Below are 283,335 nucleotides of genomic sequence, written 5' to 3'. Positions count from 1 at the left end.
GGGGGCAGCTTTCCTGCAGTGAGGCTCTGGCAGCCCCTGCCACATCCCTCCACCAGGTGGTGGTGGAAGGAAGTGGCAGAGTCTCTAACAGCTCAAAAAGTAGGTTTTTTTGGTATTTTTCACAGTTAAAAAATAAGTTTTCAGCTAAAGCAGGTTTTTTTCCCTCAATGAGTTTCATGTGGTACTCTCAGACCACGTGGGATGGAAGCATTTCAAAATGAAAGCTATGAAAAAAATGGGTTGGATGAAGTGTTTTCCATTTTGTATTGGATTCCCATCCTCCCCTTCTCTTCCTCAGGTAACTGGGAAACTGCAGGAGTGACTTTCCCAGGAAATTCCCTCTTTTTCCAAAGTTTTTCCTTTTTTCATCAGTTTTCTGGAGAAAAGACGGAGCAAAATCCCCAGACATTCAAACTTAAAATCTTTTCCAAAGTGACAGTCTTCTGAAACATTTCGATGGTGATACTGTGCTGCAAAGTGCAGGGCAGGGAGGAAGGAATTGTTCCTCTTTCTTGAACAAAGCCCCAGACTGTGTCATTTTTTTCTTATAAGACCAAATTTGGGTGGATTCTGAAGCATATGACCAGCAAGGGATGGGCGCTTCAGTCAGGGATGCTGTGTTTGGGACAGTTTTCCAAGGGTGGAGTGAAAGTGACCCCCGGGACTGCCCTGTCCCACCATCAGCCCTTCCAACCCATTGCTCCCTCTGTCTCTGTCTGAACTTCCTTCTAGGCTTGGTGATGGGAAGGTTTAATCACTCACCCTGGTTCTCCCAGGGAAGCAAAGATCAAGTGGAATACTGTGAATGCCACACACATGTGCATCCTCCCTGTCTGACCCTCTGCTTGGGCAAATGGACTTGGTTTGTGGTCTAGCTCCATGTCCTAGTCCTTGTGCCTTGTTCTGGGGACAGCTCCTAAGACTGTGTTATCATGCGAGCTGAGGTTACCCCATGCTGGGCACAGAAGTAGTTTCAGTCCTAGACTCATGGCCTCGAGACTGCAGCCTGGAGAGGTCTCAGAGCAGACCTGCAGCCATTTCTGGCTGCTGTCATGGTTGCCAATGGTCAGCTGTTGTCCCACTGGGATGGTATTTGGATCAGCTCCATTCTGGCCCAGCCAGAACCATCTTTTTCCCCCTAAAATGTTCCTTCACCACGTTTGCCTATGAGATTTCATAGCATCTGACAGGCCCCTATTTAACTAAGAGTTAATTGGGGCCACATGGTCCTCCTGGGATACAATGGCTGTGCACAGCAATTAACACCCTAATCCAAGCCCACAAGCCCCATCACACATATTAAAACTGGGATTTTCCACATGGGGTTGGTGGGGGTAGTGGACCCAGGGCTTGGACAGCACACTTTCAGCAAAGCTGCTTATATGCTAAGCTTTATTAAATGAGTCAGGCAAGCTGACAGGATTTGGGGGGCTGATTTACATGAAACCCATGCTGGCTTGTGCAGTGTGACCATGTTCGTTATGTGGCAGAGGTAAATGAAGGTCCAAGCAAATGAGCTCAGGTTAGAAGAGTTAAAGCAGGACTATCTCCAGAGACAGCTCAGCAGTGGGCCTGTACTCTCAGGTTCCCTTTTGCAACTGGCCATGTGATAGTCAAACCACATCACTGTTTCCTGCAGCTGGAGCCATATAGGGAGGGACTGTTGCACAACCAGGCTGAGATCAGGCTCCAAGTAAAACTTATGGATGGGAATAACCTAAAGCCAAATTTCTGCAAGTCCTATGCCCTGGGAAAGAGCTACCAGGCTCTAGGAGAAAAGCTACCAGTCTCTTCCTCCAGGAAGAGGCTTTGTTGGCTCCAAACCCAATGCATTGGCCATGGTATCTCAATCATTCTTCATGTCTATAGGAAACCAAGTAAAGGTCCAGCTGAGGGTGGTGGGGAAAGGCTTGTTCAATGTTGCTTGCAGCCTCTTCCCAGCTTGGGACTCTTCAGCAGAAGGATGGATATGAGCCCATGTGCTGAGCACTTTCCTCTGCTCTTACCTAAGTCACTAATCCTATGGCATAGTGAGGCTGTGGGGGAGGAAGGGGCTGCGAACCGATTACTCCTCCATAAGGCCTTGCGTCAGATACTACAATGATGGGCACGTGAAAAATGTAGATAGATAGATAGGCAGGCAGATTCTCTAGGTACCATTCGTGGACAGAAATGAGTTGTGTCCCTGGAAGATGATTCTGAGCTCAGTTTCTAACGCACCCAACATGTTGAATGACTCTTCTGATGGAATTCAGTAACGTCTGCTTGTCTCTTTGTTGCAGAAATCAGAGATGACGAAGACTTATGCCAAGCCCAAAGAGATGGCAGAGCTAGTGAGCAGCCAGGCCTGGATGGATGAAACACTGAGCTGCAAAGACGAGCTGAAGGAAGAGGACGGCAGGCAAGGTCCCTTTGGATTGATGGCTAGCTTGAATGAAGAACATGACAGCATTGAGGAAGAAGAGGAGGAAGAAGATGATGGAGACAAGCCGAAGAGAAGAGGACCAAAGAAGAAGAAAATGACCAAGGCAAGGCTGGAGCGGTTCAGGGCCCGTCGGGTGAAGGCCAATGCCCGTGAGCGAACTCGGATGCATGGTCTGAATGATGCTCTTGATAACCTGAGGAGGGTGATGCCCTGTTACTCCAAGACTCAGAAGCTATCCAAGATCGAGACACTGAGGCTTGCAAGGAACTACATCTGGGCTCTGTCTGAGGTACTTGAAACCGGGCAAACTCCTGAAGGGAAGAGCTTTGTGGAGATGCTCTGCAAAGGCTTGTCCCAACCGACCAGTAACCTAGTGGCTGGCTGTCTGCAGCTGGGACCACAGACCTTGTTCCTAGAGAAACATGAAGAGAAGTCCCCAGTGTGTGAGTCGGCCATATCCAGCCATTCCTTTAGTTACCAGACCCCAGGGCTCCCAAGCCCACCCTATGGGACTATGGAAACGCACCTGCTGCATTTAAAGCCCCCGACCTTCAAGAGTTTGGTGGATCCTTCTTTTGGAAGCCATCCCTCTGACTGCACCACTCCCCCCTATGAAGGTCCCCTGACACCACCCTTGAGCATCAGTGGTAACTTCTCCTTGAAGCAAGATGGGTCTCCAGACCTGGATAAATCCTACACCTTCATGGCCCACTATCCCTCCGTCAGCCTGTCTGGAACACATGGACATGCGTCTCACTTCCAAAACACAGTACCCCGCTATGAGATCCCCATAGACATGAGCTATGAGTCCTACCCACACCACGTGGCTGGGCCTCAGCTCAATGCCATATTTAATGAATAAGAAAGCAACATTAGACCCAAATTCTTGGCGTAAAAAGAGAAGTTGAGCCACACTGTGTAACTATTTCTAGACTAGACACAATTGGAGTGAGGCAATCACTGCTACAGGGCAGTGAGAGAGACTTCTGAGCATCTCTACAGGACATCACTGTGAAAGGTCCAGCCAACCCTTCTGTCCTCCCCAGCAGGTCTGTACTTGTGCTACCTTGCTGATTTTCAGAGCTATCCCAGGGAACTGTGTGAAGCCTTCCCCTTGGGTTCCTGATAGCTAAACACAGGTTGGATTGCTTACCTCTGCGCCTAAATAGAACTCTACAGCAGCCTTCTCCAGGCACCGTGGGAAATACTTGTCAGTGCAAAAAGCATTGCCCCCAGGATTCAGGGCTCTGAGGAGCTTGTTCCAGGTACACCCGGTCTGGGGACAGAGCAGTTGTTTCCTCAGCCCTTCTGTTACAGGATCTGGGGCTGAATCCTGATCAGACAGAGGTGTCCAGGTGCTGAGCTCTGCTAAGAGGAACAGCCACAGCTGAAAGCTGAGCCATTGCTTCCTGCTCCCTCCTGCCAGAGATGCTCATGAAAGTGGCTTCACCCTGCAGGAATTTCCATCTTTTCCTGACGTGAACCCATTTCAGTGGAATGCACTTGGGACAAATTGTCTGTTGCTAGTAAATTATTGCTTGTTTTGCTCCTTCCTTGGTGTGGTGGGGCATGAACACACCTTTGTCTTGCCTCAGGTGAGGATGAGCCCCTGCTGCCCCTCGGGATGACCAGCTTCCCTTCCACATGCTCTGATGAGGCCCTATGGAGAAGGCAGCTCTGATTTCCCAGGGCAGCCTACAGTCCAGCCATGGCTGAACAGAGTGTCAGATGTGGGAATGATGTGAACTACTTACAGAAGACCAGCACGGTTTTTCCTCCCTGAAGTGTCTCGCCCAATGAAGAACCTTAATTTCACTGCCTGCATATCAGCCAGGGATGACATGATCCAGCCAGGCTCCAAGGTTGAGTATAATAGTCCGTCTGCTGATCTCCTCCTGCACTGAGCCTGCTGGTCTCTGCTGTCCACCGTGTTCCTGAGCCTCAGACCTTGTTTATTACCTAAAACCAGCATAAGAATATCAGCACATGGATCTTAAACCTCTTTAACAGACTATTGATCTTTCAGAGCACAAATATCTTAGAGTTAATAGCTGAAAAAGGAGTGTTCAGCTAAACCCGCATTCCTGACTCGGGCCATGACTTCTTATGATTTGTAGTGTATTTATTATGATCTGTGTTCTGAAGACATCCTGCCAAAAGAAGTGTGTCTTAATTTCCTATCTTATTTATTATTTACTGAGGTCTAATTTATTTCTTGCCATTTTACATGAAATGTGGAATGTGCTAAATAACCTCTGCATTTTCCAATTGACTTTCAAGTGCTTAGTTGGAGTTAGCTTTGTGGAGACGTGGTTTTTACAGTGCTGTTGCTCCAGGATTATTTATTAGCCATTATTTATTTAATTTATTTTCTTCCTGCACTCATGGTCTATTTTCTGGTGATTAAACCCAGTATTCAACCAAGGAGTTACATATTTAATGTTTAACTACATATTTAACATTACCATTTCTCGTATTCTGGAAGCTCTTTGCCTGACTGTGCCCAGCAGTTCCTAGCGTGTCCCTCGTATTTCTAAATGAGCAATAACTTTTAAAGGCTATGCAACTATTTTTTTTTTCAAGAAAATCCAGGCAACTATTTTTGAAATCCTGCTGGCCGTATGAGCCTGGCTGGCCAAACCTCACTGTTTTACAGGGGTGTTTTGTATAGAGTTGGGAATTTGGAGATGAATTGCGCTCCGGAGATCCCTGTCCAGCCCCTGGATCCCAGGGCTTGGGGCTTGTTTCCTTTTGTACCGAGAGAAATGTTTATCCTTTTGTAAAGAAAGCAGAATTGGGTTTTTAGCTCAAATAAAGTTGTGATCATGTTTCCAGCAGCATCGCCCTGGGGCTGTTGAATGTTCTTCTCTTGTCTCCTTTTCTGTGGTCTGTAGTGCAGTGGTGGTGAGGGGTTGTCTGATGTCCCCTTACCACGATACGCTGTTCCCTGATGTAGACATCACTGTTCAAACACCTGAGCCATCTCCCAGTGCGATGTTGAGTCCTGGCCTCTGAGCAGACCTAGTGCCAGCTGCATCTGCAGTGAAGCATGGGGACAGAGGGTTGCACACTCACAGTCCTTCCCCTTCTCCCCCATGTGATGGGGAGTCCCTGATGTCCAACCCAGAGCTATGAGCTGGTGGAGCCTGAGCAGCAATTTTAGTCATGTGTTGCAGGACGATTAGAACTGTAGCTATGAGCCACTGTCTCTTGCCCTAGCCAGGGAGATCCTCTCAACTCCAGCCCATGCAGAGTCATCTCTCTTGTAGATACCTTAACTAAGCAGGCCAATCCCCCATCACTCCAAGGTATGTGGTGCCATGGAACAAACACTCTCAGGATGAGTGTGTGATGCTCTGGGCAAAGGTGGCTGAGCCTTCACAGGACCACACTGCTCACTCTACCTCTCAGCCCACTGCCAAGGCAGAAGAGTTCAGGTGAAAACACTGAGGAATTTGTTAAATGATTTCGAACCAACTGGGCAGAATGGGATGGGGCAACCTGAGGCCAAGCTGAGCTGCTCTTGGAGCCTGCATGAGTCTCTGGGGAGCTCGGGAGGTCCCACATCCCAAGTCTGACATCCTTCCTGGTGTTGGACAGGGTGGGTGCAACCTGGTCGGAGGAGCTGTGTGGAGAGGGCAGGTACCTGAGAACTGGGTGGTGCTGCGCTGAAAGAAGTTTCGGGAAGGTTTGTCCAGAGCTGGGCATACAAGGGCTTTGCTGGTCATTGGAGGAGATGCAGAGAAGCCAGAGGGATCCAGAGAACTTGGCATTTTGGTCTGAAACCCCCACAAGCTGCAGTCCATTTGGGATCCTTGACCTTGGGGCTGGGCTCCATGTGCAGCATCAGCCATGAGACCAGCACTGGCCGTGGGGGGTCACTGGGACGGTTATCTCCAGGAGCACAAGGAAGGTGGGTGTTGGTGGGCCTCATCTGCGGGACAAGGGTGGGCGTATTCAATATTTAGCCATTGCTGGCTCTGCCTGTTGGGCCTAGGCACATCAGTCACCTTGCACCAATGCTCATGGGGTGTACATGTGCACACACACAAACACACAGTCATGCACACACACGTACCCACATCGACATGCAAAGAAACATGTGTGGTCACACACATATGGAGCCCCAGAGTCATGCACACATACATATAGCCAAATATACACACACACGTATGTGTGTGCATGCACACACATGCACCTGCCCATGTACCTATACAGACATGCACTCACATATACATGCGTGCACACAAAAACATGTGCACGTGCACACTCATATGCACATGTGCAGACACATACACACGCACAGGTACCCATATACATATGCAAACACATGCACACACGCAGGGTCTTGCACGTACGCTTACACAGATTTGTGCACACACATGCACGCACAGAGCCTCCTCCACACACACAGAGTTCAGCTCTGTGCCGGTGGCCACAGAAAGGCAATGGGATGTATCCTGCTTCCTCTCCAAACAGCAACTCAGGGACGGTGCAGAGGACCCAGGCGTCCTGACTTCACCCCGTGTAAGCTGGCGTTCCTAGAACAGGGATGAGAGTGGGGGATGCATCGCCCTGCCTTTGCTCAGCGTGCCCTGCACACTGTTTTGCTGGACCCAGGAGTCTTTGTTTCCCAGCTGCGGTAGAACCTGGAACAGCTTCTTGCTGCTGTAGGGGCCTCTCCTCCCACCCCAGCCTGGCGCTCCTGTCATTCCCTTGCGTGAGGACCCGTGCTCCACGCGTCCTGCACAGCTCAGTGCATCTCCGTCTCCCCAGCCCCATGCGCAGCGGCGCCGGCTGCTGCACAGAGCCCGATGGGAGCTGCGGAATACCTAATCCCTGCAAGATGTGCACAGCGTGCTGCTTCTCCTGCCCCGCACGGGGCCAGAGGGTGGGCGGCAGGAGGGGGATCCTCTCTGGGGGGGGCCTGCAGCTGCAGCCTCTTTGCAAAGGGATGGGGGAGCCAGCCTCAGCCCTGAGCAGGGGCCAGGGCTGAGCCATGCAGGAGGCTCAGGCTAGGCACGGGGCTTGCTAGGAGGTCTCTTTGCTCTGTTGGTCAAGCAGCAGCCTTGGGCACAGCAGCCTTGGGCAGCTGCTACATCATGCGGTGGGCTGGGCTGCGGGTGCAGCTATTTTGGTATGGAGCAGCATCCACATGCTGGGCCTGGCTCTGCCCCGGTTCATCCATACTGTGGCATTGGGGTTATTGCATCCCACAGAGGTGAAGAAACCCTTGCCTTCATGAATGGTTGCACAGCACTGCTGTCCAATCCGTGAGCTAGTTGGGTTTAATGCACCACAGCTGGGTAAACTGAGGCACGGGCTTGACTGATGTGAACTGCGGCTCCCTTCACTGTGCAGGGCCAGGTAACAGCCATCGCAGCTGGGAGTCAGGCACCCTGTGGGACTCTCAGAGGGTGGGCAGAAGGTGCGAGCATGCTCGCCTGGCTTGGTGGAGTGGGGAGCAGGGGCAAGGGGAGGCTGTGCTGAGGCAAGGAGGGCAGGCTGAGCAGGGGCAGCCCGTGCTCGAGGCCCCAGCTCAGGCCTTGGCTCCCCTCAGCTCCCAGGTCGGGGGCTAGGTCCAGCCGCGGGGGCAGGAATGGGTCCAGCTGACGAATGGGTAAACACTGCACCCGCACATTTAACACTTACACACACACAGACTCATAAGTACCACACATGCAAACACACACAAAAGCATGTGACCGACACACTTCTAACGTAGCACATGTATGCACATACAGTGTGCACATACAGACGGCGCACACAGATTCATACACCCCAGCACGCTTACAACCCAGACACCCGTGCACCCAGCACTCATAACATATACCATACACACCTACAAAACACATACACACAGAAAGAGAGGCATACACGCAACATCTGCACACACACACATTCAAAACACACATCTCCCCCCAGCACTTGAACACATATGCACATACATAGGAAAAGACACTTGCACAAATATGCACATACGACATACATATGCACACAAAGCACACACAGACTCATAACCATCCTGTACATCCGCATCCACACAAATGCACACACACACACACAGAGATAACCTCGCAAGCCTCCCATGTGCCTTCACACTGGACACCGATGGACATGCACACGTGTATACACGCACAAATACTCGCATGCATGGAGAGCGACTTCTGCTCATTTCTCCCCCTGCAAAGATGCTCTGGGAACGGCGGGGTGAGAACAGCAGCCGGCTGGGCTGGGCGCGCCGCTGCCAACTCGGCCGAGAGCGACCCGCTGGTACGCAGAGTCCAGCTGTGTCCTGGCCCCCCCGGCCCCTCGAGCGCCCTTCGCTTGCTGGCCGGTGGCCAAGCCCTTCTCCGTGCCAGGTCCCCGAGGCGCGTGTGTGCCTGACAGCAGGGAAATCTCCCTTTCCGACAAACCCATGGCCCCAGCCTGTGCCAGGAGGGCAGGGAGCAGCGCAAGGCAGGGGCAAATGCTGCCCTGTGTGTTTGTCCCCCATCGGGCTGTGTGTGTGCGCGGGTGTGTGTGTGTGTGTCTGATGTCGAATGTGTCATCAGCGCATGTGTGTGCACGCACAGTGCATGTGAGCTCTCTGCTATCCCCCGATACGTGTGTTCATAGGGGCAGGGAAATACTCCTAGGGATGGAAGTGTGACTGGGTATGTTCCTAGACAACTGTGTGTTTCTGTGTGTGTGTCTTCCAGCAGGGTAAGCAGTCTATGAGAGGCTCCACATTCATAACTCCACAGGTTGGTGCTTGTGCTTGTTTAAAATCTAGGTATCTCTTCAAGGCCTAGTGGTCTGATTTTCTGCTCAGACCACTGTGCTGATGAGGACCTTAGAACTGGCTTGTTTGGTGCATGAGACACTCCCAAGCACTAGCTGGGAGCTAATCAGGCTATTCCCCCCTCCCAGCCTGGGGTCTGAGGTGGAGTCCATCTCCCCAAGAAGCTAGAACAGCACACGGTGCCCTTCCCCTCCACCCCACACCCTGGCTGGTCCCTGCAACCCCAGCCATCTACCTCCTCCCAGCTATGGGAATGGATGGGGGGAAGCTGAGAGAGGTCTCTGCCTCAGGGGGAGCATGGGGCAGGCAAGGGCTGGGTGCTGGAGCTGCCAGAAAGGATGCTTGGGACCTTAATGCCACCTTGCACCAGCCCCTGGCAGTGCTGGCTGGGTGGTCACTCTGGACTCCTTTCTAGGCAGGGAGAGAAGCAATGCTGGGAGGAGGGCTATTTCATGCCATGGAGATGGCCCAGTGAATCGTGCCTGAAAGTGCCTGGGTCACAGCACAGCTCTGCCAGGAGCGGAGACTGCTCTCAGGCACTGGTGTTTACCTGCCAGGAGCTGAGAGGCTGGGGAGCTGAATCACATCGTGGCCATCACCCATGATTTCTGAGATCGTGCACACAATGTGGTGTGGGGAAGGGGTTTTTCTAGGAGTTGAGCCGTGGGAGTCTAGTCAATCAGCTGCAGTTATGTAGCCTTAATGACTAATTAGCATTTAGGACAAAGGAGCCTTTGTTAAAAATCTTCTCCCCTCCCCACCTGATGTCACAGCTGTGATTGGAGGATGCTTCTTCTCCAGGAAGAAGGACCAGAGAGCCTGGAGCAGCTACTGGGAGCCTCTGAGCAGCATCTCCTCATGCTCCAGCACCTGTACCTAAAATTGACAGGTGAGCATTGGTTTGGGAAAGTGACTGAGCTCCTCTGCGTAGGGCAGTGAGACCACATGAGGAGAGCTTGTTTTGGCTGATGGCCAAACTGGTAACTCTGCGAGAGTTCATGGGATGGAAAGGATATCCTGAGGTGCCAGGTTGCTCCATCCCCATGGACTTCTAGAAACAGCCTAATTGGAGGCACCTGGAAAGGGAAATGTCTCTCAGAGCAGATGGTCTGTCTGTTTCATGTAGACAGAACTTAGTAGTGGGGGGCAAAACCAGATGAATTCAGCCTGGAGATGAGGCTCACCTTTTGGAATGGGAAGGATGATGGTCCTGGAAAACCTGATACAGGGACAGCACCAGTCACCTCTTGGACTTACTTTCTAAAGCTTTGCTTTATCTCCACCAGGGTTATTTCCATCAAGCTTTATCTACACCAGGAAGGTATCCAGATTGGTCCATGAAAAAGGTCAGCTTGGATGCCAGAACAGCCCTTCCTGCCCCTCTCAGACACCCCAGCAGCCAGGCCCATCCTTGGTGGAGCTGACTGAAAACCAGGGGGGTATTTTTATCTTTGGAGTGAAAACTTTCTGCCAAAGTAGCAAAAAAATCTGCAGTTGATCCTGAGCTCTGAAATAACTTTAGGGCCAGTTAAGTGTGGAACTGCGTTGCATCATACGAGACAGATTTTGAGGCGCAAGCTGCTAAAGGTGTACAAACTACAAAGGATATTTTCTGAATGTGCTGGAGGATGGAAGCCAGCTGGGGAGTGTGCAGTGTCAAGGATGGCCAAAATGAGAAGAAATCTAGTGCATTTAAGGGTGGTCAGCATGAAGGTATTTCGAAAGATCCTCTGACTGTTGTCTCTCCCTCCCCCACTGGATGGTCTCTAGCACCAGCACATGGATCACTCCATGACAGTTGGGGTCATTGAAAGAGACTCAGCCTCTCCCTGGAGAAGCCAGAGTTGGGAGCAATTCTTTGCTCCGAGGGTCCTGGCTCCAAATCGCCCTGGTTTCCATAGCAGGATGGGAGTGCCCAGAGCTGTATAATTGCTAAGCCTTTTTAAAACCCAGATTTAAAGGCTGTAATTCTGATATTGTTTGTAATCTGATAACACTGTGAGCCACTGAGCTCCTAATGTGCCCAGCTCGGGAAACCATGAGGATTTTCCCACTAAGCCGAAATATCAGACTGTTGATTCTTGAGTTAATCATCTTTTCCCCCTTGGGAAGATCAGATTTTGGCAACTAACTTTCTTGCTGATTAGTGTGGGCTGGTGGGAAAGGGGCTGCACATGGTCCCAGGAAGACAACACAGTTGCATCTTCCTCAGCCCCAGCAGAGCTGGGTCGTGCTGGCAGGCTGGGATGCAGCTCATCTGTGTTCAACAGGCATCAAGGTTAAATTGTGCTTGTGCAGAGCAGTGACCTCCAGTCACACGCTGTATTACATACCAACCCATGTTTTGCACGTGCTAATAGCAGGGCTGAGTTCACAGCACTCGGGGAGAGACTCTTCTTCTTTCCAAGACTCCAAGCTGTTGCTGCCCTGTTTGGAGATGGTCATGCAGGTGGGTAGCTTCTGTGCATAAGGTGTCCCCATCCCTGCAGAATCCAGTGTCCTCCAGTCTGTCCGCCCAGCATCCCACCAAGCCTCAGAGAGAAGTGTGTGCTGCTCCAGACACCCAAGACCTTGAAGCATGGGACCAGGCCATGTTGCAGCACGAGAGATTCCCTTGGATGCGCTGTGTGGAAACCTGGGTCAAGAGCCTGGCTAGCTGGAGATTGGGCCTGCTGCAGTCTTGCAGGAGACCCCCTAACCACTTGAGTCCTCCAACAAACACCCCTGAAGTCCAGGGCACCGAAAATCCCATGACAGAATAGGCAGAAGCACCCTGGAGGGACAGGAGTGCTCAAGGCAGATGCTCATCTATCTTCAGTGGGATGTTATAGATGGATGTAGGAGCATGTATGTCCCCTGCTCCCGTAAGCTGAGGAGCTACCTCGTTGGCCAGACACTTGCTGCATCTGTCCATCTCCCTCTGTCATCCTCCAGACTCTCCCACCTTCGCAAAGGCCCTGTAAGATGTAGCAAAATGTGAAGAAACATCCTTTCCTCAGCCTCTACCTCATATTGTCTACCGTGCAGTCCCCAGCCCGTGATCTGCTGGGGATTCACAGCTACTCAGGAGTAACTCGTCACATTCCCAGCCTCCCAGCACGCCTGTGGGAGCACTCAGAGCTGCAGGGACAGCCCTGAATCCTCAAGGACACAGCACTGTCCAGGCTTTGCCTTCCCAGCCCTGCAGCATGAGGGGATGATGTGCTCTGCCCTAAATCCCTGCCATCCCCTGAAGAGGTTGTCCCCTGGCCTCCCTCATAAAAGTCTCCAGATGAACTGGTCTGCAGGTATCCTATGAGGCTCTTTAGCTATTTGGATGAATAATAAGGCTGGAAAAAAACCCAATCTGTTGAGCAGGCTCATGTGATCATGATATATTGAGTTTATGGCAGAATAGCAGTCTCTCCCATTCTCCTGTTGCCACCTGCTGCTCAGCACTGTGCCTGGCCCTGTGCACAGGACTGTTTCATTCTGCCCCATTTGGAGACTGCCACATGACCCTCATCCCAAAGTGGATGTTCCTTAGACCACTTCTACGAGGTTTCTAAGGCCTTTCAGAGACATCAGGTGCACAGCGTGTGACAGCTCTAAGCAATGATGGGAGTATGTCCTGGAGACCTTTTATGGTGAAAAATAAATTCATTTCAGCAAAGCAAAAGGATAAAGGTTTGGATGAAGAGTTAGAAACATGTTAGAAGAAAGCACAGCACATGATGCTGTTTAATACTTACGTACTTCTTTAGTTGCAGAGTCCCAGCCAGCATGTCCCAGGATGTGGTGTCCCGTGAGCTTTCAAAGATTGCATCTTATCTGTCGAAATGAGGATCTGTCTGCCTAGTTTTGACTCCTTTGGCTCCTTGGTTGTGTCTCCAGGGAAAATGCAACCATTGGCTCCATCTCAGACCTGCTTGGGAGAGCTCACATGTTCCTCAGAAGATGGCTGGCTCTTCCACACATCACAACATTGTAAAAGATGCCATAACAGTTCAAATACCATATACCACACAAGGTGTGCCATGAGCAATCCAGAGACGCCACCTGAGTGATGATACATTTGGTATTTCAGGAGTTTCCATCCACTCTGTGATCCCGTTGTCACAGGTTGGGTCGGGCTGAACCCAGCTGGACCCCACCAGGGAGCCCTGGACATTCGTGGGACACCAAGGTGAAGCCAGAGTGTGAGAGGCCATGCAGTAGGGCTCTGACTGGTGCCAGGAGGTGACAGCAAATGTCTGAAGAAGCTGGCAGCCAGGAAGGGCTGTGGGACAGGCAGCACAGACCCCAGAGAGCTGGACTGGAGTAAAGGGTCCTGGAAAGGGCTTTTTGCTGAGCACCATCACAGCACAGGTGATTGGGCAGAGAGAGGGCCACAGGCCAGCGTAGTCCCCTTTTCTCATCTGTCGGTGGAGAAAAGTGGACCTAGCAGGGGAATGGGCTGCTGGGCACAAGTAGAAAGAAGGGGCAACAGGGATGGGAGCCTCCAGATAAAGGCTGACAGAGTGGTTTTCCATGTGTGGTTGCCTATCCCTCTGCCTTTGTAAGGTTCCCAGTACTGGGGAAGTGCCCTCTGGACAGGTTGAGAACACTGGGCTGTGCTGGTGTCCCTGTGCTGGGGTCCCTCTCCCCCACTGTGAGGGACTGAGGGGTGCCAGGGGAATCTGCAAGGTCCAGGCTCTGCCTAGCATAGTCTTGTCCCCAGACCACGCAGCTCTCACAGCCACTGTGTCCAGCTTGTGGGCCTGGAGGTGATGGGACTGGTTCACCTGGAGGTGATGGAGGGGTTTGGGAGCACAGCAGACCCTGGTGTGATCTTATCCCCCTTTGATTCAGGGCTTTAGATGCAGCCCTCAGCAACTCAGTGCATTCCCCTGGCCAGTCCTCAATCCTAGCGACAGTGCCAGGGACTCCCAGCAGTGGGAGCAGGGCTGTCACACTGCTCTGCTATGCACATCCCTGAGACCTACGTGGTGCTAGGTGACCTGAGGAAGAGCAAGATTCCCTTCCCATGTCCCTCCTGGCCCTGTAGAGATGTGGCTGAGCTCTCCATCCTGCTGTGACTTGGGGAGAAGTAAGGTCTCCTTCCCACATCTCTCCTGGCCCTGTGGAGATGTGGCTGAGCTCTCCATCCTGCTGGCTCTGCAGGAGCCTCTGCAGCCTCCTGCCAGTGTGGGGTGGGTAATTCGCGTAAATCCCAGCGCTGGCTCCACCAAGCCCCTAAGCTCTTTTCTGTGCTCCAGATCAACCACGGTTCAATCTGTTTGCAAAGCTGTACAGAGTGTTTACGCAGCGGAGCCTGGTCCAGGGGATTAGGGACGGTGCTCCCCCAGCATCTGCTCGGTCCAGCCACAGTCGCAGCCAGTACTGGAGCATCCCTCACCTCAGGGAGACAGCCTGGCTTACCTAGGCTTCCCTAGCTCTGGAGAGGGTGGGGAGCAACCTGCCATTGGGTCTTCTCATGTCAGAGCCCTCCTGGAGAGGCTTATGCAGGCTGCCCCACAGTAAGAGCAGCCCACTTAGTCCAGACCTATCCAGGGAGCAGAATATGCTGACTCCAAAGGCACTATGTATCCATCTTTCATCCAAAGGGATTTTGCTACTTCCAGAGGGTTCCACTCATGGCAGAGGACTTTGAGCTCCTACTCCAGTGCTGGCGTAGGGGCCATCCCAAGGCCTGCTCTACCGGGTGAGGATTGCAGTCTCTGGCCAGGCTGGTGTTAAGACAGCAAGTTGTGTCCTGCAAGAACAGAACAAATCACTGTCCTGCATGCACATGTTTTGGACCCCTTGAGCCATCTGCCCCAGCCAGGTAACAGGCTTGGTCCTCTGGCATGTATGGTAAGGTCTTTGCTTAAAGGCAAGCAGGCCCAGGTGATGCTCACAGCTCCCACCTCTGGCCCGGGGAGACTCTCATGGTCCACATGGCCCTGGAGTAGGTACAGCCATGCCGTGGGGGGGGGGGGGTCCCTCTGGGCACTGGCTGTGTCCTACCCGCTGAAGGGATTCTCGGAGCCCTGGCCAGCAGGCAGCTCTTGCCAATGATAGTGAAATGGAGCGAATGGAGATGCTGCATGGTGGTGCCCAGGCACAGTTCTCTTGCCCAGATACATCCCAGGGCAGCACCACGAGTCATGGGGCTGGGGGCTACATCTGCCCTGCTGCCTGGGTCTCCATTACCCTTACTGCTCTGCCTGGCTCCACGTGCCAGGCACATGGTGGGCTGTCAGGAATGCCCCAGCATGGCCTCATTAGACCACGCTCTGCATGCTGCACTATGCATGAGCCCCACACCATTCCCACTATCTTTGAGGGTGTCCTGGGATGTGCAATGTGAGTGGATGTTTCTGTGCTCTGGGCTTATGTCTCAGCACTCACAGAGTCACAGAATAGGTAGGATTGGAAGGGACATCTGGACATCATTGAGTCCAACCCTACTACTCAGGCAGGGTCACCTAGATCAGGCTGCCCAGGACCATGTCCTGTCAGGTTTTGAATATCTTCAAGAATGCAAATGCAACAGCAGCTCTAGGCAACCTGCTCCAGTGTTCAACTACCTGCTCAGTAAAAAAGTGTTTTCTTATGTTGAGATGAAATTTCCTGTGTGTCAGGAAACGTATTCTACTCAAGCTGGACACCCTCTCTAGGGAGAGGAAAGAGTTCAACTTTTTGCTCCGCAGATACACATACTGCTCTCCTTGGCCACTGGGTCAAAGTGGCCAGCACAATGCAAAGGATCTGGCTTCTTTTGCCCCAGTCAAGGGGCCCAGGTTGTCTGGCTTTGCAGAAGCAGCAGAGAGGGCGTGAAGTAGAGAAATGGCAGAAATCACTCCAGGTAAGACCACCCTGCCTGGCAGCAGGAGGAGACCATGGACTTGCAGTGCATATATTTGCATGGGCCCGAACAGGGCAGGCAATGAGGAGGTCTGAGCTCTCAGGGCTGAACATCCAACCACATCTGCAAAGCCCAGATGGCCTGCCTGGTGCTGGAGGAGCTGATCCTCCCATTTCTTTCCCAGTGCAGGAGAGCCTAGGGCTATCGTGAGGCTGGAGAAGAGCTGGGGGGCCAGGACTGTGAGTCCAAAAGACCTCAAAAGCCCCTGGAGGGCAAGGCTGAGCACTCCCAAGAGGACCCTTAGGAAATTTGGCTTCTGGAAGCTAGAGTCATTTGGGAGGTGGCAGGCATCACACACTTCCCTCTCTCTAAGGACCTGCTCCACACAGAAAATCCTGCTTATGCTACAGGATGGAACCAGTGGGCATGCCCAATTTGGGTCATACAGCCTCTGGGTGGGCACAGCAGGGTATGGGCCCCCTTAGCCATGGGCAGCCTGTGGGAACTGCTCCCTGCTTTAGGATGGGACGAGGGCTGAGCTTCCCCCGGGGTACGGTAGTAGTAGGGACTAGTAGTAATCACTCCACCCCCACCCCCACGTGTGTCACCCAGATAGGAGCTTGCAGCAGAGCATCTCTCTATTCCCAGCAGGATCCACACAGCCTGGCACAGTCGGTCAGAGACCCTTGGATCAGGACTTGTGTTAACACAGCCAGCCCAGGCAGGGAAACTGCAGGGAATCCCTAAAGCCAGCCTGGAGCTGACATCTGAGTAGCACCAGGCATTTCAGGCTGTTTCCTCCCCCTAGCCCCATTCCTGTCTGAGACGTCTGAGATGACAGCTGTCATGTACTGGACAGCACACATACAGTTTTTTTTTTTTTAATATAATACAAGTTCAGGAACCTCCCAGCTTAATCCGCACCAGATAAACTAACAGCGGAGAGATTTGGAGTTATTGACGAAGTCTTGCTGCTCGGATGAGATTAGAGCTCTGCTTAATCTTGTAGCAGGAGGGTTTGGGGACGGTTTAATCAGAATTTGTACAGGAATAATCCTGTCTTTAAACTCGTCCCTGGCCCAATCCCTCCAAAGTTGTAATCAGGCAGGAGCCTCTCAAATGAAGAGGCCTCGGGGGGTATTTCCAGCCTAAATGACTGTTTATTATCCGCAGGTGGAATCCCAGAGCCAGATGTCCTTAGCCCTTAGCACTATGCTGGGGAAAGGGTGCTCCCTGGCATGGTACGGCCCTCATCTCACCTGGTGTGACTTCTCTCTGGGCCACGCTGGCCAGGGGCACTGGGGACATGGCCATGGAGGACAGAGAGAGCTGGGAATGGTGAGCACCCCTCTCCTCCTGCCCACGCAGTGAGAAGGCTGTTTTGCTTTCCTTGTCTGCACTTGGTGTTGGCACTGGATTGGGGCCCTGAACATACACAGCAGTTTAAGAGTGGCAAAATCAAGGGTGAGCCTGGAGCACTGCATGCGTCTGCCTGGAGCAAAATTGAGGCCCATGAAATACCGTGCCAGCCATCTCCACAGCATATGGACTCTGAAAGCCCAGGGACAGCCCAGAGATTCAAACTCCCCTGCTGAGGAAGATGCTGGACACCCCATACGCACGCATCCAAGGCATTGCTAATTCCCTAGCCACCTGCCGGGGGGGGGAACTGAGGCACTGACCTGGCATTGCCTGGTGAGTCCATGGCATGCAGAGTCTTAGCAAGCACCAGCTTCACCAGTGAGAAGATGTGAAAGGCAGGCTAAAACAGGGCCAGCCCTTGGGGCCAACCCAAACCTCAGGAGTTAGCCTGCCTCCCCCAGACCTGATGCCCACAGTGCTCCAGACAGGGCACTGCAAAAGCAGTGGTCCATGGGGTACTCAAAGGAGATCTCCTGGACAAGCAGCTGTATGAACTGTTAGATGAATCTAACTCACAGACAAAAAATAAATCACCTAAATGAGGCAGCTGGAATGGCTCCAGGACCATCCTTGCACTAGGAGAGCTGTCTGTATGCTTTTCCTCTCCAAACCATGCGATTGATACCGTAACCAGCTCCTTTAACCTCTCTGTGCCTCAGTTTCCTACCTAGGAAAATGGGCAGAGGCTGAGCCCATGTGTGCAGGGAGTCAGAGCCTGCTCTCCGGGCGAGGTGAGCCATGCACAGCGCTCCGGGAACGCCAGACCCGTTGTGCGGCATCAGCAGGAGAGGTCGGGCACTGGGAGGGGATGTCGCTGCCTTTGTGCCGTGCGGGGCCTTTCAGGGAGCACAAAGACGGGACACGGTGGCACAGATGGACCCTTTCAGAGCGGCGCGGGCTCCTTTCTCCGTCTGCCGCCGGGCTCTGCCTTCCGTCACAATCCCCCTTAATTGAATCCACACTTTCATAGTTCATTACCTCCCTGATGGATTGGATTAGCCCGGGCTGCAGCCAGCCAGCCTCTGCGGGGAACAGTTGGCTGCTCCACATCCCCGCGGGGACGCTGTGAGCCGGGGCGCAGTGGCAGGAGCCCTCCTGGCGGGAAAGGTGTGGAGGGGGCAGCCCGGGAGCCCAGCGGGCTCCCGGCCTTATTCAAAGTTCATGTACAACAGACGCAACCTTGGCTTCGCTCTCAAACGGTCAGGCCCATCTGTGGCCTGACAGCGCAGGAATTCCTGCCAGCTTGCTGTGCCAGAGCCCCCAGTGTTCCCAGCCGGGATGGAGACAGTGCCTACGGCACTCTCCTTGCTGTACACGGGCTCCCTCATGCCCTGCCTGGCTCCCACTCCCTGTGCTACATGGCGTTTAACCCCCCCCCCCCCCGAGTGAAGGGCTGTGATCCTTTTGCCTCGGTGGCATTTACTTGTTTGTGGAACCAGCAGCCCTGTGGGGCTGGGAGGGATGCAGGAGGGAAGGGAGCAGGGAGAAGTACTGCCTGGCTCACTCCAGTCCTGTGCTGGGAGGGATGGAGGATGGCAGGGCGTGGTGTACACCCCAGATCTGCCCTCCGCTAATCCCCCTGCTCCACCTTGGCATAGGTGGCCTGGCATCATCCTGGCAAGCTCCTGCCCGTGCGGGAGGGAGTGGGGTGAGACGACCTGCCAGCCAGCTGCAGCAGAGATGAGTCCCCTGCCCTCAACACAGGATGTCCCCAGGGGATGGCTTCCCACCGCTAGTGCTCAAGGCCCCCAGATTGGGCCTACGCAGGAGCAGCAAGTGCTGTGTCTCACAGAAGGTGCCCAGCATCGTCTGGCGTGGTCCAGGGAGGGGAAACTGTCCAGGCAGCTCCTGATCGGGGGGCATCGGTGGACCAGGGCACAGGCTTGCATTTCAGCCCCGATGACTTTTGGCAGTATATGACAAGAGAGGGCTCTGGCAACATCGGCTTGCCCTGACCCAAATCCGGAGCAGGGCCCCAGCACTCGCCGATCCCCTCTGCACTGCTGCTGCAGTCACGCAGCAAGCACCCGGGTGTCCATATGGGCTAACGGCCATTCCCTTGGCGGCTCCCGGCACCGCTCGCTCATTAACCTTTGCTCCGAGCGTCTCTCCCCAGCCCAGCTGTCAGCGATGCTCCCGCGCCGCCGGCAGACCTGCTCCCTCCCCTGTCTGCGCAGCCCTGCTTGGCAGGCTCGAGGGGGCTCCGCTCTAGGGAAACGATGCTCAGCACTCCACCATCCCTTTTGTCCTCACCACGGCTCTATTTGCTCCCCAAAATGAATCTCCATGCCCATAACAGGAGGATTTACCATATCTGAGCCCTACACCCTCCACCTGGACCACCTAGGAGCCCTGGATAGACTGGGCGGGAAGAAGACACTACCCTAAGAGCAAGCTGCCCTTTGTGCATGCGGTCCAACTCAGTTTGCCCTGCTTGTGTGCTACTTTCTCAGTTACTTGTACACTGGGCAGGGACAGAGGTTTCTGAGCCATCTGAGATTCCCATATTCAGAACAGTGTCTCTCTTCCTGCACTCTCTTCCCCAGCAGCCAGAGAGTAGTCTTGATGTAAAGCTGAGTTGTGTGGGACATAGGGTAGAGCATGTGGGTTATTGTTAGGGAACATTTCTCACCACTTTAAGGTGCTTGGCCCTGGCAGAGTGGCTAAAGGAGCTGGATGGAGTACATGCCCTGTGTGCCAGGCAGGTCACCTCATTTACACCAGGGAAGTGGCTGCACAGTGATGGGTACTGCTTTTTACAGGAGCGTCTCAGAAATTCTTTTTCCAGAACTGTCACTGCCTGACAGTGAACTGAAGGAAAGGAGAAAGGGTGGCTGAGGTGGGAGAGCAGCCGAGGGCCAAGGTTGTATTTCCAGATGGCGAGACTGCACTGGAAGCCCCTGTGCCCAACCTAACAGCTCAGACATCTGATCTCTCCACTATGGATAAAAAAGTGCCCACGGCATAAATGGTTTAGCATATTCCCCTCTGCATCCTCATCCTCTTAGCAAAATGTATAGCTGGGCACTCCCGGCAGGCTCTCCTACCAGATGTGGCCAGAGTCCCATCGGGGTAGTTAGTGCCGTATCATTTACGGGAGGGGATTAGAGGGCCTCCACTTAGAGTTACAGTCCCCAAGGCCTCTAGGATTAGTATATAATGCAGCAGGCTTTGCCATACTGGGGCTCAGATGGAACTGTAGCCCTCTTCATCCTCGCTTTTCAAAAGCTCTAATGGCCAGGATTGCCGGCCAGGAGCTGGTAGTGGTACCCAGGGCTGCGGCTGCTGAGGGCCCTTCCTTATAATGCTGCGCTCTTCCCGGTGCCTGCCAGGATAAATCAGAGCTGAACCTCTGCAGAAAGCTCAGCTCAGCTATTTCCAAGTGTGAGAACAAAGTAAGATCTTTTCAGCATTAAAATATCCCTCTGTTACACTGCAAAGCCACTGTTCTTTGGAAAGGATAGGATGTATAGCAGTGAAGTCACTGCTGGGTGGAAGAAGTGTTTCCTAGGCTCCTTGGTATGTGCGTAGGTCTCTGCTTTTTGCACATCCCCATATGAGATGGCCTGAGCTAAGGACAGATCTACCTGCAGGCTCAAGCTCACCCACCTTGACGGCACTCGGCTGAGCACACATCTTACAGTTGCATCCCATACTTTCCAGAAGGCTGTTGCTGGAGACCTGGAGCCCTGGGCTGGGTCAAATGAGCTGGCACAAGCTGTCTCTGAAGGAGAAGCAGATATGGGGGAGAGGGGTCTGGGGCATCATTTGGGGCATACTTTGGCAATGAATGCATCCAAAGCCCATGGTGTGGATGGTCAGAGGCATTTGCCCATAGTTGCCCCATGCAGTTCACATAGCACCTGAAAAGACCCCAGCTCCTCCCGGGAACATGCTACTGCGTCATATGGCCTGGCAAATAGCTGCTCCTAGAGTGGCCCAGAGACACAGGAATAAAATGCAAGTCCAGTCTTGCTGGGATGGGGCAGCTGAGGTTAGAGAATGCCTTGTTTTTGCATCCACAAAGTGGGTAATCCGTAGGGGAGGCACATCCACTTGCACAAGCGCATGATCCATCAACAAGGTGTGGACAGGCAATATCTGATGCAATGACAGCCAGCTGCTGTGAAGCCAGCCTGGCAGACTCTGCAGATTTACCTCATCAGGGCTTGGAGAGGGTCAGTGTTTCACACCAGGAGGCTGCATGGTTTCTGACCTGTTCTTGGGTATCCCACAGCTGGCAATATTGCTTTGTCAGGCTAGCAGGCTGGGGTTTCCCCTGCAAAGACCATCCGGTGTGGTGGTCTAGTGCATCTCTGTGGTCTGAGAGACTTGCTAGCTTACACCATAAGGGCAAGAGAACAGGGAGACTGAGGCAGGACCATTTTACAGTTGGGCTTCAGATGGGCTTTGCAGTGCTGACATTGGCCATATGTGAGGTTCATGGACCACTGCTGTTCCTGCACTGGCAGGGGCAGGGAAGGGCCCCCATAATGTCCAGATTCTTATTTCTCACCCTGCTGGTTCCCTGTACCTGGAACAGCATGAGAAGCTGACATGTCTCAGAACAACCCTCTGCTGTAGCCTGTGGCTCAAAATCACTGCAGAGCTGTGCCTGGCATCTGGCTGTCCTTAAATCAGTGTGGCAGGAGCATCTCTGCTGCAGGCAGAATTGCTGGACAGGGTGAAAGTGATGCTGGCTGGAGGTTTTGCTCTCAGGTGGACCAGACAGGGGATAAGGTGAATGAAGCCCATGTTCAGAGTGATCCCCCTTCCCCGACAGAGGCTTCCAGGCTGTAGCTGCATCTTTTCAGCCAGCTCTCCTGGCCTGGAACTTGAGGCAGGACAGCATGGATTGCTGCAGCAGGGAGGGGGCACATCTGCCAGGACAGTTTTGGGGGAAGCAGAGGGGACAACCAGTTCCTCCCTCCTGCAAAAGCTTTGTGCAGAGAGCAGAGGGCAACGGTCACTCAACCGTCCCCACGAGCTCAACTGCAGCAAACACACACATACACAAACAATGAACCCTGCGGAGGGAGGGCCAGCGTCTCCCTCTGAAATTCCCTGACTCAGCTGTGCTCAGGTGGGGGACGCGGCCACGGAGCACCCCCGAGAGTGAATGGTGCCCCTGTCAGATGCAGAGCTGGGGGGGGGCTGGAGTCCCTGGGCTGGCAACAGATGGCTGGAGTCAGCTTGCTGACACCTGCCCCTCCTCTCCACCCCTCTCTTGCCCTTCTCTTTCTTCTCCACTCATTTTGTTTGATTTTCCAACACTTTTGGTAAAGCCAGAGGGCCCTGCAGTTGCTTTTCTCTTTGCAGAAGGGATTCTATCCTGGGAGCCAGCCATGAGGGCAGGAAGATGAGAAGGGCTATGCTGCCCCTGGTGAGGGCCAGGATGTCCTTGGGGTGGTGAGTGACGGTGAGGAGAGTGCTGAGGTGTTCCCTCTGGTAGCAGGCAGGGAGCCTGGGGTGTGAGGAGTGGGGTGCTCAGTGCGGGATGGCTACATGAAGGCACTGGGGGAGATGGGCTTGGATGAATAAACCAACAGGCCTGCCTTGTTCATGGCTGGGATGTGCTGGCCTCAAGGCTGCGGCAGGGCCAAGTTTGAGTGGGATGTGATAGTCCAAGAGCAGAACCCCGCACCAAGCCAAACCTGCTGGCACCAGGCTTTCCTCTGCTCCACCTGGTCTACTGAATATTACCTGAGATTGGAGGGAATGGTCCCTCCTGGCCTTTGCAGGCTGCTAGTTCACAACCTACAGCCTGAACTGATGCAGAAGAATAGCTGGGTGAAGGACCTGTAAGATCAGCAGAAATCTAGAAAGGGCCCTTGCAGTAGACTTCTAAGCCCTACTTGCTCCCCCGCTGCATGCAGCAACTGGGGAATTTCCTCCTGGAAGTGGATGAAGCGCAGAGAGTATTACCTGAACTTGCCCAAGCACTGGTCAGTCACCCAGCCACCACTGGTCAGTAAGCCACCACGATGCAGCAAACCAAGCCAGGGCTGGTGATGTTCTCCACTAGGTTTTTGTCTCTGTTCATCCCAGAAGTGGGTGCTGGAAAAGCAGTTGGGATTTCCCAGGGGTACTGGGCTGGTCATGCCTGTGGGGTTACTGCCTGACCAGCACCAGCCCTAGTGCCTGGGTGACCTGAACCACTTGTGATGCCTGTAGGCGCTGGGATCCTTCTATACAGAGAGGAAAGGTTGATCTTGCAATCAAGGAGCCTAACACCAAAGGTGGCAAGATGGGCAGGTGGACATGTGGGAAAAATGGGAGTGGCTGAGGGAGGCAGAACTAGGAGCAGGAGTAGGGTCTGGTGTTGATTACCCCTGGGGTGGGCTATGGGGCTCTGATGCCAGTCCTGGCTCTGGAGCAATTCTTGACTCTGGGTTGGTAATTCAAGGACTGAACCCTAAGATATAGCCTGGTACATGGGGCTGGATGTGTCCATGTCCCACCCAGCCTCATCCTGGGCACAGCCCTGGCTCCTAGAGGTTGGCCACAAGCCTGGGAGAAGGGCTTTTATCCCTTGCATAGTGCAGAGCCACGTGTTTGAGACCATGAGCCTCCTCCAGGCTCAGTGAGTAGAGGCTGTAGACAACAGGACTGGGAAAACTGTCTGCCCTCCATCTACCATGATGGAGTGCCTGGGCTTGGAGCCAGATCAGAGAAGACAGTCCGGGGTTTGCTGTGCACTCCCGTGCTGGGAGCAGCACTCCGCATCTGCACAGCCTGACCATCTCACCTCTGGCATGCACTGCTAACTGCCCACCACCCATTGTGCAGTGTTTCCCTCCCCTCCGCACAGGGCTATTTCTCCTTGCGATCCTGCAGTGAGTGGAAATCACTAGCTGCCTCTTGACAGCTCCTGGTGAGAAGCTTCAGGATGAAGCTGAGCAAGCTTAAGGGTGCCCCAGGGCATCGTCACCCCAAGGAGGGGTTGTGCTAGAGCCCTGCCAGATGCCAGATGCCTCCTGCAATCTGCCCCACCAAGTTGGGCCACTGTCAGAGCATCTACCACCTGGCACGAGCCACACTGGCCAGTGCTCTGAGCTGTCCCACAGGGCTGGTGGAGGCAGGATTTGATCCCACAGTTTAGCTTCCCTCAGTTCATGCAGTTAACCCCAGCACTATGTCAAGCTCCAGGGCAAAGGAGAGGGGCAGTGTCCTCTCTGCCAGGAAGGAGAACAGCCACAGGAGGCTGCCAGGCACTGAGGGGAGCCGACGAGCACCCTTCCAAGGTACCCCCTCTCCCCCAAACTGCTTCGTCCCAAATCTCCAAACGCATTTCTCTAAATCAAGCTCTGGCATGCCCCTTCCCCTCTTGGCGCTGTTTGGGGGTCACCTGTGACCCCTGGCAGATGGTGAGGGGACTCCCACCCCTTCCCCAGGAACTGTTGCAGCCAGCCATCTGTCAGGCAGCTCAAATCTCAGCGGCACTGCCTGGGAGCGCTGTGCAGCATCTCCACCCTGGGACCTAGGCTGCTGCCTCCGTGGCAAAGGGCGGGAGTACAGGCAGGCTAGGGGAGGGCAGGGGGCTGCCTGGAGCTGGTGGGTGTCCTGCCCACAGCCCGGTATCCAAATGCAGGACGGTAAGTGTGAGAGGGTCACTGCATGGGGCTGAGGATGATGGGATTCATGTGCTGCGGGGAGTCTCTTGGGTGAGGCGGCGCAGACAAGGGGCTCTTGTCATCTCCCAAGCGTATGGCATCATTTTCCAGGGGGATCTGATAGCCAGCCCCCAGCCTGGCTGTGCCCAGGCCGCTGGGCCAGCCTGGTGAGGGGCACTTAATACAGCTATGGTGCTTGCCAACCTGGCTCTGCCACTGCCTTTGGCCAAGCTGTCCTGAGGCAGAGATTGGGCAGTCCATGGACATATGGGAAATCTTTGTGTGTTCCCCCTGTGGCACTCTTCCCCTCCTGCACAGGAAGCAGTGGCAAGGAGCAGTATATCTGTAACCCGCTTACTCCCTCTCTGTCCTTCTTGCTCCCCACTGGTCTTGTGAATTTGTCCCCCAGAGTTTGGCAGCTGCTGGGTCTCCCTTGTTAAGAAAGCACCTGGAGCCTAGAGCAGCCCCAGCTTTGTGCACTTGGGATGGGGTCACTTGGGAGGGCCACGGGGCCCCCAGAGAGAGCACAGCTGGACTAGGATGGAGGATGCATCTACAGCAGCCCCCTAGGTTCCTTGCGACGGTCCCCAGGGAGAAGCTGCCTTTGGAACAGAGACTCAGGGTCTCAGCAGCTCTGCTGTCTCCCAGGTCCCTGAGTGGGGCCTTTTCTTGGGGCAGAGCCCATTAGTAGCTCAGGGCATGAGGGCTCAGAGCATGCAGGGAGCAGAGCTGAGCCCCCATCAGCATCCAGAGAAGCTGGGTGCAGGGGTGAAGGGGGGAAGGTGGAAGAGCAAGTTTCATGTGCCATCCTGGAGGGGTAAGCGGCACCTGTGGTGGCACTGACCTTGGTTGGCAGGAGCTGGCTTTGCCCTGCCTCCTTGTCCCTCCGGTGTCGCACACCAATGGGAACAGCAGACCCAGGGGAATGAGGGACTGGTCCCTGGAAGGGGGGGGGGGGGCTGTAAATGGGGCCGAGGCTCCTGCCTGCTGACATGCCACAGTCCTGGATGCTCTCAGCCATCCTCAGCCCCCTGCCGCCCCTGGCTCCCCTGGGACAGAGCAGCCTCATGCACGAGGCCTACACGAGGGATACTATGTATGTGTGCATCTGCACAGAAAGGGGGTATGAAGGACAATCTGTACAGTGATTCCTCTGCATGCATTTCCCCTTTCAGACGTCGTTTAGGGGCTCTGGAGGTGACTCACCCATGCGTGGGACTGCTATGGGATGTGGGAACCTGTGCCCTTAGCTGGAGGGACAGGGCCATGGTGTGCCGAGATGCGGGGTGGGGAGGTGCTTTAGCTGCTGGTGGAAAGGAACAGTCCCAGTCTGTGCACGCTTGTGTGCGTGTGTGCGTGTGTGTACATGCAAACACATGCAAGCTTAAGGGCAGTATGTGAACATGTATGCATGAGTGTGTGGGGGTGTGTCTGAGCATGCAAGCACATGGGATTGTGCACGTGTGTGTATGCGTACTCATGCATGTGTGTGTATTGTGCATAGGGGTGTGTGTGTGCATGCACACACATAGGTATTTACACATACATAGATTTGTGCATATTGGGGGTGGGGCATACATCCTGGGTAAGCTCCTTGCAGGACAGTCCCCAAACTCCACCTCCCTGCAACTTCCCAAAACCTGATGCAGACATGTCCAGCATGAGCAAGGCAGCCTCAGCAGCCCTTCTGTGGAGCTGGGCACCCAAGGGTGAGGTGGCCTCAAAGCTGGGAGTGGGCTGCTAGAGCATGGGGTGAGAGAGGAGCTCTGAGCAGTAATGCTGCAAGCACAGAGCTGGGCTGCCTGTCTATGGCTGCAGATTGGGGGGGTGCATCACTGCCCCCCTTGACAAGGGCTTGGGATGCTCATGGCCACCAAAAAAGGAAGGGTGTGGGGGGGGGTGCAAACGGCCGCCCAGACACAGCTCTCTAACATGCTGTGTTGGGGTATAGGTCGTGCCCATCCCTAGGGTACCACAGTCTATAATCTGTTCTGGGGCATGAAAGGAACGTGCTTCTTATTTGTAAGGCGTAGGGCAAACACCAATGGGATGCAAAATGAGTGAGACCAGCAGATTGGGAGGATGGGGTTTCCCCAGGCAATTTGCAGCTGGGAGGCTGAGATGGGGAGAGCATCCCTGGGGCTGCTGCAGCACAGAGACCAGGTGAGGTGCCCTCCCCATCGGGCCAGGCTGCCAGTGCTGCAATGAGCTGCAAGCACCACCTTGCGGCTGCGGGACCGGCTGCTTGCAGGCCAGGCAGTGGCTGTAGCCAGCACCACAGGTTGCAGCTCCCTGCCTCCCAGTCTCCCATCCCTGGGAGTGTTGATGGTCTCAGACCCCTGGGCAGGGCTCCGTGGGGGAATCAACGCTGCAGGCTGGCCAAGGAAATAAGGCACAAGCTTTGCTCTCTTCCCCAGGTACATCGACCCTGCCAGGGAGGTCTGTGGCTGGAGGCTGTGGAGAGAAGGCAGAGGGCATGTAGCACGTTGTGCTGCACCCCATGGGCTGGAAATGGGCCTAGAAATACCCAGGAGGTCCCAATACCTACTCTGAGCCAGTGGCTGGGCAGTGCTGGTGCCAGTACCTGTCCTGTCCGTGGCACAGAAGTGGTGGGGAAGGGGAGCCTTTTGCCTTGCAAAACTGGTAATGCATATGGCATCTCCACTGGGGCAGAGATGAGGCTGCATGATGAGCACTGACTCTAACACCAAGGAAAAGAATGCATCTCCTTCCAGAGTCAACATTTATTTAGCTTAGGAGTGCTACTTTCCATCAAAAGCTCCTCACTTTCCACTGCTCTTCTGCTGTGGCTGGGGAATGCAACACTAGATGGTAATGAGGGGTGCTGAGACCATTGCCTCTCTGCTTCTTCTGTGTCCACATTAGCCACTCTGGGCATGGCCACAGCTGTCTTGGCCAGCTCCCTCCAGTGCCTCACACACATACTGCACCGGTTCTGCAGCGTGGCCATCTGCCTTCCATGGCAGGACCAGTCCTTCCCAGGGCAGAGGGCCTATGGCAATGGGTACCCCATGCCCCAAAGTGGTGGTGTGCTGTGTGGCTGAAGCCATCCCCATTTCTCCCAGCCAGGGCGCAGGTAGCCTCAGGATGAGATCACGTAGGCAGTGGCGATGTACTTCTTGCCATTGCCGTAGGTGGACTTGGTCCAGGTGTAGGTCTGGATGCTCAGGCTGTGGCCGCCCAGGCTCAGGTGACATCTGTGGGGATGCAGCCTGCGCTATAGCCTGCTCCATCCCTGAGCCCCTCATCCAGCAATTGCATCCCCCTACTCCCTGCTTTGCTCTCAGTTTCCACAGGCCAGCACGGCTCCACCCCCTACCCTGCCCATATGTGATGCCTGTGCTGACCCGTTACTCTGCTTAGACCTGTGCCCTAAAGAGGCTTGGCAGAGCTGAGGGTGTCTTCAGGCACCAGAGGCTAACTTAGCTTGCTGTGACCAGGAGCTCAGCTCCTAACCCTGCGATCCTCCAGCCATGCTGTGGGAATCCCCTTTTCAGGCACCGGGGAGCAGAAGGGCATTGCTGCCCCTTTGGCCAGAGGACACAGAAGGATGGACCCAGACAGGTTTGGTACTTACGCCCTTCCAGGTCGAGCAATGAAGCACAATGTGTACAGGCCAAACTCGAACTCAGGGCTGCAGCCAATGAATGCAGAGCCCACCTCTTTGTAAAACCCATCCCAGTTGAACTGCATCCCCAGCACGTCAGGATAGGTGCTCCACTAGAGAGTAGAAGAAAGAAGGATCGGGGGATCAGGCTCCTTGGTTTGCTTGTCAGAGCAGCAAATTCAAGCAAAGCCCATCTGCATATGAAGTGGGGCATCCTCATACCCTCTCCAGGGATACCCCCCTCAGGGAGACAGGTCAGGAGCACCTTTCAGCTGGTCTGAAGGGCTTCCAGACAGAGCCAGGGCACCCGCAAAGCAAGCAAAGTGCTGGCATGAAAGCAGTGAGACCTCTGCCTCTGCAGATGTGGGCTCTGGAGAGTGGGGCTGTGACAGAGCTGGGATCCCCCAGATTAGCCGCAGCCATACAGTCAGTAAGGAGTAGTAACATTAGGGTACAGCATAGTTGTACAGTGGCTGTCAGGGTACATCCCCAAGCCCCAAAGTCAAATCTGCTCTCGCTTGTGTTTTGGAAGCCTCATTTGCCCACTGCAATCATTTTTTCTGTACCTTCCCATCCTCCTTCCATCTCCAGGTCCACATATGAAAGCGAAGAAGACACGGCAGGGTGACCATCTCTGACCCTACACATCTCAGGACATGTACTGTAGGGATTTCTGATTTGCCCCATTTGGGGTCCGGCTGATAGACCAGCATCAACTCCACCTGGACAAGCCAAGTTGGCTGATGGCTTGTGCAGCGCTGCTGGCTGTGTAGCTTAGTGGGAGCACTTACCGGCCCATCATAGCTGTGGCTGAAGTAGTCGATGAGACCCTGCTTTTCGAGAAGGTAGAAGCGAATCCAGTTGTGAAATCCAGTCACTTTCCCTTTTTTTACTTCCCCTGATTAGGAAATGAGACCATGGAGTGAGCCTGGGACTCTCCATCCCTACTTGTTGATGTGGAAGAGGCCCTGGATACCTCCCTTCATCCTTCCCAAACCAGGGTATGCTCAGATGGGTCTGCCACGTCCCCCCAGACCCAGACAGGCACCTCAGGCAGTGCTTGTGCTCTGATCAGCCACTGCTGATCAGCAGCTCTCTGGTTCAGCCAAGCACAGAGCAAGGCACCCAGTTGGGATCTGCCCATCCCCTTGCAGAGGCATCTCCACAGCATGGAGCTGCACTGCCGTTTCACAGAATCACAGAATTGCCAAGGTTGGAAGGGACCTCTGGAGACCATCTAGTCCAACCCCCCTGCTCAGGCAGGGTCATCTAGAGTGCGTTGCACAGGGTTGCATTCAGGCAATTGTTTGCTCCCTGTCCCATTAGGAGGCGCTCAGACTTGGGCTCTACCTGAGAAGACATGCTCAAAGCCACTGGAGTCCTGCTCGCCGTTGCCTCTGGAGTAGAGGCCGAACCACATCTCCTTCAAATCGGTGACAAATTCCTGCTCAGAGCTGTAGCGGTCTGGAGACAAAGCAGCGTGGAGAGTCATAAAGCAGGGAGAAGGGAGTTGGCTGCTGATGGGACCAAGCGTGGCAGTATGGAAGCTCTTGGGAAGGCAAAGCCAGAACCCCCCAGCCCTAACCCCAGCCCCCACCAGCCAGGTCCTCTCCCTCAGGAGCAATTCTGTGCTGCCCTATTCAATTTGCCACATATGTGGGCAGGCCCGGAGAGCCTGCTCCTGTACCCTTCCAGCCCGCCTCCTCCCAGATCATTTCCCACTCAGCTTCAGGGGCGCATTGCCTTTTGGGGACTGATGTGACTTCTCTGCAGAGTGCATCCCTGGGGCTGTGAAATAAGGAATATCCTAAATACAGCAGGGAGAGCAGTCCCCACCAGTGGATATTGGCCTGCTGCAGAGCCTGGGCAGAAAGTGGCTGCTCAGGGGTGCTGGTGACTAGCCAACCCCTTGTCCTACTCTGGTTGGCCCTATCCTACCAGCTTGCTCCACACTCACTTTTTTTGTGGAGGAAAGTGAAGAGCTTCTTCATGAGCTCAGTTTTCATCACCTCCTTGAGGAAGTTGTCCTGTTCCTTCAGCTCCTCTGCTGTGACGTCCTCCTCCCTGCCAGTTGCTCTCTGGTAATTGTCCAGCAGTTTAATGAAGCTAGCATAGGTGGGTTTGGAGAAGAGCTTCTCATTGACGTATTTGTAGAGCCTGGGAGAAAGTCACCCTGCAGTCAGTGGGGAGCAGAGGTTCCCCTTGGAAACCAACCCTGCGCCCTGACTGGCCAGATGGGTCTCTGCTGTCCTGGCTCCTTGCTCACAAACACCCTGTGAGGATGCCTGTAGCAATGCTAATGTTTGTCACACTCACGGCTCAGGAGAGTGGTCTTCCTGGTCACCTGTCTGGTCTGAGGAGACCCGATGCTGCGGGTTAATGGTGATGTCAGTCGGCTGAGCTTTGTTGTGATCTGCCTCGTAAAGCTGCTCTGAGATATGCAGGAGGTCCCCATCTGTGATGGCATCCTGACTTCTGGAGAAACCCTCTGCAGGGAGAGACAGTGGGCGGGGGTAAGCAGGCAGGAGCTCCCAGTGCCCTTGGGCTGAACGCTACCCACTAATAGAGAAATGAGGGTGGTGCTGCAAGCTCCAGCCACTCTGAAAAAATTCAGTGAGGCGCTAGCGAGGCAGAGTCCCAGGACATTGTGGAATCTGAGCACTCAGGGTGACATGCAGGAGGGTTAAGGGCGCAGGGAGTGGTGGCAGCTGGAGGCCAGAGGGCTGGGGGTCCCAGCTGCCACCACCCAGCCTCCCAGGAGAGGCTGGGCTGGGATGGAAGTTGGCCACGGCATCTTGCCCATGAGGGTCAGGATGGGAGTCTCTGGCCCAGGCCATTTGGACCCCATGCCCCTGTGCTCCCTGTGCAGCCCTGCTGGATTTCTGAGCCTTTCTGGAGGCAGACTGGCATTGACTGTGCTGAGTGAGTGTGCTGGGAGCCAAGAGCAGACCTGCAGGGATTACAGACTCCCTACCAGGCCTTGGGGGCTAGAGCTGACCATAGGGTTACAGCCATTGAACCCCTTCAGGAAAAGATGGGGTGACATAGGCAGGATCAGTCTCCATCTTCCACATGTGACATATGGGATTAGCTGCCTCTCGATTTCCCATGGTTTAGCTGCACAGTGACTAGTGGATGCAAGCGCCAGTTTATTTCTGCCTCTGGCTGAAGTACCTGGCTATGTGGCTGGATGCTGCGTTGCCACTGGGTCTGGTGAAATGAGATAATGCTACTAGCAACCAGGCAAGTCACGTTTGGGCTCTTGCTACGCCGTATGGCTTTGGCACACGGTGGCTTTGAGTGAATGGAAACAGTGATATCAGTGTGCTTATAGCCAGAAACAGATGTGTGATGTCCAGATGCTATCAAATCCAGGAGAGCTGTGGTTCACAGAGGAACGAGCAGCCCAGAGACAGGCAGGGTGAAATGTGGGTAGTTATTTATTGCCCTCAATCAGAAACATAGCTACTCACCACTGGTGTATGTGTGCTCTGCCTCTTCGGCCCATTCTCCACCTACATGGACCCAGAAGAGAGGAGAGGAAAGAAGTCACGGTGATAGAGACATGGGCTGGGGAGGGGGCTGGCCCAGGACTTTTGCTGAAAAGCAGCTACGCATGGAAGAGCCCGCTTGTGTCTCTGGGCTGTTCATTAGTGGGTGCAGGCTGCATTTACATATTCAGGTGTGTTTGTGCACCCACCCATGCACAACAGCACACGCAAAGGTGTGTTTGTGCACCCACCCATGCACAACAGCACATGCAAGCGTATCTGTGCACACGCTTATGCATGACAACCCAGGCAGATATGCATGTATGCACACATGCACTTATGCATAGCGGCGTGGGCAAGTGTGTGTTTGAACATACACCCACATGGCAGGACAGGCAGGTTTGCACTTGTAACTAGCCCCTTCATACCCCAAAGCTGGGTTCCGGCAGCCCCACAGTCCCCATCAGCAGTGACAGTCATAGGTATGGTTGAGCAGCGGATTTGCCAACAGATGCCCCTAGCAGACCCCCCACCTCTCCTAGAAATGCTCACCTGGGCTGCAGTATGTATAATAATCCTCACAGCAGTTGTGATATCTCTCACACTTGGCGTTGCAGTGGCACTCGTCCTCCTCATTGTATGGCTCCTCACAGCGTCCCTTGCAGGAGTCGGGGGCTGTGTACAGACCTTGGGGAGAGAGAAACAACACCATGGTTTGCAAGATGGACCAACAGTCCTGTCCCATCCAGCTGATGACCTGGGAGCTTCTCTTCCTCAGGTAGTCACTGCCCAAGCTGCCCCAGCAGGTCTGGGTCCTCCTGCCTCAGAGCATGAAGCAGGGAACAGCTGTGACCAAGGCCACGGTGAGGGTGTCTGGGACTGAGACAAGGTGCTCCAGCTCAGCCAGGCCTGGAGCCCCTGAAAGGGGGTGTACAGGAACTCATGTGGGATGGTCTTTCCTGGGTTTTTGGACTGCCTCCTGTGCCCAGCCAGCATCAGCACTGCGGTCCCCGTGTGTGGGGGTATCACATATAGTGCAAGTTCTCTCTAAAGGTCTGGTGGTCGGTGGAGACCGACAGCTGAGCTGGGATGCTTAGGGGTCATCTCCCCCTCTGGCCATGTAGCTGCAGGGAATGGGAGGAGAAGGCATCACTGCTGTTGATGTGACTGGTGGGATATCTAGTTTGTGTATTGGACTGGTTCCACATTTCCTGAACCATAGCACACTTTGGACGCTACAACAGCAGCAACGAACGCCTGGAGCTCGATCTCACCCCACTCAGTCCTGTTCTCATCCCGCTCAGTCCTGCCCACGCTGCTTGGGCAGTGACCAGGCACTATTCACTCTTTGATGCCTTCCTGGAAGAGACAAAAGGACCAAGCTCCTACCTTGGGGCTATTTGGGATACCTTGGCTCTGACTGAACTTTGTCAGCATTTAGGGGTGGCATTTTGGGGGTGAGCAGTTGACTCCTCACAGCCATCCTTGTGCCACACTTCCATGTGGGTCACTCATCTTCAGCCGCAGACATCCGCTGTGTCACAGACCTTCACAGGCCACTTCACACAAGGAAACACATTTTTTGCTCCCCCCCATTAACTGTTTTTTTTCTGATCCACCCTTTAATGCCTGGCTTAGCAGGAACAGGAGTCCCCCAGGGTCCAGCAGTCTCTGGGATGGAGGAGGAGTGCCACATTCCAGACACCTTTATTTGCAACCCAACTGGCAGTCTTTCTGCAATCTTGGGAAAACTGGGAAATCTTTCATGAGCTATTTATATGACACATGCGTCATACAGTATGTGATTTATTACACATGGGGATAAAGTTAAAAATAATCCAGCAACTCAAGCTGTGCTTTGAATAATACAAGTACCATGTCTCAGAAGGGTAATGGACATCTACTGTCAGGCAAAGAGAAGCTGTAGTGGGCCAAGCTGAGACTAGATGCTTGGTTTGTATTCAGAGACAGCCAGGAGAGGATGTGCTTAGGAAAGTATCTTTGCTTCCATGCTACCCATCAGTTAATTTAGGCTCCAGAGCAATTCCTGACAAAAGGAATGAGATAGGAGATATCCTGATACAGCAGCTGGGGAGAGCTGGGGTCAGAACTCCAAGTGTCGTGCTTCAGTGGTTTCTCTCTGTCCCTGTGTTGCCAGTTCTGTAATCTCATGCTTTACCTGAATTATTTGTGCTTTTTAGAGCTGCACAATCCTTGAGGTGGGAAGGAATGTCTAGGGTCACAGGTTCAACCTCCTGCTCCAAGGATGGAGAACCCACATACTTTCTGGGCCCTGTTCTAGTAATTGACCATCTCCTATCATCTCAGTGGTCTTTCCCCTGTTGCAGTTTGTGTCCATTGTCTCTTATCCTGCCACTGTGCATGTCCAAAAGTCTGGCTCCATTTTCTCTACACTTTTCCATTAGATACTTGTACGCAGCAATAAGGTCTCCCCTTTGCCTCCTCTCTTCCAAGCTGAACAAACCCAGCTCTCTCAGTCTCTCATACATCACACACCCCACCCCCTGGCCATCTTAGTGGTCTCTGCTGGACTCATTCCAATGTGTCCATGTTTTTCTTGTACTGGAGAGCCCCAAACTGGACACAGCACTCCAGATATGGTCTCACAAGTGCTCATTAGAGAAGAAGAACCCTCTCCCTTGGCCAGCTGGCTGCACTGCTGCTAATATAGCCCAGGATGTTGTTGGCCTAGCTGAAAAGGCACACTGCTGATTCCTCTTGCCTTGCTGTCAAAGGGTCATTAGCAGGGAGGGGCTGTTTGAGATGGTCCTGGAGGTAATATGCCACTGGTCCTACTTTATTCCCACTTTTGCTACTGCTTGTTCAGGGAGAAGTGGAAAGGGTTGCAGAGCAGATGGGCATCAAACGATTTGTGGGGTGCATGCTGTTCCTGGCTGCTCATGTTACCCAGGCACCCTGGCCTCACTAGAGTCCATGGAGCAGAACAGCGATGTCTGGGACTCTGATGGGGTTGGCAGCTGGGATCCCTGTCCCTAAGATCGTATCCCACTCGATCCCAAAACAGAAGTCAGAATAACTCAGTCTGAATCATGCATCTAGGCTCATTTTCCAGCAGCAGTCCCAGAGGGATTGTGCAAAGTGGGACCTGCCCACACTTAAGTCACTGCTGAGATTGCTGGTCCTAGGGCATGTGCTGCCAGAGCAAGTCCCAGCAAAGCACCGATACTGGGATGTGCAATGACTCAGCTTACACTGGGAGCCTTGCAGAGTCCTTGGAGGAGCAAGCTCAGCACTGACCCATTTCCTGCCTGGCCTCAACCGCAATAAGGCAAGGCTAAGCAGGGCATGGGGAACAACTGCGGGAGGGTGCTTGCTCTACCTTTGCACAGCCAGTGATTCAGACAAGCACCTAATTATGGCAAGGCAGCTACAGGGAGGTCACACACTTCTCTTTGCCACTTTTGATGGTCAAGTTAGAGACATTGCTAGAGCTTTTGGGTACTGCTGATGGGAAAGCTGGCAATGCTGCAGCTGAAGGATGGTGGTCAGAGCAAAAGGACACGACCAACGGTGCTCAGCACAGACAGCTGCACTGTGCGCACTGACTGCACTCACCTGTATGCAAATGCATGTGCATTTGCATATGCAAATTTGCATAGGCAAATACCTAATGCTGCTGCCTGGGAGTTACGTCACAGCCAGGCTGGTGAATGTGGATGATGGCAGCTAAGATCGTCCTCCTGCCCTGTCCTTTGACCAATCACTTATCCCCTGACCAGACCCTGGCATTCTGCCCCCTGTGCAGGCCTTTTCCCACCAGAAATGAGACCTCAGCGGGTACCGACAGCTTCTCCCAGCAGTCCCGGCTATGTGCTCTCTGTGTGGGGATGCTCTCTCTAAATAAGGTAGGGCAAGGCAAGACAAAATGCAATTTCAGCAACCAAATCCTCAGAATGGCCCCCAGTAAGATGTGACAGTCTGTATTTGGCTTATTCAGTGAGAATATATTTTTGACTACAAAAAGCTAGACAAATATTTATTTTTCATTTTTACCTCTTCAGCCAAATCCATCCCTCCTCGAACATAGTTTTTGGCTAAGAACAAACTCATTTTCATTTCCACCAAAAGTTTCGAATTAGAAAACATGGACCATATCCTCAATGGTTCCATTCACCAAGGTGTGGGGAAATTTCTGAGACATGACAGAGCCTTCCTGGAGGCTCTCAGATTTGCTTTACACATGGAAATGAGTTATGGTTTGTGTCAGAACAGCATCCACGAGTCTCAGGCCTGACTCAAGACCCCACTGCGCTGCGCACCACAGAAACACAGACCAAAGAAATCAAATCTGCCTCTAAGAGGGCCCACTTTAAGGACAAATTAACTTTCAACAAAAGAGCCATTGATGGTCTGAACTTCCCAAATATCTAGTTACAGATTCCTGACGTCTGCCAGATCCCTCTGAACCACATATAACCATGAGTCCAGGTTGTCTATGAGATGATCAGGCAAAATCTCCCACCACCAACCTGCCTAACTCAGGATAAGGGAAGTTGCTACATGGTGGAAGTGTTACAGCTCAGATAGGTCCATCACAGGACCTATCAGGCATAGGGTGATGTCTCTGATAGCTCTGGTCTGAAATGTGTCCTAGGGACAGGCCACAACCAGAGAAGCCGCCCAGCTTCCCAGCCACGCTCTCTTTTCTTTGAGTGTGCGCTGGCCCATTATCAACCCAGATGGCAGCTGGGACTGTAATGCTTTGCTGAGTAATTTTGTGGTTCCCAATCCACACTGGCCCAGAGAGGACGCAACAAAGCTGGAACAATAGCATTTTGCCTCCCCCCCTCCCCCAACCCCACAAACACCACGGGCTTAAGGAGGCTGTGAGCAGAGTTGCTTCCCAGCCTGGACATGGGTTGCTGCTGTAACTGGAGAAGTCTAGGCTCCAGGGGATCACAGGCAGAATCGAGTACATCGAGACCTATGGAGGTCCCTGCTCCAACACCCCCACTCAAAGTGGAGCCAATTAGATCAGGTAGCTTAGAGCTTCAGCCAGGTGAATTTTGACTATCTCCAAGGATGGAATTCCCTCCATCTCTCTGCCCTTGCCCCAGAGCTGTACCACTCTCATGGGGAAGATTTCTTTTTGCTTATGTCCAATTGGAATTTCCCTTGTTGCAAGTTTTGTCCATTGCCTCTTCTTTCACTGTGCGCTTCTGAGAAGAGCCTCTCTATCTTCTCTCTAACCCTCATTAGGGAGTGGGCAATGACATTAGATGCCCCCTTGGCTGTCTCTCCTCCAGGCTAAAAAAGTCAAGCGCCATTAGCTTCTCCTCATACCTCAGGGGCTCCAGCCCCCTGACCATCTTAGCTACTGCTGGACTTGCTGTGGTTTGACAATTTCTCGTTTGACTTGCTGTCCACCAGGTCCTCCTTCCCTGCCCAGCCAGTCAATCCTTGTTCCAGTGTACCCCAGTTATTCTTTCAAGCAAGAATAACTTCTGTACTTGCATTAAACAAGGCTAAAACATGGCAAATCCTCATGCCTTCAGGGCAATCCAATGGCTGGATAATAGCAGAAGCAGCTCCTCCTGTGCCCTGGCCTTGCAAAATTCCTCACCAATAACCGTGAGATGAGTCGTCTGCCTCTGAAATATCAGATACAACCTGCCGGCAAGGGCAGGATGATGATGAAACTCTCTTCTTTCAAATAGATCACAGTTCACATGTTATGCAAGAGCATGGCAGTGCTGAAGGCAGCTAGTCATGTGCAGACTCCTTTGTAAACCCAGAGCCAAAATCTGATGCCCCAAAACCACTCCTCGTTGCATTATCTGTGACACAGATGGGGCTATTCCTTATCATGTCTCCAGGCCTGTCTCCCCTCACAACAACCTTAACAGAGTCCTGAGCTCAAGTCTCCATCATGTCCATCCCTGATGCCCTAATGCCCCAGATACCCAGGCCTGTGCTTGTCCTTCTGCCCCATCTCATAAAGCTGGTGTTTCAAGTGAAGTTTGCACTTCACTTGAAAAAAAGTGCACTCAAAGTTTGCACTGAGCCATGCATTTCAACCCTATGTTCTCTCATCCAGTTAGACCATACTAAGAAAGCATACGGCACAGGAAGGCTTTATGCAGCACAAGGCAGTCAAGCAGAGCAGCGGATATGTCCAGACAACAATATGGCTGATGGAACGCCATTTGCTGAGGTCCTAAACTGACACGTTTCCAGCTTTGGTATTGTCTCTTAGTTTGTACATGGGAGCCCAGAGCACTTCCCAGTCTCAGGGGTTTCTTGCCTGCCTAATCTGAGACCTGGTTCCTGATGAACCCAGCTTTGCACCTCTCTCATGTTGGAAGCCCCAGTGCACTCCAATGTCTTAATCCTGGAGTTGTGCCAGCTGTCCAGACAGCCAGTGCCCAGTCCCAGGTGAACAACTGCAGCTGGGTTGGGCTCTGCATGGGTGAATGGGACTGGTTTCTTCATCTGGTGCTTGTGAAGAGCAAAACACCCAAGTTCACATTGCATTTCCATTGCCATCATCTGATTGGCACATGGCTGAGCTCTGCTGTTCCTCTCCCTCAAAAAGGGGGATTACGGATAAGGTATCAGACAAATATTTCCCATGGCCTTCCTCCAGCACAGGAAGAGCCCAGAGCATGGAGAAGCCAGAGGAAAGTGGGTTTGTATGATGAAAGCACATCGGGATGCGTCAGGCAGCAGCCACAGATGAAACCCAAGGGAGGTCTCAGCTTGTTGGAGAGAAGGATAAACCGCTCCCTTCACCAACTGAGCCCTCCATAGTGCAAGGAAGCCCTTCAACACGAGAAACACCCCTCACCCTTTCCTCTGTTATGCTCTGCTGGATCCAGCCTCACCAGTTGTCCCAGTGCCTCTGAGCTCCCAGCTTATGGCGGTGTCCTCAGCACTAGGTACTTTCAACCCATCGTTAGCCCCTTCCCCATCAGATGCACGAGTTGTTTTAGCCTCTTCCGAAGCAAAACTCTTTTACTCACTGCCAGATATGCAGCCCAAGGTTATTCCTGCTTCGATGAGAAGGATCCAGACCTTCATGGTCCCAGAGACAGCAAGCTGGATGTTTCAAAGAGTCCCAGAGAGCAAGCTGGGAATGCCGGTGCTCCCTGACACTCCCTGCTATATGTGGATCACCTCCAAGTGAGGAGGAAGGGGAGGGGAGTCTAACTATGGTGTCACCAAGGAATTCACAGACAGGCTGCACCCAAACCTTGCCAAAACTCATTATGTGTGTGTCTTAATTACAGGCTGGCCAGAGCGGGAGGAGGACTGGTAATTCCAGCACCTGGTATTGCTCCACTGCACACACCTTCCAATGTGCATGTCCCCGGGACAGAGGGGAACCCAGATGGTGACTGTGGAGCAAAAGGAAAGCTTGTCAGTGGGGGTCTATGCCTACTCAGAGCCCTTACAGATGAAGACCTGTGGTTAGTTCCCCAAGATGTGCCTAGTACTCCTAGGCAATTGGTGCTAAATAATCTCAACCTTTTGGCTCCTTCCTGTCCCCAGGTGAGTGGAAGACAACCGTCTCTCCTTCCTCAGCTGCTGTCTGTTGAGACTGTGCTACCTTTAGGATACTGACTGGCTTTGGCTGAAGCCTTCAAGTATTCTTACAGTGCAAGGAAAACCTGAGACACTGTGCTGCAAGCTACACTTCAGCACCAAGGCTGCTCAGCGAGTAGGAAAGCTTTGGCCTCTCCTAGTGATGTTCTTGTTCCTGAGGCAAGCCCAGAGCCAGTCCTTCTCCACCCAGCATGGTCCTGCCTTTCTCTGGGGTCCAATGCTCTCTCCATGGCCCTGGGTGGTGCTGAGCAGGAGGCCAACTTGTGTCTGACCTGGCCACCAGCCTCTTCCCACTCCCTGCCAGGAGAAGGGCAAACCCAAGCTCAAATCAGTGCACCCCAGTTACCACTATTCCCAATATTCCCAGGAGAAGAGGTCCTCTGGATGGTGGGTGTTCTGGTGTATCCAGCAGGAGAAATTGCTCACTGCATCATTACAGCCTGAGGTGTACAGAAGGGCCCTGGCTCCCAGTCCCAGAGTAAGCTATACATGCTGAACCGTACATCCAAAGGGACTGAGTAAGAGCCCTTATTTACACAGCATCCTGCCTCCAATGGTATCTTCTGTAGAGAATGCCAAGGAAGGTGCTGGGGCTTGTAGAGAGTGGATATGGACTGATCTGGCCCAGCAAAAGTTCTCTCTGCACCCCATTGCAACATCCAAGCTTAGCTCATGCCCTAGCCTGAGCCATTTTCAGTCTTTCTCAGCTTATTTTGGCAATATCTGCTCTCAGTATTAGCAGCAGTGGCAATGTCAGGGTGGTGAGACTGGCTGTGCTTTCTTATTACACTACAGCACATTCACTGTGGAAAATCTGACAAGGCTTTTTCGGCAATGGTCTTTATAATTCTTATAACTGTATTTGCTGTCCAGGCAAAGCTCTAGGTCTATTCACTTCCTGGCCACTGCGGCCTCTACAGACAGTGATTTCTACAGGTAGCTGTGCAGCACCTCCCAAAATCCCTTCCTTTTTGAGTTGTTCTGGAGATGCCCAACAGCACTGGTGACTTTGTTCCTACATGAGAGATCAGGGATGGGGACCTCCAGTCCCCCTCTCTAGGCCTGTCCTTGTTCACCTCTGCCATCCTGGAACATCTGCTAGACCATGGGCTGTCACTCTTCTCATGCTACCTCTGAACTTCAGCGTGTCCTCCCTGAGTCAGGGCCAGTCTAAAAAGCCAAAGAGCCAACCCTCCAGCTTTAAAGAGACATTGTAATCTTCCCTGAATTGTTCTCCCTCCCCTTCCTCTTTGTATCCTGATACTGTTGTGGTATTTCACCAGGATGCACAGAAACAGCGCAGTTCTCTTTGCTGGCGGTGCTGGGAAGCACCTGAGATGTGTTTTAGAACAGCCCTGGCCATAAAACAGCACAGGAGGTTTTTGCCCATCATCTCTCTGCTGCCCAGCCCAACTGCTCAAGGAATTGAACTCAAAATTGCATCAGGAAAATAATCTAGGCCTAAACCCACCTTCCTTCTGGAGTTTTATTTAAAAAATACTGTTTTCCTATTTTTGTTGAGGGAGCACCCCACCAAAGCAAGTGCTAGGGAACCGGGAGCTGGACAGACAGCTTGGAGGGGACAGGAATTTAACCACTTTTGCCACTGGAGGGTGGTGATGGGGAAGTTCAGCTCTGCCATACATGTCCTCCCTGGCTGTTCCCAGCCTCAGTCTCCCAAGGGCCCACAGGCTGCAATCCACTCGTCTGCCAGGGAGAATGATTTTATTGTCTACAAGACTCGCTCTTCCTCATCTTTCCAGTCAAATAATAAATGCATCAACGGTGTGTGATAGTGCTGAGCCTCAGGGTCTGTTTATTCCTACTGCTGCAGACAATTGCTGGTTTCTGACGCCTTTGCCTCTCCTCACATGGTAACGTGTTTTCTCTAGGACCCTCATCAAAAGCCTTGTCCAAATCCTGGCCAAGGATCCCACGCACAAATCCTAGCCGCATCCCTAGATCCTGGGGTAGCCTGGTGCCAGCTGGTCTGTGGAGGACCATGCTCCTCTCCGGTGGATGTTTTGGCCAGGTATTTACCTGAGGCAGTGCTGAGAAATCTCCCCAACTGGAGGCTTCAGATCATGTCTACAGCTCTGTAAATAGTGAGGGTGCCCCAGGCTCTGCTGGGCTTTCTGCTAGAGTGGCTGCAGACAGTTGGGCTCTTACAATCTTACAGCTGAGTGTTTCAGCCAGGTTCACATCCCAATCTCAGATCTGGTGGACCAAACTCCTTTTTGTGACCCCATGTAGGTCAGAGCTCTTCAGTTCGTCTAGGTTCAGCTCCAGTGAGACCTGAAGTACCAGTGCACTGGATCTGCCTCCAATCTGTTCACACAGCAGCTGATTTTCATGTCTTATTTTTACTAGCACCTCACTCCCTTCCTCTCCAAGTGTTTCAGAAGACCAGGAACCAGCAATTTCCTGCTCTACAGTGTGAAGTCATTTTATTGCAGCACATCCTCCTCTGATCTCCGCATCTTCATCAAGAGAAGCAGCTGGTCCAGGACAGGACCTCCCCACCCTACAGGATCATGGGACAAAGACAGATCACTTCCTGTCCATCTCCACCCTAAAAAGAGGTCTTCTCTCCACAGGTGATAACTGGCCTCCAGACACCACCCAAGGAAAGTGGAGGCAATTTCTAACTTTCATCTACGGAGCAGGTAGCAACCATCTATAGTTTGTCCTGCTAGCACAGCAGTATTGCAACAGCCTTAATCCCACAGGGTGCATTAGCTGGCAAAGGCTAAGTATAGTGAGGATAGTGGTAGTGAGGATCAGGTTTGGCTTACTTCTCACCCCGCTGTCATTTCCCACTCTCCACCCTGAGCTGGTGACCCCACTGACCTATCATCCCCGAAAGGTGCCTTGTTTGCTCCTTCACCTTTGTGTCACCCTGTGCTGAGACTGCTCTTTGAACCCATTGCCTCATCATCTGGCTCACACACCTTGCGTATGAGTGAGGCAGGATGAGCTCCCACTGTTGAGGGTCTCCTTTTGGCTATCTTTAATTTGGGATTAGCTTGCCACTATCCTAAAACGTGTAAGCATGAGTCTCTGCTCTGCTCCATTTAACTGAGGTTGTTCAGCATTTACAGAAACACAGAGAAGTGCGGCTGGGGAAAAAGAAAGCAGCCATTTCTGTCTGCAAGAAGCCACATAAAAGCTGTGTCAGTCCCAGCACTGCATACAAGTAAACTTCTTCCCAAATCCAGGCTGCGTCACAAGCCTTGTCAGAGCTGAGGAGCTCACATCAGTGGGGATGGACAGTGCTGCCTCCCAAGGACAGTGTTAAAGCCACTGCGTACCTGTTAAAGGTCTTGCTCTCAACATGTCTCTGAGATGCTTGGAAAGAGGAGGAGTTGCAGAGTTGCAGGGGATGGAGTGGGTCCTGCATCCTCTAGAGAGGGTGCTGGATGCCTGCTGTGGTTGGGTGCATAAGTACGAGCCCATCACTAGACATCACTCTCAGGCCTGCAGCTAAAGGCTGGCATGTGGTCCAGCAAGGAGTACGCTTAAACCCTTTTGGAGTCCCATTAGGTGTTTGATCTGTCCCTGAGGCACGGCAGCACATTCCCTGGCTGTGGCTTGGTCCGTGCCCACTGGTTCAAAGTACAAGAGATTCACTCAATCCTGCTGGGCACTCTGCGAAAAAACAAAGGGGCATTGTTCAGGCACCCCACAAGGACCCGGGGGTAGAAGTTCTTCCTGAGAGGCTCTGAGAAGGGCACATCCCTGAAGGTGTGGATGTGGGACCTATTGCTCCTGTTTGTAGAAAGTTACTTCCCTGGCCTCATAGTCTAGGAAGACGTTGATCACCCTAGGCTTAACTGAGAGTGTCAGCTCTGCTAGCAGGGAAGTAAAAACTGCATATTTGTCCCTGTTTCTCAGCCACACATTCCAGAAGTTGGTTCCTGGGGAGGGTGTGGATATTCCCTGCCTGCACATAGATTCCTTGCACGCCCCCATAGTCCAGCAAGCCTTGTTCCCCACCTCCGCCTCCCAGCAGTGCCATGAACCGCTGCCAACCCAGTGCTCCAGGTTCCTGGGAACATCTCGCCTCTTCTCTCCCGCTCTCACAGTCCGCAGGTCTGGGGACAAGAGCAGGTAGGCATTTGTCATGCCACGGTCCAGAGTCAGCCATTGGGGACAGGAAAAGGACAGTGGCACTGGCTGCTGGCTGTTACTGAACCTTGTTAACTCGTTCAGGGCACTCGCCCACGAGGGCTGTTGCAGAGAGGGTGGTGAGTCAGGGGCTGGTTCTCTGTCGCTCTTCCTGTCAGGCTGAGCCACAAAAAGGAGGAGGGAATTGCCCACAGCCACACACTGCGTCAGCAGCAAAAAGCCCCAGTTCCAAGGGTGGGACAAGTGGGGGATGTAGGATCAGAACCCGGGAGTCCGGGCAGCCAAGCTCCTCTCCCAGCAGGCCTCACAAGGATGCCTCGTTCCCATGTGTGCTTCTGTGTCCAACAGCAATATCATTAGCTCTCATACCTAGCACTATAGCCTAGTCCAGACCTGACTATGATTTTGATCTCAAGTCAGAAAGCCAGGTATCCAGCCTCTTGTTTTCACGTGGTCCCATGTTTTCCACGGACAAGGCTGCCTGATACAGAGCTTCAGCCCTGCCCCTTCCTGCCATCCTCCTGTCTGGATCCTTCTGGATTTGCTGCCCTTTCCCATAATATTTCTCCAGAGTTTCCCTCACCCTCGGGACCTCATAGGACTCCTAGAGCACCATGGGAATTGCTGGCAGGGCCTGAACCTTCAAGCTTGTGCTCCTAGGGAGAATGCAACACTTTTTTGGACTATGGAGGATATGGGCATGATCCTGTGCACGGACTGCTGTGTGCCATGCTGCCCATACGGCACCTTAACAAGGTGCTCTTTACAGCCCGAATGGGGAAAAACAGATGAGGGTCAACTTTTCCACTTGAGTGAAGACGAGAAATCTTCACTCAGTAAAGCCAGATGACTGGGCCAGCATCCTGTCTGCAGTTGAGGAAGGGAAAAGCCCCTAGACATATCCATCTATCCAGCCAGCCATTGAGCTGAGTGCCAGCACTTATAGCAGCCAGCAATCTATGGACTGAGGGTAATCTGCAGGCCTAGAAGCATGTGGAAAAAATGCAACTCTGATTTAACCCTTTCTTCCCCACCAATGAGTGCCTTCTGTTCAGGGCTTCTTTGCCCTTGAGGGAAAAGAGCCCCAGAAACGTGACTGGGAGCTCAAGGGAGGTCTGAGCTGCCTGATTAGGGTCTAGATCTCAGGGGAACCAGCACTGCCTCTCCATTTTGCTCCAGCCTCCCTAGGCATGCACACTTCTGAGACCATGTGTGGGGCTCAGCACTGCAGGGACGGAGTTAAAAACCTCACTGACGCAAGGCTTCAAAACTTGGCCCTGCTCTGTCCCGACTTTGTCCTGCTTTGTTTCTGGAGTGATGGCTACAGGATCTGGGTGTTTCCAAATTGGAATGGATAGAAGAGTGCAGTCAGTTTTCCTGCAGGCCCGGTGTTTGGGAAGAGGCTGCTGGAAGGCAGCCAGCAAGAGCTCCAGTTCGATGGTGAGATTTGAAAGTGGAAGTAACACTCTTGCAACACAAATTGGGCAGGGATAGGCCACCTCCCTTGTGCTCACCTACCCTTTCTCTCTACCCTAGGCAGGATCACAGCACCTAGCCCCAAACAGGTGCATTTTTAGTTGGAAGATATTGCTCCTAGGACTCTGTTCAGTCATCCTCCTGGACACTAGGCCAGCTCAGACACTGGAGCCTGACACTAAACCTGTGGGAGCACCCACTGCACTCTCCCATCCATTCCTATTCAGGAACACTCAAATCCTGTAGCCTAGGATGGGAAATAGGCTAGAGCTTGGGGAGCTTGGCAGTTGGTGCTGGAGGGGCAGGTTGCCTGTGCCTTCCTTGGCTCCAGCCTTCCCCAACCCCCCTGCAGCCCTGGGCCTAGCTCACCTGAAGTAGGTGAGATGCTAGCAGGTTATTGTTAATATTGTTAATATTTGATCAAGCAGAAACTACTTTTTTTCCCTTTAATCAGCACTTTACTAGGTTCTTGCCTCCTTCTCAGGGGCTGGTCCTTGCCCTGGGGAATGCAGTCCTTCCTGAGTGCTGGGTCAGCTCTTCAAGAGGCCAAGAATGGTCTGGGAACGGGAGGAGAGCTGCCAGGCACCAATATTTCTCTTGACATGCCTTAAAATACTGTTCTGGGGAGCACTGAGGACTCTCAGCATTTCTGGGAGCTGCAGTATTGGGTGCTGGGCCACAAAAGACAAATCTCAATGGTCCCCATCCCTCTGCCAGCTCCAGAGCAAAGGCCATAGACTGTGTCTGGGTTTGCAGCCCCTCAGCCCAGCTGTCCTTGCAGCATCTGTCACTGGAATGTGACTAAGCCTGACGGCTTTCTGTCACAACCAGGCTGGCTGGACAGGGCCTGGCGAGTGAATGGTGGCACATCCCCTCCCTGTGCCCAGCCAGTCATCAGCACAGCCAGCTCCTGAGGCTTTTCTCTCTCATGTACCCAATTGCCCAGCCCAAAAAGGCCTGGCCTTTTCTGTCCCAGCCTAGTCAGAAAATCTGCAGAGCAGGGTTCAGCTCCCCTTGTGCCTGTGAAGCCAGGGTTGCATGGCAAGGGCTGCACAGACTCCAGAGCCAGGGGCTGTAGGGTGCAGGATATGCGTGCAGGACAGTGAAGCCAGGCCACTCTGTGCCCATAAGGAGCTGGGTGCCCTCAGGAAGGGGAGAGCAAGAAGATCACAGACCACACAGAGCAGACCCTGGGGACCATATGTTTGGTCCCAGGACTGTGAAACCACCAGGTCCCACACAATGGCAAGAGAGGTTAGAAGTAGCTCAGTGTGTCCCCAGGACTCTGGACATGTGAGGAAGTGCTGAGCCTCATCAGTGGAGCAATGTTCAGCCTGCCTCACAGGAGCAGAGCTGGCACCCTTCTCAGGTGGGTGCCCTGATGGTGGGAGCAAAGAGCTCCAACTACAAGTGCCTCAGGATGGCAGCAGAGATTGAGGAGTGAGCAGGTATGGCAGCACCCAGATCTATCTGCCACTTGGAAATGTTCATGATCTCCTGGGACCACAGCTGACACACGTTGGCCATCATTCCCCAGGGTGTCCAGCGCATCCTGCAGTTACGTCTGGGGGGACATAAGAGGTGGGATCACATCTCCAGACACCGTGTCCAAGCTCCAAGTCAAACATGGGGCATCCCTGCCTGCAGAACATGAGAAGGGCACAACCCTGTAGACCTTAGAGATAGCACAGGGGAATTTTGTCATTGCCAATGTCACTTGGCCCCTGCAGGGCAGACTCAGCTGATCCCCTGGAGGAGGTGGGTGCATGACTTGTGAAGACCTGGGGAGGATGTGGCTCTGGTGATCATGTCCCTTTCTCCATTTGGCCCCCTGGGATGTCCCACATGGGCTGGCTAGTTGCACTGGGACCTAGTCAGGACCCTGCATGAGGCAGCTGAGCTGAGCACGGTGACTGCCTGGGGCTACGCAGTGTAGCTGGGCCACAGTTTGTTCTCAGGGAAGCTGGCACAGCCCCAATTGGCTCCTCAGCCCAGAGCCCAGAGCACTCCTCCTCAGAGTGGATGCAAACCTGGCTGGACCCCTCAGTGGGGACATGACACCTTTGCAATGAGGCAGAGCTGCTTGAGGGCTCTGGGGCACTAAAATCCCTTTGCAGTTGTAGGAGCTCCCACACCAGCATCTGGGATGAAGCAGAGCTATCCCAGTGCCTCTCCCTGGCCTGACCCAGGGCTCAAGGGACAGGGAAGCCAGCTCTGGTGGCTCGGTCCCAATTTCCGCTGAGGCGAGCCAGTCACTGCCCATTACTTGGTCCTCCCAGGACTTGCCACATGCAAGGCAAATGACCTCCTTTGAGGAGCACACGCTCTTCAGGCCTCCTGCAGAGCATCTCCCTGGGACCCTCACATGTCAGCCACTCCATGCACGCCACAGTGTTGGCCAGCTACTGGCTGGGCCGGAAGGCAGCTGGCAGGAGCCCTGTGCAGCACTGTGGGCAGAAGCACACCCTAGTGGCTGAGCTTCCACCCCATTCACTGTAGGTGAAATGTAGCAAAAGCTGTGCCCACAGTTGATGGTCACCACATCCCTCAGGATCTCCTGGCAGATGGAGCAGGTCACCTTGTCTTGGAGAGTCCCCACAGTGTCCTTCCCCCCAGCCATGGTTGCTCTCTGAGCCAGGCTGCTTGCTGCAGACATCTTCCCTCACTGGAGTACAGCTGTGGCAGGAGCTGAGATGGGTGATGGATGCTGAGCACCAGGGAGGAAGTGGGAGAGATTGGGGATGATGCAGAGCAGAGGGCTGTTTTGCTGCCATGTACCCACAGAAACATCCAGCGTGTCCTCAGGCTGATTGCTTCATTCTGAAGGTCATAGTAATGGGCATGACCAGGCTCAGCACTTTTCCAGTTTCTGCAGAAAGCAGGTCTGTCCCAGAGCTACAAACTGGAGGAACGGGTCCTTGCACCTCTCGCTATGCTCGCTGTGCTGGCTCTCCTTGCTGCAGAGCCTGTGCCAGAGAAGAGTCAAGCCAGAAAAATTGGCCTCCTCAGATCCTCCCCACACCAGTCTCTTGGGTCAGTGTTTGTTCAAGCACACTGCTTCGCACTGCACTGCTCTGCAAGTGCAGCTCTGCTTGGAGGTGCTGCTCTGCAGATCTCAAAAGGCCAAAAGCACAGACTTGAACTGGGGGAGACCGATCCCTGCTTTGCTCGAGGGGATGTTAACCTGCCTCCTGCATGCTGCAGAGGGTCTCCATCTCTATCATGAAAACTCTTCTGATTGTCATGAAATAATCAGTTCTCTTTGTGTGGAGGCATGAATTTGGGGCCTTCCACAGCACATCCTTAGGATAAAAGTGCGACATCGATTATAGCAGCAACAGTGATCCAGGCTCCTATACCTAGGAATAGCTGTGCAAGTGGGACAGTATGGCTAAAGGGACTATCCTGCCAGCTACCCCACAGCATGGAGGTTGGGCAGGATAGGGTCATGAGTAGGATAACCACGAAACTGAGATTTGCACAAGAACTGGGGCAAACCCAGGAGTCCCAGGCTGGAAGTGCTGCTGGGGCCAGTCCCAGAGCTCCCAGGTATCCGTTTCCCATCTCGTAGATGGCTGTACTGCTTGAAATACTATTTAGGTATGATGGGGATTTTTATTTTAAGCAACCCATTCATTTGATGTGTGAGCTCAAAAAGAGTAATTAACGCAGCAGCATTCTGGTCCCTTGTTCCCTAATCCTTTTTGAACTTCCTGCCATGACCCAAAGTCTTCCCGGGAGCCACTGGCCTTGCAGCATGGGGGAGGACACATCCTTATAGCCCAGCCACCATCTCCTTCCCTGATGGGGGCTGAGGGGTTGCTATGCTCCCCCATCCTTGTGCTCTGTAATGTCCTGCAGGCAGCGAGGATGGGTTGACAAGGCATGAGCATCCCAGCGTGGGATCTCGAGCGTGTTGGCTCAGCTAACACACTGGGGAGCGGGGGGCAGCTCCTTCCGCACACCACGGAGTGGGACCAAGGTGAACCCCAACACAGGGGCCAGGACCCAGCAGCGGTTTCAGCTGAGCTAGTTGGGTTGCGGAGCTCCCAAATGGATGCTGGCAAATGAGCACCTTGTCCCTTATACAGTCAGGCTTTGCTGTAATCATCAGGCAGTTAGCTCATTTAAAGCACACTCAGAACTGCGTAATACACTAAGGGGCCCTGGCCTCTCATCTGGAGCTGGGAATCACTGCAGTCCTGCAAACTGACACCTTCCCTGCTGCTCAGTTTGGTCTGCCTGGGTTTGGCATCATCCCGTTGCTCAGTAGCTAACTGGGAAGGACTGACTGAGGCAGGCCACTTTGGGGGCTCCCACCTTGTAGTGCCTGGGTGTTAGATTCAGCTGTAACATGGCTGGGGGTGTTTGAGCAAGGCTGGGTGGGTTTTGCCCTGCTGGCCTGGAGTCTGGGTGGCCCCATGCTGTGGCATAATACTCCAGGTAGGGCACAGACCTGTGGCCAGTTGATGCCCTGCCAGGGGCTGAAAGCATCTCCCAGGCCCCGATAGCTGCAAACACGGAAAGTGTTTAGGGGCAGCAATCTCCCCTGAAACTTGTAATTTCATTCAGGCCAGCTCTGAGCAACAGCATTTGGAAGGTCAGTGCTAAATCTGCTCTGTGCACATCCAGTGATGCTCTGGAGGGAGGGATTGGGGGGGGGGGTCCTTATCCCTTAGGGCTTTTGGTTCTGCCTCTGGGAGCTAAGGAAAGGTTACAGCCCTTTGAATACATATTCCCTGATCCCTTGCTTGTGGCTTGGGAATGGTCAGGCAAAGGCAGCCAAGCTTAGCCCCAAGCAGTGCAAAAGAGGTTTACGATCTCAGCACGGCTTAACTTGATTGGGAGCCAGCCCCGCCACACTCCTTCCTGCTAACATCAGGTCGCGTTATCCATAGAAACAACCAGTCCACACTGCCTCCTGCCTGCTGGATGTGGTGAGCTTCTGGCAGCGTTAGTGGTCCATCTTGGCCACCCCTGGCTACAAACTAGGACAAGCACAGGTCACAGGCTCCATCACGAGGCCATCATAGCTTTTCCTCTATGGATACTGTCCTAGCTCCATGCTCTGTGCCACTGTTGTGGGTGACTGTTTTTGCTCCTGTCCATGGGAGGAAACTGAAGCACAGAGAAGGTCGTGATTAACTCATGGCTCAGCAGCAGAGGCTGGTTCCTGCAGTGGAGACGTGCTCCCTGCCCACCCTTCCTCACTGCATTCAACACCACTGATTTGAGCCCTCATGAACCTGTGAGGGATCTAGATGCTCCCCTGTGGCTGCTGGGGCCATGCAGCCCCCAGGAGGCTGGGACAGGGGACAGAGGACACAGCCTGTATGTCCCAAGGGCCAAGCAGGACAGAGGAGGAGGAAGGGCGGGTCCTCTCTGGGGCAGCTCCCAGGAGCTGTGGAGTTAACACAGGGCAGGAGGGTGTGTGAGGTCCAGGAGGACAGCAGGACACATCCCTGGCTTTACACACCTGTGTGCACACCTGCTCCCTGCGCACTCTGGACACACACACAGCTCCATATTCCTGCTTGCTGTGCCCCATCCCCAGGGGTTGTGCAGGTGCTGAGCCCAGTGAACTCACCACGCTCTATGCCACATCCTCTCCTCCCCTCTAGCCTTTGCAACCAGCTCCAGAGCCTCTTAGGATCAGCTCCATTGCTGCTTGTTTCCACAAGCCCTCAGTGCTGGAGCATAAAAAATGGGCTGCAGTGCTGCCACCAACCCTTTCTACTGATGGGGAACGTGCCAGTACCAGGGGCTTTACTCAGTGTCTCCGTACTAGGGTGTCCAGCCACAGATCCCCTGGGTGGTCACAGCTCCTGAGTGCACAGCAGCACCAGCCAGGTCCTGATCTCATCCTGGGTGGCATCATCTGACGGAGCCAGACGTGCTATTCCCTGACCACAGGGAAGCTCTGGCTTAGGTCCCCCCATGAGGAAGGAGTGTCTTCCAGTTCCAGCTCCCCTGGGGCAGGCAGCACCATGGGGCAGCCAGGGCTCCTTCCTTCCCTGCCGTGTGGCTGGTGCCGTGGAGCGAATCCGCCCTGATGCACGGAGGAGAAAGGTGAGTGCAGCCTTGCATACAAAAATACCTCTATTGCTCACTGTGTGAGGGCCTCTGACCCTGCTGTCCACGGCCCTCGCCTGCCTGCAGCCCACACGGGCTCCTGCGCTGCCTCATGGCGCAGAGCTTGGTGCCTGCAGCCAGCAGTGTGGCCGAGCGCAGGCTGCTCTTGGCCAGCTCCAATGCAGGCCCGTGCCCTGCACTGCTGGGAGTGGAGCTGCAGGGCCGGCCTCGCTGCTGGCAGACTTGCTGCTGCATCCCTGCTCCGGGTCCCCTCTGGCCCTCCTTCCCTGTCAGGACTCCAGGTCTCGTGAGAGCCGCAGCAGCTCCTTCTGGCTGTCGATGGCTTTCAGGTGCTGCAGGTAGGCCCAGGTAGAGACAGGGCTCCGCACGCTCAGGGACTGCTCGGAGCCTGCAACAGAGAGCCGAAATCAAAGCTGGGCTAACACCTCTTGCTGGGCTTATGCCTCTCGTTGGGCTCACCAAGCCCTCTGCATCATCACTGGCCTAACTCACCGACCCCGCCTCCATCAGCTCTGGCTCAGCTCACAATCCCCTATCCATTGCTTCTGGCTTGACTCATCAGTCTGCCTCCACCCCTTCCAGTTTGGTTCACCAATCCCTTTCCATCATCTCTGGCTTGGCTTGCCAATCCCCCTCCATCACTTCTGGTTCAGCCTGCAGATCCCCCTCCACTGCCTTTGGCTCAGCTCACCGATCCCTCTCTGTCACCTCTAGCTTGGCTCATTGATCCTCCTCCAGTGCCTCCAACTCAGCTCATTTAACCCCCTCCATCACTTCTGGCACCTCAATGGGGCTGAAGGGGCAGGAGCAAGGAGGAACAGACTCACACCAAGGGACAAAGAGATGCACCCAGCTGCTGCCTACAGCTAGAGCCATATGGAATGGTTAGAGCACTCAGGCATGTTGGAAGTGCTGACTGATTCTCCCTTCAGCATGAAAGCATGCTGACTGGTGTCTCCATCCAGCAGTGTGCGGGCCACAGACTCATGTCGCTCCATATGGCAGGGGGAGGGAGCTCAGCCTCCATCCCTGGGTACCAAAAGCACCTAGCCCAGTTTCCTCCCACTGCAACGGGGCTGACGCCCTTGGAGTGTCCCCATGGGACTCCACCATGCAAGGGCGCATGTTCGTCCAAGCCAGCCTCCTCCAGCCATGGACAGCCCCAAGGAGAGGGAGTCTCCCATTGCAGGGGATCATTGCATTGGATCAGCAAGGTCAAGCCGTACATGTGGAGATCCTCATGGCCTTGGGGTCCTCCAGTCGGTGTGGGGAACGACTCCGCAGTGGGGAGACCGGAGCTAGGTGTGGAGAGAGAGCAGGAGCTTAGCTATGTCCCCAAAGCTGCCCTATTCCCCTGCCTCACTTGCTGCCCTCACCCGTGGGTGATGACAGCCCTGCCTGACCCCTTGGGCAAGCACTCACCATGCGTGTGGCCCCGGCAGCGCTGCAGGACACGTACAGTCTTAGCCATCATGTGCTGTGGGCAAGGTACAAAGGTCACTTCCTGCCACCTGGCACCATTTTGCTCCCAGGCTGGTAAAACATAGTCCCCTCCAGCTTTAGTAGTGGATGTGGCTGCCTCATGCCCTCTGTGAAGGACTGCAGCTGGAAAGCCAGTCCTGCGTGCTCCTGTACCATCCCCATTCCCTGACAAGCACAGGGCCAAGGGGGTCCGCTCCTGGGGGTCTGCACTAATGCCACATGGCTGCTCTTGATCTGCCTCCCAAGGGATGCTGTGCAGGGTGCACGTCTGAGAGATGGGATGACAGGCAGGTCCCCAGGTCCCCAAAGGGTGGAGGGGATGGGACCTGCCTTCCCAAAGGGGAGCAAAGCTGCCTGACTCACCATCTTCTCAAAGTTGATGAGATTCTCGGCCAACGTGCGGTTGCCCTCGTGGATGAATGTCATGTCTGCAGGGGAAATCTTGGGATCAGACTGAGCCCAGGGCTTAGCTTTCTGCCTGCACCCTGCTGTGGCCAGGATCAGGGCACAAGGCATGACCCCAACTTTTGCCATGCCTGAGCCATGGGCTCAGTCCTCCCTCAAGCAGAGCCCTGTGCAGGGAAGAGGCTGTGCTGCGCAATATGGCCCCGCGGGATGGAGACCAGTGCCATGGCTGTGGCTAGTCTTTGGGACCCATGGACGAAGAGCCTCCATCTGGGTCTGAGGTGCTTGAGCCTTTCCCATCAGCCCCAGTGCCAAAGGGACCTAGCCACTGGGGAGAGCTGGATGCAGGCAAAGGGTTCCCTGTCATTACATCCCAAACTTCCTGCCCTGCACCCCCAGCAGAAGATGTGCAGCCTCCCTCCCCCCAGCTCAGTGCTCACACATCTGGAGCTGAGCTACCTACCTTTGAGAAGAAGGGGTACGAAGGGGATGATGGGGGGGCTCAGCTTGGCGACGGCCAGCCGATAGACCCTGTGGTTCCATGAGGGATCCTGAGGATGGAGCAGGATTTCAGCACGGAGCAGGCAGAGACACAGCCCCGACTGCAGGCTGCCCATGGCCCTGCGTGCAAAACGGCTCCAGGGAGGGAGACACATAAGAGAGGAGACCTCCAGTGCCCTGAACCAGCATATCTCAGAGCTTGGGGGAAAAGGTGGGCACTGTCTCCCCGGTGTCCCTGTCCCAGTGACCCTGTGTGTTTTGGGAAGCAAAGGCTGGAGAGAGCCCCAGCAAGTGCAGGGAGACTGAGGTGACCCTGCACCTTTTTCTGCACACACAATCCCATCCTGCTCTGGTCCCTGGTCCTCCAAACCCTGGCCCAAAGCCTGCACAGGAGCATCCCCGCTCTGTCTTGGCATCTGTGTGGGAATGGTGCAGGGAGGGAAGGGGTCATGCTCACCAGCATCCGCTCCAGCGCTGCGTGCAGCTTCCGGATCTTGTGAGGCAGCTTCTGTGCAGAGAGAGGGTCATCCGACATCCCAGCCCCAGCACCCTGGCTCTCCCACCCTCAGAGCCGTGGCTCCCACAACATGCCCATGGGGGATGGCAGGATTTGGCCGAGGTTCAGCCTGGATACCACCAGCAAGAAGGCTGGGATCTCGATGTAATGCCCTCCAGATGTCCAGGGATCTCCTGGTTTTCATGCCCTGTAATGCCCATCTCTGGGAGTCAGGCTCTGCGACACCACTTGCTCTGGGCACTTGTTAGGAGCTGTAGATTTGGAGCCCATTTCTACCCTGATCCAGGGGATTTGGGCCCTGGGCCGAACCTAACCAGCTGTGTGATCTGAGCTTGTCTGTCTCCCTCCAAGGCACTGAGGAGGGAAATATACTCCTTGTCCTTAGCAGATCTCTCACCAGAAGCTTTTGGAGTGTGGGATCAGCTTTTGGGGTCATTGCCTTCACCTCTTGCCCAGGTTGGGGACACAGATCTGTCACTACAGGGCTTGGGCCAGTATGAGCCCAAAGAAGGGCTGCCATGGCTGGTTACCTCCCAGGTCTTGGCAAGGCGGCTCACAGCTGTGTTGCTCACACCAAACATCACGGCAAAGAAGGAATTCAGGTTCTTCTGCTCCTTGAGGCTGCAAGCAAGGACAGAGCCAGTCAGGGCACATGGGAAGCTACCAAATTGCCCTTGCAGGGCTGGGACGTGGGTGTCGAGGCACTCACTGTGCAGCCAGCTTGATGAACTTGCGGAGGAGCTGGGCTCGCCTGCCCACCTCGGGGCAGAGGCACAGCTCTGTGGCCACCCAGTACTGCAGCTCATTGAAGCGCCGCATGACTCGCTCCAGATTGGCTGTGGTCACGTCATGAAACTTCTGTGGCCTGATGATGTAGTGGATCATTTCCACCTGCAGAGCCCAACGCCATTGCTGAGGCTAGCCAGGGTGCCACACTGAGTGCAGAACGGGCATCCCGAGAGCCACCCCAGGGTGCAGGATGGAGGTGTTTTCCCCAGGACGTGCACTGCCCTTACCTGGTGGATGCTCTTGAAGAGGTTCCAGTCATAGTCCGTGAGATGGCTGGCCAGGTCCTTGGAGCTGATGAGGTCCAATGTTTCTGAGGAGCCGGTGCTGGGCCCCAGCTGCTCAGGATGGGGGGTCTGTGCATAAGAGAGAGGATACCCAACCCCTCCTGCTGTTAGCAACTGCAGCAGGGAAGATAAGGATGGCTCCTGCCCGGGGAAGAGGATGAGGGATGGATGAACACCCTTAGCCCCGAGCACTAAGGAGACAAGTCAGCCACAAACCCCACTCTGGGGAGCACTGGCACCTCGTGGCCAGCCCTGCCTGCAATGTCATCCTTCCCCTGTGCTGCTGCAGCTGGTGTAGGGCCCGTGGCGTGCCACCCCAGTGCTGCCCAGCCCTGAGCTCCCCCCATGGCAGGATGCCCTGTCAGCTCATCCCACACAGCCCCAGCGCTCACCAGGCTGCACAGCTCCTCCATGCTCACAGCAAAGAGCCTCTCATTGAGCCCCAGCGAGGTGAACACCCCCACAGCATCCATCTGCAGTCCCACTTTATCTGCAGGAGAGAGGATAGTTGGTGCTGGGATGCAGCTTGCTTCCAGGCAGTCAGATGGGACGGATGGGTGACCGGCTCCTGGCACAGCCAGTGCCAGCCCTGCCGGGACTGCAGGAAAACGGGGCAGATCCTGCTCAAGCACTGCCACATACTGCCACATACCGCCTTTATTTCCTGCAGGCAAAACCTGCAGGTGGAGAAAAACACGGCGGCAGCCCACAGTGCATTTGCAGCTCTGCTGTGAGAGGAGAGACCCTGAGGACATGGCAGCCCTGGGAGACGGGGCTCACCTCCGGCTGAATTAACCTTCACCAGGATGTGCTCATCCTCGTGGCCGAGCTTAGGGGTGAGGGACCGGAGGATGTCCCGCACCGAAGCGTTCACAGGCAGCACCGTGATGAGGCACGAGTGGTCTGGTCTGTAGATCTCATAGGGCACTGAGGAGGGAAAGGGCTTCAGTAGGAACCATGGGCGGTAGCCACCCCCGCTGTTGCAGCCATCAGAGAGGGGACTGTCTCCCTCCAGCGGTAACAGTCCCCTCAGGCACACACAAGTGTGCATGATCTGTACCTTTGTCCTGAGCCCTTAAGGCACAGCTGCTATTCAAAATTGCCTCCTCCTGGCCTGCAAACCAGTTCACAGAGCTCCGAGCCTGGGGTGAAGGTGGGAGAGAGAGGGTCAGCGCAGGGTGCTGTTTGGGGAGGAAGGCCCCTTTGACATCCCACTGGCCATCCCTCCTTTGCGGGGACTGTGGATGACCCAGTTCTCCAATTCCCCACCTTGGCATCCACCAGTTTGCAGGGCTGCTCCCTACCTTAGGCTGGGGAGAAATGCTGCCACCTCCATTCTCCAGCCTGCACAGAGAGAAGTAAATATAGCATTAGAGCCCAGAAGACCACACGTGGTGCTGGAGACAGAATCAGCTGTGTTACACTGGAGAAGAGCCTGCAGCCCCCAGGATATGGGGTGCCAACAGGACCCACCGAGCATCCCTGCACCACAGAGCACTGGCGAGTCTCGGTGGTGTTTTACACACCCGTGGCTGGGAAACCTTGGCGCGGGGCCCAAGGATGCCTGAGAACTGTTAGTGCCATGCCAGAGATGTCAGGTGATTGCACTGCAAGCTTGTTTTGCTTGCTAAAAGCTCAGCCCCAAAGAAAGTGCAATTCCCTATGGCCTCTCCAGAGGTGCAGGATCCACAGAGCACATGGACATCAGCAGTAGCACTAGGTACAGCCAGGCTCTGTTTCGGATGGGAATCCCTGTCCTTCTCCAGAGGACTCACGGTCTGGGCCGCCGGCGGTCCTGTGCTTGCTCCTGGATCAGCCCACCCAGGCGAGGATCCTGGCTTGCCAGGTCTGCGAGGCTCTGCAGAATGAAGGTGCCCGGCAGTCAGTACAGCATGACCGTGGCCTGATGCCTGTGGGATCCCGCCGCACAGCACGAGCAGGCTGGGGACCTCCCTCCCGGCCCCGCAGTACCTGCAGCAAGGCTGTGGTGGTGCGGTCACCCTGCAGCAGACGCCCATAGAGCAGCACCCACTGGCTCACCAGCCGCAGGATTTTCCGGCGCTTATGTAGGGAGTAGGTGGCCTTCTCCTGCTCCAAGCCCTCCAGCGGCTCCGTGCGGAAAGTGGGATGAGTCAAGGGGATCACCACTGGCAATGCGGGGCTGGGAGAGGTCAGGGCAGGGAGAGGACCCCCATATACCAAGAGGAGAGATGGGTGGGTGGTCCGTGCCTGAGGGTCCTTGGTATGTGGGGTTCCCCTGGCCAACCCCTAAGGTCCCACTGGGGTGACTGAGACCAAGCTGAGCTGTCCCAGGCAGGCAGGTTCATGCCGTGGGATGGAGCCCCAGGTCCCCCTTCAGTCGCAGAAGGATATTGGTGCAGCAAGGCTCTGCAGAGCTGTGAGGTCGGCATGAACACAGTGTATGTCAGCAGGAAATCCCCCAGCAGGGTATCTGGAAGAGACCAAACCAGTCCCTGTTTATGCTTCACGAAGCCTAGTGAGCCGTAGCAGGGCTGGGCACACTGCAAGGAGCGCAGCGGTCATGACCAGGCAGTTCAGCTGGCTGGGAATGGGTCACCCATCCCCTGTTTTGGGCTAGGATAGCTGTGGTCTTCCCTCCATGGGGACTCTGCTCATGGCCTTGGACACAGGCCACTATTTGCTCTTAAATGCTGAAGAAAGGGTTGGCAAGAATGAAAGCTTATTGGAATGAAAAAATTAAAGAGACACAAAAAGTTCAGCAGACTTCATTTGGAGAAGAGTTAGCTAAAAAAAACAGCCTCTGAGGAGTCGAATTCAGAAGCACTCATTTTTCACTCACTGGGGCCACCTCCTGGTCTCTATCTCACCCCATTTTGATCCTCTCTAAAAGACAGGGAGGTGAAGGGAAGCAATTCACAGGCTCCAGAGCAGCTTCCTTCTCCTGGCCTGAATGGATGATTTAATGGTGAGAGAAGTGGCTTTTTTGGCTGAACTCCCAGGAAGTTGATGACTTTGGGAACAAGCTAGAGACATGAGCAGATAAAGGAGCAGCAGAGGAGACCGGGGAGAGTTTAAAGCAAAACCAAAGGAGAGGCAAAATCTGCAGTTTTGCCACAGCCAACCAGGGCAGCACCAGCAGACAGAGGGTCACAGCCCCTTGCTAATTGGCTGCACCATCAGCCATCCCCACTGGGCAGCCCTGCTTTGCACCGGTCCTCAATCCAGTACCCTGCCCCAACCCATGTGGGTGGGTCTGAGCCTTGGCCCAGCTATATCTGGGACATCTTCCCCAGGGCAGGGGATGCAGATGCACACATACCCACAGGGTCGTAGAGTGTCGCATCGAGCCTCATGAACTCCAGCAGATGCTCGAGGATCTTCTCAGGTGTCCCAGCCATCACTGAATACCTGGTGGGCAGAGCACAGGACACATCAGGCAGCCCCATGGGAAGGACCCAGTGCCGCATTTGTGTGCAGGGCCACCACGAAGGGCTACTTGGCCAGGCATCCCTGTTCCCCCTCTGGGGACAGAGTCCTCCCAGCAGACTCCCCTAAGGGAAGCTGGACAGTGGCTGCAGTGCGAGCTTGGAGATGGGCTGTGGCCGGCATAGGGCAGGGGGACAGGCAGCATCGGCTGGGAGCCCTGCAGGCACCTGTCCCTCACCTAGGTAAGGAGGGACAGGGATAGGCTGCTGTTACCTACTGCTCCTTGCAGCAGCTGGCTGGCTGCTGCCACCCTGCAGGTTTTTCTGCAGGATGAGCACCACCTTCCCGTGCTCCTTCAGACGCATGGTGTTGGCCTCGACATCCTAGAGAGTGAAAGCAACCATGAGCGTGGGAGAGGGATGCCAGGCTCTGGGACCCCGAACCATCCTTATTATCCCCCAAACCATGGCACAGGGCTGCAGAGTGCATCACTCATGGCCCCCTGAACCCTGCACTGGACCTGGCTGGCACTGCCCAGGGACTGGTGTACCAAGCCCTGTGAGCAGGCACCCTGGGTTGTGGGCACCAGGTGATGCCAGTCCAGCTGGTTGCACCCCAAAAACTACATCAGGAAACAGAGATACAGGATAGAAGTTGCTCAGAGATGTGCCCTCCATGGGGCCCTGGAGCTGGGAGCACCATGGTCTCTACGCATCCCTTAGCCCTGGGAGAAGCATGACATGCCTTGGATCGAGCAACACTGACATGCCCGGTGTCCCACTAACCATGAGGGCCCCGTGCCTACCTTGAGGATGCGGTTGAAGTCCTGCTTGTCCACACGGAGGAAGTGGCAGTTGTCTTCCCGTAGAATGATGGTGGCTGCGCGGGGTGCGTCATTCACCAGTGCCAGCTGCCCAAAATCGTCCCCCTCGTGCAGGGTGGCCACCAAGCCCTGGGGAGGCAGGAGGATGAGGGATAGGGTGGGAGCCCTCACCCCCACTCTGCACCAGCAAAGCTGTGTGTCTAGAGAGGCCTGCTCCATTGGTACTTGGGAACAGCGAGGAGTGGATGGGCCTAGGGAGCTTCGGTGGCTGCTGTGCAAGGCAGGGAATCACGTACCTTGCCATGGGTGACCACATTCACCGAGCCCTTCCAGATGATGTACCACGACGTGCCTTTATCTCCTTGGCTGAACACTGCAGAGAAAACTGTGGTGTCCAGCAGTCGAACAGGTGGAGTCCCTGAGCATCCCACACAGGGCTACGAGGGGATCAGCCCTCTTCAGCCATCCCATCATGGCCAGCCCCAGCACCCAACCCAGACCAGGCAAATGGGGCAGGTGCTTTAGTCCCCTCCATCTCTGGTCCACGAAGGTCCAAGGATTGCTGCAGGACATCAGGAATGTCCACAGCTGGTGGCAATTCATCCTTAGAAGGGGACCCTTTCCTAAATGCCAGCCCAGCCCTGCACCCTCTTCTGGAGTGAGAGCCAGCCGAGGCTGTGCGATGCTCGCACGATACTCACGCACGGTGCCTGCCCTCTGGTGTGACTCAAACATCATCACGGACGCCAGCTCCCGCTTCACCTGCAGTGAGAAGTGCCCACCCTTTAGTGTCACCCCAGCCCGGAGCTCAGCAAGGAGGGGACATGTTTGGGTAGGGGTGATGGGGGCAGGAAGGGATCCCAGGGTGGTTGGAAAGGGCAGAAGGGGAGAGGAGGAAGATGCCCAGATGTCATGGGAGGTGATGGGACACAGCAGAGTCTGGGGAATAGAGCGGGAGGGGGACGCATGCTGGGGGGAAGCACAGCATGACCACACTCACCGAGTTGGAGAGATGGGCCACAGCCTTTATGTGTAGGAGCTCCTCAAATATGAGCTCTAGCTCATCCTCTGTGCGCTGGGTAGGCCTGGGGAGAAAGAGGAAGTAAGTGGCTGTCCGCGAGCCAGCTCTGCAGGGTACAGCATCCCAGGAAGTGGCTGTGCACCCTCTCCCTGCCATGTCCTGGGGCACAGCCCTGTGCAAATGTCCCTCTCTAGATGCAACCTGGTGGCAGGGCAGTCTCTTTCTCTCCCTGAGGCACCATCCAGAAGGTGCCTGGGCGTCTGAGACCAGAGGCACTAAACACTCTGCCTGGGTACCACTGGGCTACGGCTGGGCTCTGGGATCCTCTGGCCATCTGACAGCCTACAGGAGATGCTCGGGTTACCCTGCACCCCAACCCTGTGCAGAAAGCCTTCCCTTGAGCCCTGTCCACAGGAGCCTTTGGCATCTCCAGCCCCCTGGAGCTAAGTGGGGTTGAAATGGGGCCCTGTGTCCCTCCCCGGTCCCTGGGGAGAGCCCAGACACTCACGGCTTGCGCAGGGCCATGGTGAGCAGTGCGTCAGGGCCCAACTGGGCCAAGAAGGCCAGTGCCTCCAGCAGCTCCTCCGCATCCCGGAGCCCATTGCTGGGCTCGGGGCTCAGCTCCAGCTCGGCAAAGCGGTAAAACTGGGTGTCCTTGTCCTGGAAATGCCACTCCTGCTTCACTGCGGGGAGAATAATGTGTGAACTCGGCTGTGCCTGGTGCCATGTGCATGGCTGGCCAGTCACTGCTGGGCATGTGTGCACCCACAGGAGACGCCAGCAGCTTGCAGAGCCTGGGGCAACGCAGTGCATCTCCTTGCCTTGCTCTTGGCACCTCAACCCACATCGCCACCAGCCCCAGAGAGATCCCATCACCATGTGGGGCACCAGTGCTGCCCACGCTCACCGTGCGTGAGGACTCCTCCGTCTACCAGCACCTGGCACACGCCAATGGCTTGGCTCCGTGTCTGGATGGAGAGCCCCGCGCTCAGCAGCCAGTCCACCAGCTCCTTCCCAGAGCAGCACTGCCTAGAAGAGAGGACAGCATGAGAAGGGCACTGGCGAGCCCCTGCCTGGGATGGGCAAGGTAAATCCTGCCATCCTTGGATGACTCCTGGGGTCCAGAAGTGCTGGGCCCCTCGCCACAGCCTGGAGCAGCTGATGATGCCCCCCCAGCACTGCCTGGGTGCTGGCAGTCCCACCTGTGGTGCCGTAGGTGATGCTTGTGGTCACGGATGAGGCCGGGGCAGGTGATCATGAGGTGGCTGAAGAGGAGCTTCCCAGCTCGCCAGATCTTTTCCGAGGATGCCTGGAGGGGAACGAAGATACATGGTTCACAGAGGAAATGAGAGTCCCCTATGCACTCCCCCTTGTGATGAGGACATGGGGAGGGAGGTGTAGGCTGATTTTTCCAAGACATTGCAGGGTATGTCCCCTCAGGTGGGATTTGCAGCCCATGGCGGGGACTGTGCCACTGGGGATGGCAGCAGAGGGATGTGCTTTGTACCAAACATCCCTAAAACCTTGCCAAAGGTGTAATATACCTGCATGTACATACCAGCATGGCAGGATCTCCATCCTCGGCCCCAGGAACAGCCAAGCCCAAGGGACTGACCAGCCCAAAGCTAGACTGGTCCGAGCTCAGGACCTCATGGCATGGGGGTGCTCCAGCCCTGACCCCTTGCCATTACAGCCTTCAAGGTACATTTCTCTATCCCAGCGTCTTCCATACTCAGGTCCCAAACTCCTGCCTTTGTGGATTTTCCCTGCCAACACACCTGGGTCAGGCTGTGTCCATAATCCAAGGTGGATTCGCTGTCCAAAAGTGGGGTCTGGAAAAGCAAAAAGAAAGGGGCTGGTGGCTGTGAGGTCTCAGTCGTGCTCCCCCAGCCTCCTGCATGCTGCAGGAGGGCCCCTGCTTCCTCCAACACACTTAGCTCCCAGATACATGGCTTCTCATGAAGGACAGGGACTTGATAGGACATAGGCTGAGCTCTCAGATGAACCCCTGTGAGGATCACTCATATGGAGATACCTGAGCAGCTAGTGAGGAATTAGCAAAGGGATGTGGTCCTAGTGAAGTAGTTCTGGGGGCAAAACCGTGCCAGGACACCAGATCACTGTCTTGGCCACCCCAAGGGTGTGTCCAGCCCTTACCCACCCTAAAAGATGTTACGGGAAGAACAAGAAATAAGGTGCTTCTTGTAGCAGGTAATGACTTCCCTGGCCCTAACGGAGCCTGCGCTGATGGACGTGTCCTCTGCACATTGGCCTAAATGCTTTTTTGACTCCATTTATGCTTTTGGCCTCCGCAACATCTTCTAGCAATCAGTTTAATGCCAATAAAGTACCTCCTCATCTTGCTTTAATCTGCCCCTGACAACTGCTGTGAGTAGTTCTCCAGCTCAAGGCTTTCCAGGCCCCCAAGATCCTTTTCCCAGTTGCCCCTTGCAGATACCTCCTGGCCAACACCTCCTCCCATGACCTGTAACTTGTTACCCAGCTGCGTTTCATTCAGACAGATCCAGCTCACCAAAGGATGCTCTGCAAGGCTGTCCTGCCTCTTTGCTTGGCCTCCCCTCCCCATGCACGTTTCTCAGAATCATTTTATACTTGCCACGACATAGCATCGTCACCTACAAGGATTCCCCTGCTATATCTATTTCTGCTTGGCAGCAGTCCTGCTCTGGTAGTGACTTTTGGAGATGGGCTAGTGAGCAAGGCGTAATCCCTCTTTACCAAGAGCCTTCCTTGTTAGCCAGCATGGCATGGCTGCAAGCCTGAGTCTGTTATGTGTCTGCAAGCACCGTTGTCAGCCGTACTTGCAATCACATCACAGAAAGCAGTCAGGCTTGTCTGAGAAGTTTTTCCACATGGATAGGTGCAAATGGGTATCCCCATCCCCTACGGCTATGCAGATCAACATCCAGCCCTGGAGGAGCGTGTCCCTGTGTTACCAAATCCAATTCCTGCTTCCAGGTACAGACTGATCCCTTTTTTTCAGATGGACCAAGTACTGTCCCCAAACTGCTGCCTTATAGCAGGGAGGCTGTTTCAGCAGCCTGCATCTCAGGTTAAATAAGGCGCTTCTTGCATTCACAACCTGTTCAACCTGCTGCTTTTGTGCCACGCTGTTAGCTGGCCATCCCCTTCCCCAGGACATTGCTTTGTAACTTCATGCTCAGCTTACACCAGATGCTGCAATCATACAGGCAACAACTTGCTCAGAGGCAGGCTCCCAGCCCAGCCCTCGGCTCCACTTGTCTAACTGTTTCTATTAGCTCAGCTGGTCCAGGCAATGATGCCCATACCCAGGAGACCAAGCCAAAGTACAGCCCACGGAGGGTTTTTTTGTGTGGCATCTTTACACTGGAACTAGCTGGAGTTTCCGTTCTCTAGGGATGAGACCAGGGACTGGTGGGGGCTTGCATCTGCACCAGTACAGCAGCGTGACCAGTGATGGGCCCCTGCATGGCATGGCCCTGGCCCCACTGGGGATACACAGAGGAAGCAGAAGGTCCTCCATGACCCTGGCCACACGGGCTTATTGCACTCACTTTGCTCTTGCATGCAGGGTTTGCAGCAAAGTCCAGGTCAGGGTTCAGCTCAGCTGAGTCTTCCTGCCACCCACTGCATGATTGCTGAGCACAGGAGTGACAGTAGCAGAGGGAACACGAGCCCTGGGAACCCAGGAGTCCAGCTGAACTGCCCTCCTAGACGGCGATGTGCTTTCTCATGGTGCAAGCAAAGGGAGAGTCTCTGGACAGCAACCCAGCCCCGGCCCTCCTCACATCTTGCATTGTGCTGGAGGTCCCACAGAGGGAAAGCAGTGAGTGGACCATGCTCACACAACTGAGAAACAACTCCCAGCTCCTCAGGGCAATTACAGGGCTGCTCCAGCCCTTCTGCAAGCTGGCATGAAGCACTGCTGCAGACCCAAGCATGCAGCGGCACAGACCCGGCTTGTGGACGTGTTTCCCCATGTCAGGTACCCAGGACACTCTCCCTGTTGACAGCATTTCACTTGTTTCCTTTGGCTCCCACAGTACCACTTTATGATGTTTTGATTGCCACTGCAGAGAAACCATGGCAAGGGCAGAGGGCAGATGGCAGGCGAAGCGCACACTAAAAGTGGGAGCAGCACAAAACTCTGTGCTGAGTCCTTCTGGCAGCAGCCCCACAGGATGCTCCAGCAGCAGCCCCAGGGGACGACAGGCTGGCTGCCCTCTGAGGCTGCCACAACAAATATCTCTGGACTCAGCACATCCAAAAACACCTCTTCACAAACTGGCTCGGTTCCATCCAAAGGGTAGTTACGTTTTCCCTTCTGGGAAGCTGCTGCAGGACTTAGGATGGGCAGGATACTTCTCTAAGGGCCATGAAACTGCATCAGCAGCCAGTCCAGCCTCATCTGCTCTCCACCAGAACAGCCCTGGCTGTCCTCATCCCCTGATGCACGTACAAAAAGGAATCACTTCTAGGTCTTTTGAACTATTTTATAAGGGAAGATGAAATAGTGCTGAGGGCAGGCACTGATCCTGCAGGCTCCCGGATCCCATCTTTCCCTTCACAAGCACAGAAATGGTCTAACTTCTTATTTCCATACATCAGTTCAGACTCCTTGACCTTGGCCTGACAATTCACACCCTTCCATACTACTCCCAGTCCCTACCCATAAGCTCTTTCCATGCTCTGCTTTCCCTCTTGATGGAGTAATGCCATGGGACGTCTTGCGTCCCCCCTCCCCATGCCTTCGACAGGACTGTCGTCCTAAAACGAAGGCAGTCTTTACTCTGCCCCATCCTTGTTGAATGCAGATACCTCTAAAACATGCCATATGAAACCTCTGTTTGTTTATTTTTTCCTGTGTCAGCTTAACTTCTAGCCGCTCTCACTTTATACTTATTTTACCTTGCACGCTGCCAGCCATACTGGCATTAAGGAAATGTGCCCAATTTGCACGGGAGGGCACTCCCAAGATTAACTCTTTAGACACCACTAAAAACTGATTCACAGAGCAGGTAGTTGAGATATCCCGAAGCCAAAATAAATCTGGACCTAGTTCAAAACACCTCGGTTACCTTGCAGCATCCTAACATCATCACCGCATGCATACCAGAGACCTGAAAAAACAAAACCCCCCACAGTTATGTTTAATTTCAAAAGGGGAAGTCCATTAAAACGAGGAAGCTGTTAGATAAAAGAAGGAAGTTAAAAGAGTAAAATCCTTGCAAACAGGGATCAAAGACAACATATTTGAGACAAGGAGTAAACACTTGCCACTTGCAGAGAAGGACTTCAGAAAGACCTGCAGAGAGCTAGAGTAGCCCCAGGGTAAGGAGAGGTGTTCAGACCTGGAAAGCTTTCCTCCATCTTTGAAACCAGGTCCAAATAAGAAAGATGGAAAAGATCACAAACTTCAGCATGTTATGGGAAAGGCACAAGAAGGCCTTGAAGAGTTGGAGAAACAACTTGCAGGGGGCACCTAAGGACCAGACCTGCTGCCACGGCAGATGATGAGGGTCAAGACCACTCATGGAGGATGAGGTTAGCAAAAAGAGATGATGAATATTGTGCCTATGTTCGCTGTGGAGGAGCGTGGGAGGAGTGCATGCCCGAACCTCTTTTTGGAGGCAACATATTGGAAGATTGGTCGGTCTCAAATGAAAGTCCTGCTGGAAAAAGGTTATAGACTAAATCAAGAAAATAAGCAGTCACAAATCACTAAGGCCTGGTGGTCCTCAGCATCTAGAGGAACTTGCGAGTGAACTAGATGAATTACTAAGGATGAATTGTAACCTCTCACTTCCTTTGGTACCAAAGAGACAGAGGTAGCAAATATGAAGCTTTTTTTTCCCAAGAATTTCAGGAGAGATCCTGGAAACTACTGACCAGGAAGCCAGAACGTGTCACCAAACACGTGCTGGATACAGTCTGCTCAAATTTGCTAAATTCTCTGAGAAGCCAGGTGACCATGAGATACAGTGAAAGATCCTCGTGGAGTTGAGGTAGTGCTTAAAAGATAGACACAATAGTGTGAAAAACACTCAGCTTTGCCAGGGAAGGCAGGTCACTGGTGGGGTCTCACAGAGGGAGACCGGGAGAAGTGATGAACAGAGGGATGACAGCATGGGTGAGGATACTCCAGGGCAGAAGAGAGCAGGCCTGGCTGGAGAAATGCAGCGGCACCTCAGGGCACTGAACAGCGGGAAAACAGAGGAAGAGGTAAAATTCAACACAGAAAAATGTCAGTAAGGGTTATTAAAAGAAAATAAGCCCCAAATTCCCACACTGCTGGTGACAAGCTCTGAACTGATCTCTCAGGAAGATCGTGGCCATCTCTGAAAATACGAACTCACATCTCAATAGTTTTAAAAGATGCAAATAGCAGGGTGGGTGTTAGTAGGAATGGGACAGAAAATAAAATAGGAGACCTCACTTTGCCACTGTATAAATCCATGGTGCACCCTTTTCAACATGCAATTCAATCTTCCCTTAGAAAGCATTAAAGAGAAATGGAAAAGATATAAAGAAGGCAAAAAAAAAAGATAAAGTGCTCAGAAAGGCCTTTTCTTGGAGGATGTTTGAATATGACAGAGATCTGCAAGATATGGGATGGGGAAGGTGAATAAGAAGCAATTTTCCCCTGTCTCTTACAACACAAAAAAGATGACACCAAATTAAATGTGGAGGACATTTAAAACAGTCAACGGGAGGTACTCACAAAACACGGTGCATGGTTAAGCTGTGGTACTCCCTGCTGCAGGGCACTGCAGATGCTAAAAGTTTATATGGATTCAAAAAAGGGACTAGATAAATTAACGGGAGCTAAAAAATATCTATCAAAGTTTGCTACACGCAAAAGCACGAGTTCTAGCTCAGGAAGACGGAGCCACAAGTCACTGGTGGGGAGAGCAGAAGAGAATTTGGAAAAAATCTTGCTATTTATTTCCCATTCACGACTCTTCCCCAGGCAACCCCTCTGACCGCTGTCCAGCCAGACTACTGATCCGACGTGGTATAGCCATTCCCATGTCACAGCTACCTCCTTGCTTGTCTTCCCGTGACTCTGACTTCCTCTGCACATCCTTTCCGAGGTGTTTATTCATGCAGCTAAGCCTGGAGCTCATCCTTGAAAGCTCTTCCCTGTTGTTTAGGATGCAAATTCCAGGCAGCTTTTGTACCTTGCTGTATGAGAAACAGCAAGCCGTTCCCTCACGCATGGCCCTGAATTCCTCTGTCCAGCTCTTTCTCTAAATAGTCTCCTTGTTACTTAAAAACACAACCTTTGGGAATGGAAAACCCCAGTCATAGACCTATTTTTTTGTTCTGTTTAATTCAAACGGAATCAACACATGACGATTTGATCCAATGCTATTTTCTAAGACCAACTCTTCCTTAACGTCTTTGCCATTTACCAAAGCCAGTCCTAAAATAGCATCACCCTTTTTGGCTTGGGGAATCTCCTGGAGCAATCTGTCATTATGGCTGTCAGGAATAGCTGGGAATTGTCTTTATTAGCAGCACGCACACTCCAGTTCGAGGCTGCCACAGCAGGTCCCTGGCAGTGGGGCTGGACAAACTGGCTGCCGACTGCAAGGGCACTATGCAGAGCAGGTCTCACCCATGAGACAGCTCTGTTGGGAGTGTCAGCCCATCTCTCATGGGACAGGAAATTCTTTGCTGCCAGGCTGCGTTTTCTACCCCGTCACCCACATGAATTTGGCCCCATCACATGTCGAAGCTCACGATTGCCTAAAAAATATGGTATGAGCACGCAGTGGGACTGCTCAGCATCTCTCATGGAGGGCAAAGTCCCATAGGCTGTGAGCATGGCTCCTGGCCAAAAATGCTTCCAGCACTTGCTCCTCTCTAGTATCTCCTGTCCTCCATGACATCCTCAGCCGCTAGCGAAACCAAGCTTGGAGCAGGCTGAGCTCAGCTGGACTTTCTCAGAGCCTCGTTTCCCTGTGCCACAGATACCGATGACCCCTGTAGCCCAGGTCCCGACCCAAGGAGCCCTGCAAGATGCCTTCTACCTCCCCCACTACCCCTGTGGACTCCCTGGGGCCCAGTGAGGCACCCGTGGCACCCCCATCCTAATCCCATTCCCTATCCTATTTCCAAATTCTTCCCCTTTCAATAGACTCTGAATAAACTAAGCAACAACGGATATGTCATTAAAATGAGGAAAACCCAAGGGAGCATCCAAGCAGTGCATGTCCTGCCTTCAACCCATCTCTGGCCACTCTCTGGCCACTCCTGAGCGCTGAAGAACCCAGCCTCTGAACGGCACAGCTCAAACACCCCTCCCGGTCCTTGCCATACTGGCTCCCATCACCAGGAGAAGGGACCTGGATGGGGATCTCAGGGCTGTGTCTATCCCCTCACCTGCTCACAGATCCAAGCAGAGACCTCAGGGCATCCCCCAGCTCCCTGGATGCCTGCCAGTGGAGCTGCTGGGGCTGCGATTGCTATCCCTCTCCAGGGCCCTCTTGGGCCCTTAGCTCCTCCACTGCTGTGCTTTCCATGGGCTATCCCCCATCAGTAGTTGTTTTTTCTCCTTCTGTTTCTTTTTCTCTTGGGCTTTTCCCATCCTGGGATGGGGTGCCAGATGCAGTGATAAAAGGAAAAAAAAATGGCAGCTCCATCACTTGCTGCCCAAGACCCCAGGTGATTTCCCATCCCTGCACCATGGGGCCACCTCCTCCTCACCACCCTCTCACCCCACGGTGGCAGGAGTCAGCGGAAGGCACTGCTTGTGAGCCTGGCTGCAGACGCAGCCCTAACCCCAGCTTGCCACCATGCAAATCCAGATGAGCTTTGCTGATACCAGCTCCCATTCAAGCACTGACCGAGGGGAAAGTGAGATGTGTGAGGGATGAGGGCTCCCACATAGCCACAGCCCTGAATAAACAACCTTTCATCTGTGCTGCATGTGCTGAATAAATCACAGGCTACCGGAAGCTGAAGGCACCCGTCAGACCTGTTCTCTGCGCCGCGTGCTAAGACAGTTAACGCACTTTGAGCATTAACCCCGAGACATGATGAGGGCGATCTTTACTCAGGGTGCCCTCATCTGCATGTGGGGAAACTCAAGGGGAAGATTTTGTAGGCTCCCACATTTATTTCTGGCTGCTTTGTGATGACAGAGGCAATTACAAAGCCTGTCTCTATGGAAAGGTCTGCAGCACAGCGGCTGGGGACTCCAGGCTGGCGGTGGAGATGGTGGACACTAGCCGCACAGTGAGTGAGCATCTTCTGGTCCAGATCCTCCTCGGAGGCTGTCTGCCTGCTCTGCCCTTGTTGCTTTGTGCTCTGCTCACTCTGGGCAGGGTGAGAAGGTGCAAGCAAGCCCAGACCTGGCTGAACAGCAATGAGAGGGCAAGAGTAATTAGCCCCCCCCTAAGCCTCAATTAAGGAAGCCAAGGGCAAGAGTAATTAGCTGCAGAATCCTTCTTTGCAAATGAATTTAAGGGGGGGGGGGAATAACACCTACCAAGGAGCCGAGGGGAAACCAAACGGCCCTGGCACCTCCTAGTACAGGCAGGAGGGTGATGGAGGTGGACGCTCACTGATGGGTGCACGGACAGGTGAACTGCCCTGCACCACCTGCCTGGCCAATGGACCATCCCAAGCCGAGCAGACACCTACTCACACCCTGCCTGGCTCAGACTGCTCCCTGAGCCTGCACCTCATTTCCTAATTCTCACTTCTGCAAGACCTCAGTTACCTCCTCCAGCTCTTTCCCTACCCCAGGGCTTTTCCCTTCTCCTCTGGGCAGCCCAAAGGGCTCAAGCCAACGACCTGCACCAAGCAGTTTGCAAGATGCTTAAGAGAGATTGGGGAAGTGGGAGGAAAATAAGTGGCTCTGCAAATGCAGCAGGTCCCTGGAGACGTTCCCAGCCTGGCCACTCTATTGCTGTGGCTGGGACACCATGACTTACTCACTGTACAAACTTTCCTGAGCCTCGTGACTGCCCCATGGAACAGGAAACGCTCCGGCAATTGTAGAGCAAATGTTTGCAAATCCGAGCCAGGCTGTGGCCGGACTGCGGTGCTGCCTCCCGTGGGACTTGGGGGCCGATGTCACCACCTCTGTGCACAGGCACCAGCTGGTCCTCAGCACCGGACCCCAAACAGCCCCTTTCCCTTTGCTGTCACCTGGTAGATGAGGAGACACAGAGTGCCGAGGCCTTTCCTTGTGGCAGAGAGCCAGAATATCCCATGGTCCTGCTCAAAGCTAGGCTCACAAGGACAGCGGAGCAGACTGAGAAGCACTTTCCCTGCCAGGGACAACCACTCAAAGGGACTTTTCCTGAGTGGCTACAACCCTGCTGATGTTTTTTCTTTGCTGGCCCAGCAATGAAAAGTCTTATGAACGTCCTAAAAAGTGTTCCCAAAGCATGCTTGCTCCCTAGCCCTTTGCCTACCACCGGGGCTGCGCTGTTCCCGGGTCCCTCCTGGGCCTGACTCACAGGATGCCCACCCCACCCTCACTCCCTGCCTAATTGTCACAGCATCTCAGCCGCTGTCTTCAAACAGCTTCCTAAGGAGTTGCCTGTTTCCATCTTCCTGCTTACGGGACACAAGGGCGCTGAGATCCTGTCTGTCTCCAGAAATCCGGCAGCTGCGGGCGCCCGGCCAAGGCCGGGAGCGACCGTTCCGCGCTCGCGCGCCGCTTTGTTTGGGATCCCGGAGAAAACAACAGGAGCTATTTCAGGCTTTACGGCTCCAGAGAAAGTCCTCGCCCATCCGCAGCCTCAAATGGCATGGCAGCGAGCCAGGCTCCTGCTTTCCCGCCTCGGACCCTTGCTGGGGAGGGGGACTCCGGAGGACCTGCTCTGCCCCCTCCATCATTTCGCAGGCTCCGGGGCCAACCAGACGCGGCGAGAGCCTGCACGGATAGCACTTGCACTCAAGCGTTGCAGTAGTTCTTGGAGGGATGAAGCGCAGAGCTACTTCAGGACGCTGGTCTGTGACGTACCTGTGATGCCAGGGAATGGGGGCCTGAAGTTGAGTCTCATTGCTAAAAAGCAGGGCTGGGAGAGATCTGCTGGGCACGGGAGACAGGCAGAGGTCCCCAGGAGGTATAAGACAAAGCCACAGTCACGAGGAGGAGTTCCCAAGAGCCAAATGCTTGTAGAGTGTTGGGGGCAGGTGAAGAAAATGCTGCTCCTACACACGGCTAGCCAGGTCTCCCCGTACCTGTTCCCGGCCTGGAGGAACGGGCACGCTGGGAGCACCCTTGTACCTGCAAACGCCGGAGAAAATGTCGACTTGCTCTCTCACTCCCTGCAAAGATCAGACCCTCTCCCTTCAAATGATGCACAGACATACTCATGCACGTGGGAGCCGCCCAGGGAGGTGACATTCCTGCCATGCTGCACGTGCCACCACGCTGCGCGTGCCGCGCTGGGGGTGACTGGGCTGCCGAGCTGAGCAAGGGGCCGAGTGAGCGTTCCCACCTGTACGAGCTCTCGACAGCGTTTTGTCAGATGTATCCTGGCTGGGCATTTTAAAATAGTATCTCTACAGCCTGCTGCTTTCCTGAGCACCCTGTTTTTTTGCCACCCTGTGCACGTAGCTAAAAAAAGAAATGGAGTTCCTACAAATGCAAAAAAACAGGAAGAAGGGAAAAAGGAAAGAAAGCTTTCTTATTTGTAAAGTAACTTGTGCACCACTAAAAAAGGCTAAGAACGGGGGTTGTTGTCTCCTTAAAAATTTTACTTTTTTCATCAAAAACATTTGCCTCAGGTTTCCCCCTAGTTCTTGTCAAGCAGCATGGGATGGAGAAGGCCTGGAGCAAAGCAGCTCGGATAGATGTGTGCTTACACAGCTGGGACGACTGAATGTGCCTGTGGCTATGCACCACAGTCACCTCCCGGACCAAAGGGGACAGCAAGAGGCCAAGAGTGGGGACTGGATGTCTTTCGCACTCCTTGGGAGACCAGCAGCTCTTGGCAAGGGAACCGCACTGACCCTGGGCTGGAGGACGTGATGTTGAGCACTGTCCTGCTGCCAAGTGACAGGTTTTGCCTGTAGAAACAGTCTGACCTGACGGGGAAGGAACATTTTGAACCCTGCGTGCTGCAGAGGCAGAGACGCGGGTACGGTGTTTCCTGTTCACACGCTCGGGGCTTGTGTGTGCTCCTCAACCGCTGCCCAGACGCTGTGCACCGAAGCACAATAGCACAGGGCTCATTTCATGCCTCGCTGCGAGCTACGCCTGGAGAAGGGGTTAGGGCAGCCGGCTGCAGAAATGTTTTCACTGCATGCCTTGCCTTGCAGCAAGCAAACAAGAGGGGGGAGCAGGGTGCGGGTCACAGATCACAGCCCGGTGCCAGGCCACCTGGAAAGGCAGGCAAAGGCTGGACCTGCCCTGCAAAGGCTTGCTCAGGAAGTGGGTCTGGAGGCTGAAATACGCCCGCGGGGCCCCCGCTTGGGTCTCCCCATGCCTCCACCTCGCCGTGCCCCGTTAACCCCACAGCAGCATCCAGCCCTAGCACCGCTGCCAAGTGAAGACCCCCCAGCGCCCTGGGAAATGTTGCAGGGGGGCAGTGCCAGGGTGGGGAAAGTCACCGGCTAAGGCGAGGCTCCTTCCCCTCGAGCTCTGACCCTTGGGGCTCCCTGCGCCCAGCAGCCCCGGGGCAGCGCTCGTTGTGGCCCGTTGTGGCCGGGGGGCCCCGAAGCGGGGCTCGGCGCCGGCTGTCCCCCGCACATGCAGCCCACACTCACCCAGCGGATGCCCTGGATGAGGGGCAGGCTGCCCGCTTCACCCTCCAGCCGGATCTCGTAGCTGGAGCTCCGGAACAAGTGCATCTTCTTGAGCAGCACCGAGAGCCGGTTCCCGTCAACTCCGAGCCCGCCGGGAGGCGTCGGCGAGAGAGCGCCGGGGCTCGGCTCCAGCCCCGCTCTCCATGTGCCCTGCCGGCTCCGGGCCACCGGAGCACCCGGCCGCCGCCGCACCGCCTCCCCGGCCCCGGCCGCCGCCCCGGCCCCGCGCACCTTCATGCGGCGGCGGCGGCGGCAGCGCGGAGGGGCGAAGCCATCGCGGCCGCAGCGCGCTGCAGCCCCCGCGGCTCCGGCTGACCGCGGCGCTGCTCGGGGCGGGCCGGGCCGGGCTCGGCGCCGCCGCCGCCGCTGCTACCGCCGCCGCCGCCGCCGCCGCGCCGGGCTGGGCGCGCCCCGCCCCCGAGCGGGCTGGGACCGGGAGCGGGCGCCGAGCGGGGCGCCGAGGTGGTGCATCCCGCCCGCGGAGCCGCCTCCGGCACCCCGCGACCCCCAGCCGGCACCCTGCGCCCTCAGGGTGGGGGGTGGGGGGGGGGAGCATCCCGGGGACCTCCGTCTCCGGGAGTGCCCAGCTGGACCTCAACGCCGGGGAAGCCTCTGCCGTGCTGGGCCCGGCTCCCGAGTGCCCAGTCGGACCCCACGCCCTGGAGATCAGGGGGTGCTGGTGACCCCCTGTCCTGCCCGGCCCGGGAGCGCTCAGCCAGACCCTGCAGCCCTGGGATGCCTTGTCCTGTCGGGGATCCCCTGCCTTGCCTTTCCCCGGAGCAGGCAGCCCAGCCCTCGACCCTCGGGGATCCCCTGTCCTGCTGGGGACCACCTGCCCTGACTGTCCCGGGAACACCCAACCCAGACCACGACCCTCTGCACAGCCTGGCACAGCCCAGAAGTGCCCAACTGGAACCCCCGCACCCCAGGGATTGGGGTACCCTAGGGACTCCCTGGTATCCTTGTGGACCTCCCACCTCCACTGTCCTGGGAGCACCCAGCCCAGACCCCCACTCCTGGGAAGCCCAGCCAAGCCAGGGAGTGCCCAGCCAGACCCCTAGCTCTGGGGGATCAGGGTGTCTCAGGGTCCCCCTGCCCTGCCCGGGATACCCTGCCGTACCCAGTCCCCTATGTGCTCCTCTGGGACCCAAACCCCGGGGATCAGGTCACCCTGAGGACACCCTGCCCTGATCATCCCAGGAGTGCTTAGCCCAGACCCTGCACCCCAGGGACTGGGGTGTCCTGGCTACCCCCTGCCCCACTGGCAGGGGCATCGACTCCCTACCCTTTCTGTCCCAGGAGTGCACAGCCTGGACCCTGTTGCCTGAAGACCCCCGGCCTGATTCAGGGGTGCCCAGCCAGACCCTGTGCCCTGGGGATCAGGGTGTGCCAGGAGCCCCTGCCCTTCCGGGGACCTGCCGCTCTGCCCAGTCCTGGAGTGCCCAAGCAGCACCCTGCGTCCCGGGGACTCCTGGGGACCACCTGGCCTGTTTGGGTCCCTGCACATCCCACTGGGACCCTGAGCCCTGGGGTTGGGGGTGCCCCAGGATACTTTGCTCTTCTGGAGACCCCCGGTCCTTTTCAGGCCTGGGGCTTTTTGGGTAAAAAGAAAGGAGTTTCTGCCAAAATGAACTTTCACTTTTGAAAGAAACTCCATTTTTATATAAAAAATAACTGATTTTTAACTACGTATTTAAACACCACCCCACACTCCAGCCAGCAAAGTGATGGGAAATGTCAGCTACATGTGAGCAGTTTGGATATGTGTCCTTGACCCACTCCTGCTCATGCTTTGCTTTCTGTCAGTCACCCCAGGGACTTCAGGGGCCAGGCCAGGGTCCCCGAAGGGAAGCAGAGAACAGAGTGACCCAACTGCCCAGAGACACCCAGGACTGTCATTAGTTCTCCAGGTCACCCCACCACGGGGCCTTGGGAGATAGGATCAGTCCCAGGCTCCCTGCGTGGCCTTGGGCAAATGCTTGAGCAGCCTTGTAAGATGGGGACAGCAATCCTTCCTCCCACGGTCTGCTTCGCCTACAGGCACTGTGAGCTCTCGGAGACAGAAGAGGCATTTCACCGTCTGTACAGCATTAGACCTTGAGGCCTCAGTTGTTGCTGCAGCCACTGTGCTCTGCTGCAGCAGAGGATCATAACAAACACCCACATGCAATTACATCCTTTAAGAATCTCACCCTGAGATCTGTCACCGCTTACACCACGGCCGGAGTCCGCTCCTTTGTGCAGTTATTTTGTCCAAGATCTCCGAGTGAAAACTGCAGGGCTGCTGCATAACTATCCTCTTTGCAAAGCCCTCCCAGGAGTCTCGCTAAAGGGGACTTGCTGCTTCAAGGACTCCCAGATCGTTTCGCCAGTAACTCAGTACGGCAGGGAGCAGCCTGATCCGAGTGAGTCCCAGCTGGGCAGGGAGAGACGGAGCAATGCAGGGACTGGATGAGGCCTGCCAGACGGGCACTGCCTGGAAAACACTTCAATGGCTAAGTGGCATTTAAAATGTGAGGTGGAAGTGGGGCAGTTCCCCCATCTCTTAGTGCTGCTGGTTCAGTTTCCCAGCTGAGGCCCCACAAAGCAAATGTGGCTTGGATGGAGGCAGCAGGACTTGGGCCTGTAGAAAAGGCCACAAAAGTTCCTGCTTGCTAATTCTGTTTCTTCTACAGCAAAAGATGCATCTTCTGCACCTCCGTTGCTTTTAGAGCCTGGCATGTGTGCATTGCGGTCTGCACGCACAGACCGTGCCCTGGAGGTGCAAACCCTCTCTGACCCTCGCGCTGTACTAACCGTGTTACCAGCCACAGCAAATGCTCTGATCTCGTAGGAAACCATCCATGCTGAAACCTTTTTCCCACTCGGCCCTGGATCAAGACCTGAAAGAGAGGGCGAGTTTGTCCTGAGCTGGGGCAAACAGTCAAAGCAGAGGTGGGGATGCCTGAAGCGGAGACAATCGTCTTGCTAACAGGGATGGGAAGGAGGGGAACGATGCAGGATATGGTGAATATCTTTGCCAGAAGCCAGAAGTGGGACTGGAAGCCAGCACAACGCTTCAGCAGGGAATAGGAGAGAGCATCACGGTTTCAACGCTGGCTGAGGATACAGGCTTCGCTCCTGGCCCTGCTGCAGCCTCTCCAAGGACCTCAGCCACTGCCCATCTCTCTCTGGGCCTCAGGTCCCAGCGGTAAGAAGGGGTTTTGTAACCCATACTAGAGAAGACTCCTCGGGGGATGCTTGTGAAGCCTCGGGAAGGCAATCAAGAGGCACTTGAACGTCCTCTGATTTGAGAATGGGATTCTCAGCCTGCTTCAATGTAAATTAGCAGTGTTGCCTTTCAAATGGCTGTGGTACCCGCCCGGAGCTGTCAGAGCCAAGAGGGCAGTGGGTCATCCCCTGAACGGGGGAAGCACTGCTCTCATGAGACAAAAGCAAAACCTGGGGCTGCAGGCAGTGATGGCAGCACAGAGTCTTTCCCAAAACGCTGCTGGGAGGCCTGTGCCGGCACCCTGCTGGCCTAGCGGCTTGTCCCAGCTCCGTGCTTGGAGCTGTGGGTGCATCTCCCCTTTCCATCTGCGCATCTCTCGGGTCTGCGTGTCCCTCTCCGCTGTCTCCATGTGCATCTCCCCATCTGTCTGCGCAGCACCGAGGGCTGCGGGAGCCTCTGAAGCTGTCGTTATTCATGCATCCGTCTGCTCTGTGTGCCACTGGGGTGTGCAATAGGCGTGGACACTGTGCTAGATTAAACTGGCCTCACAGGGTGGCATTTTGCAGCCCCTCCCAGCCCCTGAGGCCCTGGCCCATTATAAAGGAAACCTCTCTGGTGATGACCTACTCTTTCTGCTTCAGCCTAAAGGGGGTTGTGGAAGGACAATTTGGCATGGGCAAACACAGCTTGGAGGGGGTTCCTGGGAACCTTCCTCTCGGTCTGCTGTGTGCCGCTCTCTAGCAAACACCATCCGCAGGCAGCCAGCAGTGACTCTGGCGAGTGGAGGCAGTAAAGGAGCTGTTCTGCTCTCAAGGAGCTGGTGCTGTGATTGAAATGTTCGCGTTCACAGGGCAGGAGGCCAGGACAGAGCAGTGCTGCTGCTCAGAGGGAGGATGCTGGCTTGGCTGCTGCAGGGAGGAACCCTTTGGAAAGTTCCCCGGTCTAATGGAAAGTGCTCTTGGCTGCAACGCACTTTGCACATCAAGGATGTGTTCACCTTTGACAGGCCCCTGGGTCTCTGCTGACATGTGTGAGAGATCCTTCCGTTGCTCAGACATGCTGCCATGCAAATTAGAGAAAATTAAGTGCAGGTAGCAAAGGAGGAAGAGGTCTGAGGAAAGCAGGCAGCTAGGCTAGGGCTTGGAGAAGTGTTTCCTCTTGAGAGCTCCACCCAAATGGCTGCGTGCGGATGCAACACGCCAAAGACGTGACACCTGCCTTGGCCCCACCAAGGACTGCAAGAGATCCCTCCTGCTCTTCCCGCATCTTGGCTGCAGCACTGAGCTTGTTCATGACTGATGCTTGCACCTTCCCGTCCTGGCTCAAGTCAGATCCAGCAATTAAGGATGCCTGGCCACCATCTCCAAGATAGCTTTCCCTATCCGCTTACCACCCTCTCCTCGCTTCCTCCCACCCTGCATTCCTGGGAACTGCTCCCAGGAACAGGCCCAAGAGCAGTGTAGTTTAGAAAACTTTCCAAGGTCGTAGCTGCTGCAGCTGTGCTGGCAGGGAAACGCTCAGGATAGAGCAGCTTCGCCTTGTTCTCCCATTCGGGGAAGCAGTCTGAAGTGTGAGGAACCAGGGCAGCAATCCTCAGTGCGGACCTTGCTGGATTCCAGCTTGGGAAATGCAAGGTGCTCTGCAGACGTTGCAAAATGTGCCCATAAACAGCCCTGCAGGAGCTGCGTGCTGCTGAGACCACCACTTTTGGTCCAAAGCCTTTGGGAAATCTGGCTGTTGGCACCCCACAAAGAGCTGGTGCTTAGTAAAAGGCATGCAACATCTCCATTCAGTAGCAGCTCCCCACCTGCCTTGCGGTGAAGGTTGTCCTGGGCCTCTGTGTGCAGGCAGCTCTGGAAAGGCTGAACTGGGTCCCTCCAGGCCAGTGTCCCGTCTTTGCTGGGCCACTAATAGGCACTTTAGAGAAGGGATGTGAAACCATCATACAGCAATACTCTTGCCGGACCCAGCAACGTGTGGCAGAGAGGTATTGCTGATGTCTTGCGGATGTCTCTTATCTGACGGCTGCAGAGACGTGATGGCTGAACCGGTCCGTAGAGAGCAGCAGCGGCCAGCATGTTATCCACCTTGTCCTCCGCCAGCCACGTAGACATCCAACCTTTTTACAACCTTCAGCAGCCCTGGATGCTTCTGCATCTATTAACTTTCCTTGCAGCTTTTCCAGTTGCAATTGAAGCTCAGGAATGCCTAAATACTGCGGCTGTGTAGCAATCGCTTGCCCTGCCGGCATGCAGGGGTCACCAGCTCAGGCCATAGGGACACATTTCTAACAGGCTGCACCAGCTGCCCAAGTCTAATTAGCTCATAGCAGAGAGCACTCCTGCACTGCCATAAAATGCAAACAGAACAGCTCTGCTTTATCTAACCCTTTATCACTGTATTTAACTTGCTCATTTTATCTGCACTTGAATAATAATTAATCTCCTGGAGCAGTCAGGCCTGGCCCCATGTTAATATATGCCTTTCGCGAGGAGCATTTTAGATTTCCTGGGACCTTGCTGGAGCTGGGTGACTTTGCAAAGCGAACGATTTCTGCTGTCAAGCTGTGTCCCAGATCTTTCCCAGTGAAACTGGTGGTGCTAGTGTTTATGCAAACGTCTGTTTTACCCCTCAAATCTTATCAATGCTAGACTCAAACCTTCAGTGACACAGGCTGGGAGTGATATACAGCCATTAACAAAATCCTGAAAGATTTGAGCTGCATATTTCAAGACTCAGGCAACTCAAATAGAGGGCTATACCTCCCGTGTCTTGGTAAAAAATAGGTTCCAATTTTTTATGTGTAGCTCTGGCCACAAATGACTTATTGTTGCTTTGTCACCTCCCTTCTCTCTGTGATTTACTGTCCTGTGGCTGTGCCCCCAGTGTGGGTATCACAGCCCTCGTGGGCAGTCAGGGTCCCCCTCTGCAACGCTGGAGCAAAGGGCTCGCTGCTGCCTGGCGTTTTCCCTTTGTTCGTCAGCACAAATCAGTAGTTTCAGGGCAGCTCTGAAATGCACCCTGCTGCCCCAGATCACCAAGGGACCGCAGGGGCAGCTAATCAGAGCCAAGTGTCCAGTAAGACATGCCTGTTCCCCAGGAGATGATAAATTCCCTGCGGCCTCAGAGCTGTGGCTAGCGCTCCTGGTCGGGATCTCTACAATAAACCCTATCAGCAAGAATGGGAAGGTTCCCGGCCGGTTCCCAGTGCCCGTAAATCAGAGCAGGGCCTTCGAGGCGACAGGCAGCGGCTACAGGGCTGGTGCTTCTTCCCCTGGGCTCACTGTGGCCCTGGTTACCCACCTCCTCGGTGCACCGCACAGGCTGGCTTCGTCTCGGTGGCGGAGACCGCAGCAGGGCCAGGGGCAGAGAGGTTGTATTTTGCGGTCGTTTCCCTGGTTGGAGTAACAAGCCCATAGGCATTCCCGGGGCTGGTGCCCAGGCATTGCCTAGAGCTTGAAACTTTAAATAACTGAACATAAATAAAGATGCTAGCAGAAATAGTCTATCCCCAGGCGATGCTGAGGGCTGGGAGGATGGGACGAGGCTGGGCAGAGCAACGGGCAGGAGATGAAATCCAAAGGTGCCACTATGGGGCTGGGGTGATGGTCTGCCGAGGGGAAGGGCTGAGGAGGTCAGTTCGTCCCCCTGTCCCCACCAAGCCCCCGGCCGTGCCCGCACCGTGGGTCTCCCGCTCCTGCCTCCTCCACGCATCGCCTTGGGGCATGTGGCAGCAGATGGTGACCGCTGGCTTGCTCCAGCTTTCTTGGCAAGAGGAGAGATGACATGTCCCCACAGGGCACAGCGCGCTGCATTGATCGGAGCCGCAGCCACCTGGCACTGTCTGCAGCAGGGTTTCTAGCATTGCCTTCTCCCTGATATCGAGCCTGACTTCGTCACTTTGGCACCGCTATCTGGGTGGCTCTTCTCATGTCACTCTTGGCTTGCCTGGGATCCATGACAACCTGTGTGTCCCTCCTGTGGGGCTCCAGTCCCCTCCAGGCTCCAGGGACCTGCCTAGCCCCACTGGAGATCTCAGGGTAATGCAGATGTGGCCTGGCAGGGCAAGCCCCATCCAGCTCATCCCAAGAGCCTCGCTAGACCTTTTCTGGGGTGTTTTCACAGCCCTTCCCCTGTGTTTCACCCTCCACCCTGAAAGATGTATGAGGCCAATTTAAAACTCCTCCAGGCTCCTCTTGGGCTCTTCCGTAAATCAAGTCAAGGATAAAATAGCATTCCAGGAACGCAGCAGGCTGGCCCCAGCTTTCTGTGGGAAAAGCAGCAAATGCACAGTGTCAGCACTGAATAAAGCTTGTGACATGTCAGGCTAATTCTCTTTATAGCTCCAGGGCTGGCCTTTCCCACAAAGAGGACTTGGTACCAGTGCTGGCTGGCAGGTCCTGGGGGACTCATCCTATTCGCAGATGGAGCTGTGCCAGCAAGGCTCCAGCGTGCTGCAGAGGAACGCGGTGGGTGGCTGTCTGGGCTCAGGTGTCCGCAGTACCAGAGCGACCAGTTGGAACGTTTTGAAGGACAAGCTCTGGGCAGCAAACGTGCAACAACTCAGGCACAAAGATGCACAAAGATGTGGCATTGCAACCTCTATGGGTAGCTGCCACGGGTTCAGTCTGACCAGTCTTCTCCAATGCCCTCTCAGTGGTGCAAGGATGAGGTTTCATTTCCCAAGGAGTCCTGTTTGAAAAGGAAGGCCATGGGTTTAGGCTAGATTTCCAGAGCCTGAATGCACCACACACCTCCTCCATCCTTGGCTTCCTTGTGCACCGTCTCTCCACTCAGCCAGCTTTCTCCTAAGACTATTTAACTGCAAGTGTTCTCATGAGACACTTGCAAGTCTGCGTCACTGCAATATTACTGGTGTGTAATCAGTTACTTTTCTCAAACTTTCAAAGCTCAACTCAGGCCGTTAAAGACTACCTTGTGCGTGTGTTTGCACTGTACAAATCCCCTCCTTGCACTATGCTCATGTGCTTTGAAGGGCTCGGAAACGGTCTCATTTCTGACTCACCCCTGAAACGGTGGGGACAGTTTGCTAGAGCTATCATTTCAGTTTCTTTGCAAACTTAGGGCATTTGGTTACCTTCACTTTGGGGGTGCCAGGATTTTTCTGCAGGCAGAACAGCAAACTAGAGACTGGCTTTAAAACTCAAATGGGCTTTTGGAAGAGCAGAAAGAAGCTGTGAGTGTTGAACTGTCTTTTTCACCTTCGAGGAAGCACCTAATGTAGCTGAGAAAAGCTGAATCACAGCATCAGAGACAGAAAGAAAGCTTAGGAAGATGAGGCAAAAACTATTAATAAATTACACCGCTGTGCTAAAGAGCAACCACAGATGCACGGCACAGCAAAATGCTGAAACCTGCTTCCCCTCCTTTGTCTATTACCTAAAGGAAGAGCTAATTAAATACTCGTATTTCAATTATAATGTCTTTTTTGGAAGCATTTCATGAAAATTATTGCTAGAGTCTTGTACATTTGCACATAAGAAATTGAACAAGAAAAGACTTAACTCTTTTTATTACCAATGAGTAGAGTGGCTGGCAGATGGTTATAGAAGAAATCTTTTATATTTACCATCTCTTTGGCTTACCAGGACAAGATAACAAATTGATGTTGAAAATATGATTGTGGGGAAAATAGCTCTAAATTACTGCACTATAAGCATGTGTTTTATACTTTAATGTAGCTACTTCATGTATTTCTTTTTCTTAAACTATATATATTTTCTTTTTATTGGCTCTGCCCTTGCTAATTTATATTTTCATTGCTTTCATTATTACTAGTGCCACAATGACATTATTATTCCCATGTAGTTTTGCAAGTGCCTTAGTGAAACACTTGGAATAAAATAATTTTCGGATTTAGTCTGCATGATTTGTAATTTAATAAGCAATTCTGGTTCTGTATTTTATCTCCTAACTGGTACAGAATTATCTTCTATTCTTGAGTTAACACAGCTATTCTATGCTGCTTTGTCGAAAAGAAAACAACTAGAGGTATCATTACCACAATTACCACATTAATTTTTTCAGTCATTTAGCCATAGCCATTTAGCCATAGCCATAGCCATTTTAGCCATTTTAGTCACTTCAGCCATAGTCCATGTTGTTCTGCTCAGCAGACACTATTGCAAGTTTGCAGAAGATTCAGCCTGTTGTGCGTGCAACCAAGCTGAAGCCAGAGTTTGGGGCAGAGGAGGCTGGAGGGGTACATGAAAAGCTGCAAGGGTCCTGCTGGTTCAGTCCCAAGTCTCCACATGAGCTGCATGGAAGCAGGTCTAAACCCGTTCTGTTGCAGGAATTGTCTTTGAGAAGAGTTCCTTGAAAAAAAAAAAATCTTTTCCTATATTTGGGAAGATCAGCAGACTTGTGGCTCTCAGTGCAGTAGTTTTCAGTAATATCATGGTATTCAGACAATGGCTGTCTCCCTTAAGAGCACTGGAATCGCAGATTGCAGGAACCAATGTGGCTCCGGTGTTTTCTGGGATCATCGAGTCGGTTATTAAGAACTTGAGCAGGAACTTCCCTTCCATGGCAGCAAGGAAGCGATGCTGCTGTTTTAGGAAGGAAGAGTTCAGTCTCCCAGGCAGTTGCGTTTGATACTCCTTCAGTAATTATTTGGTGAACGTGATGCACCTTGCTTCTGCTGTATTTCCATATCCAGAGAGTTTGCTTCTTCCACTTCTTCCTGAAACATCATTCCTAGATTTGTGTCTCTGAATAGATGTAAACACTTTCGGTCTGAATCCAGCAATGGTTTACTATAATCTGTTCAGAAAACGCTCAGTTTTTCCTCCCTTCACAGGTAAAACACAACACAAAGATCACTGGGTAGGCACTGCATATCTTTGCGAGCCATAGTACAAGGTGAGCAGCAGATAACTTGCACAACTAAGTATAGATGGTTCCCAGTTCTAAAAACAAAATGATTTGCCAACAAGCCACATCAGCCCTGTCTGTCGCAGCACTTTGATTTTGACTCTGTTCTTTCCACAAATTATTAGTATTGCTTCTCTTGTTTTATTCACCTTCACCTGGAGCAGTTCTGTGCTCTAGAAAGCGTGAAGATAGGATTGTAGGATTGCAGCAGAAATACTGAAAATAGATATACAAACTGTCCTAATCTGACATAGCAGCCAATTGGTCCCAATGAAAGGAAAGGAGATGTACCCAAGCCATTAAATAGCAGCTGGGTAAAGCATTGCACTAGGAGAGCAGCACTTATTCTGCCCTTTGCATGGTGTATTTAAGAAGCCAGCCTTCCCTAGTGGTCTTCTTCCCAAATTTTCAGTTCTGTACGGTGTTTTTTTTAGTTTACTGTGTGTTCATCACAGTTCTGTTTCATTACTCAGTATGATTTTAAATTATCCATCCAGAGAGGCAAAGCTAACCCCACATTAATCCCCCAGCCAGAAAACAAATCTGGATGAGAAGGACCCCAGGGCCGGAGCGGTCACTTGGCACACACGTGGGTGTAAGGCAGCAGCACAGCGAGTCGCGGTTTGCTTCTTAACACTTGTAGACTCCTCTTTGAAGCTTCCTTGTTAGGAGAGACACGCGAGGAGAACAAAGCCCGAGAGGTGATCCAACAGCTGGTGACATCAGGGGAAAGCTGCGGGGAGGGAAAGGAGCTGTGCGAGCTGCAGGGACAATGTTGGCACAGCAACAGATGGGTCTGGGCAAGCCCTGGATATGGTCAGCTCGGAAGTCAGAAAATGTTTCAGAAAATTGGAGAGGGGGGAAGTAGGAGCAAGAAGCCGAAGTAGTGCAGAGACAGGGCTGAGCAGCGTGGCAAATGATTGTTTGGGGTAGCTGAGGGCCTGGAAGTCCTATTTGGCACTTGGCTCCCAGCAGAGCTGGGACCGGGACAGATGAGCTCCTAGGTGTGTGTCTGCCCAGTCTGGATGGCAAAGGGGCATTTGCCAAACCACCTTCAGCCCTAACCCTGACCTGTCATGGTGTGGACATGAGCTCTCCCATGCCAGAGGCTCTCAGTGCAGGGAATGGTGCCAGGCACGTCTAATTTATGGAGGTGGACTAAGCTACAGAGGAAAACCAAACTCAGGGCCAATTTTCCACTCTGTAAAATCCATTGCTGTTTCACAACTTGGCCCAGCTGGGCTCACAGGAAACTTTGGTTGCGGCCGCTCGGAAATTCTCAGATTAAGAGGCTTTGCTTTACAAACTCTTGTAGAGCCATAGATGAGACATCGAGACACTAAAACATGGAGACACTGAGTCACTGAGACACCGAAACGCTGAAACATAGAGGCACTGAGACACAGTGTCTTGGAGATGTTGAGACGCTAAAGCACCAAGCCTTGGAGGCCAAGCACCATGCAAAGCCTAAAGCATGACATAACCACTGAATTACAGACCCCTAAAGGTTTCAGAGTGAAAATAGTCAGAGGGGAGGTGGCAGAGACTATGAGGAAATGGCAGGCAGCTGCTGGGGATTTTAAGGAAGGATTTATGAGAGGAGAAGAAAAATCAGTAGTTTTTCCCAAAGCAACATTTTAAGGAACCATTTTTAACCCCTCCTCCAACCAGGAAGGGCTGGGATCTCTTCATTTCCTTAACTTTTTCTTCTTCCGTGTTTTTTCTTTGAGTCTTCAGTTTTCATGAGGTCCACATTATTTTTTCCCAATTATTCACATATCTGAAATGCTTCTACAAAGGAGAAGAAAAAGTTTCCAATACCAATTCTCAAGATATGAGCAGGGTAAAATACCAGCCTGTTACCAGCGCTCCGAAGCCTGTATCTCCAAATATTTTCCTTATTTTGTTACCATATTTAGCCCCAGTCCAACTTTCCCACCTACTGCACGTGGAGTGGAGGGAGGAGGAGGAAGATGATCGCTCATTCAGTAAATCAGGCTATTTCCCAGCTGTTGCTGAGACTTCAGCCTTTCCAGGCAGGGGCAATAACCAGGTGAAATATTCTGGTCTGTGCAACCTAGCCACTAGGTGTTGGTAGCAATGAAATGGGACAAGGTCCAAATCTCTAGTGGCTGCCTGGAAGAAGAAGCACTGCTGAGTTCAGTCCCCAGCCAGGGATGTGGGAAATAAGATCCCGCACGGAGTTCCCCTCTTTTGTAGCTAGTACTGAGTTGTGTTTGGAGGAGGAAAGCCTGCTTTGGGGTGAAAGACAAAACGTCATTAGGTCGAGAAATGCAACCAGGATAAATCTCAACTGTTACATTTCTGCATTAGCACCCGAGGAAGTTCCTCCGCCTTTCTCTACTTGCTCATTTCCATCTCCCCCGCCTTCGCCTGCCAGAGGTTTCCACCCCTCGGAGCAGGGCCACACACAGTCCGTTCGGGGCTCGGAGCCCACAGGGGCGGGAACATCCCGAGCAGGCAGGGAGAAGGGGCCGGCAGGGTGGGCAGCCGCTGTCGTGGGCTCCTCCTAACGCAGAGCAGCCACTAACCGCTTGGAAATGATCTCCACAGACCACAGAGCAGCTTGAAGACATCCTTCCCCTGCCCACGGCTGCTCGTTCCAGCCCCTCCGTGGCGCGTGAACCAGCTATTTGTGTGGCTGGCTGTGGAGGAGCCAGAGCCTCCGGTGGGTGGCAGGGACAAGAGCTGGATTTAACTCAGCCTTGTTTATTTTCCAGACTGCTCACAAGGCAAAATTAACAGCTCCACCACAAACAGGGAAACAAAACACCTGGCTGCCCTTTCTCCAGGGCTATAGCTTCCCCACTTGTCTGCGTGACAACCTTTTGAAGACACAGGTCCAAACCAGTCCCTTGAGACCAGAGATCTTCTAACTATGTGACATGAATCATCCCCTGAAACATGACCTAGAGTAGTCCATGGGCAATACTAACCAGTAGGATAGCTGCTTAGACTTGGTCTCATTGTGTCTGCTCAGTGAATTTTTAATTAGGACATGCAAATTCCAGCAGCTTCTAATGATCTTAATCCTGGGACCAGCTCGAGGTTGCCATTTTTTCTGACATGTTGGCAACTGTCTGTCCTCTGCTTGGCTAAGGATACTCCAAACTCATCTCACTGATCAGAGTGAAGAGGACCCTTCTTCCCTACTTCTTCTCAAACCCTTTGGCTTCTCCACATCACCCCAGGTTCCTGCAGCAGGAATAAGCTGTTATCCAAAATGGCGCCGTCAGTCCACCTGCAACCCATGTAGTCCTCTGTACGAGTGCTCTGCTCAGAGCCACAGACAAGACAAAGCCCACAGCGATCACTCTGAGGGCAAGAGACCTACCATTGCAATGAGAAGCTAGGTTATCTTCTGTCCATGTCTGTGGACACCCAGCCTAGTCCTCCTGTGGACAGTATGGAGAGCCCAATTCCAGGCCACATGTGTGAAAATGGATGCAGTTGTGGACGAGGGTGACGAAGAGGCTCAGGAAGCCACAGCATGTCCATGCACACACAGCTTCTCATTACCTCCTGTAGATATAGATTTGTGGATGCTGCTTAGGCAGAATCTTGTTTGCTGAAGGGGTCTCAGTGGGTGGGATGCTAATCGTGGTGGCACTGACTTTCCATCTGAAGATCAATGAATTTTAGCATGTAACACCTTATCTACCTTTCGCTGGCCAAAAATAGAGTCAATGCAAGAAGGGAATCAAAAGATACTCCTGTAAAGGTACCGCAAACAAGGCAGTGTTTCCACTCATGAACGTGAGTCCGATGTGCTGGGGGTGATGTGTGTTACAGCGGGACAGTCTCCTTGTGCTTCTCTTTAGGCATCCTTGGCGCAGAGGCGCGTACTTATACCAGCTGCCAGGCCTGCCCTTATGGTTTTGGCAGGTAGATAGGGTGCAATCACTCCTTGGGTGCAATTCACCTGAGTTGGCTGGAGATATTTACCTCAGGATGAGGTAACTCATGCCCTGGAGTGCCTGTTTCTCTCCACTGCTGGCTGGCCCAGGCACGCACATCTAAACTGCAGCAGTCTAAAGGGAGGTGAAGTCAACCCATTCTGGATGCATATCACAAATAGCATCATCACTCTCATCCTGTTCCTAATGAAGTGACGCTGCATGCTGCCCTTCTCTTCCTTGCCAATTTTTGGGTGGTATCAGCTGCAACCCTACAGAGTTACATGTATCAGTTTGGCTCCTAAGTCATATCACTCATCAGAGCTGGTAGCTGCACCTTGGAGCTTAGCTCCTTGATAGACCTATTCTCTGTCTGTCTGCCTAATCTCTTTTGGGATCCAGTTATGTTTTTAGCTTAAGCAGTATGCTGTGGCAGTGAGCTCCACATTTTAATTAATTGACTCCTACTGGAGGTTGGATGTAGCTAGATAATATTTAGTCTGACTCCTATGGTCCTACAGGTTTCTTTTCTTCATTTTAAATCTGATCCTTAACATTTTCATTTGATGCAGGGCTCACCTCCTCTGTCCCAAGCGTGATGCAGTATTCTTCTGCCATGTTCCCTGATGGACGTCTCCTTTCACCCCTCAGGAGTCCCAGCTTATTTCAACTTTCTTTATAGAAGCCAGCTCATACCTCGGACAATCCTTTTTGTCCTTCTGTTGGATACGCTGTGTCAGGACTACACAGTGCTAAAGATACAGACACACCAAGGATTCATCTGGTGGTGGTGTAATGGTGTTCTCAGTTTTGTTCCCATTTCCTTTCTTAATAGTCCTAGCACCCCTTTCACCTTCCCGCCTGCTGCTGAACTCAGAGCGGATGTTGTCAGGTCACCATTTGCAGTGAGCAGTAAGAGTTTTTATGTGCGTATAGGGCGTTACGGCTATTTTCTGCATATGTATTTCTTTGCATTATCAACATCAAATTTCAGACGCCATCTCACTGCCCTGCCCCAGAATATCAAGCCATATCTCCGCAGCTCTCTTTGATCCCTTTTCGCCTGTCTGTGCTCGGTGCATAGCTCAGACACACCATCGCACACTTTGCTGCCTTGTTGGGGCACAGCAGAGCACCTGTCCCAGCCCAGGCCCCGGGGGTGGCCTGATCTCCTGCCGATCTGAATGCTGACTCTTGATTCTCCTCTTGTGAACAGTTATTAGTGCAGGAGAGACGTTTCCTTCTCACTTAACAAAGGTGAAGGAGTGCAACAAAACCTCTTTGGAAACCCATGTCTCTTATGTCCACAAGGCAACTTTATTTTTGTGATTACTAGATTCCTCCTAAGTTCTTCCTAACATCTCCAGTGTATTCCCGAGGCATTAATGTCCCCTTCCAAGAGCAGCGCTGATTCTTCCCTGTTTTTCACCCGAGTGGCTGTCCTATTGTTTTCTAGGGAAAGAGCCCAAGGATCTCCCAAGCCCATCACTCAGCTCAGAGACAGACCAACCCATTTGTAATTTCCAGATCCCTCCTAGAGCCTTCTAAAAACTGATGGCACATTAACAACTTCTGAGGTTGGTCTATGCTCCCTAGAACCAGTCATTCGGTCATTTCATATCTCCTTGAGCATTTTTGGATGAATGCTGCTTTGCCTGGTGGATAATTTCTTCTAACACCCATTCTACTGACAGCTCCATTTGGAGACAGCTCCTCCATGTTACACCCTGTCAAACTGCCTCCCATGTTGGACCCTCCATGAGTTCTTCTACAGAGCACATGGAAACACTCTACCTACTTTTTCTGCTGCGGCCTGATCTTCCCTAAGTCATCCAGGTAAATCTTGATCATCTTCTAAGTACAGATTTTCTTTTTTCTGATCTGCTTGAAAAGGTTTTATACCTGTAACAAATTGTTCCTCAAAACCTTTTCCTCTTTGTCCCAGCTGTTCAGCCATACTTTGCTAGACTTAGCACAGCGGGATGACACGATGGAAGCTGTGTGGCCGAATTTCTGCTAGATAATTTGCGCATAGTACATGGGGGAGCAGTCAGTCTGGGCAGAGAGGAACTAGACAGAGTTGATTTTACCTGTTTTGACACAGAATAGCTGAGTGGCATTTGTTGGCACTGCTTATTGCACATTCAGGTATGTGCATGTAGCATCTGAATTCCTGTGATTTCTGAAGGAGGTGTCAGGAAGGAGCTTTTTGCAGGTTTCAGGGCTCCTTGGAGGGGTTTTCTGCCACAGTACCACCCCGCCCCTCCCCGCACCAAAGGCAGCCAGGGCAAGCAGGTTTTTGCATTCATCAGTCCCAAGGGCATGTGATATTTTGTTAACGTCAGTGAGCCCTTTGAGGTCTGCGTTCCAAGCCCTGGATGCGTTAGGCTTAGTTGTAGCGTTGCCGAACCCAAGCAAACTGCAAGATTATCTGTGTTTTCACCAGTGACTGATGGATGTGTGTTCAGCACATGAAGCATGAGGTGTATGCAAACTAACATCTCTGCCTCCTCGCAGTCTCATCTGAGAAATTTAATATCTTTTCAGAGTCCTTTGGTGAGCTCCCCTGTGAGTGGAGTACTTAGCAGTTCACCTCTGTGATCCAGTTTTCCAGTTCCGCAGCCAAGAATTTGATAAGGTTTCATTTGTTGGTCAGACTGCATAAACATTTTCTCCCCTCTTAGATCCTGTGACCTGCTCTTGAAATGACAGAGCTGAAATCTTTAGCACAACTCTCACCAGCTCAAAACATCAACCTGTATGTACGTGCAATGACTGTCTGTACCGTCGCACACTCAGAAAATGAAGCACCCTCCACACGCTCTTTGGTGGCTCAAGACCACCACACAGTCTCAGGCTACAGCTCGTTCTATCCCTAACGCAGTCTAGAACAGCCATAGGAGAGAGCACTTATGAAATATCCACTGCTTAAGCCTTCCATGTTTGCTTTTCTATTGATTTTGGCAGCATCCAGGAAATAGGGCCTACCATATTTTGTTGTGAGTAATATGGAACATGATTTCAAATAGATTCCTGCCTGTGTGGAGCGGGGGCTGTCTTTTATGATGTCCTCCCAACCTTTTTCTTTCTGTTGATGTTTGAAAACACTTGAGTTTCTATTTGGACACGTGCTCAAATATTTCAAGAGGGAGGTTTGCACTCAAGAAGAGTATTCACCCGATCTGAAATGATCACAGGCTTGCTGCCAGGCCACGTGGCTTTCTGCTTTCGCATTGGTGGGGTGAGCTTGCCACTCAGCTGATTGGCAAGATCTGTCCGATCAGGGCTTAGTGGATTTTTCCATTTGTCTTCAAACATTTCAAGATAGGCTTCAACATCCACTTGGTGCTTTCAGACAGTAGATAGCGGAATTAAGTTGGGATTTTTCAGCTGTGTTGCATTGCTCAGATCTCAGAGCAGCGCTTTGAGGCAGGAATTTCTGAGAGCCTCTGACCAGGGGCTACCTCACTTTACCTCTCCTGCACTTGGAGGCTGTAGCGTTCTCAGCAGCAATTCTGATTTAGGAGATCCCTTCCTTGGTCTGCTCATGCCTACCACAATACACTGTTGTGCTGGTATAATTATGTGAAAACACCTGGTGAACTGAGAAGTGAATTCAAGTTAGAAAACACCTGCCCAAGAAAGAAAGTATGCCTCCAAAGACATCTCTTCTGGCCAGCAGAGACGACCTGTGCTCCTGCTCTGAGGGGGAATGGAGAGAAAGAAATTATGTAGCATTTACTATCCCCTCAACTGGCATTTCCTATCTCCTCCCCACTTTTTACAAAGGCTTAGAGAGTCAATCTAAACAGCAACTTCTTCATTCTGAAAAGGGCCATGAGAATCTGCAACTCGCCGTTGGCAGAGGGGGGACTGGCAAATTGCAGACCTGTTGAGGTGTTGCACAGAAGCCCAGCGAATCACGGCAGTGATGAATTTAGATGTGGAGTCTGCTCCTCTTCCTTAGAAATTGAGGCCTGAACTCAGTCAAATGTCCGACACAGCCAAATATTGTCAGGTTTTCCTTGGAAGACTTGACAGATCCAAGGTGCTCCACAGTGTGGATGCAGGCACAGCCCCGCACACCTCATGGCATAAGAGGTCACATAAATGAGAGCATCACGTAAATGAGAGCACCATGTAAATGAAAGCAGTCATTACAGATGGCAAATACTGCAGAGAGAGCAAATACTGACAACTATTTTGGAAACCCTACTCACATGGAAAAGCACGTGACATAGCCTTATTTCATGGCCTGAAATGGCATCTGGCTGATTAGGTGGTGAATTGGGATAGGGGAAAACTGGTTAGTGCTGACCTTGATGTGCCAGTTTTCTGATCCTTGAAGCTGATTGCATTGCATTGCCATAATGTCCTCTTCTCCCCTCATGTTATCCTACTCTCAGCTGTGTGTTTCTGTCTCCTGCCTCAGGCTGGCCCTGTCTCATCCCGTGGTGGAAGGTTCATGCCACTAAACTGGGGGAAAACTATTCACTGCCTTTTGCATGGTTACTTTTCTGCCAGTTTAGTGAGCTAAACCATCTCACTAGGGTTTCTAGCAGGGCTTCTGCTCAGCTAATGCCAGGCAGAAGGAGTATCCCAACAGGTCCCATGGTAAGAAGAGTTTAGCCACGAGGAGGGCATTGCATTCACCTTTCTTCTGGATGTGATCTAAAATTGTGGCCTCACTTAGCCACCAACATGAGATACCTCTGTCCTGCAATGGGATGACCTGGTGACTCTGCAGTCCAATGACAGCAAAGGCCACTCTGCCAGGAAGACAGGTAAGAGCTGGGATGAGCTATGGTTTGGATGGATGTGGTTATAAAACTGGTTGGACGGTTGGACTCAGAGGGTAATGGCTAATGACCTGTGCTCTACGTGGAGGCCAGTAACAACGGGTGTAGGCAGGGGTCCAGTCCTGTTTAACACCTTTATCAATGACCTGGAGGAGGAGAGGGAGCAGATAACACCAAACTGGGGGAGCAGTTGATACACGAGGACAGTTGATACACTGCCTGAGGGCAGGACTGCAACGCAGAGGCACCTAGAGAGGCTGGAAGAATGGGCGACAAGAAACTTTTTGAAATTCAAGAAGGACAAGTGCAAAGTCCTGTCCCTAGGAAGGAAGAACCCACTGCAAAGGTACGGCTGGGGAATGACTGGCTAGGGACCAGCTCTGCTGGAAAGTCCCTGGAAGTCCTGGTAGACACAAGCCGAACATAAGCTGGCAGTGTGCCCTGGCAATGAAGGTTAACAGCATCCTGGCCCGCAGAAGCGAGCGAAGCTGAGGGAAGTGATTTCCCCCCCTCCCCTCAGCACTCGTTTGGCCACGTCTAGATGCTGCATCCAGTTTTGGGCACACCAATGCAAGACAGACATCAATAAACTGGAGTAAATTCAGAGGAGGGCCACCAAGATGGTCAGGGGCTGGAGCACTTGCCTCGTGAGGAGAGTCAAGAGAATGGGGCTCATGCAGCTCGAAGAAGAGAAAGTTTTGGGGGGGACTGAACAGCAGCCTTCCAGTACCAGCAAGGAGGTTATGGAGAAGACGGAGCCAGGTTCTCCTCAGTGATGCATAGCAGGAGGATGAGAAGCAATGGGTATAAGCTGAAACAAGAGAGGTTCAGACTGGATATGTGGGAGAAACTCCATCCTTGAAGGTTTTTGAGACCTCGCTGGATAAAGGGAAGGGGAATTCTGGTTGCGCCTGCAAGTCAACAGTGTCTCTGCCCGAAAGCGAAGGAGGCTGCTGCCATCTAGAGCAGGGACACACTGGCCTGCGCACACACGCGGCAAGCTCCTGCAGCAGCAGCCAAACAGCACTTTCTCAGGCCTGGAAATATCATCTTAGCAGACAGACTAAACCCGGAAATTTAAGGGAGAAATGTTAAGCTTTGAACTAGAGCAAGTAATGGATTCCCAAGCTCTGGGCAGAGCATCTGACTATGCCGTCCTTGAGCAGCAGCTGAGGATCCACTTATGTAAGTGCAATTAATAATTGATTTGAAAAAGATGGAAAAAGTCTGTTCTTGTCTCCATCCACACTGCAAGCTTCCGCCCTCTCAGTTTAAGCACGGCCAAACTGATCTCCGAAAAAGCTAAAATCTGGGCTGGGATGGGGGGAGCCATACCACCAGCTGGGAATTGTTTCCAGCTCATTTGGGGGGATCTTGTGACACCACCCACATACCTAGTGCCTTTTTTCTCAGGCCCCCAGGCGGAGGTTTCCTCCCCGTCAGTTGTCCAAAAGGCTGAAAAAATTGTTTGTGCAGCTGAGTCGAGGGCGTGGAAACTTTCGAGGGAGATGGTGGCAAGTTGTTGTGGAGAGAGGAACTTCTTAAAGCAATAATAATAAGGTAAAATGATTATTGCATGTTGCAACACCCATCAAGCATCTGGCTAAGAGTGTAGTCTTCAGGGTTTCTGTCGGCAGGATGCGAAGCATCAGGAAAAGAGAGGCAAACGGACATCGTGGGGCAGGGGCACGCCGCTGATCCCAGCTCCCAGCCCACGCTCTGGCCCTCTGGCTGAGTGTCGTGGCACGAAGGACCCGACGGGACTGGTGCACGCTGGCATTCGCAGGCTGCCACGAGCAAAACGTGTTTGGGGCTGTCTTAAAACTTTGGATAATCTCCTGGGCGCTCTGCAGGCGTGGTTTCGCAGAGCTGGAAACAAGCATCGGCCAACTGAGAAAGGACTGAAACGGAAAAGCTTTGAGGGATCTTTGGGAACTGTTTAAGAGCTTTTACTAGATGTTCCCAAAGCCACAAGCCCACAACTGAAAAAGATGATGTTGGTTAAAAAGGGAAAACTGCCCAAAGAGAGGAAGTGAAAGCAGTTAAAACGAACGGGACATAGGGGGAAAGTAGTGACATGGGGAGATACAGAGGGACATGGGGACATAGGGGACAGGTGACATGGACAGGAGAGGAGGTGGGAACACAAGGAGAAATGGGGGGACACCGTGGGACACTGGGAACGCGAGGAGGCAGGTGGTGGCATGGGAGCCTGGCAATGAGTGGGGGGCACAAGGGGACAGGCGCTGACATGGGGAACACGGGCAGGTGGCAATGTGGGAGGACATAGCATGTGGGGACATGGACGTGGGACATCACATGGAGGCAGGTGGTGACATGGGGTACAAGGGGCACATGGGGACACAGCAGATGGTGACAAGGGCATGGGAAAGTGGCAGGGCACAGGGTCAAGTGGTGACATGGGGGATATGGGGACGCAGGGGGCAGGTGGCGACATGGGGGATATGAGGTGAGAGCTCTGCACTGTTGGGCTGGCCGTGGGTGACAGGGCACCTCTTAGGGTGGCAGTGGGGTGACAGGGTGCTGCTTGGATGGCAGTGGGATGACAGTGGTGACAGCTGGATGGTGACAGGCTGAGTGCTCAGCATTGCGGTGCGCTGAGGGGGATGGCAGTGTCCCCCCTAATGCAGGCAACCGAGCTGAGCCTGGCAGGTGCCACCAAAGCTGTCACCGTGTCCTCAGCATGTGACAGCTGCAGGAGCGAGCTCTCACCTCTCCCCCATGTCCCTCTGTGTCTCCCCATGTCACCCCATGTCCCTTGTGTCCTCCCCATGTTCTCATCTGTCCCCCCATGTCCCCACATTCCCTCCATCCACCCCATGTCACTACCTGCCCCCCATGTCCTACCCTGGTGTCCCCACATCACCACCTGCCCCCTTGTTTCCACAGGTCCTGCTATGTTCTCCCAAGTCCCCTCATGTTCCCACATCCTCTCATGTCCCCCCATGTGACCATTTGCCTCCCTGTGTCACCACATCCCCACGTCCCCCCATGTCTGACCATGTCCCCATGTCCCTTGTCCTTCCCCTGTCTCCACCTGCCCTGTGTCCTTCCCAGGTAACCACCTGCTCCCCATGTCCCTCCTTGTCTCAATTTCTCCATCTTCCCACCCTTGTCCCCACGTCCTCTCTTGTCCCCCTAGTGTCACCACCTGCCTGCTATGTCTCCCCGTGCCCCATGTCACCACCTGCCCCCGTGTTCCCATGTGTCCCCGTGTCCCAATGTCAGGACCTGTCCTCTGTGTCCCCCCATGTCTCCCATGTCACCACCTGCCCCCCCTTGGCCTCCACCCGCCGCACGTCCCCACGCTCCCCCTTGTCCCCCCAATCCCACCACCTGCCCTCTGTGTCCCTCCACCCCCCGAGCACCTCCCAGGTCTCCCGTGAGTCCCTCTGGTTCCCCCGCTATGCCCCTGAGCCCCCCCCCACCACGTCCGCGTCCCCCCGTGACCCCGCCCCGCGGCGCCGCTCGGTACCCCCCGGCCGCCAGGGGGGGCGCTGGCGCGGGGCGGGGCCGGCGGTGGGGGCGGGGCCAGCGGGGCGCTGGGGGCGGAGCGGGCGCGGCGGCGGCGGGGCGGGGCCGGCGGGGCGCGGGGGGCGGGGCCAGCGGGGCGCGGGGGGCGGGGCCAGCGGGGCGCTGGGGGCGGGGCCAGCGGGGCGCTGGGGGCGGAGCGGGCTCGGCGGCGGCGGGGCGGGGCCAGCGGGGCGCGGGGGGCGGGGCCAGCGGCGGCGGCGGCGACGCGGCCGGGGCGCTGCGCAGAGGCGGCGGCGGCGGCGCGCGCGCGCTAATGGCGGTGCGGCGGGCGCTGGCGCTGCGCCTGGCCTACGCGGCGGCCGGCGCCCTCATGGGCTTCTCGGCCTTCTTCACCTGGAGCCTGGCGCCCGCCTTGCGGCAGCCGGCCACGGCGGCCGCGGGGGGGCTCTCGGGTACGCACCGGGCGGGCGGGCGAGGCCGCCAGGGCCGCCGCGGCCTGAGGTGGCGCGGCAGCGGGATCTGCCGCCTCAGCGGGTCGCGGCGGGCGGAGGCCAGGGGTGGGGGGGGGGGCACCGGAGAGCGGGGCCGGGCTTCTCGCCGGCTCCGGGGACAACAGGCCCCGCAGTGGTTTGGGCCCGCGGTGCCAGGCCGCTGCCCCTGTGCACCCCCCCCCCCCCGCAGCCTCTCAGGAGCCGTCTGGAGTAGCTCCTACCGCAGCGGAAAGGAGCTGGCGCAGCAGTTGAGGTGTCGGGGAGGGTCCGTGGGGAAGGGGTCGGTGTCTGGCCGCCAACAGGTGGTGGGTTTTGCGCTTGGAGGACCTTGGCCCGCTTGGCGCGTCAGCCCTGCGGGCGCTTGTTCCTTGCAGCGGGTCTGTGGGACCAAAGCGGGGCAGGATTTTAGTCTACATAGCGAAGATGACACATCTGGGTTGGAGAAGTGGGTAGGAGAGAGAGGGAGGGGAATAAAGCTTGGTATGATGGGTAGAGTAGATAGCAAGAACTAGATGTCGATGGCAATGACTGAGGTTGTTCGGGCTGCCCCGTCTTGCAGGATCTAGACAGCCCGTGACAAGTGATGTTTTCCTGATCCTTCTGCTCAGGCTCTTCCTGGAAGTGTTTTTTGCGCTCTTGGCTTTGAATAAAAACGGGGAGGTTTTAACTTGCCGCTGGCGTTGGAATGTATCTGGAGCTTGAAACGCAAACCAGTGGTTTGCGGGGCCGCGCTAAGTCGCTGCGCACCACGTGCTGATATTCGTGGCTTAGCAGAAAGGAAGTCGTTCGGCGTGTTTTGTAAGCCCGCTGCCAGTGGGGACTGAATTGTTCTGGTGTTTTCCTCGGGCCTGAGAAAGTTTTGCAACAGCTTCTAGCAGACCTGGTGGGGTTTGCATGTGGGGTGGCTGAGGTCACTTTGCAAATGCCATTTCTCTGCAGGGAGTACTTTGTAAGTGAGGCGTGAAAAAGCTTAATGCCCAGATCTGTTTCTGGGGAAATAGCTTTAGTTGATAATGCTGTGTAATTCATAATGCTTTGAAGGGAAAACTGCTGAAAGTTTGAGACTTAAATTTCTTGTGGCCATCATGGTAAGCCTCACATTCTCGCCGGTCTGGTCACTGAAAGGAGGATATTTATTTATGTATTTTTTTTTTATTTCCAGTTGAGACTTTCTTTGACTTCGCTAGTAGAATTTTGGCCTGGCAGCCTGTGTTTACATGTGGTCTGTATTTTCAAAGGAAAAAAAACCTTCTGAAACTAACACCCACTGAAAGCATCTGAAGCAGATGCAGCTCCAAAGCAGGCATTTGAGCTACTTGTCAGACAGGCCAGAAGTCCTAAAATGCCTCTTAGCTTCCATTGATTTAGGTTAGCCTTGTGGATCTTAGTTCATACTTTGGTTGGACCGGAACATAGTTCATTTTTGATTTCTCAGCTCAGAAACTCTAGAAGTTTGACTGGCTGGATAAGAGTAACCACATGGAGAAAGAGGATAAAGTGAAATTAAACTTCAGAAAAAATCTAGCTTGGTGATTGTGCATGGGTGCCGCGTTTGCTGCACTGAACAGGCAATTGGAGCTCAGCTGTGATGTGCTGGTATTCAAAGAATACAGCTTAGCCAGCTGTCTTTCAGCTTCCTCTCCTCCTTTCTGCTCTTCTTCCCCAGAAAGCCTAAAAACCCAAAAAAACCCTAAAAAGTCCAAAAGCTTTAATTCCAGCTGGAATCAGAATTAAGCAGAGAGGTTCCAACATGCTTATTTTATTTTGCTGGGTGTTGTCTTCGTACTTTATTCTCTTTTCCACTTCTGGAGTGCTACAAGTAATCTTATTTTATGCTGCATGTGCAGGCTGTCTTTGTATTCACAAAGAAACTTCTGAAGTCCACGTTCTAGAAAGAGGTTGGTGAGAAAGCTGAGCGAGGAACCATCCTGTACTTCTTACTCTGAAGTTATTTATATTACAGTCTGCTGGGAAAAGAAGAAAGTTTGTGTGCTGGGTAATTACTTACCAGGTAATTCAAGTTAGTTAAGATATCAGGAAATCAAGGTAGACAAGAAACAAAATTAAAAAAAAAATAAAAGCAAGTTCATTTGTTAGGTTGGACTCTGTGTGTTTGTACATTCCCAAACATCAGTGAGATGTCTAGCCCAGACAGTTGCAGGTAGAGTTGAAGGAGGATCGCAAAGCCTGAGAAGATTAAGAAAAAATGAGAAAGGCTTTAAGTGTGATTCGAAGTTGTGACAAAGCTGATTTAAGAGGGTCCTGTCGCCTTCAATTCTTGACTGCTCTTTCCTGCCCTTCAGCTTCACTTCTCTATCCCATCAGTGTGTCAGGTGAAATACATTCCAGATTTCTGGGATGATGGTTTTCTTCTACGCCCCCATCCCTGAACTGATCATATGCAGAGCGCCCTCTCATAAATGCTGTTATCCCGCAACGGGTAAGAGTATGGGGAAGACCTGTCTTACTGCCAGATAAATGATAGTCAAGTTGGGCCCTCAGTTAATTTGTAACTTCTACAAATAAATGTTTGGCATGCTGCACATTGAAGCCTGCATAAGCATAGCTGAGTGGGTACTTGTTTAGTTGTAGACTGAAAGAAAATCTCCGTATTTTTTTCTGTGCATTGAAGCCAAGGCTACTTGCTGAAGTGGGGTTGTTCTAAGAAAACATTGCGGTGCGTAGAAGGCTTGCATTATGTTTAGATGCTGTGGCGGGTTAAGTTTCAGGTAATCAAGGTATTCACTCCGTTTGTTTTTTTTTTCTGGCTTACTTCATTCCTTTTTTAATTTTTTTTTTTTTTAAATCTGAACATGCTGGCTGGTACTTATTTGCACTGGGTGAGAATGACAGGAAAAGAAGTGGGCGAGTTTCTGAAATTTTCTAAAGTGTAGACGCTGCAAAGTTACTTGTCGATAAATCTGCTGCAACGTTCTGTATTTAGTACAGAATAGCCTATACAGAATGACAGCTTCTGACCTGATGCTTGTGACACAGCTGCAAGTACTGGCCCACAGCATATGCCCTGCTGCGGCTCGTGTCGTTATGAAAATAAAAAGCTGTGCGGGAGGTGTGCTTGCTGTGCGATATGGATTCACTGTCTTTTGCAAACACGTTTTTCAGCCTGACCGTGCCTTTTTTTATTCGGAAGCTCCAGAAAGTGATCTAAGCGCTTGCATAGTTCCAGGTCCAGCTGTTGTGCCTGGGAGCTCTAATACTGTGTGTGGGAGAAGGCTGTTTAGCTGGGGTATTTGGCAGCTTTGCAGCAATTCCTCATTAATGTGCCTCTGATTAAGCCAAGATTTTGCCTGCCAGCCTTCTTTACGAGTGTGTGTCTGTACATGTTTATCTAGTTTTAGCTATCTTTTCTGGTTTTCTCACCACCTCCTGTGTGTTTGTCGTTGTCGCTTGCCCGGATTTGTGAAATGGATGTCAGCCTACTGTAACTTTGGTTTATGGGCCTTCTAGTTTGTCAGGGACTTGCTTTAGGCTGTTTATCCAAATTGCGTCTTTCTCCTCCTCAGTTTTATCTCTCTAGCTTAACCTGTATAAGAAGTGCTTCTTATTGCTGTCTCATTAGAAACCTACCTCTTTCTTTTTGTAATCAGTTTATATGCACTTTGCTTAACTTTTAGATAACCGTTCCTGATATATTTTGCATAGAAACCTGTCTTCCGCTACTGTTTTCGTTAACTTTCACTTCCTTTGTTATATTCCTTATAATTTAAAGTAAAAACTTTAATAAAATAATGTAGAGTAAATGAATATCTAAAGTTTTTTTGTAGGGGAGAATAGTCAAACAGTGATGAGTCTGTAGCTAGAGCCTTCAATTACCTTTAGTTACTAAAATAGAAGCATGCAGTTTAAGCTGCTGAGCAACTACCTTTCCAGCCTTTCCAGCTGACATAATAATAAACCACACAGACACTATGCAGTAAAATCAACTCACTAATCCTCAAAATCTTAAATATGCCTCTGGGCATGCATACTTGAAAATTCTGAGCTAATGTTAAATAAGATACCAACCTCGTATATCATATCTTCATTTTAAGCAGAAACATCCCAATAGGGTACCTCTAATAACCTGAGGGACAGCAAGTTTAATAGACTAATCATGGGACCGAGAAAGTCATTCCTAACTTAATTCTGACCGTCTCAGAGGCTTGCCATTTCACGTTGAGCTAGTCACAGTGGCTTTTACAATTTACTACTTGATTGTATGTTTGACCTTCCCCCTCCACCCCCAGCCTTAAATTAAATTTTTTTTTTTGAAGTAGGCCATGAATCTCGAAGTAATTCTGATATTTTCATTCTGCCAGAGGCGATTTAAAGGAGGAGAAAGCAATTAAATGTTTTCAGGATATATCTAGCCCTTTCCTGAGTGGCTTTTAATGTTCTTGTGCATGTATCTTCTCTTTTTAAATTTAATAGAAAAAGTTCCCCCCTCCCACTCTCCAAAGAGACTTTATTGGCTGATTCCAAGCTGCTCAGATATTTCTGGCAAAATGTAGAGCATGTTCTTTGAGAATATAATTTGAACCTGATATTAAAACAGCTGCCAAGAAGATAAACATGACATGCACTTTTTAGAGACTTAAAACACTTTCTAAATGTCTGATAAGTGAAAATAGTAGAAGCTAGTGTCTAGTGTATGCTGTACACAGTGTAATTAGTGATTCCCTGGAGACTCTGATAGCTAATCTAATTTGACTGTATTAATTTATGCAAATTGACTTATTCCCTACCTGGAGCTGGAATGCCACATTAAAAAAGAGTTGTAGTTGCAAACTAAAGCATCTTTCAATGCTTGGATTTGCTTATAAAATACTACATATTGTTTGATTAAGATTTGGATCATGATTGCTTTATTCTATCATTTTAAGACATGGAGAAAATGAAGAGAAAGCACACTAAAAGAAAATGCAGAAAAGACTATCTCTGTGCACATAGTTTATGCTTAATTATAATTGCAGTTGTGAGGGGGAGACTGGATGCCTCATAAGCGTCATTGATATGCTGGAAAACATAATATTGGCTTCATTTTCAGTGGGAATGGTAGAGGCACGAAGTGTCTGAAATCTATAAGTCGTATTTTCTGCTACTAAAAATGGCTGATCTGATGGACTTAGTGCTGAACAACAAGTTGAAATGCCAGTTTTTCCTTCTTGCGCAGATGTAGTCCCGTCTGCTTTACTCTGAACCAAAGAGTACTGGAATAGTAAAGCGCTTGGTTGCATGTGCTCAGAAAGAAATTTTGCCAAGTGAAAACCAGTTTTCACTGGAATCCTCCAAAGACTCCTCTTGTTAGAGAACTGTTTTCCTAAAATACCTCGGTGTTGATCTCTAGCTATTTTGGCAGAAGAGCTGTTCAAAGAAAATCCATTTTTAACCCATTCCAAAAACAGCTGAAGCTGAGCTATCTTGGCTTGAACTCCCGAGGAAAACATTTCACCCTTTCTGGGAAACCTTTGGAATATCAACCAGACAAGGCAAAGTTTTCAAAACTTACACATGGCAAAATGACCTTAGGGTAGCAAAACTTAGGCTCCCTTCAGAATAGGTATTACTAATGCTCCAACTAGAATAATGTTGCATATAAAAGATTGCTTGGCTGTTTGAAACATGACATGAGGGTTTTATAAGTGTTCTGCAGAAGTTCTTCTAATTGGGTACCGTGGACTTCATATTTTCCAGGATTAAGCAAGCAGGTTTTGAGGACCAAAAAAAAAAAAAAACCTTCTATGTTGTCATCTTTATCTGTCATCATCAACTTGCATTTGAGTTTCAGAAGACTAGAATAGAAACGCTCATCGCAGAGCAGTTTCTATGTGTATGTGTTTGCTCATTTCTGACCTCTGTTGCACGTTTGTTTTTTTCCCTAGAATCTGTAGTACCCATTAGTGTTGGACACAGTGTAATTCTCTACTGTACAAACATGGTTTTACATGTTTGGCCTCTAGCTGCTGTGACCTCAGGGAAGGCAGCTGTGGTGGTGCTCTCTGTCAACAACATGACTTGTTTTGTCGGGACTGAAGAATCGGTCAGTGATGAGTGGGGTGTGAGAGAAGCTTTTATATTTGATGGTTTCATCTACACAAAAAATAAAAACAGATTTGCTTCATTTACTTTAAGCTAAAGTATGTGAGACTTTAGGTTGGGTAGCAAAATATTTAGAGATACTAACATTTTTCTACACCAGCTATTAAGTTGACAGTCTGAGGGCCATCCTGCTTTTGACCTTGACTTTAAGAATTTATTGACATACGTTCCATGTATACTGCAAGTTTTTATATTTTAAATATTAATTGAAGTCTTGACAAAATACCTGTTAACTAATGTTTATAAACCTGCTTCTGTTGCTTTTGTTTCAGATGTACTCTTGACTGTTCGTTAGCCAGTTTCCTTTTCCTGAAGCTTTGTGTACTTTGGATAGTTGATTTTTGATCTAGACCTAACTTTTCTGAGTCGGAAATCCCTCGATTGTGTTTTATTTAGTGGCTCTTGGTTTAAGGTAGTTCCAAACGCGTGGGGTAAATCTGCAAAGACAAACGTTCCCCTGCAAAGGGGGCGAAATTTTTGATGATATTTTAAGCAGGAGAGATGCAAGTGGATCTGACAGCCACCTTGGATTGCTACTCGAGGGCTACATCTAGAGGTTCTGATTTAGCTTCTGCATACAAACACAGGATGCAACTCCCACTGGAGAATATGGATGCAATTCTGGAGGAGGAGGGGATTTTTGGGAATAACTTGATGTGAAACAGACTGAATGTGGAAGGTCCTGCAGTTTATCTTCCCACACTCTTCAAACGTCTCCTCTTCAGGCTTTAAATGACATACCTTTTATTTCCCATTCCAGTAAAAACTATTCCTAAAAATATTTTTTGAAGTTGTATAGCTGAATGTGTTTGCTGTTGTTCTGTTATTGGAGCCAATATCTATGTGTAGCTGACAGTTTGGTATTAAAATTGTGCATGTTTTTGTTGCACTTGCTATCAGTGGGAGAACAAAACAGTTCTGCTACATCCTTGCTACAGAAAGATCACCTCTGTATGCGATGCTGGGGCCTTTTGTCATATGGCTTTTTGCTCTCAAGGCCTCCAAATGTGAGAGATTTCACATTGACTAAAAATACTCATATGCTCTTAGTTTCTGTACGTGATCATGAAAGTCTTCTCTGTAAACTGGTACAGCCAGTTTGCTCCACTCAACACTTATATTGGTAAATAAGAGTTGATTTTCTTTTCCCAAATCCAATTTGAGTTGAATTAAACCAGAATGAAATACTCCATTACAGCATTCATGGATGTTTTTCCTCTGGAGTTACTTTTTTTCCTGCTGAATGCGGTATGTAGATAAATATTTACTTTAAAGAAAGCTTTTTAGCAGAGATAAACATTTTCATGTATTTTAAGAAACATTTTCATGTATTTTAAGCATTTAAGCAAGAAAACTATATTTAGCAATAGGGTCTCCTTAAATGAGATGACCTGGAATTATTTTTTTTTTTTTTTTAGTTTTTCTTGTGTATTCAGGCTCTGATGAGTTTGATTTGCCTTGCCTTACTGTTATGCAGCTTCACCCCGTTTGGAGTGCCACTTCTATTTATGTGCATTTGTCATGATTTGGATGGTTGGTTTTATTTTCTTCTGTGATTGTTACCTAGTTCTGAGCAATGCTCATGGGGTTTGGGTGCCCAGAGGAAATGAGTGGGAGTTGCTTATAGTAATAAGAAAGCAGAGGAAAGAAGGGAAGATCTCTCTGAATCCTCACTGATGCTTAAGATTGCTCTCATACGTAACACGCTGTGAAGGTGGGACCTCTTGTACACAAAAATGGGATTATTCAGCAACTTGGATTTTGGAAAAGACAGTGCAAGAGATGACAGATTGGGCTGTTTTGCATTTGATCCCTGCTGCCAGCCTCTGCTGCGGTTCACTTGCAAACTTTTCCCTGGTAAATGTGTAGTAGCTGGTAAATAAATAGTAGATATCTGGGAAACTTCTTTACATTTTCAAATACATCAAACGCCCTGAAAATGCTCTGATGCCTGGAGGTTCCTGCTTTATGAAGTGTTCAGTCTTCCATTGTTATTCTGGTATGTCTTTGTAGTTTGTTTTTCAGTGATTGTACCTGAATTAATAAGCTCTCCCAAAGCAGCAGTGCTGGTAGCAAGGTGTAAATTTATCCAAGGTGCCCCAGGGTTCAGGACGATTAACACTGGCATCACACTAATGAGCCCCTGGTGGACTTGAGCTAATTTGGTGTTGCTTGGTGTCTCAACGCTACAGGCTGAGAAACACGGTGCAGAGAGACGTCTGAGCTGAGGACTCCTCGAGGAGGCAGCTCCAGCCAGGTGGAGCTTAGCGTATTGGGCCATGTGCTGTGGTAACACAGCTGAACTGCTTCCAGCCTGAGCAGCTTGAAAATAGATTAACTATTGTTGACCTGTACGGACTTGAGGTTGTACCCAGCTGGACCTGAAATTTTCTTTGTTTTGCACAGACTTGGCTTAAGAAACCTGCACCTCGGACGTACCCAGTCCCTAACAAGTTCCTGGGTGCTGGCCATAAGTGACTTTGTGTTGAGAAGACCTTAGCTGTAAATCAGATCTCTGGCACGGAGATATCTTTTAATTTGTGCTGTGGAAATCAATGGCAGTAGGTAGTATCCTTGGCAAAAGCAGACAAGGAGGTTTTGAGCTTGGAATGGCATTTTCATTTATAGCTTTGTAAGACTGAATAAGGGAGACTGTGTTACGTGATGCAGAGTGAAAATAAGGTAGAAGTGAGAAAGGCTGTTCCAGACCTGTTTGACGCTGTAACGAAAGCACAGTTTTCTTCATTAAGATTAAATTTTGCTTTATTATTGTTCTTGGATTCTGTACAGGTGTGATTAGCGTGACTCTGGGTCTCTGAGAGAAAAACAGTTAATTGGAGTTAATTTAGTTTAAAATCACGATCACGTGCTTACCTGAACTCTTTGTATTAGTGTTGTGTCTCTTGTTTTTTGTGTGGGTTATTCTTTTCTTCAGGACATAGCCTTAAGTCGAAGCACGCTTGTGAAAAATTCACTCCTTCCTTGGCCGCGGGCTCATGCGTGCTTATGTTGTTACAGTTGTGCTATACGCGAAGTCAACAAATGAATATCCTATACCGTTAAGATTTAAAATACTTTAATAATGTGTCGAATTGTCAGAGACTGGAACGCGACTGTGCTTTGGGAGTGTTTCCTCCTAGGGATGGTGCTGATTTTTTTCCTTCTCTCTTTTTAGAAGTGCCCGGGAAAGTGTCTTGAGGTCGGGCAGCAAGAGCAGAGGGAATGCCCTCTCCCTTCGGGTGAGAGCCAAAGCTAAGCCGCTGGCATTACTGGCAAAGTCTGGAGAGTACAGATTTTTTTTCTTTTTATTAAATGGGAGATCTGTGACATTGTTGTCTTGAGGCCTTTGAAATTTCAGAACAGCGGATTCCTTTGGAGACGGGAATATGGCAGACCTTGTTCCTGCAGGACATCTGAGCAGACATCCGGTGGTCAGAGCTCAGCGCTCGCTTTTCCGTATGAATGTGGAATATTGTCCCAGTGATCTAGGGCTTTAGGGTTTTGAGTACGCTCTCACAAGCTCAGGATGAACAAACTGGCTCATCGCCATTGAAAGGGCAAGTCCTGTTCCCACTTCTCCCTCTCCTACCTGTTCCTGACAGCTCAGTGAGCTGATTTAACTTGCTGGAATGGTTTTTCTGCCATTTTAACTGGAGAAAAAAAAAAAAGAGAGAGAGATGGGTTTGGTGGTGCTCTGTGAGCTAAGCAAGCTTGACAGAGGATCCCAGAGCACCATAAGTTGTGTGTTTAAGGGAAAGGGAATCATGAGGTTGGAACCGGAGGAGACCCCTTTCCCCCTGGTAACAAGCTGTGATGTTGGCTCAGCTGCATGTAAAAGGATACCCTGTGTTTAGCCCCTGTATGTCCAAACTCTCTCCTAATCCGTGTGTGGTAAAGGCGTCACGGAGGATTTTCTGCTTAGTCACGTTTGAAGCCGTTATTCTAGATAGGGAGATTAACCGGACGCAAAAAGTTTGCCAAATAGCTTCCTTAAAGTGCTGCGTCAGGCTTTAGGGTCAGGGGAAAAGTGCAGGGTCAGGGGTAGCAGAAGGGGAAGATCAGGTGACAGCTCATGTGCTGCATCTGTTCTTGCCATGGAGACCTTTCAAAGCATGAGCAGCAACTTGGATGCGGAAGCGTGAGCGACTTGACTCAGCGTTTCAAATAAAGTTGCGCCAGGTCATCTGCAAGCACGTGCCCAGCGCCTGTGGGGAAGCCGCTTGTTTGGTCAACTGTAAACCCAGAGTTCCCCATTTCTCGTTTTGTTTAAACGTGGCTTGAGCTTGCTAGAGTGCAGCGCTTGGAGTTGATGCGAATTTGAGAAACGCTTGTTTAGCAAGCTGAGCGCGAGGCTTTTCCCCCAAATCTCGTGTCAGGCTTTTTTAAAAAGCCTTGCCGACGCAATTAGTGCGCTGCATCTGCAGAGCTCAGAAGCATCCTCTGCCAGCCGGCTCAGTTTTGTGATCTCTAGTATGTGCGCGTAACGGTAGCTTGTATGGAATCAGTCGTGGAAAGTCGGTAGCTAATTTAATGAGATTCTCAGCATTAAAATCCTGAGTGCCTGGAGTCGGTTAGGTTAAAATAAATGCTTAGGTATTGCCCGCCCCACCTGATGAAGGGGAAGTAATGAACCAGTTCTGCCTGTCCGGTTAAATGTGGTGTTAAGTAAGTCTGAGCACCACCCATCCTGAATACAAGAACTGGTTGGAGAGTTTCACCCTTGTTGTTCTTTTTTAGTTCACCCTGAGTGCTTTTGCTTTTATGATGGCCTCTCCTTTTTTTTTTTTTTTTTCCTCCTCCTTTTTTTCTGGGTCGTTATGGAGGCTTCTTTTCACTTGCTTTGCCCCATCCTAAGACATTGAAGAGGCAAATGGCATTGCCAGGGTCCTTCTGTCTGGTCTGGTTCATTTGACGTGTACCTGTGGTGTATTTGTTGCTGCTGTTCTCCACGTGGCCTGTGAGTTCAGAAAGCCTGTTAGGAATGAGCTGGAAGTTGTCTGAGAATTGAAAAGCGAGTCCAGCATGTTTGTGCTGGATCTCTCTGCTATGCTTAGCTGTCAGTTTTGACGTAGTTGCTTTCCTTTGTGCTACAGTATGTTCTTTCAAGTCTTGGGAAGCTTTGTATGTATAATGACTGTATCTAGTAACAAAAGGGCTCTGGCAGGTCTTGTGGCAGTATTTAATATTACAATCTCTTTTGATAGCGGGCAAGGTTTTTGCTTCCTGTGATGCTGAGAAGTAGCCACATAGGGAGATCTGTGTTGTTGCTGGATACCTTATAAAGCAGCCTGGTATTCTAGCAGTGGTATCATTCCCTCCCCTGCTGCCCTTAAAATAAAACCTGGAAAGGAGGTGACAGGGAATGCGAAATACAAGCCAGTTAGTTGCACCATGAGAGGCTCAAATTTCAGAAGGGCCACAGAGGTCTTTGCCAAAATGAGTCAATGTTTTAAGTCTGTAAACTGGCTCTAACTTTAGGTCAAGTTAGTGACTTAAGTAGACTTAGTCATACTCTCCTGTGTTGCAACTTAAACAGAGAAATGGGAGAAATAACCAGCTCCAATTATAGTAAGCTATGTTGCTTGTAGTTGAGATTGTATAGTGGAGAAGGTCAGGCAACCCTGGTTATGGCAATTTACAGAAACTTTGGCAAACTTTCAGCATTTGAACTGACGTTTTTTATATTGAGTGTCTCATTTTTCTTTTAAAGCTTGCTGAAAAGGTAGCAATATTTAAGAGTAAGATTGGGGAAGCATGCATCGTTTTTCTTTCTGTGTCACAAACTGTTTGCAGCTGTTACTTGGATACTTTCCTGCCTCTTTTTTCCCCTTGTCTCCCCCCTTTTTAAAAAGGAATGGAAACGTGATTATGGATCAGTCACCAAAGTCCAGGGAAGAGCCTTTGGGTGTTCCTATTAAAGCCATAGTGAATGTGACTGTTCTGGACTAAATTTATCTCTATATTTTTTGCATACATCTTATACACTTAGTGAGCATGCTTTGCTGTAAACAGGAATTGTTTGTATAAATCATCTGGGAACTGAAATTCAGTACCTCTTTATTTTCAGAAATCCTGGCAAAAATGTCATGTTCCTTCAATAACGATGACTCGCTTAACCATAATGTTCTCTCCTTCCAGGTGCTTTCTTGCTCATGTGGAAAAAAATTGGGCCATGTGTTTAAAATTCTCTCAGTTGCAGTTTGGCTAGCAGAATATTTCCAGATAACCTAAAAAAGTGGAACTAGCTATCCAGTTTTCTGAAAGCTCAGATAATAACTAAGAGAACGGTAAAGCTTCATGGTAATGGGGTAAAAGCTGAGTTAAGCTTGTCCATCGAAGCTTTGAATTTTCTTTTACCTTTGTGCAATTGTAAATTGGTGCAACTGTGTTGTCTTGTCCTGTTGGACCTCCTAGACACTGCCCCCCCCACCCCAGGTTATTTCTCTTTCTTTAGTGTGTAGGATAAGTTTTCTCTGGAAATAAATGGGGATTGTGTAGTGAATGGTGCTGCTACAAGTACTTCTATTTTGCTTATTGGTCTCAGTTAGCTGAGAAAGTTAATAGCTTTGGTGTGAATGCTGGCAGGAAAAGAGCTGACTGAAGAAAGCCACCCTGGAAAACTGTCACCTCTGCCGCAAAGTTTTTCATGTACGATTTTTGGACAGCAATAAAAAGCCGAGTGGCTGATTCTGGATCCACTGGAAGTGTTTGGACAGGATTTGCATAAATGCGCTCGTTACGAAATTAACTGGTGATATCTTGAAGCTAAAAGAAATGCTGTGAAATGCTGAGTGCTAAACAAGCTCCTATATATTATCATTTAGGTGTCTAAAATAAGTGGTCATGTAGTAGGGCTCTTCATCTTCTTCATATGTAAAAAGGGCTGTCTACCTTTATGCAAAAGTGAAGTAATTTTTGGGGAGCGCTTGGCTTGCTATGTGTAGTGCCATGAAAGCTCTACGAAGACATAAATAAATGCTGCACTGAATATGAGTTAAATAAGGATTGGGCCTATTCAAAACAGGAAAACTAAAAAGATATGCAGGGGGTCTATTCAATGAATGAGATACTTTCTGTGACAATATGTAATTAAGGTTCTTATCTTAATGCTCGCCCAAAAGCGAGGGGTGTGGGGTGGTTATAGAGAGTGATGGTTGTGCAAGCAGTCTTTTATCTGGGTATTGCCGCCCTTTTTGAGAGGGCATGACTGAAGCATTAGTGTTCCTTGACGTTTTGATTGGGGTATAATGAGATGCATGTTTATTAGACACCTTTCTGTGTTGCAGTGTGATGCATGGTACTGATTCCCCTTGCTGTCTAATTGAGCAGGTGTTCTGGCGCTCTGGGCCCTAATCACGCATGTGATGTATGTGCAGGATTACTGGAGGACCTGGTTAAAAGGGCTGAGGTTCTTCCTCTTCATCGGGATCCTCTTCTCAGCTCTCTCTGTGGTGGGATTCTGCACATTCCTTGTTCTGGCCATCACCAAGCACCAGTGTAAGTATTTTGTTGCAGCGGGGGAGAAATTGCTAACAATGCTGGCGTTAGGGGGATTGTATTTGCTTTGATAGACCTAGTCTTACTGACAGGCAGTCCGCGTTTTCCAGCTTTATTTCCTCCTAGAACTGGAATTTACTTCTATGACAAATAAGGCGAGTGCTCATAAACATCATTTCCAGCTCTCATAAAGCAGGTGGGTGAGGATTTTGAAACCTAAACGCTAGTCAGCAGGGTGAAAATGCCTTTTAAACTTAGTCAGCCTATGAAGTTGTTCTGAGGTAAAATATTTAGCATTGTCAAAGGAGGGATCACATTGTTACTCGCAGTATTTGATTGGCATTAGACTGTCAATTTGTTTTCCTCCACAGAACTTGTCAGTCTCTGTTGCTTGCTGCATTTCAGCTTGTAGTCTCTAAAAGTCCTATTGTTGTTCCCATGGTGGTGGGCAAGCTCCATTTGGGTCAGCACCTATCACGTGTCCTTCACTTAGGCCTAATAGGTTGTATAGCTCATATTTCACTGCAATTTCTGGTGGTGCACATGGCAGTGAAGAGTGGCCAGAGGGGACAGATATGACCTGGCGGAGCAAAGGAGGACGAGAGCCATACAGAGAACAGCGCCAAACATGAGGTGAAGAAGACAGAAGTACTTTGGGTATATGCATGAAACTAAGTTCTGAGGATCTTTGCCTCAGTACGGCCTTTAAAAACAACAGTGTGTGAAGCAGAAACACTGTAGTTCAGTGAGACTGCTGGTCCCTGCTCTGAAATCTTTGGTCCACGCACTGGACACTGAAGTTCAGGTCTGCTTTTGAACAAGAACTGAGAGGCTGAGGTGGGTTCTTCCTGGATGACTGCATGAGGAATAATAGGGATTCTTAAATGTATCTGTTTCAATTTTTTTTTTTTTTTTCCTCCTAGCCCTGACTGATCCCAGAAGCTACTACCTGTCATGTGTCTGGAGTTTCATCTCCTTGAAATGGGCCTTCCTGCTCAGTTTGTACGCTTACCGGTACAGGAATGAGTTTGCAGACATCAGTATCCTTAGTGACTTCTAACGCTTGGACTTAACCCTGTCTGAAGGTGCTGAATGTTTGAACTGGCCCCCAAAGGCATGGTACACGCAAGAGATCTACAAGAGGCGAAGCAGGAACCCACCCAATGCAGCTTGGTTTGTCTCTCTGCAGTAGGGATTTTTCCTAATTGCTTTTATTCAAACATTTAAAGTTTGGCTAGTTATGTCAACCTAGTGTTTCTGTAACTTTCCTGGGAGTCTGTGTGTCTGGTGGTGAGTTGAAAGACTCCATCTGCATATGCACAGCAAGCTTAGATTCACTCTTGGCATTGCCTTGTTGTTAAAGCCCAGGGAAGCTTTCAGGTGGGGAGGAAATTCTATCCCCACCAGGAGCTGTAGGTTAATACCTTGTGGATGCAGCACCTGGACATTTTGTCCTAGTGAATGAATCACCAGCTTGCTCCAGGTGGGTGCCCCAGATGTGTGTAGCAAAGAACCCCGCTGTGTGAAAGTCAGTTCCTTTTGCACTGCTCTGTTGCTCACATAGAAAGGGAGAGAAGACTCTTTTGTGGTAGGAAGTCTCTAGGTACCTTCCAGCCAGTACCGTCTATCTTTTAGTATTTTCTTTTTACACATTGGGCTGAGAATAATATACAAGTTCACCTCTCTCCTGTGGTCCAGGCCATGCATTACTCTGAGCCCAAGGGGATGGGCCAGCAGCAGGAGGCATCAGTCATCTCAGGGCTCTGTCAGAGATGGAGAACACGGATGAACAAATGTGATGCTGGAGACAAACGTTAGCTGAGCCTATCAGGGTTGCATTGCACTAGCTGCTAATCCACGATCATTTAAAAACTTAATATCTAAGACAGTACTTAATATGATACTCTGTGTGAATCTGTGACTAATACAGTATTTAATGCTGAAATCTGTGGCAAGTAGTCAGGCATTTGGGTGGAAGATGTGCTGGGTAAGGGCTTGCTTATTTGATCCTCAGAAGAAACATGAACGTGATTCTTCCAAAGGAGTCTCGTCATGATAGTGCTGTGTTTCCTTTTCTTTGCTCAGCTTTCCTGTAGCAGTGAGTGGGATGAGACAGGAGAGGAGACATGGTACTTAAGAAAAGATATTCATAGCCAGCTTCCAGCAAGTCTTTGTACAAGAGTGTCACCAGCATAATGCAACCATACCTAAGTTGCTGGCCTCTCGCACAGTAAATTAAGAGGTGGCAGGTCTTGTGTTCATGGCTGCTGAGCTGGAACTAGCTGTGCTTTATTGGCGTGTCTCTCTCCTGATCTCAGTGAAGCCTTCTCTCTGCAATTCAGCAGTGCACAGGGCTGCTCTGGCAAACTTAAAATTTGAGTGGATCGAATGACCTCTTTAATTCTTGTGTTTTACTCCCTGCCAGCAACTACCCTGGAAAGCTTGAAACCTACAGGCATTTACATCTTTCCCTGTTAACTGAACATGCTTTCAGACCAGGACAGCTAAGGGTTTTGGGCTGTTGCTCTGGCAGAACTGAGGCCAGTGTGTTGTGCACTTGGGCGCAGTTATCCTGCCACTTCTCTAGGTGCTGCTGGAACCTTCCCTGAAGTGCCTTTTTGGCAAACCATGGCATAGGGCAGGTAACAGGACCTGCTCAGGGCTTTGTGACAAGAGAGGTGTGAGTGGGAGGTCCTATGTGCTGTGTTGTTGACCTAGCTTTCTCTCATACCATACAAAACTGCCATTCTGTTTTCTGTGCAGTTGTCTACTGGGGAGTATCTAGACAGTCCTTCCTGTTATCTTGTCCTAGCTGTGTGCTCTGCCCATCTTGCATTCCTAACTTAGCTGTGCTTAAATCTCTTTCCACACTGTCAAAGGCTGCATCCACACCTTCACTGATCTATGTTTTGGTTTGGTAGGTGAGCGAGTCAAGCACATAATAATTTAGCTGAGCTACTGAGGAGACATTGGAAGTATTTGACAACCTCTGAGAATCTTTCTGCTCCACAACACTATCAAGTGAATTAACTAGGTCAAGGAGTATCTTTTGGGTCAGTGCATGAACTGAGATCATAGCCAGCTTTTGCCAGGGGCAAGTTTCCGGAAACAACAGGGGACCGGCTCAAGTCACTAAACCCAGATAAAAGCCGTATACACGAAATGCGCTTACTTACAGGATTAATACTCAGGCTTTTAAATACTAATATCTCCCTTACCACTGACGTCAGCCTGCCAGCATGCCTGACAGGAGATGGAATAGCTGATCTTGCTTCTCTGCCCAAAGCCGTGGCACCCACTGTAGAGTTTGCAAGTGTTTTTAGCATAGGTAGTTTCACTAAGCCATCTCTTGTCTTATGTTTCCACCACATGACACTGTCCATGCATTTGCTGTCCAGGTGCAGGTGCCAGCTATAATCAGACTGTGCCACACTTGAGATGCAGAAATCCCAGCACTGCTCTCAGTCTGGTAGAGCTCTGCTCTTGCCATACGGCAAAATATTGTCCCTTTCTATCTCTAAATTAGAGTGCAGAGCCCTCCTCTCTGAACTCCACTGGCATCTGCTAGCAGCACATTAGGGACTCCTTTCTTGGGCATGTGTCTAAACCGTCATATCAGCTCACCCTGGAGTTTTTTTAAAAGTTTATTTTTTGTGACTTTAAATTTGCCTACAAACAACCCACTTAATCTAACCCCTGTTTTCTCTTCGACATGTTTTAGCTCTGGAATTTATACTTGCATCTCAGCTTTTTAAAAGATTGTGTATGTAAATATATAATATATTTTTACATTGTTTATGCTTTGTTTGCACGCTTTTGGTGTAAAATTTGGTCCTGTAGTGGGATGATGTAATTCACAGTGGGGTTCATTTGTGTGTATCCCAGTGTCTCATTGTACTAAACTACACTGTATAACTTGTATGTGACACCACAGTAAGAGCGGAAATACAGTTTCCTTTCTCACCAAACCAGTGTCTGCAGTGATTGTTCCTATAAAGTTGTTCAGCTCTCTCTCTCTCTCCCTCCCTGATGACAGCCTGAAGAAGCATTGCTCGTTGTGGGAGGGACCTGGGTGAATTGTGCAAGGCATTGTGCTTATTGGGGTGATGTATTTGATTTTGCTATTTTGTAGTGAAGCTGCCCAGCATGCTGCTGCACCTCAGATAACTCCTACACGTTGTGCATGACCTCAGCGGAGCAATCTTCCCTTGTTGCAGGTAGCAGCAAAGGAGCAGCAGGCTGGGAGGAGGTTCTTCTTGGTGGTGGTGGGATGGGAGACGTCTCAAAGCATTAGTGCTGTCTCCAGCTGTTCCCAGTGTTTAAGGAACATGGTCTAAATTTGCAAGAGAGGTGAAAATTTGTGCATCTGCAGCTGAGTTTCCCAGATCTCCAGCTAACTCTGGGAATACAGAAAGTTCCCTCTGTGCCTATGTTTCTGCTATTAGGCCTGTCAGGAATTGCCTGGGTTGGATACAGCAACTAGCCTTTGCCTGAACACCAGACGCATTCGCAAAGTTTGTCTCCCCTGTGTGGTCTCATCTGGTAAGTGTGCTCACAGCACGCTTAACCCCGCACCATCAAGGGCGAAGCAGCAGCTCGCCCCTGAATAGCCTTGTGGTTAGAGCACTGGTCTTGAATGGGAGGAAGTGCGTAGGGCAGGGTGCTCTGGAGGGGCAAAGGGAGAGCACCCCAAGCAGGGGCAGTGTGTAGTGCTGGTGGAGGTGGGCTGTGATGGCGAGGAACAGCAAGCCATGGGGTAACAGTGCTTCAAGGTTAGGATATCGCCCATTGTGCACCCTTGTAAAACCACGGGATTTATTGAATTAGAAACTCAAGGGAAGGGGCTGGAGAGGTGCAGAGCTGGCTGCAGCAGCAGCAGGAATGGTGTAAAACAGCTGGAAAAGGTGGGCATCTGAGGGCTTGTGTAGATTTAGACTGTTTCCTTGCTTTGCTGAACTGAAAGGGCCTTATGTGCCCTCACAAGATAAAGGGAAAGTGAGGAAAAGAACTGGGTATTAGATTACCCAGGAAAGCAAGGCAGAAAGCCAGTGATTTAGAGATAAAAGCAAGGGCTCTGCTGTGGACTATGCAGGGAACTATCCCATAAGCCCTAAACTGCTATTTCAACGGGCAGGAGGTGAGAGCAGGATACTGTCAATGTCTCTTGAGACTGTCCTATTGCTTTCTCCTCTGGAAAAAGGCCTGGGATTTCAGGACTGTGTGGACAGAGTAGGGTGGAACAGGATCCTCATGCCTGTTCATCCCTCAGGAAGAGGAGCTGAGATTTTGGAAAAGGAGGAGGTGGTGTGAGGAAGCGGAGCAGAGCAGGGGACGCACAAGGCGATGTGCTAAAATTTGGGGCCAGAAGTTATCCGTGGCAGAAAGGACTGCGGGAACCACTGCTCTACTCTTTAAACCAAACAAGCCCCCAAAATAGAAGTGGCTGCAAGTCTGTGAGGTGGACTGAAGCCAGTGGAGGTTCCTCCTGTACAAAACGCAAGCGCAGCCTGGGCTCTGCTCGCATCCCTGGAGTCTGCAGGATGGATATCACGCCAAGCGAGTAAGACCTCTCGAGCAGCTCTTTCCTTCCCAATTCTGCCGAGTTTGTTTTGTTGTAGGTGCTCTGACGAGTCCCCTGTGCCCCAATCCATGACTGGGTCTTCTGGGTCAGCATGGTTTGTGGTAGGGGGAGTCCGCAATGTGTTTATTCCTGATCATGTTTTCTGTAGCCCAGCCGGAGAGTGCAGAGGCTGGTGGGAGGCCATGGTAATTAGAACATTTGGAATAAATTTAGGAAGTGCTGGGACGGCATCTCCCCTTTGATGCTTTTCCTATAGGAGGAAAGAGTCCAAGGATCTGCAGCCCTGTGGTTAGGAGCACCAGCTGGTGTTGCTACACAGCGAGCTCCGATCTGGCTCTAGTTACAAATAAAATGAGTTTGCCGGGCTCAGCTGAATCCCCAGTGTACATCAGCAGTGCAGTGTGGTACAACTGGCAGTCTTCTCCAAAGGGACCCAGGAGCAGCTTTGCTGGGGATTTCTGGAGCAAGAAGTGAGAGGCCTCCTCAGGGAAAGGGAAGAGATCTGAAGCCCAGCTCTCCTGGCCATCGGCCTCAGCACCTCTGCCCCAGGGCAAGCAGCTTTTGGCAGCAGCGCTGGAGGGAGGGATGTGGGAAACTGGGCTGAGCCCAGCAGCTTGGCTGGGAGCAGGATGCCAGCACCCAGCCTCAGCCTTGGCCGTGGGTGCAGGCTGGGCAGTGGCCAGTGGAGGGCAGCAGTGGCCTAGCCATGGGGTACAGGCATGGATCAGCATGGTGGAGGAGTGTCCCTCGTGGGATCCCCCCAGCAGAAGGGCCCAGCATTGCCCGGGCACCCGCACTGTGGTGAGGTGCGTCCAGATGAGGCTCTTGGAGCCGCTGCAGCGGACAGGCAGGTGGACGAAGCACAACCCCTTTGGGGAGTGGTGTCTCCCATCCTGATGACAGTGCTGCCATCCCATCCAAGCCCCATGCATCCCTGTTTCTGTGCGGGCTGAAGCCTAGAGAAGTCCTTCTTTTACAGCTGCACCCCATCCCAGGGCAGTGGGAGCATCTGGCAGGCCAGTGTACTGTGGGATTTTGCTGGCCACGGAGCAGAAATAGCCTCCATTTGACTCCGGATTGTGGTCTCAGGGTATTTGCTTGCAGGGCGGTGGGTGCTGCACCCCAGGGCTGTGCTGAGCTGAGCTATCTGTGCTGGCAGGAGGGGATGAACTGTGGCTTGCAGTTACAGTGTGCCCTTTTGGAGCTCTCATTGCCTATCCCATAGCCCTGTCTGGGGACCATGGGGTCTTGCAAATATGTTGGCTCTGGGAGCTGCTCCTGCACTGGGAGGTCACTCTTGGCATCATTCCCAGCTCATTCATGCTGAAATCCCAGCTGTTTTTGTTCTGCTAAGGAGCCACCAAGTCTCTGCCATCGATAGACATGTGACGGGGCTGACAGCACTGTGGCACACACCCTGCAGCAGCACGTGAGCCCTTTCCACCCTTCCCAGAGCAAACATGGTGGGGATTCCTCCTTGTCCCCTGTGATCGGCCCATTGGCTGAGCTCTGAGCCCGAGCAGGCTCCAGCACTGTGCTCCGGGATGTCCCCTGTGTGGGGGACTGCATAGGGGCCTCTGGGGAGCTCAGCATGGCCTGTCACGAGGGACACGTGGCACACGCAGAGCTTCTTGCTGGCATTCCCGTTGCTTGATGCTCAGGAATGTAGGTACCTGGCTGAGTCTCGTGAATGCCACTCATGGACGCTAGCTGTATTGGGTGTCAATATCCTTTCTGGTCCTGGTGGCAGACTTCTTATGGGTTCACAGCCACAAAACTACCTCTTGAGCTGCCTGCAAGGGCCAAAGCAGAGCCTCCTATGAGGTATAAAGAGGAGGTGATCTCCCCTGATGCTTGGCTCAGAGTGGGGAATCTGAGTCCCCCTCCAAGCTATAGGGTGGTTTTTGCACCTCGGTGAACGTGAACGCCCTCCAAAGGAAGGGCCGAGCAGCCCTTGGCTGCCTAGGTCTGTAGGAGAAAAGCCTCCTCCTCTCCCAGAGAAAGGTTTCCAGTCCCTGCTCCAAACCAGGCAGGGTAGGATTTGAACCCAAATCATCGTCCCTCTGGCACTGGGATATGACAAGTGGACAGAGGGGTCCTCAGGGGATGCTGAGTTCATAGATAGTCTTGTGGTCCCATTTGGCTCTAAAGGGTCAGAACAACCCATCTTGGCAGATTGAGTCCAGCACACCAAGTCCACCCTCTTGCCGTGAGAGTCCTTTTTTACCTGAAAGCTCCCTGAAGTCTTGGAGGATCCCAGCTCCTTTCACAGGGTGGACCAGAGCCTTCATGCTCGCTGAAGGACAGCAGTAATAAAGGATGTGGAGGGAGATCTGCCTCCTTCCAGCAGTGAATGGTCAGCAAGGACCAGCTGTCCCACTTTTACCTGTTTCCAGGTGCATTAAGCAGGATGCTGGTTGCCTCTTGGCCCGTGTCAGTGTGAACCAACTGATGGCACCAGCAGCTCCAGTGAGGTGACCAATGGTGGTTCTGGAGCTGAATTTTGTCACTGCCCTGAGATGTTCCTGTTCCCTTTTGACTGCAGTCCCATCCCTTTGCACTCCTGTTATGGTTTGGAGAGATCATGGGAAGCCTGTGGTTCCCAGGGTTTACTCTAGTCCGATCTTAACTCCATGTAAGCCCCAGACTGAGTCCAGTTATGCGTCCAGCTGACCACTTTACCACATAATAGGATGATTTTCGTGGAATTGTCCAGTTTTCACATAACTGGAGGTGCAGCAGCATGCATATCATTTGGCACTTGGCTGCATAAGGAAGTCTTTAGAAGTTGGGCAGTGTGTGATGAATTTGGCATGCATACTATAGCTTGCAGAGGACTTTTGGTGTTGGAAGGAACATGCCATGAACCGCAGCCCTGCCAAGCTCTACTGCAGCTTTGTCACACTGTGAGTGCATGTCTCCAACAGCTTGCTAAGAGACACTATTGAGGGCTTGTCACCCTCACAGCCAGTTTGTAGATGGTCCATTGTTTGTCCGTGTCAGCTGCCCTGATCCCATCTTCCTGCCTGAGCAGCACTCAAAAATATTCAAAGCACCATTAACAAAAACAACAGATTTTTTGCATTTTAGCAATCTGCTTTCAAGATGTGGGGAGGCCGGAAGCGGCATTTCAAAGGGTTCGAGCTTTGCAGCCCTGCCAGACGTGGAGGCTGCCGCAGCTGAGCTGCGCTGGAGTGGCTGGAAGTGGGTCTTGAAAGGATGGGTTTGATTGGAGAAGGATGCCCAGTGCCTGCTGGGCAGAGTGAAGCTCACCTTGGTGTGATGGGTCCAAAAACCTTGACTGTGTTCCCTCTAGTGGGCTCCGGGGTTGTTCCTAGGGGTGTCCAACAGCTCTAAGGCATGGGGCAGAGCCTGGGACTCCATACAGCTGGGGAAAAGAGGCCTCCAGCCATCCTCAAGGTGGCCAAGGGAAGGCTGAAGCATGGCAGGGCAGCCAAGCATGGTGCTCGGAGACACCAATCATATGCAGGAGGGACGAAGCCTGCCCAAGGCCCCTGCCCAGGGAACAGGTCCTTGTTCCCTCAGGGATGTCCACCATCCACTGGTGACTGTGATACCACGGCCTGGAGGTGCCACCTCAGGTCATACACTGCTACTTGGCTGAACCTATGCCTGCCAGGGGTTCAGGGCCCACTGCTTGGCACTGCAGGTGCCTGAGAAACGGGATCTGCCTGCAGCAGGGAGTAGAGCAGTGTAAGTGTGAGTGACTCACCTCACAATGAGCATTTCCTGCCAGGAAAGGAGGACTCCTGGGCCTCAGCTATGTTATACGGCACTGCTCTGCAGAGCAGAGCCTGCTGTGCAGATCAGCCTGGACAGACGATTTCCTGCAAGCGCAGTCCCAAGCCTTGCAGCAGTAGGGCTGGCCCGCCCTGTGAGGAGAGTGCCGACTCAGCACATATTTGCTCTTTGTTTACTGGCTGTTGCTTATAAAAATCCCCCAAATACCATTTTAATAGCTGCGGCTCTTGCACGCAACATCCCAATCAGAGAGCTGGAGAGAGCTATAGGCCATCATGTGCTTGCTGGTGCTGGATGGGGCAGGCATGGGGTAGCGCTGAACTTGATAGGTAGGAATAGTGCCAGTTTGGGGGGTAGCGTTGGATGAGGCCAGTACAGCAGAGTGCTGGAGGTGGCAGGTATGGGAGATCTCTTCACATGGTGGGCATGGATAGTGCTGGATATGATGGTTACAGGGTAACATTGACTGTGGGAAGGTGGACTATCCCTGGACGCAGTAGTTTGGGGTGAAGCTGGATGTGGCAGGCAGAGATTGCCCTGAACATGGCAGATGAGGGTATTCCTGTATGTGGTAGATACAGAATAGCACTAGACATGGCAGCACTTGACATGGCTAGTGTGGGGTGAAGCATAAAATCAGGCTGGAAAGGATCTTTGGAGGTATTTATCTGGCCCTCTCCTCATAGCATAGCTAATGGCAAAGTCTGTCACTGTGTAGCCCTGCATCCAGCCCTATTCCTGCTCCTAAATCAGCATGTTCCTCACCTAGCCGTGGGAGCTGCCTTCCCAGCACATCCCAGCCAGCCCTTCTAGAGGTCAGGGAAGAGAGTGGGGAGCCTACAATTCCTGCAGCCTCTGGGCATTGACACAAGATCTCTGGGACCTTGTGCTCTCCCTGGGGTGGCGTAGGACCCCTAATGAGGCTCTGGCTCTGACTCTGGAAGAGGTGGAGAGGACAGGACAACCTGCCCAAGGCTTGCACAGCAAAGATGAGTCTCCGCAGAAGACCTCTTTCCTTGTTTGGTGGAGCAAGCAACCCCAGAGGTTTCACCTCATTCCTGAATCCCATGGTCCCATAACTCAAGTTGGATGGATGCTGGACTCACAGACATGGGCCCAGGCCATCTTCTCCTGATCATCTTCTTCTGCTGATTGCTGGTCATGACTCCATTGGCTGTTCCCCCCAAATGCTCACCCTCTGCATGGCTGCCCTGTGGATGTGGTCTGTACATTCCTTCCCTGGCTGTGTACAGGGTAAACATGCTGCAGCATGAAACATTTTGGTGAACTGAGCTACTGCAGCACAATAAGAAAGCTGGTGGCTTTGTGGAGCATTGAATCCTGCCAGGCCAATGCTCTTTCCAAGAGAATTTGTAGACCTGCCGATGCTTCTCACAAGCCAGCAGGCAGAGGTGGGTTTTGGTAAAAATTAGCAGTGGGATTAAAAGTCCCCCAGCTGAGCTGATTTAGTGTTGGGATAAGCTAGCTAACTGAAGCCCAGACGGAGCTGGGAGACAGCCATGATCTGAGGGGGGGTTTAAGCATCACACACAGAACTGGGAATAGTTATTTTTAGGACATCTTTCAGTTTGGAGAATAACCAAGTAAGTAAAATGGTTCAATATGGTTCCAATATTTAAAAAAAAAAAAAAAAAGAGGCTGAACATTGCTGGGTTTAAGTAGAATATCTAGGAAGAGCATCTGAGACAATATTTATGGAGAGCGACAATGTGCTGCCAAAAAGAGCCAAATCACAGGAAGGGCAGCTTTGCAAAGAGGTTATCGGACAGTCTCAGCACCTCTGTGAAGGAAGGCAGTACTTATTTACTTAATAGTTTGGCACTGGCTGACCCCATTGGAGGTCTCTCGTCCTCTCCTGGGACAGCCCGTTTTGCAGGTTTGGAGCTGAGCTGAGCTGGCAGCTCCCTTTTGGGGGCAGGCAGGAGGGTTGGGAGGGCTGTTGCTTATCTTCCTCCTAAATCAGGAATGAAAGAGTAAAGAAACGAGTGGGAAAAATTAAGAAAGGGCTAAAAAGCCAAGAATGAACTGGAATAATGATTGCAGAGTAAAACACAACTGAGGCAAACAAGAGGCAAACAATGAAACGGATGCCCTTCCCCTCCTCCTGTAAGTGTTTGGACCATGAGATCTTCCACCAGATCCTGTTTACTCTATGCCTGATGAAGCTGGAAACTTTTTGCTTTGCACTGAGCCAGTGCAGTACCAGGACATATCTCTGCTGGCCCACAGCTCGTTTTGACACAGATCAGTGATTTAAAGGCTTTGTGGGGGAGAGTTTATTCTGGGAATAATTACAATAAAAATCTTTCAACTTGGTACCTAGGTGGGCTCCAAAGATAAAAATATCCCTCAAAAAAAAGGACTCCTCCCCATCTTCATGGAGCCTGGAAAGCAGTCAGTCTGAGATGCCAAGACTTGAATGTGCAGAACATGCAGCATTGTGCCAGGATATGTCCCTTTTGTTCAGCTCCCTTTGGCATTTGCACTGCCAGGAGAATCCTGAACTGCTGCAGATAAAGAGAAAAAGGCTCATTCTGCTCTGTGGCAGCTGCAGAAGTCTTGGATGAAGCAACTTGTGGAGCATCTCTGCAATCAAAGTGTTCGAGCAAGCATGACGGGGCCAGCAGCTTGAAACATCTCTTCTGTTCCTCCAGTCTTGCCTCTGTCCATGGAAACTGTCCATCTCTTTCATCCATAGAAGTACATGTTCTTCCCATGCAAGGCTGGCCCCTCCCCCAATCAATCCATCCTGTGCCCTAAGAGAGGCAGCATCTCAAAGAAGAAAAAATCTGAGATCACCTAAGTAAAAACCAAAGCATAGGACCATACTGATGCACTCTCTCTGCTGTGGAGATGGGGCTTATGATTCCAGCCTTCCCTCACTGTCAAGAGCTTCCCATTGACTCGGAGAGTCCTGCCCAAAGAGCAGGTCAGTGTTTTGTGCGTAGCTCTGCTGAGCTCAGCGAAGAGAAGTGAAGGAGCAAGTGAGGAGGGTGCTAGGTTCAAATTGTTGTGCCAAGTTTGCTGAGTAAATAAAAATAAATGCCAAAATAAATGAGAGAGGACCCTGAAGGTGCTGGGAGTCTCATGGCACAGGACCAAGGAAAAGCTGTTTACATTGTGACTACTCTCCATGGAGTTCAGTGCAATTACAGCCCTGGTCAGGCTCACACATGCTGTCCACTGGATCCTGGGTCCTCACGTCTTGGTAAAGTTGGCTGGCAGAAGTAACTGGTTCATGTGTCGGAACATAGTGGGATTTCACAAAATGACTGTGATAGCCAGGTAAGAGAGAATGTGGTGTTAGGAGTGGCAGCAGGATTCTTCCAGAGGCTTAGAAAAGGCAAATATCTCTAAGATACCTCCGCCCCTCAGCATTTGTTAGACTGCATCTAGAATACTGCACCCAGTTTTGGAGCCCCCAACACAAGAAATATGATGATAAACAGGACCAAGTTCAGTAGAGGGCTGCCAAGATGGTCAGGGCCTGGAGCACATGCTCTATGAGCACAGGCCAAGGAATGGGGTTTGTTCAGCATGGAGAAGGGAAGGACTCAGGAAACAAATAGAAGTCTTCTGGTCCTATGAGAAGGTTATTGAGAAGATAGAGTCAGGCTCATGACAGTAGCGCAGGTGGGAGGATGGGAAACAATGGGCATAAGTTGAAAGAAAGAGTGATTCCAACGGGATATACGGGACAACTTTTTCCCCGTGAGGGCAGTCAAGCATTGTCACTGTGACTGTAGATTCATTCTCATGAAGAAAGTGGCTGCTCAAATTCTGAACACTTGAATCATGCTGCCATAGGAAAATTTGGGCTGGAAGTAATCTCTGCAGGTCTCTACTCCAAACTCTACTCAGAGCGGGGCTAACATCAAAGGTAGCTTGGCTTCTCAGGGCAGCTGGGAGAACTACCAATGTTTGGGATCTCTCATGATCTGCCCTGGGCAGTGTTTGGCCACATTCATTTTGTGCATCTTTTTGCGTTTACTGAAGTGTTGTTTATCCCAGATACAGGATCTGAATGCATTCCCTCTAACACCAACATATCACAGAACAGTCATATGTGAACAGAATATCTGTGAGTCTTTTTTTGTAAGGAGCCAAACTCTGTTTGGGAGACAGCTTTACTAAGAAGGGGGTTTGGAAAAAAAAAGAGATGTCCATATTGCAATCACCAGGAGTGGCAGTAAGACTTTGTAAAGAAGGGGTTTGTTTCTCCTAACGCTAAATTTGCATGGTTTTTTTTTTTGTTATTCTAATCCTCTAATCCATCTAGGTCTTTCAATGAGATATTCATATCCTATTCTCTGTTGCCAGTGCCTCTTCACTTTGCTTTATTAGCAAATTTCTGTTGCCTTCCTCCTGTTTTTTAGGAGAACGAAAAAACTAAATATGACTGATCCCAAAAATCCTTGAGGGACTTCAAGCTGGCAGTCCCTCTCCCAGTGCAGCCCATTGTCTCCTCTTTAGCCAGTTCCTTCCCCATTCCAACCCCTCCTTTTTTTTCAGTTTAACTAATAAGTTCCTATGGAGTAATTTATCAAGTGTGTTAATACAGTCCAGACAGAGATCTACCGCATGGCCTTTGTTCAGAAAATAATTTTTGATCAAAGACAATTATCAAGTTAGTCCAAGGTGAGTTCGTTCTGTGCCATTTTTATCCAATTATCTCTGTATCTTTGATAGTTTTTGCCTTCCAGATTTCTTCCAAGCCCTGCATACTGCTGAGGGCAGACTTACTTGCCTTTCTTGCCCCTCTAATAATAAAAGCTCCATATTTAGTGTCTCTGTTCAGTTGGTTTTATATTCCACCAACTCATGCTATTTATTACAAACTGTGGCTACTAAGCTGTGATTTTCGTGCTTGAGCATAGAAAACTTATGGAGGTTTGCCTTCAGCTCCAAGGTGCTCACTCCATAAACTCCTTTTCATTATCCACCCTTCCTGCATCCTCATTCTCCTTACTGAATGGAGGAGTATTTTGGGAGTATGTCTAAATTATCTTTAAACTCTGTCCCATCTGCACTGCAGAGATGCAATCTTTTGGTTCCCTTTTTATGTATATGGCTAAAGATCTTTCTACTTGAATTTCTAGCTCTAATTCAGCCTGACTTAGGACAGTTCTGACTTTGTCCCTATAGCTCGAGACCTCTAAGAAATATGTATTTTCTTTCATTCAAGTCTTTTTTATTCCTACTTGAAAACTGAACTCTTCAGTGAAGTTTTCCCTTTCTCCATTTCAAAAAAGCTGTTCCCCAGTGAAGCACTTACTTACATTTTAGCTTTTTATTTAATTTAACCCACATCAACCTCACGATCACGCAGTTCAAATTATGCTTTATCCTGATCTCCCTTGGAAGATAGTCCATTGGCTGTGTTCCCCCAGACCACAACGCTCTCCCTCACACTCATGTCCTTTGCCCCAGGCTTTGCTATCTGGCTCAGCCCAGAGGAGCCCAGCAGATGTAGGGGTGTATAAATCACTTTTCTACGTAATATAGCTGGGCTCTGTTCAATAACTTCAGTGAAGATTAGAAACAGAGGTTTAATCATCTGCCCCTAAAAGCAATTGGGACCCCAGTGGAGGGACTGGAGTTCCACTGGGATGCCCAAGACATCTTGGGACTCAGAGGAGGAAGGTGACTGCACATCACATCCTAGCACCCAGTGCCATCATCAGATAAAACTTGTCACTGCAACCTAGGAAGGGGCAAGGGCTCCCATTGGTAGCAGGTGGCAGGTAAAAGGATGTCATTGGTAGCAGGTGGCAGGTAAAAGGATGTCCTGGCACAGGTGCTGCCCTCTCATCTGAGCTGAGAGAGGAGTTGGATGACCTCAAAGGGGGCACTGCTTACACCAGAGGGCTGACAGCCCTCAGGGCATTTGGAGATATGTCCTGGGCAGCTCTTTGGGGCATCTCCCTTTTCATAGCTGCATCCCTTTGGGCCTGCCTGGGTTCCTTGCTCTGTCATAAGTGTATTTTAGTTTCATTGTAATGACCCCTAACATCATTAAAAACTGGGCTGGGCCCAGGGTGACTCCAGCTGCCCTAGCAGGGGCTCAGAAGCATTGTGCCCATCCCAGGTGAGTGGCAGGGCTCTTGGGAGCCACACGATCCCCCAGTTTTTAGGTTGCTCCTTTCCTGCAGCCATCCCAGCAGGGTTTAGGACATGGTCAGACTCATTTGCCAATGAGCCTCCAAAATGATCTTCAAAATTCCCATCTGGAGGAATCTATGCTTCTGTCTCTGGGGACCAGATCACTGACCTGGGCCTGGAAACCTAGACTTAAATTCCCTCTCAAAGATGCCCAGCCTGCCTGCTAGAGGTACAGGGAGAGGGCACAGGTCTTCTACTGCATCATCCCTCTGGGGCTGCCAGCCAGAGGAAGGAGATGGGACAGAAGAAGATAAGAAGATATGGTTTCATGCAAGACTTCCCCCTAAGTAGACACTCATTACAGGACAATCTCCATGCAGATTATGTGTGCTTTGTGCAGGAGTGGATGGCAGAGGGAACTGGGTTCAGACACAGAAAGAGGAGCTCTATTTTGGAAAGGGTGCCCTGGCCCATGTATGACATATGTATGTCATATATATGGGCACACGCTTGCTTCGTGCAAAGCTTTCTTGCTTCAGCCCAAAGGAGGATGGAAACTCCCTTCATCTCTCCAGCAGCCTATAGTTAGCCCACACACCAAGAATGGAGGAGACGAACGTTCATGTCTCTCAGATATTAATTAATGGATGAAGAACTGAGTGGGGAAAAAGGTAGCATTTGTATGTGCAAAAAGGAAGAAGAAGCATGTATACATGTGTCCAGACCTATACAGAAGGTGTATAGATGAGCATAAGCTCAGGAGGCTGGACCAGCGGTGGACAAATATCCCTCTGCAGTGGAGGTCAATCTATGTCAGGCTGTGCTGTAGGGCATGACAAGGCTCTGCAGTGGGGCAGAGCGTGCAGTCCCCCTTTGCAGACAGGACAGACTGGACAGGCATTTGCAGATGTAGTAGGGGTGCAGTCAACCTAGCCTGGGGACAGAGGGACGCACGAATTGACCTCTCAAAGTCCTCTCAGAGGCATTTTCCATGACTTGACCTTTATCCCAGCCAGAATTGCTCCATTTGAATTTGGAAGTGGTTTGGGAGTGAATGAAACTGGATTCATCAGTGCATGATCTCTGCACGTGTGTGCCTGCACGCACCCAAAGGTGAGGGTATGAATGTGGGGCCTGAAGGTAGGGGGCTGCCCAAGCTCTGAGGGGACTCCCTGCCCTCTGTTGCCTGCAGGTAGACCCTTTTTTTGCACCCCTCCCCCCCGGAAAAAAGCTCCTTTCTCAGAAATGGCAGTGGGCCACAGAAACCCTGGCCTGGTCACTGCATACTGGCAGTGGGTGTCACAGCACTGTGCTCCCTACATGCATCTCCAGGGCACCCTTTCTGACACCCTGTGATCCAGGCACCGTGGAGCACCTGGACATTTTAAACACCCACTTGTCATTCTTCCCTTTGACCCCCCCCCCCCCCACACACACACACTGGTTCCCCATCCACACTCATCTTGGCTTTTTGCCTCCATTCAAAACAAATGTAGTATTTACTCCACATCTCCCCTGAGTTTTGCTGTATTCTCTCAGGCTGCCATGCAGGTTAATATACACTCGTAGGTCCTTGCGATATTAATTTTCTATACAGCATGGGCCCCAGCTCAGCTCAGATTTGATGCCAGGTAACCCCTTCTCAACACATTTGTCAAGCTGTGGTCAGACATAAGCACAAGATGGGGAGGCGATTTGGGACAGGCATACCCGGGGGAGAGGGGAGAGCCCCAGAGCGTATGCTGCAGTGAGTGTGGGTATCAGTGAGTACCTGCCTCTGCAGTGTGCATGCACACATGGTTGTGGCAGAGCGGCTTGATCCCTTCCTGCTCTGTGCTGTGAAATGCATCCCTTTTTTTAATAAACTCCTTGAAGTCATCTCCAGATTTTGCAGCTCATGCCCTTGCCTTTCTCTCCTTTAAATCTTATTTGGAAGCTTTTAGCTGATACATTAGCCCAATAAAGCCCAACAATTGGAGAGAAACCCAATCCTACCCCCACCCTACCCCCCTTCTCCATCGAGATCAAACGGGTTTTAATCGGAATAGAATTTCCTTTGACAAAATGAGTAAAATCTGTCGCTCGCATCCGCCCAGCCAGCCGCTCCTCAGCCCTGGGCTGTATATCTGCACTTGGTGCAGGACTCAAAAATCTCCCCTTTGTGCAGGCCTGCACTCACTGTGCTGTACCTGGGTCTTCACCCCGGTCCTGTTGCCAGCCCCGGTTTGATAACCCATCCTTCCTTGTAGCTCTGGTCACCCCCAAAAGGCTGTGGGGTCTACCCCTGAAATGTGTTAGAAGTCCCCTGCAGGGATACAGAGGGTGTGAGCAAGAGCCTCAGCTGCTCGGGCATCCAGGCTGCCCCTCCTGCAGAGCCTGGCATCATCTCAGGGTGCTCTGGGCTACATCAGATGTTCTCGGGGATGGAGACGTGCTGAAGGGCCATGGACAATTCAGACATCTGCTATCGCTACAGCCTGATACCCCAGGGCTAGTTAGCAAAGTCCCTCTGCAAATGAAAGCTCCTGCCATGGCGCTCAGGAAATGGGCCTCAAACCCGACTCCAAAGCACCAGCAACTCATTCCAGCCGTGGAGGGGATAGTTTCCTTTCATCTTCAGCCAGGAGTTTAACCGGCCTTTCGTCTCTCCCCAGACAGGGCTTTGAAGCCTTGCAGGGCCCTCCCACATGTGCTGCTGGGGCTGGGAGTGGTGTCTGCTCTGGGACTGGGAGAGAGGAGAGGATGGAAAGCAGCATGGAAGAAAATTATTCTTTCCTCTGGGAGATGAACAGAGGTGCCCAAGTGGGTAGTGCAGGACCTTGGGGCAATGCTTGGAGAGGCTGCTGCAAATCTTCTTCATCCTGCACAGTCACAAAGAGCAGGCGACTCTGAAGGTTGGGTCTGCACCCAGAAAGAAAGTGTGGGCAGGAAGTGAGATATTGCCCCACGAAGACAGCCAGGGACTGGCTCACTGTGGGTCATACAACCTCAGTCCCTCTGAAACTACTACCTCCAAAGAAAGGCCTGAAGATGATCCCTCCACTGTGCAAAGTCAGGCCAGGGCAGAGCTACCATTCCAGTGCTGTAGGCACTTCAGTAGGTCTGGATGTTGGTAGGCTGGCCCAGGAAGCACCACGGAGCCCAGGGCAATGCCCAGGGCATTGCTTTGGTGAAGCCTTGAGGCACTAGAAGAACATCTACCAGCACAGCACAAAAGCCAACCACAGTGCTCAGGGATTATGATCCTGGCTCACTATTTAATCTCTCTGCCTCCACTGTGCTAATACGCCCTGGAGTCTCTGTTAAGGACACTGTGAGGTCAGGTGTTGGCAGGGAGGAGCATAGATTTTCCTCAAAGTGGTCCCTGAGGTCTCCCCTCAAAGGCACATGTCTTCTGGCTTCCTGCTACATTTGGATCCCAGCTGCTTCCCCAACTGCAAGTTCCACTGTCTTACATGACGCTGCAGCCATCAGAAAGCAGCCAGTCACCCTTTCTCAGCAACTGGAGGGCCACGTTCCTTTCCTGCAGCATATCACATCTCACTCCGACTCCCATTAGTCCAAACCTTCTAGTTCCCAGAAAGCCAGAATTCCATGCTGGAGCAGGAGAACTGGGAAGCTCAAATTACCATCACAATCTGATGCACTGGTAACACAACACCTCCATGGGCACTCTGGGATGGTGCAGCGAGATCTGCCCTGCACGGCAGAGAAAACTCCCTGCCTGGTAAGAATTGCTTTTTAATCCCAAACCAAGGCCAGCTTGACCCTAAATGTGAGAAGGACAGGTCCAAGTCTCTTTGGACTGTGGTACCATCCTGTAGCGTCTAGCATGCAGTATCCACACCAGGGCTTCAATGGTTCAGGAGAGCCAAAAATCAATAAATGTTGGGGGAAAATATTGTTCTTTCTTATCCTTGCAGGGGCTAGCAACTTGAAGCCGGGATGTAATGGTAGTTCTCATCAATATAGCGCTGCAAATGTGAAGGGCTCATTGTGTTGAAGTGTTTTGAATTTGTCATCTTCCCCAATGATTTATTCACTGCTGGATGAATAAGCAGAGCAGGCTGCTGAACACCTGGCTCTTTGTCTGGTTGCCCCAGGCCTGCCAAAAGGCCTTGGCAAGTCTGTGTCTTCTTCTCCACATCTGTGAAATGAGGCTAATAACACCAGCACTCTGGGAAGTCCTGTGAGATGCATAGAGGAAACCATGGAAAACTCCCACATCATTTGTAATAACTGATCACGTGATTTTTCACCAAGCAGGTATCAGGACATTTGACAAGTGGATGCTTCCCCTCCCTCTGCACCAGCAGCTGCCTGGATGCAGCCCATGGTGGTGAGCCAAAGCCAACGCACGACTGAAGTGGAGGATGTATGTGTGGCTTGCTGGGGTCTTTGGATTTGTTCATGTTCTTCATGGCCGTGTTGAAGCCACCCGTCCAGCTGTCCATATTTCATGATGCTGGAGATCCTGAAGGAGCTGGGCCTGACCCCAGCCAGGGCTGGGGTCCTTCCTGGACCTTTCAGTGCTTCGACATCCTCCAACCAGACAGACACGAGTCCACACTCCTGCACCCTACTGATGCTTCTCAGCACTGCCCTGGCCTTGCCAGCAGTGTGCCTTGCCTGGCTCATGGTGGTAGAGTAATGAGCACATGGCTCTCCTCAGAGCCAGTGTGCCTTGTCCCCATGCTGGTAGCTGGAGGGGCCTGGTATGTGACAGCATTTCTCCTATTGCAGCCTGAGCCATGTGTCTCCTGCCTGTGGCCCAGTTCCATGTTGCTAAATGAGCTCTAGTGACCATCTGCTTATGTGAGAGAGAAGTAGCGGTGACCATGTATCTGGCACTGCAGTGACTGGAGGTCTGGTGGTGGCTGTAGTGACTGCTGGCTGCTGTCAGCTTGCCCATTCCAGGGGATGTAGCCTCTACTGAGAGCAACATCTGCACCAGTCCCACAGCCCAGCCCGTGATGGGATTGGAGCCGCATGTAACACTAGGGATGGACATCTGTAAGATTCCTGGGGAGTGCTTTGTCCTTGGGGGTGCCCCTGTATTCTCTCTGATGCATCTGCCTGGGCAGATGGCCTCCATCTCAGTGCAGCTGTTGTGGGGTAACAGAGCATGGCACATCCATCTCTGGTAGGGTGCTAGTCGGCGGAGGCCAGCTCTTTGGGACAGGAAGCTCTGGTATTTTGGGGATTGCAGCCCTATGCTGTGGTTAGCAAATCTTCTCCTGATGGTTTTGAACTTCCGCAAAGTCTCTTCCCCAGGCAGGTTAAAAGAGTTTCTTCCTAGAGTCTTCAGGATGGAGACAAAGAGATGCTACCAGGGAAAGAGGTGATGGTGATGGAGGGTTGATATTAGTGTGTCTAGAGTCTGGGGACAAAAGAGGGTCCATCCTGTCCTGTCCCATCCCATTCAAGACTGTGCAGAGTGGGTGCTCACAACTGTACTGTAAATGGGCTGCTAAGTATGGGCCATCTGTGAGCAATGGAAAGCCACCAGGTCGTAAATGTGAGCTACTAATTTGCTCCAAGATGCTAGTGGTGTGCATGAATGAGGGCTCTCACGCAAAGCTGTGTGGAGAGGACCCAGCTGTGCATGGGCAGGAGCTGTATTGGGTTGGCTGAGATGCACAAGTGATCATAACCCAGGCAGTTTCAGTGCAACCAGTGGTTGTGTAGGGTTGATGTGGCTGCAGTGTCTGAAAATACTGTAAAGCCTTCAGTGGACAAAGTGTACCCCTCTGCTGGGTACTCACCAACAGAACAGCATAGACATGGCTGGTTTAACCAGCCTGACCTGGCTGCTCACGCAGCATTATTACAACACCATATCTTGACATTTCAAATCATTTTGTGAAGGGAAGGGAAGAGGCTGAAGACACACTGGCTTTTCTGACACCCCTTTTTCCTCTCTCTTGAATTGGCATGACTCCAGTTTGGCCCATGGCTCGAAGGGAAGAGATGCAGAAAACTGAGTCAGCTTCAAATACTTACAAAGTTGCTCATATAAAAATAACTTGGCATTCTTGGGGATGTACATCATCTGTATCATCCATCTGCCTGTCTGCTCTGTACTTTTGTGCCCTTATCCTGCTAGGAGGCTTTGTGTCATTCAGATAATATCGCAAGGAAAGTTGTTCTGAAATGTGTGGGATTGCTGGTGTCTTCCTTTTTGGCTTCCTTGAGTGGGTTTGGCCCAGCTCGGATTGTTCTCCAGAAGGAAGAAACACAGATCTCCCCCTTTTTTCACTCCTTCCCAGATCCTGAATGTGAATCTCCCACTCACTTGGGAGCTGCATTCTGATAGATTTGCTGTGAACAGGAAAACAAGAAACCAAGACCGTTTGGTCTCCACTGATTAGTAATAATAAGTGAAGTGTCTTCTATGTGGGGGATGGGCTCACTGACAGGGACACCCCTGGGGTAGCTCCAACTTCTATCCTTCTCGCACTTTATTGAATAAATTCTTCCAGAAATGGTTTCTCTCATAGATAAAACAAAATCTACCATAAATGTTTGCCCTGTTGCTAACAGCAGTTTTGAAATTCTCTTTCCCACAAATACTTGAAGTGATATTAAAGGATCACATGGCTTTCTGCACAGGGGCAGAGAGAGGGCAAGACGGCTCCGACTTACTGTATCCTCTCAAGTCCTGTGCAGGGAGAGGTAACTGAACACACAAAATATGTATTTGCCTCAACCAAATTCCTTTTAAATTAGGAGACCAGATTCAGTACAGTAGGGGAGAAAAGAGAGTCAGCTTAGCTGTTTTCTTACACTTTGTTGGGATTTCAGGATAATGCTCAGACTAACAGAGGGAAACCTACACGCACCTAGCTAGACGCAACGTGCATGGCCACTAACTAGAGGGAAAAGGTGCATAAAGCAGGATGGAGGAGTACAAAGCCGGGTAGGTATAGAGATGGAAGAGTTGTCCAGAAGTTGGATTCTGGAAGATCTGAGGCTGAAGCAGAAGGATGGTCCAAGGGTGATCCACGAAAGAAGAGATCCTAAGGGTCAGGAAAAGACAGAAGCGGCCTGGTACAGAGCCCAGGGGTGTCCATCTTAAATGAAAAAGGTAGTATGTAAAAAGAAGAGTCACTATTTCCTCTCGTGAGCTTCCACACTTTGGTATCTCTGCATTTGTGGGGTTCATATCTGCAAAAGGAGGCTTTGATCCCATCTCCTAGGAGGAAAGCAGGCCCGGAGCAGGAGGGTTATGCAGTATTTATGCATTCAGGTAGGACTAGGCCATGAAACTCCCTAAAAGCAGGAGAAGACCCTGTGTCTTCCCCTTCCAGCAGACCAGACTGGAAATGTTTGCCTTGCAGGGTGTCCCAGCTGGAAGTGACTCACCGCAGGAGTAGCTGAGCTGACGCACACAGTGATGGAAGCAGGTTTCCGACTAACCCAGCAACAGCTGTCAGGATCCTTGCTCCTCCTGACAGTGAGTCACTGACCCCTCACCCTTGGGTTCCTGGTTGAAGCCTGAGTCCAGCTGGATACTGGAGAGCACTGGGATGAAATGGAGAGCTCCTGTTCAAACCCTCGTTTGCAATGTGCTCACAGCATGTCTTGTTTCCTCCCCTTCACATAGGACATAGTATCAGACAGATCTGTGGTATCACAGCTCCCCATTAATCATCCAAACCTGCAAGACACAAGTCTCTGCATCTCCAGCTGGAGGGAGCCAGGAGAAAGATGTCATCAGCCACCACACGGTCCCTGTTGCTGTTGAAATGCGAGCAGTTGGTTCCTGCAGCGCAGGGCCAAGCATGTGGCAGTAGCAAGGCAGAGGGCAGACGTGTGTTTGCTCTGTGCTGGGGCAAGGCAGTTGCGCATCTGGAGCCAGTGCTGGGTCCAGCAGCTGGGCCTGCAGAGCAGGGGAGCTGCGATAAGCAGGCAAGCATGGACACCTCATAGAGTGCTTCTCTACCTGGCTTTTAAACCCAAGGCAAGAAATTAAAGGCAGGAATGAAAGACGCGGTGAAAGAGGCTTTCATACAGAGCTGAAACGTGGTAACTGTTTCCCTCCATCTAGCCACAGGGAGGGAGGTTTTGTTATCAGCCTGGCTAAAGCCAGATTTTCCAAGTTGGGGCATCTAAAACTTTATATTCAGTACAGACTGCCGTGTATGGTAGCAACCAGTGCCTGGGCCTGGGAAGAAAGGAGATTTGCTTGCTTCAGCAGACATTATCCTTGAATCATTTTCCATCCATGTCGCAGCTCATGGTCTCTGATACGTTCACTGGGGAAAAAAAACAGCACTTCCACCGATCAGAGCTGCCTGGCGTACACCTCGTTAGGCTGCTTACTCCAGGATCCAGCTGCCTTGAATATACAGCTCAGACGGCCGAGCCTCCATAAAATTCTGGTTTGCTCCAGAGGTGCAGGACAACAGCTACTGTAACCACAACTACCTGAAGGTGACGGAGCCAAACCCTCTTCAGTGATGTCAGATGACATCAAGGGACTTTCATGTTTCATGTCTGAACAGAAGAGCAGGTCCAAGAAATGTTTGCTGAAGGGATGAAGTGGTCAGGTTGCTCACCAAGGAGAGACAGGTTTGGTGCTCAGAAGAGTCCCTGTGGCGTTTTGCTGTGGCATAGGTCTCTTGCTCCCTTCTCCCAAAGTATTTCTTTGCCTGCAAAGACTATATTTGTCCTCTTTGTATCATAGTACAGTGGGAATGCATGTTTAATTATCTACCGATCACAGCATGCATGTCCCCAACTGGCCTGATCATCTGTGGTGCCCTCTCAGAGTGACTGCATGTCTGTAAAGCATTGCATGTGGTTTACAAAGCAGCTGGATCCTTTGGAGAAGAAAGCTGGAGAAAATAAGAAGAGCAAGGGCTTGTGATGAGCTTTTATCACTAGCAGGGAAGCACTTCTGCGCTTTGCCCTCAGCAGATCCTAGGGGCTGATCCACTTAGAGCTGCCTGGGACTGATGCAAATGCAAGGGCAGAGCAGGATCATAATAAAAGACAGGGCTTGATCTCCCAGATGAGGTTACACAACCATCTTCATTAGCGATGGTGACCAGAGAAGGGCTCAGATCCTCGGCTGTGCCTTGGCATGAGCCCGTGGCACACACCTTCCTCCCGAGCCTTGGCTCGTGCAGCAGCAGAGCGGGGCTGGAGGCTGCTTCAGTGGGAATTATTCAGCTCGTGTAGAAAGTGGAGAGGCTCTTGGCAGTGGGGCCCAGAACATGGCGTTTTGCTCCTTTGATGGCCAGATGGAAACAGATGGGGGGAAAAAAAAAAAAAACTTTCACATGTAAAATTCCAGGGAGGAAAAGTAACTGGAACAAGATGGATGTCAGTGCTCGCGCCCGCGCTAGGGATGGTGGCTGGCATCTGTGTGCGGCATGTGGGGTGTCCCAGTGCCTCTGGGGTGCATTGCTCAGCCCTGGTGCTGCACTGGGCCAAGTTCAGCTCGGCCATCCCACCCCATGGCTCTGCTCCTGGGGACAGGAAACAGGCAAAGCCACCTCTGGCTCCCTGCGAGGTAGAAAAGTGCCACGACTCATGCAGAATATCACCAGTGATGCGTGGACCCTCGCAGACCAGGCATGGGCCAGACCCCATCCCCGACACCCTTATTTGCTTCTGCCCCCCTCTTGGGGAGAGGTGGAGGAGGGGGCATTTGCAAGAACATCTTTTAGTTCTTAAAAAGTCCAGCAAGTTCCAAGAACATTATGTCACTTTGACAAGGAAATGAATTGTGAGGCCATCAATCAAAGCTGCAGGCTCGCAGATCAAAGAACCCCGGAGCGCTTGAGTTCCCTTTTACAGCCAGAGCCCCGCATGATCCCCCTCTTCCATATTCCCTGTGGTTGCCGGAGCAACAGCACGCTACAGTGGATGCTTCACATTTTTATTCGCACCACACATGTTTCCACTCTAACACTGCAATAACTAGAAAAACCTGTGAAACCAAAGCTGCTTCCCCAGCCTCCAGGGGCAGCGGCTATTCCTGGCTCCCTTTAATGTTCTCAATTTATTAGCGTTATCCTCCTTTTTTTCACACAGGATAAAATAGAGATTATTTTTGTCCTCTCTAACAAAGAAAAGGAGCTTGCAAAAAACACAGCATAAAGGCTCAGCCTCTGATTTTGTGCCCAGAATTATTTGCAGGCATAATCAGGTCCTCAGCCATCAAAGCGACGCTATCGACAGCATTGGGCTCACACATGGAGTGTGTTATACTTGCAGAGGCCCAACTCTTCATGGTGACGGGTAGTTCTGTAACCCCATTTTACCAGTGTGCAAGCTACATTTTACCAGTGTGCAAGCTAAAGGTGGGGTTGGGAGTGGCATTTTTCTCAACTTATGCAGCCCAAAAGAGCATTCACACAGGGACTGTGACACATGTCCCGTCCCCACCCCGTGCTGCCTACCAAGGGCAAGTCCATGCATCTGTGGAATCACTGAATGATGGCAGCTGGCAGAGACCTCTGGAGGGCCCTGGCCCAATCCCCCACTGAAAGCAGGGACAAATCTGAGCAGGTTGCTTGGAGCCTTGTCCAGTCAAGTTCTGACTGTGTCCAAGGATGGAGATTCACTTCCTCTCCAGGCCCCTGTTACTGTATTCAACATCCTTTGTGAAGTATTCTTTCCTTATTCCTAGTTGAAACGCTCCTTGCTGCAATTCACGTTTGCTGCCTCTCAACCTTTTGTTGTGCATCTCTGAGGTCTATCTTCTCTATACCTACACAAGAGGTAGTCAAAGACGGCTCTTAGATCCCTGATTAGCCATCTCCAACTGGCTGAACAACCCAGTTCTCTCAGCCTCTCCTCTTTGTAATTTTATATCAGGATGCAATGCTGATTTATGCCACATAGCACAAGAATCATGGGGTCAAAACTCCCCAGAACACAAGGATGCAAAAGTTTCCTGAAGCGTCTCCTCCACCTTCCCTACTCCTGTGGTTGTGCAACAACAGCTCCATACAGAGCTGTCCTTCAGTGCACATTAACCTGAAGAGTCCGTTCACCTTGTGAATGCTTGATCTCCTCCCATCACAGACCAGCTCCATCTCACTGTGTCTGACAAGGCAAGAGCAGGTCCTTGTGCTAGACTGTGATGAGGCCCTGTAGCTGGTGAGGTATATCCAAAAGATATAAATAAGTGTTTGTTGCAGTGCTCAGCTCTCTCCCAGGACAACAAGGGAAGCCTGGTCCCACCAGGGAGGAGCTGCGAACGCAGACTGGAGTAGGATCACAGCTGGGATCACTAGAGGTTTGGAGACCTGCTTATAGAGAAGAGACTGAAAGGATGTGTTTTGCAACCGAGCAGAAAATAGAAAGGGGATCATCCAGGACTGAATGCTGGTGATAAAGGCAGTGTTAGACTCAAAGACAGAAATAGACTCAGTCTGATCAAGATATCTTCCTGCTCACCAAGGGATGAGTTTCTGAGGGGACACTTCAGTCCCTTTCTAAAGAACAGTCATTCACACCTTGATCCTGTGCTCCTCCTTCCCAGAGCATGATTTCCCCTTGGGAACCGGGGGAAAGATGAGCTTTACTAGGCTGTTTCTCTCTGCACTGCTTCAAACTTCAGTTTAAACCCTACCTTGGTCCCTGACCCTTGTGTGTGAGATCAGCAAGATGTTATGTCCTGTCTGGGGGCCTTTCCTTGATGCTGCCCAAACAGTCTCGTCACTGCCTCTAAGCTGTTCCTCTCGCTGCTACAAGCTCCTGCTTAATTTCCATCCTAAACTTCTCCTTCCTTCGCTTCAGGCATCAGTCGTTGTCCATCCCTCTTTGGCGACTGGAAAGAGTTTCCCTCTTTAATTCCTACAGCCTCTCTGAAGTTATTTATATGCCACAGCCCTGTTTTTCTAGATGATAGACTCTCTGCTCTGTCAGACTCTGCATGTGTGCCTGACTTTGTAGTTTCTTTGCTTTCTTTTTTAATGTTTTCTTTATCTCCCAAGTGCTGAGTAATTGACCCTGGGCACCCTGGCTTCCTGTAACACTCGCCTTCCCTGCAGGAGTCCTGCAAACTAACTTCCAGCCTCAGATCAGCTGTGGTCACTCCGGGGGCATGGACACTTCCCACCTAAAACAGAGTAGCTGCTCAAGAAGAGGTATGTGTAAGTAGAGAGAGAGTGGAGGAGGGACTAGGCGGGGAGGTGGACAGAGGGAACATTTGTGGATTCATAACCTTCTTCCATCTGGTGGCTTCTTACTGAATCAAGCAATCTAGGCTTCCTTCTCCATATTTTGAAGGTCTGAATTTTTCACTGATCCATCAGAAAGAGCACTATAAAACCCCAGTTAGATAGAAAAGCAAAGTTATTTAAACCACTTTGGTGACTCGTGACCTTTTCATGAAACGTTTATATTGATATTCTTCCAAAACCACTCAGTGCAAGAACAAACTGCAGTGCTTAAAGGAAAAATCCTCTTTCCACAAAACATCCAAATCTAGGTGAAAAAGACTTTTTTCAAGCAGTTTGGTGTGTTTAGCTGATCCTTCCTCCATATCAAAACTCATTGTATTTATGCTTTTGCTCAAGGATATCAGCAACAACACTGAACTTCCTTCGTACATGATAATTTAACAGTTAAATTAGATTATTTTTAAAATGGAAAACAATAACACATTAATAAAAAAATAAAACCCAGGCACAAGCCAGTGCCTCAGCTGGTGTTAATTGGCATCTCTCCAAAACTCAGCAGAGCTGAGCCAGTTTTTTCAAGTGCGGGATCTGAGGACCCTGGATTCTGCCTAAATTCTGTCGTCCCTGGGGTATTTTTTTCTCGCCCTTTGTTTTCTCTTGCTTTCCCAGGACCCTGTGATCTATTGTATTTCTGCATTATGAACATCTGATATTAGTCACTGTCTTGCCAATGTTTGCATGTGAGTAATGCTTTGAGCAGTAACACTGCCAGCAGTATTTGTTTCGATAGGGAGAAAGGAGCAAAGTCACCAGAATTCATCTTACCAAGTATCACTAACAATTCATTTCTGATCATCTTTTTTTTCTTTAAGTAAAAATCACGGATTTTTCAAACTTTGGCTCTCTGCTAACTGCCATCCGTAGCTACTGCCATCCCTAAAAACTTGGCACAAGCGCAAGATGAGGCTGAGCCAAAGCTCTCTCAAATCCAAATTTGTCCCTCTGTCCACAGCTCAGGTCTCCCTGGGACAGGGGCTGAGGTGTCTTTCTGAGGCTGAAGTTCTGCTTGGGCTTGCATCCAGTGCGAAGGTCATTCTAGAGAAACAGAATCACAGAATCACAGAATCGTTTAGGTTGGAAGGGACCTCTGGAGATCATCTAGTCCAACCTCCCTGCTCAAGCAGGGTCACCTAGAGCATATTGCACAGGATCACATCCAGACGGGTTTTGAATATCTCCAGGGAAGGAGACTCCACTACCTCTCTGGGCAACCTCTTCCCATGCTCTGTCACCCTCACAGTAAAGAAGTTTTTTCTCAGGTTCAGATGGAACTTCCTGTGGTTCAGTTTCTGCCCATTGCCTCTTGTCCTGTTGCTGGGCACCATGGAGAAGAGACTGGCCTCATCCTCTTGACACTCCCCCTTCAGATACTTGTACACATTGATGAGATCCCCCCTCACTCTTCTCTTCTCCAGGCTGAACAGGCCCAGCTCTTGCAGTCTTTCTTCCTAGGAGAGGTGCTCCAGCCCTCTAATCATCTTGGTAGCCCTCCGCTGGACTCTCTCCAGGAGTGCCATGTCTCTCTTGTCCTGGGGAGCCCAGGACTGGACACAGTACTCCAGGTGAGGCCTCACCAGGGCTGAGGAGAGGGGCAGGATCACCTCCCTCGTCCTGCTGGCAACACTCTGCCTAATGCACCCCAGCAGACCATTGGCCTTCTTGGCCACAAGGGCACACTGCTGGCTCATGTTTAACATGTTGTCCACCAGCACTCCCAGGTCCTTCTCTGCAGAGCTACTTTCCAGCAGGTCAACCCCCAGCCTGTACTGGTGCATGGGATTATTCCTGCCTAGGTGCAGGACCTTGCACTTGCCTTTGTTGAACTTCAGGAGGTTCCTCTCCTCCCAGCTCTCCAACCTGTCCAGGTCCCTCGGAATGGCAGCACAGTCTTCTGGTGTGTCAGCCACTCCTCCCAGTTTAGTACCATCAGCAAACTTGCTGAGGGTGCACTCTGTCCCTTCCTCCAGGTCATTGATGAATATATTGAACAAGACTGGAGCCAGGACTGACCCCTGGGGGACACCACTAGCCACAGGCCTCCAACTAGACTCTGCGCCGTTCACCACAACCCTCTGAGCTTGGCCATCCAGCCAGTTCTCAATCCACCTCACTGTCCACTCATCTAGCCCACCTGTGGAAACCTGTGGAAAAATGTGAAAACGCACATATATTTCCTTAAAATAGAGAAAAAGCATGTGTATGGGGCCTGTGTGCAGGGTGAAAAACATCATGTGAACAGAGTCTGGGTGGGTGTAGTTTCAAGAGGAGGTGTGCATATTTGAAAGGGGTTCACTGCAAGCACCAGTAGACAAGGAGATGCGTGTATGGCCATTGAAGGTACAGATTCTTGGCTGGTCTATGAAGCATGTTTTGGAGAAATACCTTGTAGCTAAGATGCAGGCAACTGAGGTTTTCTTTCAGAAATGGCTGGAGTTTTCTTTAGAAAATTTGGACAAATAACTTGCCCTTATTCAGCTTCTCCACCTACCTGCAAAAAAAGAGAGTGCATTCTCCTACCCTTAAGGCCAGCTGAAAGCAAAGGCACCTCCCAGTCTGCAGCTTTTAAACAAATATGTCTAAAGTCAGGTAGGGTCATGCCATCTTGCTGGGGGCTCTTTGAAGCTTGGAGTATCTCACACAATGAACCAGTGTATCAGTGCTCCAAGCTGTGCTTGCAACAGACTGGTTGGACTGGGATTGGACTCAATCCAAGTGGGCCTGGAGGGCAGCTACACTAACTCTGCTTGCATGAGACTGGAGAAGGAAGGGAGATGTTCATGGAGGTACACTCTAGACAAGCCTGGAAGGAGGTTGTTATGCCGCTACATATCTTAGCCATTTATAGAACAGCTTCATGCCTCTGTGCTGCAAAAGCTATGACCTTCCTGACGAGCACTGCCTTCATTTGCAGGCTTCATTGCTGACCATGCACTGTTGAGTTTGCCTGCATCCTTGCCTGTCCAGCCTGGAGGACATTAGGACAGACCTTTCCCCAGGATGACTGACTGTACCCTACTACACAGTGTGCCAAGGCTGAGCAGGACATGCTGAGACTGCTCCTTCCAGGAGCTGGGGACAGTGAGTAGAAGGCAAGTAGCTGGTCTCTGCAGCATCACAATTACTAGAGAGCAGTGGTGATGCAGGAGTGAGGTCAGCAATGAGGAATGTGGGAGCCAGGCCAGGAGATGCTGTAGGTGGAAGGGTGAGGCCAGAACTGAGAGAAAATACCAACGCTTGGAAAGGCCTGGGGAGAAGAGTCCGCTAGGGCTGAGGAAGGAGGGAAGCCCATGTCAGGCCTTGAGTCCTGTAGCAGAGAGGCTGGTCTACACCGCAGCCAAGGGAGCAATGGAGGAGGGCAGAGTACAAAAGCTCAGCTGGGCTGTGTTGGTTTTGGCTGAAGTCTGACCAGTAAAAGGCAGGCATTAAAAGACAGATGAGGCCAGGAATGGCTGAGTGTGGAAATGGGGATATGGACATCTTTAAGAGAAGGCACTACGAGCATCTAGTGAGCGTTTGAAGAAGAGAAAGAGGCCAGCACCAGAGCTCTCAAGGCATCAGTAGTCAAGAGAGGAAGAAGAGACTGCCATAATGGCTTTTAGCTACTGGGACTTTCAGCAGAAAACCTATAGTAGATGAATCTCTGTGTGTGTATGTACACGTGTGCGCAGAGGTTCAAGAGAACACTACAAAACAACAGTATAGATTATTCAACATAGAGATGATACTGACAAACTGATATGTGTTGTAAAACAAACAAAAAAACAAAGGCCATTCCCTTTTAAAGGACTTTTTCCTATGCCCTCTTATTCCTGCTCAGCTGGATTTTCCACATTCCCATTACTGCAAGTTTGGAGGTAGCCGAGGCAATCCCATTAAAGCACTGTGCGGGTGCATGAATGCACAGGAACTCTGTAATACACTATATTTTTATGTTAGCAAAATAAACTGTGTTTGGAAACTTGTTATGTGTTATTAAAAAAAAAGCTAAATAAAAAATATCTGTCACAGAGATGGGCATACATCAACTCATCAAGTCCTGTTTTTTGATGTTATTTTGACCATGAATTACTAACACCTTTTTGGATGATATTGTTTCCTTAATACCCTTCTGTGTTTTGCTGCCATTGCATGACTTTAGAAGACAGAACCAAGCAAGATTTTAGCAAGGATTTTGAAGTTCTGCTGGGAGTGGACCCCGATATCCCCAAGGAGAGTTGTGCCTGGACTACAATGTCCCTCCAAAGAGACTCAAGGTTAGAGCTAATGAGAACCAAGAGCAGGGAGCAATGCCAGGTGAGTGTGAGGAGCACAGACAACTTGAACGTGGTCAGGAGGTGCTGGAGAAGAGATACTTTGCAGAGGCAGAGAGGGCTTAGGTAGGACGCAGGAAGGTTATAGCATGTTCCCAAAGGCATAGGAGCTTTGCAGCAGTGGATGGCTAGGTGGGGAAGAAGGATGGAGGGCAACCCATGGCAGGGAAGACGGTTGTATGCTGCAGGACAGCTGGAGAGGTCATGATGGCGCTGAGCAAGATATCTGTAGGCAATCAAAAGTTCCTGTCTCAGAAAGATGGATGGCATAGGAGCAACAAGTGTGTATAGTAGGAAGGCTGGATTTATGACCAAATCCCTGCAAAAACATGGGGCTGAACTCAGCAAGTCACAAATTCCCACACATTTTGCCTTGCTGTTGCCTCATGGGCCCTATAGATCTTGCTTCTCTCTCTCCATGGTGGCCTCAACTCAGTCCGTGACCTCACCAGGCTTCTCTGTGTTTGTGATCCCCCAGTGACTGCAGAAGTCAAGTTCTCTTCCTGACTGAGTGCTTTAACCATTAGGCTTAGTATTTTCATGGTGAATGTGAACAGAAACATCCACCACTGCTGTGCCCAGTGCTGGAAGGCCTCTCTGAACATAGCTCCCACAGCAGGTATTTCTGAGGCGTGAAGGACCTTGGCATTGCAACAAGAGGCAGCAGATCCCCCTGAAGCATTAACATTAGGGTATCAGTGAGTGTTGGCATGCCCCAGTGCTCCTGCGGGGCTGGGACATTCAGAATAGGCATTTGAAGAGCTGAGATTCCATACACAGGCTCCAGGGGGTCTTTCCTGTTTGGTGGAGCTGATTTGCAGCAGTTGTGAATCACTCCCTGAAACTCATAATCTAAATGTTGCCTAAACCTCAGTCTGGATTTCACTTTGGTTCCTCAGTCACTTTTCTAAGGTTATGACCTCCCACTCCCTTTGGTACAGGGTGGCACCAGAATATCATTGGCATTAGAGCCTTGGCCTTGCAGTGTTAATACTGTAACCCTTGCAAAAACTGCAGCAAAACTGTCAGATATCTGCAGTTGTTTGGGGAATTTACAATAAAGGAGCTGCACAAACCTTCCACATGTGCAAATACCTCTGCTGTGTAAAGGAAAGGGAACAGCCCTATTCATCAGAAGGGATCTGTGCTCACAGAGGAATCAGCCACATATCCTAGCCCTCCTGCAAAACCAGGGTAGAAATGTAGACAGAGGGAGAGTGATGGATGGATGACCGGATGGATGCATGGATGGATGCAAACTCAATTTCATTCTGAATCGTGCCATTTCTTAAGAACAGCATGGATGCCTATCACTGCCGCTTCTTCCTTTGAATGCAGAGAATGCTCTGTGTTGCTCATCGAAACATCCATTGCTCCATGTTTCCACTTGAATCTGTCACAAATAAAAGGCTTCTGTTCCAAACTGGACAAATGTATATTTCTGACTGGCTTTTGCAGGGTCAGTTGGGCTTAAAAAAATAAAAAAGTCTTCCCTGAACTCCATGGCTGGTGCTCACATTAGCATAGGCAATGTCCCCTGACATCCGGGCAGCAGGCAGGAGCATCTGTGCCGGAGGGCTTGGGGAAGTTGATGGAGGAGGGAGGGAGGAAATCTGGAACCCATAAGCTCCACTGATGTTTGCATTACCTTGCACTGCTGCATTGGTCTGTGCCTGGTCCGCCCCCTGCCCTCCTCGCCCTATCAGCAAAAGCCATTCCCCAAAGTTATTCGAACACCCTCCTCTCCATAGCCCAAAGAAAAAACCAACCGAGCTCCTTGGAGCTTGGGAGGGCTCCGCAAGGCTTGAGAAGTTTGGAAAGGCTGAACTGTGGACGATCCAGGCTGCATTCACAGAGCGGGCGCTGTCTGCTCTCCAGGCCACCTTGCAGATGTGCTGTGGCCTTTGTATCTCGTGAGACCCAAGAGCCCTTCTCCTGAAAGGTGGAAGAGGCTCCCGGGGTGCAGGTGATTGCTGCTGAGAAGATGAAAGAAGAAAGCATGTGCCCAGACTCCCCCGAAGGCAGCCTGGTCACCAGTGAGGAGGAAGGCGAGCGGCTGCACAAGAAATGCCTCCGCAAGCGTGGCCAGGTGGGCAAGCTGACGGAGGACTGCAGTGCCCCGTCTCCTCAGGGCAAGCGGAGCAAGCGCAGCCCTGTCCCGCAGTCCTTTGAGGACGTGCACACGCAGCGAGTGATCGCCAATGTGCGGGAGAGACAGCGGACCCAATCGCTCAATGATGCCTTCGCGGAGCTGCGGAAGATCATCCCGACGCTGCCTTCCGACAAGCTGAGCAAGATCCAAACTCTCAAGTTGGCTGCTCGCTACATAGACTTCTTGTACCAGGTCCTGCAGAGCGATGAGTTGGACCACAAGATCACCAGCTGCAACTACCTGGCCCATGAGAGGCTCAGCTACGCCTTCTCCGTCTGGAGGATGGAAGGGGCTTGGTCCATGTCAGCATCCCACTGAGCCAGGGTATGTATCGCCACCTCCCTGCTGACACCTCCGCCAAAGGCACTGTGTGCACGTCCCTCACTCCTGTATCCTCCACAAATCTCCCCAGCTGCACTGATAATTTCTCCAGGGGAAATACACAGCAGCCACCCCCTCCTCATGCTCCACGTGTAAACGATTTGATTTAACAAACCCCAGACGCTGCCAAGGCCAGTGTTCAGACGAGGTAGCCAATTCCCGAGCTAGTCCCACTGCCTTCATTACCAAACTGCTGCTGCAGTTGGTAGGAAGTTGCAGGGGGCTGAGCAGCAGAGCCCTAAAACAACTGATCTCATTTAGCAGGGTCTGGTCTGGGGCAGGCTAGTGAAAGGTTTAAAACTAGCATTTAAAGATCTGATTTATCCTTCTACGGTAACTCAGGAGGGTGTGTAAATCAGGATACACCTTCCTGAATGTGGTAGGATTACTGAGGTGTCAAAACCGCGCAAGTGAGAACAGACCTAGTCCTGCAGCAGTTGTCCGACTGCTGCTATGGCTCCCATCATGCAAAGAGCCTAGTCTTGCCCTCACTGCCCAGGTGAAACTCAGGAGCAATTCTCTGAAGTCTATGGTTTTCCCTGGAGTCTTTAGCCTACCATGCTTTCGCCTATTCCTCTCCTAAAGTGCTGCGGATAAGAGAGGAGCTGTAATCCCTTCAGATTCACAGATATCCTACACCGCCGTAAATACAGGGAATAAAATATTCAGCGAGGATGCTGGGACAGTGAATTTTGCCTGTGTATTTCACTGTACCCAGCTGCTTGATGTACTCAGCCCTGTCCAACAAATATCTGAGCGTCCTTTCAGTCACTGGAAAAGCTGCTGAAAGGAGAGAAGAATATTACTAATTTCAGTGTTTTAGAGATTGGTGCCTGGGAGCTGGGAAAAAGAGGTGCCCTGAGGAGAAAACAGAAGATGGTGAGAGCAGGAGCTGGGGAGAGTGAAAGCTAATTCCCTCTTCAGCTATATGCTAAAATTTTCTGGAGCTCATGCTGAGGAGCAGCAAGCTTCAGAGGACATTCCTAGGGTACAGCCTTCGGGAATGCTTCATGGGAGACCAGCCCAACTCCCGTGAGGTCTGCAGCCAGCCCGCACTACTGCACGATAAGTATAAGCCCCCCTCTGCCCCCCCAATGCCCTTCACAGCAGTGGATGTGGATAATCTGTCACCATATTAGCACACTTCCTGCTTTTAGCCCTGAGGCAGAAGGTTTAATAGCCCTGTTGAGATGCTGGATACCCTTGTTCTCCGCAGGCATCGCTTTCCCTTCCCAGACTCGGCGGCAGCCATTCTTCCAAGTCATGGCAGGTCCGCAGCTTGCCTTGGGCTCCATCAGCTTAATCCCCACTGCATCCCCCGGATCCCATGGGACAAGCCAGTGTCCCACTTCCTATTGCCCCCAAGACAGGATAAGGGCTGCTGGCTTTCCTTGGGCACTGAGTAGTTAATCCATGTTTTGTGTCAGCCCCGATACTGCAGCAGACTGGGATTAGAGACTGTCTGATCCTCTGGGGAAGCCAACTGCAAAAAGACTAGAGGGTCTCTGTTATTTTTCTTGAACCCACCACTAAGGGCTGCACTTGACTATCATAGAAACACAGAAGACACTTTTCCTTTTATTTTCTGCCAGCAACTGGGGCCGGTCTTGCCCAACCTCCTTATGTGCCTATTTCTCCTCTTGGCTGTTCTTACTGAAATCCAGATTCAGGGCAGGGAAATCGGCAGAGATGTACCTCAAAGCTGTGATTCAGCTCAGAGTTACAGCCATAACGGTAGGGGTGGTCCAGATGAGGTGTTTAAAATGACGCTACAGCCCTTTTTTGTTAAGTCAGCCAAACCTTGTAATACACTGTCTGCGCTACAGCCTGGTTCAACCTGTGTGCCTGTGCCAAGCAACGGTCTTTCTGCAGGGACAAGCAGTATATTTATAATACAAGGCAGTTTAAACTAAACTTCAGTGAGAAGTGCTCAGCAAGTCTCTAATTAAAGCCATGCTGAGCCCCAGCTGGAACAGGGAGCCGTGTCCTGTGCTTGGAGCCTGACTTAAGGCTGTTGGTCACTTACCCCATAGCAGGCACAGCCTGAGGAGGAAGACAGGCTCCCAGTGCCCTTGCCTTTACGATATCTCTGAGGGGAGCCATATTGCAAAAAGTCTGTTCTCTACCCTGGTTTCACATTTCCAAAGGACAGAGGGATAGAGAAAGGGAGAACGCTAGACTTTCTGCAACAAATAAATCACATCAAATTCCTGAAAAGTGGCAAAAGTGATGTCTGGCTCGTGTGGCAGTGGACGCATTTGCTGCCATTCTGTGAGCACCGCTAACCCTTTGGGCGTTGTCACTTAATAGCTTTGAATTATAGGCCAGATCTGCCAGATGTAGGTGCAGACTGGCAGGTAAAGACATTGATCAATGCCTAGTGGGATTTAATTTAAGGACGTGCCACATTTGAACTCCTGTTTTTCTGCAAACATCCCTAAGATGTCTTCTACGTGGTACAAAAACTCAGGCCTGCCACTTTTCAAAAACCCAATATAGCTATCAAGTATTTGGCTGCTAAAACGTGGTTGTTTAAAACCCCACTGTCTCCTAGATTTTCCCTTTTTATGCAGAAAAATCCTAGTAATTGAGTCTGTGCTGGAATTGCCCAGGCTGTACGAAAAAGACCGTCCTCTGCTAAAAGTGGGATCCCTACCCCTCAGCAGGGTGCCCACACACCAATTCAGGGGCTGCCTGGGGCAGTCAGCGTCCCTTTGAGACAGCCAGAAGGGAAGCGTGTTGTTATTTGTTTTCACCTATGTTTCACTTACAAAGTCAAACAATTGCCAGGGATGGTTAGGACTGTTAACTCCCCGAGCAGACCAAGCCCGTCTTGCCCCTGTGAGCCTCATCCACCCCACCATGTTTTTGCTGCGCCGCATGGCAGGATTGAACCAGCTTCCCCAGGCTGTGTCATTCACTGCTCTGGGCTGGTTGAGAGGGGGAGAACGGATACAGAGGGTGCCCCATGCTCTCTCTTGCTGAATTGTGAATTTGCAACCTCGTTACCTTGTTTTGGGGCATGTGACACGCTACATATGTGGTCCCTAGAGCCCCTTTGTAGGTCACTACTGAACAACAGCTGATGCCAAGAGGGTTGCTATGTGAGGCTCTGCCCCACTTCTGGATCGTGGGTTTGCACGTTATCCTGGGGAAGTCCATGCTGAAGGGTTGTGCACCAGTGTGAACGCACAGCTAGGGTCATTTTCATCTTGGGGATGCCAGCTGGGATTTTGGGACTGAAGACATCCTCTCCATCTCCCCCAAACCCTTGGCTGTTTCCACTGCCGGGCTGTGGGCTATCGGTGAACACATGTGGCGCTATTGGTTACACATGTGTGCTGATGTGCAGTCCTGAATTTGGCTGTTTACTTGTAGGCCTGTTTACTCTAGCTAGTCTGTGCTTGGTAGGAATTTTGTTCCCATGATTAACAGAGGAATTAGAGAACTTTAGTGATCTTCAAGACCTCTCTGCTAAATGAAAAGTCTCCTTGTAAAATCCCCTGCGTCCTGTAAGTGCAGTGCTTTCTGTGTGGTTATTATTGCTGGTTAATATTCATCCTTAGCGGTTCTGGAGCTTGCCTTTAGGCAATGCATCCTTTGGCTGAATAGATAATATCATCATCTGCTTTGTGCCAACCTGCAGCAGTATTCAGGTACCAATTAGCAAGTCCCAGCTGGGCAGGGAAATAATGGGAGGAGAATTTGCTAAGTAGAGAACAAAAAAAGGCAACTGCCGCATGGGAAGCAACGTTGAAGTTAGAAAGGCTACGTCTCTCTCTCCCGTAAGTGAATTAAGCCAGCACTTGCAATGGGAGTGTAATTTTATAATGTGAAGCAGCTAATGACTGCTGAGAGTGCAGGCATACTGGTCTCCATTGGAAGCTAGCCTATTAAATATCAAAGGCTGCTGGAAGAGCTGGATGTGGATATGCCCTTATTAACCAGGAGACATCATCCAGGGAGAGAGGGATTGAGCCCTCAGGCGAGAAAAATGATGTTTGAAGTCCACCAAGCTCACAGTTTTCAGTAGTCTTGAGCACATTAAAATGGTTTCTTTTCCTGCTGAAGGAGAAAATGAGGCTAGAATCTGAAACTGCTCGGGGGAAGATTGCTGGAGTTGTAAGGGGTGATGTTCTTTGCCCTTCATTTGTTTCCCTGGATTTATTGTCTTTCTCATGTTGCCCTCATGTGATTATCTTGAAAGACCTTGGATAAATCTTCCCTTTGGGGACAGTTGCTCTTGGTTGGAGTCTGCTTTGTTGAGTGGATGTTTCATTTTCTTTTATTTATAAATATGCCTCATTGCACACTGTCACATTACACAGCATCGGAGTATAAAAGGAGCTCCATATTCAGGTCTATTTAGGAAATGCATTTAAAACTACATCTGTTTTCAAAAGGTCTGCTGAGATCCCTCTTCATAGTAGCCAGAAAACACAGGCCTGTCCAGCTGGACCATCTCACCATACCGGATCAAGCCTTCAGAAACAGTGAGGAGTAGGTAAATTCACTAGCTGGCAATGAGGTGGGTCCCCACGGCCCACGTGCCACCCAGGACTGGGCTTGAGCAAGCTCAGATGCTGTGCTGCTCATTAGCAAGGTACAGCAGTAGCAGCTATTGTGCCAATGGGAAGGACCTCGCTTTCACTTTTGATTTTGCGTTCTGAGAAAGGAAGATAATTTGCCCCAGTCCTGGGAAATCTGTGCCTGGGTGACTTTTTTTCCATCCAGGCCAAGTGCTATATTAAGTAACAGCCATACTTCTTAATCCCAGCCTTGTCCTCTAGCTGGACAGGGAAATCAGGGAAGTTGTACATCACACAGACACAGTCCTCCCTACCAAGATGGGGTGTAACAGCACAGTGGGGAAAGTCTCTGCCATGCATTTGCTTTTCTGGTCACTATGGAAAAGTGGAGTTTTATTTGCCTACATTTTCTTAGGAATTTCTTTAGCCTGGCTGGATGATTGGGTTATTTTTGTATTATACAAACATCACTGGCATTAGAACTTGCCCCAGCCCTGTGGCCTGTGCCATCCTTTCCTTGGCCATGCTGTGCTGGGCAGACTGGGCACTGAGGGACCGTCCTTGGTCTATATTCTCTTATTTCTGAGTATGCAGTGATTCTCAATCGACTGCAGGTCAATCATTTTCCCTGAGGTGCTGAGGCTGTGTCTGAGATAGCAAATTAAATGCACATGGACTGCTCTCTGCCCCAAAGTCCAGCTGACACAGGTTGGCCCACATCCACACTGTTCAACCCTGTTTGCCTCCCAGATAAGGTGGCTGCAGCAGGTGGCCTATTACGAACAGCCTCTGGCTCATTCTGACCCCCAAAACAAGCAATTATATGGTCAAAACTATGGCAGGGAGCTGTCTGAGGCTGTAACAGTATGGATGACTGTGCAACAGTGCCTAGTCTGTGCCTTCGCCTTCTTTTATTTCCTACTCCAGATGTAGCCTGACTGCCTGCCAGGTTGCAATCAAGCCTAAAAGAAAAACCAAAGGTTGGGACAAGATGTTTGTTTACAGTGAAGCTGCCTCCTGTCATTTGAGTGATGAGAACTGTATTTTGGGGCCATAGGGCTGCTTTCTGATTTGTGTGGTATTTGCTCCAAATGCAGCTCCCTGGCTTTGCTCTGGAGTCCCCTGGGCTGGCAGAAACATTTCATTGCCAGTCCCACTGATGGCTCCAAAGCTGGAATTTGCTCCTCGATCTGGCAGGAAGCATAATGTGGTTTAAAACAAGAAGTGTCCTCCAAAGACTGATGTTTGCCCCTACTGCCCCAGAGGTGGTGCAGTATATGCCATATGCAGCGGGAATGCTGCATGTGGGATGCTGCATGCTGCATTGGACAGTAGAAAAAGAGGTGCTTGTTGCATTGACAGCTCTTTGGGCTTTGGTGCCCTGGGGAAAAAAGAAGCTGCCCTGGATGTGAGATCAGGGCTAATCTCACATAAAAGTCCCCAGCAGCTTGAGTAAATCCTTCCTCTTGCTTCAGTGCACAGCAGGGGTGCTGCATCCCCTAATTTGGGCCTTGCATGCTTGCTTGTTCCTTCAAAGGGTTATAAATAAACCCAGAGCAGGGATCCAAGTGACTCAGTCTAAAGAGAGCAAAATCTCAAGGGAGGGAGCAACAGGCTGAGTCATTTGTCACAGCATTGCTTTTTCCAACTGGGTGAGGAGCACAAGAGAAGATGGCCCTTGCCTGTGAAAAGTAATGCAGGAAGTCTCAAAGCAGCTCTGTTGTCATGCACGAGCTGTCATTGCCCATCAAGCATCAGGCAAGAATTAGACCAGGGATTTCATTTGCCTTGCCACATCATGGCACAGAGAGGGAAGCACAGGTATCGGAGCTCTTCAGCACACTACCCAGGGTCCTCAGCCACGTCTGAATGTCACAGCAAGGTGGATAAGGCTCAAGTAACCCAGAAGTGTGTTTTTTCTCAAATAGTTTTAGCATCTAACAGTCTAAGGCATCTTGTCTGAACCTTATCTCCTACCAGGCAGTGGAAAGAGAGGACACAGTCCTCATCAGAGCTGATAGAAGAGGTTGGCTGCCTTGCGCAGATGACATGCAGCTCCTGAACAACCCAAAGAAGAGCCTGAGCTGGGTAATGATGCTTTTTCCTGCTCACACACCTTCCTTCTGGCTGGTCAGATTTGGCCTGGGATGGGGCATAAGGTTTGCCCTGTGAGCAGGACACAATTTGTTGCCCCTGCAATGGGTGGGCTCTAACCGGTTTCCAAAGATGGCCTCAGAGGCTACCTCTGGCCAGCCTGTGCCTGCCTCTGTGTGTTGGCCTGGACCACAGGCAAAAGCAGCCCTAGCAGCCAGTGGGAGCAAGCTGTGCCTGTAGACTCACAACCTCAGCGTTTCCACTGGCGTGTGTGCTGGTGGGAGTGGGGACTGGGTAACTGGATGTGTGCATGCATGCGCTGAAAACTGTTTGTGGTGGAGCAGCTGACAGCTGTTTGTAGGTGTTTTCGCTGTTCAGAGCTGTGCGTGTGCGCTGGCTATGTGGGCAGGCAAAGCTGTGTGCGCTCGTGCATGCAACGGAGCTGAGGGAAGAGCTGAAATCCATGGGCTGCCTCATAGGAACTGGCGATCCTTATGCTGGGAGTTCAGCAAGGACAGTGCAAGGCCCAGAGTGTTTCCAGCCTGGCAGAATGTTTTATTTTACATGCTTGAGTGAAAGGAGGTGCAGGAAAGTGTCAGACTCCCCTTGCCCTGGAGGCAAGGGGCTCTGCTGGGAGCTGCGGTTACAGAAGTGGTTCTCCACTGAGAGGAGCCAGGACCAGACGGAGCTGTGGATGCTCAGTCAGACCACAGACTAGCTCACACCATGCTGCCCTGAGGTGGCTGTTTTGCCAGGGCAGTGGGAAGCAGGGGACATCCTAACTGCTGCAAGCAGTAAGAAGTAGTATCACGTTCATCTTCCGGAGCTGCTCTGCTGCAGCAGGGAGAGCCACATGCTGTCGAGCCATCCTGCTGACTCCTCTCTGTGTCCCTTGTCATGGGAGCATCTGGCACAAGGACATACTGAAGGGAGAGTCTGGGGCTGCCATTAATTTCACTGTCAGAAAAGGCCTTTTCTAGCCTGTGTGCTTCAGCAAAAACTTTTACCTTTCTGTTGAAGACCAAAGAATTCACCACTGAACCTGCCCAGGGGAACAGGGCTCCTCTCCATGGCAGGAAGACAGGTTCTCAGCACTAGTCAGGATTAGTTAAAATTAAAATAGAGATAAAATTACAGAGCCTGCCCTCATGAGCATTAAAATGTCTGCTGGTTTATGATCCCCACGAGGAGACTGGCTTTCTGAATCTCAGCTGTGTTCACTTAGCCCAGAGGAATGCCTTTGAAACGAGCCTCTATTTCATAGCTGAATGTCATGGAAATGCACCTGGGATCTGAGGAGGAATGAATGAGATGCGTTAACAAGAAGGGGGTTGCTTTTAATTTCCTTTTATACATATATACCTGAATAGAAACCAGGGCATTAATGTAACTAAGGGATTGAAGGGCAGTTGTCAGGCAGCGCTGAAAATAGGCTCTCAAAGCATTGCATCTTTGTGTCTCTGTCTCTGCAAGCAGATCCACACCAGCCCTATGAATGTCCAACGCTAAGCCATGCTTTCTCCATATTGTGCCTGGCTGTTATTACCATGGGCTCTGCTTGGCGTTTTGATTCCTCTCTGCTGGATGTGGGGCAATCACTCCTTTTTATTAAAGATGGGATCCCCAAAATACTGATATGTGAGAGGCAGGTCTCTGTCTCTTGCGTGGGTTAGGAGGGCAAGCGCAGAGACAGCCCGGCTCATCCCATAGGGCACTGGTGCTAGGATTCAGAGTCCCTGTCTACAAGGCAGGTCTCCAAAGCTGTATCCAGAGGTGGGATTCAGGTAACCTCTGGTGGGAGGCCAGAGGTGCTCCCAGCCCATTTCAGGCAGGGGTGGTTTCTTCTTGATGCTCCTGCCAGCTTTTCTGTGGCCTTCAAAATCACCTGGTGACTGGGCCACTTGGCATTATGCCTTGCTCTGCCATGAAGGCAAGGGGAAACTACTAGTTTTAGATGGACTGGGCTGAGATGCTTGCGTTTTGCCTGCATTTCCAGTATCCCAGGACATCCCTGTGCCATAAAGTTGGACACCAGCCTTTCTGGTTGTCTTTTGTGCTTAGCATCATTGCCCTTGAGCACCAGATGAGCTTTGGAAAGCAGCAAGGAGCCGATACTTGAATTTGCAATACCCGATAGGATTGGGCATGCTAATTTGCAGAAGGTGCAACCCAATCCAGCCATCACTGTCTCCTACTGTATGTCCCACACCACCCTGCTGCCATATTGCCAGTGTCTAGGGTAGATGAGCTGTCTGGAGGTAGAGGACACCACAGTATCTGTTGATGTCCTTGTGTGCATTCCCAGCACTGTGAACATGCACAGTACATGTCACAGACTTTTCAGATCATGGTCCTCAAGGACCAAGCTATAATCCTGGAATAAGGACCCAGGCTCCCACGCCAGGCTGGGTGCACAGTGTGACCTTGCAGGAGAGGCTGCAGGGGGTTGGAGAGATGCTGTGGGAAGTGAGGTAACCACAAGCGCTCCTTGACACCCTGAGGGATCTTCCATTGCTGGAGTTCTGGCCACCTCCCAAGGGCCTTGGCTGACTACAAGGGCTGTGAAACGCAATGGCCTGAGGTTGCCCTGACTGTGGACAGCAGGTTGCTTGGCAGGACCTGTTGGAGCTGATCTTTGCAGGATGCAGAGCTCTAGCTGCATGACCAGCTATGTGGCAGCTGTTTCAGTAATAACACTACAACTCCTTATCACTTGGCAATGGGTTGCAGGTAGCCAGGGAACATGACTCAGAGCGCTCAGGGGAGTTTTTCGCTCTCTGCCACTTGGCTCTGGATGGCTCTGTCCCCATCTGCAAGCCTGGAGAGGCAGCCCAGAGCCTGCCTGCAGGGAGCATGAGTGAAGCGCTGTGCCCCAGCAGCCTGCTGGTCCCTGCCCCTGTGTGACAGCAGACTTGGCTTCTAGAGAGGCTGTCAGACCGGCAGGCCATTACCTCAGCTGGTATCCAGGGGTGAATTCACAGAGAGCCTGATTTATTCCGCTCCAGGCTCATCTCTGGAGAGTTAAAGGTCTCAGATATTGTGCAAGAAGGGACTAGTGAAGCAGGAAGAAAAGCAGGGGAGGAATGAGAGAGAGACACAGATCTGAGGGTGATGGGGAGAAAAAACACAGAGACGTCCTGTGCCAACAAACTGAAACTATTGCCACCAACTTCTTGATCCCCTTTGCCATCCTCTGCACCTTCCCTTAGGACCTGCTGGGACCATTTCTAATTTCTTCCAGCACTTGCAGGAAGTCTCCCCAAGGTCTGAATGATCCTGTCAGCCTGCTCTTACACACTTGACTCGCACAAGACAGCCCTGCTATGCTCCCTTGGCTCCAGGCTGGCGTTCAGCATCGTCTCGAGATTCCTGATGGCTCCATGTTGTCCCTTACTGTGTCACCACTCTTAAGACAGCTCATTGGTCTCTGGGCTCTGTGCACAGGGTACATGCCACGTTACTAAGTTCATCACGGGATAATGTCAGTCCTCTCTATTGAGGAGAAGGAAAGAGAAATGAGAGGTTTGACTGCTTTGCCTCTGCTCCCCACTCACTGACATCCTTGCTGACCCCTTACTTGCGGTGAAGGCTGTGATTTGCTGCAGTGCTCACGATATTTGCTGCTCCTCCTAATACTCCAGGTCCTGGGATCAGGTGTCTGTGTCTTTTCCAGTGCGTCACATGCAAACTCTTGTGGCTATGGTAAAGTCTGAGAATGTGAAATATGAAGGCTCAGAAGCCAGCATCCAAATGCAGTTCTCCCCATTGTGTATTTCCGAGCCAGTATCCTGAGTTTGTATGACCTGCCTGTGATTTTGAGAGGCCTGGGCAGGCTGTGTTCAGCACAGCCTGCCAAAACCTCAGTGACTTTGCATCTGAAATGAGGCTGTGCATTTTCACAGCTCTGGGGAAATTATTGCTGCTCGCTGAGTCTTGTTCTCCAAATCTCTCCTCGCTCCTGAACAGCAACTGTGAGTCCCCTGAGATGGAAAGGAATCTCAGGCTTTTCTGGCTACCAGCCTCCTGGATGGGACCAGAATCTGCCCTTAGCCCCCAGCCAGGTCTGGATTGCAGTGACGTGTCTTAGGCTGCAGTGGACGAGGTACGGGGTAGTGGCTGACCACTCTTCCAGACAATCCTTTTCAGAGGACACAAGGTGGGTTCTGCCTGCGTAGCACGGGCTGTGCAGGGCACGACCATCTGGGACTTCACTCCCAGAGGACCTAAGGACCTGCTGGTGCCTTTTCCACCTTGTTCAGTCCTTGCATAAACACATGGTCCCACCTGCAACTCCCTCTGTGGGAAATCTTTGCGGTGCAGAAAACACAGACAGTGATGGAGGCACCCACTTTTCCATCTAAGAAAAACACAAAGCTCGGGTCCATGTGTGCTCGCGTGGGGGATCTGGGAGCTGGCTCCAGTCCTGCATCAGTCTGCATATCTGCTGGCAGTGCTGGTTGTATGCTGGTACTTGGAAGGAGCAGCTTCTTGCTTCTCTTGCTTGAGAAGAGATGTGCTCCATCCTGGCCTCCTGTGTGGCATGGCCCCATGGTGATGCTGATACTGCTGCACCAGTAGCTCTGTGGAGGCAGCAGATGAGGAGAAGATGGTGAACCCACAGGAGAAGTGCTGGCAGCACCCTGCAGTGACTGGCTGCTGAATGTGGCCCAGCCCTCCACCACGCCCAGATGAGAGTGAAGGTGGGTTGGTGCCCAGTGTCTACTCGGCTGAGTGATGACCCTGGATGTCTCCCTTTAGGTTCTCCCAGATGAGTGAGCAATACACCTCCACCTCAGCTGAAACAACCAGCAGCTTGCCAGTGCCAAGGCACCCAGCTCCAGCCCTCCTGCTCTCCTCCAGCACCCGTGAACGACAGCAGTCTTCCCTGGTGAGCCGGAGAGCAAGAGCCCTCTCCCCACCCCACCACGACACTGGCTCCTTCGCACAGGAACCACTCTGAATTCCTCAGGCCTTTGATGAACACCTTCCAAACCTTGGGGCTGTGGCAGAAGGATCTAAAGCAGACACAGATGGTTTTTGCTTGTAACAAGCTTGTCTGGATACTGTGTACAGAACTCTTATGACTAATTTATTTTTGACTAGCAGGTAAGAAATAGCCAGTTGAATATCTATTTTGATACTAGCTTTCTGCTTTCCAAGTACCAGCCTGCAGGGGAAGTCATTGCCTCTGGACTCACCAGGCTTGGTCCTCCCTGTACACTCCCACCGCTTGCAGCTGGTCTGGGCAGAGCCAGAGTAGCCACTCTGGGAGGTGCTGCTGCCCCAGGGCAGCCCCACAGCCAGGATTATGGGGCAGCTTCCTTCCACCAGGATCGGGTAGAACAACTCCTTTTGGGAGTACACGAGAGCTTGAATGCCCATGGTTCTCCTCTTCTGCTTCCTTTGGAGCTGAAAGCTCAGTGCATCTGCTGGTTCGGAGCTCGCACCTGGAAGTGCTGCTGAAAAGGACATTTTTACCCCTGCCAAGTGCTTCCTCTAGGAACCAGGGCCCAAGCAGATATCCCTAGCAATAGCACAGGTACTCCACAGCATCCAAAGTGGAGTCTCTGCTCTGAAACAGAGAAACTTTGCTCTGGCCTCGATGTCTGCCCTGCGAACAAACAGGACATCTCTGCTTTCACACAGACCCACTGCCCAGCTGCTGTGTCCCAATTCCCAGGGGACAGTGCAGTCCAGTAGAATTTGCAGACTGAGCCCTTGTTGCTTTGCTACTGCTCAGAGAGAGTTTATGCAGCGGATAAAAATGAAAACATAGGTGACTGAGAGGAGAGGTGAGTTGTCTCTCACTGACCCAGTCCTTTGGATCTTCCTGGAGATGTGAAAGCACAGCATTGAAGGGCTGGGTCAATAACTGACCACAGATCCCAGCACATCTAGTGTTTTATGTCTGCTTTTATCTTGCTCTAAAGACTCTGCTGTCTGCAATGCAATAAAGTTATGATTTATACCCCTACAAGACATGCACTGGTCTGTATGGAGTAGTTTTATTGGGTGCTATTGAATTCCATCCCATCAACGGCGCAGACAAAACCTGCGGCTGCAGGACACAAGCTGTATATGATGCCTTCTGCTAACTTGCACCCCATGAGAACTAAACCTGTGATCACAAAACTCAGGTCAGATGTATCTCAAAATCACTAGCTGCCATTGCCTATTCACTGTCTGAAAATAAGGCTGGAGAAATTACACATAATCATTTCATTTTCTGCAAGAAAATGGGAGAGTTTGGTGAAAATTTGTCCAGATGCTGCAGTGAGGAGGTGAAATGCATCTGTTTTGGCAGGTTGTCTGCTGGGTTTGATGAGACTTCCCTTTATATTCGTTTTACCCTCAGGTGGCCAGCCATGGGCTGGCTTCATATCAGCTCACAAATGGCTTGGAGGTAGTTTTGCCAATGGATGCAGGGAAGGGTGGGCAAACTGCAGGAAACCCTGTTTCAGCTTGATCACCATCCATTTTCCATCCATTTTCATTGGAGGTTTGCACTATTGCAGCTCCACCTGGGACAGGGACGTGAGGAATTACCTGAAGCAGCCAAGAACCTCATGGTCCCATCGTGTGTGGGTGCACCGCCGCTCATCATCAGCAGGCAGAGAGACATCCGTGCACAAACTGCTGCTCTCGTGGGCTCCACACTCCCACGGCCTCGCTGCACCACCCCTCAGGAGCTAATGTGACCGCGTGGCGATGACAGAGGGATGTCAGACTTTCCTGACAGCCGTCTTAAAGTCCTGGGTGAATTTGCCAGGACTAAATCTTTTTGTTTCCTAAGGAAATGCTGCTGTTGTGAGCACAAAGTGGGCATGGATGTGTGCCCGCCCCTGCACCTGCCCATGAATGTTGGCACTGGGCCAGTTTTATTCAAACTTGGCAAAAGAGAATTAGGCATTTTTACTCATTATAGGAGAAAGAGAGAGAAAAAAATAACTTTAAGTGAAGGCTTCAGTAAGAGTTCTACCCAGAATAATCCATATGGGAGATACACGTTACGAGTGACTCAACAGCAGGAAGAGTTTCAATTAGTGTTCACGCTTTATTACACACCAGAGAATCCAATGACAAGCTACAGTAAGACTGAAACTAGATTTTTCTATAAAATCTTTAATTTTTATGTACAACATGAGTGAATACCCTGCTCAAGGGAGCTGACAGCAGTCTTTAAAAAGATCTAAATGCTCTTAAAAAAATAAAAATTCCCTTAAAAATATGCCTGTGGATGGCTTTATTAACCATGCTTGAGGAACTATTTTACAAATGAAAAATGAAACCACTTTTAGAAATATAAATTTTCTTTCAAAAATAAAATATAATTGAAAAATAAAGGAGAATACCTCTTTGCTAAGTGAAGGCTCAGTCTTCCAACCCTTTTATTAAAAAAAAGTAAAATATATTTTAAAAATTATTTTTAAAGTAATATTTTGTTGATATTTTGTTTTTAAATCACGACATTAAACTATTTTAAAATGAGAGAAGTGTCAGCCCTAAGGAAAGAACGATAATTTAAACCCCCATCTTTGGGGTTTTTAATGCACGCAATCATTATTATGGTTGTTGTTACTAAAGAAATAGAAAGTGGAAAGAAAGGACAGCGTTTGGAGCACAGAGGGAATGAATTGAGAGATGGTCTGTGGTCTGGTCTTTAGGCTCGTCATGCTGCTGAAGGCAGCTCTGCACTCGCACTCAGATGTTGGCTCAGGCTCTGTGCCTGGGAGTCCATCTGCCTCATCCCTGTGACTTGCTACTTCCTCGGGTCAGGGCAGGGCTGCTACATATGCCCACTGACATCTGAGCTGCATGGTCCAGGTGGTCCACGTGCACCCCCGGGAGTGGGACACCTGTGGCCACTCTCTGCGCAAAGAATCTTCCTGTCAAATTACTGGGACAACGATTAGCTCCTTGGGAAGCGCTCTACTCACCAGGCAGCTAGGCTGGATGAGTTGAAGAGTCTTGCTACGAGATGAGTAGTCTTGCCACCTGCCCATGACCAGCAAAAACCCAACGGGCATCATGCAAATTTTGCATTTTTAGAAGTCAGGAAAGAATATGGAAATAGGAAGAGAAGGTAGAAGGGACCAGTGATCTCCCTACTGTGCCTCTGGGCAGTTGGGGGAACAGGTCCTGATTCAATGAACAGAATCAAAAAAAGACTTGGAAAAGTCACGGGCAGGCCGTGTGGCTAAATACAAGGCAAAAGAGACTAGCAGAAAGCGAAAAACCCCTGGAAAAAAAAAAAAACTCCCCAAAGTGGAAGTCACATCCATAAGCACTGGGCAATGCCATGACAAACCAGGATAAGAGGGAACAGCAAAAGATTTTGAAGATTAGTTTGTTTGAGATGCCCTCCCCCCCCCCCCAAAGGAATATCTTCAGCTACAGCAGAAGGAGGAATCTGCCAGGAAGTACTTGGAAGAAAGGTGCAAATAGCATTTTCAAAGTGGTCATAAGAGGAGCTAAGCTCTTGGTGGTGTTCACTGCAGGGTTGCTCAACTGCATCTCTAGCCTGGACGTGCTCTGTGGTGGGGAAGAGGCAGAAGAAGCTCCTCAAATTGAAACATTGGTGGATGAGGTTTTAGTCAGGAGTCAGCTGCGTCACTGCGCAACACTGATCTAAGCTACAGGCCAGCAGCTGCAGATGGAGCTTGTGATGCTGAGAGATAAGATGCTAAATGAAGCTGCATGTGAAAAGGGCAATGTAGTTCTCAAAGCTGGGGCAGGATGGGGCGGGGGTAAGGGGGTGCTAGAGCTGCAATTTCTGCCCTGCAAACCAAACCAGGGCACAAACGGTAAATGGCAGAGGAAAGAACAGCAAAGATTTTTTTCAAAAAATGCCTCTTGTTTCTGGTGCTGCTACTTGCACTCCAGGTGGGACAGCTCTACTCTTTGGGGGATGGGGCAGTGACACACCAGCCCCTCTCCAGTGTGGGTGGGCAGGGTGCTTTTCAAGGGCAGGATGATGACGCCAACGGTAGAGCACAGAGCCTGCAGAAGCCTAGCGGGGAAAGAAAGTCCCAATAAACTCCACCCCCCTCAGGATGGCCACCCCAGCATGGTGTTAGGCTAAGGACTGTTTCCATGTCCTCTGTGCCCACAGTGGCTTAGCTCACTGCCACATCTTCACATAGCCTTTTTTCCGCCCCAACAAACTTACTCATCCCAGGAGAAAGTGTGAGTGAATTTTGTGGTACTTTGTGCCTATTCCGGAGGTCTCAGCATGTCATTCTTTTAAGAGGGAAGAGCGGGCTTGTCTTGGATTCATGGATGAGGCAATCAGAATGGTTGCACGACCTGTTCAAACGGAGGTCAATAGCCCCTTAGAGACATCTAGTGGGAGCTCCAGTGTTGGATATCTTGTTGGGTCTCTTCTGCCTCAAATTCAGCCATTAAAGTTAGGTAGGTCTGAACTCAGTGAGAAAGCGCCCTCCGTCCAAACAGGGAAGAGAGAGGTAGGAGCACCCAGGCACCCACCCGTCCGACTGCAGCAGACCTGCGCTTCGGCACCTGAAGAGCTGCACCACTATGGCATGACTTCCAGCCATGGACACCCACCGCTTCCTCCAGCCTCTGCATAGGACTTGGAGGACACCTCTGAAAGGGGTATTTGGGGGGGCTGGCTGAGGGTGAGGAGAGAAAGAAGTTCTGTCCCTGGGGAGGGGGATCCCATCCAAGAAAGAGCACGATGCTTGCTAGAGAAAAATGTGCTAACTTTGGGGGTTCTGACTCCAGGCTCATCTGTAAGCCTGATGACGCTAAGACGTGGGTTTGGCTTTAGGGAAACCAGCTGGCCATGTTGTAATTCATTTCTGATCACCACAGTGACCCTTAAAAGGCTCAAACGAGGGCGAGTGTTGACTAATCCCTCTGATGAGATAGTGGAAGATAAGCAGGGAGCCTGTCATCTACCAACCAGCTCACACTTGGAGGAGATGGCTCTGTAGGGGTTTTCCCCAGGCTCAGCTTACCCAGGGAAGCTGGACACATGCCAAGAGCTTGCACAAATGCCTGCATTTTACCACATCACTTGGCCCTGTCTTTGCAGTGAAGGGTTTGAAATCACAAACAATTGAAAACGGTTGGTAGATTTGATCATCGCTTGAGTCACTTAGCACACAGTCCTCTGCTAGGCTGGGCCTTTCCTCTGTCAGCCACAATAAAGATGATGCAAGAGGACAGAGCAATCCAGAGAGGCTGCTTAGTATTTTGGTTTCAATTTGGAGTAGCAGTATCAGCCCTTCATAAATGGGGTGTGCAAGCTGAACGGCTTCACTGCTACCCACTCAAGCCCAGGACCTCCGAGCTAGGTGACGCTCATGAAGGTCTTGCTGAGTGCTCCTAGCCAGACCTGCCTGGATGGTGTCTGTAAACGTCTAGCTCTTGAATTCGTGAAATTAATCAATCACAGCTTTTTTCCTTTCGTTTCTGGCCCTGGTAGATGCAGAGGAGCCATGAAAATGTTAAATAAAAGGCTCTAAAAGTGAGCAAAGAGACCACTTGTTTGTGGCATTTCCCTCTGCTTTAAGGTGGTACTGGGTTCACAGCTGAACTCATACAGCTGCACGGCTTTTTCCTGGTGAAATTGGGGTACTAGCACTCCTTACATGTTGCGCTTTGGGGTTTTCCCCTGGCTGACTTGGGAATTCATGGGGCTACCTGGAAAAAATTCTGGCAGAAATTCACTGTGGAACACCTGTGTCCCCTTCCCAGCCCCGGGTCCCTGTGGGCTGTAATCCACCAGTGCATGTAGGTCACCAGTGTTTGCAGCCCTCTTTGCTTTGAGATCGGGCCTGTGTGGTATGACCCCAGCTGGGAACCCCTAAGAGAAACAGGGATGAGGTTGCTACTGAGCAGGGAAGGGAAACCAAAGCCAAAGGAAGCAGATTGCACAGCCTAGGGAAGGAGAAGCAGTGGTGGCAGTGGCAACAGAGCTGTGGCTTGGGATGTTCAGGTCAGCTGGAGGGAATGGATACGTGGGGAAGTGGCTGCTAACTAATAGGGGTGTTAGCACCACCCTTGTGTCCACGACACCAGAAATGCCTGAGTGCCCGAGGAGTGGAGAAGCAGCAGGTCCTTCTCACCTTCCCAGCCCTCTGAGTAGCAATCGGACAGAGGAGAGGGTCAGAGCCAAAGCATTGAGGGACATCAGCCATGAAGACGTCAGGCTCCAGAGAAGATGGAGAGGGGCTATTGGGGGTGCTCTATAACCCTCTCCTGCCCAACCTGCCCTGCTGCGATGGGATGCCCTCTCTCCTTGTCTCCTTATATACAGCAAGGGGCTGCTGTGGAGGATGCCCATCCTAGGATCAGGGCATCCTTCGGTCAGACCCTGGAGGCTTCCAGGCATAGGGTCGGGAAAGTGACATTTGGCCACACGCTGTCTCCTTGGCATGCCTGCACAGCTATGTGCTTCAAGGGGGGAGAAACAAGCCTGTGCAGACAGCAGGGTTGGTAGAAAACATGCACTTAAGCCTGGTTTGGAGAAGACCTGCCACGAAAGTGCGTGAAGCACAGCGAGCAGGGACATATGTACACGAACCCCAAATATTGCAAGGAGAGCACAGGTACCCGAGCCCAGGAAGCAAAAGGGAGGGCATCACAGTTTGCAAGAGCAGTAAGAGAGGGTGGTACAGGCAGTCCTGCTCTGGGGCCACAATGACTTTCCTGTGTGCCCCTGGACACAAGGGACCTCGCACCCCTCCCCCCCAAAGCCTCTGTGCCACCGGTCGGCACTGCTGGACCCCAGCTCCAAGCAGTTTCAGACAAAGAAATGTTTATTCTTCTGATATTTTTTTTCCTTTGTTACTTTTTTACAAAATTTCTCCTCCCTGTGCCTGCAGATAGAGCCTGGCCAGCCTCCAGAGCTTGGCCAGACCTCGTTGCCCTGTCCCCTCCTCCACAGCCCAGTGAGGCCCTGGTCCCCCTGTGCCATCCCCAAGCCATTTGCTTGCTCCTGCTATCCCCAATCCCTGCTACAGCCCAGCACTGTGATGCTGAGAGCCCAAGCAGGGCTTTGTCCTTGCAGAGCGCAGGATCAGAGTTTGTGGGCTGGCTCCTCTGCCCAGTCCAACTGACAGGGCACAGGGAAGACACAGGGAAGGACCAGGCTCTCAGTGCCAGGTGCCAGGAGCTGGGTGATGCCCCACTGTAGTATGAGATAGGGAAAGGGCAAAACCATAGACACATTGTTTGGGGGGGGCTGACCCCGTCTCTGTCACCCTGAGACAGTCTAAACAGGGACAAGCGCAGTATTGCTGGGACTTTACAGGGGAGATAAGCGCCAAGCAGAGGGCTATGGGATTTGATTTGATCTCAGCTGGACTGGGGCCGAATGAGAAGAGGAGCCTGGGGCTAGACTGGGGCATGCAGCCACAGGGAGAGTGGGCACCAGGTGCCACCATCTCCAGGTGGGTCATTGGAAGACAGCTGGGCTGCCCCTGCTTTTACAAATCACAGGGGTTTCCGTTGATACAGATCCTCAGGTCAGTGGGTGGCTGGGTTGCTGAAAGGGCTCAAGGCACCTTGTTAACGTCCACGTGAAGAGGTGTTTGTTCCCAAAATTCCCATGGAAAGAAGAGTCCGTAAGGTTCACATTAGCACATGTCATATGTATATAGTGCAAATCAGAGCCCCAGCACCAGAGGGTTCATACTCTGGTTAGTGGTTAGGATGTCCCATGGGTGCAATCCTGGGCACTGCAGACACTCCAGCCCTTGATCTTCCTCACTGCAAGGTGATTTATGCATCATCTGTTGCTTTCCAAACCCTTCTTGTGCAGAGTGAGGCTCTTACCCCATGTCACTGTCACACTCGCTCCCACCTCATGCCCTACGGGAGAGGAAGGGGAGCACCTTGCAGAAGGATGGCAAGCCTTCAGGAGGAGACACAGAGAGCCTTCCCTTCTGGAGCAAAGCACAGGGCTGTTCTCAGAGGGATCTTTGGCTGGCCGGAGAGGAGCTCTGGGTGCAGTCCTGAAGGCGGCTCTCACCATCCGCAGCACAGCCACAACATCCATCCCCACACCCACCCCCTTCCCCAAGGGTGAGGAAGATCCCAGTAGAAGGGCAGGTCTGCATCTGGCTGCCACCACAGCCAGAGTGGTGGAGGCCTCTCAACATATGTCCCCAGAGGGGCTTGAGGTCCCGAAGGCTGGGGACTGATGGCAGGCACGGTCTGGGTTTGCAAGGACGTGCCATGCCAAAGGAGTTTGTGGTTCTCCACTGGTCCCAAGCAGGAGGACATCTTCCAGGTGGGTGCAGGAGCATCCTTTCTGGGTGACCTGCAGAGGTGGGAGCCGAAGGTCCAGGCCATTTAAGGACTGTGACTCAGGGAGTGAGGATGACGTGGCAAACAGGAAGCCAGGAGTCAAGAGCAAGTGCCAGGCTCAGGAGAGTCCAGCCACTTCCTGGAAGCAGGGGAGCAGAGAATGTCACCGCTCATCACTGGTTCATGGGTTCCTCTTCCTCCATTGGCTCATCCTGTGGCCTGAAATGGAGAAATATGGCACATGAGATGAGGAGGAGATGAGGAGGAGACCTGCTCTCCCGCAGTGCACCACAACACACCCCTCTCAGCAATGGAGGGGCCTTCTGTCATATCTGACTTCTGGGGCTGGGGCTCCACAACGGCCTCCCACCTTCCCAGCGCTTCCCAGCCTGGAGACCCATGTGGACCTCAGCTGAGCCCTGGCAAGAATGAGACACGGTGGTGGGCAGATGGGGACCCTGCTGTAAGCAGGTTATGGGAAGGAAAGAGGATTTGGGTTTGTTTTCATTTTGTTTGGCTGGGTTTGAGGACTATTTCCAGAAAGTGTTCCCACCTCAATGAGACAGCTGGTCCCATGGCACTGGGCAATCCTCAGGGCACAGGGCTCAGCACTGGACCCCTAGAAGCAAACCCAGGTCCTGGCTGTGTGGATGTAGGACCTCACCCCACCACCCACTGGTGCCGAACTCTGGGGTCAAATCTGTCTGGAATGTAAGAGTTACAGGATCAGAGCTCTGGGTTGGGACAACAGTTTTAATTTCTGTTTCCTGTACCCCAAGACCTGTTTAAAGCCAGCACAGCCCTGAGCATCTCATCTAGCAGTGGCACATGGACTGTCTTTACTGCCACCCTCTTGCTACCAAGGCTCAGGGCCAGACACGCAGGGAGTGAGGGGCACCCACACTTCCCAGGACTGATTAAGGGTATCACCTCTTCTCCACCATCACAGCCACCGAGAGGGAAGCCAAGGCTGTGACAGTCTCCACCTCTTCTGCTTCGTGGTGCTGTGCCTCCAGGAAGGAGCACCCCAGCTTGGATGCAAAGCGCTGTACAGCAACCCAGTATTTACCTGGTGGAGAAGCAAAGATCAGAAATTGCTGGGACAGGGATGTCCCATGTCTCCCTTCTCTGGGCAGCTCCTCTTGCAGAGAGTGCACCACCCTTCTATGGGGCATCACCCTTCTACAGGGAGGAGGGGGGATGAAGGGCTCCACTGGGGTTTTTAGGAAGCAGATCAGGCATGTGACAGCCCTGGCCAGGACGGCTGAGATGTGGGTGCACCACATGCCCTGGGACAGTGTGCAACGGGGACAGGGTTAACTGGAGTAGGGAAGAAATGCCAATACTAAGGCCTTTCACATAAACTAATCTTCCTGCCTGAGACCCTGGCCCTGGGACGCTGGCCCTGGGACACTCACTCTGGACCTGGATCACCGTTTCCAAGGAGCGCACAGCATTGGGATTTGGCTTCTGCCTCATGCTTTCTTCTGGGAGAGGATCCAGCTGCCAAAGGAAGAGACACGGGGCATCAGAGGGAGAGAGCTGTGCATGGGGCTCGGCTCGCAGCACAGGTACAGCTGCAACAGCTGTAGCCTGTGGTCAGCAGCATTAAGTCAATTTGATTGAGTGCAAAGTGAGGTTGATCACAGCAGAGCAGAGCTGAAGCTCAGGGCTCCAAACTCTGCCCACTGCAGCAGCGATCTGAACCTGCTGCTTCACCTGCTGCTCAGCCTGTGCTCAAACTGCTCATCGAGACCTTTGCCTACACAGGTCCACCCAGCTCCTTTTCTCTGGAGAGTGAGACCCATGCTCCCCTTTGCTCCCAGGCAACCCATCAGGTCCTGATCGGAGAATGGGGAGCGCAGGCTGCCTCCCAGTTCCACCATGGGAATGTGGCCCCTCCAGATCTCACTAGCCCCCAGGCTCTCACCTCATTGCCCAGCAAGGCTGACACACAGGCCTCGGATGCATCGCAGATGGCCGTAAGGTCATGACCACCTTCTAGTGCGAGGACTATGGCTCCCCCAGCCAGACTCATCAGCTGTTTCGTCATGTAGCCAAAGCCTGGAGAGGAAGGCGAAGGGGTGGTTGTTAGCCTCCCTGCCAAAGACACTGGGGCTGTGGCCTTTGATGCCATGCTAGTAATACCCCAAAGAGCTTTGCCTGCTCCGCAGAGAGCTGCCGTATGAGGAGCAGCACCTTCCCTACAGTTGTGGTCCCAGCCCCAGTCTGGATCATCAGCAGGAGCAGCCTGCTTTGATTCAGCAGCCCACCAGCATTGTTTCCAGCTCCTTACATTTGGCAGATACTTTGTAGCCACCCAATGGTGGTGGGTGGCCATCAGCTGCATCGAAGCCGGCCGACACCAGCACCACATCAGGGGAAAATTCATGTGCAATTGGCATCACCACTGTCCTGTGGGAGAAAAAAAAATAAGAGGTCCTAGGTGCTGATCTGATTTCGGTGCTGATCTGACCCTTTTCTCTGCACCTGGAGCAACCTTGGGCTGGGGACCCCAAAGCTGGGCAGCAAGCCAGAAACAACAGCTCTGAAACCTGCAGTTCCCCAACCAGCGTAACATAACCCAGCATTCTCCAGAGAGCGTGGCTTATGCTCTCTCTTATGGCTGGAGGATGAGACCAATGGCAAAGGGAGAGGGCAGAGCTCTAGGGAACGAAATACAAACAAATGCGATGGATACAGTCAGAACTACACAGGGCAGAAATCTGCAGAGTACAGAAGTCAAAGTGACACACACTGAGAAGCACCTGAATAATTTCTGGGAAAAGGGCTATGGCTGTCAGGCTGGAAAGGAATGGGATGACAAAGCAACAGCTGAGTACGACTCTCTGAAAACCCTGCCCTATGGCCCTCTGTGCTGCCAAAGTTTGGGACATCTTGGACACTCTGCACAGGGTGAGCCCAGCCCTCGAGAACAGGACAGCCCAGGGACCTGTCTGGAAGGACAGATCAGGCCCTGTCCCTTTCAGCTTTCTTTGCTGGAGGGTCCTTGCTGCCCGTTGTACCTAGGGAACCAGGTCTCCAGCAAAACCAAATGGGCTCTGGGATAGTCAGTGTGATGCTGGGGCCCTGCCTGGACCTTGGGCAACTGTCAATCATCTGTAAAAAAAGCAATTCCTCATCTTGAAGGAAACCATAGTGAAAGCCACATTTTCATATAAACGGAATTTTTTATAGAACTTATCGAACTAATGCACGTGGGAAGAGCATCAGGGCTGACAGCATCCAAGGACTCTTGGCCATCCTCACGGGCCAATTCACAACTTGTCTGTAAGAACAGGCAGGGCCAGGGCATGCCTGAACCCTGGGCACCCTAGCCAGTGCTCCAGGCTTGGCTGGGGAAGACACCAAGGCCACGGGCAATGCCACTGCTCTGCACTGCCTCAGCTATCCTCCAGGCTGAGCCCAGGACCTCAGAAGTGGTGGGTGTCTCTGAGGGTTGGCAGGCCCATGGCTCATGGGTTCTGTAAAACACATTTGCTTTTCATTTCTGCCATGTCATTCATACCACAACCAGGGGGAGATAGGGTGCAAGGGAAGCGCGCACATGGAGGCTGTCTCCAACCATGCTTAGGGCCCCACTGACAAGCCCTGTCCCTTGCTGAGGCAGTTTGGGGGTGGCATGTTGGACTTGCAGCCCCTATTCCTGAACTGCTCCTCCCCTACTAAGGGTTCAGAGCACCCATCAGAACCTCTGAGGACAGGGGCTGTCTCAGTTTGAGGCCAAAGGAAAGAGGAGATGAACAGAAATGCAAGAAACAGTACCTGAAAGCTGCCAAATACTCAGGGTCACCCATGGGGGGGTCGAGTCCCCCAGTCCAGGCTACATTGACATTAAATCCCTCACCAGCACCGGCGCCAACCTGTAAGGGAATGAGGACAGCAGTGAAGACCTGGATGTGAACTGCAATGATGATGGGGCTGTTCCCTGCCTGAGCTCCATCACTGTCAGGCTCCAGGGAAGCAGGGTTGGGTGTTCCATACCCCCTGCTCTGTATCAGAGCCATGGGCCGCTGCCAGCGTCTGCCTGGTGGACAAATCCTGGCCACAGGAACAGTCTGGCTTTAAGGAGCTTTCTGAAGAATACCAGAAGCTGTGTTGTTTTCCTGACATTTCACAGAGCATTGCAGCCATCAGTCATTGTCCCTGTGCTGTTGGCTGCAGGCTGCGGTGACGTGCAAGAGGAGCCTGTGGCTGCAGAAAGGAGCCTACGGGAAGCAGACTAGAAATGGGATCCACTTCATATCCCTTAAGGGGTCCAGACACCCTCCCCCCTTTCTCCTAAATGTCAGCGAGGAACAAGCAGCTCCATGCTTCACCATGTCCCACCACGTGGGATCAGGTGCCCTTCTCCTGCAACGAGTCAAAGCAATGGGGATCCCTCAGCCTCTGGGGAGGCCACAGACTGGTGTTGGTACTGGTGGTAAGGGACACCTGGGGGTTGCCAGTCCAACCTTCCATTCACAGGACTGTCCCCAACACTAAAGCAAAGATTATCTACCTGAATCTGGCCACCTCCAAGGATAGAAATCCCCCCCCCACCACATCTCTGGGTGCCTATTCCAGGGCTGCACCACCCTCTTGGGGGAAGAAAAACAGTGTTTGCAATATGTGGGTGTTTTTTAAAGCCCAGACTCTTAATTCCAGCATAGGGACATATTGTGTCCAAGCCTCTAAAGTGGCTCTCCAGTCAGCTAAGTGAACCAAGCAGGTTCAGGCATCAATGGGAAAGGAGCCTGCAAGGTATCGACACAAAACTACCCACTGATCAATCCCGGCACGCCCTTGCCCTGATCTCCCTGCCGTTGCCCTTGTCACCAACACTGCTGTCCCTGGGGCAGAGCTGTACAGACTTTGTGGCCTGCTCAATTGTGCTTTTTACCTCGTCAGCAGCTCCACTACCAGGGAAGAAGTTCCCATCATCATGACGATGCAAAGAGATGTAAAGAACGTCAGGGTCTCTGTAGAAGATCTGCTGTGTCCCATTGCCGTGGTGAACATCCTAGAGGGAGAGAGATGTTCGGAGAGTGATCTTTGTTTAGCCTCTAGTGTGGCCCAGTAGCCTAACAGAGCAGAAAAACAACTGCATCCCCCCCCTGCACCCAGCTAAGGGGCCATGTTCCTTGAAGGAAGGAACATGGAAGGGAGGTTTCCCTGCTCTCCAGACTAGCTCCAGAACCAGCACCGGGAGGAATTGCAGATACCATCTCCTGGGGACAGCTATGGCAGGGGAAGAGCCGGGACATGCTGAGGGAGAGACACAACTTACCCAGTCCACAATGAGAATCTTGCCGAGTTTCCCTTTCTGCTGCAGCTGCCTGGCAGCGATGGCCACCGAGTTAAAGAAGCAGAATCCCCTGCAAAGAGGCAGTTGGAGCTGGTTAATGCTCTGGGGCCCTTACTGAGCATCTTTCCACCCTGGCCTGTCAGCTCCCCCAAGGATGGTCTCTCCCTTCCCTTCCCCCCAGGTATGGATATGGATTGGTCCTGGGAGGGTTTAGTCTGGAGCAATTGGCAATTTCAAGCCAAGGACCCCTTGTGCTGCATAACCAGCTCCGACAGTGTCCACAGGGACCTGGTGTTCGGTGCTTCCCACATCCCAGCCCAAAGCACTGCAGCTTGAGGAGAGGAGGCTGAAAGGCAGCCTGGACTTACATGGCAGTGGAAGGATCTGCATGATGTCCAGGGGGCCGCACCACAGCAAAGCCATTCTGAGGGCAAAACAAACGGAAGGTGATCAGAGCCACTGCTCCCAGCTTCGTGCACCCCCGCCACCCCAGCGCTGGCCAGTCCTTCCGCACAGACGAGGGCCTGGGCCCTGGCTACCCATGGGCACAGCTAGGTATCAAGATCAGAGCAGTGGTGGCCTGGAAGCACCCAGTGCCAGTTGAGGAGAGGAAAAACCTGTGCCCTGGGATGTTGGGACCACCAAGGCTGGTATGTGACACCCTAAAAAAACCTCTGTGCAGGTAGTTCAGCTGTCCAGGGATCAAATCTGTCCTTTGGCAGAGACCTTCCCTACAGCCAAATACAAGGGTCATGCTGCCAGATGGCCCCAGTGCTCCCAAGCTTGTCATCAGGAGACCGAGAGGCTTAGAGACAAAACAACCTACTGCAGCAAACGTCCAAAACCCCACAGGCAGTGACAGCTCCCCTCTCACCCTGCCATGGGGTGATGCACAGCTCTGGGCTGCCATGTGTTGCCACCCTACCTTAAGTTCCCTGGTGGCCACCTTGAAGGCCAGCTCGGTGACGCTGCCTGCGGCCCAGCGGGCAGCATTGGAGGAATGCAGCTCGTTCCAGATGGTATCACTGTCCACCTGGAAGCAAGAGGATCAGTCAGTCAGAGACAGGGACAGGGCATCAACGGAGGAGATCTCGGCCGGGGGACCCGTGCACTCTGCCAGGTGCCCTGCTCTCTGCTTGGTGCCAGGGACTGATGTCCTGCGCAGCCAAAAGTGCCAGGCTCCATGGAGCCAGACTACCTTGCATGCAATCAGGCAGGCTCCCATGTCAGCTCCCTGGTGCTGCTGGTCAGGCCAGCAGCTCCTCTACCAGCCGTACGTGCTGCTTGGCCAGCCCAAGCCCCCAGCCAAGCAGGGTGGTGGGGGCTCTCCATGGGCTCTGCTCAGAGCATCTCACCCTGCACCCAGGGGCTGGAAGGAGTGACTGAGAAAACGCTTGTTACCTTCTTTATCTTATTTTATTGCTTAACCAAACATCTTGGTTTGATCAGGATCACGTCAAGGGCCGAGTCAGAGCCGGAAAACTCAGTCTCTTCTGATCAACTCCATGTGTGCAACTCAAAGGCTCCCCTCTGCCCACTGAGAGGGGTAGATCCAGCCCCACCTCTGCCTTCGGGGCACGGGCGAGAGGAGGGCAGGGAGGGGGAGGCAGAGCAGGAAAAATGGATGCAAACGGGGCTGAGAAGAGCTGGCGCCCAGCAGCAGGGGCAAGGGGAGGAGAAGAACCAGAAGAGGCAGCAAGAAGGCATGGAGTGAGACCCTTCCTGAAAGAGAGAGAGAACGACAGAGACAGGGGGAGAGAGAGGAAGAGAGGAGAATGCAATGAATGGAGAGAAACCAGGGCAGCAAGCTATGAAAGGAGAGGCAACAGAAGTGTCTGGAAAGAAGTGTCAGCTTGCTATCCCCATGATACTGCTCCCCTCCCTCAATGGAGACCACGGCTTGTAAATCCCCCTGGACGTCCCACCATCACCTGCTGGGACATTGGACCCGGTGCACAGGGCAGGCCTCCCACCTGCCTCCCAAGCTCGTTCCCTCCTGGCTCCCCAAGCTCTTAGGAATGGCTTTAAGGGGCTTTTGGTTACCGCACCCCCTGGAGTAAGGGGTCTTGTTTCAAGGGAGAGATGCTTGGGACAGCCTGGAGGACTGAGGAAAGCTTTGATACCACAGCTTCTTGCCCAGCGATGGAGCGCTCCTGCCTGAGGCTACCCGACCTTGGCAGGCCGGTGACAAGGAGGGGACACCTTCCCATGTCCATCCTTGGCCTCGCATGCAGGCTGTCACTGCCTGGGCCTTGGCTGAGCCTGTCCTCCCTGCAGGGAGGGTAGGGACAGAGGCTGCCTCAACCCTCAGGTCATTTCCAGGCCTCTGAGCTCCCTCAGACAGCACACAAAAAAGAGCTAATGAGAGCTGAGAACAGCCCAAAGGGCTTGGGAAGCTCCCTCTCCACTCAGACCCACAAAGAGGCCCTCAGTGTGGATAGGACAAATAAAAAACCCTCTCCAAAATTGGCCAGGGCAAAGAACAAGCACTTACCCCCACCCCTCCGCAGGGCAGCATGACAAACATCCGCTGTGAGAGGATCCCTGCGGAGAGAGGACAGTGAGAGTTTCAGAGAGGAGGAAGTGGGGATGTTCATGGACAGGACACACAGGTACCAAGGAGGTAAGTTTGGCCAGGCTGCTCGGCCATAATTAGGAACAGCCTCCATGGGAGGCATGGGCAGCTGCCTGGCTGCGATCCCCACAGCTGAGGATGCTCTGAGAGCTGGTGCGGGTGTGTGGAGCAGTCAAGGAAGGTGCAAGGTGAGCGCACTGATACATGAGGGAACAGCATCATTTCTAGAGCCCAGGCAGGGCTGCTGGTGGCAGGGCAGTGCCATTTGCAGAGAGTGCTATTTCCTTCCTTGACAACAGGGCAGCAGGGACAGAGCCTTGGCTCAGGGTAGCCTGATCCGGCTGAGCCTGCTATGGTGCTGAGGATCAGGGCACCTGGGTGAGTAGGGCAAGGGCCTGGCAGCAAGCACATTGCTGCTCAGCTACTGGGGAAAGGGTATGGATGTGGCTGGACTCACCTGCTAGCTTCCCGTTGTCCAGCTTAAGGCGGTTGAGGGGATTGGTGCCGTAGAGGAACACGTGGCGCTCAGTATGCACGCACTGCAACTCTTCTAAGGTGGCCTTGCGTCCCCGCAGACACTGCAGCAGACAGGAGCTATGAACAAGCTGCTCCAGGAGGGGAGACATGAGCTCTCCCATCCGCGCATACCAGTGGTGGGCACAGTGCAGATGTTGCCCTGCTCCCTGACCCTGGAAGCTCAGAGAATCAGTGATTCAAAGTGCCATCCCCTTTCCCAGAAGTTCAGGAGCCCCAACTCTGCCCAGCAGCTTCTCGCTCCAATCTAGTTAAGGGAAGAAGCCCCTGATGGTGGAAACCACACAGTGGTCCCAGGACGTTCAGAACAGAAAGGGGACAAACATCATCTGCACCAGGACAGAACGTGTGATCGTGGCATGTTCTGCGCCACATCTATAGCTAAACCCTGTATCTCTGCAGCAGGGGAGAGAGCTGCAGGCCTGAGCATGGTGCTTCTTGCATCAGATTTGAACTAAATCAAACTCCTTCACCTGTAGGCACACATCAGGCAGGAAATGTCAGCATCGTTTTCCTACTGTTGTAAAGCTTGTGTGGACCAAGGTCAGCCTAGCTAGACCAGGGCAAGGTTTCTAAAAGACCAGAACTGACATTGATGTCTCCTGAGTTGGCAAAAAGCCTCAATGCTGTCTCAACAGGGATCACACCTATCCCTACGCCCATCCTCCAGCACAGCAAACTCTTGCTGCAATCCAAAGCTGGAGGAAGGAGATGGCCAGATCAGCAAGCTGCATCTTGGCACTGCCAGCAACAGGCAAGCCCAGTCTTTCTCCTAGGGTCTTTGTTGCTGGATGATGGGGACAAAGAGGCTGAGAAGATCTGGGGAGGAAAAGGATGGAGATAGGAGCAGCATTCTATCACTCTCACACTGTTAACATGAGATCTGTTTGTACAAGCACCTCTTCTCTTGTGAGTGGTTCACAAGCACCTGGCTCCCACTCTGCCCCTTGGACTCACCTCACACTGGCTGCGCAGCCCTCTCTCCTGCAGACGGGACCAGATGCTCTGAATCCTGCCCGCATGCTCTGGGTGGTTGCTGTTATCGCCGCAGGAGCACTGGTGTTTGAGCATCACCGAATCATAAACCAGCCCTGCAATGCACAAGTGGGTCAGAGCACTGCAGTCCCAACATTAGACTGGAAACCCAGGCCTTGATTGAGCTGCCCCTAATTCAGTTCCTTTTCAGGGACTGAGCCACTAGCTGGGACCTTAAACTCTGCTGGTTATTTGGTTTGACTAAAACACCTCCCTCAGACCCTGGGAGCTTCTGTCTCAAGAGGCTTGAGGCAAATCCTACCTTGGGTGCGCAAGAGAGCCCAAATGGTCACTCACCAGCACTGCTGGACCAGGATGGCTTGGAAAGGGCATGTCAGATCACCTTGTAATAACTGACTTCGGTTAACAGGTTGAGGAGGGTGGGATCCTCAGCACTTGCTCCGCTCTTTGTGCCAGCAGCTAGAGCACTCCCAGGAATGTATCGGTCCAGGATTCAATGGGAGTGTGACTAAGCTTCCCCGGGCATCCCCAATTCCATCTCTTCTCCCTGGGCCCTGCTATTGCTCCAGCACTGACACCCGGGCACAGTGCCAGAGATGCTCCCTGTGAAGGGGACATGCCAAACCTGTTGTGAAATGCGGCTTGGTTGGCTGTTCCTGCACAGGCAGAGAGAGCGTCTTGGAGGCTGGATCCTGGGCAGGAAGGGAGACAGTCGCAGTGGCAGGAGATGACTGAGCCCTGGAAAGGGGCCTGTGCCCTGCATGGACAGTCGGGACCATGGGGGAGTCAGACAGGGGCTGCCGCTTGAGGAGCTGGTGCTGCACGCGCTGGTAGGGATCCCAGAGATAGGCCTGATGGAGAGAGGCAGCAGTGAGCACGGCATCCCCAGGGGTGGCCAACGTGCCACATGTTGCTCTGCAGAGAGAGTGGACCCAGCATCACCCAGCATGGGAAAGGGAACCCAGTGCAGTGCACCCTCCCAGCCCAGGAAAGAGTCTTGCTTCCAGGAGAGTTTGGATCTGATGCAGTCCCCTCCATACGGGGTGGCTCCAAGCCAGTAGGCAGGAGCTGGGACATGTCACACAGTATCTGCTGCTCTCTGCTGGCACAGTCTCGCACTGCTGGACAAGCCTGCTGAAGGCGCAGCAGTTGGGGGTGATGCCCAGCCCATCCAGTTGGGGATGATGCCTCACTGGCACCCGGGGCGGCTGCAGCACTTTATCCCTGTCCTAGCGATCTCTGTCCCTGGCTCTAGGAAGGGACAGATGTGGTGCCTGTGCCCTTACCCACACACCACGCACTATCTCCTTTATGGCTTCTCTCCCAGTGCCTGCCTGGACACATCTTTGTCAGCTTCCCTTGGAATTCATTTTTGGAGGGTACCAATTTACCAGCATCCCTGACAGTTTAACTGAACTAACCCCTTGCATACGCTGATACGCTGGAGAGGTGTTTTGTCCTGGCAGAGACACTTCTGCCCTAGGACAGAGAAAGATTCCCAAGGACACAGCATCCTCCACAGAGAAAACACGCACAAAGTCACACAAATTGGATGCGTCAGAAGCAGAGCAGCTCCAAGGGTTCCCTGTGAACGCAGTCATAAGCTACATTCAGACTCTGGCATTAATGGGAAGTCGCTCCTTTTCCTCCTTAGATGCTCATCTGCACACAGGTATCTTCAAAACACTGCCCAGCTTATCTAGAGGCAGATTCTGGAGTGCCAGGCAAGGCAGCTCTAACAAGCAGCGTCAGCTTGGGTAGCTCTGTGCAGAGTCTAGACATTGGCCATGTAAAGCATCCTTTGAAGCGTGTGGGGTCTCCTTTGACAAGGTCTGACTTGAATCTTCCTAGGGTCAGGATGCTGCCAGCTTTGCTGGTTTTATACAAAGCCTCAAAAGGGAAACACCAATGGATGGAGAAAAAGGTCTCTCTCAAACTGCAGGACAGCTGTGTCTGGCATGCTGCCCACATCCCCCGGTTCTGCCCATGCTGCAGTACTAATGCCAACCTCATGGTAAACCGCGAACCTGGTCTGGAAAGAGACAAGGAACTGAGGCAGAAGTACTCCGTGACAGCAAGGGCACAAGTCTCCCTGTTTGGAGAGGCAACCTGAGACAGGCTACAGACCACGACATGCTCAGACACAAGGAAAGCACGGTTTTGCAGGGCTAGAGAAGCTGCAGGGCAAAGGCCAGGGAAGCCCTCCATCTCTTTGAAAAGCACTAAGTACTACAGAAAATAACCAAATAATTGCAAAAATAGCACCATCCACATCCCAAGGAACTTGAACAGAGGACTAATGCTCAAAGCAACTAGACCAGGACTGGAGATGAGAACAAGGCTGGGAACTCCACCTCTTCCAGTCCTCTCCTGCTTGTAGGCTTCAAACTACCCAGAGGGCTCCACATAGCTCTGTGCCAACTCAGGAAAGGCATCAACGACTTTCCATGGACTTCTCATGCCTAGCAGGAAGAAGACTGCTTCAAACTGGTAGCCTGCACCCCTCCCTGGGCTCTCTGATCTCTGCCAGGCGTAGGATACCTGCTGTAGAACAAGCTCCTCTTGTGGTTGCACCATCTTCTGCGTCCTCTCCGGCTCCTTCACGCTGCCTCCTGGCCGTGTGGGCTCCATGCGTGTCCTTGCCTGGTCACTGCTCTCACCCCCAGCCTCTGGGAGCGTCCCCTCTGCCTCCATGTCCTCCGAGGAGGGAATCTGCCGCAGACGGGGCTTCTCGCTGGACTTAGCCATGCGCTGCAGATAGAGGAGTCACAAATGAGCACAGAAAGGTGACAGGGGTCAGGATGGAGGCCAAACCAAGCTGCGGAGGTTGTGGAAGATGGCAGAGCATCTCAGGACAAGAGCACCATGGATGAGGGAACCAGTGAAGCTGGACAACCCTGGACATCTGCTACTCCTGGCCCAGCAGGAAGGGTCACTATCTCGCACCCTTCCAGCATCCTTCTCCTGGTGCCTCCTGCTTCCCCTGCACTGAATCCCCATGACTTACCTTGCCCAGATGCGTCTGTTGCTTGAGTCTCTCCAGGAACTGGGTGTGATGCTGCTGGTACACCAGCTGCTGCTGGATAGCCTTGGGATTCTGTGGCAGGGGTTCCGAGCGGGTCCTCCCCAGCGGTTTATGGTGGCCTGGGAGTGACAGACGCTCTGTAGAGATGAGCGAGGGGGCGAAGGAGAAAGGGACTGTTCCCAGACCTGGCACTGCAGGGGAGAGGAAGCAGAGGTGAGAGGTAGCCTTGTATGCTGGGTGGACATGGCATCCCACACCATGGCAAGCAGCAGTCCTGGGCATCCCAGTCCAGCAAACTTAAGAGATGGGTCTGCCTTACTCACTGACTGGCAAGCCCGCGGGAGAAGGACGTGCAGGAAGCAATACTGGTTTCTCTGGGCAGGGGAGAAGCTTTCCTAGCCTGTAGAGATTGGGTAACATGCTGGGAAGGAGTCCTGATGTAGCCCAGCATTTGCTAGGCTGGGTAACAAGCAGCTGGCCGGGATGGGTGAAGAGCACCTTCATGGCTCTCTTCCTTCTGTCCCCCTGCCTTGGCACCATGCAGCCCCTGGGGACCTGTGCATAGACTCTGGCTGTCCTAAATCGTCTTAGCCCCTGTTCCATCCTCAGCAAGGTCAGATTCCTTCACTGCAGGACCACAGGGCAGTATCACAGGGCAAGGAGAGAGATGAAGCCAGGAAGCAACACAAAGGAGTCAGCTTTGCCTCCCCTTCAGTCAGAGCTGATAACCCAAAAGGGTTGGGGGGAACAAGGCAGCTAAGGGCACACCAAGAAGTCTGAGCTGCCCTGCTCAGCACAGGGTCAGCAGTGAAACCTGCTGGCACAGGGGAGCCTGCAAAGATGCATGAAAGACCTCTTGGAGGGATGCTCCTGGGCTGCAGAAAGGGTGAATGATTCAACACCAGCCCAGCTTTCAATGCTCTGGCACGGTGAGGGGCAGCTGGATGAAAGAGCCAAAGCTATGGCTCTTTGCTTTGACAAGACTGTGGTGCACGCAGAGCTCCGGTTTAGCCCAAGGCAAGGATGTGCTTGCTAACTAGACGGAACCAAGGTCAACATCTTCCATCTTCTTGACCGCAGCTCAGGGAAAGGTAACAGAGAATCAGATCTCATCTCTGGCCTGTGCCAAGATGCAAGGGAACTGAACACTGCCACTGCTGTTCCCAGGCATTGGAACCAGTCCAACTCTGTTCACACTCCTGAACAATTCCCAGATGTGATTTCAGATTTAGAACAGACCAGAGCTATTCCCAGCAGATAATCTGGAACCACCATGCTGGTTTGCAGGCTGCAAGAGTTTACACAAATGGCCACATGCCAGCCAGCCTCAGCACCAAGGGCTACTTCTGGGCACGTCTCCTCTATTAGGACAGCAGCAACTTGTGTTGTGCTGCTGGGCCTTTCTGGTGCAATGGACTGGATGCCCCCAGAAACCTCCCGACTGTCCCAAATGAAGCTGCATGCTGAGCCTCACCAGCACTGACACAGCCTCAGTGCCGGGCACACAAAGAGCTTGATGCTTACCCGCCACGAGAGGAGCATGGGTGACAGAGGGCTCGAGGATGATGACAGGCTGGAGCCGAGGGGATAAAGGGCTCCCGGCCTCGTGTTGCTCCAAGCCAGGTGGTATGAACATGGGTGAATGGGTGCCTGTGAGCACAGGCCCGTTCAGGACAGGTACCCGGTGTGCCAGGCCAGAGAGGGGGCGGCGATCTGCCTCTCCCTGCAGAGAGGAGGAGCACTGGATTAGCAACATGCTGGGATAGCAGAGCCTGGGACACAGTATGGAGAGGGGATGGCGTATTCTAGCCATGCCTGTGGGCAGGATCTCTGAATACTCAGAGCCAGCAAACGCCTGGCTCTAGCCCAGGAACCCCAGGCCCAAACATAGGTCGGGCTCCCCCTGCCCTATGGGAACCCACTGTCCAGTTCTAGGGGTACCTACAACCTGGCTACCTACCCTGGCGCTAGTGGTAGCCGGCAATCCCAGCGTGATGGCTGGAAGGGAGGCTGCACTCTGCAGGGCAAACTGGGCCAGTGAGCTCTCCTGCATCATCAGGCGCTGGGCCAGGGGCGTCTGTACCAAACACATTTCATTAGTTTCTGCTCTGGAAATGGCACCTTGGGCATGGGACAAGGCAGCTCAGGCATGGGGCAGGCAACAGAAGAGGGTGGCTGAGTCTTAACTGCCTGGGGGAATATCTGGGGCCAGGGCAAGAGGCATTAGGGACCCATGGGGATAGCACACATTCTAGGAGACAACAAATGCACACTGCTAAGCAGGGCAGGGCATAGGGAGCAGTGATGGGCTGGGCAAAGGATCCCTCCAGCCAGGGAGAGCAGGGCTCAGACACATGGGGGCAGTCCTGGGCAGCAGAGTTCATAGATGGGGTTCCCAGAGAGATGCTAGCTTATCCTGAGCTTCGGGTCAGGGTCTAGCAGGAAATCAGGACTCCAAACCCTGGAGTCAGGAAACCCTGACCCTGCAAGACCTATGGCTCTAAGGTCCTAGGAACTCACCTCATGGGCCATGCTGGACGCAGCGGGGAGGGCTCCGTGCTCTGCTGGGAGACTGTCGTTGGGCGAGCTGCAGCCGGAGACGGGGGTGCTGCTACTGCTCGGGGAGGAGTCTGCACAGGAAAGAAACAGGGGAGATGGACACAGGCACCCGGAGAAGGGCAGCACAGCCCCTGCCCCAATCCCTTATAACCCAAAACCTGACCCTACCTCCCTCTAACAACTCTCTATTGCCTTCCTAGATCAAAACCCCTTCAGCCATATGGCATGGCTGAGATAGAGTCTTCCTGCCAACTTGGAAGGCACCACATCACAGCAAGGAAGCTCAGCCAGCTGCGTTTTCTCGGGGCTTGGACGCCTCCAGCCTTGTGCGTCCCTCACAGGCCCAAAAAATGGCATGGTATGTCTGTGGCAACATCCTTTCCTGGTTCATCTGTCCCTGCATCATCACGGCATGCTCCTCCATGGGCAGCACCCTGAGGAGGGCGCTGAGCCCCCAAGACACGACTTCCCCTCTCCAATCCCCCAGACAGACATCTTGCAGGATCCTGGACAGATCACGGCTTCTCCAACTTGGCCTCAGTCTGTACCAACTCCCAAGTCACAGCAGTCCAGGCAAAGGCCTCACCGATTGCCTCAGGTGGCCTTCTCTTCAATGAAGGAGGTGCACTCTCCTTCCGGGTCAGGGGGTTCTTGCGTCGGTCAAGGCATTTCCTGGGCTTGCAACGCACCTTCAGGTTGGGCTCAGATGCTGCAAAGACACAAGTCAGTCAGTCCTGGCCCCAGCAGGGATGGGAGCACAGCCGGCTTGGTTTTGTGGGACCAGCCCACCCCACCTCTGGGCTCCAGCAATCCCTGCGATCCCTGCGTGCAGGCTGACAGGGCACCAGAGCGGGAGGGAGATGGGTGTTAGCCCCTAGGCCTTACCCGTCTTCCGCAGTGGAAAATGCTCTGGGGGGTCAAGAGAAGTGCTGGGGACTGGGGGTAGGAAGGTGCTGAGCACAGGAGGGGAAGGGCCCTCCGGATCCAGAGGCTCCAGAGACCTGTGGGGAGAAGACACCCTGCTTAGAGACTTTTTACTGCTGTGACCAATAGCTGGCACTTTCTGGACTTAGGCAACCCCCAGCATCTCCTTCCCATATGTCTCTCATTGAGACTTCAGTCACAGGACTGAGCCCCCAGGATGCAGCCTCCAGGCAGTCAAATCCCAACCGCGCTATGCCCTCTGTTATATGGGTGGCAGATGAGGCATTGCCTTTCCTGGGTGTGCGCTAGGTGCTCTGCCAGCATCCAGAAAGGCTTGCTCTATCCACTACTGCAAGCTCCTACACAAGGCATTGCCAAGGGCTGGGAACGTGGCTTCCCTGTCAGCATCTCCAACGAGTGCAAAGCCCTTGCTCGTCCACAAAGAACCTAGCAAGTCTTGCTTCACTGTCTTGTGCTGGGAGAATCCAGGTCTCTCCTCCTTGTGCCCAGCTCGGAGCAAACTGTGAAGCCTCTGGCATCTTTCTAACTGAGCAGCAAGGCAGTGAGACTAATCTGTGGTATCTCCCAGCTCATGGTGGGTGCATCAGTTTTCCCTCAAAGTTGGTTCCTAGGGACATGTCTGGATTCAACCTTGTCTTGTGACAAAAGACAAGAAGCCTGACAGTACTTCTCGAGTCAGGAGTGGGACTAGTCAGTGAAGTCCAATAAGGCCAGGGAAGACAACATAGGAGCTACATCCACCTGCCACAAACGCTTAACATTGAACCCAGCTACCTCACCCCAGCAGATTTCAACTAAGATAAACAGCCATCAAGAAATGTTCTACTGTAAGGGCCCTGAGCATATGTCCTGCTCTCAGCAGGTTGGACAACCCACAAATGGTGCCCTTGTTTTACCTGTATGGCATGGCTGAAGGGTTGGTGTTGCTGGTCCTCTCCAAAGCTGCCTGCTGCTTCTTCAGGATGACCTCAGCCAGTTTCTGCTTCACCACTGTGCTAGCCACAGCACCTGCATGAAGACCAGCAGTGATCACACCGGGCTGGAAGTAGACATGGGCTACCCCAAAGGGTTCTTGGGGACACGTGCCCTACGGCTCCTCATGGCTGGACAAGGGATGTCAAGACAGCTGGAGAGTCCCACTAGAGCAGCCTGAGCCAAAAGCATCAGCATTGCAACTCTGTGGGAAGTAGGTCCTTCCAGCATGACTGTACTAGCTCTGAACTGGCCCAGCACCCAGCTATGCCCCAGCCAGGGGCAGGTATAAGCTGATGCCCACAGAACAGAGAGGGCATAAAGCACAACATGGCTTGTACAGCAATGACAAAACTTCACATGGGGGTACAGGATCCTTGTGAAGGCTCTCCGACGACACCATGCCCTTTCACTCTTCGAGCTCCCATGCAGTCCCCCACTTTGGACTAAGGCCCGTTCCCAAGCTCCCGCTCAAGACAGATCGTATCCTAAGCTGTCTGCTCCAGCAAGAGCAAAAAAGCTCTGTAGTTACAGTAGAGATGCTCCACACTTTTCCTTCCATACCAGCATTCAGAACCTCAGAACAAATTATTGCAGTTAATTTGTAAGATTAACTCCTAATTTGCATAGGGAGGCCATATGTAGGCAGTCACGCTCAGCTCTGCTGAGCTGACCACATTTGAAGGGGCTGCACTTGCTCAGGTGTGGCACGGAAGGGGCAGGCACCGCGTTTTCAGTGCTGCAACTAGCCATATCAACCCTGAAGTTTGGAAAAACAGCCTGTCCTCTGCAGACACACGGAAACTAATGGACTGCATGGGAAAAATATCAACATCTGCGTGGTGCAGCTGGCATCCTTACTGCTGAGTGGGAGCACATCCAGATCAGGCATTAGCTTGGTGTAAAGCACTACCACAGGAGCTGGGGTCAGAGGGAAGTCATGCTGGGGGCAGCACCTGAGTTAATGCTGCAGTGAAGACACAGCCCAGACTCAAAGGGCAGGTGGGCAATAGGCTCATGGACATTGGGAACAGCACAGTCAGAATCACAAGAATCTCAGAACGGTTGAGGCCTATCTGGTGCAGACTGCATCTGCATCCTTGGGTCCTGCTGAAGGGCTCCGCACCTCTGAAAGCTCGGAGGAGCTCTTGAGAGCTCCCTCTGCAAGGACAGGCACTAGATGGCGTGGGAAGATTGCAGCTGGATGCATTTCACTGCCAGATGGGGCTTGCAGCCAGACAAGGTCAGCCTCCGCCGCAGCGCAGACCTGTCTGCCCAGCATAGGAGGACCTACTAACCTCTCCCCTTGGCATGGGTGCACCAGCCTGGGGCTTACAAGGTCGAGAGACAAATTCATGCCCAAGTCAGTGCACAGGACAGTCCCAGGCACCATCAGCTCAGCACTTGTGGGTTGGCCGTAGGGAATGATCCAGTGCTGGCATGAAGATCTAACGCAACTACCTGGCTGGTACTACCAAGGACATGAAGGACAAACACTGGCCAGACCAGGGAGTCCCGAAAAGTCACATGCCAGCCACTGGGTGCATCTTGCTGGCATTGCTGTTTGCTGCACACAGAAGAAACTGGACTTCCCCATTCATACTAAGCTGTTCTTTTGGGCCCAGACAAGCATAGTGCGAGACTCAGTTTCACACACACGACAGAGAGACGCTCAGTGGTGTGCCACTATCACACTTGTAGATCAAGAGAGGGCACAGCACAGTCTGGATAAGGGCAGAACTGCTTGCTGAAAGTGCAGGACCCCTTCTAAAAGCCACTCTGATCTCACGCCCTCTGTAAGCACAGTCCCCTGATTTTGGGGACACAGCCCCTTGGGCAGACATGCCATGCCCGGTGCCGCACGCTGGCAGACAGAATGGCACACGCAGATGCTCTTACTTCGTTTGCTCTTGTCCTTATTGAGGATCTGCCGCAGTTCCTGCTCCTGCTGCCCAGGCTCTGCTTCACGGTGCGGGGACTCCATGGTCACCTGCGGGAGGAAAAGAGTAATATCAGCACCAAGGTAACCCGTCCTTGCCCCATGCAGCACAAGGCCCCTCTTGCCCTCCAGGACCTGATGGACCATGTCTGAAACCATCCGTTATGTCATTTTTGGAAACCTAATGGCTGACAAGAACGTGTTAAATTGTTTCATCATAGCAAACCGGATGCATCTTTGCCTCCAGAGACGCTCTCCCCAGAGACATTTTAAAACTAAACCCAGTCTATTTCAACTTACTGCCTTTCATGGTATTTTGACATATCTATAACTAGGGCATGTTGTAATACAATGAAAAAAAAAACCCATGGCTGACTAATAAAGGGGAGAAAAAAAGAAAAGATAAACATACTATTCTTAAAAGTTTGTATCTCAGCATTTTCCAGAGCTGATGTTTTTAAAAGCGATCCCATCTCACATGAAGGTCAGAAAGCAGTCACATCTGCACAAATGTTTCTAAACACTCGTTGTTCATGGCAGCATCATCAGGGCTTCTCAAAGTCTCCTAGGGTGGATCAAGCTGATGCTCAGCCTCTCACAGAAAGCCTCAGAGCATCTTGAGTGGATTCCCCAGACCTTCCAGACAAGATTGCTGGAACTAGTGAGCTGGACTGCTTCTCTTAAAGGTGGGATATGCTGGCTGTGCTGGTCTGGAGTCAGGGCCTAGAGGGAGATGGGAAACGTAGGCTCTGCTCCTCAGCAAACATAACGACAGTACCATGAATGTGCCTGTGCCACAGCAAAGGCTGTCTGCCAACCCAGAGAGGAGATCACAGAACTAGCAAGGCTCAAATCAACAGTGTAAATGCTTCTCCCTAGGGTTGGGCCCAACACATAGCCTTGGGACAGCAGCAAGCGGGATAGGATGGGATGGCCTTTGCCACTCTACACCACTGACAGTGGTGTTGCTGCTCTGGAGCAGACATTCCTACCTCTTGGACACAGCCAGCATGTAGAGGAGAGACAAGGGGCTCACAAGAGCGCAGCTTTTGCAACTGCTATGTGGTTTAGGGACTGGACAGCACAGGCAGGCAGATGGCTGGAGCACATGGGATGTGAGAGAAGCTGATGAGGCTGGCCTTGGTTAGCCTGGAGGCAAAGGAGGCATAACCTCGTTTTCCGCCACTGAAAGCGGGTTACAGAGAAGATGGAGTCAGGCTCTTCTGAGGAACGTAGTTTTCAGAGCGGAAAAGGCAACATTTAAAACTTGCACAGGAGAAATTCCAATTGGACATAAGGAATTCCTCCCCATGAGCATGGTGCAGCACTGCAATAGGGACCAGGCGGTGGGGGGGAGGATCTCTGTGCTTGGAGATGGTCAAAACTTGCCTGGTCTACCTTTGAAGTTGGTGATGCTCTGAGTAGGGGGTGGAGTGGAGGCCTCTAGAGCTATCATCCAACCTAAATCTTACTGTGATTTTGTGACGTTTAGGGCAGAGAAACAGCCTAGGCCAATATGAGTGGCAGATCATAGACATCAGGCATCCTGTACAGTCACTTTGGCTCCTAATACAGCACACGGTGTGTGGCTGAAAACACTTCTCTGCTTCACACATCACAGGAGGCCCCTGCCCTCCTGCTGGCCTTGGCAGAACAGAAGTTAGGGTTGAAAGTAACACGTGACAATGCTACCATCTGGCTACCTAACCAGGCTCCTCATGTCAGAAAGGTCTCTGGGAAGGCTTAGAAGGACTACAGACTCTAGCTCAGGGGAAAGAAATCACCCAGGAAGGTTCATCTACAGCACTGGGATTTCTGGCTCCTTTTTCTTAATCAGCTGATGCCATCACTGACAGAGATGGGAGCTCAGACAAGCTCAGCCACCATGTGGGGAGTGGCAGCGCCGGCAGATATGCATGCCACCAAGAGCTATAGGCTTTGTGGGGAAAAGTAATGCTTAGAAGTGCCCAGAGCAGAGGCCTGCAGAGCGGATGCAGAAAGGGAAGCCAGCAGGCAGCCTCCTCCTTGACAACGGACAGGTGTTCCTGGACCAGAGCTAGGATGCCAAAAGGCCAGCCATGCCCACAACTCATGGGTATCTTCACCTCCACTGAGTTCCCCATGTGAGTGGTGTGGAAGACAGCAGAGGGCTCCTGCCACACTGGGAGGTGAGGGACAGGGCCCTGGAGGTGTCCAATGCAGCAGATGCTCCTGCCCTGGCACACAGTACGACACTGCTTGCAAGCATGAACGCAGGATTCACTTCTGGTGCAGGGGCTGTATCTTGAGCAAGGCTGGCGAGTTTTGCCACCTTGTCCTGGCTGGACAGGCAGACCAAAACCACTTCTAAGAAGGTCCTCACCCACCCTCATGAGCATCACCCGACCCAGAAGTGGCTGCAGCTCCCTGCTGCATCAAAGGGGCTGCAGGGTGTCCATACCCTCACGTGCTGATGAGCAAGTTGCTCCACTTGTTGCTGATGCAGGCTGGCCAGGAAGAGCTGGTGCTGCAGCTGCTGAGTGTGCTTCAGAGCCAGGAAGGTGGTGTCAGAGCCGGGCTTGACGACGCGCTGTCCAATCCGCAGGTCCATGGGGGCGGTCTGAGGCACCTGCAGAGAGGTGCACGGGTTCACAGCAGCTGTCAAGACACAAGGCAGGCAGAGCTCAGTAACTGCCCGGCCAAGATCCCTCCTCCCAGATAAGTCTAAGCACACAAAGGGGCCTCATGAGCTGAGCAGACACCTCTCTGCTCCCTGGGGCCTGGCCTGTGTCCCCTGAGAAAGCAAGGGCAGCATCACAATGGGCCCCAGGCATGCTCCCCTTGCACAGGTGGACACTGCAAGGAACATGCCCTACCACTGAGAAGGGCTTGGCCCCCATCAGCCTGGCATAGATCCTGCATATTATACCTGGCAGTCTCTCTAAGGCGCTGTGGGCGTCGTTCCCTGACACCAAGGCTGAGAATCACTTTGCTAACTTCAGACACTCACATCTGGCCTGGATGCATTGCCTCCCCACATGGTGAGCGCCCTTATCCTCATGGGGATACCTAAAATAGCCCCAACAACTTAAGACTGTTGGAGCACCCATTGCAGCAGGGGATCCTCACCAGCTAGCTCCTGAAGTCTTGCTTAATTCATCCTGCATGCGCCACAGACTAGTGCAAAGCAGAGCTGGTCCCCTACAGCTGCACCTGCACCGCGGCCTTTGGTCGGTACGGTATACCACTACCACAACCCTGCTAAGAAAGGCTGCAACTTGCACTATTACAAGGAAAGGCACACCTGCAAATTAGCAACACTGCCATCCGCATACCCTAAGCTGCAGTGCTCCATCTGCATCCATGTACTTCTCCACAGCCTGTTTTGTACTGTGGCTGGCCTGCAGCAATGGGTCCCAATGGAGCTCAGAAACAAGCTGCCCTAGTCCTCCTGATAAACTGGCAATTACAGATTAGATAGAGGAAGCCTCCACAGGAGACCAGCATCAAGCCTGTCTTCCAGCGCCTCTGATAAGTGCAGCCTACAAGCAGCAACACCAGCCAAGTTGCCTAGGCTTTCCTGGGAACAAACCTCGCACTGATGAGGACATCTGCAAAAGCCAGGCTGCAGTGGGATGTGCAAGTCTGCAGCACGGGCTAGGGACAACGAGGGCAAGTGGGACACGGTTTGCCCCAAGATAACCTTCCCATAGCCCTCTCGGAGCTAACCCTGCAGTGTCCCCATCCAGCATAGCTTGCCATAGGTTGCAGGGGCCTCCATCCATCTAGCTGCCCAGTGACAGGAGAAAGAGTGGAGGAAAGGGCAGTGCAGAGCTGAGGTCTGTTGGGACAGGCACTTGCTCCTGTGCAGGCTGGCACTGCTGTACTTACACAGGGGGATGCTCCAAATGACACAGTGACAAGGCAGCAAGCTGACCAAGCAAAGGGAGGAAGGACATCTGTGACTACGGCAGTGCGCACTAGCAACTGAAGGACATACAGACAGCACTGACTATCCCACAATGTCCCCAAACCAAACACAAGCGGCTGCAAGGCAGCCATGGGCACTGCAGCTTTGCACTTAGTCACAGGCATTGCAGCACAGGAAGCTGGAAAGGGGTGGGTGGCCAGGAAATTTAGCATTAAAAGACAGTGCAAGGGGGATGCTCTTGCAGGACACAGGGCCAAGGACGCTACAGGCTTGAAAGATAATTGTTTTGCAAAAGCAGTTCAAATAACAAAACCAAACACAAATGTTATTTTATAGGAAGAGAACGAGGCCACACCCTGCGCCATTCAAATCTTGGCCTCAACAGTATCAGGGAGCTCGCGCTGATTATTTCAATATTACAAGAGAAATCTCTGCAGGACCCTGACCCATGATGTGCGTTTAACACCCCCCCCCTCCACACACGCCTCCTGCCAAAGCTTTCAGGGAACTGGTTTCAAGGCAATTCACACACCTAAGAAAGACTAAAAGCTCTGCAAAAGTAACCTATGCTAAGTAAAACGCTGCAGCAGTGAGGCCAAGCAAGCCTGGCACAAATCACCTCTCCCCCCCCCCCCAGTGCAGAGGACAGGGCCATGCCCCATGGCCCGGGCAGGCAATCTGCCACCCAGGTGCACTGTGCTTCCCCTTCCCAGCTCCTCCGTGGTGACACCTGGCAAACTCATGGCACGGCTCAGGCCTTTACGCAATGCAAAGGAGCACGAGTGGGTTCATGTAAGGATGGCCAAGGGACTATTAATAAACCCATCCTCACATCTGAGCATACAAGAGGGTGCACAGCCCTGCTGGAAAAGGGCCAGCACTGCCTTTCACTCACTGCCCAGACACGGAAACCTCCCTTAGGTCAACGGGGGTAAAAATTCCTCTAAAGGGACCAGCTAAATTCCTCAGCAAAGAAACATTCCCAACTTCAGCCTTTGCTAAAAAAGGACCCGATGTTCCCAGGGAAACCCCATCGCAGGGTCTATTCTGTTCTTTCACCAACCCTCGCTCTCTCTGATAACTGCCTGGGATTTAATTTGTCTCCCTGCTAATTGGCTCTAATTGTTACACACTGTCTGCCACACTGTAACCAGTACGATAGCGAGGTTGAGGAAGATAACAACCAGAGCCTGGAAGTTCCTCTGTTTCATTATCAGTGATGCCCCAGGGCTGGAGGTAGTACGATGCCATCAGAAGGGCACGATGACACCCACAGTACCCTCCTGGAGGCTGGACACAGTATAAGCAGATGAGCATGTTTCAGCTGCATCATTATGAGCTCGGGATTTTTGCAAACAGGAATCCAAGATGCAAGACATCAGAGGATTGTGGGATGGGTGCACCTGCTTGTTAAGAGAGCAAGGGTGTGAAGAACACAGCCTTTGTTGGGAGTAGAGCTATATTTAGCAAGGAGACCCCTAGTCTTCTCCCACGGCCCTTTGTTTCACCAACTACGGGCCCTTCGATTCCTACAAGAGTCCAGGTGTGTGTTCAGGTAAGGCCAGCATCCTTCACCAGGCGGCTGGATTACATCCCAAGGCGCTCCACTGCTCCTCCATTTGAGAAGACAGCTCCCAACCAAGCTAAATCTCTGCTCTGTCACATGATGCTCCCTGTCTACAGGAACTTTCTGAAGCTCAGCTATCCCTCAGTCCCTGCCAGTCAAACATCACTGTCCTGTTGTATACCATGAAGGGATAGGAGCTGGGAAATACAGAGGACTGAGAGCGTCAGGCTCAGCTTTAAGGCCTTTCCAACACCTCCTGTTAGGGATATTGAAACATTAAGGAAGCAGGAAGAGCTGTTTGTAAGCAGAACTGTTATCCAGAGGGGAAAGTGGAGATACGAGGAGGAAGGGACCAGCTCACCAAACCACACAACTCAACATCCATCGTCGGTCCTCAAAACTAGCAGCAACCAGAGAACAGTTGTCACAGCCCTCCTCTCTGCTTGTGACACTAAAAATACCCAGGAGGGCGATGCCCAGGAGAGAGCTCCCTGCATGGCACTGCATCTCAGCCAAAGCTCAGCAGCAGCAGCCACGTTCTCACCTTTCAATCAACAGAATCAACCTGCCTTTGGCACGGCCCAACGCTGCCCTTCCCACACCTCGGTGGGGCAGCAAAGGGGCAAGAAGGTCTTGGGGGCAACGACACGCATCCATCAGTGGCCCACAAAGCATAGGGTTTTACAAGCACCTTTGGGGACAGAGGGTAAGAAAAGGAAGGTGGCACAGAGCTCAGGGGGAAGGGGCATGCACAAGATCTGTGAATCTCTCTACCGTGCTTGTTTGAGGCTTTTTAAAAACAAACTCTGAACCAGCGGAAGAGAAGAAGTGGGAGGGAATGTGTGCGCTGGGGGAGAGGGAGGACGGGCAGGCGAGTGGCCAGCTGCGAGCATCCAGAAAAACAACTCCTCACCGCTCACCCAGAGCCAGGAAAAAGGCTGTCGAGCATCTCCGTGGCCAAGAGGCACCAGTTACAGGGAGAGCCGCCACCAAGAGAGATTGCACAGACCCTCCTCCATGCCCACGGCCCTTCTATATCTTCAGAGGCTGCAAAGCTTTCAAGCGCAGCATCGGGCAAATGTTCACCAGCCTCTTTCTCAGCTGAGGAAGTTTCAGGGAAACGTGGCCCTCCTTCAGGAGACAGGAGGAGGGGAAGACAGGGGAAGCAGAATGAAAAAAGGCACCATGGGAGCAAACCAGCCTGAATTGCCCTAGTTTGACAAGCTGGTGTTCAAACCAGTGCAAAGCCTGGACCATACAACCTCTCGCCCAGCCAGTGTGGATTAAAGCACTTCCAAACTCGGGGGGAGTTTCCGGAACAGAGAAACATGAATTTTTACATGACAAACATCAGGGCAGTAATGTCAAGGAGCCTTTCCTCATCCCCTTAGTGCATCCAACAGCTCTCAGCTGGGAGGATGCAGGATAACCAGCTCCTCAAGGACTCCTATGGCAAAAGCAGGTTTGCCAGGGAGCCTTACTGCAGAGGGGCTGGGGAAACTGAACTCAGGGCAAAGGCTGCCCAGGCTGGCACCATGGCAAAGCTGCAGAGATGCCTGTGGGTGCAGCGTGGGGTGGAGGAGCATGGCAGGAACGCTTTCCAGCCTCCCATCTGAAAGCAGTTAAGAGAGGAGGAATGGTCTCACCACCCAGGACTGCAGAGGGACAAGGACCAGCCGGAGGCAGCGGAGCTGGGCATGCATCCCAGGCCCCTGGCGGGAGCCTCTACCACTATCCCACTGCTGGGACCCCTCCAGCGTGTGGCATCGCCTTTGTCCAGCTCCACCTGCATCCAGTGGCTCTCCTGGGATGCCACGCATCCCTCCCGTTCCAGCCCGGGCTCCAGCAGCTCTGGATCCCCTCACAAAGCCCTTCCTGCCCTGGGAGCTGTTTGTTTCAGCCGTGACCTCCTGCTGCAGCTTGAATTCATTTGGGGTTTCATGCTGGGACCTCCGCCAAGAGTTACAGTAAACAACTCCCCTCCCCATCAGCCTCCGATGCTCACACATGATTCAGGGGGCAGCCAGCCAGGCAAGCGCAAGCAGCTCCTCCCTCTTCCCCTCGCCCGAGGAAGGGCCCACAGCCAAAAGTGCAGCACCGGGATGGCTCCTGGCGGGGGTCTGCACCCTCTTTCCAAACAAGTCGAGGTCCAGCCAGTTCATATCTGACCCTCGCAAGCTGCCATTGCCAGGGCTCCGGCACCACGTCGCGCTGCAACCAATAAATAAGACCCGCAAGCGGGCTGAGACCAGGGCGCAAGCACTGGCCTTGGTGCAACCTCAGCAGGCTGAGTCCGCCGCCCTCCCCTCCTCACCCGCTTGGATGAGAACAGGTCTGATCCGTGTCTGGGGTAGGGTGAATCGAGCTGTGAGCATCCACCTAGGGAAGAGGCGTAAGGTTTCTGGGACAGGATCCTATCCCTGCTGGATGTCTGGCTGCCAACATTTTTGCAAATTATTTTTAGTTCACAAGAACATTCACATGGGAAGGACAACACTGGTGGCAAGCCTGTCTTCACATAACTGCTCAGGCTGGAAATGTTTCAGCAGCCACCATGTCATCAGGGAGAAGCAAGAGTGTGTGGGACTGGGGAAGCATTTGCAGTGCAAGCGGCAGGGCTCAAAGAGTGGCTTGCAAGTGACCCTGCTGCGAAATTCAGCCACTGAAACACAGCGATACTCAGCTTCTTTGCAAAGACTTCATGATGCTTTCTCCCTCTCTCCCTGCTCAATAAATCACTAATCACAGACCTCAGCATGAATAACCCCGATGGTATCTGGGGCGTGAAGCAAGGCAGCATCAGCTTCTCTACCGAGAGGGCTGGGGGGAGGTAGGTGGCTGTGAGGACCACTCGTTACCTTACCCCCTCGTTTCCACTGTGGTCCAGCAGTAAGGCAGAAGCATTTGGGATGTCAGCTCACAGTACTGCCATAGGGCCCGGAGTGGTTGTTTTTCTGGGTCACTCCGTGTGCGTTCCTTGCACAGCCAGGTCACAATGAGGAAAACACACCGCTAAGCCAGCGTGCCTGCAGGAAGTTGAGGCAAATCGCAACGCTCCGCACCTCCATTCCCGCAGGAAGGCGATTTCTCAAGACCGCCGAGCCAATTGCACAAGCCCCTCTGCACCTGGCAAGGCAGCGGCCGCTGCACCTCCACCCTTTGTCAGCAGGAAGGGGAGATTGCAACACAGCGAGCCCAAAACGCCAGAGGAGCTTTGGTGCAGAGTCTCTCCCTGGCGTGCCCTGGGAAAGCCTTTGGCGGTACGAACATGAATGCACACTCTGTGCTCAGCAACGCAGAATGGGTTACAAACATTTTCCAGATTGCTCACGCTCCCGGGAGGCCTGGCCTATTCCTCAGCGTGGCACAGCACACAGAAAACAGCTGAAATGCTCCAACTGTACTTGCGTTCAAAGGCAAGGTGAGGAAAGACACAGAGCAAGCGTGCTTGAAAGCAGTGTCAGGGAATAGCTGCTTTGGTTGCAGAGAGCCCAAACCACGCAGGTGGGAGAGAGGCCCTTTCTGCCGAGCGAGGTGTTTGCCCAGCCCAGCTCTGGGCAACAGGGAGAGGGAAAGGCAAAGCCTTGCAATGCCGAGTCTACAAGTCGGACAGGGAAAGTCAACCCAAAACTTGCAAGGTTTTGCAGCACAGAAACGCGAGAGCTGCCAGTCTGGTGCAACAGGATACCGGGAAACACGAGCACAAAACAGGCACCAACCACTTCAAGAGATGGAGTCAGAGAGGTTGCAGCTGCCCAGCCTAAGGAGCAAATATTTGACTCCCAGATGGAAATGGCTGGGCTCCTTCCTTTGCAAAGTGAACACTGAGCACTTGCATTTAAAGCTTCTCTTACATAAACGGTCACATGCTGCGCAAAAACATTCAAGTGCCACTTGGACTCCTGCTAAGTTTTTGGCCAGGGTGAGATTTGGTGGCAGCGAGTTTCCCAGGCTGACTGTATTAATACATCGCTTGTGTAGATCACGCTTTGAAGGGGAAATCACTAGTCACGTTGCTGCCCTAAGAAAGACGGCCATTCCCAAAAAAACAGCGCAGAAATCTTTGCTTTGGCATTTCCTGATTTTTTTTTTTTTTTAAAAGAGGCAAGATCAGTTGTCAACAAAGAGCTACAGTTATATAAGAGGGAAATAAAGTAGGAAGCAAACAAAATAGTAGAACTAGCAGGTTATTAGGGAACAAAAAAGTCCTGTTAGAGCTATGCTTGTCTGTGCATCCCATGATCTTCCCTTCTGCCTGCCATGAAGGCAGGCTGAAGTGTTTTGCAGCGCTGTGTAACTATGACGTGTGCCAACCAGCCCAACGCCGCCTCCGAGGCGATCGCACACAGCGAAGAGTTGTCTGAGTACGAGCAGCAGTTAAACGCAGTTTTTGAAAATTGCTTCCCATCTTATGTTGATTAGCTGCAAAAGGTTCAGAGTTCAGTTGGGTTGAAGAATGCATGTGATTAAAAACATTCCTCTTTAATAAAAGGAAAAGGTCTTCTTCAGAGCCACGCACAAGTAACAAAAATTAGCTGGAGGGAGTTTGTGCAAATTAAAAACACTTAAATAAGAAACCACACAAAAAAGACTATGTTGAAATAACATTATGATCACAAAGTCAGGACTCAAGAAAGAGGAAATCCCAGAGTCAAGGTACCTCATATAACCTTATTTTGGCCCCTTGGGCACATGCACTAAGATACTGTTTTTAATTATGGGATCAAACACTAAACTCCTCTCCAACAAAAGAAAAATGACAAAATAAATGTTGCTCTGTTATCTCTGACCAGCTACTACAGCAGTGGGGACACAGACACTGCCACAGGATTTTGCAGACCTACGGTTGATAGCAAAGAAACGTCCAGCGGTGAGAACCCTGAGTTTACGCTCCACGTTTGGCAGAAGCGCGCGCGCCGGTAGTCACGCGCCCCTCTGCTCCACCTACCTCGACGCGCTAGCACGTCCCCGGAAGGCATCCTTGCAGGACCCCTCACAATCTGAGCATTTCAGGCATTTTTCTCCTTCCACTCCTCACAAACCAGCTGTTGAGGGGGAGTGCAGAGGAGTCTCTGTGTTCTCGACCTCAGCAGTACGGGAGGACAGCAACTACAGGGAAAGCCCTGCGCGACCGCAGCAGTCCCTAAACGGAAAGGCCATATGCAGCATCCCACAGGAGCCATAAGAGAACAGATGATGTTCACAGAAGATGTAATATTTGGAGCGTTCGCTTGCCAAACTCTGATAACTCTTTATTGAGCACGTTAACTGGGAGTTTCAAGGGCTCTATGAATTGGCCAGATGTGGGTGGATCCCACTCCTCCCTGATGCGTCCTCCTAAAGGCTGATGCGTCTTTATGAAACATCCCAAAGAGTTTTTCTACAAGGCTAAGACCATATTTTTAGTTTAATTGTTGCAGAAAGCTTCCAGAAAAATTAAATTTGAGATACCCAATTATTAAAGTTTGGCAAAGGTACATGTGTATTATAAAACCCTTTCTTCAAACAAAGTGATGAACCAGGACTATAACCAATACACCTGAAACCACCCAGATGATGTATATTCACCTGTGAACAAAGCATATTATTTATATTTTTCAAGCATACGGATCAGAAGAAATTCTGTATAAGTTTGTAAATAAGCTCCATATCAGGCCTAGGGAAAACAGCAAATCAGAGCAAGCCTGGAGAGATACTTCCCCTGATTACTCTTGCTGGTTATTTGTGGCTCGTGACCTTTGAGTCAGTCATTTAATAGCCCTCCCTGGAATTTTCTCCCCACAAATGTGCGTAGTTAGATTTTGAAACACATGACTCCGGGACCCAGAATCTCTTGGTGCGGTGAGGGCAGCTGGCGCTAAAGGGATGGCTAGCAAAAAAGCTTTGCACCTGGATCTGCCACTTTAATAATGCTCCCAAAGAGGCTCTGACACACCCATGGTCTCCTTTCTCAAAAGGCATAGGGACATGCCGCTCTTTATACCAAATTACAAGGCAGAAATCCCAGCAGACTCCCAGAATGAGCTGGGAGATGCTGGAGGGATGCAGAGGTCCTCTCTTTACTTCCCTGAGCTATTCTCCTCATCTGGAACGCACAGGGTGGGGGGAAAAATCTCACCTAACCCCATGCCCTAGGGGGAGTCCAGGGTACCCCCACATCCTGACAGCCACAGCCTCCCTCTGGCCCATCTAATACATAGAGTCCGTATGAAGCCAACATAGGACAGACAACAGCCAGGTTTCTTTCTTGAACAGTCCCAACAGACCATCGCAACAGCATGTTTGCAAGCACCTGCATGGCCATCAGTGATGCATTTGCACCGAGCAGGAGCAGGTCTGATGTACACGAAGGAGCAGGACTAACCCCACGTTCTGGTGGTGATGGTAACCAGCTCCGCAGGCTGCCAAAATGCCACGCTCTCGAGGAACGGATCCCGGGACGATGGTAAGAGATCTTGATAAGATCTAAGCTCTATATCGCTAACTCAGTTACCATCTTAAGCCCTAACCAGGGACCTTTTCTCTCATTCCCAGTACACGTGGTGACAAGGCATCAGCACAAGCCCACATGACAATGCTATTGGATCTGGGACTCCCTTTTCACACAGGCAATGCAGGAGATCTCATCAGCTTCTCAACCAGCTCTACATCTTATCCTTAACCTGCATGCCAATATAAGTGTTCCCTTTCAAGCTCATCAGAGACATGGGACCGCTCTATGCATAACAGGACCATCCCTACAGAGCAGAATGCAACTTCACTGCCAAAGGAATAGGTATTATGAACCTTTCGAGACTAAGTAATACGTTCATCCTTGTTCCTTAAGAATGGAAGAGGTCCAGCTACATCCGCTGGGAAATATGGATGCTCTCCTTAAACATGGACACCTCTCACTTAGGTATGTGCACAGGCCCTGGGCAGGCTGCCCTGCGAATGAGGTTGGCTGTGAAAGCAGATCCTCACAGGTGTGCTTTAGTGTCTGTTTAAAGTTAGGCTCTAAAAGGCTCTAAAATCCACGTGTTCAGATGGGCCTCCAAAGTGTTTTGCCTGTAGGGCAAATCTGGTGGAGAGGATCCCAAAGTAACCCTGCATCACACAAAACTACCCTACAGCCCAGAGTCTTAATACCAGACCAGGACTTTACCGCAGGCAGTACTCTAAACTGCCAAGCAACTTCCTTGCCATTAATGTATAGCTTCCCAGAGAAGCTGGAACAGCTTGCAAACATGTCAGGTGAAGGTACGGGGCTCAGGATGCTGCCTGGATGCTGCCTCTACCCCAGGGATGAACTTCTAAAGCTTTCAAAGCACCCTCCCACATACATGCAGAGGCAGATCAGCTTGGTAAAACCGGCACAGCAAAACTGCATTGTAGATTTCAGAGTATAACTGTGGGATCTTTTGGTTGCAGGGATGCTAGATATTAAGCCATGGAAAGAGCTGGGCACAAGCCCGATTGAATCATGCCACAGGCAGACAACGTAGCGGTTGTGGTTTCACAAAGTAGCTGCTTACAACGCCAGTGTAAGGCATTCCTGTCCCTGTTGGCTGTTCCTGTGTCCCGCCCTGAGGTACGGCACCATCAGCCATACCTACACACACACGTACGTGTGTGTGTATGTAAAAAACCCTAAGTAAATAAGTGGCGCTTTTACTGGTGTTTTTTTTACCTTGGCAGAAAGACCAAGTCCCCACGCCATTCAATTTGAGCATAGCCACAAGCTGCAGTGAGCGTGGGGCAGTGCACTGCAGCATAGGACGGGACAAGGTGCAAGGTGGGACTGAGGAGTTCATCTCCTGCAACCACAGACGGGACATGGGGCCAGCGGGACAGCAGGTGGGCTCCCTCCCTGCTGCTGGTCTGGCACAGCTGGAAACCTCTGGCAGTCATTTCCTGCTTGCAGTTGCACTCCTCCCACCCCCACCAGTCATAAACCCCATCCCAAATAGCAGCACAAGGCTCTCAGGGGAGGATGCTGTGCGGAGGAGTGCAAGGTATCCCCAGGAAACCTCTCAACAACCTCCATTTCCTCTCAAGCCAAGGGAAATTCATGACCAAAATGCTTTGTTGAAGGAATGCCAAGGTTGCCTGGTGGCGCCTTGTATTCCCCAGAACAGCGTAGGCAGCTTCTGCTAATGGAAACCTCCAAGAATCAGGAAAGTCCTTGGCCTCACAGCGCAAAAGACAAACATCCCCCATGCTGTACCCTACCCAGCCTTCAAGCTCCCTGTTTGATTCTTTCCCCCTGCCCACCTTCACCTGGTTTCACAGCCTGGATGGATGTCCTCCAGCTATTCCCCAATCATTGGCACTGCATTGCACACAGCTCAAGAGCTACCACTGGCACAAGCGGGAGGGTCAGTATATCCCCAGCACATCCTACCATCTGGCATCCCGCAGCTAGGACACAGGATCGTTCCTCCTGGTGTTCCTCAGGAGCCTTTCTCCCTAGTGGGATGATGTAGTGCTCCACCACTCTTCCTCCCCGTGCAAGCCCTGCAAATGCATTTAGCTGAGGACTGCTATACAATCCGCGAGGCATCTTCGCAGCCCATCTCCTCTCTTTGTGCACAGTTACACACAGGCAGCTGGAAAACAGGTAAGAGTTTGTGGCTGTGCAGTTGCTCCTCCCAGGCCTTCCTGAGTCCTTAAATATTGCCAAGGCCCAGAGGCAAAGATGAATGCAGATGATAGGTAGCAACTCCATGCAAGCAAGTCCCCCTGCTCCACCTGAACTTGGGCAGCCCGGCATCCTCTAGTTGTGTCATTTTCTTTCTCAGATCAGGCTTCTTCTGGGCTCCAGCAAGATGAAGCAGTCCAGTCTAGGGCCTTAACATCATCTCCCTTTCAACAGCTATCGCAGATGTTTTTTAAATAGAGGCTTGGCACCAGTCATTGCAAGATAAGCTCCTCTGGATCTATGTTCTTTGAGCAGGTAGACGCAAACAGAGCCAGAGCTGCACAGCAGCTCCACGGACGCAGCCAAAAGCTCCTGGGAAGAGCATGTGCACCCTCTTCACGCAGGATGCTTTGTGTTCCAGCACCGGGTTTGATTACATCAGCACAAGAGGATGCAGCCTCAGTGCCAAGGGAAGCAGAAGGGAGATCAAACAATTACTCAATTACCAGTCAATTTGCATAAGTGGAGAAGAGCATTACCAACTGGTTTGGACAGCATGTTAATGGGCTCGTCAGCACCTCTGCCCCATTATCATGCTGCTGCCTGCTGCCCATAGCCTGTCCGGGTGCCACTTCAGGAGGCCCCCGCTGCCACCTTCCCCTGCATGCACTGAACAGCTGTCTGGAGCATCCTACCTCACCAACCACTGTGGCACCAAGCACTTTGCATGCACGGCCTCCCTGTCACTGAGCAGTGGTTTGATCCCCTTTGCTTAAACCTCCCAAGCTGGAATTTGCTTCACCTCGTGATGCCTGTGAAAGGTCACTGCGGTGCAGGGGTTGCTGCCACCAGCAGTATAGCTCAGCCTATGTATCTATATCTCTATACACACACACACACATATTTTTTTTAATTGCTGTGTGCAATACAGAAAGAACCCAGCTTGACTCATAAGCCCCCAAGGAAGAGCTCAGGGCTCAGAAGTGGTGTCTTACTTGATCTGGAATTGCTGAGACAAAAGTTCTGGACTCCCACAATACCCACTTTCAGTGAGTGACTACTCAAGAGGACCTGCCCTTTAATAGGAGCCTTTCTGCATGCTACGGAGAAGGAAATCCCTTTGGCAAACACTGGCCGAGGGCCAAGGCTGGGCTGGAAGGCAGATCTGGTAGTGAAAATAAAGAAAATAACTCAGGCCCAACACAATGCAGAGAACAGTAGGAAAACAAAGAGGTAGGAGAAACAAGGCCGGCCCCAGCTGTATGTGAACGAGATACATCCCAGAGAAAGAGAGGCACAAACCAAATTCACTTTGCAGATCTACAGAGCTGTGGGGGGAAGCTACATTCTCTCATAGGCTGGCATCAAGTGTTAGTATATTGGTGGCAGCATAAGATTTTCAATAACACTTCAGTTTCCTTCAAAAATCACTAACAAATCCACATAGTCCCCCTATATATTGCTGTAGATTAGCACTACCAGCTACCTACATCTGGACTTCTTCGCTTTAGGTCTTGTTTTCCCCTCTGCAAAAAGCTGCCCAGGCAATTTCCAGCTCTGTAGTAAAGATTTTTCCCCTCTTTTCTACAGCCACCAAAGCTGCCTCGCTCCACAGTGCTGCGATCAGCATGGGTGCAGCTACAGTTTACCCATGCCTTGCTCCAGTGGCACTCGTCACAAGTTTAAGGAGGCTTTCAGAAGAGCTCTGCACCATGTAATCGTGGACAGGGCTGCCTTCCCAGAGCTCATACCCTTGGATCAAGCCCACTGGCACCTAAACCACTGCACGCTCTCCTGTCCCCTAACCCTCTCAAGGCTTTGTACCAGCCTGGAGCTAATGAGAAGTGAATTAGCAGCTTCTGTGAAGCCTATGACAGTTGCTTCTGTGGGGCCTTGTTAGTCTCATATTGCATGCTGTGAATAGGAGCCACGGCAGACATCCATGTCAAGCCTTCTCTCTCCCATCTATGTAGTGTATAGCTGTGTTGCCTAGCCTTCTCCCAAATGGGTGCATCTAGGCTGGGAAGATCCAATTTTTTCCTCTGAGATCATCTGAGGGTGCACAGTGATCCCTGCTGAGCTGACTTGTCCTGGACAAATTATGTGCTCTGGAGAAACATTAGGCTGCGAAGCTATACCTCCCCGAAGTCCTGATTTCTGTCTCAAAACCTGAGGTGTGCATGGGGCTGGTACTTCAGAGAGCTCAGTGCATCCCACGTTTCACAGGTGCAGCCGCTGTTTAGCATGCATCTTTCCTTCTGCCCATTTCCAGGGACCCATTCCTCTTAATCCCAAAGCCACGAACAATGCATACATCATTTCGGCATCCCCCCTAGCTGGTACTGAAGATTACCAACACTCAAAACAGAGACTTGGGTTTTAGGGCAAGTGCTATTTATGGTGGCAGAAGGAAGCCACAACATTTTCAGTTTCCTGTACAAATACATTTCTGGTATCCTTTGCTGTGGGTCTGTCTAGCAGCGTCTCCCATACTTGGGTCCTTAAGTAGAAGCTTGGATAACATGTTCTTTGGCCCAAAGTTTTCACCTGTGCGGCTGGGCAAGGTGCAGGCATCAAATCCTTAGTACAGGAGGCTGAAATGCACCTGGATCAAACAAGCCCTTCTGCCTTGCCATGGGAACATTGCTTTGATAGGTGCACCGGGGGCAAGTCTGTGATTTGGGCTGGTGCAAGAAGATAGGTGAGGTGCTATGAAGAGGAGGCCCATTTGGCTCCAGAAAGCAGGGCAGAGCACAAAGCACGGACCACCCCACTATCAGCAACGGTTTTCACAGGTCAGCAGGCCTCCTGCCACTCAGGCTCATTCCACTTATTTTGATTTTATCAGCAAAACTGAAAAGCTGCATGTCAGGAGGCAAAAGCCACAGGTAGAGCCAAGAACAACCACCTGAATGCAGGTGGACAACAGTTGTAGACAACTCCTGCCCACGCCCCCTCCCTTGTATAACAAGATGTTTAAGCTGGGGAATGCCACAAGGGCTGGAAAAGCCACCCTAAATGGCACAACCGAGTCATCAGAGCAAAAAGGGCAGGATTTCTGGCACTCCGAGGGCTAGGGGTGAAGAAATACAATGTGTCTTGCCTCCCATTTCCAACTCTGCTTGGGAGCTTGTGCAAAAAAGCATTATTTCAGTGAAAAACTCGCGCGCTGGGTTTATCTCCTGCTTGTAACTATGCTGCAAAGGCTGCTACCAAGCATCCTGCACGCAGCTGGAGCCTGCCGGCACCGAGGGAAAGCAAGAGCAGGGTAGCCCTCGTCAAGGAGGGACGTCAGAGGAGGACGCCCAGAGTCAGGCATGCACCGGTTTCTAGCTGACTGCTGCGGAACGCCAGTGTCCCGAGGCAGCCAAAGCGCCTTGCGGGTACGGAGGGTGCGGTAGGGTGTGTGCGCTCAATTCATGTAGCAACACTGCACAGACTCAGGTAGTTTAACCCAGAAAGCAGGGTTAATCCTGCTGCTGAGCGGCTCAGGCATAGGAAGGTGGGGGGGGGGGGAGAAGCAGCCCAATCCAGCAGCATCCCAGCATACATTAAGCCCAGGCCCTGAGGAATCCAGCCCGCTGAGTGTGTTGGCATTCGAGCCCTCAGCATCGCCCAGGATCAGGCCTGGTTTCAATTTAGCAAAGCCACATCACCAGCCAAGACTCCCAAACTCATTTCACATCAAACATACAACAGCTCCTTGTTGGGGGCCGTACTACAGAGCTCAACTGAACCCAGTTCCAGATGAAAGGATGCTCAAGCCATTTCAAATACGACTCCATCTTTAAAGGGCCTCCTATAACGCCAGCGGTGGATATTTCAGACCTATCTGGGACGCTGGCCCATAGACGTCAGCGGATCACTGCAAGCACTTGGGAGTTAACTTGCCCGCGTAGCTCAACCCTGTAACGCAGACCTGGCTGATGCCAACAAGGGAGCGAGCGGCCCAGCGACTGCGGGGAAGGGTGGCGGAAGGTTTCAGATCTTCTCCCAGCGATTGCAAAGCCAGGCGCGGCCAGCGCTGCTGCTTGCGCGTGCACCACACCCTTGCAGTTCTCACGGGCGATTACCAACCTTGGCAAAAGCCCTTCGGTCCACTGGCAGGGAGCCCCATCAGACTCATTAAATGCAATTACACCAGAGCGGGTATTCCCTCCCGCCCCCCTCCCCTTTTAGGGCTATTGCTTTTAGACAAAATAAACAAACAGGGAGGCTTTGCGTGGGCTCCTGCAGGTGGCTGGCACCCAGGCCCCACGTAGCAGCAGGTGGAAACGCCAAAGTCCTTTTCAGAGAAGCAAAAGCCTCCACGTAGTGGAGACATCAGCTCCAAGGGGCCGATGCTAGCGCCTTGCGCTCACTCGCATGCCCGCTCAGATGTCCTCTCCCTGTGCATGCCCACCCTCCTGGTTGCGATCACAGCTGAAGAAGCTGGAGACAGATATGGGAACATCTCTACCTTGCAAAGGTAAACTTGCTCTGCTGGTACTCAGTAAGACAGACCGTAAGGAAGCTTACGCCCCAGCTTGCTCAGATTTAACGAAGGGGAAAAACTATTGCCCCGGCTTAAAGTGATATTTTTATTGCATCAGCTTTTCCACTGATGCACTTTTCCATTGCATCATTTTTCTTTAAAGCAGCTTTAAAATTGCTGTTCTGTTGCATTCTCCACAGTCAGAGCATCGGTATAACAGAAGCGTGGAGCAAGGAGACAACTGAATTCTGCATCTCTTCCTCCTTCCATGCAACCTTTCCCTCCTCAGATATCCCACAGCAGGGTCGTCCAGCACCAACACGCTCAGTGGGACTTGTGTGGCCAAAACATCAATAAGGCTTAAACTGCCGAGGACATGGAGGCAAGGTATTACCCGGACCACCGGGGAGGAACAGTCTTTTCACAAGCCTGGAGATCGTTCACATTTTTTGCTAATGCTAAGAGCTGGCTCTGACCGCTGCCAAGTAATTGCTCCATTGCCCTGGCACTGCTGCGCACCTCCTGTCATCAGCAAAATCTGGAAGCTCCTGACATTTCTATTCGGTTGCATGGGCTAGCCCTGACCCTAGGCTTTGTTAGAAACACTCAGCTCTAGAAAGGGGTATTGAGGGCCTCTAAGAACAGCATGTAATGAGTACCACTCACGGAGGAGTCTGCTCAGGGAAGACAGAGCAGCAGAGCTCTTCAAAGATCTTCAAAGCTTTCTGCTGCCCCACATAAAAAGCAGCAGGCATAGTTAAGTCCTACCTCGCTTGTCCCAGCACGGACTCAACAATAGCACATGTGAGATTTGAATTTGGACTCTTCCAGCTGTGCCACTGTGTTCCCAGGGAAGCACACATGCTCCAGTAGGAGATGGACTTCTCCTAGTTTGGCTGCTACCAGGAAGCAGTAACTACCCTGGTAGAACTGGTAAAACTCTCCCATACAGTCAAACCGTCAGAAATGTGTCATGGGCGATTTCTCAACCTCTAAACAAAGGGAGAGGTGCGGTGATGCTTTGACAAAGATCTTTGCTTCAAGTGTTTGGGGTTTACTGGTGTTAAAGGGATTTAGCTAGAGCAAAGAAAGATCATTTCCCATCTTAATTAAGTCGGCTTTCACTTCCTCACATGTGGGAGCCTAGTCTTCCCCAGCGCAGCAAGGAGCCTTGATTTTGCATGGCTACGACAGCCAGAGTGGTGCAGAAGGCAGGAAAGAGTTTATAGCATTTCTCTGTAACCATAAGAGTCTTGCACATAAGATGAAGAACTGAACCCAGTTTTCCAGAATATCCCCCCCAACAAAACACAACCTTCTTTCAAGGCTATATTTCTCCATTATAAAGTAATAATATGTCATGCCCATTTTCTTTCCTCACTGCACACCTCCTTTAATGGTTTCAGAAGCACCTGCATATGGCTTTCCTAAAGGGCTATGGACTGTGCATGGATTATCCTCCCACCCCCTGCAACCACACTATGACGCCTCCACATGCACTTCACCCCATAACATTGAGCTCAGAGGCTTTATGAAATCAGGATCATGCCTTCTCCAAATACCTTACACCGAGAGTCTCCAGCATCACAACAGCCTCACCCTACGGCTGGGATGCGGGCAGTAGCACCATCCCCAACACCACTGAACACCAGGATTGCTGTAGCAGCGGCCACGTGTGCGTTCACTAAAAGCCATGCTGTTTCTTGCAGAAGCAGCTCCTTTGCTGGCAATCTGAGCCACCCCTCGCATGGGGGCCCTACACGGCTAAAGCATTCATGTAGAGCACATGACTGGTATCACTGGCTCCCACCGGGGACATAAGGACAAGATGCATCACTGCTGCCAAGTCTCAGCCGCCTGTCTCTGTGCATCTATTGTGCAGAGGAGGGGAAGGCCTCAGGGACCTCTCAGGCCAAGATGCATCAGCCCCTTGACCTGGGAGGAGCGGAACGGTGCTTCGAAGAGCAGCAATTGTGCCTATTGCACAACTGCCAGCTAGAAAAATCCTCTCCTCTCCCCTCTCCACCCACTCCACGTCCCTTTGAGGCAAAAAGGAAGAAGGCTGGAAACATCCTTCCTCTTCTCCGGACAATGCGATGGAAATAGTAAGGGAGGAGCAGGGGCGGAGGCAGCCTCGGATCCACAAGGAGCTGGTGGCCTGGCGAGCAACAAGGAGCTGCTCAAGGCTCAACAGCTTCCTGCCATTGTCCCAGCTGCGGGCTGAGCCCAGTGCAGCTGCACACCCTGTCCCCACAGCTGGACTGCAAAGCATGGGGCCCTCCCCAAGGACAAACCCGACGGCGACAGATACATCCCCTCATCCTCTCCACCTTGCAATTCTCTCTTCCTCATCCACTTCTCACTGCAGGCAACATCTTTCTCACAATACAAGGACAGGAGGAAACGAATTTCCATCAGACCCACTAACCCATCCAGGAAAGGTGGCCAGAGTTACAGGGACTCCACCTTCACCAGGGATCCCCATGCATAACCAACAGCTCTCTGATTTAATCCAACATCTACTGGCATGTGAAAACATGGTGACCCCTGTGCTCTCTCAGTCCTGCAGAACATCAGGTCACCTTCCGTCGTGGTCTCTGGCATGGTCTCTGGGCCATGGCCTGAAACTGGAGTCTTTGTCCATGATAAAATCCAAGTTGATGACTCCGTTCCTCAGGCCAGGGGGATTTTCTGCTGCTGGGAAAACCAAGACAGCAGAAGATACTTCCTCGGAACTAGCCTAGACAGTAAAACAAAGTCCCCCAGGGAGCAAGTTCCACCCTACATTCCCACTTTCTCTTCCACATAAGACGTGCACTGTCTGACCTCCTGTTACACACAGGAGGCAGCCAGGCTAGCCAGAAAACCCTGTATCAACACAAACTTGTCCTGCTGGAGGACGACTGCTGACAGCAAGTCAAGGAGACAAAGGTGGCAAAAGGACCTGCCCAGGCCAGTATCAAAGTTATGAATCAGTCCCCAAACTTGGGAGTTACAGTCTTCTTAGCTTTGTTATTCATCTTCCATTTCTGAGGACTTCAGAGGTTATCATTTCCAGCCCTTCTCTATGACCAAGGGAGTGTCAGAAACTTACTGTTTTTTAAAGAAAAGACTTTGATTTTGAACTCCAGAGCAGGGATTTCAGGACCAGTGTGTCTCCCTCCCACCCCGCCCCGAGCAAGCATCATAGGAGTCCGCAACACGAGCCTGACCACAGCCAGACCCACAAACCCTCCAGCTCTCCCCGCTACTGCTGTGGCCAGGCAGGGCCACGACAGGCAGAAAGAAAGGGCAATGCCAAACGCTCCTGCTCCCTCCTTATCATTGCACAGCCTGCTACCCTGGAGCAGGGGCTCTGCTGAGCCCATTGGAGCAGAAGGAAAAGAGGCACTGTGGATGTGGTGATGGGCTCCGTGTCATCCTTCACCCCTGCACCAAGCCACGCTAACCTCTATTTATCTCCTGAAAAGCAAGAAAAGCCACACTTAAAGCAAATGCAGCTTGCTGAGCTGCTAGCATTTACTTTCGAATGCTGGCCGCCACAGGCAGTGCTAAGAACGGAGCTGTTCGGCTCACTGAAGGTTCCCAAGTGTATTTTTGCCCCACTGACATGTTAAAAATAGAAAGCATCAGTATTATTGTCCAGCAAACAAATATAGAAAGATTACATCCTCACCGCTAAAAATATATGCAATAGACACTAACTGGTATAATACAAACACACAGGAAAGCTTTATTTCTAGAGTAAATAACTCGAGCAATTAGCGCAGCTTCCTTAAGTATGTTCATTATATTGACGCACGGCAGCATTAAACACCAGGGGCAAATTTGCCTCCCCCCTCCTCTGTTCTCTAGGCGGTTTCAGGCTTTTACGCATCTGGCGCAGGCAGCCTTCCTGCCCTGGCCTCTGAAAAGGGTGCACGGGCTCGCACGACACTCCCACAGAAGAACATACTGCCCCGGTGCTGCCCTCACAGATGGGAAAGCAAGCGCGATCCAATTTGGGAGTGGACTCGTCACCCTCCTCACTTAACACTTTCCACCTCTGGATCAAGTATTGCTGCACGAAAGCGGGGATCGCCCTCCCTGTGGCACAGGGAAAGAGCCTTTGCAGACCTGGGAGCAAGAGGCAGTCGGACTCTCCAGGCAGTGTCTTATTCACTGTGACATGCTGTCTCCAGTTTCCGAAAGGTAAAGGCAGCTTGCATGTTCCTTACAAACCCCTGTATGGAAAAGCCACCGGTGACCTCAGCAACGGGACACCAGCCGAGCCCGAACTTCCCCATTCCCCCTTCCCTGATCCCGTCTGTCATCCCTGCTGACTCAGGAGGGAGGGGGGGGGCCCTCAGTCTGAACCTCATTCTTGGAAAGGGAAGATTTCTACGCAAGCTCGGCCTTTCCATGAGTGTTTGTGCTAACGCACTGGACTGCTCCCACCCAGCTGGGACCAGATTTCAGATCCAATTTCATTTCTCAGAAAAATCACATGGGAGACGAGAGGAATGCGTCGGGTCACTTCCAGCTCCAGGCTGGAACCCTGGCTTCTGCAAAGAGGAAAAACGAGGAGCAAGGGAATGGCTCTGCTTCCAGTAGCTCCCCTATGAGGTGTCTAACATGGAGACACACTACCAGGGCCCACCACTGCTGCTGAGCTCACCCTCTCTACACAGGGATGTAAAACTTGAAGAACCAGACTGCAGTTTCAAGGGGACAGCGAGATGGCACCTCTAAGATGTGCCTTTGGCAACCAGGCTGACAGAGCTGGGACAGCAGCAGATTCATGCTGCATTCCACCATGCTGCTGCTCCCAGAAACCCACCCTTCAGATGAGAGGATCTGCCAGATCCAACACCGATGCATGGAGACTCAGGAGACCTGGCTTCTCTGCCTGTGCGCGCAGTGACTCATGCCAAGACAGCTCTCTAGGCCATCAAGCTCTGGACTCTGCAAGCCAAAGCCCTGAGCCAGCGCTTGGCCCATCACACTGCATGCACCCAGGCTGCCCGCTTCCCTGGACGCCAACCCATGCACGGTGCTGGAGGCGTTGCTGAACTCCCAAACAAAGCACCCTCCAGCCTCTTTGGAGGCAGGAAGACTCCAGCAAGAGGGCCTGGGAGGAGGCTGAAGGCGTCTGCAGTTAAGAGGTCGCACCACTGTCCCTAATCCCAATGCATAGCAAACTTTTCCCTCTCATCACCACTAAGGCAGCAAGGCTGTAATACACTCATGCAGACCCAGCAAATAGATCAAGCATAACTCACTTCACCCCTGCCCCCCCTCTCCCCAAAACAAAACACACACCCAGAAACAGAAGGAAACCAGCAGGAAAAAAAACACAGCTGTAATTCTATGACTATTTCAAGCCTTTTCATTTTCAGGAGGCGGCTGTTCTGCCCTTTGCTATATCCCTCTCCCAGCCCTACCGAAGCTACTCTGTGCCCCATTGCGATCCGGCTGTCCTATGAACAGCGCCAGGTGCTGGCAGGCCAGTGTGCTGGGGCCATTTTCTCCTCATTTAATACCATGTGCATCTCAGCTGGCATTTCAGTGCGAATTCAATGCCAGATTTCTCTATGCTGAGCCAATGCACTTGGAAATGCATGACAACTTCAGCAGATTAATTGGAAACACAGCTTGGGTGTTGCAATCCTAGGAATGACTCCAATTTCAGGAACAAATGTTTTCATCTCAAAGTGGGAGCAGTTACCCAAGTGGAAGGGCACATTTTTGTTGCTCTAGCTCACCCCTCCTCTGGTGTGCGGGTGGTGGAAAGAGAGCTGCATCTCACCCAGACAGGGCCGCGGTGCAGGCGCTTGCGTCACCAGGGAGGTGCTGCTGCAGGGATTCCTTATGCTCCGAACCGGGACTAGAGAGAAGCAATCCAAAATTTTTGTAAGTCAGTCCTCCTTTTGCAGCAGTGCGTCATTCTTGTCATGATCTGCAGCTTCCGCTGCCAACAGCGAGGGGCCAGAAAACAGGAGAGGAGGGAGGCCGGGGGGGGGGTGTCCCCTGCTGCAAGTCATCGGCCTCACGCTGTAGGGTGAATGGAGCCAACGCTGTGGCTCTGGGACCCCATCTCAGTGTCCAGCTCTTCCATGGGTTCTTACTGTGACTCAAAGCAAATCTCAAGGTGCTCCACATCTCGTACAGGTGACTCCTCAAAAGGCCACTGCCCAAACCCTAGGCTCCAGTAAGACCAACTCCATCGCTCTCTCCATCACGGGTAGACAGATGTCCCTTTACTGCATGATCCTTGCATACGCCATATTCACATGTGGGAACTCTCCCCCTCAAGGATCGTACGGCCAAAAGAAAAATCCCCTCAACTCTGCCTCTGCTGCAAGACACAGGATCTGAGAGCTCTGGAATCAGCTTCAGTGCCCACAAGACCTGGAGGTGACTCTGATGCTCCATGTCAAATGGGTGGTGACAGCACATCCCCATCACGCACAGCATACCTTGGAAATGCTGGAGGAGATGCTGATTACCAACACAGTGCTGCCAATGAGGTGATGACACAGGGAGCGAGTTCCCTGAACTCCAAGCACCTGTGACTCCTTCCCCATAGCCTGGCCTAAGTGCTTCTTCAGCTCCAGTTCTCCAAAGTCAAACCTAGCAGTACAGGGAAGAAGGAACCTACTTCCACAGTGAAGGTCCTGGACTGAACTTGCCAGAGGCTGAAGATAAATCCCCGTAAGATCATTCGCTCCATCTAGTGGCAGGTCATTCCTATGTTTCCATTTTTCTTCCTCTACAGCAATGACTCTCCCCCTTCTACGGGTTTCAACATCGGTTTGACATTTCTTTGCTCAACTCCATTTCCTGCAGACCTTCTATATGCTCTCTTAGGTGGTCATTCTGCAACCATCAACTCTTGAACTGTCATACTCCCTTTGCTGCCAAAACCAAAGAGCTCCTCCTCATATCAGCAGCTGTGCAGCAGCTTCCCTGCTCCTGAAGCTTGAGGTGACAAGGGAAGAAGAAAAGCCAGTCTATCTACCCTGAGAGTCCTGGCAGGGAAGTTTCCTCCGATATCCTGCTGCCAGGTCTCCTGCAACCAAGAAAGCTTAGGGACAGGCTCAGGGAGCAGCCGAGTTGCTTGGTTCCTATGAGCCTGCACATGCGGACCAGCAAGCACCCAAAAGGAAAGGATGGACTGGCTCTGGAGGTGCTGGGGCCGCTTTTACTGATCCTGATATTTGTTGCAGACAGAGACATGGAGCAATTCCTGGGTAAATTCCTGATTTGGCAAAGGTGCAGCAAGAAACTGTCCTACAGCAAGCAGCAGGGAACTGGAACTAACAACGAGCAAGCACAGCCTGTCTCACACAACCTAGATGGAGAACACGGTTCCAGCTAGATAAAAAGCATTTTAATCTTTCCAGATAAATCAACTCCTTCAGGTCTCATTTCTGCTATTCTCACCTTCTCTCCCAGCTGTTTGGCCTCCCTCTTCAGTAAAGTCCTGCCAGAGCTGTCTGTCCCAGGAGTGGATGCATCAGGAACACAGTGGTTTCTCAACATCCTGTTCAGCAGTGAAATCCTATGGCACATATAGCCCTGAACTGCACAGACCTTTCCTACCTTCCCCCCCCCCCACCTCATTCCCGACCTTAATCCACTGAGCCTAGCCGCAAATTCAGTGCTCTATGGACCTTTTATACTATGTCTTGTTCAGTCCCTATCTGCCTTTGTTTTCTCACCTCTCAATACCTACTTCTGTTAGCTTTTGCCTTGTAGAACTTTTTCTTTCTTTTAAACATAGGCCAAATCACTGGATCTGGATTCTATTCACTGCCATAAATTCCCTAAGGCCCTTTCTTAATTAGTACTAGATGTAGAGGAGCTGCAAATGCCACTTCTCATTAAGATATCAAGCCCTGCTCCAGACTGTATGCACCATGCTATGCCAGTCACTACTCTTATTAAGGTGTCCTGCTTCCCACATCAGACAGCTTGCATCCAAGGCAATTTCAATGCGCTCTTTGGTTAAGACTCTTGAAGACCAGGTGTCAAATGTCACAGATGAACAGTTTCCTGTAGATCAGTGTGTTAGGAAGACCAAACCCTGGCCCTAAATGTAGGTTAGTTACAGCCTTTCTACCATTATTTTAGATAGGCTGACGAAATAAAACCACCAGCTTTTGTAATGAAAGCCAACTGAGAGAGCTTTGCTCACCTCAGAGCCTGCTCTTAGATCTTTATTTGGGACAATCCTCTCTCTCTGACTGGGAGATCTGTATGGTGATGCTAAGCACGTAGGAAAAGCAACAGCAGCACATAACTGGAAACCTCTCCCCTAAATTGGGCTACCACCCTGGAAACATCAGACCAGCTGGTGGGTGAGTGAGCTCTGGCAAAGTCTCATCTCTCATTCCCAGGTTCAGGAATGCCCAAGAGCCACTGAGAAGAAATGAACATGAAAGCTGCACAGGTAATAGGGGAAAGCTGTGTGATTTTGCAAGGCTCTTCTCTATTAGCCAGCAATATGGAGCCTGAAGATAAGCCTGAAGATAAGAAGGCACAAGGGAGGACATGCAGATCAGTGCAGATATAGCACACACCCAAGCTCAAACCAAGCCTAGTCCGCACATCCTTCTGCAAGTATCTCTGTCCCACCTCCAGATGTGCCAGCACCCCATCCTACACCCTGCACCCCTCCCAAGCTTCTCCTCAGACACACCCACCACCTTCTTCACTCGCTTGGCAAAATTGTCCCAGACATGTCAGCACGGTGTGAAATGGCCTCTTCATTCCAGCATCCCAACCTCTCCAGCAGGGAAGCAGCCAAGCGCTATCGCTTGTTCCCATCACTGTCACAGACTATATCATCCAGTCTGGGCTCCTACAGAACACAGACCAGCAAACCTCCACCCAACTGACACAGTTACTCATGAGTAACCCTGACAGCAAGATCCCACCAAAAAAACAACAAAAAAACCCCAAAACAAAACAAAAAAAAGCCCTTCCAGTTTCCTGATCTTGACAGATCTTCCAAGGGTTCGTCATCATCATTGTTACAAATCCACACCTCCAAATACAAACAAGAAAGGCAGCCAATAAAACAGACAAGAACTGCAAATGAGACTGGTAGAACCAAAGTTCTACAAGGAACAGGGAAAAGCATAGGGAAAGAGCAAGATGCCAGATATTTCACGAGGGACTCCATTTTGCTGTGATTTGACATGAGAGGAGATTGAACGTGGCATTGCCATGGTTGTTCCCTTAAGATGGATGGAGCAAATACAGCAAACATACAAACTGCAAGCTAACCTCTGCCTCCAGCTACGTGATTGTTTTGGTCCATCAGTCAAAGGAGCAGATATACCAGGAGTCTCCACTGCTGAGTTTCATCACCGTCGCCCTGCAAGGGAGGTTCTACGTTTTTGCAGCTCTAAATCTTTTCCAATGAGTTGCTGCCCTTTCTGAAGTATATATTACAGTGTTGGTCATAATATTTAAGGCCACTTAGAATTGTGACTACAAAAGTGATAGCACCTCCTTACTCCTACTTGATGGCCTATTTATGGCATCATTCAAGAAATGCTGACTTTGCTGACCTTTCAATCACATTCAGTTATTCTTGAGGACTCAGAATACAGCCACCATAGCATTCCTCGAGTGGGACCAGCCCTGTCTCTCTCCTGACAGCTCAGTTGCTACTCACGGGTATGGTTGATGTTGATCCGTAACTAATAAAATTCTACTAGCAAAAAGGGTATCAAGTATGCAGCCTCCCACATATGTAAGGGGACAGAGAGGGCAGAGGACACAGAAAATAGAGATAAGCTGTAGACAAACCTTTACTGCTAAGTTGAATCCACATTAGGAGCACTTTGCAACTACAGAGCACCTGCATGGTGCTCCTAGCGTATACCTGGCCAAAAAGCACTAATACATCAAGATTTTTATTAAAGCGAGAAATCAGGCCATGCTCGAAGGGTATGGCACGCTCTCTTTCCACATGCAACAGTATCATGCACAGTATGCAGATGCATCCTCCAAAGCAAATCTTTAGCTTGATACCTGCACGGGCCAATGATGGGTCCCCACTGGAGCACCACTGAGCGCTCCTAGGCTTCAGCGGATCTCTGCTACAGGACACAAAGCATTACTCCTATTCTTGAGGACAACTCATGCCGGAGAGGAAACCCTCCAAAATGTCAGTCCCCCCAGCAGAGATAGATTCCTCAGTAGACGCCATTGACGTTATTAGAGCTAAGGGATGACCCGTAAAGATATCTTTCCAAGCTGCATTATTTACATACAAGGCCCAGAAAGATAAAAAGCAGCACAGGCTGCTTTATATGTAGCTCTCTCTCCCTGCAAAACTCCTACATTTCAGTGCACTGTTTCTCAGGCTGTTGCTCGCCCCCAAGTTGAGGGTATATTACAGTAAGCCTTCTCGGTGACAGATGAGACAGAAAAACCAACCCTTGCTTGATTACAACCCACTATCGATATTTATTTTAATCAGAGTAACCACAGGGTGCAACTGAAGTGCCAAAACACGTCTTAAGAATCCCTAAAATTAGCACAAGGGGTCTCTTTCAGGAGAGCCTTTTACCTTCAGCTGTTCGGCATCTCTTAAATATGCGCATGGAGTACCGTTGGCTTTACTGGAGATAAGCAGAGAGGAACTGACACATTGACTCCTATTACCTGTGACCATGTCTTTCAGGATGTCCACTACACTTGCATTGTTGCATTTCACGAGTCATGCATACTAACAATTGTGTGACACCCTCCAGCTGTTTGTCTGTTGGTTCCCCTGCTCCTGAACAGTGCGACCTGCAACAAACCTTAGCTTTTTATGGCCTCAGGATTCATTTGCTACTTATCTTACAGAGACTGTTGTTTCTGTAATATTTCTGAGTCTCTCTCAGTGGAAGTTAGGAGCTTGCTGCAGATACCACATGCGGTGCTTAGGGCACAGACAACTGACTGTCACCAGAACTCCCCAGTCCCCCTTATCTGATTCGGGATACATGGGACAGCATCCTAACTACTTCCTAGTCAGCCTTGAAAAATAAAACTCCGGTCTGATTTCAGGATAAGACTCCAAGTTCACCAGCTACAGCTGTGATTCATCTGCCAAAGTCGACATTTCAGTGCAGATGTCTGAGCTGGCTGCAGAAACACCAGTAATAATCCCATCATGGACATCCTAAAATAGCGTGATTTGTCCAACCCAGCAGTCCTCCTGCCTGCACAGAACACAGTAACATGTGGTTCAAGCTCAGATGTAAATGCCATCACTGCAAACACCTACAACTTAGGGAGTTAAACCCATACATTGCTCTAAGGAAGCAACTCCAGCTCCATTAACTGTGTGGACCTGCTTTCCTCTGAATCTAAACTGAGCCCAAGACAACCGGTTCAGCTCCCTGTATTTATTCACAGGGATGAAACTCTACAAGGCAAGGGACAGAAACCACGGTGCCCAAAGTACACGTTGTAACCCCCGCAACGAAGCATGTCCTTCAAGGTAAGGTCATGCCAGCGAGAATTTAGTGTGTGTCGATTTCACAGCTTCTCTGAGAAACAAGGAGTTACTACGTTCCAACAATTTAAAGGAATTTTTTTAAGACTCCAAGTTGTATACAGAAGCTACTCAATCAGCTATTTGAAAACTGAATTCACAGCCTGATGACAACATCCTCCAAACATGCTAAATCCTGGCCATTCAGAGCAGCTGATGCACAGCACATCGTGGGGCACACAGTGCTCTCCTCTCCCCAGCCACATGAGCTACAACACATTTCCAGGGTTCTTTATCCTACAGGACTTCAGTTCACAACAGGCGCAAATCCTCAAAATGCACCCGGGAGAAGTCAAGGACATCACCAGAAATCAGGTTACCCCAGGGTCACAGCACGTCCCATGCTAGTGCAAGGGCAATTTTGGGTCTAAGCTGCCCTGGGCATCTTTGGAAGTTGCAGCCAACAAACTATATCCACAGAGGACAAGAATCTCCAGACTTTGGGGCACAAGCACAATCCTACATGCGCTAAAGCCATGCCCACTCTGGTGAGCACAGACGACTTGCTTGGCCACATCTGCCGACCAGTGCTAAGGAGGCTGTGCCACCCTGGCAGGAACCACACAACCGCGTGGAGAGCATCTGCAGGTGTTCCATGTCCGTACAGGCGTATTACTTGGATGTTTGCCTTCCTGTGTGTTTATCTTTGGGCCATGTCTGTACACAAACTTATCTCCAAGGGGAGGGGTGCGTTTCTCCTGCATATATTGTTATCTTAAGGGATGTGGGCCTTTCTCTGAGGTGAACGGCACGTGTGTGCACCTACCTTTAGGCTCATTGCTTGGGATCAGTGCCGTCCACAGCTGCCCAGCTATATGTAGCCAACCGTGACTGCTGGAGCAGTGGTGCTAGAGTCTGCAGGACTCTGGTTCCTTACTATTCCTCCCCGTCCTCTCCATAGTTCAAGCCCCGTTCCCTTCCTCTGCTAGGGCACAGAGCTGCGCTTTAAACACCGTGGGGACCAAGCAGTCCCCATGTCTCCATAACTCACCTTCTGGCGGCCCCCAAAGGGCAGAGCAGCCCCACGGCTTAAGCTGCCATTAAAGATACATCTCTTCAAGTGCAGACTTGTCCAAGGCAGCCACGGCACTGCTGTGCTCTGCTTTGGCACTGGAGACTTTCTGAATGTTGCTGTAACATCGGCTTGGGTCACCACGCAGGCTAAGACACCAAAGATGTATGCATGTTAGTATGTGGCACTGAAAAATCCATGTTTTATCAAGGAGGGGAAGAGAGCTGGACACGGCAAAGGACAGAGCAACAGGAAGGCCTGCTAGGATCAGCACTCTTCCATTAGGACCTTACTGTCCCTTCCTCCTGTGTGGAGGTATTTAGCATCTCTCCTCACAAAATTTCTTGTCAGGATAACCTCAGAAAGAGATCTGATTTCTATATAAATGCCTCATCTTAAGTCATCTCACCCATGCTCTCCAGTTCACAGGGAGGATAATTATCTCTGGCATTCTTAATGGTCATCTAATCTGTACAAACTCCCCAGAGCTGGAAACTGCACTCCAGTCCTTCCAGCACATCCTCAGCACCAGATCTGTCCTCAGCAGACAGAGGACATCTCCTTGGTGCAGTCCGAGGCCATTACTTGTCCTGTTTACAAGGCAAGGGAAGGGAATGATCTGCTCTCACATCATCGCAGCATGACTTGCATCTCAATCTGCTTTGCACACACTGGCACTCTTTGGCTTCCTGGGGTCCAGACTTACAAGACATGCTTTGTGGACTCCCAGTCATCCTGGCACTTAATTGCTCCACACCTTTCTGAAGTGCCTAGAGGGAGGCTCCGGCTGAGGCTCCCACAGAACAGCGAGGAGAAGGATTGCTCTGAGTCTCCCAGACAGTGCTCCCAGCTACGCCTTGGGACATTTGCTGTTTTCACAATCAGGATATTGAGTCATGGTCAGCCTCCCCATAGACTGCACTCATCCATGCAATAGCCTTGATGCTTGGGCAAGTGTCAGAGCACATCTTACCTAAGACACAGCTCTGTCTCCAGGCTCCATGCACGCACTCGACCCTGTCCCTGGGCTCAGCAGTTCTGAACCTGCCAAAACCAGGAAGCAGAGAAACTACTCTTCTGGCAGAGCTCCCAAGTGAACACAGTTTGTACATTCATTGCCTCAGATTTGCTCGGTCTCCTCTAATTTGCCTGAGAGTTCTGGTCTCTTATGCCCACAAGTTCAGCTGTCAGGGGCTGTGGGAAACCTCAGCTTTGAAAATGCAGCATTTAAAGTGATGCAATTCAGGAGACATTGGTCATCCCAAGCTGTTTTTAAGGGGAAGAGGTGGATTAACCAGCCTGGTTTAGGAATTGACCCTTGGTGCACACAGCAGTGGCCAAATGCCTGTGTTGCAGCCTACAGGAGCTGTAATCCTATCTCCCTTCCTCTCTCCCTCCCCCACAGCCCCGGTCCCTTTGCTCACATGGTTCCTGCAATTCCTTTGCTGGCCCTCAGCTTCAATGCTTTGCACAGCTTCCACCACCATCTGGGCTCCATTTAGGGGAGCTGATGTTTTTCACAGGGCTGTAATCTAAACTTTGGTATTGAGTTTACATCTCGCATACCAGTGTCTCACCACTGAGCCTGGCCATGCAGAGGGGGTGTCTCAGTTGCCAGGCCCCATCCTACTGTGGGAGGATGCGGCATGTCAGCAGCTCTGTGTACCTAGGAATCATGAATGCAGAGGACTGCCAGGGAACCAGAAGTCCATATGCACAAGCCTCCTGCAGAGTCCAGCTAGGCACTGATCTTGCCAGTGGGCACAAGGCTAGGAGAACCAAGTAAGCTAGGAATCAGGTCAGCTGCCACAGCCAAGCTGTATCTGGGAGCATGGGGAGGCTGCAGTTGGGAGTCGAAGCTCTAAATCAGCATTATGCAGGCTCCACCTCTAGGGGCAGGAAATTCTCTTAATTTTTGCCTTAAACACTAACTAGTCTTATCTCCATCCAAATACGGCCGAGTCTTTCAGAAGAGTCAGGTCTGGCAAGCGGTGTCTCACACACAGGAGCACCAGGAAACAGAAGTAGATCAGGGAACAGGGATGTGCATTTGTTTTTGTGCTGCTTGGGCCATCACAGCCTAGACTGATGCATTCAAAATGCAGTACAGAAACAGTCAGACAGAGCAGGCCATTCTGGCTAGGCTGCTGCGTTGTTCAGAGAAGGAAACAGCCTCTCCTGGGCCAAGGCCCAGAGCCAGGGGTATTTCAGCAATGCAATGTGCAGCACTGCTGAGTTTGTAGGCACCTGCTCCCCGGACTTGAGATGCACCGGATGTTTCGGACTGTATGATCTGCACTCCCAGGGATATGCCAGGACACCTAGTTACACAAGGCTATTATGAGACTGCTCGCCACTCTCTTGGGCTCCTGATGCTGTGTCCGTTTAATATACCCCAGAACGCACACAGTCATTAGCACTGAGATGCCCAAAGCTTCCCCTTCCCAGACAAGGGCCCTAAACGTATTACATATTTGATTCTTTCTCCATCGCATATCCATTTATTCCCTATGAACTGAGAGCAGCTTCAGCCAGCAAGGCTGCAACAGGATGCTGTGCCTAGTGCAGGGTTCAGGAGGCACTAGAAAACTCATCTCTGGACTGGAGAGTTGCATGGACTGCTGGGTGCCCAGTATCCCAGCGGGTCTGGCTATGTGCGGATGACCCCAAGCCACAGCTGCAGCATAGCAAGCACAGATCAGAGAACAGAGCACTACAGACATTAGCCACTTGGGCTCAGGTAAGGTCCTCGATACCTCCTGACCCAGCTTCCAAACAGCCAGATCACATTGTAAGCAGGCATTGTCTGGTGACTGCCACAGCCCAGGTTTTCAGAGGAGCAGATGAATTAGGGTGGCAACGCAGAAGCCCCAGTCACATGCAGGCCCCTATGACAGAAAACGAGCCAGACTTAAAAGCCAGAAAACGCAGTTAAGGTGCTGCATTTGCAAAGTGGCTGGCAAGACAGCTCTTCTGTGAGACACTGGCCCGGCTCTCCAACCCCCACAGTTATTTATGAACTGCGAGGGCTCGCAGCCACAGCACCACCCTCCAGCTGTTCTGCCAACACAACATCGCCAGTGGGCACAACAATTTTTGCAAGAGTGCTATTAGTTGATCTTGTGCTGTAACGCTGGTCTAAGCACTGCTGGGGTAGAGGCAGCCCACTAGACAATCCCCCCCCACACACCTTGCCAGAGGGCCCTGCCTGCCCCAGGACACGTCCTCACCAGCCTCCCTCTGTCAGCTGCAAGGTGGGCAGAGCCCGAGCCAGAATCCAGAGGGGCGGCTCTGCTATCCTTCCAGGCAGCCAAGATGGCTCAACCCCAGCAATCCACAAGACTAAGCCAAAACCAAAAAATAATGTTTTCATACTTTGACTTTTCGGGCAGAATTTAGTCATTTGTGGACACTAGAGCTTGGCAGGACTGCACTGCCCAGCTTCCACTTACCTACTCTAGTAAGCTGTTTACCACAGCAGAGCCTTGAAGATGGTAGGAAAAAAAAAAAAAAAAGAGACTTGTGATTTAATCCAGGTGAATTATTTCAGCTCCCTTTATGGGGCATCCACTTGATGATGGAATGGGGAGGCAAACAGCCTCCATCAGCTCCACAATCAGCTGCTTGCACAAATCCAGCAGAGACTTTTGCCCTGTCTACCTAATGGCTAAACAAATTAGTTATAGACTGAAGACCCAAACCCTCATTGAGTACACCTGCTTTAAAGAGGCAGAGGGGCGGACACCTGGTCTGTCATACTAGAAAAGTAGGTTTTAGTCCAACTTTGTAAAGGTTGTATAAGCCTTGTTTGCTTAACAGTGCCCTCGTGCAGGGATAGAGTTGAACTGATGGGCATGGGGACCAGAAGTTTAAGGTAATTGATACAGACTTATGAAGGCTCCAGAACAGCTGATTTGGGGAGTCCCTTGGGAATCCAAAGGGTTTGGCATCAAAGTGCCCTGGCCTGGCCCTGATGCACAGGCTACAGAACCAGCCTAAGAAGCTTTCAGAAAGGCTGAAAAATTCAGTTTTAAACAGGAACCATGTTGCAACCCTATCTAAAAAGCCAGCGCTGCTGTGTCCTCCCCCTACCCCAGCTTTCCCTTTTGTAGCACCGCTCACTTGGGGGCCACATTTGTGCTCTGCTCCTCCACCCCATGCACTTTCAGGTGCGGTTCTTCACTGCAACCATCACAGAGCTCAGAACGAAACCTCCCCACGGCAAAAGCAGAGAGGAAGCAACGCTCAGCTCAGGAGCGTTTGTCTTCTTGCTCGCAATAGCAATGTTTACCTCCCTTCCCCCACACCTCCGACACAGAAAAGCTTTCAGGACCGTCTCTCCCACCAAGTTGCTGGGCCCAGCATACTCTCACTTCCACACTGGAAGAGCCTCCCTGGTTCAGCAAAGGGAAGGAAAGCTAGAAGCAGAGGAAGAGCCTCCTGCCCCTGCCAAAGGCCAAGCCTGACACGATCTATACACTGAAGCAAAGGTTCAGGCTATAGCCAAGCTTATTATGCACAAGGTGGCTGTCCCACCTCAACTCTAGGTGGGAAAGATGCTTGGCACTGCATGGACATGAGCAGCTGGGGCATTGCAAATTCAACTAAAGCCTTACTGCAGGAGAGCTTCCTGCAGACCTCCTCCAAAACTCTGTTTAAGGTGGAAAAGGGTATCTGTGCTATTCGTTTCAAATCAAGATACACAGCTGTGTACATCCCCTGTCTAGCCTGGCTTCCAGGCCAAGGCAACAAACAGAAGCTAAGTCCCTCCAAGCTCTGGCAAGTAAAGGGATGCAATTTATCCTTCTGAATTTGAAGGAAAGCACTTACATGGAATGCAGGAAACTGCTTCTGATGGGATGCAACCACATTCTGACACCACCATTATGACCAACTTCTTTATTCCTCACCCAGAACCATATCTTACTCTTAGAAGCATCTTCCAGCAGCCCCAGGCATCCCGAGAATCTGTGGCCATTGCTGCTTTAGAGTGAGCCAAGGTCTGGGAAGCCCCGGGGAAATCACTGCCAAGGCAGGAAAAGACCCATGGAGACAACCCATTATCTTCCATGCATCTAATGGCAGTGCTCAGGCTAAACACACTCCACTGAGGCTACAGACAGTAGTACAGTAGTAGCCAGGACAGTCAGCAGGTTTTATATACAGGAATCAAAGTGTTAAGAGCTCTTGCATTCAGGAGACAACATGCATTAATAACCCCCTAATTCTTCTTATCAAGTCAGTAGCAAGGTTTGCCAAACAGTGCTACTGCTCCCCTGCAAAGGACAGGGCCAGCTTCACCTCCTAAACCCAGGTCTACCGTAAGGAACACAAAGCTAGAGCACAAACATGTCCTCAATGCCTTGCAGTACAGAAGCCATCAGTCCATCACATCCTTCTCCTGGTCTCAGATGTAGGACGAGACAAATTGGGAGGGCAGGCTCCAGTCTCAACATTTGACGATTCAGATCAATGAAGATATGAGGAAAGCTTCACCGACACCTCCAGTCTGCAAGAGCGCGGTGGCTCCCAGCACTACAAAAGGTAAAACGTTTTAACTGGCCACAGAGTCAATCCTCCCTGAAGCTTCTTCAGGGGGTGCAGGGAGACTGACAGGCTCCGTAGCACATATTCTCCGAAGGGAGGAGAGAGAAGAAAAAAAATAAAAAAAAAAAAGGGAAACTGCAAGAAGCTACAATTAGTTTGCCGCCGATGTGGTCACATGTCCAAAGCTGCTTCTTGTTCTTATGAGCTCTGACAAACGGAGAACACCAGCTGGGAGAAGGACAAGGCTGCAGGGAGACGGACAAGGCAGCACCATGCACAGACACTTCATCCAAACCACTCCTCAAAAGCTCAAGTTCTGTTGACAAGAACTTACTACAGTTCGGCAGGATGTCTCTCAGAGTAGAGAGAGGATAAACCAAGTCTAATCTAGTGCGCCAGAAGATGAGGACAACAGTATGGGGGGAGGGTGAGAAAAAAATTGTCCCATTCATCTCAGCAAGTTAACTCTGGCACAAAAAGAACTCCCCACTTTAGTGCCAGAGCCAGACTTGTCTTTTCAGGCATGTGAGCCCAAGGCTTATCTACCATTCCCCTCCCTTCTCCCACACTTCTGTGTATTAAACCAACTAATGCTTCTTATCTATAAATCCTGCCTCTCAAAGCCACACCACTGCACCTACAGTGTTGACACTTCACAATATTCCTTTGCTTAAGTGGGAAGTCCAGATGAATTGCCAACAGTTCACTTACCAGCAGACTAGATGCCATTCTCCACAAGCTACACACAGCCAGTCTTCAAAGCTTATGCACTATGCAGTTTCCACCATGGTGCTTTACAGCCAGAGTCCACATTTTCACTCAGCAATTAAATTGCTCAAAGCATCCCAAAAGCCAAATTTTGGTAGGAGTCTACAGCAATGCCAGTGTAGAGCAACTCTTCAAAAGAGAGGGCGTTAATCCAGAGTAGTTCTTTGTAACAGAGTGTGGAATAAAGCTCAAGAGAGCACTGCAGAAGAATTCCTAAGGCAGTGCACGCACATTAAGCACCGGCCATTGACAGGAAAAGTTCTTCAACTTAGGAGGCTCTGTGCCCTCCAGGCAGGCTCCACGCAGCAGTTGTACAGCTGTTCTGAATTTGAAAGACAGATAAGGCCCAAATGATTCATTCAGTGTAAACCTTTATTTGTTCTTGCTTACCCAGAAGGAGCCAGCAGCTGCTAATGCTAAATTGGGACAGCTCCCAAGCACAGACAAAGCCCTGCAAAAATGGGTTTAGGGAGGAACTGATTGCTCAAAAAACAGTCTTAGAAGAGGGAGTTAGAAAGAGGGAGCGCAGCATAGCACAGGAGGAAGAGGAAGCCAGAGAGCACCTAAAAATAAATTTTAAAAAAAGCAGTCAGGAACAGGACAAAGGCCTCATCTGCACGTGACCATTACCCGCAGTGTAGGCAGGATGCGAATTCAGTACACAACACTCCCCAGCAACTCCACATAGAGAGCCTCAATGCTCTCAGGCCATGCAGAGAGCGCCATGGCCAGCAATTTTTCCCTCCAGGATGTGCTCCCTTTTCCTGTGCCGTACACCTCACGGGCTTCTGCCCATGCCCTAACCCCTCTGTAGCTAACTGTGGCCACCAGCCGCACCCTTTTCCTACCACCAGCTAAGCAGACACAAGGCAAGAATCACCAGGGCAAAGACCTCACGACATCAGCTGCCATCTCTAAAGGGGTGCCAGGCCTGCAACGGAAGGGAAAATACAGAGGTCCTGGCTGAGCTACCTACTTCCAGGCCTCTGCAAAGGCTGATGGCAATGAAAAGCCAAAAAATAAATAGGTATCCTTCATGCTGCTTCTGCATTTTTTGGTCTACTGCAAATCTGAGATATGAGGCAGATCGTGAGCCAGCTGCTGAGAGAGTCTAAGGGTCATCTTGCTGGGCAGCAGCACACAGGGCTTTCTGATGCTTCAGATGAGGCATCAAGAGCTATAGAGACCCGAGGAAGCTGGGAACACTGTGCACAAAATCCTTTGTCACACCAACAGAAGACACTGACCCACCGCCCTCCAGTTATCAGATCCCATCTTTCATCACAGATATATACCCAGGGATCATTTCCTACATGGTGCGGCACCCAGCACACTGGGGCTGATCGACTTGTGTGAAAAATTCACCTAAGCCTGGCAGAGCTTACATTAGACAGCTTCACAGAAGAATAATTTGAGAAAGTTAAAGGAAATTAAATAAAGTCTGAAGCACAAGATTGCTCCCAAGATGCACTCTTAAAAATAACTAAATCCTGCTCAAAGAATAACTAGTGATCACTCTTTCTGACTTGGCACCCATCTGGGTAACGTATTCACCAGATTTAAGCAAGAGCTCATTGGTAAACGGAGAGTTCACAAGGAAATGGCAAGTTCACCATAAAATAGCCAGAACAGCAGAGCCGATAACAGATGAGCCTGTTCTGTGCTTGCTGATGGAACTAGAACCAATGCGGTTTGCTCCTCTCCTGTGGCTGTGAGGCTGGAAAAAACCCATGTAGGTGCTGAGCTGGGATACTGAGCACAGGTGATCAAAACCACAGAGTGCTTGACTTTCCCCAGCATGGGCTGAGGAACAGCCTGTGTCGAGCACAGACCACCTACATGGATCCAGAAGGATTCAAGTTTCAATGCTGGCCCGTTCCTGAGCCTTTCTCCATGTGTCTGTTGTGACACATGAAAGGATGCTTTCTGTGTATGCCTTTAGCCAGCCTATCCTACTAGTGAGAATTCACGCTCATGCAAGCGAGGAAAAATTCCTCAGGTGACCAGTGAGAAAACTGCTCACAGGATGGGCTGAACATCACCAGTGCAGCAGATATTTACAGCCTTGATGCAAAAAACGTTATTCTGAGAACATCCAGCTAGTTCCGCTCCCAGGAACCCACTCTGCATCCCACATCCACTTCTGCTTCACTCATGCCACACATGTATCTGGTCATCAGTGCAGCAGTAAGACGCATCTGATAAGCCTGCTTGTAGATGGGTCAGATGCAATAGGCTACTTAAACTCTCATATTATACTGAGTCATCCTGTCTCTGGCTCATGAGTTGTCTGCCTCCTCCAGAGTACATACCAGCTCCAGCAACTCCTATTTCGTACTTGTATAGTTGTGGCTCTCTGGTAGAGCAAGTAACACGCATGCAAGTCTGAGGCTGCTGGGTAGGGCGCTGCCCAAGCCATTCCTTCAAAGCCGCCATGAAATGCAAACAAAACTTTTGCATGGCTTAAGTTGGCTATTCTTTACCCTACGGTCCTTGAACTCATGACTACTGAGTAACATGTCTTGCTCAGCTAACCAGCAAGCTAAGAATAGAGACCTTGAAGTGAAACCTACTGGGATTGGCAGCTATTTCAAGCGCGCTCAGCCGGCGGGGCAGCGTGACATAAGAGGATATAAAGAGGAAACTGTGCACAACAACTCTCACCTCACCAAGAAAGATTTTTGGTAACAGAAGGTAGAGCCACTGCGTGAACTTTTGAGGCAAAGCAAATACTGCGACAAATCCCTGAGGCCGTCTCCACACAGCTTTGCCAGCTCACTCCACGAAACCAAGGTCACAGCATTTGTGTTTGCATCTGTGGGATATCAAGTGGGCTGTCCCCAAGCACAGCACGGACACCAAAACGCTCTGGGCAACCCCAGGACCAGCTCAGTTTACCAAGAACGGCACAGCAGGACTTCAACGGGCACTAGCTCAGTCTGCCCATTACTGATCCCTGTCCCAGAATAGAGGGGGAAGCAAACCCCAGCAAGCAGTCTTCCATGCTGCCTGCACCTTGCAGGCCACATCAGAGGGAGCAGCCCATGCATGTCGCCACAGGTTCAGCCTGCCCAGGCACCTTGATGGGGCAGGACTGCCAGAGATCCTGCTGCAGCCAAGCGCTCTCATTCATTCAAGCCTCACCTCAAAGAGAACCGGCACGACCAAAGCTACCAAACAGAGCACCCACAACCCCCAAACCTCGTCCTTGCTTTCTTACCTCAAATTGTCCCTTGCAGCTCTTCAGTATAGCAGACACTTAGAAAAGAGGTCATGATCATGCCCAATTGCCAGATGCGTTCAGGAAAAATCTGGTCTCAGTTAGCAACTAGGGAAACGTAGGGAAATTTAAGTGGCAATACTCAGCACACATTTAATCCCAAAGCTTAGGCAGTGGGAAAACATGGTTTCTGGAAATCAAACTCTCTCACCACCTGAAACCAGTCTCCGCAGCAGCTCTCTCCCAGCTCTTAGTGCATCCAACTCTTTACACAGAAATTAAGAGTATTCATTTGCACGTGCTATTCAGTTGGCTTACTCAAAGTTGAGAAAGAAACTTTCTGCTACTCTTTGAACAGGAATAAGTCAGAAGCAGGGATTCAGAGTCTACAGGGCTGAAGAATTTAATTCCTCAAACCCACAAGCTTACTCGCTTATAAAAACATCCTCCAACGTGTACTCAGGACAGCCAAGGGAACACTGCACCTTAAATTCCAGTCATCATCGAAACAGCAACTGCTCGTTACAGCCTCTGTCAAACAGCTTGTATTCAATCAGCGTTTCAAAGAGGCTAAGCATGCTGAATAAAGATCACAAGCCACAGATTTTGCTTAACGCTGCAGTTCAACTACTGCACTTGTCAGTGCTGCTCTCCTCTCCAGTCGCCGGTGCCCGTCCCACGCTAGCAGGTGCCAGCCACATGGCTGCACAGAGACCCAGATAAAACCCAACCACCCTGGCACTGCAGCACAGGGCAGCGACTGTCCCCCAAAGCAGGGGACACCTCTTTCAGGGCATCCTCACCACCAGTCGGTGGCAGCTCTTTTCTGGCACTGTGCCATGGAAACAGCAGCGCAACCAGCCAGAGCAAGGAGAAGCCTGCACTAGAGCTGAGGCAAGCTGAGGAGAACAGCAAGGCCATGGAGGGTGGGGAGCAGAGGAAGAAAACAGACACACAACTATTGGCCGGTAGTTTCAGGCATCGATGCACCCCCAAGCCACGAGTATTAACTGTGTCAGCTCTCAGGCTCGGTCTCCATGGAAGTGATTCTGAAGGCTGTAGCACATGCACCCTAATGCAAGTCTCACTACCAGCATCTCATCTGGGGACCCCTCTAATACTACAGCAAGCCATTGGTGCCTTAAAAAGAGGACAAGAAGGAGGCAGGTATGAGCCTGAGTTCAGCAGAAGGCAGGTGAGCCTCATGAGAAGCAGAAGCTCCTGCAACCATGTCCTTCACAGTATCCATCCTAGACATCCCTGGGACAGCAAAGGAGCGCCCGTGCACCAGACCCTGCCTCAACCACAGCCTTGGCACACACAGACAGTGAGGCCAGAGGAGGCCAGGATGACATGCGTGGATGGTGAAAAGGAGACAAGGCAAGGCAAGGGCAAGGCGGCTGGGAGAACGGTCCTCCTTATTATCCATTCTGGGCTGTCAAGGGGAGGGAGCAGGGAGACAAAGCAGAGCTCCACACAGAATTAGCTAGCATGATTCAGAAGAAACATCAGTGGGTTTTGAGAAAGGGGAGCAGCTGCCCTATCGGCCTTGCCTCTGTCACTCTGTATTTGGCAAGACTTTGTCCACAGTAAGAATCAGGGTGGAGCGGGGGAAATAGAAATACGAGACAGGACAGGGAGGTGGCAGGTTCAAAAGAAAATAAAAAACACAAGATGAAGAGATGCAAACACTTTGCTGAGGGTTTCCACGACTCCAGGGCCAGCCACATTCAGTGAAGACTTCAGACTTGTTTGTATTTAAATGCACACAAAACCCCTGCCTTAAGAGGCCCTGATTTTAGCTGCTCCACAGAAGCTACACTTCCTGGTCCGCAGATGAAGTTCTTGACTCATCTTTCTCTTGAAGGGCAGCCAAATGCTATGCACTGGTGTCGTCAAGCCAACATAACCCTCCTTTGTTTCAGAGACGTTGATGGGGTGACTGGCCCCCATCACTTCATGGGGCCACTCAAATCAAAAATATCCAGTGAGCTATGTTTTAGGTTATTCAACTACACGGCCAACTCTTGTTCATATTTACTGACCGATACTGAACTTGTGGAAAGAAATAAAAATCTCTAGTCACCTACCTCTCCCCTGCTATGGGGCCAGCAAAAGCATCAAAATCTTACTGCCTGAATCCTCCTGGACACACCTCAACCTTAGACAGGTGGAAGGACTTCTCTGCTATCAACATTCTGACCCTATAGCCACTACAAGATAATATTGGAAAGTAGGCATTTTCACTGGCTTCTTAAGCATTGCTTAAGGCAGCTAGGTCTAGAAGAGAAGTTTTTGGCAGAAACAGAAGAGACTATTTCCATTAAGGAGTTGCACCTCCAGGCTACGTATGGAAACGTGTCCTCTGCAACATAAGTGCATCAAGCCATGAGTGAACTTTGAGATTTTACTTGAGCCTTGGAGTTTAGAATAAGCACGAAGGAAGAAATTCAGAAAGAAATCCTTGTTTTGTCTTGAACGATCAGAAAGTGGCGTTTTCCACATTTTCTGTGCTGCCCAAGGCTTCGTTCTTATGCAACAACAGTTTCTGAAAAAGCAGTCTCAGCATCAATGCTACTTTCCCTTCACGGAAGGAGAATCTCACTTATGCAAGCGAAGGCTCAAGAATATCCTCTGAACAACTCCTCCCAGCACCACGTCCTGACTCCTTCCAGCTGTCTGCACTATCAGGAGCTCCACTCTTGCCTAGAGTTTGCCCAGTGCCACGCTCCCGTGTCCTTTTTCAAAAGGGCTGCTAGATAGTTACTCCTCTATGGACTAATGGGGAGCTTCTTGGCTTCCCAGATCCAGGCTTTTGTGCTGTGTGGATGGGACTGGACTGCAATCACTCATCTTAGGAGAGAAGGTGGCTGTAGGTGTTTTGAAGGTAGCAGCCTATTGCCATAAACCTCTTTGGATGCATACACAGTGCAGCATAGGGCAGCCCCAGAGTAGCCACCAGGCTAAGGTGACTTACAGCAACAACCACAGGACTAACCTAACAGGGACCCTGTCTGCCTTGCTAGGGTTCATGTCATGCCCTTTGACCATCTCATCTGCCCCTTCAGGAACAAAATCCTGCCAAAACAAACCCACATCCCTTCCTTGAGGGCTTGACTGCTGTCTGTTGCAAAGGCAGCAGGGACTTTCAGCCTGAATTCAGGCCACTTATTTAAGTAACAATACTGATATGAAATTCAAGGCACTTCTGGGACCATAGGGTGCTCCAGAGGCTGCTGTTCTCCAGAGAAGCAGATGACCAAGTGACAGTCTGATATCCTCCTAGCTACAAGACTTGAACACAAAACTGATCAGTGTACTTTTTTTTTTTTTTTTTTTTAAGAAATAACCTAACACATTCCTTGCCACAAAGGTGGAGGGTGAGCTGTGGGAAAGCTGGGTGTGCTTGAGTAAAAGAGGGGGGGAGAGGGAATAAAAGAGGTGGATGGTCTCCCACCTACAGATTTCCAGTGGCAAAGCAGGGCCAAGACCAGTTTACCAGTGTGTTGCAGCTCTTCTGGAACAGCACACTAGAAGAAAATACACTGATCTGAATTGGAATTTACCCTGGGTATTGCTGTAATTTGTATTTGAATGCTACAGGATTGAACTAATTTAAATATTTAAAGTGAGCACTGCACCCAAACCTGAACAGATTTAAGTATGGAAACTGAGTTTCTACACTTAGAGCCTTAGCATCATTAACATTAGACAATGAAGAGAATGGAAAGTGAGAGAGAAGTTAGAACAAAAAAGGGGACAAAAAAGCCAGAATCACCTAGTGTGACCTAATCAATCAGTACAGGAGAAAGCAGTCTTGTCAAGAAGCCTAAATGCACTGGGAAGCCCTACCTGCATGCCTCATTCCTTAAAACATCAATTCTGAGTCATTTCTAAAACAACCAAATGTTTGGGTCTTGTTTTTGAGGTACTACTTTAGGATAGCTACAGTAAACCAGTAGAGCTTTTCTGACCCTAAATTGCACAGCAGGATGCACAAATAGCCCAGAAGGGCCATCAGCTAACAGCGTCAAATGCTGGGAACCCCAAGCCACACGTTGGCCAGTAGCAACTCCCACTCTTGTCCCATTCCCAGGTTAAACACTGGGAGGACACCACTCCAAGAGGAAGGAGTGGCACACCCCGCACCTGTAAAAAGAGCTACCAGTTCTCCATCAACAGAATTTGCTATCCTCCAGGATAGACTCAAGCATGGGAATTGCCCTCTCAGGACAAAAGCAACGTCTGTGGTTCTGTTAGATCTGCCCATCCTCTCTGTGTGGAAGTCCTTTTTAATAAAGGAATAGTGTCTTCCACCTACTGAGATGTTCTCCTATTTTCCAGTTCTTCTCTCAACTACTTGACCTCCTTTCCCCCTGTACCCATCCTTTAGCTCACATATTCTCAGCCCAGAGCCTCCACTGCCCTGAAGCACATGCTGTCATTTACTCCAGCACAGGAAGACCACAGGTTGAGTGTGACCTTGTGCCAGATCAGTCGCAGTGTTTGTCTTGCCCTGATGTGAGCAGTATTTTGATCCAACAGTGGAACGCAACCCTGCAGAAGAGTTAATTCTCTCAGTGGCATGTGTTCCTGTTCCTGGATACAGATACCCTCATGTATCTAAGTCCTAACATAGCTGTCCATAAGCATGTGACAGTTTATTGCTGCATTAAGGTGCAAAAAGCAAGCCAGCCAAATGCCAAAGACAACTCAAGCCTCAGAGACAGCACACACCTTCATAATTCTTACCTTTACAATAGCACCAGGAGGCTGAGAGCACCATACACTGTGCTTAGCCCTGAGCACAAACAGACTAAACTTAAAATGGGAGGGGAACATACATATGTGCTGGATATACTAAGGCATCTGAGCCTATCAGATGCTACTGAGTCCTGCCCCTCCTCGGGGGCCAGAACCTCTGTGGTGATCCTCATTTAGGAACTTCTGTCCCTGCTGAAGAGCTCCCCGGATGACAGTGCAGCACCGGCTCAGGGCTCTTTCCTCAGGATCCTCAGCTATTGCTCAAGAAGGGACCACAATGACAGGAACATATGGCACTCAAAGTGACTCTGCCTCCTCATCAACTCCCTTACCGGTACTCCTGCCTCATGCTGAGCGCTCACATCCTTCAACCCCTCTCTGCCAAGGGCTAACGTGCCTCAGTGTGAACCCCTCCTCCAAGGTGAGCCTAGGGAATTTCCAAAGTCAGTTAAACAAACACTTGGGCTCCGTCTTCTATTTATAGTTTGACTAATGGGACAAAGGCACCCAAGCATACCAGCTTCACTGGCTCTGGCTAAACTCAAACCAAAATAATTGCATCCCGCATAACATTCAACAGCCTCAGAGCTGCCCAAATCCAGCACATACTCATACAGCGTTAGCAGCTGCCGGTATGTTTGGAAGAGAACGTCAAGAAAGGAGGGATCTCTCCAAGGCAGAGAGAGAAAACAACAACTCCTCCTATACTCTGCAAGACAGCAATGCTCTCCCCCAGTTATCTCATTTCAGCCTTTCCTCTCCTTACTCACTTCTTTACCACACTAGACATTTTGGACAATTCCATCTTGAAAGAACTTGCTCTTTTCCCACAGGTTTTCACAGGGGCTGTTCAAGTTAGAAAGTAATTTGAGGAGCTGATAGCATACAAATATTTAATATCATCCTTGGCTAAACCTCCTCAGCTCAATTTAACAAGACCTTGGTTTTTCTGCTAAAAATGAAGTAGAGGAGTTAACCACTAACGATGCACCCCACCAAATCCAGCACGTCTGCTAGACACTGTACATCCCCTTGAAAGTCTTGCAACACTGTCACACAGATGTACCAATTCAGGCCTTTCTTGAGTGACAAAATTACCCACAACACCCTCCAAGCCCAGCCTTGCTGTTCAGGGGAAGGCAGTTCAGCCGAGCAATCTGTACTCCTCAAGAACGGTGGGAGCAGGGAGGTCAGGAACAAATCACACACACTAAAGGCACTAAGAAAGGAAGAAAAACATTACAATTCGATGAGGCTTGTTAGATTGGAGCTTGTAGGTTTTTCTGCAGTGTTTGTAGGGTGGTACAGCAATCAGAGCAGCAGGCAAGAGACCAGCCATGCCAGCCATGAGTGCAGCTGATAGCGCTGAACTGAGCGGGGCTCTCAAAGCCTCAGTCACAGAGGGCTGCTCAAGTCTGACACAAGACCACCCATCTGCAACCGGACTTTTCAAACTCGGCAAGGCCAGGACATGCTTCTTTAGCCTTCAGTCACTGTCCTCATTTACTAACTACACAAAAGTCAGCAGAGAAACAGTTAATAGGAACCCAGCAACGTCTGACTTCGGGAAAGACGTGTTCTTGCCTTCAGACTTCAGGGAGCATAGCTAAATAATGAAACACAGACATTGGGAAGTACTTGAATCAACAGCTCACAGGCTTGACTCACCTACCCACCCTGCACTGCCCCAGCCCCACACTGTCCCCCATGGCTGGGGCTGGCTGAACATGACAAAGCAGGGGGTGGTAAAGCTGAAAACAGAGACCAACTATGTGGCTGGAGGAAGGACAAGGTGCAATAAATCAAAGCAGAAAACACTAAGGTTTTTCTTGTTTTTTTTTTTGTTTGTTTGTTTTTAAACACAAGTCCAGCTCAGAACTAAGTCACAGAGAAGAGGTACAAAGAGACTAGACGGAAGATTTTCATCAGTGTCGGAGACTCTCCCCTGCGAGAGTCAGGTAACGACGCAGAAGGAGCTGCCTTATTTCGGAGCATTGCCAACACGTTTGTTTGTTTTTTCCCCTCCCCAAGGTCCCAGCTGTTAAATACATGATTACAGCATCTCCCAGACTCTGCTAAAAAAAGCACGTATACCGTTTAGCCCTGCACAGGAAAAAACCTGAAAAAATCTGATCCAGAAAGACTCCAAACATGCAAACCCTCCTAAATACTGACATTTTAAAAACTCATTTTTCTTGTAATGATTTGTAAATGGTTAGGGTTTTCCAGCACTGCCCCTCAGGCTCCCAAGAGTTGTTTTTACTTCTCTGCCCCATGGTGGGAGAACAGTGTTTGTTTTAAGCAACGTATCACAGAGCTATTGGTGCTGCTGCTCACATCCCTAGAGAAACCTGCCTCAAAAGGCTTTAAGCGTCCAGCTTCAGTTCCCTGTTTAAAGCAGAGTTCCTAACACTAGATATAACCTAGGTTTTTATTCTAATCCACAGTGCCAATGAAGCGTGAACACAGACTACACGGCCAGAGTTGAGACGTACACTCCAGCCACAACAGATCTGAACTCCCCATCTCTGCCAGAGGCAAAATGCAAATCCAGACCCATAATCTTGTGAGTGCACAAAATTCATTACTTTGCTAGTCTGGATATAATGTACATAGCAGTGTGAAATGCTCCTATTGGATCAGGACTCTACTGAACAGCACATAGCACCCAGCACAAACACAAAAAAAGAGATTATCCCTGCCCTGGAAAGTTTTCTATCTGAGTCCGAGCAAGATGCAACAAAGCAATTTCACAAACTGCAGGAAAAAGCATACTCACAAGCACCTGCACAACACCTCTCTCCTCTTGTCACGCTGTCCTAGGATGAGACTACACGATTGCACAGACTAGCCCTAATATTTTGACTTGCTCATTCCCATACTCCATGGCAAAAAGGATTAGGACCCTGTTCAGGACAGGTCTAACTTCATTATCCTCTCATGTGCTTATACCTTAGAAGCTTGAAGCCTTGCTGCAAGCAATTTTGCTGCCATTTTCATGCTCCTACTTCCTGCTCACATCAGACAGCTGAATAGGAAGTGCTGAAATCCTAGCAGATTCTCGGTGCAAACCAGGAAGTGCTGGAGATCTCCCGAGAAAGGCTACGATTTCCAGGCTGAAGTGCTCTGCAAACATCTGGTCATAGGTATCACATCCTTAACGTCACAGAGCGGGGCCCATCTTTCCCATCCTCCCAGGCTAAAACAAAAAAAAAAAAAATCCTGTTCACACAGAAAGAAAACACTGCTTTGTAAGGAACAGCGATCATCTTCCTGAACAACAAGAGGGCAGAAATCGCTTCTAGATCATTCAGTTGGGCAAAAGCTACCACACAGTCCAAAATCCTCACGTCATTTGGTTCCCTTCCTCTCCCGCGAAAAGGGACAGCTCTTCTCTCCTGCACACATATCACTGAGCTAAGTCAGCCCAGCGTGCCCATCTCAACACCGCCTCTGCAGGAGCCTTCAAACGTCCCATTACTCAGCAGGGCCTCATAACATGCCCAAACCCCAGACTAGATAACACCTTTACCATGGAAAAAGGTGTGGGAAGCACGGCTTTTTCGGAGCATGAGGAATGCCAGCAAAGGGCAAACCTTGGATGACATGCAGATCTGTGGGCTGCACTGGCTTGCACGCTCAGTCTCCAAACAGACCCAGGATACTGCCAGCTCTTTTTCCATTGCAGGAGGGTGCTGTGCTTGCCGTTCACATCCTTTCTGAACAAGGATATTTAGAGAGAAAAGAGGTGACACTTCAGTAAACATGCCCAGGTGCAACCCAGCAGAGGAGTTAGCGCCATCCTTTCTCTTCCTTTAAAACTCCACTTCCTGGAGTCATCAGCTGACCTTCAGAACGGAAAGATGACAGGATCTAAACAGAAACATTCAAGCAAATAACAGACCGGAGTCTACCATATTTAAATACACGCTCTCAGGAGACAGCCAGGGGTTTGCAGACCTTGCTCGGTCTGAGGAGTCAGGTATCTGCGAGCCTCAAGTTTCTACCTCAGGTCCACCTCTGACGGCTCGACTGAGCTTACACCCGTGGGCTAAGCTCACGCAGGTGAAACTACACGAGCGCACGTTCACCTGGGACGCAGTCTCCTCTCAGGGTAGATCAGGTGCTCTTTAAACCCCAAAGCCATGACCATCTGACTTTCCCCCCAGGCACCTGCCTGCCACCTCCTCTCCGCTCTGTCTAGGGCCATCCAGGACAGTCAGCGGACGCTCCCCAGCCCATCGCACGCCAGCTCGCGCTCCTACACCTCTAGCTAGGACGGGAGGGCCGCCCAGCGCACGACGACGCCAGGGGATGAAAGCGGGCCCAGCGCGGCGCTGGGGGAAGCTAGGAAGGGCAAGCCAGCGTCTCCCCGTCCGCCAGCGACGCCAAGCCTTGGCCTTAAGGGTGCCACCAGCGTTCCCAGCTCCCTCTCTGGGGGCCGCAGCCTGGGGTGGGGGGACAGGCTGTACGGCTCCAACACCCACAGCAGCGCGTCCCCCCCAAACCAACCTCGCGCCAGCATCGAATCAGCCGGGCACCTGGCGCCAGAAAAACTCCACAGAAGGGAAGGGGCAGGCTCGGCCGCCGGCGGGGGGCTAAGGGATCTCCGTGGGGCCAGGGCGGGAAGCAGAGAGGCTGCAGGCTGGGGCTCAGGGCCACGGCAGCGGGGCCTGGCCTCGGGGCAGCGCCTCAGGGCGGCCGCCAGCCCCGGCTCTTGGCAGGGCTTGGGGGGGCCCCCAGGGCCTGAGAGGGGTGATGGTGGGGGGGGGGAAAGCAGAGACCCCCCCCCTTGGGGGGGCCGCCGGGGAGGGGGGGCTCGGGCCTATCCCCGCCAGCGGGCCTAGCTGCGGGGGCGAGCTGAGAAACGGCCCGGGGCTCCCTCCCCCCGCCGCCTACCTGGGCCGGGGGCGCCGCTGGCCGGGACCGGGCTCAGGCCGGGGCCATCCGGGGACAAAGGCGAGAGGGATCCGTCAGCGGGCCGCAGCCCCCGGGGCAGCGCGGGCATGAACTCAGGCGGCGGCGGCGGCCGTAGCCGGCCCGACCGCGCTCAGCGGCGGGGCGCGGGGCGCCATGGGCTCAGCAGAGGAGGAGGAGGCGGCGGCGGCGGCGGCGGCGCCGCCCGGGCCCGCTCCTCGGCTCGGCTCGGCTCCACCTGCACCGCCCAGCCCAGCCCCGCCGGGGCACCGGAACCCGGCCCGGCCAACGCCGCATTGTCTGCGGGCGGCGCCGCCCCTCGCCCGCGCCGCAGCCAATGGCGCCGCCGCCGCCGCCGCCGGGCAGCCGGGGCCGCCGCCCCCCCCCAGCCCGGCCGCGCCGCGCCCGAGCGCTCCCGCCGGCGGCACCTCCGCGGCTTCCCCTTGAGGCTGCTGCCCCGGGCCGAGCCCGGCTTCACGCCCTTGGGACCAAACCAAGGGCCCTTCGGCGCAAAGCGGGCTTCACACGCTTTGGGGCTGAAACGGGGTTCACGCGCTCGGCGCCGGATCACGCACCGGCGGCCCGAAACGGGCCTCGTCTGCAGCGTTAGCGTTGAGCGGGCAAGGCCTGGCCGCCAACGCTGCAGCGGTCCCACCGCGCGCAACCGGCCTGAACGGCACCTCCGGCGCGCCGAGCCCTGAGCGAGCCCCCTGCAGCCCTCGCCCCGCCTGCAGCCCTTGCCGGTTGCGTGATGCACACGCGTGCACGGGGCGGCCGGCGCCAGAAAAACACGTTCGGTATCACGAGGAGCAGCTGCTGCCGCCACCGAAATGCCTAGAAGTGTTTGCAGGTGACAGTTGAACTGCTGTGGCGGCTACGTTTGGAGGATGGCTTTGTCTCAGCTGTGTTTTGTTTGGCTATGTGATACAGCCCTTAGGAATGGCGATTTGCACGCTTGCTTTCAAACGGAGGCTGTTTCGGTTCTTCTTGAACGTCGCAGAAAAGTCACACGTTCTGCGTGGCGGAGAAGGGGCTTAGTGAATTTAGCCTCAGCCGGTCCAGTGGCTCCTCCTTACCCACCGCAGCGTGTTCGGTCCTACCGAACTGCTTAACGCTGAACGCTGAAGAGGTTGCAACGCTCCTCGGAAACCCAGTGATACCTCATCTCCTCTGGGCCGCGCTGGTCCTCGGGCAGGGTTGAGTTTGGCAGGAAAGTTGAACCGCAAAACCTAGCCCCTGCAGTTGGCCCACGTCTTCAAGCGAACTGGGTACTGAGTAGGATCACGAAGACGGGATCCCTGACTCATCTCAGGAAGATATTTTGACCTTAAAGTGCAGGCACGCGAGGTGAGAGGCAAGAAGAGCTTTGTTGCTGTGGTCCATGCTGGCAAGGCTAGGACAGCGAAGGACCCAGTGCGAGGCACTTCTTGAACCTGAGAGAATGAGGGGGAAAAGCCCGGTACAACCTGCTGCCCAGCAGCAAACCTTAGGAGTGTGCAGGACTGCAGCTTGCTTTCTAACAGGTAATCTGACACTTGTTACCCAGAGACCACGTGTCCTTGCGATGTTAGTTATTACAGCTCATAAATCCTAAATAAAGAAAATTTAAGGGTCAGGATGGTTACATGCAGAAACTTAAGGAACTCGCCCCTTGCAGCAAGAAACTTTGCTGTTACTGCAGGTTTTTATCTTGCTTCCCAAACCTCCCTGCTCGAGCAGAATGTGTGTCCTTTCACTAGAGAGTCTCATACAATTCAGAGACGCATTTAAAAAGGAAAAACTAGGAGCCGCACATCTCAAATTCCTTGCAGCTGGATCCTGAGCCCAGACCTATTCACTTAATTAGGTTTTGGAAAAGACTCTTGCACCACGGATTTACTTTCAAAATCTGAAATCCAGCAAATTCTGCAATTAGGGCTCTGTGGTAGTGCCAGTGCATAAAATGTAAAGCTGAAGGGAGGCTGAAAACATGAGGCTCTCTTTGGCAGATTGGCACGTTTCCTGCACGTTTCCCTTGGGACTTGGTCACTGATGACACTTGCTTTCAAGTGGTCACATCATTTAGATTTGATGCATCCGGCTTGTAAAAATATGGGTGGCTCCAGAAAGATATGGGATATGCAAGCAGGAAAGAGCCGCAAAGCTTGCCAGCCTTTTCTATTGCTGGTTATATTACTGTCTTAAGTGTATTATTTTTGAAAATGGAATAATATTAATTCAGGATATTATCAGGATCACAGTCTGCCATAACCTTAAGAAGCCTAGCAGCTCTTTTTCTGAAGTTGAGCCAAACTCTCTTTTGCAGAGCAATATTTTCAGGTGCTCTAAAATCCACACGAATATTTAGGTTGTCTTTCAAACAAGCGTGCTTTGCTGGCTTGTAGCTAAGGGTTAGGCTGTGGGGCATATTTGGAGTCATAAGTCAAGGGATGCCACAGTTACAGCCTGGAGAATGGGGACCTGTCATAACTCTTCCTAGTTTGCTTGTTTTTTTATGAACTCCCTTGGCTCTGGCTGATGGACTGAGCTCTAACAAATGCACTTTGACTATCAGATTTGATATCAGCTGAAGTAGTTGATGAACCTGGATATCTCACCTACTTGGTAAAAATTCCATGCAATGAACTACTGGGCTGTCACCATCCACTGGTCATGAGCTCCCAGAAGTGATGGTAGGAAGGAGCCTCTGGAGGCATCCAGTCCAGCTTCCTGCTCAGGGTAGGACTATCCCCAGCACTAAACCAAGGCAGTCATGGCTTTGCTTCGCTGAGTCTGGTCATCTCCAAGGATGGGAACCCTTCATTTCTCTGCCTGCCCATCCCGGGGCTGTGAAACATCTCTGATTGTCCAGCCTATTCCTCTCAAATGCAATTTATGGCTGTTGCCTTTTGTTACGTTGTGTGGCACTGCTGAGAGTTGTTTCTCTGCCACCTTTGTATTTGGCCTCAGGTAGCGGCAGGCTGTGATTAGACCCCTCCTTCATCTGCTCTTCACCACGCTAAACCAGGCCAGCTCCCCTCACCTCTTGTAGGCCCTGCGCTCTTCACCCTGACCTGATTTTGATAGCTGTACTGTAATTGCAGGAACCATGAGAGCTGGGCCCAGAACTCAAATTTCCCACCCATGGGAACACCCTCATTCCCAGGAGGGGGGAGTCTCATTCTCTCCCAATAAATATGTTATTATTTTACATAGAGCAGACCTGCTTCAACAGCAGGGACTGTGAGCAGCCCATTCCAGCAATTCCTCAGCCTGGTGGTTAGAATGACCCAAGGGTGGGACTACGGGGTTAAATCCCTGCAGCTGAGGTTAACCCTGAGTCACCTCCATCCTGGATGAATGTCCAAGCTGCTGAGAAAATGGACTGCAAATGAGCTGGCGGAAGGCCCTAACCTGAGGAGAGCTTTGTAAACCTAATTGGAGATAGGCACTTCCGCATAGCCCCAAGTAAAACTCCTAAATTGCATAAAATTGCAGGCTTAAGACACACCTTTCTCCTCAGTGTTTTCTAGTGACTAGTTGTTTCTTTGCCTCATTCAGGTTTTGGGCCGTGGCTCTGCTGTCAGCCTGCTGCAAGAACTCACCCTACAGACTCTCTTGGAAGTTAATTATGGCATACTGTTTTGCTAAGGTGTATCTGCGGGAGAGCTGCACGTGGAAGCAGAGCAGCGGGATAGAAAGGTTCTGGCGACTTTAGTTCTACTTGCAGCTGGGCACAACGGGGTGAGAAGAGGATGAACTGAAGAGGGGACAGGGGGAGCATCTGCACTCAGTGCAAAGTGGGGGACTCCGACTTCTCAAATGAAGAAATAGGCTAATTCACCAGACATAAGGGGGTGGTGCACAGAAATTTAAAATCCCATTCAGAGGCACTACAACGCCATCTGAGAATTCCTTACTGACTGTGCGGGGAGCAGTTTGCAACGGCAGTTATTTGAAGAGGCTCCGCTCTGCAATAAGACAGCTGCATTTCCAGGAAATCCAAAGCGGGGAGATTCTCTGACCACCGAATTACACTTCTCCTTTCCAAAGAAGAAATCACTTAAGATGCAGAGCAAAGCCCTGCCTCATCCCAGAGCAAGTAGACCTGGATGAGACGGCTTCTCAGCTACAGTACCCCTCATCTCTGGAGGTCAATCAGTGCAAATTCAGTGAGGTAAACATTGAAGCATGGGTGGACACTGGCTGTGTTTTTACTGAGCTGTTTTGCTCACTCTTACAATGTGAGAACACAATATGGGAAGTTACATATAAAGCATGCATGCGTGCACACAGGCTGGCACACAGTTGTAAGCCCCAGTTACCAAGCAGTTATTTTCAGCGCCTTCTGAAGCTTGGAGGCTCAAACTGCAGCCGCTCATGGTGAATCTAACCTTTAGGAGCTTTCCCTTTCCCTTTCATTTATGCCAGTTTTCTTCTGGATTGGCCTTTCCTTCCCTTTCATTTCCAAACTCTCAAGACCTCATTTATCCACAGTTTCACCTTGGAAAACCCTGGCAAAAGCTCCTCTGAGAAGATGTAGGAACCTCAGAGCATCTGAATCAGCACCTGATAGCAATGCATTCAGTAGCAAAGGCGGAGGGAGGGGACAAAGGTTTTTTTTTACTAACTCATAGTTACTGAGGTTATGCTTAATGCTTCTCTGATTTGGACAATAACACCAGAACAGAAGTCCTCTATTCGTTTAAGATGGTTGAAAATGAATCCTGAACTAAAGCCGTGGGAGATACTGGAATAGGAAAACCTCAAAAGAAGTGTCTGTAGAGGAAGTAGGACAGCAGGGGAAGAAGGACTCATGTGCTTGATTTCTTCACCTGCAAAAACGCTGGCCATTTCCCAAGTTAGTGAAGAAGTCAGTGCATGGGTGGAAGCCGCTGGAGGTTCAGATCTACACCAGGAAGGCAGCCTGTGCATTTCTACATGCATGCATGTGGGTATGAGTGGTGCTTTGGGACTGCAGGAAGACTACCCTCCAAAGCAAAGCAGTGACAAGAGGGACACGGTGAGGCACTAAGGCTGCATGGGGCCTCTGCGTCATCTCTCCGGCTGCACAAACAATGGGAAACCAGTGCACGGTGCCAGGAACATGGGGCGAGTGAGCTGCCTTGCCCCAGCTGGTGAACACCAAGTGGGCTTGCAGGCATCCCTAAGCTCAGTTGGGATGCTAGGGCTCACCTGAGCATCGCCTAGCCTGGCTGGGTGGTCTGCATTTCGAATCCACCCTTTCCCTGCCTCACACAGCCCATAGACGCCTTGAGGAGGAGAGTTTGCCCCAGGCTGTCAGGGCCCCTGACCTACTTTGCAGTCATTCACGGGTGGTGATGTTAACATGCTCCCTGAGCCCTGAACAACAGCAAAATCACCATGGCAACGTTTTTATGACTAACAGCTCATTCTGAGAACAGTCAATAACTTCACAATGTAAGTCCCAGCAGGCCACGCTTTGACAAATCTGCATATTACTAAGTGGAGCCAATCAAAGGTGAGATTGATTTGGAGCTTTCTCTATGGTTCATGTTGGGGCAGCAGTGGGAGAAAAGGTTTTGTCAGCCCCATCCAGCCCTTTCTCCTGCTCAGTGCCCTAAATTGCCCTAATTTCATCCTTCTGCACTCTCCCACTCTGCTCCAGCCCATTTCTTCTTTGCAGACAGCAACAACCTATGCTGTTGCATGGTCCCTCTTGGCCTGCCTGCTGAGGATGCCTCCGAGACAGCAGAGGCTGTCCCAGTTTCTTAGTGAAGCTGGTTGTGTCAGGCTCAGCTATATTAAGAGAAGTAATTTGTTAGTTGACCTCTCTGAGCTAAGCCAGTTCCTTCATTCCTGAAGATTGTGCCCCCCTTTTCTAGTCTAACACGTGGGAATCTGCCCCAGGGGCATCTCAAAGGAAGCTGGTGTTTTTATCTTATAAATTAACGGTTCAGATGGAAAGGTCAAATTTGGGGCTGGTTGGAAAATCTTTGACAGCTTTAATAGGCTTTGAATTTGGCTCTGAAATTTGTGATTTTTTTTCACGCTCACATTTTGAAAATACAAAGAGCTGTGAGCTAATAGTGGCCTGAAGTTGAGATTTCTCAGCAAATGGCTTTCTGAACACCCAGAGAGTTTGTTCTCCTACCAGACTCTTAAGTGAGCAAACCTTCAGGATGGCAGTGAGGAGCAATGGGAACTCCCTTTCCTTTACCACATGCAAGGCTGAGTTCTCTCATTGGAACCTAATTCAGAAATTACCTATGCATAAAGAGCAAAACCCATCCCTAACAGCCAAGCCCATCCCACAGAGAATGTCTTCCATCCAAATATAGGATAAGAGCAAAGATCAGATTGAAATTCTTGGAGGATCAAACCAACTGGCAGCCCTGGAGGATGGCATCAATCAAGATTATTCAAACAAGATCATTTTGGAAGTCCAGCCAGTAATTTTAGCCTGGAAAGCAGAGAGGCACCACTTCCTTTTCTCTCTTGATTCTCTCCTCCCTTAGATACCATTGCCAGAGCGGCCGGGGATCTGCTTTGCTGAGGCCGGGCAGGGGGACATGTGCAGAACCCATTGTCAGTTGTGAAAGAAATGTGCTATTTTGATCAGAGCAGATGAACGTGCTTCACCCCCACACATTGTGCAATCCTCAGACTGTCGACACAAGAAACAAAGACGGTAAAGACTGTCTGGGCTCGTCCAAACCCTTCACCTGCCTACTACCCCACTTGTGCAAGTGGGGAGGCTTTCTGCAGCATCCTGTGCTCAGCCCAGATGCTCAGCGGAGCTGGGGCTGAGAAGGGGAGAGCAAGAAGAAGGTCTTGTTCTGCCTGGGAGAGGGGAAGTAGGACAGGCGCAGGTTGGGGTTCCCCACCAAAGCTTTCGCTGAGCAGCAGGATGTGCTTTTCCAGATCCCATCCATCACACCATGCTTTTGAGTCACACAATGAGCCAGAGACACCCAGAAGGTGCAAGGATAAGGCTGGGAATATTCCTAGGCCTGATTCTGTGGTGGTTGATCAGCCCCTATGGGCTGGGGGTACTCTCTTGGCCCCTCAGCTGGCAGGAGCTCAGCCCTGGGGTGGGACCCCAGCACCCTGCAGCACCCATGGCAGAGCACAGCAGTTGCTGACAGGGACCATACAAAGCAAGGATGTCCTATGAGCCTCTGCACGTGCATGTACTGGGCTTCCCAGCTGTGCAGGCATAGGTGGAGGCCATGGACAAGATAGGTTGTACCACAAAAGAGCCAGGCATATGCACAGGGAGGACTCACACATGGGGGAGCGGAGGTGGGGGAGAGCCACCGGGGGAGACCCAAAGCACTGCCAGTGCTACAGAGCCAGGGCTCAGCACTGGAGGCATATGGCAGGCCAGCAAGGTCCTGTTCTCAGCAGTTCTTCGGGTCTCCTCTGGACTGTGTCCCTCCCTCCTCAGGTTCCCCTGAGACCATCAACCCACCTCTGCCTCCTGCCCACCCAAGAGTCTGTGCTCAGAGCTTCAGCACCCAAGACCTGATCTCATTCCTGCACATGCTGCCTGCAGCCTGTCTGCCCACTGCAAGTGGGAACATTTTGAAAAGCAAGAGGCCACGTAGGTGGTGGCTGCAGCAGGTGAGGAGCGATTCCAGCTCTCCTCATGGGCGGTTTCGATCAGACGAGAGCAATGCTCCCCTGAGGAGAGCTTCTTGTGACACGCGCTCAGCTCCCAGGCCCACCCCAATTTATAGAGCTGCACTTGGCAGGGCCTTTGGATGTGTGGAAGCGGCTGGGAATCTGGGCCTCTGCCAGCTTTCTCCTGGCACAGGTCTTTCTTAATCTGAGCCCTGGGAACAGAAAGCTCCCCAGTATCTGCATGGTGGTGTGCAGAGGCAACTGGATGAATGCATGGCTGATGCAAGCATCAGGAAGGCTGTGGGTGAGCGTGGTGTTCTTATTGATCACAGGGAAGAACCTGATACCATTAGGGACCAAACAGTCACTGGACCCCCTCCAGAGACTGATTACATCCCCCATGGTTCCCTAATCTCTGCACCAAGATGAGGGGCAGAGTGAACATGAGGGGAGAGCACGCAGAGCTGCTGCAGCCAGAACCCATGGCCCTGGGGACGCTGCAGTATCCTCTCCCCTGGCTTTCTGCTGAGCAGCATCCTCCTCCCTCCATTCACACACTGTGCACCCCAAAAACACAGGTCCTTCCATCTCTCTGTCCTGGAACCAGAGAGCTTCACTCTCATTAGCACCAGTCCATGTCTGTGCATGGTCCAGAGCTCCACAGCCACCTGTGGGCCTCGCCAAATACTAAGAAATTACGGTTTCTCATGCTCTGCAGTGTAAAATGTTGCTGTGCTGGTTTGGAATGTATTTTGGCTTCCCTGGGCTGCAGCAGGAACTCATAGTCTGGCAAGAGGGTAGTTTTGCCACATTATAAGGTACTGAAAATCACTTTGCTCCTGCTTAGTACAGCTATAGACTCCCTGCTAATGCCACTGTCATTTTTGCACTGAGCTTGTTCATATCTCCCACATACAGCCCAAGGCAGGGACATTATGTACTCAAACAGGGTACAGCCTACATGCTCCTAATGCTCCTACAGCTGCAAATGTAGTGAGGAACCTGCACATATTGCTGTCTCTGCTTGGCACCCAAATAGGGATTACAGCACTCTCGCAGCCCTGACCTTTCTATCACAGACCTTCTCCTTTTTTTCCCCACTACTCTTTTGCCTGGGATTAAACTTGGGATGCTTGGGACTGTTTGAGGCCAGCCTGTTGAGCCTGCCATCACCAGCAGGCAGCAGCAGGACTGGCCAACCCAGCAAGCAGGTGGGTGGTGGGTGAGTTGCTGACTTGGGCACAAGAGTGCTTGATGCCTTTTTATTTGCTGATGTACGATAGGAGAGCAACCAGAGCAGCAATTCACACCCTGTATTGGGTAACACTCAGCTGGGCTGGGAAAGAGGCTTGGGGCAGTGCCTTGGGTAAACAGGCTACTGTGGTGAGCGATCAGATCTTCAACTTGGGTCCTGGGCATTAAAGGGTTACAGTGATCAGCTCAGGCCTTTATGTTTAATATTTCTCCCAAGAGAAGGTCACCTGGAGGGCCACAGCTGTATGAGTGAAGGAAGCAGGGCCAGGGTAGGGACTGAGCGGAGGCAGGTCCCATCCACACTGGGGGAGCTTTGGCCCACTTCCTGGCATGGTTTTGGTCCTTGGTGGTTGCATCCTGCAGTGCTGCAGAGCAATAGGAATGGTAACCATGCAGATTCAAGCTGTATGAGCCCGTTTGGGATACAGCATGTATGGACGCAGCCATGGGTTCTGGAAGGAGAAAGCCTTCCCTGTAGTGTCTTAGATCCATCACATGCAGCATTAGTCCCTGTTTAGTTAATTCTCCATCGTCTGGGAGATGACCAGATTGAAGCAACCGGTGCCAGAGCACAGCAGCAATAGCTGCTGCAGGAGAGCAAGCCAGGGCATGGCAATGTGTCAGTGCTGGAGTCAGCATGAGGCACCAACAGAGAGAGATGTGTCCTAAAATGCGAGTGCACACAAATTCCTGGCCCATACAAGAGCTCTGCAAAGTTATAACTAAAGCTTAACTTGAAGATACTGTTCAGCATTTAGACTCCTTTACTTTCATTCAGTAAATGTAAAACCATTCATATTTAAATGTAAAATGCTGGGAGCATGCAGATACTCTGCATACAGGAACTAGATACTCGTATAACAGTTTTTTAGCTCAGCAGATCTTGCACCGTCTCTGAGTACAGAGCAGAGGGACAACCCTCCATACAGATTCAGCTGGGACAGGGAGTCTGAGGACCCTCAAAGATCTCAAAGCACTTGTTAGAGACCCAAAATGGCAGAAACCATCAGAGGGCTGGGATCAGCCAAACCATTTCCCCACAAACTCCCTTTCTTCCGTGAGTTCTTTTAACTGAACAATGACATTTGCTTGGCAGCCCAGAAGTTTGTTTTAAATAGACACTCCTTGAATAAGACATACAAAAATACCTTCGTCCGTCCTTCTGCTGAGCGTGAAACCACAGCTACAGTAAAGAGGAACCTTCTACTTTAAAAATCACACTTCTGCCTGACTGTTTCACCCTCCTGTTGTTATTAGCGCTTTGGTGCCTTGCGCAAAGTGAACAGCAATTAGAGGAAAAGGGTGATGTGTGTCAGTCTGTTTACCCCAGGTTTGCAGCCCCTGGGCGGAGTGCGTCCCTGCAGTCAGCTTCCCCTGTTGCTTTTGTGGGTCTTTCGTATAGCCCCAGGGGAGAGAAAAACATTTGTTTTAAAAACAGGAAAATGTGATTGTAAAACCACAACAATGGGCTGGGGAAGGACCCAGAGCAGCTCTGAATTTAGCTTTCGAAACAGCCTTCAAATTGACTAAATGTTTCTGTAGCAAACACTGTCCACGTCCCTGTGCTTTACGCCCTCTCCCGACTCTGTGAACTAATGCAATAAGCCGGTGTCTTTGCCAGATCTCCTGCAGCTAGGCGCTAAAGGTTTATCTCCGCGTTCAAGCCTCCTCCTCATTGTAGCCTGAAGGACCGGTGGGATAAACAAGAGCAGTGACAACCCAGGGGGGTTCCCCACTACAAATTCCCTGGAAGCAAGCCAAATATTCTATATTCTGGGATATTCTATAGACAGCTGGCTTTTTTTTTTTTTTAATATACTTAAAAGCAACTCTGATGTGGTAACTATGTGAAAGTCCATCACATGGACACGTATGTTGACCGCTACCTACTCTTGTCACTTTCCTTACAGAAGCGCAGACCAAGCGGTTTTATGGAAGGAGTTGTATAGGATTACAGCACAGTTTGCAAATGTCACCGCCTGAGCGACTGGAAATTGTTTATTTCCCTTTAAAATACCCAGAGGGCTTGTATCCAGATAAAGAAATAATAGCCGGCAAAACTGTGTTTTCCTAAACACCAACAGAATGAACAAAAGCGTCTGGCACACTCTGGGCACCGTGCGCTCCCACCCTTGTGAGCTGCTGGGCAGCTCGGCATCAAAAGCTGTAACCCTCCCTTCTGGGTCACGTGCTCCAGAGTCTACCTCTCTAGTCTGTGCAGTTTCTGGATCTCCACTACCAGGTTATCATGCATCTACAGTGACAAAGTAACTTTTATCAGCACCAGTATCTACCATAAGGGTGGGTCTTGGGGGCCAGCCAAATATTCTGCACTCCTAAAAGTGCACAGAGTTGTCATGCCTGCATTCTCCCTTGGTGGTTAAAGTAGCATGGAAACAGTGGAGGGTCTAGCTCCAGGTCCAGCCTTTTCCTTTCCCACTTCACTTTCTGTTGCGCACCATTGATAATTTTGCATGGCTCACAGGGCTCAGCAGGTGACTTCTTTCTCCAAACAGTTCGGTCAAATAAAACAGATCTTTTAACTATACTCATCAGAAATGGCAAATCCACCTCATCTCAAGGTTCTCCAGAGCATATCTGTGTACAGGAACCTCCCAAGTTTACTTAAACTTGGCAGTGTCTGCTAAAAGAGAGATGGCCATTTCTTAATCCACATTGGCCCAGACAGTTATGATTTGCTCAATGTTTGCTCATCAAATACAACAGCTGATCTGAAGCTAGCAGATTACCATAGTTTAGCTGAGAGAAAAAAACCATGCTTGAAATAATCTAGGTGTGCAACTTTATGTGGGAACTGTGTCAGTCACAGAAATGAAGCACACATGAAATCCCTGGGCAGAGCAGGTACGGTTCATCTCTAAAATAATCCAGATAACTCAGGCCCTAGAAAAGCTGTTTCTCTGCGTTGACTTTAACATGATGCCCAGGTGAAGACATCTAAACTAAGGTGAGATGAATTCACGCCTTTAGAAAAGTCCTACTGTCAAATCTATGTGCTTGGCTATTCTGTTTGTCGCACTTCTCCAAAGCCTAACATGCTTCTGAAGGCACAAGGACAGACCCCAGATGCTTAAACACACAATAGCCTGCTACGAGCAAACCAAGGTACCAAGCTGCTCTTGTGGCTGGTGGACTAAGAACATAAACTACTTGCAGGTTTTAACTTTTTGACACTAAGTGGTTGTAGCTTGTGATGTGGATCTCTGTTCAAATCCTGCTTCTGATCTGTGCAGAGAAACATTTAAGACTGCACTAAAATGGATATCCACAAGAATTCAGGGCTCAAGGAGTGGGGATCAAATTAAATAAAGAACAACAGGATGAACATGATCTCCTAGTTTGGTGATGTGCTTAGGAGAGCAAATGCAATCCTTGCGTAGATAAGCAGAGTAGGTCAACGATCCTATTTCAGTATGCAACACTTGCGTGACCCTTACTGAATGCTGAACCTGCTCTGGCTCTGCAATACAGCTCTGGCACCTGCCCTTGAAAAAGGCTGGTCAAACATCAGAGGGTTTAAATAAAGATTCAGTGTCTGTAAATCCTGCCTTATAGGAAGAGGCTGAAAAGCACGCTCCACTGAGTGCCTTCAAGGGAAGGTTAACGAATGAATGAATTGTGATCTGGGGTATTTGCGCAAGGACAATATTTCTCCATGCAGGAGGAACTTTGTTGTCCAAAAGCAGAACAAGCTCCAAACTGAGGTAAACAAATTCCAATTAGAAATAAGGAGTGTTTAAGGGGTGTTATAATTTGTCCAGGGGCACAATGTCTTCTCCATCAGTTCAACAGCTTGAATCAATACCCGTTTTCTGATTAATAACAATACTTAAACTCACCAAAGTGTTCAAGGTTTGATACAGGGAACATTGTGAGGTTCCTTGGATTGGGCTAGAGAGGATCCAGGAGGGACGTCTGAATTTACTGGTCCATGTGAAAGCTGGCAAACACAGGAAAATGCAGCCACACACGTGCATGTGGATTCAGATGTGTTCAAAGATGCTTGCATGCACAAAGGGTACCTGGCACATTCAGACATGAACTAATATATCATATCCCACAGAGAGTGTTTTGTACACGTATACACAGATTTCCTCTGAACCAGTATGACCAATATGTCTCTGAGCTTCGTGGTGGCAGCCACGCTGTCCCCCTATCCTGGAAAGATCTACTTGGAGAGACAGAGAGCTGTCTCCATACTTAGGAAAGCGGCCACACCACTAGACTAGGCGGGCCTGTAGGGAAAGATGGATTCTTTCCTTTTGAAAAGGTTCAGAAAACACATCAGGAATGAACATACTAGTAAATCTTTCCACCAAACAAGTTATGATCTCAGTTCCCAGCCCATCTGCACAGGCTGGAGGCAAGGCCTGTGTGCAAACACTCAGCTCCTTGGTGCGGATTCACTAGTGAACATGTCAGCAGCACAGATGGGTGATGTGGAACGGATTATGTCATTCTCAGAGCTTGCTGAGAGAGGCATACTGAGAAAGCAAGGAACTGGAAACCTCAGTGGGTTCCCAGATGGCTTCCCAGATCAAAGAGATGGAGAACGTGGCATGGCTCTGCTGCAACGTGAGATGCAAGTGCCGTGGGGAGGAGGCACTAGGCAGAGGATGGAGAGGAGGTCTCCCACCTAGAGCCCTCAGGAGACACCTGCTCGTTTCGTGCTGAACTGTGTTCTGTTGAGCATGATGGCTTCCTACAGGGCATGGCCATTCCCCGCTTCGGCATCCCTCTGGGGTGGGACTCCTATCACACATGAGGGAGAAGTATTTATGATGGTCAGGGACCTAGGTGGGAGCAGGATGTGCAAGCTGCTGCCAGCAGATGGTTCAAGATGTGAGAACATAAGGAACAAAGCTACTACTATGGTCAGCAGAGTAGTCTTAGGATCTTGGGTAATTCAGTTTGGAAGGAGCCTCTGGAGATCTCTAGTTCAACCTCCTGCTCAAAACATGGTCAGCTATTAAATCGGAGTAGGTTGCTCAGAGCTTTAACAAATCTGGTCTTCAAAATCTCCAAGTATGGAGACTGTACAACCTCTCTAGGCAAGCTATTCCAATGCTTGACCATCCTCATGAAGAACAAGTTCCCCCTCAGTAAGAACCTCTCCTATTTCAATTTATGCCCATTGTTGCTCTTCCTCCCACCATGTGAAGAGCCTGGCTCTAGCCGTGCAGTGCAGACACCCAGCACATGACTGCGGAGTGGCTGTGAAGCAGAGGTATCCACTGCCCTGGCCAGCAAAGCAGTTGTGCAATGCAGGAATCCAGAATATCTCTGCAGAGCAGCTGTTCAATGCACATACCCAGAGCTCACTGCCATGGTTGGCAGTGCAGTCATGCAGTGCAGGTATGCAGAGCATCACTGCAGAGTGACCATGCAGTGCAAGAACCCAGAGCATCCATGCTATGACTGACACCAGGTCACTCCCTGTAACATAATCTAATCTGAAGATCTGAAAGTGTGTTACAAAAGTGGGTCAAGCTTCTCACCTGGAGCGCAAGCAGACCCAAGGCAGACACAGACAGAGACAGTGCCACCAGGTGGACATAGATACATGTACAGATGCACTTGCAGACTGCTCAGAAGCATCCACGCATGCTCTGTGTCAGTGAAGTGGCTGATCCAAGGTAACTCATTGAGGGAAAGATAACCACGGGCTCCTAACCCCTGCATAAGGCTTACACTCATCAAGGGATGCTTCCACCCAAACAATCCAGCTTCTGAAGTCAGCTTGGGCCCCAGCTCTCTTCCCCTTCTCCCAGTCCTGAGAGAAGATCTGGCACCAAAATGTTTGTCAGTAGGAACTAGCTGAGCTCAGGACAGCAGCCTTTCTGAAGTTGTGGCTGACTCTCAGACGCAACGGGCCTGTAATTATTAGCAGAGCACAACTGGTAGTACTAGGAGTCACCCAAGTTACCTTTATCACCAGCTCCTCTTCAGAGCTGCTGGGAAAGGTGTGCAGATCTCTCTGACTCTCACTTGTAACACTGTCTATTTTTGTATATGCATTATTTCCACTCTGCTATTGCAATTTAGCCCATCCCAAAGGCAACCATTTGAGAGCAATCAATGAGCTGTCAAATTTCCTAGCATTTCCAAATGTGACAACTGATTCAAGTGCTGCATTTTCAGGGATGCTCCCCATCCTTTGGGCCCAGTCACACCCCACTCCCAGAATAGGAGATGCAGGACCTCAGCATCTCTGAGAACCACAGAGGGGTCCCAACTGGCCTCAGGAAACTGCAGTGCCTGAAAATAGTCCCATTCAGAGAACTAAAGAAGAAGACCAAAGAGGCAAATAAAAAGAATTGGAGGGAGAGAGGTCTGAAACCCCTGAGCAAGGATGAGCCCAAAGGCTGCTGAGCAGCTGCATCCCACCCACAGTCAGGCTGTCTTCAGGAAGAGGCCGGTTTTGCTTTTAACTCACCCAAATGTACCCATGACAGAGATGGTCAGAGAAGAACATCTCGGGCTGGTGGTGCTTTTCCCAGGAGCTTCCCCCATGGAGCTGAGAGCAGAGCTGAGCCTGCCTCCACCCCGTCCTGGAACAGCCCTTGGGATCTGTCACGCACCTGGATCTCCCAAGCTTGAATCCTGGGTCTGCCTCTGATTTGCAAGGGCTGATGACTCTCTGCTCCACTTCTCCCATCTGTAGTGTCAGGGCAATGCTGTCACCTAGCTCCTGGGAAGGTATGTGCCCAGAAAGGCATTACTGATGTGCTGAGTCTGGGCAGCACAGGCTGTTTTCCTCATGCGAGGGGGGCACCAGCCTTGTCATTATTTGAATCCATCTCGTGTGACATTCCTGCATCCATAGCCAGGCTAACGTGGCACTTCCAGCAAGTCTCCTGGCATCAGAAGCTCCCCTGCACGCAGCTCCTTGCAGCAACCTCCTGCAGCTGCTGCCCCAGGGAAACGGCCAGGGTCCCTGGACCACCAGGAACGGGTGGTAGCAGCCCTGTGAGTAGTCTCACTGCAGAAGTGGCCAGCCCTCCAAGGGGAGGGGAGTTTTGCTCTCAAACTGATGTCATTTTTCCATTTTGTACTTGGAAGCTCTGCTGGCAGTCGTTCCACAGTCTTCCAGCCCTCTGAATGCCAGGGCAGACGAGGAAGGTCTGGAAGGGACTCCCCAGCCTGATTTCACAGCCTGCTCCAGTCAGACAGCAGCCATAGGGCTGGCATCTGTGGCACTCACAAAGGTGAGACAGTCTCTCTGCTCTTCTCTGAGCCTTACCTCCAGGGTCAGAGCATGGAAGTCAGAGCATGGCTCAGCCCTCTATTCTTGTCCATGTCACTGCCATCCCACAGGAGACATTCAGATGTAACTCTCCACTGTGGCATTGCTCAAAGCAGTTTCCAGCAGCAGCAGAAAGTGGATGCAAAGGCAAAACCTCTGGCTCCCATGTGGAGCCAGAGCTCAGGCTTCCTCCTGGAGCTAGGGCATGCGCCTACCTTGGGAAGAGGACCAGGAGGCTAGAGTAGGCGGGAGAACGGAGGTAGCCTTGGGGAGCCTGGGACCCTGGCCTGTGGCAGAGTCATCTCTGATTTTTGGAGATGAGATGGAAAAGCCCACTTGCCATGTACTAAGAACAGCGTTTTCAGGCTTCCCCACACCATCGCTCACGTCCACCAGCCTGCTGAGCGCTCCATGGCATTGCCTCTTCCTTTTCCCTTCCCTTCCCCTCCAGGCTGTCTCTGTGATGGATCCCAAAATGGCCTATCTGTGTTTCTGCATGTAGTTACACAAAGTGTTCCGTAGCTGCTGGTCAAAACACTTCACTCCTGAAAGCCTCGTCACCATTTTATAATCTGCCAGGAGGTCTGCCAGGCAGTGGTGTGGGCTGTGGCAAGTCCCTTCTTACTGCCTAGATGTGGGCCTGGGCACCTGCCTGGCCTCAGCACCTCTCCCCCAGGGCCCACTCATGATGGGGTAGGATGGAGGCAGCAGTCAGCAGAGCCAGAGGGAGCATGCCAGGATATCTACAAGAGAAACCCAGCATCGCTCACACTGCAGGTCATGAAAATCCTGAGAGAGTGAGGACTCGGGTCTGAGTGGACTACTCAACAAGATGTGTGTGTCCCCTGGCCATGGGCTGGCAGGGAGGGAAGCCAGGAGATGTTAGAGGCTGCTCTGCAGTGGCTGGCAGAGACCCAACCTTGCCTCTGGCCAGCTCCCTTCCTCTCTCCGAGAGTTTCCGGGAGAGACTTTAACACTTTGCTGGCTAAGCTGTGGCTTTGATTGCGGTTAATGGCCTCTTTGAAATGGAGCTAATAACTGATGAATTTTTTGTTATGCCAAGGGGCAAATGAAAGTTGGAAGAAAGAGGCTCTCAAGCTAGGGAGAGGCATCACAGCCAGACTCTTCTGAATTTTCCTTGGGACAGCCATCAGCTGGATCTCACCATAAATCTCCTCACCATTCACATGTTCCTCTTCAAGGGCCACTTTCTCTTAGGGGACAAAATACACTGGTATGACACACGCCAGGAGGTCTCAGCCCTGCTCTGAATTATTCAGAGCATTTGGATCACCTCCTGAGTTAAAGCCCTGTGCTGCCTACTCACCTTTCCCACCAATGCTTTCTTTCTGAGCCATGGAGCCCTTTGTGGCCTCTTCAGTTTTGACTCAGGGTCTATTTCCTTTCCATCTCCTCTCGCAGAGAGCTGAAGGTGCCTTTTACCTCTCCTACAGAGCTATCCCAAAAGCAAGGAGCAAATTCACCAGAAAATCCTGCCCTTGCACAACAGCCATTTCCAAAACATGCCCTAACTTCTAACTACACTGTTTTTCTCTCCTGAGCTCTTCATCATAGTACCTTTTCTGCCTCAATTGTCCACAATGGCTATAAACATTTATAACTGGGCTATTTTTAAAAGCAAGGCTTGTATAATAAAGCAGACTTTGTTGAGGTTTCATTGAGTAACATTTGGGCATATTGAGGTCCCTGTTACATGGGTGCTGCCCTACAGAGAGCTCTGAATATGACACTTTACATCTTTAAGGCACCCTTTTAATTATTGTAACATCACCATTCCCATGACTGTGTGATCACTCATACTTCATATTCAAAGTAATCTGTTGGAAATCTTACTGTTTTGGTAAAAAAGCTACCTAGACTCCTGATAATGAGATGTGGCCCATTCTCTGTCATTGCTACGGTGGTTTGGTACTGCCTGTGACTGCACACTGAAGAATGGTGCTAGTGATGCTTTTTCTGAACAGTGAGAACAATTTCTCCAAAATCTTCATGCCGCTATTTCCCAGAAAACACAAAGAAAGACAAGGTGAACGTGAGCTATGGATAGAAAGTTCTCAAATTGTCATCAGAGGAGCTTTTGTTTGTCGAATTTGGATCTTTTCATGTTTTCTTCATCTGATTTGTCCAGTGTCAGCTCATCGCTCAGCCCTAGAACAGCTTTCACCTGAGTACATGGGGATGTTGGCCAATCAGGACACAGTAAGATTTTTTTAAAATAATTTTTAACCTAACAATAAGTATTTTTAAATTTTTGAATGACCTCTATAGAGCTTATAAACACTCACAGTAAGAATGACCCCATCTGTGTGGCGTAAGCTTTATCTCTGCGCTTCCTCCCTTTACTTTTTGTAAGATGGGTTTGATAACATTAAGGGCAATAGCCTAGCCACTGTGCATTGCTGTGGCTTGAACAACTCTGTAAATTAATCCTCTTCAGGATGCAGAATGTGTAAACGCCGCTTCTTTTAGTTATTTTCGGTCATTAGTTGAAAGGGTTTGCAGTTTTTCTCTCTGCGAGTACGGCAGTTCTGCCCAGGGGCAGGCACTGTGTCTGCCTGTGCTTGCTCCCACAGCATGCAGTCCTCCCCACCACTTCTTATCAAATCCCTATTTGCATTTCAGCAGTTCTCTCCCTGGAGTTTTCACTTTTTCTCAGCTCTGCGTATCTGTCTGGGGCTGTCATTTGCTACCCGATGGCACTGCCACCAAAGCTTGAGATTCATCTGGGTCTCTCCTGTCCCCACTTGTTCTAAGTTCAAATCAGGACCTCCTACAAGGTTTGTTCTCACCAGCTATTGTCTCTGATCCCCATTACAGTCTCGTCATGAACTACAGATTCCACAATCCCTCCAGATTTACACATCTGACTCAGCACAATCAAAACTGTCATAAATGCCGCAAAAGAGTCTCTTTTTTGAGTTCTTACATGAAACCAATATGCTTCAAAAGTTTCGGTCCTTCTAGGACTTCACTGTTCTTCAAGTGTTTTCATTAGCTAACTCACATACAGGCTGTTAAATAAACCTAGGATCTCTGACACGAAAGTATTTTTAAGCAGGTATCTTTTGCTCATTTTTCCTCTGCAGCTTTCCTTAAGACCTGCAATCTTTCTGGAGCCTCCTCAGCAGCTTGCTGTGCTTCTGGTGAGCACCTTCTTATGGACATCTCTAGCTGTGGTTCCATTTTCTCACTCAGTTCCTTCCCTCTCTCCTCTGAAGAAGCACTCGGCCTCACTGCTGGGACCTTGCCATGGTCGTAGGCGGTGTGCAGAGATAACCCTGAACTAGAGATCATAACTGATGAAGCTTTAATATAACAAGAGGAAAGTAGCAGAGGAAAGAGTGTGTAAGAGGGGAGAGGGTCTGGTGCATCTCTCTTGCCGGCTTCTTGCCAACTGATTTTAATTTGCATAAACTGTTGATTGAGACCTGAGCTTCTGTCTCCAGGCTAGATCATGGCCCTGAGGGTGTTTTCTTGGCCTGGAAGCAGTTTTTGGAACCCTAGGCTTGAGAGCTCTCCTGCATGATGCCTACTAAGTTCTTCTGCTTTCTTCTTTCTTCTCCCTTTCCTAATGACCTCCCATCATGTCGTTGGGCTCCATTTTCCTTAGTGCTGTGTCCCCTTCCTCTCCTTTCTTTCTTGCTGCCCCATTCAAAGTGTGCTTTCTCAACTGACAGGTTTGGCACATTTGCATTTCTTAGGGTGCTTTGCCACCCCCCCCCCACCTGGTTCATTGAGACAATCTAATGCAATGCTGCTGGTCTGGACACAATCCTGGGCAACGTGACCCTGCTTGAGCAGGGGGATTGGACTAGATGATCTCCAGAGTTCCCTTCCAACCTCAGTCATTCTGTGATTCTGTGGTGCTGCTATGCGCTGAGATGTTTTCTATCTGTTCACGGGAGGGGTCAGCCATGACTGAACGGTTGCATCATCCATTTAGAGTTTCTCCTAAATCTGAAATATCCTCTAAAAGTAGCAAAATTTCTAATTGATTTTACTGAGTTTCCTATTTTGCAAAAGGGAACTATACATCAAATCCCAAGCACAATAAAAAGAAGTCCAATCCCAAGAGAGCAGACAAAGTGGAGGGCTTCCCTGCCCATCTTCCATGCCCCAGGGAGGAGAGGGGCAAAGACACAAAATATCAGAAACTGTCACTAATACTCCACTGGAGCTGTGTGAAACAGATATAAATGACATAGACAGGTTCCAGCATAGACATATCATGAAGCTTGGAAGAAGGGTGGTCTCTGGATGGACCGTGGGGTAACAGAGCATCCTGCTATGCACAGTGGCAGAGTAGCACTCACTGGCATGTAATGGCCCAGGTACACCTCACTGATCTAAGCAAGACCTTCCGACTGTTCCTAAAACAGAGGCATGATGGACCTCACAAAGTATCACTGTACCCCTGCCACCACATTCTGATGAGTTCAGTCTCTTGATAGACATCCTGAAGTCCGTTATCAATTCAACTCTCAAGCCTCTATATTCCATCTAGAAGCTCCATCCTCTTCACATGTCCTGACTGCCAAGCAGACATTATTTCTCTCAGGTCAGAGCCCCAGAGGACAGGAGTGTTCCATGGAGTGGCAATTAAGTGATTGGAAGTTGGTTTACCAGAGAGAGGGGGACCTGCTCTGTCTCCCAAACAGAGCTTCCCAGCTGCTCAGAGGGCAGGCTGAAACAGGATGCTTGAAACACGGTTCCTGTGCTGCCAAGGTCAGCCATCCAAAAGTCATGTCAGATGCACATAGATCATGAGATTTAGCCTTAAGGGTCCTGATACTTTACAAGGGCCAACTCTTCCCGTTTTCATTCTGGTTTCTGAAACATCTAGGGCACTCTGAGCACATGCTCAGCCTTCTCTACAGCTGAGAGAACTCAAAACTACTTTCTACCCAAAGTTGGAAATTCCCAAGCTGGGGAGTGGGAGCCTTAGTTCTATTTCAGCATTTTTGAGGTAAGACAAGACTCAGAAGTCCTTCCAACATCTATCTTGATGCAATTTCCTGACCTATTCACAGGAAGAGAGCAAGGAGCTACCACGGCACAGCGAGAGAAGGGAGAGAGAAGAGCTGGAATACCTGACTTGGAATAAAGAAAGTGGAGAAATGCTCTCCATGTCCTGGTTCCAATCACTTCGCACAGGCCGGGGCTCTGCAAGGTGAATACTGCTGTATGGAGAAAAAGTTGTTAATGTAATATAATCAAATGCTGCAGCTATTATATGACCTAGTTGTTTAGCACCACAGAGTTAAAGTTAACCTGTTCTTGTGCAGTTACTACATGTCCAGTAAAGCTGTCTGTACCATGGGTCATACAGCAATGCAGTGTCCAGAGAGCAGCACACACAAAAGGGTCTTGAGAAAGAGCAATCAGATCGATTCATTCTTTCAAGGTGAAAACCTGTACTAATGAGCATCTGGCCTGGAAACTGGAGAGCTCTGGTGTCCTGCAAGAGCCAGTGTTGCCTTTTACCATGCTGGTGTGCAAGGCAAGGGGAGAACACAAACCTAAACCAATACCTGCCTCTCTCACCTGAAACAGAGATGTTATCCCCCGCTGCCAGAAGGAAACTCCTACCTCCTGCATGGAGAGCAACCAGTTCACATACATGCTGAACATAGGCGAGAACTACCAGTCCTGTCTGGTGGTCCAGGCTGATATCCACAAGCAGCCAGGCAATCCTCAGCATCAAGCAGAATGGCCTGTCTATCAGACCATCTCTTAGTAGCTAATTAAAACATGAGATGCTGCACCAGGTAAAGAAACAAAGTGGCTGACCTGGAGATGTTTGACTTCTTTCTGAGCAAGAGCAGTCAGGAATAACACAATATGCACCATGCAGAAATGCATTGATTCGAATGAAAAATCCCTATCTCTCTGCATGCTCCTGGGAAGGCTATGAAAAACCAAGGACCAGGGAGGGATATGGGCTGGGTCACAGACTCCGGAGCTGTGAACACAGCACACAACAACTGTATTTCCTGATAAACGTTAACCAGACTCTTCAACACACTGCCAGCTTGCTCGACGAAAAATAAAGTGCAAGCACACAACAACAACCAGTCAGAGCCCGCTCTTCTTCATGCCTCTCCAATTATTCCTTTCTGCCTAAAGATTTTCCTTCCTAACAGCTTACGTCAGGATATTGCTAAAAACACTAATGCAGCAATGATGGTAACTGTAGAAATACATCATAGAGAACAAGGGAGGTTGAGGAAAGAGCAGAAGATAAAGAAAGCCCACAGGTACGTTTAAACACAGAGGATGAGTGGACAAGAGTAGCCCAGAGGGGACAAGAGTACCTTTGTTGTCAGTGCTCATCTGCCCGGTCAGAGCGGAGAGCTGCCTGCTGCCCTTTAGGTTTCCGTCTCTCTTTTGCCCTAGTGCATGTGACAGTCCCCAGGCAGAGCAGCTCTTTAGTGTGGTCTGCACCGTGTGTGGTGAGGAGCCCGAGCCCTGCTCTCTAGCTTTCTTCTCAGTGCAGTTTCCATGATCGGTTTCAGAATGACAACTTCTGATGCTGCGCTGGCTCAGGCAGTGGCTCACTCTCTCGCACAAGTGGGTTTATCTCGCATCCTTTCATTTTACTCTCACACCCAGCTGGGGGCCAACCAGTTTCAAAATAAAATAAAACTGCCAGAAGCTCTTGGGACTCTACCAAACTTTTGCAAACACTGTGAGTAGTCGGAGAAAAATGGCCTGTTTCCATGAGTGTTCCTGCTGGCTCAATTGGTCACCAGGGGATTCCCGGACAATGAACATCCCGGGAGCAGATGCAGCAAGATGCCCAGTTTTGTATTTGCTGGGTGGCATAGGCAGACTCAAATTGGAGCAGCTCTTGGAGCCACCCAAATTCACTCAGGAAGGGAAAAGTTCATCCCCTGGAGAATTCATAACCTAAAGCTGAGATTTACAAATGGCAGCAGACATATGTGAATGAAGATCTGACCCCAATTAACAAGACAGACAAAAAGAGAAAGGAAACACTGTCACTCCCATTTTGCACACCGGGCAAGTGAGTAACTGGCTTGCTCAAGGTCACCGAGGTAGTCTGATAAAAAAGCAGGAATTGCCCCAAATCTTCACTCAGCATCTTGGCGCACTAATATTGTCTTCCCTGTGCTTGGCAACCTGTGTCTTCAGGGCATTGTTTACTCTGAACTGGCTGTTTCCCCAAGCATTCTTGCCAGGATACCGCTCTGCTTTCACACTTGTTGAGAGCAGATGGAGGAGCCTGATCCGCCACAGAGCAAATGAAGCTTTTTACATGAGTGGCTGTCGACAGGAAGGCCTGGAGGTATTGCTGCTGCCATAGCAGTGAGACAGCCAGTGGCGGAACTCCAAAAAGGAGGCCAAGAACAAGAGAGCGAGTTCACAAACTGTCGTCATTTGAAATAGCTGAAGGCAGAGAACCTGGACCGGTTATTCTGCTGGGAAGGACACCATGGTTCAGACAATGTAGCAGTGTCTTTCTCCCGCTATGCTCGTGGAAGTTAGTTTTCTCCCTGTAATTGTCCTTCTGTTCGCAAATAGCTAATGTGTGCTTTCAGTCCAAGTAACTTTTATTTTAGGTTAAAGGAAAAAGGCAAATCAAGAGAGAGCCTAAGTGAAGCTTCCATAAGACAAAAGTCTTCTGTCTGTCTCCCCTGACACGAAATAAATTAACTCTCACTAAGTGGCAGCTGCTACATAGGAAGGACCACAGGACTAGAAGTGTCCCCCAGGGCTATTAAGTCTAGAGTCCAGGTCTACATGAACTAAGTACACAGTACAAAAATGTCTACAGAAATCCACTCCTCGCATCCCCACTCACCACAAGCCATGGAGTATTTCCCACTGCTGTATTAACTCCTTAAGAACAAAAGCCACCAACTATAACCTTGTACATGAAGAGAGCAGGAGAAATTGAGGGCACACCCAGCATTCTTAGTGCCCACTGCAACAGGGGAAATGCCAGGTGGCCAGGAATGGACCACGCTGCATCCTGCAAAGAAAGGAAGAAAAACCCCAAGAGCCACAACCACTCTGACTGAGGGAAATTCCCTCCAGACACCATAGCTAGCATCTGATTTAACTCTCATGAACAAGAAGCATCTACCAGATCATGGAGAGAGTTTTTAACACCAGTTGGAGCACCAAGGCACCCTGCCACATTTCTATTCATGGCCAATTCTGATGCCTAAAAGAAAGGCAAGAATAACTGAAAAACCAAGTTATAGATGAAAGGGAGGATTTCCTTTCCAGCTACTGGACTACAAAAAAACAGCTACGACAACGGGCAGCAAACATGACTAACCAGCAGCAGTGAAACGCCAGGGCTGCCACAGGACACTGTGAAATCATACACTGCAGGTTTTACAGCAATCCTGCAGGGAAGATTAAGAAAGAAGGTGGCAAATTAAGAAAGAAGTTTTACAGCTATACACCTCACCCCATTGCTCCCCTATTCTAGATCTGCTATCCATCCTGGCACACAGTCAGACAACATAGCCTCTGCCATTTGTAGTGAGCTAGCAAGGAAAAGTGACCAGCCCGCTGGATAACGCTCAGAAAAAGCCAGATCCATCACTACGTTCAAGTTCCCCCAAATGGCAGAAATCTTCAGCTCTGGGATTCACTCTCTTCTGAGATCAAAGTAGTTAAACACACCCGTCAGCAAGACATAACTCCCCAGGGAGAACAAGCTCCAGACTCCCATCTGTTACAGACATCTGACAACACTGCATACACATTGCTGACATAAGAACATAGGTCCGTTAATGCATAGCCCTTTAAATGGAGGGGATCTGACCAAAGGTTTGTCCATTCATTTCCGGCTATTCCTCCTTCCTGGGGCTTGCCACTTGCCCAAATCTTGTACAGAGACTCATGCAAGTCTTCCTATCATAGTCCATGGTATGCCACTCAATGTGTCACGATGAGGTAACTCCTTTCCTAATTAAGCTAATGGCACCTGCATCTCGGGGGTATCAGGTACCATATCTGTTTGTCTTTTTTGCATATGTAGAACAAGAACTCTGTGTGATCTGTGATGCCAATGGCCAGGAAAAGCCTCTTCCCTGTCACTTCTTACCCCAGTTTGCACCTTCCCAACTGCCTCCCGCTGGTGTTTCATTCCCCCTTGCAGCTGGTAGGTTTTGGATCCATCACTCCATCTGGAGCAATTGTACTTTGGCAAGGCTCTGCTGGTTACAAGAGCCATATAGACTTTTTGTTAAGTAATTCCTAGTCCTTGATTTGCCCCAAGATCCTCTCCTTTTCTATTGTCCATCTGCTATGTTTATGAGCATTGAACAGTGGCACTACTGGAAATGCTGTACTCAGACTTCCCACACTCTTTGCTTCCGTTGGTTTACAGAAACCACACAATACAGCTTTAACCTATGGAATTCCTTGCAACAAGATATTATGGAGGCAAAAATAATATCATTCCAAATGTGGAACTGCATATGTCTATTTGAACATTAAGATAATGTGCACCATATAATGGCCAAATTTTCCTTCCCTTTGCATCTTCAAAATATTGCTGATATGCAAGAGGTGGATAAAAGAGATGTTTGCCCACAGAAAAAGTTTATAAGAAATATAGGGTCAAATTATCTTCTTATGCAACTCCCCGGCATCTTATACAATCTAAAGCTGTAAGACATAAATCAACCACTAACTGCCTGGTGTTAAAGAGAAACTTCCTCTAATAGCAGACTATTGCATAAGTGCCTTTTAACGGAGGCTTGTATCGTCTGAAGTCACTAGTAGAGAGAGGTTAACTGGAGTATAGGACTGTTCTGAAACTTTATGGTCCTTTCCGTGCCCTTCTACTCGTCTTATTATGATTCTCTTATGGATCATGTTACTTGCTTTTCTTGACTGCTGCTTAAGTGGGTGAATCTTGAAGAGGAAGTGCAAAGCCAACAGCTAGCCTGCTTTGTGCTGTGGCTACTGCAAAGCACGGCTCAGCTCAGGCACAGGTTGGTCCTATCGCTGTGATGCCCCCGTTCTCTGAGTTCCACTCTCCAAGGCCCAGGCACTTTAGCACCTTCCCCTTCCCAAGCTCCAACCTTGGTCATGGAAAATTTCATAAGGAATCAATGAGTGCTGTCATCTCATTTTCACGTGTAATCTGTTCCTGCGGGGCTCTTTATTGGTGCTGTCCCAGACAAAACCTGGAAAAGGGCCCCAGGTTGGGGACTTGTTTACCCTGAAGATCCAAGTGTGAAATCACAGCAGTACCCCTTGCTTGGAAGGCCGCAGCAGCATTAGTGAACGGATGTGAGGCCATCCTATGTCCAATAACGCTTTGCTGTCCCTGGAGAGCTGACTGGTCCCATGGGGCTGTTTCTCCTCATGCTCCAAGCCACTGATGGATGGGCACATCTATTGTGAGCGTTTGCTATAAAAAACCTGTGTGATCCCGAGTGGTGGCTCCCAGTGGGAGGAGATGTGCTTTCAGGACAAACTTTTGATGAAAAGAAGTGGCTTGCACAGTTCCTAGAGGTTATTCAGCAGCTCTAGAGCTGGCTGCAATGACACATGTCCACCCAGGCACTGAAAGCCCTTGAGGTTCAGAGATGGCCAGTAAAATAGCCATCATTTCTCAGAGGCTGTTCTTGCTTATCCCACTTTCCATCCCTGATGGCTTCTTCCAGTTCATCAACAGGCTGAACTGATTTCCACCAGCCATTTCTGGCTAAAGCTTATTTGATTTATATCTTATCCCCCCTTCCTCCCCCTAAAAGGGAGACAAAGAAAAATCACTGCATGTCACAGCCACCAGGCTTTGTAAAACCATGTTATGTCAGAGAAATCCTTCAGGGATGAGGAAAGAGAGGCCGATCCTAGTAGTGCCCCTCGTCTGCTGCTCCCCCATGCCATGGGATACGTGAGAGCTTTGTGCAGGGGCTGGTGTTAGTGCGCGCTGTTTGTTTGGTGACTGTTCTGCTACAGTTATTTTTAGCCAGTGACGCCTGGGGTATTTCGCTTCAGGATGTCCGGTCTGAGCCTTTCTGGGAATCCCATGTTCTCTAATTGTAAACAGCCCCATTCAGTTGCTGTGAGCGCGAGAGGCCCTGACTTATTCAGCAGGGCTGTCAGGTGTGAGTCAAACAGGAAGCCACTGCTGTAGCAAAGGCAGGCTTCCACGAGCGAGGTATTAGCAATGAAAAAGTGCCCTCGATTAACACACTGGGGCTGGCCTGACAGCCTACCCCTAGGCAAAATAGATTTACTGGACAGATGCTCTTGATTGGTGTGAGACGTGGGCATTCTGGATGCTGCTTGCAGTGGGATTTGGCTCCGTATCTGCCTCAGCTCTTCCTCCGCTTTTAGGTTTATTTGGAGTCTCAGTTTTGCCTACATCTCCCTGAAAACTGCTCCCTCTAAAAAATGAGGGTTGAGTAACTTTGAGGCCCCAACTGCTGGTTTTGAATATGTTGTCACCGTGGGGAAAGGGTTCTCGAGTATCGGAAGCCTTCTCACATGCAAATGCTTCGGTTCAGGGTCAGAAAAAGCATGGGGTGTTGGCAGGCCCTGAGATGCTGACGGGAGCCGTTTTACCAGTCACAGAGAATGGTAAAACTGACTGAGAGTATTCACAGTCTGGAACTGAGCACCTAAATTTGGATGCTGCTGGGAGTCTCTTAGCGCCTGGGAGTGGGACTCAGGAGGTGCGGAGACACCCAGGCAACAGAGGAGAGGCTGGAAATGAGGGATGATTTCAGTCTTGTCTCCCTTCCTGCTGGACTGAGACAGGCACTCTGTCAACCTGACCTCAGAAACCCTGCAAAGGACTGATTTGGTCTTTCGCTAAAAGAAGCAATGCACTGCTCCCGTTGTGCACACTAACCAGTCTGGGGTGACTCAAACCCGTGCCCCACATGCGTCTTAACGCTAGTCCAGAAGCAAGACGTCGGCTGCAGCTAAGTCTCCAGCACCCCCATTGAAGCTGCTAGGAGGCAGATGGTGACACGGGATCTGTGTGACAGCGAGGCGCCTGTAATCCCATGATAATGAGGTCCTGTGTCCTGATCACTGCTCCCAGCAGCACCTGACCTTTACATTAAGGTATCATTGGATCATGCACATGAATAATTTGGGAGCTGCCTCTGCCTGAAGGGTCTATGTGAGGATCTGCACCATCTGGAAAAGCTCAGGAACCTTCTCCTTCCCAAATACCAGTCCTGGGAGGGCCTCTGGGCATGTTTGTTTGCCCTGCATTTCATGTATGCATTTTGTGGGCTGAAGTCATCCTTTCTAATCATTCCTGCAACATTCAGTTATGTTTGCAAGAAGAAGGAAAGTTCTTGCAAATCGTGGAGTGACCTACTTGCATGGCACAGAGTCTGTCACTGAACCAGACTGGACTGTTGCTCCTGGCAGGGGAGATGGCAGAGCAGTACAGGCTCCATGGCATCGCTTGGGCAGTGGAGTCTGGGAGATGGCAGGGAACCCAGTGATGAGCAGATATGCGCAGCGATGATTCTCACAGGCACCACCATGTTACCAGACACAGAGATCTGGACAAACCCAAATAAGGCTCTATGTCTGAACCTCTACGATGTGCACATGCTGGCAAGTGGAAACCTCTTCATGCCATTTGCTTCACAGAGAAAACACAGAGCCACTGCCAGCTTTGCTCAAGCAAGACACCAACTCCCCTCTTCATCCTCCTCTGGGTCCCCCTCACAGCCCACCCTACCCCCTTGGCAAAGCAAACCCATGGTTCTAACTGCTGTTTTTACAAATGCATCCCTAGATGCTGCCCAGAACCTGTGTGCCAACCTGCAGGCCAACTCAAACTATTGCAGATCCCATTGTACCTACACACAGGGGCTCCCTGAAACTGTCTGAACAGCTCCTGTCTGACAGCTGTCTGGGCCACGTCCACTTCACCAGGAAAGGACTTGCCACCACAACAGTACATATGCAAGACAGGAAGGCACCTAAATACATGCCCTAATTTTTGGTTGGACGCAGAAGTTGCCATTTCCGTTCCCAAGAGCAGCACTGGTCAACCCATCCTGTGTTGGTGGCCTCTGAGCACCTAGATTTGGATATGAGGATCTTAATCTTGACTGTCCTTTCTGTAAACAGAAATCATGACACTGTGCTGCTCTCAGGGGATGGAGCAGCTCTCCTCACTTTACAGCTGCTATAAAGGTCTCAAACGTTAGCAATATAATGGCAGTTGCAAGAGCTCTGTTTATCCCATTAGCAGTTGATCCCCATTTTCCACCTCCTTGTGTTTGGGAGCCCAAGCAAATCCTGCAGTAATAATTTTTTGTTCATATACCTGGGCCCTACCAGTGCTCATTCAACTGAAAAAAACAGGGACCTGTCCAACATTTCCAGACCATGGAGTTTGTCTGCATGATACCTGCAAACTCCTCTGTGTGCAGGAGGCTGGCTCCCTGATTGCCCCTCTCTATACTCCCCAGTAGCTCTAGCATTGCAGGAGCACAGTCCTGAGCTGCAGTAACAGGGGACAGTGCAAGTCTCACCCATGCTTTTCTAAAATCCTTGGATTAGGGAGCTTAAGTTACATGATTTACGTGTCAGGAGTTTGTTCTTTGCATGTGGTGCAAAAAAAAAAAAAAATCAGGTGATGGCTGCTCTGCTGTAGGAGGTGCAATTGCATCACAAGCATCCTTTGTCTTCATCCTTTCATAGAGTCCTTGCAGGTGGGTCAGAGCCTGGATGGGATGGAGGCAGTCATGCCTCCATCACAGCAGGAATGCCTCCTAATCTTTGTCTCTACAGAAATTACCTTCCCAGGCCAGAGTTTAATAGTAGAGAGCAATGTTTTCAAAAGGGTCTAAGGGTAAGGTGCTACAAAGCATCTAAATCTGGTAGGAACCTGAGTCATACTGAAAATCCATAGGGACTCTGGCTTCTAAGATACCTCGGCACATAGAAAAAGTTACCCAGAATGACTCGTGCTCGGAACAGCACTGTAAGCACTAGTGAAGTAGGGCATGTGCACAGTTGTTGCTAGTCTCTTATCTGACTCATTTCAATGTCTCAGGGGAAACCCTGGCATTGATAAACAGCTCTCTGCCTCCGCATTTACTAACCGAAATCTGGAGTCTATTTTTAACCCTCAAACACCCACTGCAAGAGGGGGAGCCTGCAACGCAGTACAGTGGGCTGGCCTTAGCACTGCTATCTTGGGAATGTGTCACTGCAAGCCCCAGTTTCTGTGTCTGAGCTGGCTCGTGCTGCTGTTTATCAGGGTAACTTGACTGTGGCATTGGCAAGATATCAAGCAAAGTGAGACCAAAACAAGACTGTTGATATCTCATGCATGCACTTTCCATCTCTGTGCCTGCACCGTGCCCCCGGATGGGGTATGCAAAACAAAAAGGCTCCAACTTTTTATTTTCCAGCACATCCCCAAAATGATTATGCTGTTTGACCTACTCATTACTTCTGTCTTCTGGTGGACTGGCTCAAAGACACAACATGGGGCAGGGGCAAAGGAACTGGAAAAGGCCTCCAAGTTAGAGAGAAACTTGCACTACAGAACAGAAGTCAGATCCAAGCCATGCCAGTGTTTGAGAGTCACTTCTCTCTTGTTATTCACTTTTCATAGGGCTCAGGGCTCCTGTGTTTTGGTATTTATCTGCTGCCTTGCTATCCAGACATATGGTGCTGCCAAAGGCTTGCACAGGTGTATTTCTAATCACATACATGCCCATGCAGTCATACATCAAGTATCTAGTAATGCAAGTGTGCACAGATGTGCACAGATGTGCAGACACATGCATGCTTGTATGTGCCTTATGGCTCACTGCCCAGCACAGCTGTGAGACGTAGCAACATGAAATGGTGAGATCTCGAGGCCCTTTGGGTCCCGAACTCTCATGTTACAGCTCATCTGTCAGGAGATGCTCAGACAGTCTGTCTGGAAACAGCGTTTTCATTTCCTAGCCAAACTGAGAGCAGGAAGTGCAAGGACAAGACAAAAGATGTCAAACCCTGAGCTGCTTCAGAGACATTGCATTTGAGGTGATGCACATCTGGTGCACCACCTCAAATGCAATGTCTCCAAAGTGAAGATTTGAAATTTGGCCTTGCTATGAATTTGGAGGGGAAGCTGAAGCTGGGGTTGGCAAAGCCACTGAGTGATTCAGTTGTTCACTGGATCTTTGTATGCTACGAGCTTTGTAACTGCTGAAAGGAAGAAATAGATCCAGTCTGTCTTTGAGGTCAGGGCAGGACTGCTCCTCTGAGGACATCTCGTGCTTTCTCTGGCCTGGATTTAGATGATCCAAGGGTAAGGCTTCCAGCCTTCCCTCAGGGAAACACCTTCACTACCAAACATGGCACGAGAGAAGAGAGAGTCTGTTTGTAATGTTCTGCCTGAACAAAGCTGCCTTTAACAGCCTGTCCCCTCCCTGCTACAGAATGGCACCTGACATTTCCTTCTGAAAGCCCCCACGCTGTCTGCAAGGTCTTTGGTAATCATTAATTCTGGAACAGTTTTTCCAGAGCTTTCCCTGCCTTTAGACAATTGCTGAGTGGCTTTTGGCGCTATGGGCATTCCTAAACCCCTTTGCTCTTCTGCCTTCATGTCACAGCCCCTCAGAAGGTAATATAAATCTGTAGCTCAAGTAGGAGGTGAGTTTGCTGGTCTCCAACTGGTTCACCCACTCAAGAAACAGCAGTTAGAACTACCTCCTGGCTGGCAGGATGCTTCAAGGATGCATTTTAAACAAGTCCAAAGCTAGTGATAGTTTTCTTCTTTTTCTGTCTCTGTGAAACATTTGCTCCCTGGGGTTTAGTGGTGGAAAACATCTATTTTTACATTGCTTAGAGTCTCTTGCAAACTTTCTGCCTGCTTCCTAGGCACTGGCTTAAAAACCTTCAGGCTACCTCTCCTGCAGGCCTCACTGCCTGGGCTTTTCAGACCAAAGCAGAAAGCTCAACAGCCCAGAAATAACTCAGAAGACATAAATCAGTCTTGCTACCCCAAGAAATAGGTCCCCACTTCCCCATCGGAGAGGCCACAGAGGAGTCACACGCCAGGAGGCCTTGGGAAGGCCTGAGATGGAGGGTGAATTGTTTGTATGTCCCCAGGCTCCAGTTCCTGCTCTGGCTGTTTCTGCTCCATTGCAAAGATGTACTATAAAACCTTCATTTCCTGACACACATGGGATGAGGCCAAGGGGTCGTGTTTTGGACAACCTGGCTTCTCCATAGCAACCGGCAATGATGTCACTGACGTGCAATGATTGGAAGGGGCCTGGGGAATGGAAAGCTCTTCAGGAACGAGGCAGGAGAGGAGACTGAGATGGCGCAGGCCGTGCTTGCTGAGAGCTGGGGAATGTTTTCCTTGGACGGCCTGCACATGAGCCGTAGCTGAACCATGTGGAGGAGGGAGCCTGCTCCATGGGCTAGGTCTCCGCTTGTGACTTCTCTGCTGGCCACTATTGAAGCTGTGGCCCAGATCAGTGCATGTGGTGGAGGTTGTCCTGGGTGGTCAGAACCGTCTCCCGGCACCATCCTCAGCAAAGCCGTGGACCAAAGGGCAAGTTCACTGGGCCCTGCCAGGAGCAAGGGAGGGGAGGGTTCTGCCTTTCTTCCACCTCCTCCAGCTTCCGCTTCTGTGTCCATCCCTTACGTTTCATCCTCCCTGCAGCTGAAAGGCCCTGGTCCAGCAGCTCTCATCTTGTACAACATTGGCTAAAGCATCCGACCATCTCTCACGTGTACAGGCATTTGCCGGACTAATCCCTCTCCCTCCCCTCAGCTTCTCTCCCTCCCTTCCCCTGCAGGGCATTGAGCTATCATGCTCCCCCTCTTCCCTCTGTCTTCCCCTGCCATTTCCCATGCCTCTTTGTTCCTACAGACACTCTTTTTTTCTGTCACAAATCCCCTCTCTGCAGGGGAGCCCCTTTTCTAAAGCAAAATAATTAAAAACTCAGGCAGACAAGCATGTGCAGCACTGAAAGTTGGCATCTGTCACTGGGAGGCAGTTTGAAGGCTCTCATGCAGTGGTTTCTCTCAGGCCTTCCTGAGGCCGGAGATGTATTCTGGTACTTCATATTTGGGCATTGCACTGCAGTGAAGCCCTATCTCGGCTAGCTCATAGATGCTACCAGAACAAACACATTGCCAAGTAGCCTCTGTTCCACCTGTATTTGATATGACAGAGATGCATAGGCATTTCTTTTCCACCTCAGAAAGAAGAAGATCTATTCAGGTGTGAAGCATTGGATCTAATGCCATCCTGACTCCTGTCTGATGCTTTATTGGGCTAACTTGGACATACAGATGTAGCCAAGGAGAGAACAAGGCCAGTGGGGTATTGTAGAGATGAGAAATGAGTTGCCTATGTTTACAGACTGTCTAGGAAACAAAATCCATTTCACCCAAGGTGGGCAGAGGTTGAGAGCAGCTATCCATCACAATATAAGCCACAGCAACAGTGCATTCAAGCAGCACTAAAATTCACCTGCTGCATCCTTACAGACCACCACGTAAGAACTATCCCATTCATCTGCCTAAAGGTCCTTCTTGCACAAGAAGCAAACAGGCAACCAAACCTAGCAGATTTGATCCAGGTCTCTGTTTTAACTCTTTGCTCATATGTGGAGTCCTTCTGTGATACTGGGCAAGTCATTTAAATGACCTGTTGCAAATACACCTTCCTTGACAGTAAAGGGTGTCCTAGAGAGACAATTTCATTACAAGGCACATGTGAACAAAATACCAATTAGAGACTGGCAAGACTTGCAAAGATATCTGGTGCTTACAGATGTGCATTTGCACTGACTGGGGTTTACAAAAGCATGAGTGAGATTTACTTACGCTGTGTGTGATAACACACAGCTATCCTCAAATAACCGTCGAAACCAAATATGTTCAGCAGAAGTTTTGGCTGTGGTGTGAAGGCAGCACAGTGACTCTGTCTTTCTTGCATTTTGGAAATATAAAACCTCACCAAAAGATTTTAGACGAAATGGAAACATGCAAACTGCAGTAGTCCACCCCATCCAATCTACTCAGCCCCATGCATGTTGACTCAGTGCTGTCTCTACACATCCTTCCTACGGCGACCCAACAATACCAGTACCACTTGCAGGGGAAAAAAGAGAAAACAAAACAACAACGCAAAAGATCTTCCAAAAATGTTGTATGAAAAGTGAACACTCAGCAGAGCTAGGTTTCCTGCTCAGTGAGAGTTGGCCAGCGAATTAACAGGAAATCACTGCTTCCTGCCTGCAAAGGAAGTGCCTATCTAATGCCTGTGATCAAAAACAAACATCACTTCAATTAAACAAACAAAGGACCTAAAACTTCAACAGCTCACAGCCTGGGTCAGCTCCAGTGTTAGGGAAATGAGTCCAAAAATAAGAAGCTTGTAACCTTGAAAAAGGCCCTCATCCTTTTCCCGTTACAGTGATGTTACTTGTGCTGCATGTGCGGAAAGCCATCAACCTTCTTGCCATCTTCCTGGGTGGGTGCTCAGATTCCAGGGTCCTCTGCAACCAGGGGAACCAGCTGTGCTGCCCAACAGGAGTGGAAGAGCTGGCCTCCAGTGGCATTCCTGACTCAGGAATCTCTTGGGTTTGGTGAACAAATACTGCTCACAACCAGAGCTAAGACTAATCCCAGGCCTGTGCATCCACAGCATCTGGTGTTGCAGATGAGACAGGAATCCCAGCCTCATCAACAAAAATTTCTGCTCTGGCCTTGAGGCTCTGAAGTTAAGCTTGAGAAGAACTTGTACAAGTACAGCCTGAAGCAGCAGCTGTAGCTCCATGCCTTTTGGTGGGGCAGTGCCTGAGAGATGCAGGGCTGTGTTCCACCAAAGTGCCTTCATTTCTGCAGGGTCTTGTGGATACTAGACAAGAGAATGATCTTCAGCTCCTCAGAGCAGACCATGCTTACTCTCCCAATGCTGTGAACATAAAAGCTTGAGCCAGATATGTTCCCAGACCCAGCTCCAGGCACCCTGTCTGCTGCCAGTAGGCAACCAGGAGAACATAGAGACTCCACTGTGAAAAGGGAGCTTGGGCTCTGACTGGCTCCAGATGCCATCTGCACTTGCGTCACACAGTACTGAAGATTTGCAAGAGAAATCCCTCAGATAAGTCATAGAGCCACAAGAGCAGCTGAGATATACAGTGACAACCCTTATTCCCAGCTCAGCTATGCAGTAGATACGCATGTCTCTGTCTGACGTTCCTCTCTTGGTATAGCCAGAGCTCATTTCACCCAGAGTATGGACAGTGGATTGGTCTGGAAAACCAATTGAGGCCCATGCTCGGCATCAGCTGGGGGTGCCATCTTGCTTCGCTGGTGCTACAGGTCAGGAGATGCTCAGGATCTGAATGCTTTTAAGTTCTGCTTCTGGTGTTTACACTGGATTACTCACCATGTTGGGTTAACTGCATGAGAGGGAACTGCACTGACCCTTTTAACATGAATCTTCTAAAGGCTCTCCATGTTGGTCGGACCAGACACCTCAGATGTGAGTCATCTTGCAGCTCGCTGGAAGTTAGCTTTAGCCTCCTTTTGTAGTCAAAGGAGAGAAACAGCTCCAGAGGTGGCAGTCTTTGATACCCACTTTAAGAGAACCTGACTCACCCTCTGAAGGGAGGATTTATCTCCATTTACTGGGTAGGGAGCCTGGACAACCAGATCAGACTTGGGAATTTGGCTACATAAGACAAATCCCATCACTGCAGTCTGCAGAGTGTCCTGTCACTAGCTATGGTAAAGACATGAAGAATTTTTAAAAGCTGTCTCAGGAACAGATTCCTGCTAAGAGCACAGGGTAGGAACTGGAGCATTATCTGTAATGTGCAAAGTCAGCAGAAGTTTTCAAAGTTTCTGCTCTGCATTTGGGAAGTGGCTAGACAATGTGGCTGTACCTGAAAAGGGGAGTTCAGTCCTTATTTTCCAGCATCAGTTATGCAAGGAGTACCGAAGAAAAATATTATTATGCTCGAGCTAAACCATGCACCAAAGACTGAAAAGGGCTACATAAAGAATCCTTTAAACAAAGGATAGAAGGGGGGATGTTTTCCAAGGGAAAGCAACATCTTTCCAAAATGTGAAACATAATGCTTTAGGTTTCTGCTCTCTAGCTACTCTAACAGTAGTTCCTAGTAATTTCTGCAGGAGAGATTTCATTATTATAGCTAAAGGTTGCCACTCTCTCCTAGTGAATTAGGTTAAGTCATCAATTGCCATCCACATCTTATTTAAAAAAAAACCCAAAGACTGTGGATATGCACATTTCTGCCTCTGAGAATTAGTGGAAGATGCTTCTGGAAAGGAGCAAGAGCAGGAGCAGCCCCACTTTGAGAACAGCAGCGTAAATAATGCAAATCAAGATGAGTTTATGGGGAAATTATTTTTATCAAGCTTGATGATTTGAGGGTGTCACCATCATTTGGTTAGGGTACCTGTGTTCACTGGACTCTCTTAAAGTATTTTACTAATTCCTCCATGGCATTATAAAGAAACAGCGGACAGTATGCAAAGTCAATGCACCCTGCACTATGGCAATACAGTGAAAGTGAATATCATTGGGGTGGAGAGGAAAGAGGGGCAATAAGAGTCGGGAGGTTAGGACCGTTTTCTCCGGTAGCTGTGTGGATTTATGATGATGAATCTGATCCTAGACCTATGGCTTGAAAGTGCAAACTTGCAAGAGAAGGAGCCTACCTGGTTCTAGTCCCTGCTCTAAAGACATTTTTACAGAAAGATGCTACCTTGAGCCCAGTTTTTCCTTATGCACAAAGTGAGGGGAAACTAAACTATGTGACCAGTGGGACAAAACATCACACTCAGCTTCCCTTGGGCCAAATACAGTTTTAATTCTTTTGAGTAAAATGAAACCAGTGCCTAACACCTCCCAATATTCTATGTTTGGGTGGGTGATCAGGGCATCTACAGGGAAAGGAACAAGATGGGTTAGAGACCCTCAGCAGGAGATGGGCACTGACCTCATATCTCCCACATCCTTAGGAGGTATTTAAACCACTAACCTGGCAGATAGCTACATGCTTAATCCTGCCCAAAACCCATCTCAGATGCCTGTGTCTTTATACCACTTTAAGCCAGCTCCCTATGTCTGGTCTTTACTCTTGTTTGTTTCAGTTTTGTTTTAGGATTCAATTTTGTATATAGGGGAATTTCCCCTTTGACCTGCTAGAAATACATTTTTTTTCCCAATGCAGATTCACTTGTCTAAATTATAACAATTTCAGGAAATGGGAAGAGGGATCCTTTCATATTACACCTGAACCAAGTACGATTTCTAGTCCCTGAACCATAAATCATTCAAGCAATAAGACCTTGAGCCTCTCATAATTTCAGGGTCTCACCTCCAGTAAAGGGGCCGGAACATGCTGTGAAATGCCCAGGAATCTCACAATCTTTTTCCAATTTGCTGAAGACCTTTTGTCTAGACAAATTAACGGAGAAGAGACTGATCTGAAAAGTCAGCATGATTCAATAGCCATGTCCTCCCCATTTTTCTGTGTATTGTCAGCGCTAAACTCAGCACAGGCATAAAGAGATGGAAGAAATAGCTTCACTTCAAACACAAAGCCTGAGGATGACTCAAACTCAAAATCCATCTCCGGAAAGCCTGTATTCCCTTTAAATCATGCTCTGGTTTGTGCTCTCCCTCGAGACCTGAAACAAGCCCTTTCCTCCTCTCCTTTGTGAGAATAGCTGGCTGCTTACAGGTCCTCCAGCCTGGGGTCTGTCCGTCCAGCCCAGGGTCTTCTGGGCTGAGGCCTGAAGCTCTGACATTGCTCATTCTGTGCACGTCCTGTGCCCCGGGGCCTTTCCAGCTCCGAGGCTGGCTGGAACAACTGCTCTGCCAGCATGAAACCAAGCACAAAAAAGAAGTGAAAAGGCTAGGGTTGTCCCAGGCTTGTCCCAGGACTTTGTGTTTGAAAGGAAACACTTTTCTCCATCTCTGTGAGGGCACTTGACGACATGATAATAAATATAGTTTAAGAACAAAGGATGGCAGGCAGTTACTAGGGAGGAGCAGGACAGCATGAATAAAAGATTAGCAGGCTGACTTGCAATGCGCTACCTGTCTGCCAGAGTGAGTCTGCCTGCTGGGCACACTGAGGCCAGGCAGCAGAAATGTGCTGAGAGCACAGGCTTGCAGTAGTGTCTGATGGGTCTGATCACCTTATAGAGAGCCCTTATCTTCTCCAGGGGCTGCCTAAGTCAGTGATTGCCTTCACATAAATCTCTCAAAGTACTCAGGCCCTGACTTTGCATATACACAGTACTTTGGCCTCCTGGCTCCCTAATCATCCACACTGCATATGTGCTAGTTCCCCACTTTCATTTTTGGAGCGAGTCAGTAGATCTCCCCAGGAGAAACATGCCACAGGAGGAGGGTTCACTTCTGGCACCACTCCAAAAACACTGTGTGGACATAAACATGCAGAGTTTGGTTCCCTCCAGCCAAGACAGACTTCCTACACTATCCTAGAAGAGCTTGCTCCTTCCATCCGCCCATAATCCCCATGTCACACTCAGAGCATATATCACCCACCCTTGGCATCACAGTATTTAACCCTATTCTGTCAGAGGGTGACATGACTTTATTATTAGGTCAGGTACTTCGAACTAAAAAAAAAAAACCCAACAAAATAATGATTATTAGGTCTGTTATAGGTGTACGATATATCCGGGCTGAGTACAAAGCAATGTGGAACAGCTAGTCTGCTTTGGAGATGCTAGCCTTGATGCTAGCGTGGTCAGCATGAGTTGAGCTGGTACCAAGAACTTGTTCCCCAGAGTGGCCTGCAAACATAGCCTAGCTATACAGATAGCACAAACAGGTTAGGATTAGTGAGTACAATGGATAATATGACACACTGAGAGTCAACACTGTTCCTGTAAAAAGAATTCATGTTTCAGAAACCTGCTGGCATCTCTGAAGGAAGCACATAGAAAAATAATTCTTTAAAAGACAGGATCCATTTCTGAGTGGGGAAAAACACCAGCAGAGTCCTGCAAGGGCAGTTCTTGGGCTCGTGGGCTCCAACATGATCATTTGTGATCTGGAAAAGGGATGAGACTGGCAAAGTGACACAGTAATTCAGGTTTGTGAAGTCAAAGAGTGACTGCAAAGAGCTTCAGGAAACTTATGATACCAGGTGACTACATCTGAAAAAGACAGATGAAATTTCAGTGACACCCAAGTTAAAAACAGCCCTAAAATTTCACATGGAATGAGAGGCTCTGAGGTGGCTGAGAGTACCCAGAAGGCAAGTCCTGGGGTTATTACAGGCAGTTCTTTGACAACATTCACTCAATATTCTGAATCATTCAGAAAAACAGGAAAGGCTAGAACAGGCACAGAAGATGGATTCAAAGCTAACATGCTCCATGTTGCTGCCAATGCACAACATTAATGTATGCTGGGCAAATACCTGAAGAAATATAACTCATTAAAGGCCGTTACATACAAAAACAGTCTCTCTAGCACAAAAGATTCCTGAGCCACAAATTCTTGAAGGCTGGGAAATTTTGGGGGGAAATATTGCTGAACACTTGCCCTGTTCTTATGCTTTTCCCAGTCCCATCCTGGAACAGATGAACCTTAGTATGGATCTTTTGTCTGTCACAGCATCGTACCAAGACAGGGGCATCAACCTCACATTTGTTTTTACCAAACTTGCATAATTTCTATGTGTAGCTTGTTCTCCCTACACTGTCATTCCACACTTGCCCCACAGGATGCCACCATCAGGTGCACTTACGTGCTCATGTGCCACGGCCCGGGACTCACAACTCACACCCCTTATCAAGTTATAAACATAATGTGTTGGGCTTCAGTCCTGGCACAGAGAAAACATACCTAATGATGATTATAACTTTGGACCACAGAAATAAATTCATCACAAGCTGGGGGATGCTGTCCTGAACTCCCAGACAAGGAAAAAGGCACAGATGACAAAGAAGATGGGGAATCTCCCCAGAAGAACTGTGCTAGTTCAGCAAGTGAACCCAAACTTGAATTTTGATTGCAGTTTCTTTCTTTCATTTCTTCTACCATTATTATTAAATACAAAACATCAAGAAATTGCATTTTGAAAAATAATGAAACAAAGTGTTCTGACTTCTCATTGTTTATTGATGATCTGCTCCACTCATTCCAATTAATGAACTGCTCTGGGTGACTGAATAAGCACTTTTCTGCAAAAAAAAAAAAAAAAAGTTTTTTGCCCAAAGTTCCAGTGCTTGCATTACATTTGCTCAGGTCAGCTAGACTCATTTGAACAAAGTGCTTCAGTGTGTGTGTAACCAGAGCATCTCTGGAAACTCAGCTCATGTTGCTGTTGCTTCAAGTGCTGCAGGGTAGAATGTGTCTGTACAGGTTTAGATATCTCCTCTGCTGATGAGCACATCTGAGCAAGTCATCAAGGCTCCCCTCCTGGGGAGACTCTCCAGTCAAGGGCTGACCCTGCAAAGCCCTAGCTCTCAGTGCTGACATAAAGGCAGTTGATGTGCTGCAGCATTAGTTCAGATATAAATATCAAAACTGAATGTGAGAAGAAAGGTGAGTGATCTCCCACATCCCTAGTGCCTCTTGGCTTGTGATGAATTCATGGGGATGTGGTGTAGGGAGAGCTTCAGTGATTCAGATAAGAAGAATGCGTCTTATATACACACGTATCTAATGAGCTAACAGATAAGATGCTGATGCTGTTATGTTGCAGGCCAGAGAAATCTATGCTCCAGAAGTCATTTAACTGGTTGCCTTTTGCATCAAATATACATCAAATGTGTCCATGTGTCCTATTCTGTCCTACCCCCTTCATTCTGGACATGCAAGCTGCTGTATCTGAAGTCCTAACAAATAGGCTCTGCTGTAGGCTTACACTAGTGATGGATGTAGGTTTACACTAGTGCTGGATGTAGGGTTACACCAGTTCAGGATGAGTTTTACAGACTTGCACACATCTGCCAGACTCAGCACAAAGCAGAACGAAATGATTTTTTCTTCAGTGCGTTTTGCATTTGGAAGATGCCATGGCAGCAGTGAATTAGATCCTAATACAGGCTGATGGAGTAACTGTTCCAGATTCATCGATAGCCCCACAATGGCCTTGGACAACAAATTTCAAGGATGGGTGAATGTGTGTGGCCACAAGGTTCTTCCTGTGTGGCCACCACACAAAAACCTAATATTTATCACCATGTCTGGTGGTATTATAACCATCAGCTGCAACTATCACAAATTTGCTAAAAATGCTTGCAGTTCAGGCAAGATTTTTGCATCACCTGCCTGGTCTGTTAGAAACAATAAAGTTTACCTGTTTCCTAGGACTATATCTGGTCACTGGCTTTATTTGCTTTTAAAGTAAACTTCTTTATGAATTAACAAAGCCTAATTAATATATATTTGAAGTGCATCCTCCTGATGATGCAAACACAATGCATGTCAGGAGAGAGAAAACAGGGTGTATAGCACTATACATAGCAATGGACAACATCCATTGGCATTCCATCCAGCAATGGACTAACACAGCAATGGACAACATCTCCCCTCCTTTTAGTCCGGACTATCCATTTTAGGCCTTGCCATGGGAACTGGAGAAATAGACCTTGGAACCAGACATTGCAGGCCCTTGATGTTGGGGCTAGTAAGAACACGTGTCCCTGCTCCTAATCACGCTGACCACCCTTTACCTCACTCATATAACCATAACTTTACAGGCAGTATGCTTACATCACAGCTATAGGTTACTGGGACGTAAGCAGAAGTCACATGTTGCCTTCGCTCTCATAACCTACTCAGATCTTTACTTCACCAGCTGCATCTCCACTGGGTAACAGTGAAAGGTCAATCCCCATGGAGCCTTGCAGGAGTTCCCTGCCAGTTTGTCTCCACAACTATAAGAATGCAAATTTGATTGCTTGACATCAGTTCAGTGCTGCTGGACTGGCCCAATAGCCAATGTGTGCAGCCACAAGAACCTCCTGATATTCTAATCTTAAACCACTGCATTTGCCAGGCCTCTCATCCCTTATTTGTCTCACAGTGCACTGAGCTGCAAAGCCAGGAGACAACACAGTGGCATTCATCTTACCAAGATGCCCGTGAACTCCAGGGGAGCATTTCTTACCCAAGGCTTCTCTTGTTTATAATGTTTGTGGATTTTGACTTTGCTCTGGACAAGTTGCAACAGAGGAAATTTTGAGGAACTGTTAGGAAAGAAATTTTCACCATGAGGGGGGGTCAAACACTGGAAAGGGGGCCCAGAGAGGTTGTGGGATCTCTATCCTAGTAAATATTCAACTTCAACCAGACAAAGCCATAAGAAAGCTGACCTAGGTTGTGCTGGCTTTGAGAGGGCAGCTGGATCAGAGCCTCCCAGAGATCCCTTCCAACCTCAGTTCTCTTGATACAGTGAAGCCCATCATAGCCAGATGACGCCTGAGAGCCATGCTCTTCAGAGAGAACTGCTAACATAAGGAATGGAAAGAGAGACTGTGAACGCTTCCCAAGCTCTAAGTAGGCCATTCGATCTGAATCACTGATGTGAACACTTAAAGACATGGAAAAGTGTCTCTGCCCTCTCTGAATATAGGCAGGCTACTCAAGAAAATATCTATGATCATCACCACTGGGAAGTCACTGAGATCTACTCCATCAGGGCAGTGACAAAGGTCCCTGTTGGACAGTCACGCCTGCTATTTCAGCGACATGGCATCTTCCTCACTGCAAGCCAGCTTAGGAGTGGACATTTAGTAACACCTCCATCGTGTTAGATTACTAATGTCACTTTGCATTTCATGTTGCCTCCGTCCCTCTGTCTCCCAACTGTGGCCATTTCTAGGTGCACAATACCATTTTCCCCTCTCTGCATACACAGGAAGAAAGTACCCAACCCCACGCGCTATCCAAGGTTGTGTGCTGTGAGATTTGTCCGTGTGCATAACAGCCAAGGTGATAGCCCCCAGTGAATGTCCCCAAGCTCAATTCCACAAGGGAAGGGGCAAAAAAGCCAGGAAGGTGAATCTGTTAGAATCTCTGGTGCTTCCTCAAGATCCAAGAATGAAGAAAACTATATCAAGAGGGATAAGTGTCTAGAGAGCAGCACTACCATCCCAGCAGTCCTTCCTTCCTTTGTCCAGTCTGCCCACTCACCTGCTGGTGTGACAGTGGGGCTGTCAGAGGGAATGGCTGGGGCAGAGCGTACCGGGGAGCGGCAGGGGTGCAGCACTACTGATGGCAGCAATCACAGTGCCTTGCCAAAACGTCCCAGTAAGTACAATGTGTGAGGGCCAAGTGCCAGATCATGATCTGAATACAGAGCTCCTGAGCTGAAGGAATGGCCTCTCTGGACATTTGTGTTCTGAAAGCTGTCGACTGAGTCTTTTACCAGTATCTAGTCCCTCCTAATGCAGAATTGCAGTCCTGGCCTGGCAGATAAAAGGGCTGCTGATGCTGTTCCATCCCTTGCTGGAAAATACATGCAACATCCCTGGAAAGTTGATTGCTAATATGGAAAAGCTGGCCAATTTCCTCATTGTGTAAGTGCCAAGAACACAGATGAACTCCTGGAGGCTGCTATGGAGAGGACTATGGGCACAGAGCTGGGGAAGACTTTCAATGACAGAAGTGGCAGTAAAGTTCTCATCTCTTCCTGAAAATCAGGGGAACATAATTAAGCCTCTGAAAAGCTTCATTAAATCTCAAGGTTTCATCTGTATTTATATTTACTCATGTCAGCTCCCTCTGGAAAAAGGTCTGTCCCAGGCAGCAGCACAACAGCTTTGGAGGTTTCCTTCTGCTGTAGTCCTGAGATCTGTTCAATATCAAGGCTGTCGATGCTGATTTTACCTCCCTCGTTCTGCTACTTTAAATCCCAATTCTGTCTAAATCCTTCAATTTAGTCAATGGGATTTAAGGGAAATATGGCAGTTTCCCTTATCTTGATAGACCCTGATCCTCCCTGGAATAAAGTAATTTTATTCATGTCCATCTAGCCTAATGTCCATTCCTAATGCCATCTCTACAACTCCATCTCCATTTTCAGAGATACCAGAGCACTGCCTACGACTGCTAGATTTAACAGAGAGGTCTCTGTGTAAGACTGAATGGCACAAACGCAGCTGCACTGGGATGGAGGGGAAACGCCTGGTGTTGCATTGGACTAGAAATGTATATTAAGGAGAGAAAAGCTTAAAATGTATCTAGTCTACTCTGACTTCCCATAACAGACTATATAGGTTCTCTGGATGATTCTAGCACAAACCACAAGTTCTGGATGTTTCCTAGAAAACTTGCAGACATGTTTTGAACAGTTTATATGTTGCAGAATACAGGACAACCTTTAGGTTGCCTATAGCATATAAACATCCAATGTTTCAATAGAGACCTTAACTGGATGCAGAATCTCAGATAGTTTCAGTAATGCTCTGATGAGTAATAATACTTTTATACTTTGTTTGATAGTTCTCTGTTTATAAGGCCAAAGATCATGTTTGTTCTTTCAACTGCCGTGTTATACCGGAAATGATAACAGTAGGTTTCTTCTTTCAAGGTCTCCTATAGCCTCTTCAAGGCGCTGCTTCCTAAAATACAACCCCCCATTGCAAATATGCCCTACACTGAAAGGCATTAACACATGTATTTTCCAGAAAGTTCAGCTACAGTGAGATTCAAACGCACTGAAGGATAGACCTGTTATTTCTTTGTCATGGGACAAGCTTTCCGCAATCACTTTGTTTCCCATCTTCCTCCCAATCACTGAAGAACAGAACCACAGAATTACTGAACAGAAGTGGACCAAAACCTGATCTCTGAAGGTTCAGACCCATATATATCACCATGTTAGCCTTGTAGCTCAAGTCCAATTTCTGTATTAAATCCTATTAGAATAGTAGATGTTAAAGTCGGACAGTGTCATGGCCTCAAACATGTACCAGGGATCCTTTCTCCTTGTTAAGTTTATCTGCTCAAGTATCACATTAGACCTTATGGGTGAAGTGGGACAATGTTCTTCTCATTACCCAGGATGATGTCCAAATCCCTTCCAGTATCAGCTGTCTTTCTTTTTAATTACTCCTCCCTCCCTCCCCCAAAAACCATTTCATCATCTTCAAACTTTATCAGTAATGTTTTTTTCCCCCTAAGACATTTGTAAAAAGGCTAAATAGTACATCTCCAAGCTACGTTCTCTGCTGGCACTTGCGAGAGACCAACCTGTTCAGTGAGGATCTCCCAGTTAGAATAACATTTTGAGAGGTCTCATTTTTCAGGTTTTGTCCATGATGGATCTGATACCGTCCTTCTGCAGCACTATGGCTGGGGTGTGCTAACCTCGAGTATCAGTCATTGGCTGCTTTTCATAAAGTCCTTCCTGGAAAGATTTATGTTATCCAGATTTGAAATAGACATCAGATATCTACTTTTAGCTGAGATGAATAGTCTCCAAAAGAGCCTCCTCCTCTGCTTTGCCTGTGAAGGGAGCCAAGGATGAGGAACTCATCTGTGCATGTCCACATTTATTTGGATAAAGTCTGCATGACAAGTCTATATGCGTGTCAAAGGAGGCCAGTAAAGCCATTGGAAAGCCTTCTAATCATATTGAACCCAGACTTTCTTCCCTGTCCCAAGGCAGAAGACAGGAATTTGGAATAACCCACCTGTTATGAAGCTTTTAGGAGATTTCCTTATCTGACACTCAGTTATAATATTGTGGAGATTTACTATGAACTTTAAGGGACTGATCTTTTCCATCACCTCTCCCAAGGAGCTCAGATCCCCTGTGGTATTTCCTAGACTAAGGTACTATTTTCTGTGCATCAGATTTCAAAGCAAAGACAGCGGACATTAGAGACCATGGGGTTATACCAGATGAGGATGGAAAGGAGAAACTGAAAGGAGGGGTACAAAGACATGGAGGCCATTAGATAGAAGCATCTAGGATGTATTTAGTTGCACTCTACGGACTGCTCAAACTGGAAGTCATTCCACTTTACTGTGTCTTTGGCAGTGAAGCCTTAAGAAGTTCCCATCAAGGCCACTTGAACCCACCAGCACTTTGCAGTTCACAGCCCCTTTCGGCCTCAGCGCTGTGATCACTTGTGATATTGCAGTGTTAGTCAGGTCACTGAGCTAACACCAAGTGACTGAAGTTAGAAAAAATTCCATAGCGCCCAGTTTAGCCTCACAGTGTAATCACAGAAATTCAATGGCACAGGTGAAGGGGCAGCTGAACATGTGGGGAACGGAGAATGGGGAAAGCAGCAGGAACTACTGAAGGTACCTTCACTCCCCAAATCAGCCACTGTTGCATCTCTCTGATTTCCCCCCTCTGCTTTTTCGATGTAAAGGACTCCAGAGTTTACAGGTTTGTTAAAGATGAGTACCATGGCCCAGCAATGTTTTTCTGAAGCATGCAATGTTTCTGCATGTTGCTTTTCCCCTGGTTCCCCAATGTAACAGGAAGCTCAGGAAGGTAAGTAATACACTGCAAGTTATTCAGTAAATAGAGGAGCTGATACAAGTGAGAGAGGGGATTTTGTGACCTCAGACATCCTTTGGAGTCATGGACCCTGGTCTTTTGTTCTCATTGTCACCTAGCCACTGAAAGCAAAATAACTGAAGAAGTTGGTATAATGGTGGAGCAAAGAGAGGCACTGCTAGACCAGTAAGTATATCAAAGCTGGCCTCCACAGCTCATAGCATGCTAGAGCTCAGAGAATACAAACACCTTGAAAGGAAAATTTCATAAGCTGAGTGTATTTTAGCTGTTTGCAAAGGCCTCCCAGAAGGAGCAGGCTGTGGGGAAGTGCCAGGCGCACAGCGCTGTTTTGGTGCACATCAAATGGAGCAAGTGTCCTGGGAAGCTCGGACCAGGGGAGCTGCTCTGTAGGAGGAGCTGGCAGGTTTACAATGCGCTATTTTCTGGAATGTGATCCTCTGGGAAGATCTTAAGAGATATATCTGGATTATGCCTTTGTGTCTCTCAGTGTCTCCCATGTAAATCAGTTACAGTTTCAGGGGAAGGTAAGAATGGGACCCCATATCGGAAGTTGCAAGCTGGACAGTAGTTTCATCACTTGTCCTGAATTCCCTTAATTAATATAAATTACATTGCTTCTGAAATGTCCTGTGCTAGGCAATGGGACCACAGGGCATGAGAGTCCCTTTCTTAGACAAAGTATTTGTCTTCTGCTTTTTATACACAAAACTATCTAAACACATCACTCAGGCAAAACTAGACTCCAAATACCATCTTTGCAGCTACAACACATACTGCAGCTCTGCCTGCGTTCTGATAACTTCCACAATATGGGCTGCAGTGAGCAATGCTGGCCGTGCTCTCTGCCCAGGCTGTGAGTTGCCGATCTCCTGCATGGAGCAGAAGTTCCCTGTGCTCAAGCTCCTCTCTTACTTCGCCATTGAAAACAGACTGGAAAATTCCTATGAGCCTGTTAAAGGCAGGGAACAGAAATGACATGGACACTGCCATGAAAGTTTGCAGCATCTGCACAGTACAGTGTTCACCTCTGAAATCAAGTGCCACCAGACTACGGAGATAAGCATGCTTAGTGCTGTCCCACCGTGTGGCTTTCCAAGCTGCTCTTTTAAAGTGCTGCCCCTGGATTGCACAGTGTCAAAGCTATGGGGAAGATTTTCCCCTGGAGCCCAGCTCCGAGATCATACTTGATTGCATCATTTCTGTTTTCCTTTCTTTGCTTTTGAGATCAGGATTCCTCTCACCTTGCTGAAAACCCAGGCTCTATCCAGGTTCACAAGGGTAAGAGGGGAGCTGGTGGATGGACCAAGTCCAGGTATACAGCTGGGTAACAAAGCCGACTCCAGTGCACGGTGTCCGATGGGGGACAGCATTAGCACATTCTCAGGCAGCGCTGGTTGGGGTTTGGGATTTTAATGCTTATAGCATCTGCTCTTTCACCATACACTTGTGCTATATGATACCTCTGCAGCCTGAGAGAAATGAGAGAGGACCCCAGCACACAGGCACTTCAGGAACAAACACAAGCACCCATCACAGCGGTTAAATCCCACGCGGAAACAGTTGCATTTGCAGATCTAGTGACCAGCAGAGTCACTAGCAGGCTACTCACCCTGGCTTTGTCCTTGCATCCAGAGGAATTAAAGCCCTTGGAGATGAGGTCTCATTGTTCAAGATATTGCTTAAGGGAGGCAGCTGCTTTCTTTATATCTCAAGATTCACTAAAGTTCAGGAAGAGAGAGAGAGAAAGAGAGGGGAAGGCAAAAGGGGAGGGACTGAGAGAAGGGCCCAGAGGCCGTATAGAATGACAATGGAAGGAAATGCTTTATCAAACCTAGAAAGCCAACCCTGTCCTGGGAACACAGAGGGAGAAAAAAACTTGCAGAAGAAAAGCAAGTTCAGCTGCCCTGGGTTCCTCCCTTGGCAGCACAAACCCTCCTCCTCCAGCCCCTCTAGTCAAAAACACAATGCAACCCGGTGAAAGCCGTCAGACCCAAACACTTTTTTTATTAAACAGAGAGAAGTTTCAGTTCTTTAAAAACAACAACAAAAAAAAAAAAACAAAAAAAACCCCAACAACTAAACCCTGCCCAGGAATGGGAATGTGACGCTCTTTCCCCCTCCCCCGGCTCCAGCCTTCCAAGTTTCTATGAGTCAAACGTTTGCAATGTGTTACCGAAATGTTACCAATCTGGAATGCAGCATCCCAGAGGGTTTAGCTAATAAAACTTTTGTTTGTTGGCTGGGAGAAAATTGTCACTGGGGAGAATTTGGTTCTTCTTCCTCTTGTTTTTCCTATCCAGTGTCTTATCCAGAGAGGGTTAACTACTGTGTAATGCTGACATTAACCCGGTGTTCCCTGGCTGAAGTGAGACAGGAAATCACACTGTTATGCGAGAAAGGAAGGGAAACAGTAAATCTGATGTAGCAGGTGGGAAACTGAGGACCAGAGAGAAATTGTACAGACATCCTGCAATACAGCTAGAGACATGCCCGCACCTAAATTTCTGAAGCACAAGTTTTCCAGAATAGGCTTTGAGATGTTCAGATCAGAAAACCACCATTTTATCATTTAACAGTCCACAGGTTTGTCCCAAGATAGGAACTTTCATCCAAGATAACCAGTTACCGGGCCCAAAATCTAATGCCTGCTACAGTGCTTTCTAGAAGCATCTGCTCTAGATTTGCACACATCAAGGATCTCACTTTTGTCCCCAATAATTTAACAGCCTAACAAGGAACACTTTTTAATAATGTTAAATTAGCCACCAAAGTCTTTTTTCTCATTTGACTGTGCCTGGCTTTAACTCCTGGAAATTTATTATTTTTATGCATTTTATCACTTTAAAATCTAGTCGAATCCAGTATTTTCCAGAGTTGATAAGTATATGTCAGAATAATCATTTTGGAAGCTGATTTTTTTTGATAGGCTGAACAGATTAAGTTCCTTCAATGTTTTGCTGCAAATCAAGCCCTCCCCTGTTCCTACTGCCATGGGATGAGCCAGTCTCTGCCCCATTTGAAGCCATCCTTTCTTTCAAGGATTTCTGTCTAGGGAGAAACACAGATTTCAAACATGGAGTCAGCTGCGATCATTAAAAAAAAAAAAGTCCAGTATAAGGATTTTATTTTGTATTTAATGAAAAGAAGAGTTTCAGATGAGGTCAAAGCTACTAGTTAAACTATTTCTATTCAGCTCCCTGCAGTCCTGCT

General features: G+C 50.8%; 6 protein-coding genes and 1 long non-coding RNA gene across 27 annotated transcripts in view; 4 read left to right on the top strand and 3 right to left on the bottom strand.

Moving 5' to 3' along the window:
- NEUROD4 (neuronal differentiation 4) overlaps positions 1–5,269 on the top strand; it is a 7,968-nt gene extending 2,699 nt beyond the window's left edge. Inside the window, exon 2 of the mRNA XM_068921323.1 lies at positions 2,283–5,269. Coding sequence (XP_068777424.1) covers positions 2,292–3,287 — 996 coding nt within the window. The 5' untranslated portion in view covers positions 2,283–2,291 and the 3' untranslated portion in view covers positions 3,288–5,269. The remainder of the gene's footprint in view (positions 1–2,282) is intronic.
- A 22,552-nt stretch (positions 5,270–27,821) lies between these two features.
- ENDOU (endonuclease, poly(U) specific) lies at positions 27,822–39,272 on the bottom strand. Its single transcript, XM_068921360.1, has 9 exons — positions 39,197–39,272; positions 32,745–32,879; positions 32,175–32,216; positions 31,018–31,189; positions 30,659–30,858; positions 30,052–30,165; positions 29,493–29,599; positions 28,672–28,814; positions 27,822–28,291 (listed from the first exon to the last, which is right to left on the bottom strand). The coding sequence occupies exons 1-9, from the start codon at positions 39,252–39,254 to the stop codon at positions 28,177–28,179; spliced, it is 1,086 nt and encodes a 361-aa protein (XP_068777461.1). The 5' UTR covers positions 39,255–39,272; the 3' UTR covers positions 27,822–28,176.
- Positions 39,273–48,981: 9,709 nt separating this feature from the next.
- Positions 48,982–73,720, bottom strand: RAPGEF3 (Rap guanine nucleotide exchange factor 3). Of its 4 annotated transcripts, none has more exons than XM_068921411.1 (27): positions 73,445–73,720; positions 62,485–62,538; positions 61,909–62,015; positions 61,614–61,735; positions 61,215–61,389; positions 60,686–60,770; positions 60,387–60,447; positions 59,982–60,058; positions 59,668–59,814; positions 59,136–59,245; positions 58,756–58,844; positions 57,828–57,906; positions 57,426–57,576; positions 57,230–57,312; positions 56,759–56,798; positions 56,515–56,596; positions 56,235–56,381; positions 55,847–55,944; positions 55,398–55,523; positions 55,091–55,272; positions 54,912–55,002; positions 54,322–54,372; positions 53,827–53,914; positions 53,322–53,386; positions 52,899–52,953; positions 52,703–52,774; positions 48,982–51,864 (listed from the first exon to the last, which is right to left on the bottom strand). In XM_068921411.1, exons 1-27 carry the CDS (start codon positions 73,718–73,720, stop codon positions 51,746–51,748), a joined length of 2,832 nt encoding a protein of 943 aa, XP_068777512.1. In that variant the 3' UTR covers positions 48,982–51,745. The 4 variants fall into 4 exon arrangements, with proteins under 4 accessions (XP_068777512.1, XP_068777513.1, XP_068777514.1 ...); XM_068921412.1 differs by having other exon boundaries at positions 59,982–60,070; positions 73,445–73,673; XM_068921413.1 differs by having other exon boundaries at positions 51,460–51,864; positions 54,322–54,369; positions 59,982–60,070; positions 73,445–73,673.
- A 22,332-nt stretch (positions 73,721–96,052) lies between these two features.
- On the top strand, positions 96,053–113,854 carry SLC48A1 (solute carrier family 48 member 1). The gene is made up of 3 exons (XM_068921603.1): positions 96,053–96,251; positions 109,719–109,886; positions 110,810–113,854. Exons 1-3 carry the CDS (start codon positions 96,113–96,115, stop codon positions 110,944–110,946), a joined length of 444 nt encoding a protein of 147 aa, XP_068777704.1. The 5' UTR covers positions 96,053–96,112; the 3' UTR covers positions 110,947–113,854.
- Positions 113,855–143,615: 29,761 nt separating this feature from the next.
- On the top strand, positions 143,616–156,996 carry LOC104144382 (twist-related protein 2). Its single transcript, XM_068921546.1, has 2 exons — positions 143,616–144,341; positions 155,780–156,996. The coding sequence occupies exon 1, from the start codon at positions 143,850–143,852 to the stop codon at positions 144,333–144,335; it is 486 nt and encodes a 161-aa protein (XP_068777647.1). The 5' UTR covers positions 143,616–143,849; the 3' UTR covers positions 144,336–144,341; positions 155,780–156,996.
- A 5,793-nt stretch (positions 156,997–162,789) lies between these two features.
- Positions 162,790–282,120, bottom strand: HDAC7 (histone deacetylase 7). Of its 18 annotated transcripts, XM_068921194.1 has the most exons (27): positions 281,735–282,027; positions 215,251–215,321; positions 214,257–214,426; positions 185,593–185,789; positions 183,113–183,203; positions 181,138–181,249; positions 180,182–180,297; positions 179,883–180,005; positions 179,258–179,367; positions 178,698–178,814; positions 178,262–178,460; positions 176,720–176,928; positions 176,254–176,463; positions 174,338–174,563; positions 173,674–173,807; positions 172,640–172,760; positions 172,102–172,151; positions 170,533–170,640; positions 169,976–170,031; positions 169,590–169,677; positions 169,203–169,322; positions 168,086–168,183; positions 166,596–166,714; positions 166,230–166,363; positions 165,718–165,802; positions 165,230–165,368; positions 162,790–164,518 (listed from the first exon to the last, which is right to left on the bottom strand). In XM_068921194.1, exons 4-27 carry the CDS (start codon positions 185,740–185,742, stop codon positions 164,473–164,475), a joined length of 2,961 nt encoding a protein of 986 aa, XP_068777295.1. In that variant the 5' UTR covers positions 185,743–185,789; positions 214,257–214,426; positions 215,251–215,321; positions 281,735–282,027; the 3' UTR covers positions 162,790–164,472. The 18 variants fall into 18 exon arrangements, with proteins under 18 accessions (XP_068777295.1, XP_068777287.1, XP_068777289.1 ...); XM_068921186.1 differs by lacking the exons at positions 214,257–214,426; positions 215,251–215,321 and adding an exon at positions 254,713–254,802 and having other exon boundaries at positions 281,735–282,029; XM_068921188.1 differs by lacking the exons at positions 214,257–214,426; positions 215,251–215,321 and adding an exon at positions 207,512–207,589 and having other exon boundaries at positions 281,735–282,029.
- Positions 233,892–246,112, top strand: LOC138062538 (uncharacterized). The gene is made up of 3 exons (XR_011136515.1): positions 233,892–235,016; positions 237,034–238,975; positions 244,245–246,112. It is a non-coding gene; the product is annotated as an uncharacterized lncRNA (long non-coding RNA).
- Positions 282,121–283,335: the final 1,215 nt, after the last annotated feature.

Source organism: Struthio camelus, chromosome 28 (assembly GCF_040807025.1).
Source record: "Struthio camelus isolate bStrCam1 chromosome 28, bStrCam1.hap1, whole genome shotgun sequence".
In the NCBI taxonomy this organism is placed as follows: Eukaryota; Metazoa; Chordata; class Aves; order Struthioniformes; family Struthionidae; genus Struthio; species Struthio camelus.
Note: the sequence above shows the minus strand (reverse complement) of the source record. Positions and strands in the feature narration are given on the sequence as shown.

Bases quoted from the DNA above. Each gene is read 5' to 3' on its own strand.
- SLC48A1 (XM_068921603.1), top strand. From the start codon at position 96,113: ATGGCGGTGCGGCGGGCGCTGGCGCTGCGCCTGGCCTACGCGGCGGCC. The intron at 96,252-109,718 runs GTACGCACCGGG...CTAATTGAGCAG, and splicing joins GGCCGCGGGGGGGCTCTCGG to GTGTTCTGGCGCTCTGGGCC. The intron at 109,887-110,809 runs GTAAGTATTTTG...TTTTCCTCCTAG, and splicing joins GGCCATCACCAAGCACCAGT to CCCTGACTGATCCCAGAAGC.
- LOC104144382 (XM_068921546.1), top strand. From the start codon at position 143,850: ATGAAAGAAGAAAGCATGTGCCCAGACTCCCCCGAAGGCAGCCTGGTC.
- ENDOU (XM_068921360.1), bottom strand. From the start codon at position 39,254: ATGAAGGTCTGGATCCTTCTCATCGAAGCAGGAATAACCTTGGGCTGC. The intron at 32,217-32,744 runs GTGAGCATTTCT...GGGTCCATGTAG, and splicing joins TTATACATACTGCAGCCCAG to GTGGAGAATGGGCCGAAGAG. The intron at 28,292-28,671 runs GTAAGTACCAAA...GCATCCCCACAG, and splicing joins ATTGCTCGACCTGGAAGGGC to ATGTCACCTGAGCCTGGGCG.
- HDAC7 (XM_068921183.1), bottom strand. From the start codon at position 233,584: ATGCCCGCGCTGCCCCGGGGGCTGCGGCCCGCTGACGGATCCCTCTCG. The intron at 180,298-181,137 runs GTAAAACAAGGG...TTCTCCCCACAG, and splicing joins CCTTCAGCCATGCCATACAG to GTCTCTGGAGCCTCTGGATC. The intron at 170,641-172,101 runs GTAAGTGCTTGT...TCTTGCTTCCAG, and splicing joins TGCCCTGCGGAGGGGTGGGG to GTGGACAGTGATACCATCTG.
- RAPGEF3 (XM_068921411.1), bottom strand. From the start codon at position 73,720: ATGAAGGTGCGCGGGGCCGGGGCGGCGGCCGGGGCCGGGGAGGCGGTG. The intron at 54,373-54,911 runs GTAACCAGCCAT...CTCTCTGCACAG, and splicing joins GCCTTGCCAAGACCTGGGAG to AAGCTGCCTCACAAGATCCG. The intron at 52,775-52,898 runs GTGAGTGCTTGC...CTCCACACCTAG, and splicing joins CTGCCGGGGCCACACGCATG to CTCCGGTCTCCCCACTGCGG.